Below are 270468 nucleotides of genomic sequence, written 5' to 3'. Positions count from 1 at the left end.
CTGTCTCAGGCTCAGCGACTCAGTGACATAGTGACATTGGCAGTTTAACCCAAACACACTTTCTGCCTAGATAACAAAAACGTCATGCATGAGTCCCTGACAGCAACCCCAGAGGAGCTCCTGGTTGGAGGTGGCACATGGCAGATCTGTCACCTGAAGCCCTTCATCGCTGGCCTGGCTGAGACTCTCACCTCCACATCAGCGGAACACAGTCCAAACACTTGAGCACCAGACCTCTTCGCAGGGAGGCAACGGACAGCGAATCTTGCAGGGGCCAACTGCAGAAGCCAAGCCAGGCCCCTGAATTGAAACTGACAAAGGCATTTCAGGCTTAGCAGCAGAACTGAAACTCTTCCAAGAGAAAGCAGAATGCGAGAGAAATAAACTGTGGGGGAGGGAGGGCCTGGAAGGAAATAGTGCTCAGGCCTGGATCCTGCAAGAATCATTTCTGGAAAAGCAGGGGAGATGAAAGCAGGGAAAGTGTGGCTGTCACCACGAGCGAGGGATTTATCTTACGGAATCCCGAGTCTTTGTAGTGGGTTGATTTATTCAAGCGCCTTACATGCAGAAGCTGTGAATGTATTCTGTGACTTTTTTTAAACTTATGAGATAGCTGATAAAATCTCACGCTTCACTTTTAGAAAATCTGAAATAGAAAATTTACATACTGCACAAATGTCTGGTTCACTGATAGGAAAAGTTGTTCTACAGAACCCTCCTAAAAAGTTCCTTTGGAACAGTGACACCCCTATGACATTCAAACTACAATTTGATTTATGAAAAGTTTATTAACACAAAGAGGCATCTCTAACATATAAAATAGGACCCACCTATAACTTCTCCCCTAGAGACCCGGTGGGAGACGTAAAGTAGAACAAGATCATTTTCTGATACATGTATCCTGTCTAGATATAAAACATTTGAGATCCACGCTAAAGCAAATTGAAGTGATGAAAATTTGCCTTACTGAGGTAAAAATGGACTCACATTCATATTTAAAATATGGAACTGAGATGACACAGTTACAAAACTTATAATTCTTGCTATAATTCTTGCTAAGTGCAAGGAATAAAAATTGGAGTGATCAAAGAGAAGGCATGAGGATAAGGATCGCTGTTTTGAATAAAATAAGAACTGATCCAACGCTCCTGAGAAAAACGCTGCCCCAGCCATCTTGGTTTGTTGATGAGAGTTGGGCCATCACCTCACTCACTCATTCCCACACTTGCCCTCATTCATCACTGCCACTCACCCAGCAGCTTTCCCTCCAGGATTCACTGGGAGCACACGCTGTGTTGGGAAGCACACAAACTACTAACCCATAGACACCTATGGGCTTTGGGACATTTCTATGAACTACAGTTACTATGAAAAACTAATCTGGACAGACTTCCAATATACCATTATAGAGAGAAATTACAAGTATAGGTATATAAGAAGAAAAAAACAGTAAATATCACCCATAATTCTAATACTCACTGTTAACATTGTGTGGGGTATTCTTGTAAACTTTTCTATCTATTTATATATCTACCCATATTTTTATAGTGATAAAACCACATAATATTAAATTTACCATCATAATCATTTTTAAAAAATATATTTTATTGATTATGCTATTAGAGTTGTCCCATCCCCCCCTTTACTCCCCTCTGCTCTGCACACCCTCTCCCACTCCCATTTCCCCACACCCCTTATTTCATGTCCATGGGTCGTACATACAAGTTTTTTGGCTTCTACATTTCCTATACTATTCTTAACCTCTCCCTGTCTAATTTCTGCCTACCATTTAGGTTACTTATTCCCTGTACCTTTTTCCCCATTACCCCCATCCCCTCCCTGCTGATAACCCTCCATGTGATCTCCATTTCTGTGATTATGTTCCTCTTCTACTTGTTTGCTTAGCATATTTGTTTTTTGTTTTTAGGTTTGGTTGTTGATAGTTGTGACTTTGTTATTTTACCATTCATATTTTTGATCATCTTCTTTTTCTTAGATAAGTCCCTTTAACATTTCATATAATAAGGGCTTGGTAATGATAAACTCCTTTAACTTGACCTTATCTGGGAAGCACTTTATCTGCCCTTCCCTTCTAAATGATAGTTTTGCTGGATAGAGTTGTCTTGGATGTAGGTCCTTGCCTTTTATAACTTTGAATACTCCTTTCCAGCTCTTTCTTGCCTGCAAGGTTTCTTTTGAGAAATCAGCTGATAGTCTTATGGGAACTCCTTTGTAAGTAACTGTCTCCTTTTTTCTTGCTGCTTTTAAGATTCTCTCCTTCTCTTTAATCTTGGGTAATGTAATTATGTTGTGCCGTAGTGTGTGCTTCCTTGGGTCCAACTTCTTTGGGGCTCTCTGAGCTTCCTGGATTTCCCAGAAGTCTATTTCCTTTGCCAGATTGGGGAAGTTCTCCTTCTTTATGTTTTCAAATAAGTTTTCAATTTCTTGCTCCTCCTCTTCTCCTTCTGGCACCCCTATGATTCAAATGTTGGAACGTTTAAAGTTGTCCTGAAGGTTCCTAACCTTCTCAATTTTTTGAATTCTTGTTCCTTCATTTTGTTCTGGTTGAATGTTTATTTCTTCCTTCTGCTCCAAACCATTGATTTGAGTCCTAGTTTCCTTCCCTTCACTGTTGGTTCCCTGTACATTTTTGTCTATTTCACTTTTCATAGCTTTCATTTTTTTCCTCTTTTATGACCATACTCAACCAATTCTGTAAGCATCCTGATTACCAGTGTTTTGAACTGTGCATCTGATAGGTTGGCTATCTCTTTATCGATTAGTTGTATTTTTTCTGGAGCTTTGATCTGTTCTTTCATTTAGGCCTTTTTTTTTTTTTTGTCTTGACAAGCCTGTTATGTAGTAAGGGGCGGAGCCTTAGGTGTTCACCAGGGCGGGGCAACCCACATCACTGCGTTGTGGCACTGTATGTGGGGGAGGAGTCTGAAAGGGAACAATGTTGCTTGTTCAGCTCTCTGCAGGTTTTCAGTCATTTCCCCCACTACCCACAAGCAAATTGGGCCCTTCTGGTTCTGATTCCCAAGTGGGTGGGTTTGTGTATGTTCTAGGACCCTGTGGGTCTCTCCAGCAAACTCTCCTGTGAGGCTGGGAGTTTCTCCCAGTGCTGCCTCAACCCCCATAGGTTTTTTCAGTGAGAGGCTTTGAGGCTTTATTTCCCTGTACTGGGACCCTGGGTTGTGCAGTCTGTCTCACTCCTCAGTTGTTTCTCTGGGTTTATCCACATGCAAATGTAGGACTGCCCGGTCCACCAGCCTCTGCCTTGTGGTGAGTCCTCTCTGCCTGTCTGCCCATCTCCACCCCTCCTACCAATTTGGATGAATGTTTCTTCTTTAACTCCTTGGTTGTCTGACTTCCATACAGTTCGATGTTCTGGCAGTTCTGGCTGTTTTTTGTTTTTAAATTTGTTGTTGTCCTTCTTTTGGTTGTGCGAAGAGGCACAGTGTCTACCTGCACCTCCATCTAGGCCAGAAGTCCCATTATAACCATTTTTAAGTGTCCAGCTCAGTAATGCATATGTTCATGCTGATGCACAACAGAACTATAGAACTTTTCAGCTTGCAAACCTGAAACTCTATACCCACTGAACACTAATTCCACTCCCCTACCATTTCTCTCCCCATCCTTTACACTTTCTGCTTGAGTGGTTTTGACTACTTTGGATACTTCATATGAGTGGAATTATATAGTAATTGTCCTTTTGTGACTGGCTTATTTTTCACTTAGCACAATGCCTTTCAGGTTTGGCTACGTTGTAGCATGTGACAGGATTTCCCTATTTTTAAGGCTGCATAGTATGTCATTGTATGTATGCACTGCATTTTCTTTCTTTATCCATTCATCTGTCAAAGGACATTTGGGTTGTTTTCAGCTCTTGGCTGTTGTGAATTATACTGCTGTGCACATGGAGGTACAAATATCTCTTTGAGATTCTGCTTTCAATTCTTTTAGATACATACCTGGAAGGAGAATTTCTGGGCCATGTGGTACTTGTATTTTTGGAGGAACCACCATGCTGTTTCCTACAGCAGCTGCACCATTTCACATTCCCACCAACAGTTCTCCGGTGTTCCAATTTCTCTACATCCTCGCCAATATTTATTTCCTATTCTTTTAAAAAATAAAATACTTTATTTATTTTTAGAGAGAAGGGAAGGGAAAGAGGAAGAAAGGGAAAGAAACATTGATTGGTTGCCTCTTGCACACCCCCAGTCAGGGACCTGGCCTACAACCCAGGCATGTGCCCTGACTGGGAATCAAACTGGCTACCTTTTGGTTTGCAGGGCAATGAATCCAACCCACTGAACCACACTAGTCAGGAATATTTTCTCTTCTTTTGATCAAGACCATTCTAATGGGTGTGAGGTGATACCTCACTGTGGTTTTGATTTGTGTTTCTCTAACTAACCTAGAATGAATTTGATAGAGGAAAAGGAAGTAACTCTGCCAGAGAGAGCCCTTTGGCTCATGAGCCAAAATTGGGGAATTGCGTCCTAGTCATGGGTTTGATGTCGGCTCCTAATGCCATACAGCCTCATCACATTCTCACTTTTCTCAGCCAAACAACTGAGGACTCTGCTACCCAATCTACCTGTTTTCTGTGTTACCACTAAGGAACAGTAAGCTAATCTTCAAAAAAGACAAAGCTAAAGACTTTGTTGCAAAGAGCCAGTCACATGCAAACATGAGGTACTATGGGCAACTTGTCAAGATCTCCTAAAGGCCCAAAAAACAAGGCAGGACCCTGAAGTCGCATCACAGTAAACCTTATCAGGAGCTCACTCTAAATCCTTGGGGGACATTTAACTTAAAATATCATTCACTCTGAACCAAACACTTATCACTTTATCTGCACCATGAGTCCGACCATATGTCTCTGTTATTCCCCCTTCAACAACTAGAAGCAAATTCAGAGTTTTGAGTTTCAACTGTTTGATTCTTGTAGCTGTTAAGACAATAACAGATTAAATAGGACGAATCAAGCAGCCATAGTTCTTGTAAAGTTATCCCCAGAGATAAACGTACAATGTTGTTTCGGAGGCCGTGGTGGAGTCTGCGATGTAACTAAGGTTGACAGACTGCCTGCATGTGGGTGGCTGTCTCCTTTCCAGCTGTGAACAACTGAATTATATCACCTGTCCCATTTGATGTATTAGGATATGCCCAAGCTCAAGATACATGTTGCTGCAATTGGGAAATTAATGTCCACCACTGGAGGCAATTAATAATGATTAGGAGCAAAACAGCAGGGTTAAATCTGTGCATTTAACAGAGTGTTCATACACTTTTATACTATATTTCAGTCTAGTTGCTTAAAGGGGGAAAAAACCCTTTTGGGGGACTAGAACAATCTTACCTAATTAATGTGTAAACTGAGATGAAATGTCGAAGTCACTTCAATGAGACATGTTTATTCATTATTTACTTAATCCTCCCTTCCCAGGGTTAGAAGAAAACATCATACAAAAAGTAGAATTCTAAGGGAAGAGAAATGTTCACATTCAATTGCATAGCAGGTACAACCCTTGAACTTTTTGAATTACTGCATTCGACTCATGGATCAGGGTGAGAAATTCTTCTTTTGTTTTACACTTCTGCAGTCAATATACTAAAAAACCAATAAATCGGCACGCCATAGATTTGTAATGCCTGGCTTAGTGCAACCCCATAAAATCATAAAAAATGCTTAGTGGTGGGTAACCAACTTCTGTTTGGTGACTAACTTCTAGATATATGTAAATTTGAATATTAGAAATTTAAACTGGACAAGGCATTTTGCCCCCCAAATGCATTAAGCATTGAGAGCAGGTCAGTTGTAAATCTACAACACAGAAGAGCCTGAACAGTTTTGATGTGTGCAGCACACAGGCGCCTCTGACTAGGTATTTATGTTGCCATGTATTAGCGTAAAGCACACACTGTATAAATATTCACTGATTAGATATTTTATTACGAAATTTTGTTAAACAGATTAAAACATAATTGGCCACCAGCTGGACTTTATACCCCTCAGAAGAATAGATACCTAACTTAAGCGATAATGCAATTTGCATGAATTAAAAACTAGGAGACTAAGGTCTTGGAAAACTTCGAAGGTCCATTTTATTATGATGGAATCTAAAAACAGAGACTCCGAAATGATTTCTTCATTGTGAACCTGCAATGGCCGTGGCGACACTGAAGTTCTGTTTGCAACCTGAGCTCCTGAGGCATCCAGAGCTACCCACGGGGATTGCTCTTCCTCCCACTGCTCTTTCGGCATGTCCTTGAGAGTGGCTCAGGCTGCACAATCTCAAAGTAGACTCAATTAAAATGAAATGCGCAATAAATAATCAGTCATTTGGCTAACTTCACTCTGATATCAAGATATTTGGACGTAACTGAAACATGTGATTGAATTTTAATAACAAACATAAATACTTGGCAATAAATAAATCTTTATATATTAATAGCAAATATAAATTTTTCATGTGGATATTTAGCATCCTGTGATTTAATGTCCACAGGGTAGTTCAATTTCAACAATTCATTCATTTATTCATTCATTTTTTATTAAATAGTCTTTATGTATTATACTTACCACTGTTACTTAACCATATGCCTTCAAATTTCACTATGGCTGAGCATGGCTGAGTTAAGTTTCAGAGACAGAATAAGCCTATTGTTTCTCAATGAATTGCATCACTATATTATTTTTTATTGTTTTTAGGAATCTGTTCATTCACTGGGTATTATTTGAGTACCAAATGTATGTGAAGCACTCTATTGGATGATCACTCACAAAGATAGAAAAAACAGAAACAAGGAGTCTGCTCTCAAGCTTACCTACATTGACTGAGTGTTGACCTTGTGCCAGGCACTTTCTGTTTATCCTCATGACAACTCCATGAGATAGACGTTACTCCCATTTGTATCTGAGATCATTGAGTCTTGAGGACCTGATGTTGACCTCCCCAAGGTCACACAGTGATGATGCTGGAGTCAGGATTCCAAGCTCAGCTTTCTGTTTTCAGGGTCCTGCTGTCTTGCCTCCACACAGTAGCCATCTCTTAAGGAGCTGGCTGGCCCAATAGCAGAACAAGTAGTTGTGTTCATGGAGCCCCTTTCTCAGCCAAAGATTAGTTTCTCTGTTAATTCCTGGAAAATCACAGATTGAGTCCACTCCATTGTCAAACAAATCTAGTGCTTCAGGTGTAAATGAACCAGCCTCTAGCAGACAAGTAGAAGACAATGCTTGACCTTCACAATGGCCCTGGCCTCTCCCACTGCTGTTGCTTCTCAGCTTCCCATTGAATTCCTGGCTTGCTAGTCATGGCCTCTTTGGTGTTGGCAATGGGTTGGGCAATTGCTTTTCAGCTTGATGAACTTGAGCTGTCCCCTCAGCTCAAAGTTCTGCCTTTTCCCTAGTTTTGGTCTCCCCTGTAGGAAGGGATGACAATCATTGGCCACTAGCCCAGCCCTGGAGAACATGGTGTGGCAGCCCCATGCCCTCCTGCCCTTTCCTACCTTGCCAGGAAGGAAAGCATGGATAATCTAAGATAAGGCACTGGCTGTTAAACTTGGGGTGCATTACAATCTTCTGGGGACTTAATAGAAATACAGATACTGGCACACTTCTCTAAGCCTCCTGAGTCACAGGAGTGTGCTTCAAGCCAGTTCCCAGGTGACAGAGATGCAGACCAAGGCCCAGGAGCCACTGGTATAATGAAAGGGTGCAATCTGTAAGCACACACCTTCCTACACTACAATAAGAAACTTCATTATGCTGATTTTTTTCCTTTAAGAGATGAAAAAAGGAAAGAGATAATTTGCTAATTACTTCAGAGCATTATCAATCTTTCAGGGTGTCTGTCACCTCAGAGATGTCAAACATGGGCAGGGTCATAGAAATTGTAGCCCTTTACTTTTAGTAATTGGTGTAAGAAAATTATATTTTCATTTAATGGAATTCCTTATTTCTCTACTTATGAAAGAAAAAAAAACTTACATGTTAGAGAACTGCTAGAGACCAGGCCTAAATTTTTAAGCAGCTGTTCAATAAACATAGGATGAAAGATTTTACAAATGCAGTGCATGTACATTACTCAGTCCTGAATCCAATTGGCTCAGATATTTAGTGGGCTATACAGTGGACCCATATAGCTAATTTGAAAAGTTAAAGTCATCAGAGATGAGAAGCCCTTGAAATAGAATTCAATAGGAAGCCCAAGGGAACACATTTTCAAACTAAAGGGTCTTTTGCTTGCCTATTTTCTGCTTTAGTCAAGAATGCTAGAAACTTCAAACCTTGCTAGAAAATATAAGTTGTGTTGGGACTGGGTTAGAAGAATGCAGGAAGGAGTAATGGCACACGTTCCCCACCTCACGGGCATCATGGCCCCGATGCTGACCTGGAACTGTCTAACATAGGCAGTGACACTAGAGAGGCCTGATGCAGCCCAGGGTGGGTTCTGTCTGGTCTGCTGGCTTAAGAGAATGGAAAGCAGATCCTGGGTCCACAGAGAGGGTAGCTGCTGCTTGACCTGCACGCTGGTGGAATGTTTGCTATGGAGGACTTTGGGACTGATATAGGATGGCTGCCTTGTACCCGAGGGCCACACAGAAATCAGTGGAGAAGAAGCACTCAGGGGAGAAAATGGTGGGTCAGTCATCTGGACTTTAAAAAGAGTCAATGCTACTGACTTTTCTGCAACCAAGATCAGAGGAAACAGCATCCGAAGAGAGGAAAGAGTGAGTGACACGTGGTGACCATGTCCCTGGGAGTGTGCATCATTTTCTTTGCCTGAACAATGGGCGTAATGCCCCCCACCTTGCAAGACTATGAAGATTAATGCTGAAATGAGGTCATGGATGAATGTGCTTAGCACGGAGGTGCCACTCAATGATGGCATATTATCTATTGCAGCATAACAAATTACCCCAAAACTTGGTAGCTGAAACAATAAACATTTATGACCTCATGCTTCCTGTGGGCCAGGAAGCCAACAGTGGCTTAGCTGGGTGCTGCTGGCTCAAGGTCTCCTGTGAGGTGCAAGTCAAGGGCTACAGTTGCCCAGAGCTACAGTCATGTCAAGGCTTTGTAGTGCTAAAGGGTTCTATCCCAAGCTCATTGTCACAGCTGTCTGCTGGCCTCAGTTCCTTGTATTGACAGACTTAGCACCTTACCACATCACGTGGGTTTCTCCATAAGGCTACTCACAGTATGACAGCTTGCTTTCACTAGGGTGAGTATTGAGAGAACCATGACAGAAACCACAGTCTTACTAATGACCAAAGTAACATCTCATCAATTCTATAATATTCTGTTTTTTTAAAAGAGAGTCTACACTCTAGGTATTACATAAGGTCATGCAGGCTAGAAGACAGAGATACTGGGAACTATCTTAAAGTCTATTCACCAAAAGGGCCAGTTTCTCTTCAGTTTGGGGAGTTAGAACCAATCAATGGGACTTGCCAGTAGAAGTATTTTTCACTAGTAGAAATATGGAGATGGGCAGACATCAGCCAGTGGTCTGGGATATTTGTATCAGTTACATGACTGCACATCAGTTTCAGTGGTACGAGCATCATTAGTTCATCCACCTATCAATCCATCCATCCATACATACATCAAATAATCACTTATGCCCCTCTGTGCCAGCTACTGCTCTAGATATTGGAGGTACAGCCTAGGTACAGAGCCCACCTTCAAAAGGTCCACAATCCAGTGGAGGGTGTAAACAAGGAAATAGGCAATTTCCACACAAAGAGACAGCAGCTCTGACAAACCCTGTCAGGGTGTACTGGCAGCCCACTGTACAGACTCTGTGTTCAAGTTCAAGGGCTGATCAGAAAAGGCTTCCAGGAGAAGGTCATACCCAGGATGCAACATGAGGACAAGAAAGGTTTTCCCAAGTGGAGAGCAGCCTGTGTGGGAGTGGGAGGGATGGGGGAAGCATGGATTTTTCTAGCTTTCAGGTGGAAGTTAGAATAGGAATTCCTAAAGTGGGGTGCCTGGACCCCTAACAGTTTTGAGGGTAACGATGGGCCCCTGGGGATATTTATAACATCTCCAAAAGTGTAATGGAACTTGTATAAGGCGAGCAGGCCTTATGCTTCTGGTAGACTTCTGTAAGTGCCGGGCTAATGCAGCTTATCTGGTCCTAATCAGAAGTTCTGACTGGCAGTTTCACTTCTTGGATTACTAAAAGTGGAAATGGGAATTAATTACTTAACAAATTACCATTTCCCTGTCTTCAATTCTCTCAACTATTTTATATTTTATCTTATTTTATTATAACTTTTGCATCTCTCTAAGTGCTCTTAGAAATCTCAGTGGATTGAGGCAGGATATAAATAAACACATACATAAAACCCTTACTATATGCTATATCCTTTCAAAATACGGGGTTCCTGAGGGGGTCAGTAACCAACAGTATCCTTATGTGGACAAAGCTGAGAAACTCAGGGCTGACTCTGGGACAAATGCCCCTGTGGAACTTACTGGTTTTATCAGTGGGTCAAAACCTGTGTCATTCTCCCATGAAGGAAGAAGATATTATAATATACCTTTACGAAAGAATCTCCAAACATCAGTATCAACAAATTCAGGAGTGTACACAGAATTTAAAAGTTCTTACTAACACTGTTGAAATATTATTAAATAGGCATAATAAAATTGTTAGGTTAAACAGCATATTCTATAAAAAATAAAACTGCGAACCAGAAGAGGGGAATAAATGGAATGAAGGGGGAAATGGAATCTAAAAGAAGGAAAGTGAACTATGGAACAATTGGGGCAAATGAAAATTACAAAATAAGATAAAGATGGTATGATGAGTCCAAATGCATTAATAACCACATTCAATGGAAATGGATTAAACTTTCTAGTTAAAAGACTAAGGCCATCAAATTAGATTCAAACTAAACAGGAACATACAACCACAGCAAAAAAAAAAAAAAGGAAGAAAAGAAAAACAGAAAGAAAGAAAAAACTTCCAGCCAAATTGTATTAATAATTAATATCCATAAAATATAAGGATATGAAAACTTCAAAGCAAAAGAAACAAAAAAATATAGCAGGTATATTCATTGTGAAATAGATTTGACTATAAGTAACAGAAATCTTCAAGTAACAGTGGCTTAAAAAATAGAAATTTATTTTTTCTCTCCTTTTGGTTGGTGTCTATGGTACTCTCCAGCATCACAGACCCAGGCTCTTTTATTTTACGATTCCACATTGGGTTGCCTTGACCACTAGGTTCCAGATGGCAGCATCTGCATTCTAGGATGCAGGGTGAAGGACTGATAAAGAAGAGGAAATGACATATCCTGTTCTGACTCTTAAGGTAGGTTCATGAACTGTGGAACTACCCATCTGTGTTTCTCTCATCAACCAGAACCATAGTCAGATGGCCACGCCTAGCTGCAAGGGAGCCTGGGGAATGTAGTCTTTACTCAGGAGATTAAGTCTCCAGCTAAAAGTGGGAAAGAGGAAAAATCATGTCATAGAAGACAGGGAAAACAAAATTGAGGAAAAGCTATCTTAACAGGCAGATAGTAGCCGAAAGAAAGCTGGTATAACAATATCCGATAAAACTGACCTTAGGTAAAAGGCAGCACTGTAGACAATGAGCATCAGTACACACCTTGAAAAAGACTTAATTTGCCAGGAACTTGGATGTACTTATTAACAAATCTCCAAAATATATAAAAAAAGATTTGACAGAATACAAGAAGAAACTGGCAAATAGACCATCATTGAGGGAGACATGTAGTGGTTGATAAATCAAGCAGAAAAAAAAACAGCAAGAATATAGAATTGATAGGAAAAACAAGTAGCATTCTTTTGGCATTTCCTACTAATTGTGGATCTCAAATATGTAGGCCAGCATTATTTCTATGGCTCTTTCAAAAGATTTTTAAAAAAATCTACCTTAAGAAACCTCAGCCTAAAGCAAATCTAACTTAGCTAAAATTAATTAGCCATTACACTTTCTATTAGAATCAGTATGACCATCTATGAGTGCTTTAATGCAACCATCTGTGAGTAGCTCCCATTTATTCCATCATTTCAATGGGCACTTTCTATGTGCTGGGCAATGGACAAAATATATCACAGTCATTAACTCATTTGATTACTCTCATTAACAATTACTCTCATTTTTCAGATGAGGAAACTGGTCACACGATTAGGGTGTGGTAGAGCAGGGACTGGGATCCAAAGCTGTTTGATCACTTGCTATTTTGCTTACAAGTATAGAAATTAGAACTGAGGCTTTTAGGGACTTGATTTGGGTAAAGTAAATGGCATATGAAACACTACCCAATGTTGAGGAGTGTGGTTACAGCCTTTACGTTGGGAACAGGACATCTAATGCAGTGGGAAAACCACACTAGACAAGCTTTTCTTGAACGTGGTACTTGCTCTGATTGGCCCAGATGTGCACCTGCATCCATGGAAGGTCATGGAAGCTGCAACTCTCTGCACCGCTCTATTTCTTGATAATTACCCAGAGGAAGCTATGAGGCTTAAAGACTGAAGGTATTTTCTTTACAATCCTCACACCAGCCTAAATCAACTGTAAGTGTAACTGCCCTCAGGGCTCCAAAGTGACCTCTTATTAAAATGATCTATAATTTTGATTAATTTCTATTGCTCTCAGCAGAGCCCTGCACCAGTTGACTGAATTCATGTTTTCTTCCTAAACAGAGGCTGGACTGCTCATTTGCTGGAGATGGCCTCTAGATCCAAGTTAATTTGCTTTTGCTTTCATTATTGGCACTCTGGGTTACATGTGCAGGTACGCAGCCTAATTCATTTCAGCCCATTTTCTCAAGCCCATTCCTGAGTAGACCTACAGTGAGGGCCCTGTGGCTTCGGATTTGCCCTCATGAGAATGGCTATCTGCACCTCCTGTGTATAGTTTGAGGTGCTCCATACACATTATCTCATTTAATAGTGGATCACTATTCATCTGCACTAATGAGGATGAACTTGGAGTTCAGAGAAGAGAATCACTTTGATGATGGTCACCAAGGAGCAGAGCTGACATTTGAGCCTCTCACTGCACACAAACCCTGTGTGGGAATTGTTTTTCTGATTGGCTGAGACTCATAAGTCAACTAAAAGAACATTCCACCAGGATCAAGAGTTTTGGGTCCTTCTTCCATGGACTCTATCTCTACAATATGGAGAGAGAAGGATGGACCTCCTTGAACACAAATCCAAGACAAGGTGGTGTTTCTGCCTCTCATTATAACTCATAAAAAAAAATACTGTTAACAAGTTTGGAGGAAGTTTGTAATCTAAATCTAAAAGCAAAATGGTTGCTTTAAAACAACATAATGTTTTCATTTGAAAGTTGGATTCATTTCAATATCTTCATAATATCATCAGATCTATAGCTGGACAAATAAATAGATAGACCTATAATATCACCATTCAAATGATTAAAAAGAAATAAAACGATGCCAGATGTTTATTTGGAATAACCCACAGAGCACATTGAAAACAATTCCTATTTCTGCAACTGAAAATTGAAATTGATCATTACTGGGCATTAAATGTGCGTATGTTTTCCTGAAGTTCCTAAATCTATTTAATTTATATGTTGACAGAGATATTAGACAGCTGTTTGAAAATCTGTCTCTCTTTCCTGAGCAATGCAAAAGAAATCTTTATGTTAAACCACGAAATGTCAATGAGAGCTTTTCAGTGCACTAATCAGCCTGCGAGTGGAATGCGCGTGGCTGGCAGCAATAACTTTAACTTACGTTTTCAATAGTCTTGATTGCTCTGTGTGCACCCCCTTAAGATATGGCTGTTGAAGGCGACAGCTCCCGAGTGCTGCTGTGCGAGCCAGCTCTAGCGATTAGAGTCAGATGATGAGTTAGGAGATGAGAAGTGTTCCTCGTAAATGGCTGCAGTAGTGACTCACTGTGCACCCCAGGGGGATGTTCCTGAACCCTCTGCCTCTATTACCCTATCACCTATCTCATCCCCATCCACCCCACTCCAAATGGGCACCAGGTACAAGAAAAAAGTGAGCCATCTTTATTCCTAGAATCTTTTAAAGGCAGGCTGGTGAACTTAATAACTGACATCATCCTAACATCCCTTAGTTTCTTTGAAAACATTTCCATAGCTCAAAAAAAAAAAAAAACCCAAAACAACAAAACAACTCTATGCAGGATTTTGTTCTTTGTAGTGTGTTTTATAAAAATGGGGCATAAGGATTAAGTCTAGATGTCTTAAATAGGGAAACGGTTATATAAAGTACGCTAAATTCAGTGGGTTACAACAGACCCATTGAAAAAGAAGTTTACTAAAATCAGTAGTTCAAAACAGAAAAAGTCTCCTGTATTCACTAGCTTGGTGAATTTTTCACAGTGTAAGTTTGGCCTTTTCCTCTTAAGATAAGAAACCTGGTTTTGCCCTGGCCATTGTGGCTCAGTTGGTTGGAGCGTTATCCCATAAACTGAGGGGTTGTGGTTCAATTCCCAGAAAAGGCATACGCCTAGGTTTTGGGTTTGGTCCTTGTTCAGGGCACATACAAAAGGCAACTGATGTTTCCTTCCTCTCTCTCCCTCCCTCTCTCTCTCTCTCAAATCATTAAGCATGTCCTCAGGTGAGGATAAAAAACAAGGAAACCTGATGTTGCCTTCATATGGAGAGGGGGCCTATTTCTCAGGAATGGACCCACCCATGTTAACCACATTGGTGAGATGGCTGCATTAAAGCAGAGTGCCAGTGTATCCTTTTACATTCAGAAATCTGTTACATGCTCTGGAATATGTAGGAGCATAATTAGCATATTCTATTCCTAGAAATAAACTCCATGGGAAGTAATCTATTACACTTGCCTGCTACTATGTATGGTTTATGGTGTGCCAGGTACTATGCAAGATTCATCAACACCTCATTTAATGAGATCATGTTTGTGAAGCACTTAGCACCTGTCTGCCCCACACTAAGTGTCCCATATTTGTTACCTGCTATTATTTCTTAGTTTCTTTTTCTTTTTTTTTAAATTAGTGGACATTTATTCATTGCTTTTAGAGAGAGAGGAAAAGAGAGAGAGAAACACCGATGAGAGAGAAAAACACCAATTGATTGCCTCCCATACATGCGTGAACCGGGGATCAAACTATGGCACTCCGTCCAACCGAGCCCCACTGGCCAGGGCAGCAGTATTATTTCTAATAATTACTTTGTGTGTCTGGTGTCTCTGTGAGTGCACTTCCTCTTTTTATAAGGACACCACTCATATTGGACTAGGGCCAACCCTAATGACCTCATTTTAACTTAATTATCTCTTTCAAGACCTTATCTCTAAATATGGTTGCATACCATTGGTACTAGGGGTTAAGACTTCAGCATATGAATTTTGAGGGGACACAATTTGGCCCATAACATACATCTTCTAAACCAGTGTTTTATGATGCACATAAAATACATTGTTTTATATTTTTATAATTAAAAAAAATTTGTTTGGGGGCCACACAGAGTCATCCTGAAAAGTATTTTCTTACTACAAGAAAGAGAATGACTTACTTACTATTAGCTCCTTTGTTCATTCACTAATTTAGAATTAGAATGCCAACTGGTAAATGAAAAATGATTAAGTAGAATTCAAGGGATTTCAAAATGGTTCACCTAATCTTCTTGCTTTGGGCACTCAATAAAATATATTTTGTTATCCAACTGGAGCTTAAATCAAATGGAAAATTTATTGAAATCAAGGCAGTATGAAGAACGCTCAGAAGTATAAACCCCTCCAAGGAACTTAAAATTTAGTTGAAGAGACAAAAGCATAAATACACGAAACATAAATAACAATGCATGACAGTAATACAAGAAGTGCCACAAGACAGAATAGGATGAATTACAAAATGTGGAAGCCAGAGAGTAGATGCTACAAATTCAGAGAAAGGCCAGTGACTGGGAAAGGTGATCCAGGAAGGCTTCCTGGATGGGGAGGAAGTTATATTGAGTAACAGGGAAGCAGATTCCCTTAGAAGCATCTCGCAGAGATAGAAACACTCTCTCTCCCCCTCTCACAGGTGCTATGAAAGTTGAGACATATTCAATGAAGGTATGTATCTGGGAGGAGCTAGGAGGATGGATGGAGACCTCAGAAGGGAAAGATGAGTGGGCAAGTGTTGGGCAAAGCCTGCAGGGGTGGAAAAAACAAAGGAAGTTTCTAGAATACCAGTAGTGGCCACAGTGAATCTGTATATGGTGTGGTGGCACTTGCAAGTCAGCTGGAAGGTGAAATGAGATAGAGCTGAAGTTTCAGATAGTGATGGTAGGAACGAGGCACCGGGAATCCCAGGACGGAGAAAGGGCTGGGACTGGTTGCTTGCTTTCTTTCATCTTTTAGAAGAGGACTGGAAAGAATCCCTGAAGCTTCTGTGAAAGGTTGGGGAAAATAAGAGGGATGATGTATGATAAGAAGGCTCCTCACCTGAGAAACATGTGCCCAGCCAGCCAAACCTTGAATTAGTTGTTAGTTGGAATAAAACCAAGCATCCCATTTGCAGTCACTCAGTCTGTGAACTTCATCAGCAGATAAATTGGCTTTGTTTTAGAGGCCATCACAAGGAAAAAGAAATATGTCAGGAAAGTTGGAAGAACCTCATTCCACATAGCAGGTCAAGGTCAAATATTTGATTCATTCTCTTCAAGAAGGAAGTAGAAGACATAGGTGACTGTGTGAAAAAGAGGGAGACAGATGGTGACTCGTTGCAGGGTGCCAGCTCGGTGTGAAGCAGTTAATGCGCTCTGGAGTCCGGCTGCCTGTGTTCAAACCCCTGTCTCCCACTGACCAGCCTTTGAGCAAGTTAATTGACCTCTTTGTGCTTCAGTTTCCTCATCTGCAAAATGGGTTTAATGATTAAAACTATTTCTCAGGGTTGTTTTAAGGATTCATTGGTATAATACTGTCTGTTATTTAGGTAACACTCAAGAAATGTGGGTATTAATATTAGTATCAGTGAGAGTGGCAGGTCATTTTGGGAGTGTAAGTGAGGCATGTGGGGTAAATTGGAGCTGAGGCAATGAATTAAAGAAGCAAAAAGTCGTGGCTCCTAAGGCCGTGCACAGACAAATCAAGTTGCTAAAACAAACCAACAGCAACTATCTTGATGCCTAACAGAAAACATGTTTGAGGTTTAGAGGAAGTGGATTTCGCAGAGGCTGTACTTAATCTTTGAATGAAGGCACATCAATGCCTACAAATGCCATGGGGGTCTGTCACCAGGATGAGGAGGTGGCCCGGGCCTGGCAGCATCCAGAGCCCAGAGGAGAGGCATGAATGCATGCTTTCTGTTGCAGGGAAGGTGGATGGATGAGAATGTGAAATCAAAAGCTGAAGGCAGAGTTTTGAGGAAGACATAGGGGAAAGAAAAGAGAAAATGGTTACAGAGATGCTAGGAAAAGGGCAAAGGGCACGAGCACTACAGGGAAGGGATCGACAGAGAAAGCAAGAAGCCATGGGGGTGAGGCCCATGTGGCTGGAGGGAGAAGGTGGGCCCATCTCAGAAGAAACAGCAACTTGGCCTGAGGTCCATGGACAAATCACCCGAACTTCATCCATACGATGGGGATGATAGGGCTGTCCTGATGACATCACAGCATTGTTGTTAGGATAAATAAATGCATGCGGACATTTTTTTTGGTCAAAGGTCATGCCACAATATATATGTAATGTCAAAGAATCTCTCTATTAATAAGATTTCCTCTCAACAAACGTCCATTTTCCCTTCTAAAGTGGCAGAGACGTTTAGGCAAACCCCAAGGTTATTTAATCATTGGATAGTATGCTGGTGACAGAAATTAATTTCCCAGGTACTGGGAAATACCCTGCTTTGTTAATAACAATGCCCAACAATGCAGAGAACATGGGCAAGTCCATGAAAAGCCGTGGTAATTATGACAGTGGCAGCAGCAGTCACAGCGAAGCTTCTTCCACATGGGTCTGTAATTAGCTTATGTCACCAAGAGGCCATAAACAGAAGTTCCTATACATCATATGGGCCATGAGATAACAAGGTAAATAGAAGGCAGTGGTTTAATTCCTCTAGCGTAAGAGGTAAATAGGTTTCTGAATGCTCTTAATACTATCTCAACACAGCACAGTTTTCACTAAGGGTGGGTGAGCTCGGAGACTGGCTGGCCATGCTGTGCTTCATTGGAGGTGACCCAAAGGCAATGATAGGGGAGTCACCCCGATGCCTCTGTCCAGGGGAGTGGAAAAGTGGCTTAGGGGAGGCACTAGGGTTGCCAAGGAGCATGGAGAACATGTTCTGCTCTCTGATCTTGGGCTGAAGTCCATCACGTCCTGTCTGTGAGAAGAATTTCAGTTTTTAAGAGGGTCAAGTCTCCTTCCACATTTAAAACAAAGATGTAGGATAAGAGCAAAAGATTCACAAAGCAAGGCATCGCACAGAGACCAGGAATCTGTAGTCCCCAGGAGACCTCCCAGCCTGACTCTGCAGGTCTGGTCCTCATTCTCTCTAGCTTGCTTTGCCGTGCTCAGCGGTAGGCAGGCCTCCCCCAGCCCCAGTGTGCTGGGAAATACCCCTCAGATTTAAATCAGATGACCATTGGCAGATAAGCCCTTGAACAAACATGTGGCACGTGTATACCAGGGAATACTGTGACACATGCTACAACATGAATGAACCTTGAAGACATCACACTAAGTGAAATAAGCCAGTCACAAGAGAACAAGTATTGTATGACTCCATTCACACGAGGCTTCTAGAGTAGTCACATTCATCATGACAGAAAGTAGAACAGAAGTTATAAGGGATGACAGGGAGGGGGTAATGGGGAGTTGGGGCTTCATGGGTCCAGAATTTCTGTTTGGGAAGATGAAAAAGTTCTGAAGGGGGATAATGACGATGGTTGTACAACAATGTAATGTGCTCTGTGCTGCTGAATTGGACACATGGAAATGGTTAAAATGATAAATTTTATGTTATGTATACCACAATTTTTAAATATATGGTTCCAAAACTAAAAACGACAACAACAACATCAACAAAAACCAGAGGTGCATCCACATGTCCTAAGGAACTTACTCTGACGACCCTGACACACAAATAGCTCATTGATGTGTTCACTCCGTGACACTTCAATTTACATCTCCTTTCCAAAATGTGAGATTGGTCACAATTTCTAAAGACATGGCAGTGTTGAAACAAGGCAAGAATAAGTATTCTGGGATGGGCTCTGCTTTTGTGTTTGAACATATAAAAGCATTTTTTGCCGTGGTTGATTGACTCTTCCAATATTTTAAGCCATTTACAGGTAGTGTTAAATACTTGGTTAGAATCTTTCTAATGAGTCTGGTAATCATTTTAGCTGTTAATGCATAATGTGAGTTCAGACATACAGTTATACTATAATCTTTCCCACTTGCCTACCTCTCACAGATTATAGAGGGAATGTGTTATAGACAATAAAATCTGAGGGGAAAAAAATTGCCATCCTGTTTCAGCACTGCCATTAAACCCAACGATGGTGGCCATTGCCGTATAAAAGGAAAAACAACAAGTTTACAGTTCCTCATTTCCCATGGTAAACAGATTGCTTATTTTAATTTTGAAAACAAAGCGATGGAGGCTATGTAGGTCTGTAAATAAGAGTGTGCATCTCAATTTTCTGCAAATGCTTAAGTGGTTTACATCTGTTTCCTCCCAGTTGTATTTCTCAAACATGAATTTCCATTTTAAAAAGAGTCGTAAAATCACTACTGTTTCTCTGTGGATCTATTAGCAATAAAATAGCCTACAGAGGTTTGCACAGCCATGGAAAATGTACAGTGATAATGGGCTGTCCTGCTGTTACATGGCTTATGCAAACTTCACATTTATCATGGCAGAACCATCTATCCGCAGGGTTGTAGCACAGCAAACAACGGAATAAAAGAGACCAAGAGAAGGAAGATGAGACCGAAATCTCTATGTACACATCATTAATCAGACAAGATGAATTCTCAAACTTGGAAGCGTGTTTCCTCAAAGCCAACTGAGGGAAGGGGCAGGAGGGAGGAACTGTGTCAGATTGGTCACAGTCCGCAATGACCAACTTGCATAAAAATGATCTCTGGCAAACAAAGCTGTTGGTCTTTACATTTTCGTGTTGTGTGGTTTGCTCCTCTTGTAGTTTTTTTTTTAAAGGACCAAGCTGGGTCATCTGTTGAAAACATTGAGTCCAGCGGACAACGTAATTATTCTTTCATTACTTTAAGTGAAAGGGCTCACACACCAGTGGGACCTTCTTAGAGCTCTACTTACCCTGTCAAGGAAGCAGAGGGGGGACACAGAGCACATTTATCCAGCCCCTAATGTTTGGTATCATAAGTGAGACAGAGTGTTTGCATCCCAGTGAAATTCTTCCTCATATAGAGCAGGTGTTTTTGTGGGGTTTTTCCCTCCTAATTCTAAACTCACTGAAGATCTGGAATGATGGCAAAGAACAGGTTTCAAAATGGCCTCCTTCCAAAACAGGACACAGGCATGTGTGAGGGGCACCCGATCCCGTGTGTTTCTGAGACTTCTGAGTTGCCCTGTTTTCCTGAAATAGAAAAGAATCAATAAAATGTACCGATGGAATTTAAATTGCTTGGCATGTTGTAGCCTGTTTTATTTGATGGGGTGTTTTTTAAATTTTTTTTTAATGTTTCTGTTTTGTTTTACTAGTTTAACTGAAAGAATAGTTTGACAAATAATTCTTGAGCCTTTAAGAGGGAAGATGGAAAAGATACCTTTCAATTAATGCTCCAATGAGTGATGACTGACTGTACGCAGACCTGGAAATTCCACCACTCTAGGGATAGAACAAAACAGGAATGGATGAAAGGAAAACCGTGAGTGAGGGAAATAGATGAGGGGTTCAACTTGCACACTCAATAGCTCAATAATTCCTGCCACTCAAATGCCAGGGTTTTTATTCAGGGTGAAACTTGTTCTTTTGAGTTAATTCATATCACTCAATTTCTTGGGAGGTGTGCCTTTAGTTCCTGCTGCTGGTGCTGTGGGGAGAGATCTGTCTCACAGTATGCATCACTGGTTTCCAGAGTAGTCTTGGGATTTCTTCTTCTTCTTTTTTTAAAATATTTTATTTATTTACTTTTAGAGAGGAGGGAGAAAGAAGGAGAAAAACATCCATGTGTGGTTGCCTCTTGCGTGCCCCCTACTGGACCTGGCCTGCAACCCAGATGTGTGCTCTAGACTGGGACTCAAACCAGCAACCCTCTGGTTTACAGGCTGGCACTCAATCCACTGAGCCACACCAGCCAGGGCTAGTCTCAGGATTTTTTGATGGGAAGATTGATGTGGGTAATTGACCTTACTCTTCATTGATCAAGCATATGTCATATTGGTTGCTCTTCCAGAAACACACACCCAGAGTTTATTAGCAAGACTGCCAGCTCTTAACAACTATTTTGAAGTTGACTTGAGACCCCTTCCCCCAGTGGGGATCCTGGGAAATTCTGAGAGGCATCCATTTGACCTCTTTCAGTTCCCTACTGGCTCTGGGATCCCATTTTTTCTGGGTCTCTTTGGTGACCCCTCCCAGGAAACTCCAACTCTGAAAACAATGCTTTAGATTATGTACTAGACTAGATACTTCTGGAAATCACTGTCCACTGGCCCAAGGCCTAATAATGGCAGCAGTAATAGTAGTAATAATAATTGCTACAACTGTTTAGAGCTTTCTAGGTGCCAAGCACCACACTCCAAGGCCTGGACAGGCTCATTAGCTCACCCTAAGCATACAATTACAAGTGCTGGAGTTGGGATTTAAATCCAGACTTGTGCTTCCTCTCCGTGCTTGTGTCTTGGTAGTGTGCTGTGTTGGCCGAGTGGAAAGAAACACTCTCTTGATTCTGGTCGTAAGAGTGTGCTGGTGGAGACCCTGTGCATGGGGCGCCCCACTCCTCTGCGGTACAGTTCACTCTGGTTTCTCCCGCTGTCTCCACGTCTCTCCTCCTCCCATCCTTCCATCCCACTCTCCATCTTCTACACAGCAGGGCAGGGTAATTCGCGGCATGCTAGGCAGTTACTACATAGTAATAACAATAATTCTTGGTAGTTAGAGCTCCTCATCCGAGGACGTCACCCAAGCTGAAAGAAATTTAAATATATCTGTTCACAGCAGCATGGGGAGTGGGCTGGTCTGGGTCTCCCTGTGGGGCCTGGAGAGAGATGTGCGCATATAAAGGACAGAAACACCTGGCTTCCCGACAAGCCCTGCTCACCAGACATGGGACTAAGGAAGGCAATCAAATGGGGAAGGCCCAGACAAACAGTCAGGGTCTCTCATTTCCCTAAAGTTCCTTTGCATTTGAAGCTTGGCAAGTTGGAAGCCTCCAGGAGTCCTATGGCTTCGAGGCATTGGTGAGAAAGGGCTGTTCACCAGCTGGGTCTCTGTGATGAAATTAGCGCCCCGTGCCCAAGCATTCTCTCCAGGAGCTGTCCCCCAGGTGAGCGCCACTGGGCTCTGGTGTGGGTCTGACGACTGTTCCCTGTCCCTCTCCACCTCCGATCCTCAGCTGTCCCTAATCCCTCTGCCCTCTGGGATGGTTCCCTGTCTCTGCAACAAGAGTGAATTCACACACAGGCTTACCCCAGCAGTATCCACCCCCAAGGCCTGGAGCAGCCTTCACCTGGGGCAGCTGGAGGTGGGGCAGGGGCTCCTAGGTGAGGGTCAAAGGTCCCAGAACCTCCTTTTCTACTCCCATCCTCTGGCAGCCCCTTCCATGCGAGGAGTGAGCCTCTGGGCTTGCTTCTCTCTGACCTGGACCTGTCGGATGTGCCACTCTCCACGTGTCTGGTCTAAAGCCTGCCCCTTTGGGCCAACCAAAGAGACAGACTAGAGATGTTAACATTTCTACCCTCATATGATACACTGGCACGATGGATCCACTTAAAGGGAAACACTTAACTTGGGAGTTAAGTTCATCAGCTAGGGAAATATTCTCATGCCCTTGGATTTCAGGAGTAAGTCACTGCTGATTCTCAGACATGCTGAAGCGGAGCATCATCTTGGAGCACGTGGCTCATGTCTGGTTCCTGAAGACCACAGCACCACGCTGGCAGAATGGCAACACACACAGCCTGACAGCGACCCCCGGCCTGCAGATCACTCTTCTGGTGGCAGAGAGATTTGGAGAGAAGAAACAGACATTGTCCTTAGCGTCAAGGAGTGTAGAGTCTTAGAGGGGGGACATATAAACACACTCATATATAAAAACACTCAAATGCTATGGCATCTTGGTGTTCAAGTATGTGCCGAATCTTATTCCAAGCATGTACCATGTTCTGAGACCAAAAGGTGGTTCCCACATCAGACTCGGTCACAGTGAGAAATCCAGAAGAAAAAGGGCAATTTAGTTCAGGTAGATGAGACGCATTTCCACCATAAAATCACTGGAGCTTTTCCTTCTGACTCAAAGCAAATACATTTGTCAAACACACCATAAATATACATTTGCACTATTTATTACCTCTGCCTATAAAAGAAAATTGTATTAGGTGATTGTGCTGAAAATGTGTCAAAAATATAATTTGCATCTCTTTTATGTGGGTGTTTTTGTGGGCATTTGCTGTATTTCAATTTGCTAATATACATATATATCTCTGTAGAGACATATATAAATGCTGTTTAGTTCTTCTGATCTTTGTTTTTATTTTCTTGGTATAAAAATTTCAATATAATTTGTGATTCTAAAAATATTGCTTTTGAAAAATATGATATGGATCCTTTGTTCCCTTAATTCCCATAATCCAATACAATAAAACATTTACTAAAAATATATTAAAGAGAATGTCCTGAAGGATTTGCTTCTTTTGACAAACTGTCACTGGAGAGTTGTGCAGAATGTTCTGTGTTGTCTTGAATTTCATGGAATCCATCTCCCTTCAGTTAGGTGACTTTCCCCAAGCTTTCCCTCCCCTCTGGATGCAAAGAATCATCTTCCACAGAGAACCACAGGGAACAGATTTCAGGGATTAGAGCTCGTGCTTTTCTCTGCAGATGACATAGGTTTTGGAAGGAGGTTTATTCTACTGCATTATGTTTATTTACATCTAAACACATCGTGATGTTCGCAGAAAAGACTTTTGCGGTTTTGTCTCCTGCTCATTCCCCTCAACCACCTTAGGAAGCAGATCAACAGCCCCCTGTTGGAGGGAAGAAGGGACAAAGCCCAAGGGGAGATTATGTCATTTTAGGGTCATGCAGAAAATCATTAAGATTAAAACTCAGGTCTTGCAAGTCTCAAGTGTTCTGCTTTGCTGTTAGAAATGTCATCTTAGCTTCTTTTCCTCATCTACAAGCCACACACATAGCACTTTTCCTGAACAAGGCAACATTTAGGAACAAGAGAGGCCAGTACCTTGTACCCTACTTTAAACTCTGGAGAAAGATCCCCTCTCAGAGTTGCCCTGGGAACTTGGTCTCGCAGTGTGGCCAGGCAGAGGTAGGTGCTACAGACTGAATTGTGCCCACCCCTCATCCCTAGTTCATATATTGAAGCCTTAAACCCTAATGTGACTGTATTTGCAGACTGATTTTAGGAGATAATTAAGGTTAACTGAGGTGGCAAAGGTAGAGTCCTCATGTGATAAGATTGGTAGCCATAAAAGAAGGCAGAGAGAAAAAGAGAGAGAGAGAGAGAGAGAGAGAGGGAGAGAAAGAGAGAGAGAGAGATCTCCATGTGCACACACTGAGGAAAGGCCATGTAAGGACAGAGTGAGAAAGCAAACCAGAGTACTTTTTTAAAAAAGATATATTTTATTGATTATGCTATTAGAGTTGTCCCATCCCCCCACCCCTTATTACTCTCCACTCTGCACACTTCCCACCTGCATTCTCCCCCCCTTAGTTTATGTCCATGGGTCATACATATAAGTTCTTTGGCTTCTACATTTCCTATACTATTCTTAACCTCCCCTTGTATATTTTCTACCTACCATTTATGATACTTATTTCCTGTACCTTTTCCCCCATTACCCCCATCCCCTCCCTGCTGATAACCCTCCATGTGATCTCCATTTCGGTGATTATGTTCCTCTTCTACTTGTTTGCTTAGTATGTTTGTTTTTTTAGGTTTGGTTGTTGATAGTTGTGACTTTGTTATCATTTTACCATTCATATTTTTGATCATCTTCTTTTTCTTAGATAAGTCCCTTTAACATTTCATATAATAAGGGCTTGGTAATGATAAACTACTTTAACTTGACCTTATCTGGGAAGCACTTTATCTGCCCTTCCATTCTAAATGATAGCTTTGCTGGATAGAGTTGTCTTGGATGTAGGTCCTTGCCTTTTATAACTTTGAATACTCCTTTCCAGCCCTTTCTTGATTGCAAGGTTTCTTTTGAGAAATCAGCTGATAGTCTGATGGGAACTCCTTTGTAAGTAACTGTCTCCTTTTTTCTTGCTGCTTTTAAGATTCTCTCCTCTTTAATCTTGGGTAATGTAATTATGTTGTGCTGTAGTGTGTGCTTCCTTGGGTCCAACTTGTTTGGGACTCTCTGAGCTTCCTGGACTTCCCAGAAGTCTATTTCCTTTGCCAGATTGGGGAAGTTGTCCTTCATTATGTTTTCAAATAAGTTTTCAATTTCTTGCTCCTCCTCTTCTCCTTCTGGCACCCCTATGATTCAAATGTTGGGACGTTTAAAGTTGTCCTGAAGGTTCCTAAGCCTCTCCTCATTTTTTTGAATTCTTGTTCCTTCATTTTGTTCTGGTTGAACGTTTATTTCTTCCTTCTGCTCCAAACCATTGATTTGAGTCCTGGTTTCCTTCCCTTCACTGTTGGTTCCCTGTACATTTTTGTCTATTTCACTTTTCGTAGCCTTCACTTTTTCCTCTATTTTGTGACTATTCTCAACCAAATCTGTGAGCATCCTGATTACTAGTGTTTCGAACTGTGCATCTGATAGGTTGGCTATCTCTTTATTGATTAGTTGTATTTTTTCTGGAGCTTTGATCTATTCTTTCATTTGGGCCTTTTTTTTTTTTTGTCTCAGCCCACCTGTTATGTAGTAAGGGGTGGAGCCTTAGGTATTTACTGGGGGATGGGGGGTCCCCACATCACTGCGTGTGTCACTGTATGTGGGGGAGGTGTCCAAGAGGGAACAATGCTGCTTGTTCAGCTCTCCGCCAGCTTTCAGCCATTTCCCCCGCTACCCACAAGCAAATTGGATCCTTCTGGTGCTGATTCCCGGGTGAGTGGGATTGTGTATGTTCTAGACCCTGTGGGTCTCTCCAGCAAACTCTTCTGTGAGGCTGGGAGTTTCTCCCAGTGCTGCCTCAACCCCCACAGGTTTTTCAGTCAGAGGTTTTGAGGCTTTATTTCCCCGCACTGGAACCCTGGGTTGTGTGGTCTGTCTTGCTCCCCAGTTATTCCTCCCAGTTTATCCACATGCGAATGTGGGACCGCTCGCTCCACCAGCCACCACCTCACCCAGTCCGCAAGTTGCCGCCTCACCTGTCCCCTCTAGCCGCCACCTCACTGAGAGTCCTCTTTGACCGGCTGCCCATCTCTGCCCCTCCTAATGGTCTGAATGAATGTTTCTTCTTTAACTCCTTGGTTGTCTGACTTCCATACAGTTCGATGTTCTGGCAGTTCTGGTTGTTTTTTGTTTTTAAATTTGTTGTCCTTCTTTTGGTTGTGTGAGGAGGCACGGTGTGTCTACCTACACTTCCATCTTGGCCAGAAATCCCCCCAACCAGAAAGTTCTTGCCAGAAACCTTGATCTAGGACTTGTAGTCTCCACAACTGTGAGAATACATTTCTGTTGTTTAAACCCCCCCAGTGTATGATATGATATTATGTCAAGTGGACAAAGACAGAGATCTTAAAGGGTTGGCTTTCAATCTTCTCTCGGGATCCATGTGACACAGGCAGGACCTAGAAGCTACTCAGAGTCTGGCTGGGAAAGGCTTGCCAGAAAGGTCCCTGGGGTTGAGGTAGCCCTCCAGCAAAGGCTGCAGAGTGGACCCCTGAGTTAGCGCCAGGGGTTCCTACAGAGCCCTGCCCAAGCAGAAGCACAAAACTAGGAGTTCCACCAGCCTTGGGCTTCACCAACAGGGCAGACAACTCCCAGGTGAATGCAGGGCATCACTCGGGAGACCAGGAGGCCAAGGACCTGCTGCCCAAAGACCACCAGTCTACCATGCTCAGAGTGACCTTGTTTGTGTCCCCCATCCCTCCACACATTTGAGCATCCTCAGAGAGGAAGAAGATGGTGTAGGCAGAGTGTCTCTGAGAGATGGAACACTTATCAAAAAGAGTCTCACCACCTTTTAAAGGATTGCTAAGTGGTCTGGGACACATGTACACAGATTGGACAGTGTGTTTACTTCTGCCCCACCCCACTCCTGGAGGAAGGCTAGGTTAGTCACTGGCAGATAAAGGTGTGATCTTCTCTCTGCCCCTACAAGTTGTAATTTAAGTTGAATTTGTGACCCACTACAGAGGAAACTGTGGGATGCGTGACATGGGGGACCAGGTCAACCATCTCCACATTCTATGAAAGTAAGCATCTTGGGGGTTTCTGTAAATTATGTCTGCCCTTTACCCCACCTCCCATGTGCTGACTATGTGTAGTCTGTGCTTTGTGATTCAATACAATGGATGATGTTTGCATTGATTCACATATATTTTTATCTTCCCAACTACATTATAAACTCTTTTTGAGCAGAAACACAAAAGGGTGCCAAGTACAGAGCTCTGATAAATATTTGCAACTAAACAGCGATGTTGATGCCCTGCTTAGGTGGGGCTTGAGTGTGTCTGGATTTTGTAGCATGTTTTAAAATCCTGGCTGAAGACTCCCGGGGTGGGTACCATCCCTAACATTAGCTATGGGAGCTTGCACATGTCAGTTGCCATTTTAGGACCTTAGTTTTTCACATCTGTAAGATAGAAGAGCTGAACTTGGGGTCCACTAAGATTCTCTCAGAGGCCAGTATGTTGGCTTTGGGGAGATGGGAACCCATAATTCTTTGTTTGGAAGCTGCCAAAGAGGGCCCTATAACCACGGCCCATGTCCACTCCAGCATGCTCTTTTTTCTCCGAAAAGATTATATTCTGATTTGGGCATTTCACAAACACTTATTGAATGCCGGGTAGGTGCCAGGCTGTCTTGGGTTTGGACAGGGATCTAAAGTGATGGCCACTGAAAGGGGTGGGGGTGGGGGTGTCTAAAGGAGGTCAGTTTCTAAGATTTTTTTAGGGGCTCATATTCAAATTTATCACATTCATTCCAGGAAAACTAATTCTATCATCTCATAGAACTCGGTAGGAATACTCCATGGGACTATCAGCTGAGCCCCAACAGAACCCTAAATGGGCCCTTCTTACCCTGTGATTTACATTCTTCCTAATGTTTAACTGGTTTATTTGGCTTTTGCAAAGAGATCGTAGAGACATGGGAATAAATTATCATACCAATGGATTTGCTTGTAATTAATTCCCTGCCGTGGAAAGCCATGCATTTATTCTTTTGAGCATGTGACCGTTTTTATACAAAATAATCGTTCATCAAATAGCTGATAGGAGCTAAAATGGTGGCAATGTCCTCTACCGAGGAAACAACAGTAACACAGTTACTCTTCTAAACTAATGGGCATCTATGAGAAGATCCCAAAGCACACATTTCAGCAAGCTGACACTCCCCATAGAACATCGGCCACCCCCAGCACCACAGAGGAGGGCAGACTGTCCGGCTGTGCTGGGTCCTCCAGGACACCAAGGAGCTACCCGGGCAACTGCACAAAGCTTGCAGGCCATGTTTCAGACTTGCTGGGGTTTCTCCCATCAGGGTGGAGAAAACTGACCCTTCTTAGCCAGGTGCACCACACCCTGCCCTACAGGTCACACATGTAGCTGGGCCCGTGGCCACCAGTTCTGTAGATACCTTGGGCACAGGATACACTGGGGTACAGAACACGCTCTCAGCAGCTTCCTCTGTCCAAGGCCGAGGGGCAGTACAAGGAGCAGGGCTGCAATCTCCAGCCGGCTGAGACCCGGGGGCAGAGGAAGCTCAGTTCCTGCCAGTAACTGCAGACCCTATGAAGAGCCCCCCTAATGTGTGCTGAGTCCACACCTGAAGAGAATTGGTCAAAAACCCAGGAGGGTGTGGCCTCTCCTCAGTCATGTCACATTGTGTGTTGGATAGAAAAGGCCAGCATCATAGGGAAGAAGCCCCATATGGGAATGGAGCTTTACTCAGAGAAGCACACTTGCTTCTCTGTGGTCTTGCCAGACCATCGAGGCCCCACAGATGGGAAGCAGCAGGTGCGATGGGAAGGGAGAAATGTCTCCAGAGCAAGAGAGGTTGCCCCCGCAAGGCCTGAGCACTAGCCAGTGGGCAGCACTGACTTGAAAAGGGAGGTGGTCTGCGCTCCTCGAGGGTTCCTTGGCAGCACTCCAATGGGAACATCAGCCTGGAAGACATCTGGACTGCGTGACTTAAAGCTGGCTGTGGTGGTGGCCTGCAGCCAGCAGCCCACCCACCCCATCTCTGGAAGGAGGCCGTTTTGTCTGCCTGGTGCTACGCCAGCTGGTGCAGCCTGTGGCCCTGGAGAGGAGGCTCCTGCTATGCTGCCCCGGGTAATAGTTGACTGCAGAAAACGTGCTCCATTTGTCTCTAGGAGAAGCAAAAATGCTTCAGTCACCACGAAACTGTGCCTTTTCCTTCTAGAACATGGCTGCTGGTAGAGAAAGGGAGAGGAAAAATAAAAGACGAGACACTGAGTGCAGACTAATGTCAAAGCATGAGAGGCTCCCCCTCCATTTTTCATATTGTTTCCTATTTTCAATAGCTCCTGGGTGCCAGAGAGGAAAGGCACAACTTTAAAAAACAATTAGTGGGACATGTGGTGTTCATTCTTGGCTGGAACTACGCGGCCTCATCTGCCGGCAAATACTCTGCAGTCTTTCATGAAAAATGTTTTAGAACTAATGAGCTATATTTGCATTCCCCATAGAATGGATTCAGAATTTTTCATCTACGCTGCACCATGAAAAATGAATGTGTTTGGCACAGAAGTCATTTGAACATAAAGCCCAGCCTCGGTGGAAAGACAACCTTCAGAAAAACTTTTCAAGTAACTCAGCTCATTCCCATTTGCTTCCACTGGGGAAGGTCAGGCTCGTGTGAAAGATGGAAATTTCCTGCACAAACCTAGATGCCGATGAGATTTGTTTTTGTAGATAATCTGCAGCAGTGAAATTTTTCATAATGTCACTGCAAAATAAATTAAAATGTTCATCTTCATATGGCTGGTTCCATTGCATTAAAATAAATGTTGCAAGCTCATTTAATTAGTATAGTTAGGAATGTCTCTTCCCTGCTTCACTGACTCTCCAAATCACAAGTTAATTTGTCAAAATCAGACCATTGTTTTTCCTTCATTCTTCATTACTAGAGACAGCCCCATTTAAATAAATGTTTATGCTACAGAGAGCAGAGCGGTGAACAACCCCAAATATTTTCATAAGCCAGTGCTGGAAAAGTTTAAAACAGAAGTGAAGCTGCGTTTTCCCCCTCCTTTTGTGGTTATTGGGAATTTGACTAGCTGAGAAGGTGCAAGATTGAACAGTCTGCTATAACCGAGGACGCTGCGACCATCGCTGCTCATGTCCGTGGGCCGCATCCTGTTGATGCAGCTTTCTTTGGTGTTCTCAAAGACAAATGATGACAAAAGATACCCTCATCAAATCATTCTTTTCAAGAACCTTTGGTTAATCAATTAGTCAGTATTAAGGGGAGGTTGGACTTGTGTGGGGGGGGCGTGATTCTGGTTTTCACAACCATTTGCCCACCCTTATGGGCTGCGAGCAGCCAGGCATTTCTGCTTAAAGTGAAGAGGTAACCAAATTCCACTTCTTTTCTCCATTGCTTCCTGACCCTCCCAAACCTTCAAGAAAAATCAGAAGTATCCGTGGCCTTTGACAAAGCACAAGTTCCTGGCAATAGAAGGGTATTGGGGTCAATGACAAAGACCAGGGGAAGGGGGGTTCCACATAATTGGCTGAGGTGTTATGTCTGCGGATGTTTTCTGAAGGACATCCATCAGTAACGGATGAAAGAGTTTAGCAAACCATTAACAGCACCCCATACTAATGAGATGGTGCACTCTTGCGTGGTGGAGACTCCTCCACTGGAAAATGCCTCCCTGCACTCAGCTCTAGATTCAACCCCAACGCGGGGAAGCTTGGCTTTCCTCCCTGAAGCTTTGTCTTTCACCACAATGGAGTAATCTGACCTCCTGCTTCCGTACAGAAGCTAAAAGACAGGTAGCCTTTTTTTTTCTTACTAGAGTTTTCTTGACCTGTCACCCACTTTCCTCTGCCTCTCTTGCTCTGCAGGCCTCTTCCCCTTTTGAGCACATGGGTGAGGGTCTTCAGGTTTCTTGCTAGGTGGTGAGTTTAAAAAGCTTGCCAAATTACCCTTGGTCTGACTCCTATGAGGTCTGGTCTGTAGAATCAAAAAAATTTTTTTCCTTTCCTCCTATTTTCCTTTCTTTTCTTCCTCTTTTGGTGCACAAATCCTTGGGCCCAGCTCTGCTTCATTAATGCATTATTTCATGAATGAGAGGATTTAATTACTATGTATTGAATGAATGTTCAATGCTTACTCAACTTTCAAAAATCAGAACTCGTGTGAGTGGGCACGGGCTGTGGCAGGCAGGAAGTAGAAGCACCCTGGCCCACCTCACTGACAGTTGGGAGTTCTCTGAAAATAGCAGCAGAGCATGACACTGGGCATTCATTCACTCATTCATTTGCTAAGCATCTGTTGGCGGCACTGAACTAGGCACTCAGGGTGGAGAACCGATCTTCTTTTCTCATATAAAAGAAGTGAGCCTTCTGAATAGACCAGGGCCAACACGCCCTGTAGCCTACTGTCTGACCCCTGAACCATGCCGTCTCATCCGCAGTGGTACGATGAACTAACAGTCGTGTCTCTGATTGGCTCTGGAGCAGCCTTTGTAAAACTGGAGAGCAAGCTATGCTCATAAAAGACAGTGATCTCAACTAGGGGCAGGCCAAGCACTTAGCCTTGGTGCAGTCTAAAGGAAGCAAGATGGTCACTTGGCGACCCTTCTCCTTAGCTCAGCTTATTCTGTAGCATGTTTCTTGCTGAGTATGAGAAGGACGGATACACACTTTGGGCGTTGGGAAGACTAGAAGCAGAGGAATCCTAACATGGAAGGCGTAAACTGGAGAGCAGAATAACAACTTTTTTAGTAAAAAAATTAAAAATGCCACCTCACAAATGTCAAGCTGGTTTTCTGTCCTCAGATCAAAAGCAAGGCTGGAAGCATGGAGCCAGATACACCAGCTGAAGTAAATGGAGGCCGATTTGAGACAAAGCTCACTAAGCTCTTTGAGGCTTCTGCTACCTGGATCGAGGGACCTCAGCTCCCATCCCAGACTCCACTAACTACCTGTGACCTGGGCCAAATGGCGCCTTCTGAGAGGCCTTTTCTCACACATAAAATGGTCATCGTCACAGTAATATAACTTTTGCATGGAGCTTGTGAAAATTAAATGAGACACTGTATATAACGATGATCCAGCACATACCAAGTGTTTGAAAAATGTCAGTTTTCTGGGGCTTTTAGAAGGAATACGGTAGCAGAGGAGAGGAAAGTATGATGGATCAGAATGAGCATAAGGTTAATATGGTGTCTTTTGAGGAAAGTTAACTTTTAATGGAATTGATGTGTAGTTAAGTCTGGCAGCTAAACCACTCTTGAACGGAATACTGACACAGAACCACAGACGTCTCTGGTTTCTTTGGGTTATAAAATTCAGAGTTATTTTTCCTAGAATGAACTTAGTGAGCATCTGGTCAAAACTCATTCACTATTTGCAGAATGATTAGATGCCGCCCACGGTCATAGACACATTAGTAGCGCCGCTCTGTGCTACTTCTCACCTCCCTTCAGATGTGAGAAAACTATAGAGCACCTCTGACGAAGGGTGCTCAGCCCCTCCAGCCATCCCTCGAATGATGACGTTTTCCCATTATTTACAATCATTTCACCCTTCTTTACCTTGCTCTAGTTTTACTATGTTCCTTTTAAAAATGTGATGCTCAAATACCCCAAATGCTTTGCACTGTGGCAGGAAAAAAAAGAACAGTGACTTCTTTTGTTCTGGACAAATCTACAATTAAAGCATTCTATTGGCAGCTACGCTATGTGGCCCTTACACCCGACTGAAGTCCCTGGACCTTTACCCCTGAATGAACACTAGGCAGCCTCTCTGGTCCTGCAGGTGTGTCATTAGTGATTTATCCTGATAACAGAACCTTACGTTTATCACCATGAAATTCACTGAGTTTGGGGCTATCACTTCAGACTGTCAAGTTCTTTTTACATCATAATTCTGTCATCTGGTGGGTTAGTTTTACTTCCCAGTTCAGTGTCAGGCTGTTACTCTGCTAGTCACACGCTTCTCCCTCTGGCCCTCAAGAATAACATGATAGACTCTGTCAAAAGGTTTGCTGAATTCAGGATACTCACTCCCCTGAGCTCCCAGTCCTCATGATACCCTGGTTCACAGCCACACCATTGCAAATTGCAGTGTCTCCTGAGCATTTAAGACCTTTCAAATACTGAGAAACCCACCAGGAAGAAATGCAATACTTGTCGTTGAACATTTTTATTATTAATTAACACGATAGATGACTGATGAGAAATGGAACTAGGAAAGGATCTTCTAAGACTCAATGTTTGTGTTCTCCCCAATGAAATTCATGTGTTGAAATCTAACCCCCAACGTGATGGTATTAGGAAGTGGGGCCTTTGGGAGGTGTTATATCAGGAGCATGGAGCGCTCATGAATGGGATTAGCGCCCTTATAAAAGAGAACTTAGAAATCTCCCTTGACACTCCACCATGTAAGGATACAGCAAGAAGACCACTGTCTATGAACCAGGAAACGGACCCCCACTAGACACTGAATCTATTGGCACCTTGATCTTGGACTTCCCAGCCTCCAGAACCACGAGAGAAAAATGTTTGTTGTTTAGAAGCCATCCAGTCTCTGTGTTTTGGTTAAAGCAGCCCAAATAGAGTAAGACAAGGTCCTTGAGAGAAATAGAAAGAGATGAAGGAAGAAAAATCCAAGGTAGAAAGAGGTAGATAAATTTTACCTACTTCACACTTTCTATGCTTGAATATTAAGCAAAATAATGAATAATCACTAAAACATAAGAGAGGATTACAGAATTATTTTTTTAAATCAGTGTGCTCAGAAGGAAATGAGGGAGACATTTCTTTTTTTTAAATATTACTTTATTTTATTTTATTTTATTTTATTGTTGTTCAATTACAGTTGTCTGCATCTCCTCTCACCACACACCCCCCAACCCCAGACAAACCCACCTCCCTCCCCCGCCTCCACCCTCTCCCTTGGTTTTGTCCATGTGTCCTTTATAGTAGTTCCTGAAAACCCCTCTCCCCACTATACCCTCTTTACTCCCCTCTGGCTATTGTTAGATTGTTCTTAACTTCAATGTCTCTGGTTATATTTTGTTTGTTTTTTTCTTTGTTGATTATGTTCCAGTTAAAGCTGAGATCATATGGTATTTGTCCCTCACCACTGGCTTATTTCACTTAGCATAATGCTGTCAAGTTCCATCCATGCTGTTGCAAAGGGTATAAGCTCCTTCTTTCTCTCTGCTGCGTAGAATTCCATTGTGTAAATGTACCATAGTTTTTGGATCCACTCATTTGCTGATGGGCACTTAGGTTGCTTCCAGTACTTGGCTATTGTAAATTGTGCTGCTATGAACATTGGGGTGCATAGGGTTACATTTCTATCCTTTACATTAGTTCAGTCTTTGCTACTTAGGATATAAAGATTGTGTGGCATACATATCCTTATCCTAAAACTGCAAATCATGCTTTTAATTCTTATTTTGAAATGTCATGAGTATAAAAAGGATATCCATTTATGTAAAGTTCAAAAGTCACCTATGGTGCTAGAAGTCAGGATACCGGCTGCCATTGGAGAGCAGGGCGGGACACTGACTGGGAGAGCTCGACAGGGTTCTGGGGGGCTGGTGTATTGTGGTTTTTGATCTGAGTAGTGGTCACACAGGTGTGCTTATTTTGTGAGCATTCATCAAGCAATACAGTGTGAATTCTATGTTCCTCTTTCTATAAAAGGGGGCTAATTTATGGTGGTCAGAATGCCTTCTGTAAAAGTATCTTCTTGTTTTCTTACTGAGTACAAAGAGCAGAAGAGAATATAATTTAACTCATTCATCAAACTTTTGGTTGCTGAGTGAATTCTAGGTACGAAGCATCGTGTTGGGGCTCTGAAGATAAAGATGAACCAGACGTGGCTTCTGTCCACAAGAAGGTTACAGCCCAGTGAAGAACAGACCCATATTGGGTGTGGCTCTGCTCCAGGGGAAAATTTCCTGGGCTCAGAAGAGGAGTCAGGTGGCTGATCTTCATGGAAAGCCCTTGCAGCGGCATTCCGTATGTTCAAGAACCACATGTAGTCTTTAAATGGACATTTATATTTAGTGAATGACATTTTTAAGGTGTTTAAGAACTTTATACAAAGTCAGTAAGGGGTATGTGATTGTTATTATCGAAGATATTAAAATAACATATATTTTATAGCATTTTTTCAAAGATCTAACTTTTAAAAAATATTCCAAACATGAGAAATGCCTGGGGAATGAATTACATGGCAACTTTTGAACATCTACATGAGAATTTTTAAATGAAAAATCTATCCATCAGATAAATAAAACATCCATGTAATGGGATATTATTCCACCACAAAAAGGAATGAAGTATTTACACACCTTACAAAATGGATGAAGCTTGGAAATGTTATGCTAAATAGGAGAAGCTAAATACAAAAGGCCACATATTGTATGATTCCAATTATAGTAAGTGTCCAGAATGGGCAGCTCCATGGAGACAGGGGGTGGCTTAGTGGTTGCCAGGGGCCGTGGGAAGGGAGAAGTAGTAAGTGACTGTTAACAGTCCCAGGAAGGCTCCTTTTGGGGTGAAGAACACGTTCTGGAATTAGAGAGTGGAGATGGTTTCACAACCTGGTGAATATACCAAAACCACTGAATTGTCCACTTTAAAATGGTGGATTTTATGGCATGTAAATTACATCTGAATAAAAAATACATAAGGCAATTTTCAAACATATGAGTTCAAAAACAAGCACATAAGGATGGAAAGTTCTGAAGATCAGAACACAGAAACGGGCCGCATTTTAGTGATCAAGTAATCTGAAGCGCACCTTGCTCGCGCGGCGCCGGCGGATCAGGCCCCGTCCGTGTCTCTAGCTCTAGGGCTCACTGCAGAACAGGATTCATTCCAGACTGACCGGCCCATCAGCAAACGGTTTGTGAACTGCTTTCCTTGACTTGACTGACAACAAAACGCTTTGGTTTTACCTCTCTGGTAAGCATCCCTTTCTCTGATCCCCGCCGGTGGAAATTAGAGAACAGTTTGTGCAAATCAGCACTTACAGGTAAGATGGGTTTTTCATGAGGGAGAAGGAAAGGCTTCCAAGGCAGCCAAGCAAAGGGCTCCGTGTCGAAACCCAGATAGGCCCCCAGTAATAAATACATTTATTGCTTGGACAGTAAAAAGTACTGGAGAGTTTAAAATAAATTCAGAGTTATTTAAACTTAATTTATGACCAGGAAAATAAACCCTGTCTTCCGCCATTAATGTTTTTTATCTGGGCCATCAAATGTCACACACTACTGATTTTGGATGTAAGGTCACTGGAAACAACATATCAGAGGTGTCAGCACCACAAATCAAGTGAAATTCCCTTAAAAATAAAAACGTCAGGAGTAAAATAATAGGCAATAGTTATTTCATGCTATGAAAGACTTGTAATATATCAAAGAGTTCACCTTTCTCTACCTTTATGATGTATCGCTTTGAACGCTACATACACTTCTGCGTCACAGATAAAGTAAAGAAAACAGGCATTGCAGTGCCGGTGATGGTGAGAACGATGACGCACCACAAAATCGTTGGGAGGCTCATAAATATGAGAAGGCAGAGTGCTGAATATATCGAGACAAACAGTGACCCTGCATACAGGCAGATCGGCTGTCCAGCATGTCAGTTCTGTTAAGGGGTCATCTTAAAGACACCCTCAAGTGGTGTCTTTAAAATCAGAATGCAGATTGTATTGGGTTTTGGTAAGGGAAAAAAGTGAATGTCTTAGAGCTTGCAAAGTTAATGTAGCTTTACACAGAAGTTCAAATCCTGAAGCAATCCTCTGGTCTTTATCCGAGGACTGGGGGAAAAAAAAAAACAGAAGCAAGTGCCCATCGACAGGAGGAGAGGAAAGATAAGGGCGACTCAGAGCAGACGGGTGTTTATGATCCTGATGTGAAACGAGTGACAGGCAGTGGCATTTGCCACAAGGCGTTGTTGTAAGTGCATTAACTCCTGCAGAGGAAATGCACCCGGGATTATACTTTATGCAAAGGCATCTGACTAAAAGTGCATCAAAGCCTCAGGTGAAAATGACTTTGTTTCATCCTTGCGACATATCTTACAGCAATTTCTAGGACGTTAAAGGTAAAATCTTGCTTCCTGATTCAAGAACTCATAATCCGGTGGATGAAATGGCTCCAGGGAAGGATAAACGAGTGTGGAGCCATTCACATATAAGCACAAATCTGGCCCAAGATGCTAGTGAACAGTTAGAGACAAGCCATAATACTTTGGTTTAAGCTTCCCAAGTCCTTTTATCATTGGGAGTGGGAGGAAGGGGAGAGGAGGTCATATTTGCTTGTCAGCAGGTGACCAGGGGTGGGACACAGGGCCAGGACATCACTCTGAAGTTTCCCAGCAGGGTCATAGCATTGCAGTCCTGCATCCTAGAAGGTGAACTATGGTAGACTCTGCAATGGAGTATCCTTCGTGGCTGTGGAGGCTACAGAATTTTAGTGAAAGAACTAAACTCAAAAGACTTGATAATCTGTCTCCTTGTGTGAGATATAAAAGGAAACTAGGGCCCAAGCCCCGAGAGAAGTACTCAGGGACAGAGCCAGGGTGGCAGTCTCCACTGTGGTCCCTGGCTCCCACCAGGCCACTTTGTGAATGCCATGCACAAGCCCCATGTGTTCCAATTGGGAGGCAATCCCCCTGAAATAACCTCCAATCTGCCCTTGACTTAATATGTATGTGATCCTAGAAAGTCACCAAATTTTCTGCACCTCAGTTTCCCCGCAAAGCTATTTGATATCTATGCCAATCAACTCATCATAATACCACTGTAATGCTGGGAATCTTAGGGGAAGATTCCCACGTGCCTGTATAGTCCAGCAGTGAAAAAACCACAATGTCTAAACTGAAGTCCGACTCTGCCGTGGGCTAGCAGTGGGACACGGTATAAGAGGCTAATTTTTTCTAAATCCTCATTTCCTTGCCCACAAAATGGGGATAACAATAATGAAACTTACCTGGTGTGGTGCTGTGCAGATGAAGTGGAAAACTCTCCGAATGACCAAGTGTTTGTTTAAATAACAGAGAACAAGGGGTCCCTTGAAGTAGACAGCTCCTGGCCTCAGGGGTCCTGCCCCCTCCTGGTGGCTGTTCTTCAGCCTGGTGTGTCGGCCCTCACCTGCGGCCCCACCGCAGACGGGGTTTACTGTGAGTGTAGGACCGACGGGGGTGATTTGGGGAATGCAAACCCCATAACAGTCCGGGGTTTCCCTGCTCCTCCAGGCTGTTGTTCTTTGAACGATCTGCTCAAATGGTGGACTGTTCCTCTGAGCAGGATGGGCTTTGAGTCACAGTCACACCATGACGGACAAGAACCTCAGTGCCAGCCAGCACCCTGTTTATTTGTAAATTTGGCTTATTAAAGACAAATGATGCAGAGGAAGCTCTATGAGCAACAAATGAATTATTTATTCATTCCATTAAACTGTTTTATTGGAGAACTCAAACCTGTTTAACTGTTAAGTCTTCAGCCTCGTGTACTGAGCACTTTCTAACCACTTCCCAAATTTCACTTCAGGGCATCACCTTGAAAATTGGGCACTAGGACAGCATGGCACAGAGAGATGTCTGTACTCAAGGCTTTATAAAGGAAAAAATCAAAACCAAGCTTAAGTTTGAAAAACCCATCAGTTTCTACAAAATGTTTATTGGAGAATCTAATTTTGAACCAATTAGACCTTTGAAAAATCTAGAGTGAAAGATATTTGAAATCAAATGTAATAACACATCACCTTTTTTGATCCTCACCCAAGAATATGTTTATTGATTTGAGAGAGAAAGAGAGAGAGAAACATCAATGTGAAAGAGAGACATCGATCAATTGCCTCCCATAGGCACCCCTACCAGGGGTGGAACCTGCAACCTGAGTATGTGCCCTGACCGGAATCAAACTTGCAACCTTTTGGTGTATGGGAAGATGCTCCAACCAACTGACCTGCCCGGTCAAGGCATGATACAGCACTTTTATCCATTTTCCCCTAACTTGAAAGTGATATTTTTCTCTTCCTTTAGGCATGCAATTTCACTCAGAAACAATTGCCAGCCCTGCTTCATTATATTAGTTGTAAATTCAATATAATTAGAGACATACTCAGTTCATTACCAGCTTGAAGTTTTGCCCAGCATTTTTTCAGCCTATTGTCTTTACAAAACACTTTATTAAAAACTTGTTTTAGTATCACATTCTTTAAAGAAAGTAACAACTCCCCAGTACATTTTATAGAAATTACTCAAAAAATACAGGTCTCAATGCCAGAAACTAATAAACTCGAGTCACAGAACTTACCTCAGAAGGTCTGCCATAAAGTGCCGCAGAGCAGCCTGGGCCGCTGGACCTGCGAATTGAAGTTCCTGGGCTCCGATACATAGTTCCACTGCAGAAACTGCCAGCGGGTCTTGCAATTTAAAAACTGTGTTCTTACTCTGTTGACTGTAATGCAGTTCAGCCCCTGAGTATCCTTTTTTCTCTAAAGAACTCCAAACACCCTCCCACCGTGTTACCAGAAGGGTCAGCCTTGTGGGCTGGCATTTATTAGTCCTGATTCATGGAGTGAGATGACTGCATGGGCAATGGTTTTCAGGCCAGGCCCTTGGGATGAGGAGTTTTGACCTTGCTGCTTCAAGAAGGTGCATTAGTCCTGGGGCGAGGGAATTTTGCGGGGGAGAATGCCCGGGTGGCAGAATGAGACCACGCTGACGCCTGAAACCCCGAAGTGAGTCATCAGGTTTCACGGTCCACGTGTTAAATGGCCTGCAAGGTTGAAAGCTTGAGCGAATGAGCCTGTGAGGACACAGGACACATAGGGCTGTGATTTTTAAGGCGAACTCTTCGGACAGCACTGAACCAAAGCTGGCAGACCCCTGTGGATCCAAGGGCCAGGCGAGGGAGGCTGGCCTCATGGAGAAGCAATACTGATTGAAAAGAGACAGCTGCACCAGGCCACCCTGTTACCTGGTGAGCGGCTTACCTGCCAGGTGGAAGAGCACTGTTGACATCACCGTCCAGACAGGGCCATTCCTGAGGACTCATTTCTTCAATTTGCTGTTATTTCACATTCTGGAGGGGAGTGCTTCAGATAGCTTACTTTGAAAACCTACCCACTATGAATCAAAGCATGAAAATTTGCGTCCTGGAACCTGGAAGGTGTTTCTCTGTGGTCACACTCTGGCCTACAGCATGTGGACTAGGGTGTCTCAGTCCATCAGCCTCCTAGGTCCAAAGCCTAGGTCCATTTAAACATTGAGTTATAAGTATGGTGAGTCTCCAGCAGAGAAACTGAGGCTAAGTTGTGTGGCTAGACACTTTCCAATTAAAATAGCTGGCCATTATCTTAATTTCAAATTAAATACAGAAATTTGAGCCCCACAGACCAGTTTCCTATTCTAAGATCCAAGGCTTTTACTTGGCTAGGAAAGGGAAGGGTATGTCACACATTTTCCCATTCTTCTGAATTTTATCAGTGAAAGGACTAGTATCAGTACCCAGTGAAATATTCTGATCTGGACAATGCAGTTTATTTTTTTTATAATGAAATTCTAATTCAACTTCTATTCAACTTTAGAGACCTCTGACCTCACGAACATGCAGAATAAAATCAAAAGTAGAAAGTAATTGATAATTATTCTATATGAACAGAATCACTAGGTATAAATAAGAAGAGCTAACAAGTTGAACTTGAACGTATTTCCACTTTTGCAAACCAATTTGGCTTAACTTGCAAAACTAGAAGAAGAAACAGCCGAGCTGTTATAAAAAACAACGGCAATGCAGTTCAACTTATTTTTAAAAAACTGATTTGGTTCACAGTAGTACCAAAAAAAGGAAGTACTTAGGTATAAATCTAACAAAATGTGTATAAGATCTATATGATGAAAACTACAAGAAGTAAAAGAAAGTCTAAATAAATGGAGAGGTTTCCCGTGTTCGTAGTAGGAAAACTCAACGGGGCTGAGGCTTGCGTTCTTCCCAACTTGACATACAGACCAAACTCAATTCCAATCTAAATCTCAACAAGTCACTTTGTGGATATTGACAATCCGATTCTGAAGTTTAGATGGAGAAGCAAAAGACCCAGGGTAGCCAAACCCAATATTGAAGATGAACAGAGTTGGAAGACTGACACTTCCTGACTTCAAGACGTACTATAAAGCTATAGTAATCAAGGCAGTTGTATTGGCAAAAAAAAAAAAAAAAAAGAAGAAAAGTGGATCAATGTAACAGAGTACAGAGCCCAGAAATACAGTGAACAATATACTACACAAATACAGGCAACTCATCTTTGACAAAGAAGCAAAGGCAATTACATAGAGAAAAAATAATCTTTCCAACCAGCAATTGGAACAACTGAACATCTCTATGCAAAAAACAAAAAAATAAATCTAAGAACTGGCCTTACCCCCCTCACAACAACTAACTGTAAATGGATCATAAGCCTAAATATAAAATGCAAAACAAGAAAACTTCCAGAAGATAACATGGGGGAAGATCTAGGTGGTCTCGTGTTTGCCAATACATTTTTAGATACAAAACCAAAAGCTGGATCTTGAAAGAAAACCTTGATAGGTTAAATTCATTAAAGTTACAAATGTCTGGTCTGTAAAAGACACTGTAAAGAGAATGAAAAGACAGCAACAGATTGGCAGAAAATCTTTGCAAAACATATACCTGATAAAAGACTTCTATTCAAAATACACAAAGAACTTTGAAAGCTCAACAGTAAGAAACTCACTATTCCAGTGGATCTCAGGTTGATATTGGACATCCTTGCCACCATTCTGTGCCTGGCATCCTTCTCTGACATAAATTCAAGGCTCTTTTGAGAATCCATTTTCACCTTTTATCCATTGTGCTGTGCGGGGAAAGTGGGTAGCACAAGAGCCAATGTACATCATTCTTTGGCCCGCAGATGCCAGGTGACAATGCTGCAGTGGCCACCTGATGGAGAAATGGGTCTCCATTGAACCACAACTTAAAATAAAATAAAAAGCAAAAAATAAGAACAGACTTAAAAGGAGTTAACTTTTTAAAAAAAGTCTTTACAGTTTCAAGTCTTTGTAAATCATCCGAAGAAATAGGACAATTTAGAGGATTCCACGTTGGGGGTAGTTGGAACGCTGCATTGGGTTGGACACTGTGTTGAAGATGCCCAGCACCCAGGAGGGCTGTGGAGCAGGAGTTGGGTGGGGCTGGCGGGGAAGATGCCCACGTGGGGCCACTGGCTGAGTGGGGGCGACACAGAGGACACGGATGCTCAGAGAGGAGAGAGGGTGAAAGGACAGGGGCTTTCCTTGTGACAAATATTGGGAGTACCCAGGAAAAGCAAAAAGGACGGTGGTCACAGTAAAGCCAGGCCTCATGGGGGAGGAGGATGACAAGGTCAAGCACAAGTGGGAACGCTGGGGCCTTGTCCCAAGGTGTCACCAGAACCGCACACCTGGCCGTGTGTACACTGCTGTCTCCAGCTTCTGCTGTGTCTGCCCAGCCCCTTGCACTGGCTCTGACATTCTTTCCATCCCCCCTTAGCCCTCGTCCCTTCCCATGGCTTCTCTTCCTCACTGCTCACTCCTCTCGGCACCCTGGCTTGGCCTCTACTCTACCTTCCTGCTGGAGATGCAGCTGACTGGTTTCAGCTGCGCTCTCCACCTCCCTTCGCCTCCAGATCCACACCTGATTCTCTGGAGGCAACTTTACCAGTAAACGAGAAAGTGCACAATGAAAGTGTCGTGAGATACTATTTTTTATTATTAGTTAACTGACCCAAATTAAAAAGAATGGTGATAGCTAGTGCTAAAGAGAATGTGAGGAAATAGGAACTTTCATATTCGTGGGTAGGAGCGTAAACTTAATATAACCAATTTGGAGATTAATTTGAAGACATTTATGAAAAATTTTAAATTCATGCTCTGACCCAGCAATCCCACGTTTTAGTAATGGTCTTACTAATGTGGAAATCTATACATCGCAGAGTGTTCATTGCAGCACCTGAATGGTACATCAATGGGGAATACAGAATACTCGTACACTATAGGACATCCATTCAAGGAATGCTGATTAATCCCTGATAAGGCTGCATTTCTGAGCCCGGAGAGAGTCTGTGCTGCTGACCAACATGTGGAGGGTAAATCTACACATGTTATAATATACAAGAGGGTGGGCACCTACACACGTGTATATGTAGACTCCTGCTTACCACTAGAAAAAGATCAGCACAACTATGCATGTAATTCTAATATCGATTATCTCAAAGAGATGAAAGAAAGCTCTTGGTATGCTTCGTTGACAAGTAAATCTTTGTGGATGTTAAATTCTCTGGCTCCCAGTTTTCCTCTGAAATTGGGGGAGACCCTCTGGGCAACAGCTTTCATTCTGATCAGATGGAGGAAAAAAACAGGCAGAGAAGAACCACCCAAGAAACCAAAACCTCCGACCCCTTCCTTGGTTAGCCTGCATCAGTGTCTACAGAAAAGCCCCCTGGAAAGCAGAGGGTGCCCAGGATTGCCACCACCACTGAGGTCGCCAGCAGGTTCTTCGCTCCTGTGTTTTCCTTTTCTCTTCTGCATGTGGGGTACCACTGAAGTTGACCTCCCATGTAGATGGCTAACTTCATGGTACATCTTTGACCTTTCCTTTGCCAATGATGAGCTCTGCTCTTAAGAACCCAAGGCGTATCCACGGTGTGAAAGGTTTAAACACTTAGGCCTGGGCATCTCTGATTCATGCAGGAGGAGAGTAGCATTCAAAGGAATTTCCACCATGTACTCTATTTAGACACAAGGTCAGAGGTGGGGAAGAGGGAAAGCTGGAAGTCCCATTAAAATCCTGGCTGGTGCAGAGCAAAATAGAGCAGGTATGTGAAGTTTTAGCCAAAGGATTGAAGGATATGGATGGAAAGCAAAAACTCGTGAGTTTCTTTCAATTATCTTTCACGAAGTTACTCCAGGCCACACGCTCCTCCTTCACTGCTAACAAAAGGGGACTGTGCTTGAATTCCTTCCAGCATCTTCTTTTTTCTGCCTCTGTGTGAACATGCTGCTCTCAGCTACACAGGTGCAAGGCACAGCACCCTGATATCTCATAAAACCAGCTCCAGCCAGGGTGCTCCCAGACGCAGTGGCTGAATTTACGAGGCACACATTGGCGTGTCCATGCAGGGGGCAGGGCTGCCGCAGGGGTTCAGTTTGAAGGGCTGCTTTCTTCTATGTTACTAGGTCAAATTAAGTGCTGGCTAGGTGTCCTCCCAACATACTCCCAGCTAATGAACTTGGGTTGTGTGGGAAAATGATCCCAAGACCTTGAGTCAACGTGCATCGTAGACAGCAGTCTCATCAAGGGTCTGACTCTGCGAAGATAGCAAGACTGTGTCAGCAAGGACCCCATTCAGTCTGGCTTTCATGGTGGTGCCTGTCTAGGTGAGGCAGCAAATGCAGTGGGCCCCATGCTTGCTTCGCCCGAGACTGAATTTAGAACTTCATCGCCGACAAAGGCCGGCACTCCAAGAAAATAACTGCTTTCAGTGTCTAGCATGAAGTATGACTTGACTTGAGTGTCAGGGAGAACCCGGTTCAAATGCTAAGTGCGCTTTTTTTCCAGCTATGTGGCCTAGCCAAGCCACATGACTTCCCTCTCCTCTCGTCTGTAGCACACGGCTGGGATTTCCCCTCTCTTCGCCCTGGGGTGAGGATCACATGAAATGGTGTTCATATAGTCCTTATTTTGCAGTAAACCCTCAATAGCTGTAGCCACAAACAGTGTCAGGTACAGAAAGCAGAGCAGGTATATTGATCGGGCTTTTTCCAAGCAGTTCCTACAGAAATCTCAAGAAGCCCAGATCAGAGTAAGCTAAAGTTAAAAGATCTGTCCCCGCCCCCGCTGGCCCTCAGGAAGGACACCTTTTGTGATTCCATCTCCTTTGGCAATGCCCTCCCTCCATGAACTCATCCCCTCCCCTTTCAGGCCCTGCCACTCCTACAAAAGCTTTCGGCTGTGTCAGCCAAGCTAGTGACTTCCGGGGCTGACTTGGGCCACGGACCCTCACCAGATGGGGGTCCGTTTCCTGGCTTGTTCTCCATTCTGGGCCATTGCTGCAAAGCACCATGGTGTCCTGGCACAGAATGCCATCTGTGCACATGACACGGATAGCCACTGTGCATCCCCAGCATCCTTCTGGGGACGGCAGGCAGCCAAGTCCTAAAAACTTTCCCTAGGAAAGTCTGGGCATGTTAATAACTAGGAGGGAGAAAAATCTAAGAAGAGGGTGCAAGCAATGATTGGTTTATTACATCAAGGAACCATATTAAAAATTAATTAGAGGGTAAAAGAGAATGAAAAGAAAGAAATGTGGCAGCTCCCCCTGGCCCAGTCACTTTCTCTCAGATCCAAGAGGCCGTGGGAGGTGATTCAACACAACACATTAAGGCGTCACTTGGGTTCACGGGTGCTGTACAACCCATTGGCCCTGTGCGCCGAGTGGTGTGAGGTTACCCCCAGCAAACGCCCATCTTGGTGTCAGAACCCGGGCAGAACCGACACCACACCCAAGGATTAGGGGTTCCCTGCTCCCTCCTGCAGATGCGCTCATTTTCTCACTTTGTACACAGAATCATGAGCAGGTAGAACACCTTGGAAGTGCTGCTTTGCAAGTTGGCCTTTCTCTGGCTTTCCTTCTCTGTCTTCCCAAGAGAACTGAACTGCAGAGTCAAAGTACAGCTCCCACTAACCTGCTGCCCAAGGATAGGGCTTCTGTTGTTTACTTAGCCTGACTGCTTGCCCACATTGACTATACTTTCTGCAAATGTCTCAACGCTGAACTGCACAGGGCAGGGGTGGATGGCTTCAAGGAGAACATTTTTGTGCTCTTTTACTCATGGAATTAAATACGACAAACATGCACTTGGATGCCTGCTATTTGCAAAGCACCTGTGCTGAGCTCAGTGGGGTGCAACAGAAAACATTCTCTGGGGACTCACCAGGTGGAGGAGAGACAGACACACTGGGCTAAGGCCCCCGAAGGTTCAGACACAAGGTTGTAGGGTACAGAGGAGGAAGACACTGGTCTTTCAATTTGCCTGACTGTCTGTACTTGTAGAAGGGTCTTGCTGACCACAGAAGTCCAACATCTTCCATTGCACAGCCAGCAATTACTCAGACAACCTTGGCTGCATGAATGCTGCTGGGAAAAGAAAGTAACTGGGTATGGAAGGTAAGAACATTCCAGAAAAGAGAAATTGCTTCAGCCAGAACTCTCAAGATTTATCAGGGAATAGCAAATACTGAGTACACTGCAGCTGGGGTGGGGGAGGGGAGCTGTAATTAGAGAAGCAGAAACAGCCACCGTCAAGCCACCGAGTTTTGGAACCACCTAAGTGGCCGTTGGTGGGGTGAATTTGTGGAAGAAAGGAGCTGTTCCCATGCATATGTTTCACAGCAGATTCAATGAGTGCAGGCTTTGGAGCCAAATGGACCTGATTTCAAATCCAAACTCCACGACTTTCTACCCCATGACCTTGGGCAAGATAACTTTTCCTTGCTGAGCCTCAGTTTTCTCATTCACAGCTCAGAGAAGAGAAGGCCAGTCTCATTTGTCTGTTGTGAGGATGACATGAAAAAATATGACTGGGCCTGGCTAACGATGGAAGGTGTTCAGTAAACGTGAGCTCTCCCTCCCCTCCTTTCTGTTTGAAATCTGTTTCTGTGCTGCATGCAATTAAAAGTTTATGAGGTTCTAAAACTGATTTTCCAATTTAGGAGCAATAAATTGTAAGTCGCTGCTATTTTCCTGAAATGACGTTCTTTAGGTTGGAGTCTGTTTGGTTTCTTTTCAATTGCATTAAGTTGTATTCACTGCACTTCTAATAAGACACCACCACACCTGGGAAGAACGCTAGATGGCTGATTCCGACTGTGAAAGCTACCTATGGGATTAGTCACACCCCAGACCAGCAACTACTTCACTTGTCCCCATGGACTCAGAGGGGGTCACTTTTTAGTAAATGTGTTGACACCTCTGAGTTTAACGCCACTGTGCTCACTGACTCCATTATCCTGGCCTTGCTGAGCCTTCCGCAGACACTGACACTGGGCGTGTTTGGGTGGAACTGTGATGGCGTAACAGTGGGAAATTGTAACCCGCCCACCATTCTTTCGACATTACTTCTGTAAGTGTGGACTCTAATAAGCAGCTTGTAGGTGAGCAGCGTGTTTGTATAAGAATCCCAGGAACTAGTTTCAAAAGTTACAGACCCCAACCTTCAGGCATCCTAGCTCCGGGAGATTTGCTGACCTTCACCTGTGGAGCCAGAATGACGTGAAGCTGAGATGACGTGAAGCAGGATGACTAAACCAGGCTGACGCACACCAACCATCACTTGCCTTAACAGAATGGTCTGTGCTCAGCTGCACGTAGAGAACTTTGCAACCCTCTCCCTTGATCTCTTTGTTCTGTTCCCGTCTCCCTCCTTATACATACATCTGCCTCCACTGAGAGGTGGAGAAGGGCTTTGAGACATGAGTCCCCATCTTCCAGGTGGCCGGCATCTGCAAATAAACCACTTTCCTTTACATCCGCACCTGAACTGGTTTTCTTGGTGGCAGACAGCCGGACCTGCGTTCGGTTGCAATGGGGTGTACTGACTTGCTTTGTACAGTGCCCTGGCCTGCCTGCCATCTCCCAAGTGGGAAGTGCCCTCTCTCTGAGCACCTCTATGACGACCAGCCACTGGTCTCACCAAGGCCAATGGCATCGTCCCATTTACCTCAGGTCCTGTCCTCAGGTGAAAAGGAAGAAAGCAGGCTCATGGAGTTTCAGTCAATGGAAAGGCCTGTTCTCTTTAGACTGGCCAAGAGAGCTAGTCCAGGGCTGGAGCCCACAAGGTGAGGAAGAGCCCAGTCCAGGCCCTGCCCTCCTGCACCCAAGCCCTGCTCATGGTCCCAGCCAGGCGAGATGCCCCTCACCTCTGCAAGCTAGCTGTCTGGACCGAGAGTTTTCCGGGCTGCATCTTTGGGATCTGGTGAAGCTTTCTGTTCAGTGTGAAAGCCAGTTACTGCAGGGAAGGTAAATAATCTCTGAGCACCTGCCTAATTTAGATTCTTTTTCCAAATACAGACTCAAATTCAATCTGAGCAAGCCTGCTTTTTACAACTGACCCCTCTGCACAGCTTTCCTCAAACCCTTCACCTGAGAGCCTGCGGTGCCCTGAGAAGCCCCTGGCCTCCTGCCCTTGAAGGTCAGAGGGTGGCACATGGTCTTCCATGGCCATTTACTCTGTGGGCACAAGAGAGTAAACACAAACAGGCTTGAGGCAGTTGAACTGCTCAGCACACCAAGCAGGAGAGAGAAAGAGGATGAGAAGCAGAGCTGAGCTAACTAGAAAAGAGCCCTGGGCACAAGGATGCAGCAGGTTCCAAGCCACACCCTGGTGTGTGTCTGGGGGGGGGTGGCAGAGTGGGAGCCAGTGGCCTGTTGTCTCATGGGCCCTCCAGCTGATAGACTGGGGGACTTCCTGAAGACAAGGACCCCACCTGATTTATCTGAGCACCCACAGCAACTTCCCAGAGCCTGAGGCATCATGGGTGTTCAGTGCTCATTTGAGAGTTGAATGGATGATCCAGGTGCAGGGCGTGCCAAACAGGCCTTTGGGAGGCTCCTCAGATGCTGAGGGGGGCGTTTCCAGGATCCCAGCCTTTCACCTTTGATCCCCATTATTATTGTTGTTCTTGCTTTAAGATTTTATTTTTATGTATTTTTAGAGAGAGGGGAAGAAAGGAAGAAAGAGAGAGAAAGAAACATTGATGTGCCAGAGAAACATCGATTGGTTGCCTCTCGCACATCTCCAATTAGGGACCTGGCCTGCAACCCAGGCATGTGCCCTGACTGGGAATTGAACTTGCAGCATTTAAGTTCGCAGGTTGGTGCTCAATCCACTGAGCCACACCAGCCACAGCTGGCTGATCCCCATTATGATTTATAATATCTGGGCTTTCCTTGCAGATATCCCCTTTGTGTACTGTGTGCTTTGACTTTTGTATGCTAAGCTTCAGATCATTTTCACCACGCCTGGCTGAGACCCAGTGACTGCATTCTGGCCAGCTTGTCTTTGTGGCTAAGGCTTCCCTGCACATTTTCTGGTTCCTAAACTGGGTATGTCTTACCAGGGCAGGTGCCAGGTAGTAGGAAGCACATTCAGAAGAGGGCAGCTTCATCTGAGGCTGTCACCTGCAGCAGGAGTATGCAGTAGGAGCTCCCCTACCCCCTGCCTCTACGCCTGGCCATCCCAGGACTGGCTTTGCCCAGGATAAGGGCAAAGGTTGGGTCAGAAAAAGGAAATGGGTGCATATCAGATGAACTTGAAAGAAAGGAAAGTCTGGGGGTTTGTATAGAAATTCTCACTTGGTGTTTTATATTTCTTTGGATAAATACCCAGAAGTGGAATTGAGGATCAGATGATGGTTCTATTTTTAATTTTTTGAGGAACCTCCATACTTTTTCCATAGTGGCTACACTAATTTACAATGCCAACAACTGTACACAAGAGTTCCCTTTTCCCCACATCCTCAACAACACTTGTTGTTTGTTGATTTACTGATGACAGCCATTCTGACAGGTGTGCATTGACATCTCATTGCGGTTTTGATTTGCATCTCTCTGATGATCAGAGAGGTCGAGCGTCTTTGGATGCGTCTGTTGGCCATCTGTATGTCCTCTTTGGAGAAGTGTCTATTCAGGTCCTCTGCTCATCTTCCCATTGGATTGTTTGGGTTTCTTTTATTCGAAAAGGTACATACACCCCTGTGTTTCTTGTAGCATTATTTACAATTGCCAAGATGTGGAAGCAACCTAAATGTCCATCGACAGATGAAAGGGATAAAGATGTGGTAATATATACAGTGGAATATTATTCATTATTTCTCACACAGAGAAAGACACACACCAGATGATTTCTTTTATATGTGGAATATTAAAGACAAAATAAATGAACAAACAAAACAGAAACAAAGTTATTGGTATAGAGAACAAACTGGTGGCCACCAGATGGGAGAGGGGCTGGGTAAAAAGATGAAAAGGATTAAGAAGTGCAAATTGCCAGTTATAAAAAGTCACAGGGATGTGAAGTCCAGCATAGGGGATGTAGTCAGTAATGTAATAACTGGGTCAGATGGGTACTAGACTTATCAGGGCAGTCATTTCATAAAGTATAAAGATGTCTAATCACCATGTTGTACATCTGAAACTAATGTAATATTGTATGTCACCTGTAACTGAAACATAAATTAATATATACACATCAGAAAAAAATTATTTGTGAAAAAGGCAAAAGTGAAAGAAAGAGCACATTTAGGCACTGCTTGCACGAGAATGAAGTGGATTCTCCGATGTCCTGCAGAGTTCAGTGGCTCTGAACAGTCTGATGGGATGGAGCCCATGAAGGGCAAACGCAGGGCATGCTGGAAGGGGCCCGATGACTTTCACTGAACGGAGGTGCCCTTTCCCAAGAGGGTGACAGGCGTCAAAAGAGGACAGTCAGACATGTTTCCTCCTCAGAGCAGAACCGACTCCAGGTGGTGGCAGCTTGGCTAGCTGTGGGAAGTTTCTGGATGCCTGCCCACATGTCCACACAGAATTCCCAATATGTGTGGACAGTTATGCAAAATCCTCCCTTTTTCTTGGCAAGAGCAAAGAAATATTTGGGAGTAATTTCCTAAGAGTAGAAGGGGCTAGGTACCAAACCATTTTATTCAGAAACCAATAGAATTTATGAACGACCACATTCAACGCACTGCAAAGCAGCCTGGCTTAAGTCCTGTGGTTGGATGTAAGGACTAGGGTTCAGAGTTCGGTTAGAGATCAGACTGGGATCAAATCCCGACGTCGCCCTGGTGCCGGACTCTATGGTCAGAGCTGAGCTAGCCTGACATAGCCTTTCCAGATCCAACAAAAGCAGGCCCTAAATTCTGTCCTCACAGTGGGGGCAGAAATAATGGACCCCAACAGAAAGGCCACGTGCAGGCTTCCATGCTGGGCTCTCAACTGCCCAGGCCAGGAAAGTAGAGAGGAGAGATGTTGTCAAGTGCGTGCACGTGACACTGAGCTGATCGCTAGCAGCCAGGACGGCGTTCACTGCCTATGGGGCCCGGCCGCAGCTCAGTGGTTCTAAGAATGATGGAGTGGCCTTTAATTGTTTATACTCCGAAACCTGGGAAGTGTTGGCAACAAAACGGGAATAGAGAGGCTGCTGGCAGCCGAATGACAGGCTGGAGGGAAAGCCCCCACCCACCTAAACGGTTAAATGGCCGGTTTGCCAAGGCCACTGAGCAAAGTGTTACCTCACCGCGGGGCAGATTAAAATATGCATTTTCTCCTAATTGAGCTTAGTGAAGTCAGCCGGCGGTCCTGTCACTAGTGCAGGAATGAATTGCCACAGCACGAACATACTACCCGACAGAGCATCTATTATACAGGAGAAAAGGGCCACATAAACCTTCCTTCACGTTGCAATTTCAACTCACTTGCTGTCCAGTGGGCTTGGAGAGGACCATGTGAGGTGGTCACTGGTCACCCCAGTTTTCTGGGGTGGCAGCTCAGGCTCCTATTGTCACATACCACATGGCAAGGTCAGGTCTGCCAACCTGGCCAGAGAGCTAAAAGCTTATGTATACTGATTGAGCTTTGTTGTTTTGAGCATATGTTGTATATACTTATATGTTTAAATATATATTAGGGCAACGTATGGAATGCTAATCCTATTTTTCCACTGTTTTCCTTTTTCAAATTTAAAGTGTGCCCTCTTAAGAAAGCAGAAAATCCAATGACAGAATAAGGCCCTCCTATTTACAAATCTGATGTAGACGGGACAGAGGCTCCTTGGGCAAGGGCCCACAGGAACGCCTCTCCCTCTCGCACAGGTACCTGGGGGTGCTGCTTCCACCAAGGGCTCATTTCTGTTCCATTCCCTCTTCCACCATCAGATGGCGCTAGCTCTGAGAAGTGTCCTGCTAAATTGACGTCAACACTGGAACAGACAGAATCCGTGTTCTCCATTTATAACTTCACAGTCCTTGACATTTTAAAACACATCTATAGTACTTTTAGGTCATTTTTTTTCTCTTTAAGTATTCCTCATTTCAGATTGTTGACAGACACGTCACCATCTTAATACCCCTCCGTTTCTCTCTTCAACGGAGGCATCCATTTGAGCTCAGCAGGTCCTTGAGGCCCAACACTGCCCCTTAAAGTGAAGCAAGCGGCCACATGGTTGGCACACGCTGAGCTCACACCAGCTGAAACCCACGGGTCTTTTTCCCATGAACAACTGTGACTGCATCTGTGTGCTGGCTTCTGTGCCCCTCGATGTAGGACTTTGCGTTTACTATTAGCTTCCTCATTGTGGTTGTAGCCGTGTTTCAGCCCACTGAGGACATTTCAAATCCTGATTGTATCCCCTGCTTCTAATGGAGGTTGTGTTATTATCCCCTTCACAGATGGGTGAGCTGAAGCTTAGGGCATGAGGGGTGCCGAGGGGCAGGGCACTTGCCCAAATCGTGAAGCCGCACAGTGGTGGCCTGACTCCAGAGCGCCTGCTCCTGGCCAACAGACAACACCACCTGCCTGCTCGCTCGCTGGTACTCCTGCTCTATCATTTGATCCTGGATGCAGGTTAATTAATTTTAGCTCCATTGTGATTCCTGAGGTCCTATCATAAGTAGGCTCTGTGTTAGATGTCTCTCATCAAAAGGCAAACTTCCTAGCTACATGAATCCTATAGCCCACAGGTTTAGCTGTGGCAACAGTCCCAAAACCTCAATGACTTAAAATATCCAAAGTATATTTGTCACTCATGCTACGTGTCCACTGAAGGTCAGCCAGAGGGGTCTATTCTCCATGGTCACTCAAGGACCCAGGCTGACAAGGCAGCTACCTCCGTGAATACTGAAAGTCTCCAAGAAGAGGGGAGTGGGGAGACAGGGGAGGTAGGCTCACTCCAGCAGTTCAACGTTCATCCCAGAAGGGACACACATCACTTTCGTTCCCTACGCGTTGCCCATGGCAAGTCCAAGGTCCTACCCACCCAAAAGGGACCTGGCAGTGTAATCCTACTGTGATAACGCCACATGGAGATTAAAACAACACTGCGCCCTGTGGGGCAGAAGGTGGTGCAGCACGAGCTGAGTAGCAAAGACAAACCGGAAGATAATGTCCTTTTGTGAGATCAGGAAAGGCTTTGTGGAGCAAGGCGGACGGGCTTAGAGAGAGAAGTGAGACTGCAGACGGCAGACGGAGGGGCAGGAGGGATGAGAGCCTAGGTTGAGAGAAGAGTAAGATTAGAGGCCTAAAGTTGGGGGGAGGCCCCTGAGGGAGTAAGAACACACCCTGGAGCACAGAGGTCGGGCGGCTGCAAGAGGGACGCAGTGGAAGGCTGGGCCGCAGTCACGTGGAAAACCTGTCAGTGTTGTGGCCTGTGGAAGGCACTGGAGGGGCGGCTGTGACATGGTCAAAGCTGTGCTTCGGGACTTTTCTTCCCGATGGCAGTGCAGTCGGGAGTTTGAAATTATGGCTTCAGGGGCAGTACCTTACGTGAAAGAAGGGGAGAAGCCGAGCTGAGCCCATGTGGGTGGGAAACCGGGGAAGAGTTTGAGACACAATGTGGAAGGAAAACTCCAGAACCACAAAATCAGACATGCCATCAGCCTTGACAGTCAAATGGAATCAGAAGGAGTGGGCAGAGGAGAGAAAATGCCTTCACTTCAAGCCTGCATGGGGTTCTTGGATGATGGCAACGCATGTTCCAAGAACCCCCGAGGGGTCTCTAAAGCAGGGGCACGGAGAGTCTTGCTTTTGCAGCAGACAGTACGCCCCTGGTCCTCTAGACATGCTTTGGGCAAAGGCTTGCTGCTAGCCCTATAAATTCTTCCCTCTCCGGGGGAGCATTGGAGTTCATTCACTATTTATTTACTAAGTGTGCTCATCTTCTGTAGTGGCACCGACCGTGGGAAATTCTTTTACAAAATTTACTTGCTCAGTATAGGGTCCTGAAGCTGGTGTGAAAATATGTTTCCTATTTTCCTTGGACTTAAAAGCATACCTATTCTATAAAAAAACATTTTTAGAACAGTCAGGAGTAACAGTGTGTCAATGATTTATTCTGTATGCATGAACAGGAATCAATTCAGAAAACCTGCCGCAGGTCCTAGGGGTTTTTGCCGGGTCAGCCCTGTGTTACATACACAGTGATCACTGTTATGAAGATCTCCGAGGTCGAGTTAACCCTTCTTAGTGGAAATAAAATCAAAATCCACGGAGGAGAAGGTGATTTTACTTCAACCCAGCCTTTCACACACCAGAGAAGCTGAGCGAACGCCAGTGTCTAATCTTCCTCACGCAGCAGGTGCATCTATGAAAGCTGAGGCCCTGCTTCCCGGTAAATGTAAAGCTTTTGTTTTATAATGAATCCAATGCATCAGTAAACATATTTTAATATTTTTGTGTTGTCTTATCATTAGATCAAAATTAGACAGCTTAGTAAACAGGAAAATGCAAAGCCTGGAATATGTCGGCTTTTTCTTGGGGTGTTTTGCACATCGTGCACAAGCAGGCAGACTCCATATCCAAGGAGCAGGCTCTTGGAACTTGAGTCACAGGTACCACACAAGGCCTCACCACTTAGACTGTGGTCCATGGACCAGCAGCATCAGCAGGACCTGGCTGCTTGTTAGAGATGCAGAACCTCAGGCCCCACCTCGGGCCTACTGCATCAGAATCTGCTTTTTAGCAAGGTTGCCAGGGGAGTTTTCTGCGCCCTTAATTATGAGAAACACGGACATGACGGACCCAACTACAGGGAGCAGCCCCACGACCCTAACCCCAACCCTCACCCAACAGTCCTTGACTTCTGGTTCTATTGATTAAACAAAAGAAACCACACCTGTCTTTCATTTGCTTTTGGTAGGAAACATTGTATCGCCTGAGGAATCTCCTCTCTGGGGCTTCGGTGGGTAACGGAGGCAGGTACCACTGCTCTAGGTTTCCAAAACAATTTGAAACATTTATAGGGATCCAGAGTGGATATAGATCTTTTCTCCACAGAATCTTATTTTCTGTTCTGGAAACTCCGTGGCCTGGGACAAGATGGTGAGGAGGGGTCACATCATCCCCCACCCCCAACCCCACAGTGATGGGGGATACTCCAGGATTCTCTGCCTGTCCCGTTAGACATCCTCCTTCCATTAGAGACCCTGGGGCCTGACCCCCACAGGAACAGGGCTAGATTAAGGGGTGGGGGCTTGGGCGGGGGTGGGGTCAGTGAGGACAGCACTGGGGTAATGGGTACCCAGAGCCACCCCACTGTGCCACTGTCCCCAGCCCTGCTGAGACTCATGGAAACATTAACTGCCTGTAATTTTGACATGTCAGATATTTAATAAGGAACAAATTAGCACTTGGGTCTTTTTTTTTTTTTCCTCGAGACAATCCAATTTCTATGCCAGGCACCAACTTCTACATTTCAAAATGCATTTTTGAAGGTTAATTAGAGAAGCAGCCGAGACAGTGTTTTCCAAGAGGGATTTTTCTGGTTCCTTCCAGGTCCATGGATGGCAGCAAAAATAACTCTCAGACACTGTAAATTGAGTGTGCGAAGCTGTGAGAACAAACCTATCTCATTAGTCATCGTGTCAATTATAGTATCTAAGGAACAATTTCGTAGCAATAGCATATTTATTTGATGTTGCCGAAGCTACCTGGGCCCACTGTTAGGATGGTATTTGTTCTTAATGCTCTGAGTACCTCTTTAACAAAATGGCACTCCATAAAAATTTAGTGTGTTCCCACTGTAATTAAACGGCCCTAGTCATTTTTGCATTTATGATATAAACTATAATGGCTGTAAAATCCCGCAATTAACTTTCCTTGCACCAACATTTCATACTTGAGAAATTCTCATTACAAATTTCATTACGGATTCACTTATCTGTAATTTGTCCTATGTAACCTAAAGAATATTAACAAATTTAGAGTCACTTTTGCTCTATTAAAAGCTAAATATAAAAGTCTTTCACCTAGCAAGTCACTCTTGATATTTCAAAGGGCTGAAGTGGTTCAAGTGCGGTGGGGAAGGTGGGAAGGAGAAGAGATCGTTTGATTGGAAACAGAGGAGTGAATGTGGAGGCAACTAACTGGGTGCCATTGAGCTCGCCCACCTGCTCAGTGAGAGGCACAGTGCACTTGACCTGGTCCCTGGGGACGGGGCTTGGGGCACAGGATAAACAGCAGGGAAGGTGAACTGAGGACTGGGGTTCGCATCCAGGAGCCTGGAGCTTTGTTTCCACTTCTGCTTTGTTTTCCTTTCTCTCTTGGGGGTCAAGTTGGCTGGAGGGACCCCCACAGGGTTATAACGGGCTCTTCTGCTGGTTTTATTTGGTAGAATGTCCATCAAAGAAACTTTGTTGTTACCAAAGGCAAGGTGGAAAAAGAGTTTAACAGGAGATGGAAAGCAGCCCCCACCCCCACCCCCTCCCCCCCACTTCTGAGCGACACTGCTCTTCAGTGTTCCGTCTCCGGAGGCACTGATCCGCTTGGGATGACATAACCCCCCACCCCACCCCCACTTTTTAAGGCAGAAACAAATGTATGTCTACCTTAAAGTGACCTGAAAGTCGACTGACCCCGTGTCAGGAGACCTGACTTCTAGTCCTCGTTCTGCCGTGACCTTGCCGGGGAACCGTGGCAGCTTTGTAACCTTCCTTTTCCCGGTTCCGGGAAAGGGAGGGTCTCACTAGAATGACCTCTGAGAGCCCCTGTGTCCCTCCAAGGGCTGCTCATTTCTCGGTGCAGACAACCACGAGCCTCTGCTGTTCCCGCGATGGGCGATGTGGGTGCCTCCGCCCGGTGAGTGCGGGGTTTCCGGACCGATGGGCTCCCCGGGGCAGCCTGAGTACGTGTTTCCCCCCAACAGCCTCCTAGCGCAGCCTTCCGCCGCCTTCCGTAACTGCCTTCATTTTATTCTAATTTGTAATTAACTTTTACAAAATTAAATTGCAGATAGAAAATTGCTGTCCTGACATAAATAATCCTGCTGCTGGATGTGGCAGTGTTAACACAATCAACAATGCGATTCATAAATGAAAGAAATGTTGTCCTACTTATGACTTCTGTGTGCTCCATCTTTTATAGAAGATTACAGTGTAAATTGAAATTTTATATGATTTAATAAACCTCAAAAAGATATTATGGCCAAGTAACCACATAACTGTAACAAATCGTCCCCCTCCCTTATCGCAGAGCTCGCTCCTCGCCCGGGCCTCGATAAGGCGGCGTCTTTGACAGCCCAGAGCCCATTAAAAGCACCCCGAAGAAAGGGCGCCCCACACGGGAGAGCTTCCAGATCTGCACAGGCTGGAATCCTTGAGGATGGTGCTATAAAATGAGAGAGTGTTTCCTTTCATTTTTCATTCTAGGCATCAAGCAACAAACGCGTTATCTGGCCCCATAAGCCAGCCCCGCCACGCCTCCGTGCGACCCGAGCCATGTTCCTCTTCGCTGCAAAGACCCCGAAGTCAACTCATCAAAACAGCAGCGGCGGTGGCGGTTTGTTATCCCTCCAAATCTTTAGCTGATTTTATGGGGTTACCAGTTTAGATTGAAAGTTTCTTTGTTTTCAGAGCACCAGAGCTCCCATTTGTCAACGATTGCCATTTTCCAAAGGTTTCTGGCTCACCCAGGAATTCATTAGAGTGGTAGCAGCGGGGAAATTCCAACCGAGTTTCTTTCTGCCCCCCCACCCCCACCCCGTCGTGCCCCGGCCTCCCCCACACCCCCGTTTTCCCCTTTGGCAGGGACTCAGGCCTGCCAGCGCTGTCTCCCCTCAGGCAGTGGCCTTCTCGGGGCCTGGTGTGATTTTTGCAGCTTCCAGAAACATGTGGGACACACTTGCTCCAGAGAATTTAACGACTGGTTTTCCTGCTGCCTGCCGTCGATATTTGTCTGTAGGAACGGAAGAGAGGCATTACTCCCAATGGCACCTCACACCTCTGAGTGTTATACAGTCATTCCAAAGTCGTGAGTTGTACCAAACTCCACGGGCAAATGCAGAGGTACAGTGGGGATGGAAATAACCCAACTCAAAGTTTTTAAACTTGAATTGTCTGCAGCAACCTGGAAAAACCAAAGCCCAAGGTATTCCAGTTGCTGCAGATAAGAAAGACTGGATAAAAAAACCATGGAAACCATCTTTCCTCGGCTTGGGTTTTCCTTGAGTTAACAGGAGCACCTTGTAAGTACACACGAGTATAATGGAGAAGAAACACTCAGACAAGGTGATGGGGCAGAACAGGTGAGCACCGTGCCTCCTTCTGCCTTCATCAGTCGGCAAAGAAATTGAACTATCCTTTCTATATTTACTCTCCCTGTCCTCTGGCGGCCACTTTTCTCACTCTTTTTCCCCTGCAAAGGAGTCCACACAAACATTTCCTGGTTTGCATCTCTTCCAAGCACTTTTCAAAAGCACTTGCTTGCTCTTACTGTCGGCCTCCCCTGTGGCGTGTAAGCTCCCTGAAGGGCAGAGACAAGCCAGGCTGACCTACCCCTTCTATCTCCAGCACAGAGCACAGGGCCTGGTGGGCCGGGGCCACCTTCCATTTGCAGCATGTATTATCCTTCCTGGGGGATCATGACCTTGAAGGACAGCGAGTATTTCTAGTACCTGTGCAGACCACTTTATTTTAAGCCAACAGCTTTAAAAGGACTATTTAGACATCTCATGCTTGAGTTTTCCTCAAAGACCAGCACTTCCAAGCGGAAAAGGATGAGAGAGATCAGTTGGGCCAATCCTTCCTGTTACAGAGGAGAGAACTTGGACCCAGAGAGATTAAGAGACTCGTCCAAGGTCATTTGGCACCACAGTGGCAGAAGTAGCTCCAGAACCTGGGCTCCTGGCAGCCTGCTGGCTCTGGCTCTCTCAGACGCTGTCCTCTGTCTCCAAAGATAAGCTCTCCAGCCAATGGCGTCTAGAATGGCTTGGCTTTCACATTCTGGGCAGAAAACGTACTTCCTATAATTCTCCCATCTTTAGAAATTATGTTTGTGGGACATCTGGGCAAGAGAATTAGTCCTCAATTCATAATAGATAAGGTTTACATTTTTAATAACAGAATTAGAACTTCAGAGAACTTTATAATGGCACTATTAGCTGGCCACACTTAGGTGCGTTCTTCCAAGGCATATTCTTCCAAGATTAGTCACCCAGTGACTTTACACACTTTGAAAGAAACACAAGACTTGGAAAGAGAACTCGTGAACAGGGCAAATGCCCAGGGGGAGTCTGATTCCCAGGCCCTCTGAAGTAAGGAGCACCTGACGTTATCAGATGAATTTGGTGAAACAGGGCAGACATATTGCACATTTTCTTTAAAAGACATAAAGTGGAACTAACTTATTCTCATTTTCAGACTTGGGAGCACTCCTTGAGTTAACCAGCGATGCTCTGGAGAATGAAGAGCAAGTCTGAGAAAAGTCATTGAAGTCGCTGAAACCCAGTAGGGAAGTCCTTGTATATATCAGCCCACATGCAGACGTGACTTTCAGCATGACTTATAAAGTGATTTGTGCCCCTAAGTATATAGATGGGAATAGAATCAAAAGGGGTCAAGTGGGAAAACTCCATTCAGAAAACACTGTTCACAGAAAACATGGGAAGATGCAGGTCTAATTTTGTGCCATCCCAGGCATTAGTACTCACAGTAAGTACAATTGTCTACTGAAATAAGGTATCTTTTCTCTACTTGCCATCTGCTTATCAATAGCCCTGAATAAAATTAATAGCAAAGGTAAAGAAAAGCATGGTTCCTCACACAGGGCAGCATCGTTGAAAAGGGGGAGATATGTAAATCTTCCTTTCAACATCGAATCAATATCCCATTTTCTCAGTGATTAATCCAAATGAGCATCCAGCTCTTAACGTTTTGACAGGTGTATTATCTCGATGTTTTATTCACTCTCTATACTTCCAAAGCAGGATAATTTTCATGTCAGTTGATTATCTTATTGATATTCCCTGGATTAGGTCAGCGAAACGGGCATAAATGAAAAATCAGCTTTAGGGATCTCGAAATCAGGATACAGAAATATGTTCTTCCTTCTTTCAGGCTAACAAGCAGTGACAGGTATTCACAGCATCAAACTGTCAACACTGTGACTTCTGTCGTCTACATCATAATCTGTTTCTTAGTAACACTTGGTCTGAGCAGCAGTAATAGAATTAATTATACTTCATTTTGCTGCCTTTAACAGTATTGACCAAATTTAAGAACAAATGAGAAGTGCTTATCAAGCTTGAAGAAAATAATCCATCAGTGGCACAATTTAAATTCTCTGCAGTTCTCTTATTAATCAAAGTAACACTTACTATCCTATCTCCACTTCCCATTAACAGTCATTAAGCCCTGCTGCTGATTGAAGCAATTTCTTTAGAGACCTCAACCTCATTTTTAAGAGAAGCTTCTTTAGTGGAAAACAGTATCATATAAGCACGGTGACTTCAAAGAGAGGAGGAGGTTCTTCAATCATGTTCTGACCTTGATAGTTTTCAATGCTGTAAGTTCAGAAAAGTATGCAACTGTAAGGCTGGAAACTTCGAGAGTGGATGGGCTGCCCTGGCCTCTGCACCTGGAGTCCAACAAGCAAGGCCTAGACTTGGGTCAAACACCTTACCAGTCTGTCTCAACCACTGTGGCCCTCGCATTCTTCCAAGTGCAAGGTCAGATGCATCCCAGAACCAGGGAACACACCAAGAAGGGTTTACCAGGAATATCTGTGTCCCGACTTGTGATTCTCAGGAGGTGCTCGGTGGAGAGGTGGGAGAAGTTGTTCTGGAGTCAGAAGACTTCTAACCTATGACCTTGAGAAACTGGCTTAGTTTTTCTTGCCTCAACTTCCTCTGAAATGGAAATGATAGTATCATCTGCTACGCTTACTTCTCCAAATTGTTGTGGAAAGCACAGGAGGAAATGTTTATGAAAGTCCTCTGAAATTGTTAAACACCATAGTACCAATGTTAACTATTGAAGCCCTAGAAGCCACAGACAGTGTTTCATCCAACTCTATCCTCATCTCCTTGCCCCATGTGGATACAAAGTAGGTGCCCAATAAGAGCCAAATTAATGTTAAAGAAGCCCTATTTCTAAAAGGCAGTATAAGGCGACCCACATGATTAAAACAGAATAGTCTTTTCAAAAACACCTGTAATATAGTTCCAGCCAAGATGGAGGCATAGGTAGAAACCCTTCTCTTCCTTGCACAACCAAAAGGAGGATAACAACCAATCTAAAATCAATAAACAACCAGAAGTGTCAGAAAATCAAACTGCATGGAACTCTGACAACCAAGGAATTAAAGAAACAGTCAACCAGAACAACCAGACTAGTAAGGCAGCCAACAGAGAGAACCCAGCGGCAAGGCAGCTACCATGTGGGCTGGGCTGGCTGCGCGAGGTGGTGGGCTGCATGGGTGGGGCTGACTTAAGGGGAAACTGAGACTCAGAGCTGACTGTGGACTACGGCTGTTGCCTTGGTGGGAAAAACTCCCAGTCTCACACTAGAGTTCGTTGAAAAGTGGGCTAGAGCTGAGCAGGTGAGCTGCATTGTTCCCTCTCTGGCCCCTCCCCCACAGGCAGTGCAGCAGCAAAGCAAAGAGGGTTGCACTGTCTGGGTGAATACCTAAGGCCCTGCCCCCTTACAACTTAACAGGGGCCCCAAGCAAAGAAATATGGCCCAAATGAAAGAACATAGCAAAACTTCAGAAAGAGAGCTAAGCGATGAGGAGATAGCCAACCTATCTGATGGAGAGTTTAAAGCTCTGGTAATCAAAATGCTCACAGAACTGATAGAGTTTGATTGAAAAATGAAAGAACAAATGAAAGATACACAAAGTGAAATAAAGCAAAATATTTGGGGAACCAACAGTAACAGGAAGGAAAACGGGCACAAATCAACAATTTGGAACAAAAGGAAGAGATAAACATCCAACCAGAACAGAATGAAGAAACAAGAATTCAAAAAAGTGAAGAGAGACTGAGGAACCTCTGGGACAACTTGAAACATTCTGATATCCAAATTACAGGAGTGCCAGAAGGAGAAGAACAACAGCAAGAAACTGAAAACTTATTTGAACAAATAATGAAGGAAAACTTCCCCAATCTGGTAAAGGAAATAGACTTCCAGGAAGCCCAGAGAGACCAAAGATGTTGGACCCAAAGAGCAGAGGAACACACCAAGGCACATCATCATTAAGTTACCCAAGATTAAAGACAAAGAGACAGTCTTAAAAGCAGCAAGAGGAAAGGAGAGTTACCTATAAATGAATGCCCATAAGACTATCAGCTGATTTCTCAAAAGAAACCTTGGAGGCTAGAAGGGGCTGGAAAGAAATATTCCAAGTTATGAAAGTTAAGGACCTACATCTAAGAATACTCTATCCAGCAAAGCTATTATTTAGAATGGAAGGGCAGATAAAGTGCTTCCCAGATAAGGTCAAGTTAAAGGAGTTCATCATCACCAGCCCTTATTATATGAGATGTTAAAGGGACTTATCTAACAAAAAGAAGAAGATCAAAAATATGATCAGTAAAATGACAACAAACTCACAACTATCAACAAATGAACCTTAAAAAAAAAGAAAAACAATGAAAAAGAAAACTAAGCAAACAACTAGAACAGGAACAGAATCAGAGAAATGGACATCACATGGAGAGTTTTCAGTGGGGAGGGGGAAGGGAGGAATAGGGGGTGGAATGTACATGGAAGAAGCAGCATAATTGGTAGGCATAAAATACATGGGGAGAGGTCAAAAATGGTATAGGAAACAGAGAATTCAAAGAACGTATATGTACAACCCATGGACATGAACTAAGTCAGTGGGGGAATGCTGGAGGGTTGGGGGGTGCAGGCCAGAGGGGGGATTAAGGGGGAATATTGGAAAACTGTAATAGTGTAATCAATAAAATGTACTTTAAAAAAAAACAAACCTGTAATTTATATGGAGGGGAAGGGGCCCGAGCACAACTCCGGGGTGCGGAGAAAAAACACAACATTCCTAGAACCGAGGGAATTGGGCCCCAGTGTCTGTGGGGCCGAAGGGCTCTGTGATTCTGGAAATGGCGACCTTACGAGGAAAAGCCCAGAACGTGTCGGTGATTGGCGAGATAAAGAAATGCCACCTGCCAGTTCGATCGTGCCAGGAATGTTGGTAGAGTCGGGACAGTTTCCACTCCGGTGCCCCCTGTGCCCTGTCCCTGGGGATTTAACATCAAGGTCACTGATGGCAGCTCTAGCAGGCAGGATAATAATAGTCAAGTCACCAAGTTGAAGGCAAAGCAATCGTCTATCAGGAAGAGGGTGTGGACTTGGGAATTAGGCTTGGAACTGTACCGCTTCTGCATCATCTGTGTATTGGCTCAAGGCATCCAGTATTCTGGAGTCTCACCAGTCCCCCTTGGAGACAGTGTTTCCTCTGGTTATTAACCGCCATTCACCATAATCCCGATATTTACAAAAGCCAATACAACATGGCACTGGTTACAGAATTCCAAGGTGGTAAAACAATGTTCATCCTGCTTTGTCTTACTGATGAGGAAAACAGGCTCAGAGAGGGCCGGTGTCTTGCCTGAGGTCACCCAGCTGGGCAAGGTTGGCCATCTTTGGCTCATCCAGAGGCGACCTCACTCCTTGGAGCAGCCATCTGAGATTCCTTGTGAAGCTCTTCTCTTTCCCGCAGAGGAAGCTGTATACCCATGGAGGAGACCCAAAGAGCCCTCTCAGGAAGGCCTTCTGAGTGCCTGTCCCCTTTTTTTTTCTGTGCTTTATACACAGAACCCTTTGCTTTGGGTTTGGCTTAAAGATAAGGGTGTCGGAGATTGGACAGGTGAGACAGATCCATTCTTTTCCTTTGATGCTCAGAGTCCCAGAGGAGGTAAATCAAGACCTGGACCTGAATTTGCTTGGCCAGCATAGACATGAAGATGCCTTTCAATAGGCTATTGGATCTGATGCATAAAGACAATCATATAATCAATGAAGAGATGGAACTACCTCAGATTCTGATGACCACTGATGTTTCCAGCTGCAGACCGTGCCTGCCCCTGAGATGGTCCCGGAGGCCACAGACAGCAGAGTTCAGCGGGGAGTGAGTTTTCTTCCCTTGAAGAGTTAAAGAGCAGCACCCACCACTTCATTCCAAAGACATTAAATGTATGGTTCTCATCCAAGAAATGAAACACGGAGCTGAATTTTTTTGGATCAATGGAATGCCTACTCCTGTTAAAGCACTTAAAAAGGAAAACATCTACAAAATGTCCCATTAGGCTGACAAATTTATAGCATGGCGAAAAGTGTGCCAGCAGTTTCAAAGCCGAAGACAGTGCTGGGTTTCAAGAGCAGGAACGGATTTGAATTCGGCGATACTTCATCGATGGGAGCAAGTTTATCGATCACATCTCTTCCCAATATTTCCCACATTTGCTTTTCACGGGGCATATGTTTGCCATGACAGAACATGGACATCAACTTAAAAAATAAGTTGTAAAATGAATGATATTAAATGGACTTTCTCGGCAGGAAGACATGAAAATATATTCTCATCTTGATGTGTGGGGCTGTACAGACATAACTGCCATTAGCATTAATGGTAATTATGTGTGTAAATCCCCGTGCTCAGGATGAGAATGTGCCCCTTAGTTTGCAAATACAATGACGGGCTCATTTTTGAAACTAGAAACAGCTGAGACTTTTTTCTCTCTCTCTAACTGGGAGAGATGGACAGAGTGGCTCAGAGCATGAAACCGGAGCACCCACTTCCACAAAACATGCAGTACAAGCACTTTAAAGCTCTTCTACCTCGGAAAAGATGAAGACATAGGAAAAAATCTCAGGCTGCACTCTGAGTATTCCGGCCATTTGTGCTTTATCATTCATAGTTTCCTGTCACCTGCTGGGGCGGTTACAGTGTAGGAGCTACGCGCTCTCGTAATGAACTCGGTTTATTATGGTCTGATGGCTAGTGAGAATCATATTTTTCAGTTAACCCGGAAAGGGCTGTTTAGCCACAATGAAATTGTGCAGCAAGTAAGCAAATTTAGCATCCTGTTCACCAAAGCCAATATATTCTAATCTCATTAAAACAGGCAGGCCGGTGACAGCGCCAGAAAAAAAGGTTCAAGTCTTCTCTTTTTAATTCTTAAATTAATAAGGCGGTGTGAGCCAAGTGTTTGATTAGGCCTCGCCTTATACCACAGGAGAACAAAAACCAAGCAGTCTTTGCCCAAAAGTCAGACAACGTTACCACAGAGGGCCGCCTGCTTTGTAACTTGACAAACACTTCATCAGGGTACGATGGGGCAGAGAGACACATGTAATTAAAATATACTAAAAAAACAAGCCATTGTGGCTTTCAATTACAATGGAACTAAGACGCAACCATATTATTTCTCCAAACTATTTTCACTTAGCACAGTTGGGATGGAATTATTGCCATGACCTTTTAAAAATGTGAAGAGTGAATCGATACCCTTTCAGCGGCAAGATTGCAGGAGCAGAATTGGCCGTGCTGTAATGGTGTGTATTTCTGCATCAGGAGGCAGTTGAAACCTAATTATCGTCAATCACATACAAGGTACCTCCACGTTCTGATGAGCCCAGGCAGGCAGTGGCATGCACGGGAGGGTCCGCGCAAGTGGGTCTTCGAGAAGGAGGAGCACATGTGGTGAAGGGGCCAGGGGACCTGGGAATCCCTGGGCCAGCAGAGTGAGGCTTACAGGTGACTTATAGGGACTGTCACTCATTTGCAATAACTAACACTGGCCTGTCAGAAACAGCCACCTGTAAATGATGTATGAGTGGCTGGCAGCCTGCCATCCCCCAATAGACCTTGCAGCCAAGAATCACATTTTATTGTCGAGGTCATCCGAATGCTTACTTGGACACATGCCATATATTATTTAAAAAAAATAACGAACAGCCAATCAGCAACGCTTCTTAAGGTTCAAGGGCAAAATAGCCAACCTGCTTTTAGAAAATAGGAAACAAGCATCCAAGATGCATTAGCAGGTGCTTTTTAATTGCTTCTCTCCTGATATAAAGAAGCAATACTTCTTACGGAGAGGCCTGAAGTCAGTGATGCGACGTCAGATGGAGGGATTATATGTGGATATTCACTTTTCCTAACCTGTTTCATCCACGATGGCAGAAAAACAAACAAACTTCTCTTCATCAACGATGGTCCCCACTGCTAGACCACGTGCTGGTGATAAGCTTCAGGCTGTGAAAGCCACAGAAACCAGCTGGCAAGGCAAGGAAATAAAGGTCTCAGGTTTGATTTTCCCACTCAGTTCCATCTTTTTAGAATTTGCCTGGAAACACTAAAATGATCCTACGTGCCATGACCAATTGGAACTAATTCTACCAATTGCAATCCATCTATTTACATACAATCAGAAGGCCGTATCATGTTTTTACTTTTATTCAGAAGCCTAAATGTTGAAATGAAGTTTCAACATCATGTCAACATAAGGGACACAGCGTTATCAAATGTTATGGATATTAAGCCATGAAGAAAAAATGTTTGGACAACCCCTTACAACTTTTCTTTAAAACCAAACAATCTCTTCTGTAACCATAAAATTTCAAATATTGTCCCACTGAGCCTGGAGTTGAAAATCTCTGATAATCAGCTTGCACCCCTGCTCCACTCGCTCCCACGGAGACAAAGAGCTCTGCATACTCATTAGCATTACATAGTAGTTGGACAATCTTTTGTGTGATGTTCTTAATGTTCCTAGAATAAAAACATTAACAATTCACTTAAAAAACCAAGAATACTCATTACACACAAGCAATAGTTTTTAATTTAGAAAAAGAGTCTAAATGAAATTACATTTGTTATGCAGAGTCTACCAATGATTATCGTGGCTGTAAATAGGCAAACACACGAATTCCTTTTGAACTGATGACTCTTTCCTGAAGTGGCTACTACTAGCTGAGTTCAGTGATCCAGGGACTGGTCCGTGACAGCAGGTGCTCCCCAGGTGCACCGGATAGCCTTCCAGAGCTGCTACAACAGGTGCCGATTTAGCGACTGGAGGGTCCCATGACATCCTTCCCAAGCAGTGTGTGCTTGTCCCAATCACCCCCCCTCATACACAGAGCTCCCGGACGAGGCAAACCCCCTCCCCACAAAGCAGTGACACAGTCCTTCTAGCCTCTGGACTCCTAACATCATCATGGAAATTGAGAGAACCCAGGGACGTATGATGAAACAAACAAACAAAAAATTGTAACCCTGCCCTCACTGTTAGGGCCGGGAGTTTGGAAAGTAGATTGCAATTGCTAGAAGCAGTGCCTTCTGGGTAGGGAGGGGCTCTTCCAGGGTTCTATAACTCACTTGGGCTCAAACACGGCATTCGGGAGCCTCTCTCTTAAATAGCTCCTGGCCAAAGACAATTTTAACACCTCCGCTGTATGATATATCACGTTACTGCAATTTATGTGACACCAACACCCCCTGTACAGTAACCACTCCGACCTCTTCACAAGAGGCTTCTTAACACGCCGATTCCTGATGTCCCACAAGTGCTGTAAAGTGATTGCTGTTGACCATTGTCTTGTTTTAATGGCCCCTAAATAATAATAAACTTTAATGCTTAAAAAAATCCATTCTCATTCAGGAATATATTTTGTCTAAACTACCATATGATGTAAAAAAATAAATTTCCCCCTTGGTGACTTAATTTGTAGATAACTGAGGTTGTTTTTAGATCAGTCTTACATTGAATTTGAAATCTAGGTGATTGCTTAATATCATTAAGGGAATATTGTCTTGGTTTCAATGGCTCAGTAAAGTCACTGGCTTCCATGTGGTTATATCAATCTATTTCGGTAACACTGTACACTAGTTTTTCCCCTGGAGTCCTCCTTGTAATGCTGAGAAAGTGTCAGAAATAATGACTGTCTACCTATATCCGCAATAAAACGTAGAGCATGGATATTATAGTTGTAAGTATCAGAGATTTATTTCATGACTGCAGGTAATGATGAATCTTTTAGCACAACTAATGTCTGGAGGAAACCTCTCTTCTTCTCTGAGCTGTCACAGGGAGACTATTTATAGGGCCCTTAGTGCTGTGGGGTTTTAGCATAAGGAGGCAATGTGTCTGAGGTGCCACTGGATGGAAATGTTAGCAAGGGCTTCCTCTCATTGAAGATCTTTTAGTAGATGGCATTAGATTCCCTCTTTGTGTGTTTACGTCCCCCTAAAGACAGGGGACAGATGTTTAACATCAACCCATTAATCCCTTCGCCCAGGTTCCTGTGACAGCGCAAACCCAACAGAATGAGCCCTTTGCCTTTGCTCAGAGTAAATGCCGCATTTACTGCTGATTTACAGAACGGGGTCAGGCCATTAGAAACTTGGCAATCTTCAGTACAGCTGGAAAACAATATGCATGATAAGCTAAAATTCAATACCTTCTTGCACTAATTAAATGGGTTCCCAACAGGACAAAAACACAAATTACAATACAGGGCTTTTCTGCATCCCTATGCATTTTTCTACAGCTGTGACCAAGCTTTATTTGTAGACTCCTCTGCAAAGGTTTTAATATTAGGTTTTAATTTACTTCCACTATTTAAAGGTTGTGTGCATATCATAGTCATTCTCTGTATCATCCCATTCTAATTCTGCTTCCAAATTGGTTGATAACTCGTTTTCCTTTGGTGTAGGCAGACAAGTGCATAAACAAAAGCACCAACGATGTCCTAGAGCCCCGCGTGAATTTCCCTCCTACAGATGAGCAGGTAGGTGGCAGTTTGTCTCTTAAAATAAACCAAGGGAGTCTTGAAAATTATAAAAACCCAAAAGAACTTGTTCTGCGATCAAGACAATCGCATTGCAGAAACTGTCTTTCCTAACAGCACATGAAGGTAAAGGACCGGGCAACTGGGTTTGAGAACGAACACTGTTTTTCCAAAGAGTGGAAGCTTACAGAGATATTTCACACTGAGAGTTAACCCAGTGAAATAACTCTTACTTTCTATGGTTTTCCTGACAGAACGTTCCCCCAGCCCCACTGTAAGGGGTGGGGGAGACCCTTCACAAAAGCAGGCACCTATATCCCCAGAACTATGGGTCTGTGAGCTGCCCGACATTTTCCTGAGTAGTGAATAATATTTAGCTCGTCTGTGGGTTGCCTCCAGATCACCCACGGCGAAGCCAAAGCGAGGTTTTGAACAGCTGGAGGTTTAAGTAAAAAACAAGAATAGCTACAGGCTTTATCTTGGATCCAAGTGGTATGAATAATAATCATCATCATAAAAAAATACCTGGTAACTATCAATCTCATCAACCAATATAAAAGAACATTCTAAATCTATTAATATTTTCAAAGACATTATCTTTCTGCCACCCCACTGCTTTGTGACTTGTTGTATCAGCTATATTATTTGCCTTAAAGCACCATCTAAGTGTTTTTCTTCCCCTGTGAGAGGGAATCTTCCACAGCCTTGGCCAGACACAGCCCGCTGCTCCCTGCAGGAGGACCGGGGAATCATTAACAACCAAAGACACTACAGGCACAAGTGGAAACTCCAGTGTTTCCAAACTGTCCTGCCTCCCATCAAAATTCATATCCTGTCACCGTCCTAGGAGCAGAAAGGCTTCTCATTATAGCATCATTCCCCTCTTGCAAAAAAGCACTGATTGCTGCACTGGTGGCTTTGGAAGGCAAAGATGTAATTTAGCAAAATAATGTACCATGCTGATTAATTTAATGTAGCCCATGACTAATTATGGTAATTCATTACATCTACAATTAGGCTAAGTAATTTATTGCACTGCAGTCTCATAAAGCCGAGGATTTATATCGAGTTTTGAATGTCACCCAAAGGACATTTCTGTACCTTGTCTTTACTGAAGCGGAATAAGGCTGCCAGCTGAGATGAGCCAAAAAAAAAAAAAAACACCACCCTCCCCCTCCCCCTCCCTCACAGGCGTTCACACTCATGCGCTGACACACTCTGCCGTTTCTGATGTGTCTTTTGAAATTGAATTCAAGTGCAAGGAGAGGCTTCCTGGTCATCTCCTCCTGTCCCTCCTCCTCCAATTATGCCTTTGTGATGGTTTGGCGAGGTTTCCACATGTGTTTTGGTTTTTGGTTTTGTTTTCTTGTAAGCCACATAGCAGTTTCTTCCCTGTACACCGGGAGCCCTGACACAGGGGAGCGGACAGCAGGCACAAAGCTGCTGGGGTCCTCCTGAGTATTATCTGCGGGCCTGGGGTGGGATCAGAGAAAACAGGCCCTGGTGCTACGGAGCTCTAGTGCTTATTCGGCAGATAATACCGTGGTTGACTTCAACAAAGACCTCGTCTTCCCTTTGCTGCATGAAAAGGGGACATCTCCCCTCACTTAGGAAAGACGCAAACATAGCATTATTTTGAAATACAGCCTCACTTGTACCCTGCAGCGCGGTTTGCGCCAGCAATGGGGTACTTCGGAGACCAATTTGTTTAGCTGATCACTGTCTCTTTGACGTGGCTGCAAATGTTACCTTTCTTTTTCAATCAAAAACACAGCAGGGGGTGCCATCTGTTTGGCACAGGCCTTCGCTCACTTCCCCGATGCCTTTTTGTGCAGATCATTTTACGTGGCAATTTGCTAAAATCTTTCATTCCTTGATTTTGCTAAATATAACTTTCCAAAATGGGCTATTTTCTCGGAATGTCAGCAAGACTCACAAATGGATGCAGCTTTTCCTGAACAGCCAATATCAAATGGAGCATTTTTCAAAAAAAATTTTTTAACGAACAAATACTTCAGTGTCATCTCATTGTTTACTTAACGGCGACATGTTTACTGAGGATGGAGAAATCACATCCACCCCACTGAATTTCACCCCATTGTCTTTGTTTGCCTTTTACAGAGGTGCGTGGTCACGGACCCCAGGGGCACGGTTTTGAAGACCCAGGAAGAGAACAGGTAAAGCAAATGCACATACAGAGCAACCATATTAAATAGTCATTAGGAAGCAACGGCTAGCAGGAAAGTGGTTAACTGTTTTCCTCAGCTCGGAGGCCGTTCAGAGCAGTGAGTCCCCCCACCCCGCACCCCCCTCCCCCCAGTAGGAACAGATGATCAGCACCACGCGCTGAAGCCACAGGGATGCGCGTGGATTTCTGAGTGCTTTGTAGAATACAAATGAATGATCCTCATTCTTCTCCTCCAAGAGCATATAGGCCAGACCTCATTAGAATTCAGTATCACTCTGCTTTTCTAATGTTAATGTACCAGTTATATAAGAAATACGGGGTGTTGGGGGGTTCTTCCACAATTATGTTCAACATGACATCATAATTCTGAAAACTGGATGTAATCTTTGTTAAAGGAAGTGATTGCGTTTTACCATTTTATCTTTTGCTTCCAATGTAACTTAAATTCCCATTCTAATGGTGGATTATAAGAGGCTTTAATTCTTTGTGTCTCTCTTAAAGCTGCAGTGACTACAATCCCAGCTCAACGGCTTTTTTTTTTTTTTAATGCCGTGACTAAAGATCAGATTGTGAAGGCTCCGAGGCCATCCCCCCGTGAAAGGACGCACAGCACAGGACACTCATAAACAACTGTAGGAGTTTTCTTCACCCAGGAATAACTCAGGGCGTTAAGGCTTGAGGGCTTTTGTCTAGAGTGCAGGAAGAAGTGTAATGAAAACAAAAACATCAACACATAAAAATACAATTTATGCTCTTTTATCAAGCCAGGAAAAGTTGGTTAACGTTTGAAGAGGGAGCAGTAATGTAAATTTATTGACAATTTTATTGTAATAATTAGATGTTTACACAGTCTGGACATTGTGGCTAAATCACTTCTAGCATGTTGATTTGCGGGGAGCTGTTTTCTGGGCACTGCAGCCGGTTCATTAAGAAGACATACCGTATTAGGATTCAAAGAAACAACCAGCTGTTTTCTCCTCCTCTGTTTTATATATATATATATTTTTAAAAACCCAAAACAAAACCCTACAAATAATGAAGTAAAATATAGAATTCCCTTCATAGGGAAAACAGCTTCCCTCGCGGCCCCAAAATAGCTTGAAAATAAATCTTATATTGAGTATCTTAATACACAGCATTAGAGACCACCTTTAATGACTGTAACTAGATTTTAATACCTAGTGTATAAATGGCAATCTGTTTTTGACTAAGAATGAATTATCGCATCGTATTAGGGAAGCTCGTGCTTCACTCTTTTCTTTAAAAAAGTATTTATTTTAGATGAGAGGTTTCTCTTCTCAATATATCTTCAAAGAGGAAAAACCTTGCTTAGAGAAAAATATTTCTCTTACGCAGTCTCAAACCAGATTAATGGATCAAAATTGCACACGCGAATAATTTGACTAAGTGTAAACATTCTACGTGGCTCTTCCATGAATTGTTTTGTGTGTCTATACTAGTCTTTACTGTGTTGCTCTGACGTGGCCTTTGTATCCCAAACTGAGCTGAAATGGAAACAGCAGATTTTCAGTTATGCAAAAATAGCAATGAAGTGTCAGGAAAAATATGTGAACAAAATAATCTTTAGAAAAGATAGGAAATGAGAATAATTTTATAGCATAACATGGATCCAATAACAGAAGCATATTCGGGGCAATTATATCAATTTTTAAAATTTAAAAACTGTTTAAAAATTAAGGCACTGAAGGCTAAGCTATAATGAGTTTCCAGGCTTTGTATGCTTCCATTAGAATTAAGTAGTAATCAATATGGAGTATTCATTGCTATAAACCACAGCACCAGAGGAAGTCAAAATTCTCGACTGTAATCATAGAGGAAGATGGGGAAAGTTTTAGGAATGGGCTGAGTTTTACTTTAATCACAGAAGCTAGTTGATTGTATTCTCAACTATGTTCCTTTACCAAAAGAGCAGAGTAACGAAAATACATCATGAAAGTAATATTTTCCCTGTAGAGTATAAGATGGCAAGAGAAGCTTTTATGTTAGTTTAGGAAATAATGTAAAAGCATAATTGATGGATTAATGGCTCAAAATAGTCAAGCCATCACATTACTATTTTAAAGAGAAGTGCTAAAAGTTAACTCTATCCTATAATAATATTATTAAATGTTACTGGAATTCTATGCTGTATAACATAGATTATAATTGCTAGGCTAAGAAATGGAATCTTCAATGATGCTATATGATAACAAATATCTTTAATAATCTTAAATAAATTCAAACTTACTTTGATATCTATACTTCTAAGTTATTCAATATATGAGAAATGAATTTTAAAAAATCAGATCATGAAATCATTATTATTTGAAGGAATACGCTCAATCTTTTAGATAATTTAAATTATTTAAGGGTCCTTTGCATTTTTTATTAGCTTTGCCTAAAGTTATAACATTAGAGCGTTAAGGTTACATGTAACGATGTCTGGTTCACCCTTATCTCTAGTCCCATATTTTTACAAACTACAAACTGAGATAAAATTGTCTCAGTCCTGGACAGGATTCTGAAGAAAAGGTTTAGCTGCAAAATCTGTATTCACATGCAAACCATCACAGATAACCATCTGGAAGAAACAGTTCGTAAAGGGAGTAGATATTGGCCAAAGGAAACCTGTACAAACTTTTTCCTTAGGATATTCGTTCCAAAAGGAAAGTCCCTGCTAAGTCCAGCCAAGTGTGGACAACATATACCTGAAGTCTATTATTCAGATTGATGCATTCAAATGTCAAAGTTTGTTTTGAAATTTTACAGATAGAAGTAACATCTGTTACTGAAATCTCTATGAACAGAAATGATCATAGCTTGGAAACCAATGGCTTGATTCAAAACCATGTTTAAGATCATAGGAGAATTTAATCCCACACTCCTCTAGGATAACTCCCATCAATTCTCATTATAAAATAACCAAACAGCTCACTAACATTATTCTAAGCAGTACTGCAGCTAGTACTGAGTGTTCATTTTTTTCCCCTTGCTTGCTTCTGGTGTGAAGAGGAAAGTTTTATTTTGACCCATTGTTTCATTTCAGTTCTCATGCCTTCCAATGCAGGAAAGCCGTATTTAACACTGTCACTGACTTTACAAGTCACCTCCACATATACTCTCACTTGAGCCTCACTGGGCCCTGTGAGGTAGAGAGAACGGGCACAACCGGTATCTTGAGGGCAAGGAAACTTTTTCTAGGGCAGGCACAATGGGGCAGAGAGCTGACACTAGAATTCCGATAGAATGCAGGCCCAGTGGTCTTCCTTCCACCCACTCTGGGCTGAACAGCCCTGCTACAACTCTGTCCTCAACTGAAGAAAAAGAGCCCTAAAGGCATAGGGGTGAGTCTCGGCTTCCAGAATTACGCTTTACCATACGGGCAGCAACTCTGCAAAGGATGTTCACATTATTCACACAAGCAGTGATTTGGTTCCCTCACACTTAATGCAGTAGCTACAAACATTTCAGAAATGTTCCCCAAATCAGTCCTTTCATCGGAACCAACACTGAAACCCTCTCTTCCTCTCTCTACATTCAAATACATGTAAGAAAGGGTCCCTAGTTTGTTTCCAAGCTAGTTTGCTAGGTTTAGATGTAACAAAATTGGAGAACCTTTTCGGTTATGTCTCAGCACACTGGCCGTGAATAAACCTGCTAAGAATTGCACCAAGGTAAGCTTCCTGGGGCTGTTCTCCTTCCCTGAGTTAATGTCCTGTCTGTTTTATTTAGACTTTGAGTCTGCTTAGGAAAGACTACGTCGAATTCTATGTTTGAAATGCCCCTAGCACACCGTTGGCACTTAAATGTAATTATTCAGAATGGAATCATTTAATTAGATAGGAAGAAAAATAGCAAGCCCTGAGACGATAATAAAGAATAAAGCAAATATGCTGACCGACTGAAGCAAAGCAACAGACAGAAAACAACGGGCCCTCACAAGACAGTCACACTGTGGTTCTTCACTTCGGATGCACAAAACAGGGCAAACCTGCACTCGCCTTGCTTCCGCCGGGGTCACAGAAAGCAGAGAGCAGGACTGATACCGACAACTCTATAGAGTGACAGATTTGTATGTCTCACGCCTCATATGACTTAGCCCTTGGGGAAGGCTGAGGAGGAGGAAGGTGGAGGAAGGAGATGAAAGCAGGGAGTGGTGGGCTCCAGGGCCCACAAGCACTTGAACTGGGGACTGGGAACAAGTCGTCTGTCCACCTGGATGGGGCAGGTCACGCACGGCACACCACCGAGACCTACTTGGTGGGCAGCTGGGGATCAGCGCAGTGCACAGCCATTCGCTCCCTGTCCTTTGGAAGCACGGCATTGTGAGTACCAGGCCAGGGAGCACTTCAGAGTATGACATGGAATGGAATATTCCTTGGAAATTGACCTGCCGTACCCCCTCTTCGTTTGGGCTATGAGACAGCCAACACTTCAGGGTGCACTTTCGACCATGAGAGGGTTCACTCTTTCTCCTCCTCTGGGGAAATTCCAGAGCCTCAGAATGAATGTTAGTCCTTACTTATTTCCTATCCCCCCACCCCTGCCAGCCTCTAATCACTCAGGAAAAAAAAGATGGGGAAAAAAAGATTTGTTCAAAAAATACAATTGGAGACTCTTGTCATGGACAATAGCTTTTACACCCTGTACAGTACACCATGTAGGTGCCCAAGGAATAAGACCATGTATTTAAATGCTGGATAATCCAATGAAAGTTCTCCTTAAGTGATTTCCTATGTCAGTAAGTAAAAGTCTTATGTCAGTCATTGCCATCACTCGGTTACAAAATTATACAAGTTTTATAATGAAGTTTGCTCATTGATTGTAAGGCCAGAATAGTTTAATAATAATCTTTTAAACTGGGGGGAAAAAACTATGTAACTGAAAACTATTTGAGACAGAGGCAGCCAGCTTTCACGTCCTCTCCATGCCTTCCCTAGCTGGTCCTTGGACTTGACTTTTGAGGAGCTGGACAGGATAGGAAAGGTCCCTTGGAAAAGGTCCCTTTGGCCTGGTGTCCTCTCTGGACTCTGCTACTTTGACTGGCTTCCTCTTTTCAGCCAGACTGGAAGTTCATGGATAGGTATCTTCCTGCATGAAAAGTTTCTTCTCCATGTGAATCATTGGCTACTTTGGATTTGACAATCACCGAGGTGGGCTTTAACTACCGAGGCAAATCCCGCATCTGATAGCCTGCCCTTGAACTTTTCGTTTCATGTGCTCCAGGCTATTTTACCTGAATGGCCAGTAAGCTTTTATTGAGTGCCTATCATATGGAAAGAATAGAATTAAGTAGTTGGTTTGAATTCAGCATAGTGCTGGGAAGCTGAAATGGTGCTGAATTCAAGGAAGGGAGGCTGGGTACCTTTTTACTCCTGGACCTTGAGATAAATCACTGATCTCCCACCATGTTTCCTAATAGGAAAAATGGGAAGAAATGCAGAACTTACCTCAAGGGCTGTTGGAAGACTGAATGAAAAGTGCACAGCATGAACATAGTAACCAGTTAATGCTAGCCACTGCTACTAGTCTTATTTAAACTATTATCATTTTGACACAGGGTTTTCTAAATGGACTCCCATGGGACCGGGGAGGGCTGGAGGCTGTATGTGGGAACCTGCTTATTGGGACTTTCTCCTTCTCTGAAGCAGCCACTCCTCAATCTGACATCCTTCATTTTCTCCTTCGACAGTACCTGTGTGACCCTTTCTTCAAACAAGAGGCACACTGCTGCTCAAGCTACCAAATAGTCCCCGTTTTTATTCTAGCAGGAGTGGTACTTTTTTCCATGACAAAGTTGAGGACAATGAATATAGAGCAGACAAGTGCTGTTCTGTATTATGTCTCTGAGTGGCAATGGTGAGGGCAGAAACTGAGGGAAACCTTCCAAGGTCCCGACATCAAGAAAAGCACTCCAGAGACGGGCTTCTGGGGCAACTTCACAGTCACAGGTGTTTGGCGTGTTCAGCCCCTTTTCCAACGTTACACACCTAAGCTGAGCGCTGGTGTGACTACGGCTACCTTCTGCGCTGAACAGTTCCTGTCATCCTGGGGACTTGAAGCCTTCAAGGTAACACAATCACACAGCTTTAAAGAAATAGAGAGTAAAGTCTAAAAAAAGGGCAAAAGTTGGACTAGGCAACAACTGTGAAACTTGCGCCTGATCTGACTGAGGTGACAGCTAGATGCTCCCAGGGTGGGAAGCACCTGCTGTTGCCCAGGTGGTGTGGGGGACAGCGCCGATGGGGCTGTGCTGGCGGTGAGACTAGACGTCTGGCCCCAGGCTGCCTGATGGCCTGGGCCTGCTCAGCAAGAGTGTCACAGGGAAGGCGGGAAAGAAAGGGAGGAAGCACCTGAAGGCTAACTGCCCTGTTACTCAGTCTCACCTGGGCCGGTAACCAGCAATCCAATCCAGCCCACTTGTTGGTAGTATTTTACCAACAAACTAGGCCATTTGGCAAGTGTTTTTATATTTTATATGATAATTATATTCCTTCAACTCTGAATGAAGCTGTGTTTTCTATGGTTTAATCATGTTTTAATCTCCACCACACCTCCTTTCCTCACGGCTTTTCCACAGTCTTCAGTCTATGGAACTCGAGAAAAGCAAAAGCGACCCCTTGTAGTTTGTGTTCACGATCCCATTCAACAACTGAGACGCAAACGATGGACTTACCTGAAGTTTGGGAGCACTTCACTCAATTTAAAAATTTTCACAACGCTTCACTCAGTCTCACTGAGGAAGTTCAAACTTTTAGACAACAGGCATGTTCGGATCAGTGACTTTCTAGTGACTGAACTGCAAATCTGGATCGTTAATGTACAGCCTGGGTCTGGGTTCTGTTTTTAATCATGAGCCTGGAAGGTACCAGACGCTATGAAGTGATAGGAATAGATTAGACTGGAGAAAGTATAGAAAAAGTCAAAAGCATAAGAACTATGAGAGAATCTTGACCAGAAACATTTTAGGAACAATTGAATGGAATCTCTACTCTTTATGAAAGGTTATATTTAATGTGTTTGTATACTAGTAGTAAATAAAAAAACTCCACATATATATTTCACCTACTGATGGTTGAAATGTGATTTTCCATGATTTTCTAATACTTTATGTAATTATCTGTAATTAAATTAGTGTAAGGTAAAAATAATCGACAAAATAATTTAAAATATTGAAAACAACTGCTAGGCTAAACAGCATTCTTTTTCATAAAAGAAAGTGTCATATGCAACAAAGTGGCAAAAACGGAATGGAGGGAGCTGTGGTTAAGTGTAAGTCCTTATAGCAATGAATACCATTTATATTATCCTTACTTCTTTGAATAAATTCAGATGACAGCCCTATTTCATTTCTTCATTCACTTTGGAGGCCAGATGGCATTAGAATCATTTACTTCACCTTGTTGTGCTTAATTACTACAATCAACACACTATTTTCCAAATTAATCATAACAAAGTAATTTCATTAGTAACACAGCAGGCTGTTGAATTATTAGCATCATAACAGTTTGCAAACAATTAAACTTTATTTGAACCTTAAAAATTTGCAGAGTGGAACATTATTGTAAGATCTAATGGCAACAGAGTACAAATTCAGTACCGAGCAAATAATCAAGTAAAATGCTATATAAAATATGACTTACAATCACCTTTGAAAAAAATTAGCTCTCTAACTGTTCATAGAAAAACAAATAAAAGCTAAGCAAACATAATGAGAACATAGCAATTAGCATATTCTCTAACAAGCTGCGTTGTTTAAATTCACATTAATTATATTATTATGATCGTGAAGAGTGTGAAGCATCATCAAGGGTGTAAAGAAAACTTTCTCTCTGGTCGTATACCAATGATTTCGCCAAATGAATACGACGTTGTCCTGGACTGAGCGTGACGACTATTTTTCCTGTCACTCCAATTTTACGTGTTGTTTTCTCTCCTATCTCCCACCTAGATTCAAGTTAAAAAAGAACAAAGGCCAGAGGAGCTCTGGACAGAAGTAACTCTTCATTTCTGCATTGTCGTTTTCACAGAGAGACTGGCTGGCTTGGAATTGTTGGTCATCAGTTGGCAAAGGACTCCCTCTCCTGGATTAACTGTAAAAGGAGGCAGAAATGTTCTAAATGCTTTACATTCTGTGTGACTTTGGACCTGAGTGGGGGAGGGGCTTCCGAGTAGCTTGGTGTGCAATGAAAAGCTGCTGCCATCTACTGGCCCAGGGCTAAAATCTTCGCTTAGCCAGGAGCACGGAACCTGTGTCCACTCCACAGGCAAGTCCTTGTTTTCATTGGAAACCCGCAGCCGCTCTCGCTTTTCAGCGTCTCGGGCCTTGGAAACAAGTCCATTAGTCTCATCTCTGCTTGTCCTACTTTTTCCAAGATGATTTCAATCTATTCTTTTTGATTAGGCTTTTGATTAGGACAAGATTAATGAGTGCACAAATTTAATTTCTGAAAGCTTTAACTCAACAATGTCTCATTCATATAAACTAAAATTTACCCAAAATCTCTAAACTTAATATTGTCTTAACATCTGAGATAACATGGCCATGGTATTAAGGGGGGAATGGTACATACACACTCCGAAATGGTGCTTGTAAGCAGTTTCATGCGAGTAATGCAGGTTTTTGAATATGATCACCTTGCGTGCATGGTAAGAATCTTTATCTTTATGAAGCAAAGATCTGAAAAGTTCAACAAAGGTAGTATGTACTAATCAATGATTCAATATAAGGAGATTATATCTACTCCAAATAGTTATCCATTTAGCAGTACCTTTTGATGTATATTAAGGCCAGACTGGTACTTTGTAGACATTTAAAACACCTTTGACTTCAAATATGCACGAAAAGGTAACGATCTGATTCGGCAGATCTTGCTCAGGCCTCAGAGCACACACTTCCCTCCAATGCCAGGCTGACACTGCCCTTCCACACGCCTGCGGCTGTGTGTGCCCACTGCGGTTCCTGCACGCTCCGCTCGGCGCCTTCCCTTTTCTTCATTGCTCGGAGGTGTGCAGAAAAGACTCACATCTGCAGCTGCACTGCTTTTCTGTGGGACTTCAGTGGCATAGCCGTGGATCAGACAGGATGAAAGAGAGCACTGGGTCCCACCTTCTCACTTCTGGAGTGCACTGAGAGTATTTATGCCGTTATGTTAGCGGGGAATGGGGTTTCTCATGGCAGAAAATGCCGGCGAGCCCGTCACCTCTCCAGGGTGTCTGATACTGATGCGGGACTTTGCACCAGGCAGGTTCCGGCCCTGCATGTGTGTTGCAGAGGGTGACAGCGCCCTGCGGCTGGCACGCCTATCCTCCCTCCTTTCCGGCGGCTATACTTCACATGAAGTAATTTGCCAATTAGTAGCAATTCTTCCCTGAAAACATGTGACTATTGTGTGAAAAATAAACATGACGATAAATCATCTGAAAGTTTTAATAAAGCCTTATTAAGTAGCATCTACCCAAAACTTGCATAATATATTCAGTTTAAATTTCAATGAAATTATATATTACAGCCTAAAAAAATAACTGGTGTCCAATACTGAAATTGCAACTTATATCGGAAGTAGCAGTGACTATGTAGAACATATAAAATAGTGCTGAATTCTCCACACAAATCAAATGAGTAAGTAAAAACTACAATTATTTCTTTGCAAAATAGCAACAGGTATAACTCTCCTGCTTGTATCTAATTTGCATTAATATCCTTCATTTAGTTTCCCATCAGAGGGCTGTCATAATGAATGCAAAAAGTTAACGAAGACGCACGATGCCCAACAAAACAAGGAAAGGTGACGAGCTGTCGCTGGGCTTTCACGCAGTTCTGAGTCCAAAGCATTTGCAGTAGCAGGAGAATATTCCTTTCCTGCAGGCAGAAAGGGAAAGTTGCATTATAATTGTTTCCTTCCATCAAAATGTTGATGTTTCCTGCTTAGAAAAATATTACATTTTTTAGCCAAGGGAAAATGAATGTTTACCCAACCTTTTGTCAACTTTGTTCCTCAGAAAAGCCATACAAAGTGGTATTTTACTAAAGAGGAGAAGGTTGGGAAAAACAGCTGGCAATTATCAAAGGGGCTTTCCCTTAATAATCTGTTTCCAAAGTAAATTCTATGAAGTTATTTTTAAATATCAAACAGAGTTTTTTTAAAAAAGATGATGATGATTAGGGAGCATAATCTCTGTGTTATCAGAAAAATACCAAGACTTTTAAAAAGGCAAAGACTCATAAGGCAGAGACCCAGAGAACACATGAGCCATTACAGAATATTGGATTAAAATGTACTTACCCGGGACTCTCAAATATCATACATCTCCATTACGTAGGCTTTCGGCACCAAGCCAATGGCTCCCTTCATTTCTCCTACCCACCAGCCGTATCTATTGTATTCCTAATTGAAAACAATATGCAATATTAACCTTTAGACGGGGGGAAGTACAATGTCGTTTGTGTGCAACTTCTTAGAAATGTTATTTCTTTTTATAAAGTTACAAGAGCTTGAGCTGCAAATTGAAACATTTTAATCCTTTTTTGTTTCTGGACACTTTAAAAATGCTGTAGGCAAAGATTTAAATTAATGTATAAGACAAAGCCTGTTTATTACTTGGTGTAAAACACAGAAACAGTCACTTGTAAGAACGTAGCACACTTGCACTCTCTCTCTCTCTCTCTCTCCCATCCCCTCTGCCCCCGTCTAGAGGCTATAGGGTTACAGCCAGGACCCTTAGGGTACTGTCTTTGCCTTTAAGAAGCTTGTCATCTATAAAGGATAGATCTTTCTTCACAACTAATTCCTACTTAAACTCAAATGACCAAAAATGATTTAGAATGTGGAGATATGCCCCTTCCTTAAAAAATCTAATATATAAGTATAGCCATTTTAAACAGATAAATTAGAGAAAATAAGAGAACACTAATAATACCAAAAAATTATTTATAAAACCATTCACAAAAGGGCTCCTTTAAAAGAAGCTTCCCTAAGGCATTTATTCTTCTTCTTATTGATCATAAACTGCAATAGATAAAGGATGGGTAGAAGGAACTTAAAGGTGGTGTTGATGTACCCTTACAGTAGAAGATCAACAGGAAGTGAAAGTATCTCACGTTCTAAAGGTGACATATTCATCCAGCTGTACACAAGGGTGACTCAAGGGTCACTGTGGCCCTCGCTCTGCAGGGTGAGAGAGCCCACCCTTCCGCTTCCCCCTTGGCCTCCACGGACAGACCTGCCGCTGCTTCAGGCGTCAGAACAACCGGTCTCCCCTGTCTGCCAGACTGACTAACGTATTTTTATCTCAAATTTATTTATGTTTCGTGAGAGACAAACAAAGTAAAATGAATTACAAGTTTCAAGAATAATATCTTTCAAAAGCAATACTCTACAAAAGCACCGGAGCACCCAAATTTAATTTTTCATATAGATAAATTTTTAAAATCAATCCCCAAAGTAATTCAATAGGCTGTAATTTTCCAACATCCGAGTCACAGAGAAATGTGCATATGCACGCTGAGCTGCATGCGGGGAGGGTGCGTTAACAGGGGCACGGGCTGCACATCTGTACTGATTAGCACGCTATCGACCATCGGGGGGAGATCATGTAATTCTTCAGTACGAATGTTGCAACATTAACGTGTGTACTGCTATGTGGTCTCTCAATACAGACATTATTGGGTTAAAGTCTACACGTGCTTTTTAAAACTCTGATGCACCAGGATTAGGTGTGCTGAAAGAACAAGGTGGAAGCAAAGCAGGCAGCGCCGGTCCCGTAGTTCTGCTTCTAGTAAGGGCGCATCCAGCCTGTGAGACAGTGCACTCGAGATGTTAGGTTTAAATGTTCTCTGACCACGTGAACTTGGTGGACAAAGCTGTCTAAGCAATGAAAACAGTCTGATGCCCAGAACTCAGTGATGATGACTGCAATGTATGTAGGATATATTTATCACAAGAAAATACCAACTTACTGAAAGCTAAGATTAACAACCATTATATCCTAATAGGTACCTAATAAAACTGCCCTTTTCAATTTTTAAGGCAATGAATACAATTAGAGCCTAATGGTTAACAAAGCAAATGTATTTAACCTTTCAGAGGCCGAAGGCTTACACTGTAAAATTCCCAAATGGATGGTTAGCAGGGTAAGGTGTGAGGGCTCTTACCCAATGCCAAGCTCAGGTTCCCGCTGACTTGGAAGGAGCAGAGAAACTACGCCCCCCAAAGCACAGACCAGAACACAGGCAGTGGGAGGGCATCTTATGACCCAAACCTGCTTTCAGAGAACAGCCCGCAGTCTGGGTTCCACTGTTTAGAGTCTAATTACAAACCAGAAGTTCATATTACTTTATAATATTCTGCTGCGGTTATAACCTGTGCTCTCAATTGAGGATATATTATTGTTCTCAAAAAGCTGACTCACATCCAAGTTTAAAAAATTGATTTCCAACAAATCACTTCAACAGGCGGCTAGTGACGCGCTCCACGTGGGAGACGGCCCTGCGGACGGGACTGGGGAGACTCCTGCAGCAGGAACCACAGCAGTGAGCAGTGGGGCGGAGCGCGCTCGGCTGTAAACAAATCCCCTAAAAGTAACATTCTCCGGGAAAAGAGTTTTAGACGGAAACCATTTTAAATGCCTCCCTTAATTAATTTAAAATAATTGAAAGCATATGAAATACACACCTCATAAAAGTACTCTAAAATATCACCGGTTTAAATCAGAAAAGGGCACAAATAAAAAACCGGAATGTTTATTACTTTACATTCGTAAAGGATTCCATATAGTACTCCTGTGTGGAATTAAGAGGTAAGATAAAATATAGTGAGGTAGAAATCTAGTAGGCAAATTTATGGATTTACACTGCGGCCGTTAGAGTGTGTCGACGAGACTGCAAACACGGAAGCTGTTACTTTTATCGTTACCATCCTCTGGATGAGCCTCCTGAGCAACATGAATCCCAATTAAACCATTTGCAGCCTATAAATTGGAATGGAGATGCTTGTTGGAGTACAGTATTCTAAACTTCAGCCTGAAGATTCAGCATCATCCAAGATGCCTCTGAAGAAGAAAATCTGCCGGTCTTTGCCTTCCCCCGAACAAATGTGATTATGAAGATAGATTACTTACAGTGGAAAGTAATACAATCCGTACAATGTTGTCTCGCAGTCCACATACTGATTACACTATTGTTCTAAAAGTCACAGGTGGGTCATCCAAAAAACCACCACCTTCAAACCCGGTCTTGTTAGTAAACAAAAAAGAAAGAGACAAAACCATAGCGGACTGCCATCTAAATCTTTGAGAGGTTAGGAAGCATCACGTCATCCTTACGGCACACGAGAGCTCAGGTACAAGGAGACCTGCCATCTGGTGTTCCTCACCCTATTCGGCCTTAACATCAACTGAAATGCTAACACAGGCAAGTGACTGCACTTCAGGAGGACTGATAAAATAATGAAGAGTCCTTTAATCTACAGGAAACCATTCTAGTCAATTTATAAGAAATATTGCATCCCTTTGTAGGACGTGTAATTATTTTCTATTAATCATGTGCTATAAAGCTACATTATGCGGTTATTCTGTTATCACTAGAAAGAGGCCTGCAGTCAGCTTCTGACAATGTTAGGTAATTACTAACACAAAGCTTCTTTTTCTTCCGGTAGTAATGCTATCAAGATCCAGAGGTGTAGTGAATACTTATTGTATAAAAATAGTACTCAAACAAAATTCAGTGTCTGCAAAATGGATGGCTTCAAGGCAAAATGTAATGTGGCAGTCAAAGAAGAAAAAAGCCAAACTTGCCCAGTAATCTGAGAAAATAATCATAAAGCAGCAATGAACAGTTGTGATCTAACTCCTGCTTTCAGTTTTCATACCATTAAAATCACTTTTATTAGTTTTATTTTGTAGTTAAAATTTTAGGCCTCAATTCGTAGACACTAAGCAATAAATTACAGTGATCGTGTAATAAGGCAGGAAAAAAGGACTAGTTTTGATAAAGTGAAACAGGGATTTGACCCAACACAATGGTAAGCATTATGTCCATGTTTACTCACTAACTAAACCTCTGTCTGTGTCAGTGTGTTATTTCACACTTAAATGAGGCCCCAACATTTACTACTTAAATCCTTTTCAACACGTGATTCTCATTTTTCAAGTATGCTAATCCACTTTCTGCTAACCACGTGGTAAAAGAATGCTGCCTTAACAGAAACCCGAAACACTGATAAGATTTTGTGATGTGCCCCCACTTTCAGAAATTAGTCACCAATGTGTTTGAAAGTGGCAGGGGTTAGAAAGGTCCTTTTTTCAAACATGTATCTGTGTTCTAACTATTCACTGTGATATTTTCAACTTTTCAAATTATTCAAAAATGTAGTAATATGAAAACTAGGTAATTATTTAAAATGTGGAAATATTTTCTTCAAGGCTACCTCTTCAATCTTCTCCTTTTTAATATCTCCAATCAGAAACTTTATAACAATCCTTCCATTCCTCATACATCCCTCATTTCAAAGGATCTCTTAAAATCACAACAGGAACTCGACAACCTCAGTGTCTGAATATTTTTATCTGCACACTAACCGCTCTGCTCCGTCTCCTAACCTGCTGAATGAGTACCGGACACCAGCAGTCTCTGAGGTCCTCCCTGATGTTTGAACCCTATTCACGAACCTGCTTGAAGAGAGTCTCCTAGCAGCTTATGAAAATCAACTTATTACCTTATAATTTACTATGCAGGTGTGACCTTCAAGTTACTCTAACTCAAAGAATTACTATTTTTTTCTCCTTGCACTGTGTAAGGACAAGTAAGCAAACTGATAGAAGAATTTAATTCTTATAACAAATTTCAGTTTATATTCCAGAGTCGAAACACAATTCAAATTCTACCCAGTCACCATTCACAATACCCAAAAGTAAAAGACTGACATTCAGATTAATGATTCATAGATTCTGTCAGGCAAGGAAAGATCCAACCAGGCTTGGCAGAAGGCAGCCTTCGTGCTCAGCTCATTTCACCAGCCAACACCCGGCTCCACGGCTGCCCTCAGGTTCCCCACCCTTGCTCAGGCTTCATCACCTCGTGCTGGACAACTGCATCATCAATTCTGCCTCTCTGTTCTTTCCAGAAACTTCCTTTGCCGGTTCACTCTGCTGCTCAAGAACTTACACTAGCTCTTCAATGCATTAACTGTGAACTCCCCAGTGTGGCTTTTCCCCAGCCCGCCAGCAATGTTCCTCCCACTCTTGTCTGGTCCCCCAAGTCCAACCTTCCAGGATACACTCGTTCCTACCTTGGTATGTGGTGCTTCCCCCCCAGGGAACGTCTCCCCTCCCTCACCCAAATCCTAACCAGAGACTAAGACCCGACTCAAGTTACCCATCTGTGATGAATTTTTCTATGAATTATCTAATCCATACTCAATCTCCCATTTCAAACTGATCATTTTTTCTTGTGAGTATTTTATGTACCTTAGTTTTGTCCCTTCAACTGAAAGTATAAACTTGGAGGATCCCAGATGGCGGCAGACTAGGGGGAAGGCACACTCGCCTCCTCCCAGCCAAACTGGAATCACAGCTAAAATATAGGACAATCAGACTGAATAACCAACTGAGGACTAGCTGAAGAGAAGTCCTATAGCCAAGGATGTAAAAAGGGCTGGCCCTGCTCCCACAGGTGGTGGCTGAGATTCCGGAGGGGTATCTCAGCTGTAAAGGCTCCCCCTGAGAAGACTGGGGTCTCAACCCCAAGTAGGGCTCTGTGGCCCAGAGCACAAGAGGCAGGAAGAGGGGCTCATGTAACATCTGGCTAAGCAGGGTTTTCATCCACCAGGGACATATGGGGTCCACTAGAGACACAGGCACCCTCTTAAAGGGTCAACGCACAAAATCTGGTTTGCAGCCAGTCTGGTGCGCATGAACTAGAGTGGTGTGAAGAGAGAGCAGAAGGGTCCCTGTGCTGAGTCACTCTCTCACACTGCGGATGCCATCTTTCTTAGGTGGAGCACTCCCCTCCACATAGCATCAGCCTGGGGGGAAGCGACAGCCCCACTCTCTAGGCTCCCTGCATCCCCAGCCTGTGGAGCTTGCACTCTGCTAAGAAGTACTCTGCTAAGTCGGCTGCCTGGGCTGACATGTAGAGATCTGGGCTGACTCAGAGGGTATTAGCAACTGAGTGGTGTGGCTTTGCGGTGGAGGCCTCCCTCCCACTTTCCTGAGAACCTGACTGGCACTTCCCCCTCACAGGAGATACTCTAGCCCCTCTCTCCGGACTTCTAGAACCCCCACCCTTTCAACACCTGGTGTCTCTGCCCTGCCGAGGTCTGGGCAGGATCTGGGACAGACTGAGTTGTGTGGCTCTGGGGTGGGAGCCACACTCCCCACCTCTCCCAAGCCTAACAAGCACGGGTTCTCACAGTGGTCAACTAGCCTCATCTTTCCAACTCCTGGTGGACCTGGCCTGCTGAGATTGAGCACCTGGAAGAATTTAGGACAGGCTGACTTGTGTGGCTCTCGGATAGGGCCATTCTTCCCTGGTATGCCCAACTGGAGCAGAGCCTTCCCTTCACATGACCAAATCTTTGTCTGTTTGAGCCTGATAAACTCTTCTGGCCTCACCCTGAGACTCCCTGGGACCCCACTCCACCACAAAGGTGTGCAAGCCCCCAGCAGATGGCAGCTAGACTTTGTATACTCTGGGACATTTGCTGAGTGGCCTCAGATCTAGCACTGGCACCGAGTTTGAACCTCTCTGAATCTGCTGAACACCACTCACTTCTACCTGGTAGCTCACTAAGAGCCTACCTCTTGCAACTCGAGTACCCCCAGAGGCTCTTTCAATGACTGAGCCTAGCAGGCAGCCAGCAGGTGAAGGTGAATGTTGGGGTGACTTGGGACTTTTGCTGACCTGTCCCCAGGCCCAGTGCTGGCAAAAGCCAGTCTTGGTGCATGGCATGGTCCTTCTCACACACACTCAGGCTTTGCAGAGGCAGCCACAAACTGTGGATCACTTTGTAGCTCCAAGTAGGTTGCCCAGGGCCAGTGACAGGCAGCACAGGCAGCGTTTGACATTGGCCTGCACCAGAGTCACTCCCAAGAGTCCCCAGAACAAACATGCCCAGCGGCCAGCTTCAGACAACATCAGAGCAGGATCCAGTTAGCTTCACAAGGGGCATATCCAAAGGGAGATCTCAGCAGGCACCAGACTCTGCTGAGGCTCTGTGTGGTCAGCACCTGCATAGCAGCTCATACCCTGGGTCAGGGTTGATCCTCACAGCCAGCCAGCCTCAGGGTTGATTCCACACACAAATGGGCCAATAGCAATCAGGACCCAGTTACAACAGGAGGGCCCACATAACCTACACAAGGGACATTCCTGGAGCGTCAACTTCAGGTGATCAAGGAGACTGTCCCACAGGACACCTGCTACATAAGGCCACCCTACCAAGGCTGGGAGTCATAGCAGATCTACCTAATACACTGAAAAAAACCACAAAGAGGCAGCCAAAATGGTGAGACAAAGAAACATATCCCAAGTGAGAGAACAGGAGAAATCTCCAAAGAAAAAGCTAAATGAAATAGAGGCAAGCAATTGATCAAATATAGCGTTTAAAAAAATGGTTATAAAGAGTGCTCAAGGAATTTCGTGAGAACTACAATGGCATGAAAAAGAAACCATAAAAAAGATCCAGTCAGAAATGAAAAATACAATATCTGAAATGAATACACTAATATATTGAGGTGGGACATAAAAAGAATTGCATTTTAAGGAAATATTGGAAATGAATGAAACTCACATTAAAATTCCCTTGAATTTAAAAAATAAGAACACACTAGAAGGAATAAACAGTAGGTTGAATGAAGCAGAGGATCGAATCTGTATTGGAAGACGAGGTAGCAGAAAATACCCAACAAGAGCAGCAAAAAGAAAAATGAATTTTAAAAAATGAGGGTAGTTTAAGCACCTTTGGGACAACACGAAGCATGACAGCATCCACATCATATGGGTACCAGAAGAAGAGGAGAGAGGGCAAGGGACTGAGAACCTATTCGAAGAAATAATGACTGAAAACTTCCCTAACCTGGTGAAGGAAAAATGCACACAAGTCCAAAGAGAGTCCCAAACAAGATGAACCCAAAGAGGCCTTCACCAAGACACATCATAATTAAATGGCAAATGTTAAAGACAAAGAGAGAATCTTAAAAGCAACAAGAGAAAGAATTACCTACAAGGGAGCTCCCATAAAATTGTTGGCTAATTTTTTAACAAAAACATATCAGGCCAGAAGGGCTGGCATGAAATATTCAAAGTGATGAAAAGCAAGGACCTACAACCACCACTACTTTAAGTTGAAAGAGAAGTAAAGAGCTTCTCAGACAAGGAAAAGCTAAAGGAGTTCATTACCACCAAACCAGTATTACAAGAAATATTACAAGGTCTACTTTAAGAAGAATTTTAAAAAAAACAGAGCTACATAGTTAAAAGAATAAAATGGCAATAAATACATACCTATTAATAGCACTTTAAATGGGAATGGCTTAAATGATCCAATCAAAAGATATAGAGTAGCTGAATGGATCAGAAAACAAGACCCACATACGCTGTCAACAAGAGACCCACCTCAGAATGAAAGACACACACAGACTAAAAGTAAAAAGGCGGAAAAAGATATTTCATGCAAGTGGAAATGAAATAAAAAGCTGGGTTAGCAGTACTTATATCTGAAAAAATAGACTTCAAACATACGGCTATATAGTAAGAGACAAGGAGGGACACTATAAAATGATAAAGTGAACAATCCAAGAAGAGAATATGTATATAAAGAAGAACATGTACATTGAACAAATATATGTGTATATATATAATACATATATATATGCCTTGTAAGCATTTATGCATCCAACAAAGGAGCACCTTAATATGTAAAGCAAATCTTGATGGGCATAAAGGGAGAGCTCGACAGTGATACAGTCAACAGTTGAAGATTTTAACACCCCACCGACATCAGTGGATAGATGTTCCAGACACAAAGAAACAGCAGCCTTAAATGACACACTAGACCTGATGGATTTAATTGATATTTTCAGAGCATTTCACCCCAAAGCAGTAGAACATACATTCTTTCAAGTGCACACGGAATATTTTCTAGGATGGACCGCATGTTAGGACACAAAACAAGTCTCCATAAATTTAAAAAGATTGAAATCATACTAAGCATCTTCTCCAGCCATAATGCTATGAACCTAGAAATGAAGCCCAGGAAAACACCTGAAAAACACACACACTCATGAAGGCTAAATAACATGTTACTAAACAATGAATGGGTTAACAATAAGATCAAAGGAAGAAATTAAAAGTTACCTTGAAACAAATGAAAATGAGAACAAAACAACCCCAAACTATGGGACACAGAAAAAGCAGTCAAACAGTCCTAAGAGGGAAATTCATAGCATTTCAGGCCTACCTGAAGAAATAAGAAAAATCTCTAATAAACAACCTAACTTTACACTTAAAGGAACTAGAAAAAGAACAGCAAATAAAGCTCAAAGTGAGTAGAAGGAAGAAAATAATAAAGAGCAGAGCAGAAATGAATGAAGTAGTCTAAAAAAACAAAACAAAAGACCAATGAAACCAAGAGTTGGTTCTCTGAAAAGATAAACAAGATTGACAAACCTTTAACCAGACTCATCAAGAAAAAAAGAGAGAGGACCCCAAAAAATACAATCAGAAATGAAAGAGGAAAAGTAACAACAGACACCAAAGAAATACAAAGGATTGTAGGAAATATTACAAACAACTGTATGCCAACAAATTGGACAATATGGACCAAAAAAATGGTTATATTCATAGAAATAAACAATGTTCCAAAACTGAATCAGATCATCTGAATAAACAGATTACAACTAATGTAATTAAAGCAGTAATTAAAAAAACCCAACAAACAAAAGTCCTAGACCAGATGGCTTCATAGGTAAATTTTACCAAACGTTCAGAAAAGAACTAACCCCTATCCTTCTCAAACTATTCCATAAAATTCAAGAGGAGGGAAGATTCCCAAGCACATTTTATGAGACTAGCATTATCCTAATTTTAAAACCAGATAAAGATACTACAAAGAAAGAAACTTACATACCAATATCCCTGATGGACATAGATGCCAAAATCTTCAGCAAAATACTAACAAACCAACATTAATGTTTAACAAACATTAAAAAGATCATACACGATGGTCAAGCTGGATTTATCCCAGAGATGCAAGGTTGGTACAATGACCATAGATCAGTAAATGTGCCACACCAGTGGTCGCCAACTTCTTTGGCACCAGGGACCAGTTTCGTGGAAGACAATTTCTCCATGGATCAGGGTGGGGGATGATTTAGGAATGACTCAAGTGCACTATATTTATTGTGCACCTTATATCTATTATTATTACACTGTAACATTTAATGAAATAATTATACAACTTGCCACATGCTAGGGCTTTCCAAAACTGTGACTGAGACAAGTGCGCAGTGTGGGAAGGAGGCATGGATGGAAATGGTAAATAAAATAATGGGTGGGCCATGTGCAGACTAAAATAAGTGTCGGATTCTGACTTAAAGCCTGCCAGCAGATGCAGCTTAATTGTCACTCTGCCACTCTCTGATGGGGATATGACATGAGTCTGCAAGCAACTGATTTATTATGGTCTCTGTGCAGTCAAACCTCTCTGCTAATGATAATCTGTATTTGCACCTGCTCCCCAGGGATAGCATTGCCACCTAAGCTCCAACTCAGATCATCAGGCATTAAGATTTTCATAAGGGGCGTACAAGCTGTGTCCCTCGCATGTGCAGTTCACAGTAGGGTTCAAGATCCTATGGGAATCTAATGCCACCGCTGATCTAACAGGAGGTGGAGCTCAGGCAGTAATGTGAGCAATAGTTAGCAGCTGTAAATACTGATGAAGCTTCCCTCACTTGCCCACCACTCACCTCCAGCTGTGCGGCCTGGTTCCTAAAAGGTTGGGGACCCCTGTGGTACACCACACAAACAAAATGAAGGATAAAAATCACATGATGATATCAATAGATGTAGAGAAACCATTTGATAAAATCCAGCACCCATTTATGATAAAAACCCTCAGCAAAGTGGAAATAAAGGGAATATATCTCAACATAATAAAGGCCATATATCACAAACCCACAGCTAACATCATATTCAATGGGCAAAAACTAAACCATTTCCCGTAAGATCAGGAACAAGACAGGGATTTCCACTTCCACCACTCTTATTCAACATAGTACTGGAAGTCCTAGCCAACACAATCAGATGAGAAAAAGAAATGAAAGGCATCCAAATTAAAAAGGAAGAAGAAAAACTGTCATTATTTGCAGATGATATGATACTTTATACAGAGAATCCTAAAGATTCCACCAAAAATCTACTAGAACTGATAAATAAAGTCAGTAAAATAGCAGAATACAAAATAAATATCCAAGAATCAGTTGCTTTTTTATACACCAATAATGAACTATCAGGGAAACTAAGAAAATAATCCCGTTTACAACTGTAACAACAACAAAAAACTACCTAGGAATAAATTTAACAAAAGATGTAAAAAAACCTCTAGTTGGAAAATTATAAGACACTGAAGAAAGAAATTGAAAAAGACACAAATAAGTGGAAGCATACTGTATTCATGGACAGGAAGAATTAACATCATTAAAATGTCCATACTATGCAAAGTAATCTATAGATTCAACACAATTCCTATCAAGATACCAATGGTGTATTTCACAGAACCAGAAAAAATAGTTACATGGAACCACAAAAGACCCTGAATAGCCACAGCAATCTTGAGATAAAAGAACAAAGTTGGAGAAATCATACTACCTGATATCAAACTATAATACAAGGCCATAGTAATCAAAACAGCATGGTACTGGGATAAGAACAGACATATAGATCAATGGAACAGAACAGAGAACCCAGAAATAAACTCACACCTACATGGTCAATTAAATTTTGACAAAGGAGGCAAGAACATACAATGGGGTAAAGATAGCCTATGCAATAAATGGTGTTGAGAAAAATGGACAGATATATGTGAAAAAAAAAGAAACTAGACCACCTTCTTACACCACATACAAGAATAAACTCAAAATGGATTAGAGACTTGAATGTTAGACTCAAAACCATAAAAATCCTAGAAGAAAATATAGGCAGTAAAACCTCAAACATTTCTCATAGAAATATTTTTTTCTGATATATCTCCTTGGGCAAAGGAAGCAAACAAACAAACAAATGGGACTACATCTAACTAAAAAGTTTATGCACACACAGCAGAGGAAACTACCAACAAAATGATAAAACCACCCACTGAATGGGAGAACATATTCACCAATGATACATCTGATAAGGGGTTAATATACAAAATTTATAAAGAACCTTCACAACTCAATATCAAAGATACAAAAAATCCAGTTAAATGGGCAAAGGATCTGACTACATGCTTCCCCAAAGAAGACATACAGATGGCCAATATACTCATGAAAAGATGCTCAACAGCACTAATCATCTGAGAACTGCAAATTAAAACCACAGTGAGATATTATCACCTCATACCTGCCATAATAGCCATCATCAATAAATCAGCAAACGACAAGTGTTGGTGAGGATGTGGAGAAAGGGAACCCTCCTGCGCTGTTGGTGGGAATGCAGACTGGTGCAGCCACTGTGGAAAGCATTATGGAGCCACCTTAAAAAATTAAAAATTAAACTGTCTTGTGACCCAGTGATTCCACTTCTGAGAATCTATCCAAAGAAACTTGAGACACTGATTTGAAAAAATATATGCACCCGTACATTCATTGCAGTGTTATTTACAATAGCCAGGATTTGGAAGCAGTCCAAGTGCCTATTAGTAGATGAGTGAATAAAAAAGCTGTGGTACATTTACATAATGGACTACTACTTGGCAATAAAAAAGAAAGAAATCTTAACTTTTGCGGCAGCATGGATGGACCTGGAGAGTATTATGCTAAGTGAAATAAGCCAGTCAGAGAAAGAGAAGTACCATATGATTTCACTCATATGTGGAATCTAATAAGCAAAATAAACTAACAAACACAATAGAAAAAGACACATAAACACAGAGAATAGACTGACAGCTGTCAGAGGCGAGGGAGGTTGGAGGGCTGCGTGAAAACGGTGAAGGGATTCAGCAAGCTAGCAAACAAACAAACTCACAGACGCAGACAACACTACGGTGATAAGCAGAGGGAAAAGGGGGTTGGGCAGGTAGAAGAGGGTAAAAGGGGAATAAATGGCGATGGAAGGAGACTTGACTTGGGGTGGTGAACACACAATACAATATACAGATGATGTGTTATAGAATTGTACACCTGAAACCCATATAATTTTATTAACCAAAGTCACCCCAATAAATTCAATAAAAATAAATTTTAAAACGCTAGAAAGTACAAACTCCCTGAGATCAGGGCCACGTCTTACACCAAATCTGTATGCCCCACACTTCAGATGTGTAAAGGCTGTTCAGTAAATACATACAGGATGATGACACATACTCTGTCTTCATTTTTGATGATGTACTGGTTACATAACCTAAATATTGTCTAAAGAAATATAATTTCCAATAGGAATATCCTTTTCTTTGTGTATATTAGATATACTTGAAGAATTTTAGTAGCAACGAAAAAAATATTTGTTCTAAGGTACGTTTAGCTTCGAAATCTGAAGTGTGTCGCTCCTGCCGGCGGCTGGCTGTGGCCCACCGTGTTTTCCATGCCCCATGCAAAATACCTTGTCTAAAGGGCTTAAACCCCACCCGCAGAAAGAAAGATACCTGTCTCCTGCAGACCTGGGGCCAAAGAATGCCAGCTCTTAGGAGGAATGAGTACAACTGAATTTATTTTAAGTACTGACAAGGTAAGGTGAAGACAGAACCGTGCAGCCGAGGAGACCCGGGGGCAGATGAAAAGGACAGCCTGCTGGGTTTTCAGCTGCTTCCTATTCTTCCTGTGATAATTTTCTCAGAAGACCCAGAGTCTCATCCCAGCTGTGTAACTAACTGGGTACAACCTTGGGCAAGCCCCAAGTTCTCCAGAGACGGCTTTTTGTTATTGTCTCCACCATAATCCAGTTACATACTAAACATAAGCCAATTAAGTCCCATTATTATATAACTCGTATTTGGACCCTCACAGAATTACCCTTATGAAATCTGTTGTTATTTTACTACAAATTTTTTGTTGTTGTTGCGGGTATTATCTGCCACTGTTTTACATATTATGTAAAGTGGTTGAGGTCAGATAATCAATCAGTGAACATTCTAGAAATTCATTTTTAGATAGCCAGTACTGGGAAAAGCCTAGCTAGATGTCTCTATGATTAAGAGAAAGTATTAGTCCCCTGTCTCTCCCGTTTTTAGTTTGGTTGCCTAGAAGCTCAGAGCTGAGTTGGAAGCCTAAGGTCTCCACAGGAGTAGTCCCTTTTCCTTTAGTCTTTTATTTATTTTCCCTCCATTACCTTGAGCCTTGAGATTTCTTCACCTCTAAAGTGAAGGGCGGGTGCTAACTCTATGATTCTATGATTCTAATTCTTTTAAGAAATTCGGGATTATTTCCTATTGTTAACTGTATTTTCATAATACATACGAAATCTCTATTTGCATAATGTTAGGTATTTGGGATACAAAAACATGCAAGACACATTGTCTACTTCAAGGAGTTCAGGGCTTCGAGAGAAAACTAGATCATCCTAGTCACGGCCCACTTAGATAGCAAAGCAGAAGGAGAAAACGCTTCAGGGTCAGATCTGCATTGATTGCAGCACAAGGTACTTGCTAGGTGGTCTCTTCAGGCAATTTACACAATAACCTTACTGAGCAACAGTTTCCTCATCTGCAAAATTGCAATGCCTGCTTCACAGGGTCAGCCTGTGAATCAGATGAGCGCCCAGGACAGGATACTGTAGGTAAGCAACAGATACGTTTTCATTTCCTCCCTCTCCCTTCCTATTAATTGGTGTAGCAAAATACCAGGACAACAAAAACTAGAGTATTTTGGAGGGCAGTCTAAGGCAATTTTGTTATTATGAGCAGTTCTCTACCCTGCTCAGCCAAAAGGAACCCAACCTTTAAAGGGATGAGGAGGAAAACACCTCAAAGGAGTAAAAGTGGGTGATGTACACAGTGAGGGGGTTCTTAATTAGGGGTGGGGGGACTTGGAGAGCATAAGCAAGCATGGACTTTTCAATTTAGGATTTTAAAAAAATAATCAGCATAATCAGTGTTTTTCTTTAAGGCATTTTTGTTGTGGTTGTTGATTTTTTGGTTTTTGCTTCTGGCAAATGCATGCATGTCCCATGCGGAGTTAAATCACATAGGCCTTGGATACCACCGTTTGGTTTCTCCTCTACCTCTCAAGCCACTGCAGGGGCTCAGCCTGCCAGCCTGCCTTTCTAGTAAGGGCCTTCCCGTTCAGTAGTCAGCATTTTCCTGGAACGCTCCCTCCATTTCATATGAGAGAAGAAAACAGGGAAGTACTTGAGCATGTTGTTCACAATTAGATACGGAGTCCCACGAGTGGAGCCAGGAAGTGGTGCTGTGTCCCTGAACTGCGCATCAGTACTAGGGAGAGGGGGGTTCCTGCCTCACTGCACCCCAGACCACAGTGTCCGTGTTGACAGCATTGGAACCAAATGTCACCAGACCCAAACAACCACAGTTACAAGTACAATTACTCCCCAGCACTCCTTCTCCTTCCCAAAAGGCTGTCAGATATGACACCATTCTGGGAACCAGCCTAGTGCCAACAATGTGTGTCCTACATCGAGACGTCCTAGTTACTCCTCAGCAGTTGGCCGTGCTATTTGTGGCACCTTGGTCAGACGGTCACCCAGGAAAAACTAAGAGCTGAAAAGTAACCCTGTGTTTCCCTCTGCCAGCAGAGCTCAGCAAGGCTTTAATTTAATTTTATTTTTCTGTTAGGTCTGAGCCAAAAATAAGCTCTAGTAACTGAATCTTTACATTTTCACAATGAGAAGCAAACAATCGGTGACAATCACAATTCACCAACCCTTGGAAAAAGTCACAAACAGAGAAAGAGTCAACGACTGGAATTCCAACCAATACACACTAAAGAAAAAGTCCTTTTATTGTGTATTAGTGAACACTGCCAACCTACATTTCCTGTTTTTGACTTAAATTAAAAAAAAAAAAACAACTGTAAAGCTCAAGTCACATAGGCCCTAGACTAGAAAAAATATTCCAGGATTCTTAACTCTCTTAATTTTCCTGTTAATACCAAAGTAGCATGCCTCTTTCCTGCTGAAGCATAGCTCTTCTGTCATTGAGTCTCTAAAAATAATTTATTGCTTTAAAAGTAAGAACAGGAATGTGGTTAGCAATTTACCGATGAGTACAGATTGAAAGATAAACTGAGGGAGGATGTAAATCCAGAACAGCAAGTAGAATAACACACCAAAGAGGTATGCCAGGGAATACGCCTATAGCTACATAGCCTGGGTCTGCTACTGAAGTTATCAAATTTCACAAACATAGTTGTAGGAAAAGAGTATTAACGATGATAATATATCCATGTTTAAGGCGGTAATAAAATTGAAATGCAAACTAGTAAAAGAAGTCAGCATGATTTTAAACAACCTAATTCCTAAATAAATAAAAGATTTTCTATTTCAGATATGATATTTTTACCTATGAAGTTAATCTGAAACCAGGCCTTGTGTTTCAGGGTTAATTCACAACAATACAGCTGTCGTTACAATTACAAATTCCAGTTTTATCCACCTCAGATAATGTGCTCCACTTTGGTGGGGGGGGCGGAGGGATTTAGAAATCTCCACCAAACTATTCAAGCCTATATAAAGTGTTTTATTTTAACATGAAAAACAGCAGCAACCCTATATGAAAAGAACCGTAAGCAAAACATTACTACTGGCTCACCTTTTTAGGCATTATTTAGATTTATTATTTGTGAGGTTCAAAGGTTAGAACTAAGAAAATGCGGGCCACTCTCAAGGAGGAGCTAGCTCAGCCAGGGTCACATGACAGCTGCTAATTGGAAATTGTTAAAAAGGCAAGCGGGGAGGGCGGGCATCTGCCTTCTCCTCTTTCTTTATTGCAACATTTGATTTGCCCTAAAAATGTAAAAAGAAAGGCTGAGATCTGTAAAACTCTTGAAAAGAGGCCTTAAAATACATAAACCAGCCCCGGGCTGACTGAGCACAGCTGACACCCCCCAAGGCTTCCTTGCAAAAACAGAAAGACTGAATTTAAAAATGAAACTTTCTATAGTGAAGTTTAATGAAAACAGTCTAATCATCAAACCAGTTAAATCTTTTCTGTCATTACATCCACAAAGTTAAAACATTCTTTAATATAATGTATGCCATTTTATTTCATGATTTAATCTTCATTTCTATCAAAAGTGCATCTATCTTGTGCAGCCTTTTTAAAGAGTATTTTCAGAACTGACAACAAAGGTAAGGCAAACAGTAATAATTAAACATTGCAAATTACAGATCAGTTATTAAAAGCAAGTTATATTTCCTTAAACTCTTAAATGCTGTTATTATTAGGAAAGGTGTAGTGTTAATTTCTTCACAAAGTATATTTTCTATGTCTCCATAAACGTCATGTATTCTTCCTTATGTGTACAATTTTTACATTTAATTCAGAATGATGAAAAAATTTTCAGGATTAATGCCAATATTTTATTGACATGAGATAGGAAAGTAATAGCCCATAGCTGGATTTAAAGTTGGATTTATGACATCATTTTGATTCTACACATTAGCTGCAATTAGGTGCACCACTCATTCTGAGCCACTAGATGGTGTAAAAAATAAATTAAACCGGTAAAATTTTATTCCATCACCACGAAGTCTAAATATAACTCTGAGAAAGATTAAACAAATTTCTAGGCACATAACAATCTAGTGATTTCTATAATAATTGTACTTTTTAAAAAATCTATCAATCTATAAGGTCAGCTCTACTTTGATCTAAAAACAAGCTCTTTTGAGCAATTTTTCACTCTCTTCTACTAAGGGCCCTGAGTTCTGAATTTACAGTAATGCCAAGTATTCAAACTACCATCTTCATTCATAAGTTAAGTGAACTTATGATATTAACTTATGGTCTATGTTTGCCAAATTTTTGATAAAAACTGAAAGGCCAAGCCAAGGAGAAATTTAGTTTCCAGAGATTCCAATGTGAACTTGCCCAGAGCAAAGTGGAGAAGCTAGAGTCTTCACAATTATACACTAACCGCAAAGCCACCTGACAGCCGACAGCCACAACATCCATCAGTGCCCCAAATTTGTCCACATTTCATCAAGGGATAGCTAAGTGTCCTTTACTTCACACTCACTCAGATTTACCTGGTGGATTCTCCTAGGTCCACAGCAGGGTAAATATGGATAGCTAATCGCTCAGCCAATGCTGATAATGTGTTCTTTAGCATTTAGAAATTTTAGATGGCACTATGTTCTTTCTGTAGGCTGGACCACCACTAACCCTGGCTCTATGATCAGGTTTCACATATAAAATTACAATTTCCACAAAGCAGTTTTGGGAGTACTGGAATTACCTTCCCTGGAATCCTAGAAGTATAATGCACCTGTATGATTACATGTTTAATTTCATATTAACAGAAAATGAATTCAAAGGCAATGGCAGGAATGGTACATGCCTATGGGAATGTTGCTTGCTTCACAGCCTCTCCTGGAGGTGGGTGCTCTCAGGCTTTCAGCAACAAGGACAACCTGACTCGGAAGGAAGACTTTCAGACCAGATCCATCTGGGCTTCGTGGGCTTCATGTTTTACCGTAGAAACATAATGGCTATCCGCCATTTAGCCTTATAATCTGAAACTCCGAGTGGAAGCTAACCAACATTTTAAGTTAATTGCAGCTAAACCAGTGAAAGAAACTGTGAGCTAAGTAAATCTGAGGAATGATGCCAAGGAAGTTTGTCCAGAACTGAAACTAATCAGTTTGGTTCCTATATTAAGTAACTAATTCAAAAAATGTTGTCCTAATTTAGGCAATTACATCTCAATAATAAGCTTAATCCAAGAGTTGTGATATGGTTATCTATAGCTTCTAGGAAGTAAAAATGTCTTTGTAAAAAAAAAAAAAATCCCACACTAATGAACGAGGATTGAGAACTATAAGACAAGTCTTAGTTTTGGGCACCTCAACTAGCAATTACCACAGTTGGCTATATTTACTTACTAAATATTTCCCCCCAATAATCTACATGTGGTTATATCTTATTTCTTTTGCATTTCTGGTGCTTAGAATGGGACCTGGCACATTACAGGTACTTTGTGACAGTTTCAAACTAAACACAGGCAGAAAAGAAGGGAGAGAAAAGGGAGGGAGGAGAGAGGAAAAGAGAGAGGGATGGAAGGAGAAAGAAAGGTACAAGCACAAGAAAAAACAGAGCAGAAAGCCCTGGTCTGGACGTCAAGATGCCTGGGTAAGTACAGGCCTGGCACTTTCTCGACCAGTTCCCTTACCTATAAACACAAGGAAGAGACAGATGACCCCTCACTCAGGGGTTCTGTAACTCGCTGTTACGATTTTATGTACCAGCCAACTAGTGTTAAAATTCAGCAAGTGACCTTATTTCCAAATTCTCTTCTGTATCTAACAATCATATTCTTTCTGAAAAGTCTAAAATATTTCTCTAATCATGAAACCACATTAAGTTCCTAGACTTATGATTTATATAACATTGCCACACTTATAAGTAGTTTCCATATATCATTTGTTGCTAAAATAGCCTCATAAAGGAGAAGGAAGGAGATACTTTTTTACTACTCATATTACAGTAGAAAAAGTTAAAATGTTCAGTTTCTGGCAGCTCACACAGATCATCAGAAGTGTAATCACAATAAGAAACTTTCAGACTGAAGGACAGAAAGATTTTGAATAATCCACTATCTTAAAAGAGGCAGAGACATGATTCTTTAAATATATAAAGATGGGTTCGTAGCAATATACTTTGCTATTATGTTAAACTAAAAAAAAATTACTTAAACCTGTCTGAATAGAAAAGCATTGCTCTTAAATTGTCGGAACACCCGAAGTATTTACATAAAGATGAAAAGCTTGTTCTATAAACATGGTGTTTCCAGTAGTGAATGGCAGACAAAATCAGAATAAGCACACAGAAGAATAAAAAGGAAGAGGAAAGAAAAACATAATAAATAACCTAATACCTTACAATGTTAACTTTCACATAAGTATATTGTTTCTGGAGAAGGCAGTGTGTGGATGTGAGCCAAAGGCTAAAGTGATAGGTAAACACACTGTTAAGTTGAATCCTGTTATCTGATTGTGTTTAAATTTTGATTATATTTCACTTGACAAAATAATTAATTATGGTGAACTCCCGATTGTTAACAAGGACCTAGAAGAATTCCAATTGGCACTTTTCCCCAGTGCTGCAACCCAAACGCACACAGACCGAGTTTTGCCTTCACCCTTTACCGCCGTCCTATCGCTCTCCTTACCTTGCTGAGAATGTAAATCACATCGCCACGTTTAAATGATAACTCATCAGAAACAGCACCTGTACAGTCCCACAAGCCCTGGTAAAAATTGGCGTAGTCAGTGCTTTTATCCCCTGGAGAGAAGAGAAAACGTGAGTTAGAGCTTTCATGTAAGAAACCCCCATTTAAAAGTGAACCAAGAGAAATTAAGGGGCCACGTCAAACCACCAAAAGAGTCTAAAAAAGTCAGTCTTGATACAAAGAAAAAGTTTATGACATCCACATAAGAATCCTACTTCTTACTACCATCTACTTAAGGAGCATTTTCAAAAAGATCTGATTTTGAATGTCTCCTTTTTCTCTCTTTGTTGTTCATCTAAAACCTGTAACTGACATTTTCTCATCAAACCAGCACCTAGAAGTTACTTCCCCCCTTATGTTACATAGGACCCTGAGCTCACTTGCAACATGCTTTGAAGGAAGACGAGACCCACACTGCATAATGAGCAATACCCAAGAGATGTGATAAACACATTGGGAATAAGCACCTTACAGAATTGGGACACTTCATAAAAATAATAATAAAGGAGTTAGGGTACAAATCTAACCCAAATTAGAAAACGAACTTTTTTTTAATTCCCAAAACTAAAGCTAGTTCAAGAAAGAGGATAAACTGGAAATAATACAAAGGGTAATTCCAGCTCTTATCTTTCGGGACTTTTGTACCCAAAGCCTCTCAAAGTTATTCAAAAAAATATATCAACAACTTAGAAATTGCCAATGCTGAAGCTGCATTTTTCACGATTTCTGTCCGCCCTGGTTGGGGACATTAGGCTCCGAATAAACATGCACCATGCACTGGAGTTCTCAGCTCATCCTTCTAACAGCATAAGCACAATGGATGTGATGTGCTCACACTGCCATACAGACCATTAGCTGATTGATTATTTAGCGCTCTCCGCTCTGTGATACCACAATAAACCGGGTAATAAATGCTTTGTCACTTACACAGTGTGGGGCTCCTGAAGCACGGCACAGAGTTAAATACACTGGACGCTTTTGTTACACTGAGAACTGTTTCCTGTTTTTAATTTCATGATAATTGAGTTTTGATGAGTTAACGCAAAAAGAATGCAAGCAATATCAGTAAGATGTCCGTGTGTTCGGGAACCAGGCAGGACACCCACGTGCTGACAACTTCCGTCACTGAATGTCATCTCTGAATTCGGAGGGGATGGCTGTGGAGAGGCACAAGCTGGAGCAGCGTTGTCATCTTAGTCTTGTTACGTGGCTCTCCCCCAGCAGACTCCCGGCAACTCCAGCACAACTAGTTAGGGTAGCATGGCATTAGGGCACTCGTCTTGTTACACATGGTTTGTGTTATGGACGAAGTGCTATGTTTGTTAGAGAAATTTTTTAAATTCTCTTTAATATTGAAAACATTTTTTAAAGCCAGAAAGAAAATTTGAATAATAGGGAGTCTGAATATTTAGGAAGTAAGATGTGACTTTTTAATTATACTTTTAAGAAAATAAACAAGGACTAGAATTTACAACCTAGCAAAATCCTCCTATTAAATTTTTTTTCTCTTGTTCTCTAAGAATTAAAACAAAGAGAAGGAGGGAGAGAGGGAGGAAAGTGGGAGGGGGGAGGAAAAGAGGGAGAGATGGAGAGAGGGGGACAGAGAGAGAGGAATACCTTACTGACTTCTCCACTCTAGCATTTGAGCACTCATCACGGAAGCCAGCAGGGATGTGTACAAGCCTGGGAATCCAACCAAGAACTAACAGTGCTTGTGGCCACCCTTCATTACATTTCCCCAACAAAGCATGTGTTAAGTAAATTCTATAAATGGACACTAGAGGGCACTCTGGCTGGACAGATCACTCCAAACATTGTCAAATTAGGGTTTTTTTTTTTTTAGAAAAAATTACTTAATAATAAAGTGACTGATTTCCTTTAAAAACCACTTATTTAGACAAATAGAGATTTAGAAGTTGAAACATCCTAGTCAGATTGAATCAACTGCTAAATGGGTCAAATGTTGCGCCCCACACAGTCCGTCAGTGTCAGTTTAAAAGTCCGGGAATTAGAGCAGAGAGAGGATGACATCATTTCACATGCACGGCCTTCCCCCGCAGTCACTGGCCAGGAGGTAAAAGGATCTACATAGTTGAGGCTCCTGTGTGTTCCCCATGCTGCTCAGCCTTAGGCTTGATCCAAAAAAGCTGAAGAACAAAACTTAGGCTAAAAAGAAGAGAAGACGTTGCGGTTTGGCTAGGGCTTCCCAGTGGCCTCCTCAGCTGTCCAGCCTGCTGCTTGCTCTTTCCTTTTTCAGATACTCTCACAATTGTTTCTCACTCAATAGATATTCAAGAGGTTTGGGGAAGGAAGAAAGGGAAAGAAGAGTGTATGATGATTTCTAATGCACAATAATCCTTATCACTTTGGGGTCTCTCTTTCCCTCGATACGCTTGGTGTAACTCCCATTAACACTAATGGGAGTTACAGGAGCACATGAGGGGCACAGGACCCCCACTGTGTGCCAAATGCATCTCTCCCTAGATGTGCATCACAAGCGTTTCATTAAATCTCACTGCCTTATGAGGCAACTGAGCTAGCAATGCGGCAGTGCTGGGGAGAAGATGCATTTTCCACTGTGCTTTCTATAATCTTGATGATGGTGTTACCCAAAGACCAACTTCATTTCAGTGTCCCATATGTGAGCTCTGGTAAAGAATAGTAAGTTGTTTGTGTCACGTGGCTACATGTATACACAATTTACTGTTCTCTCTCTTTCAGCATGCTATTTCAGCATAAAGTGGAATCCCAGCTAGGGAGAAAACATGGAAGTACATGTTTCTTAGCCTTAGTCTCCTCAGAAAAGTAACGTTATGACTCTTGGTATAAATTCGAGACATAAAAATTAGAAATTATCTTGTTCCTTAGAGAGCAGTGAGCTCCTCTGGCTTACATTTTAAGATTTTGAGTGTGGCTGAACGTACACCAAAAAATTATGCACAGATGAGGCCTCAGAAGCACCGTAGCTTCCCAAAAATTAACGCTGCTCACCTATGTACTGAAAAAATAATCCATGTGAAGTCTGTTTCTGAAAAATACCAAGACATGGGATGACGCATAATGTCATAAACCACAGATAAGCATATGCTCTAAATACAAATTAAGCCTGTTGTCTTTACAGCATAGATTTTCTTATTTTCTTATTCTATCCACGCCATGACCTATGTTTTCAAAATGACAAAAAAAAGATCAACAATGTTTCTTGTCCTGAGAGGCATGAATAATTAAAAAAAGAAGGAAAAAAATTTAAATTAGTCAACCTGTGACAGAGTGAAACAATAGACTTGCTTCTGCTGTTTAAAAAATACGGAAACAGATCATTGGGCAATAATAAAATTATAATGAAAATATAAACTAAACATTGGAGATACTTTTGCAAAAATGCTGACAATGGGTGAAATATACAACAATAAAATAATGGAGGATCTCTCCTTCAGTAGTGTTATAGGTTTAAAAACTATTTTAGAAAGATAAGCATATTGTACAATGTTCAAAAAATCAAATGGAATTTTTATTATAAATATAACGAACATATTCAAGATCTATAAGCTTGAACATGAAAGAACTTGTAAGAAATCCAAGATTAATTTTGTTTTTGCTTACGTATTTTACATTAGTCTGATTTTTTTTAAGTAAAATCAGTCAATGTGAAAAATATGTAACATTCTTGAGTAAGGTTAGAAGTTCACATCGTGTGATGCTCAGCAAGATAGTGATACCCTTGTCAACTCACTGCCCCGCACGGCAAACAAACTTCTAGTGTTACATCTCTGACAGCCTGGGGAGAGCAAAGGTCACTGCTATGCAAAAGCATTAAAACTGTTTCTTGAAAAGAATTTCATGTCACGAAAGATAAGAATTATTGCAGAGCTAATTTATAGCTATTGCATGAAAAGCTAGATCTATTTAATGCATTCCTCTGAGAAAAACCTGATTTTTCCCCCCTTCCCTCAAAGGCAAAAATTTGGGAGATAGTCCCTATAAAAGGGTTTTTGAAAAAGACGATTGCTTTAAGACAAAATGCTTAAATTTGTGGAAAGCATATCTATATGAGTCTATGTTCTACACCTGCACGGAAATTTTTAAAAAGAAAGCCATATGCTTTTGGCAGGAGCTTATGACACATAATAAAACATATATACTTAAATTACTAGTGAACATCATCCTCAAGGTTTCACTCCGCCGGAGTGTTTTATAGCTGCATTTTACAGGACCTGAGTGCTAACATCTAATGACTCCATCCTCACTTCCTTTCTGAAAAAAGCAAACCAAAACCTTTTGCAGCAACCTGCTCCTGCTTTCCTGTCCAGGTCCGGAAATCAGGCCTCTGTTTCCTTTCCACATGTCACAGTAGGAAGGACTCTGGAAAGCCACTTCCTGAACACACGCTTCTTGTCCACCCTGCCTCTGACAGCTTGAAAGAGTGATGTATGGATGTATCAGAGAGGGAAGGTGACCCCCAGCTCCAGCGCTTTGCAGGACAGGGGATGATAGGGCAGACCTTGCCCCAGCTGACGTGAGGCTACGAAGAGGGGCAAAGTCCTGATAAGAAGGCAGTCTTTCTCGTCTTTCCGCGTAAAATAATTGTTGGTTTATCAAAACTCACCTCGTGCTTACACTACAGATATGGTTTATCTCCTGTTATTTGGAAATAACAATCAGCAAGAGAAGTTGTGCATATCGTGTGATTTTGTCCGTAGCATGGGTAGTTATTTTTTCAGTCTCAGTCATAATTAGTGAGGGGGGCAATGTGCCAAGTGGAAACAGATAAAGGGACTATCCTTCCTAGACTTGTAGGCCACCGGTGTCCTTTTCCAATTTTTAAGCTGCTGTCACTGGACCCTGGCATTTCTTACCCAATTCATTTGCTTTCTGTGTTAATCATATGCAATGAAGATATGCATGGCCAACATTTAAACAGGCTGCAGATCAATTAGCGGTCTTAAGTTTATCTGATTTTTATCAAAGAAGACAGAGCTGTGGGTCGATTGTCAGAGCCTGTGTCAAGTTGACCTTTTCAGAGACGTCTACATTGCCAGTCCCCTGGGCAACTTGTTGTCCCCTGTTAGTATCTGAATGGCAGAAGTCTGTTCTGCTCAAGCACAAAGTATACACAGATGTCTATATTACATTCTTATAGGTTTGACAGCAACTGCATGTTGTATCTATAAACTGTCCTTTAGCGGTGACACTTCCTCAATGATGATAAGCTAATTTATGCAACTAAATCTCCTTTGTGCAGAAATGAAAGCTAATTGAGTCATTACAAAGTAATTCAGGAAGGAATACCTTGTATAAATTGGCTTACTTTATAAATCCTTCTCAAGTGGTTTTCATGCATCCTAAATGGGGCTAAGCAGTTTATCAGCCGTAAGACACCCACCCCGGAGGAGCCAGCTTTGGGGAGCGGTGTCAACGTCGGAGCGGTAAGAAAGTGAACAAAACCAAAATACGCTTTCCCAGGAAGCTGCAATTCATTACCCGTGGTGTGATGGGTGCTGTCCTGACTCATCTTCCTTTGTTCCTCCACGTTCCCGGGCGCGCTGTCCTCTTCCTCTTCTGTAAGTAAACAACATACACGGCACACTGCAGGGCTTCCTCTGAGATAACAACAGGGTACTCACCCCATCGTAAGAGCAAAACTAAAAGTTGATAACACATAAAGATTCCGTTTCAAAGAAGGAAACCACTTAACATTCACATTCCTTTGTCATTAATCTAAAGCTGAGCAAATAAACCTCTAGTTATTTCCAAATAGCAACCTTACCAGCTGGCTTAGTGGAATTTAAGATATGTACTAGTGCTTCACACATGTTGTTTTACATCCTCGTAGAAACCGATCTGGGACAATCTCAGATCCAGAAAAGCCTGACGTCCAGTACAATGACGGCCAGCACTACACAGATGGACCACATCACACTGTGGCAGGAGTACCTCCCATACAATCACGGTCCTTAAAACACCAATATTGTAGCAAAAAGAAAGCGTGTAATATAAAATGCAGTCTCTTATCGAGTATCAGAGACTTCGTAGGCTGACTCACTTGATCTTCAAAGGAGAACGCTGGAAGGGTCCTTACCCTTCAAGATAACCGCCCCACCCCACAATTAAACTGAGAACCTACTATGCGTCCGTCGTACACTATAGCAGATGGAAAGACTTCATAGATGAATAATTTTTAAATCCTCATTTAACAGGAGAGTACATTGAGAACTGAAAATGTAAAGCAGTTTCCAATTTTTGTTATTCAAACTCAGGTGTGTGATTATAAAGTCCATGTTCCTTAGCTCACACACAGTAAGTGCCTTACCTATATTATTTGCACACTCTCCCATCACATTCCTTCTCGGAGTTATAGGAAGAAACATGGTAATATTAAAAGAACACTTTTCAACAGAGTCAATAGGCTGATTCTTTTACAACAAAGAAACACTCATTATATTACCACTTTCCTCACCTAGGGATGTATGAAATGTAGAAACACTTCAGGCAGGGCATATGAATGAAACGCTTTGCCACAGAAACTCTGAGTTCAAAAAGAATCACAATTTCAAGAAAATGCCAGAACTTTAAAGAGAATTATGCGAAATATATAAATACAGCTGTTACGACTATTAAATAATTCAACCAATAAATCTTCACTGAGTATTAACTACATGTAAGAGAGACTCTGCCAAGGAGGCAGGGACATTAGGGAGCTTCTGCCTTCAGGGAGCTGACAACCTAGAAGGACAGAAGACAGAATCTAAAGAAAAATGGGATAGGGGCCTAAAACCTGACGTGTGAGGCCCAGGCATGAAGGCGTGCAGAGAAAAAACCACCCAACGGGAACACCATGACGGCCCTGAGAGATGGAGAGAATCGGAGCAAGGGGAGAGGGGAAGGAGAAAATTTCCAGACAGAGGGAGCGGCATAGACTAAAGAACAAGGCGCCACCACATTCCTTTTAACTAAAGAACGCGGCACTCAGAGGGAGAGAGCAGGGTGGAGAGAATGCCGGTAGTTCGGGCCAGCTGTCAAGGGCACTGCACATCCAGCCATGGACTTCAGACTTTTACTTGGTGGGCAACGCAAGTCCTGGAAGATGTGTGAGCGGAGAGAGGGCGGGACTGAAATTGTGCCCGAGGAAGCTCATCTGCTCCCACTGTGGGAGATCCTGGAGGACGACATGGGAGAGGGACACGCAGAGCCTGGCTGAAGGGGAAGGAAGCCCTGAGCTGAAGGGGCAGAGGAAATGGAAAGGAGACGGTCATGAGAGGTAAAGGAACTGGAATTGATAAGCTGTGCCTGACTGGATGGGGAGGGTTAAGAAGAGGGGAGAGCAACCAAGGATGACTGAGGTTTTGAGCTTAGTTAACTGAGTGATGGGAACATTGTTACTGAAAAAGAGACTAGCAGAGATAAGCCATTTTGCTGAGGAAACACAAAAGGTTGTGTTTCTGACATGGGAGGTTGAAGGCACTGGTGGGGCAACCCAGAGGGAATGTCCAGGGGCAACTGGGAAGGGTGGTAGAGAGGTCAGGGCTGCACATGCAAATTTAGAAGGCTCATGCAAATTGTGAAGTGGTGACTAATAAAAATCAACATTTGAATCAAGCTTGGAGGTTATTATGCTTATAAGACAAATAAAACTGTTCCAAATTTTTGTAATTCAATTCAAACAAAATAATGAAAAGCTCCAACATAAGGAAGAGCTGGAAATATTTGATAATTTATATATATTAAGTTGAACCTAACACTGTCAATTTAATATGGTTTAGTCAAAGAGTAATTAATACATAAAAGACCTAATAAAAAGTCTGATTCTAAATCCTGTCTCTTTTCTCTTCAGTAACAGCTCGCTATGCCAAACCTCAAGGCCTAGCTAGCACACACGGGCTATTAGGGTGCTTTCATGAAATTTTAAGGGCATTAGGGACATTTACAGTCATTTTGTCGAACCTACTCATTTTACAGGTAGTAAATATTTTAAAAGGTGAGAGGAAGCTTTCCTTACTTTTCACACTTGCACTTTCTCCATTTGTATTTTCCCTCTCTTACAATTTGGTCATAAATGTAACAGTAAGAAGTAAATTCAAAAATAGTTAAGGGCACCTGTCCTTAAGTCAAAAGCCATAACCCCATCAATATAAGAAGCAACATTCTTGGCTCTTAAGAAGAGACTATGGGATTTAGACTCATCACCCAAAGTCATTGTCAAGATATTAAACTAATTATAATAATTAAATGAAAACACCTGGCTTCTGGCAAAGTTAACAAGTTAGAATTTATTACTATGAATTTATTCTTATTTTATTAAAATTTAAATGCCTTAATATGCACAGTGTATTCTTAAATTACCAGAATATTAAAAATATTTACGTAAGTATCAATACTTACCGTAAGTATCCAAATTGAAAGCCACGTGAGATGCTTAATAAGCAGTATTTCAGAGGATGAGATGCTCATTAAAATCACTTTGTTTCTCCATTTCAAACCTAGTACTGATAGTTTTAGGTCAAAGCCTTCTGTATTTCATACATCAATTTTTTCTTAACAATGTTCAAACAAAACTCATTTTATCTTGCTCTACCAATACAAATAGCTTCCATAAAAAGACAATGAAGTCAAGTCTGGTGTGTGTGTGTGTGTGTGTGTTTGTTTTAATCTTAGGGGAAAAAAACCTCATACTGAATCTTAAATAAAATACAGTATAAGGGAGATGTTCAATAAATACTGAGTGAAGAAATGGATTCAAAAATCATGAAAATAAATTCTATTATATTCAGTTATAAACAGAGCAAACCTCTCTACACCACTCAAAAATATATATTAGGACAAGTGACTAAGATTCTAGGTGATAATCACCTTCCAATATATTAAGAAAACACGTGTTGTTCTATTTAGGTTTATTATTAAACATTTTATTTTGGTGTTGAGGCGTGATGTCATTATACAATACTAATTAATACCTTACACAGTCAGTGTTTGTGGGTTAATATATTCCATTCAACATTTTAATAACAGTAAACAAAAACAGTTCAGCTATGCAGTCAAATCCATCAAACCACACAGATGGTTATAAGGTTTTCATTATGTGGTTTCCATAGCAATCATATTGCAAATCTGGAAGCTTCTTGCAAATAAGCAGCTTGTATTTACATGCCTCTCAGCTGCAGCACAAACTCTTCAGCACGTGAAGTTATTATTCCAATCACACACTGTTGCAGGGATCATCAGGAGGGTTTTTTTTATCAGACAAGATGAAAATAATAGTGAAGTGAAATTGCAGAATGTAGTTCAAATATAGGTACACATTTAGTAAACCGATCGATGAGTATCAGAAATGTCCGGTAGTTGCTGAAAGGTTTTAACATTAAACCCCGTCAGAAACATAAAACTTCCAGGGGCAATCGTATCTGATAGAATCTAAAAGCTTCAACTCCGCTCTCACTCATCTTCTCAGTCCCCACTGAGCATCTTATTAGGATGATGACCATTTGAGGAAATGCTTACTGTGGAAAAACTCAAGACCCTTTTTTTCCTCTGCTAGATTAATCAATTTAATTTACAAATTGATCCAGTTCCATAACAGATAGATTATCACCCTCATAAGAATCACAAACCTGTCTAGCTATGTATGCTTCACAAAATGGCTATTTCTGGCTTACTAATTTTTTAAGGATAAATAACAACAGTAACAACAGAAACTAAGCAAATGACACATGCGACTGACATTGCTTGAAAAAGACTCAGGACAATTTGTTAGGACCAAACCAGGGTACGTGATGTTCACATCAGGGCTGAGGCCTGATTTTAAAAAAAAAAAATTATTGAATTTATGGGGGTGACATTGATTAATAAAGTTATATAGGTTTCAGGTGTACGATTCTATAACACATCATCTGTATATTGTATTGTGTGCTCACCAGCCCAAGTCAAGTCTCTTTCCATCACCGTTTATCCCCCTTTACCCTCCTCTACCTCCCTCCACCCCCTTCCCCCTGGTCATCACCGTACTGTTGTCTGTGTCTATGAGTCTTTATTTCTTTTTTTTGCTCCCCCTCCCTTTTTTCACTCAGCCCCCAAACCTTCCTGTGCTCTGACAGCTGCCATTCTGTTCTCTGTATCTATGAGTCTGTTTCTATTTTATCACGTCCCTAAGGAGAAGAGGACGGCAACGTAAGAAAATTTTGACTCTCACAATTATTACCTTTCTCACTAAATACCTTTAGAAAAAGAGCTCTACTGAATTACAGTGCATTTTAAAAGACATAAAACACAGAATCAAAAGATATGCTCTGAATTAAAAGCTTGGGTTTAGGTCTCAACCTGCCCAGGCTTCATTGATTATGTGGCCATATATTTGGCTCAAGAAGTTAATATTTATTGCTTCGATGTTCATACTAGAGCCCTTATATAACTAAATCCTCATAACAATTCTATAATGTAATAATAGGTACCTTTACCATCATTTCATGGGTGCAAAAATAAAATTTACAGAGCTTGAATAACCTGTCCAGGTTCATATATCCAGTTGGAACAAGAGCTGAGACTCCAACTTGAACATGTACCCCAGCTCTAAGTCACAGTGCCACTTCTTTGATTTTCAGTAAAATCTTCAGTTTATAGATAGATTGTTTTCTAAATTTTCATTCAAATATTGGCTGTTTGTGACCATGGAAAACATTTTCGCATAAATGGGTAAATTCTATCCTACCACAGCATGGTACCTGAAGTACATCTTAGGTTAAACGATCCTTTTAGAGATGCGTTTAGAAACAGAATTTCACGTTGGGATGCCCCAAACTTGCATCTTCTCCTCTCTATTCTCCTAGCTCTCCCTCCCCACATCTAATGTTCCACAGGCGGAAATGCCCTAAAGCCAGCGCGCAGTCTTTGATGTTTTCTAAATGTCTCTAATGCGAACTCATAATTGAAAATGGATTTATTTTTAGGCCAGCCAGCTTTTCCTTCTCACTTAATTTCAATATGGAAAACATGTTTAAATGTAGATGGTTAAATTGAGTCTTTCCCCAAACCAAGATTTGGAAGTTCACCCACATTTCAGAGCAACGGGCTACGCTGCACATTTCATCAAGGGTTCAGGCCCAGGGTGTGGCAAGCATGATGTCCCTGGGGGGGTGGGGGGAAGATGGGAACCAAAGGCGCTTTTGGCTAGTCCAAGCAGTTCTGTGTAAAAGAGGGGGAGACGCAGGAAGGATTTACACAAACGGTATCTCCCCCTGTTCTTTCCCAAGACCTGGGACAAGCTATGAAGCTGGTGGAAGGGTTGGAAGAGTGGAAGAATAGAGTGAAGGGGGTACAGACAAGGAAATTCAAAATTATGACGATGAGGAAAAGTGAGTTCCTTAAGGGCCTGTAAACCCTGCTCTACTGGTAATTTCAAATACAACACTTGTATTTTTCTATCTTTAATAGACACATATTTTACAGGAATAATAGATATACTTTTGTAAAGATAAAAGCATGTGCCTTTTAGTAGTATCAAAACTTCAAAAAAACCCAAAAAGATAAAGATGACTGAAATGACATATTTAGAGTCATGTTTACTCTTCCGGAAATCAGGCAAACTGGGGTCTATTGCTAAGGTTCCAGTTACTCAGTAACCCTGACGCTGTTCCTCATTCTCAGCGTCATCGCTGTAAGGTGGAAAGAATGTCTGTCCCAAAGCACTTTAACAGAGTTTGGGGAGGACAATGAGATAATCACATTTCTCAGGAGAAAAAAATGCACAATGAGCATGCACTATCAAGTTAATTACCTTACGAGCTAGTGTTTTACAACCATTTATTAACTTAACAACCAGGAAGGTTAATGTAATATAAAAGGCAGCAAAATAAGCAATAGTTGTTTAATCACACAACCTAACTTTCAACCTTGACATTCATTCTTGCAGGGTTTAACACTGCATTTCAAAAGCAAAAAGACGTCACTAGATTATAGTAAATTTCTGTACTACATTGAAATTAATAATTTGTGCACAACTCTGAAAGGACAAAAATAATGATTTTTACTTGCAGACATGAAACTTGTTAATGTCAGGCTGGGATTGGGGGGAAAATAAAATTCAAGCAAGGATCTCACTTGACATTATCAGGGGAAAAACTTGGAAGAAACCTTAGATATAATCCCCTTCCTTTGTTTAAAGGGGAACTGAACAGGGGCTGTTGAGTGACTTGGCCAAGGTCATGCACCTTGCACCCTGCTCTTCTCCCCCTGCACTTCCTTCTGTGAAACATGCACCGCAGACATTTCTGAGCAAGCCTGCTGCTGCCCTAGAGGTACTTGTCTATGCAGGAGAGGTCTTACACAGACTTGATCACCTAAAGGCAATTACAACAGGCAAAGAAAGCACATACGTGAAAAATGAAGATTTGATAGGCTAGAACGAGAGTGTCAAACTCATTTTCACTGGGGGCTACATCAGCCTTGCAGATGCCTTCAAAGGGCTGAAATAATCTTAGGACTGTATAAATGTAACTACTCCTTAAGTGTTAAGGAGATGAAATTACATTGGCCCTTTGAAGGCAACCGCGAGGCTGATGTGGCCCCTGGTGAAAATGGGTTTGACACCCCTGAGCTAGAATCTGTCAGAAGCAACGGTGAGTCAGAAAATGGTCCTACTCCTAAAGAGTGCTGGGCAAAGAGTAAAGGGAAATTATGACATGAGGCTCCTTCTTGTCCCAGTGTATTATAACCACTGTCTGTTAGAATATAAAATTCTTATAAGTATTCTTTAAAGATCAAATTCTTAGCTTTTTAATTAAAATCAATAATTTCTGCAGAATGATAATTCTTTTAACCCAAGAAAGTCTGAATTAAATTACTTCCCAGTTATAGTAACCGCTATATGGTTATAGTAACCGTTAGATGGCTCTGGATTTCTGGCACAATTATAGTTTGCCACATGTGAGTTCACTTTTAAAATTTAAATTAAACTTTTCCATATTATTCTTGTTATAAAAACAGTATCTGTTCATTGTTGGAAGTCTAAAAATAGAGATAAGCAAAAAATAAAAATGTTTAAAAATCATCCAAGACCTGTCTATCCATTACCACCATTAACATCTCCTTTCGAGAACCTTTATTCAGCTTCTGGTCTTTCTTTATTCTCATTTTAAATAAGAATATCCCAAATGTATATGGACTTCATTATAAACTGTTTTGAATCCTTTTTTAGAAAGTAAAATATGTCATCTCAACCTAGATTTTGGTTTGTTTTAAAGTTTAATCTGTAAAAAAAGTACCATCTAATCATAAGTAGGCTGCGTGACGATCATTCCGTTGTAACGTGGCTGTTGTGTAAGGATCTCCGACTGTCTACGATACCCTGAAGGGAAGAGCAGACATGTAGATGCCAAGCTTGTTTCCGGCTTTGTCTCTAGTTCCTCCATTTGCTTATGCAAAAACACTCCCCTTCACAGGCAGTGTGCCTTCCCTTCATTGTCAAGAACCCAAGAAAGTGAAAGCACAGACCATCACCCATTATTGGTTCCATATACCTGGCACCAGCACTGGTTTCTCTATTCAGGGGCTGGAGGGCCTAGGAGGTCAAAACTATTTTCATAGTAAAATTAAGATATTTGCCTTTTTCATCATGTTAACGTTTGCACTGAAGCTGCAACGCAATGATGGGTAAGCTGCTGACACCTCAGCATAAATCAACACAGTGGAACCAAACTGTCACTGTGTTCTTCACCACCTTGCACTGAAAACAAGCCAATTTCAGCTAAAAATATCCTCGATAAAGTAGCAAAAACTCTCATTTTCATTTAAGGACAACCTTGAGTACATGTCTTTTTCACGTTCTGTGTGATAACATGGGAAGGACACATTTATGCCGCATCTCCAGATGTGCAAGAGAATGAACGGCAGGCCGACCCAGCGGCTTTCCCTGGGGAACACCACTTTTACTTGGAAGAATAACTGACGAACCATGCTTATCGGCCTCGGGAATGTGGCAGATATTTCTCAAAAATAAACTATGCGAGCTTCTTATTTGAAAGGAAACAACAGACAGTTGTTTATTGCCAATGATCAAATTTGAGCTTTCGAGTAAAAATCAGAACTTAAGAGACTTACATCTGCCACTGCGAGCTTGGCAGCTCCCCAGTATTTAAAGACTTTTCTGAAGAGACTGGTGGTGCTATTAATGAATGTGCTTTTTTAATCGGGTCAATATTTGGAAGTTCTGCACAGTGTAGTAAACCAACACTTTCCATCTGGCCAACGATGTTACAGAAGCACACATGGGTAGAAGACCCATTCAGTGTACAAGACAGACTCATGAATGTTATTGTCACAGAGTATGCAAGTTCACTGATACGGTTTTGGACTCCACACTGCAACTAACCTTTACCCCTCGTCAAGTTTAAGTACAGTATCAGTAAAGATTATGCATAAAAACCTGCCAAAACTATTAAAATACTTCCCTTTTCCTACTACACATCTGTTTGAGGCTGGACTTCCTTCATATGCTGACTGTACTTAAACAACCTATCACAGCAGGGTGAGTGCAGAAGCAAATGGGAGGGTCTAAATGTCTTCTGTTAAACAGACACTCATGAGATCTGCAAAAAATGAAAACCATGCTCCTCTTCTTACTGATATTTTGGGGAAATATAGTTATTTTCCCTAAAGATACATTATTTATGTTCACATGTAATGGATTTATCATTGTAATTTTAATTCATTACTAAGCATTTAAAATATTTTTCACCTTTAATTTCTGATATAGTAAATCCTAAGAGGCATAGCCCACTTAAACTAAAGCTTTTTGGGATTCTCAGTAATTTTGAAGATTGTAAAGGGCTCCTGAGAACAAAAAGTTTGAGACTCATTGCGCTGTACTTTCTACAGTAATAGTTAAATACCTAAACATTGCGGATCTGCACCATGAAAACACTGACACCCTGCCAGCCCGCAACACTGGTGATTACTTTATATTCCCAAAGCACACACACTCAGGAATGAATTACATTCCACTGTTGACTCATATTGAGCTGTTGACCAGAATCCTTGTGTTTTTCCCATTTGCTGAGCCAAATCTTTCCCTTCTCATACTCATGCAGCTAGATTTTTGGAGCCAGTGTGATAGTCTATCATATTTCACCTTGTTAAGAGTGGATCCATGATTTAGGTCTATTGAGAGCATTGCCTGCGTACCTTCATCCTAGGCATTGATTAATACGATGATATGACAATATTGAGAATTAAGCCGAAGGCATTCACAAAATCAATTAATCAACACCCTTAGGGCTCGGCTGTATAATCAGTCATCCAATGGTCTTTATATCTATAAAGCTTTCATGAGAATCCTGGCCAAATGACTTACTGAAGTCTCGTTATGTGTCTGTCATTTCCTTTGAACCCATGTCGGGTTTTGTAATGATTATTTCTTCTTCTACACAATATAAAGGACTTTTTGACACCGTATTTGGTAGCTTCTCTGGAGTCCGCTTCCAAGTTCCCAAACGGTCTAGAAATTGCAGAGTGCACGTCTACCGGATAACGTGGTGCTCCTCCCAGATGCCCCCTTCAGGGCCAACACAGCCATCCCCCAACTGCGGGGAGTCAGATTGCTGCTGGCTCACAGCTGTGTCCCTCCCTAGAAACTGCCCTTGGCTGCATGAAATTGCCTCAGTCAAGGTCACACCCCTCCCAGAGGACGGCCTGGAGCCAGTGATTAGTTGGTGTGGGGACATAAAGACAGGCTCCTTTGCCTCAATTTGGCGCAACCCTGAAGATTCAGCCCAGTCTCCTGGCTCCCCGAAAGGAAGTTCAGCTAAGGCCTCAGTCGCAGCTGCGTTGTGGGTCAGCTTCTTGGGTTCAATTCTACCTTCCTCACTTCCACACAAGGGTATCTCCCAAGATCACTCACCAATAAATCTTTTACATACATCTGTCTCAGAGCCTGCTTCAGGGAACCCAATTTAAGATGCTACAGCTTTCTAGTGTTTTTGAAAAGTTCACAGTTCAATTGCTAGACTACGCACTTCTAACATCTCTTTCATCCTCCGTGTTTCCCTCGAAATCAGTGACAGCAGCTCGGTGGCTTTGTTTACAAGTTGTGTTGTGATGTAGTCTTATCTCAGTCAGAAGACAAACAATTCCTGCTCATCTTTAAGACATGGCTCAAATGTTCTCCAGTTTACAATGCTTTCCCCAAACTTCCCCTGCCCCCAGACAGCTGGCCACACCCCTTCATGCTCGTACAGCCTTGGTACAGGCCTCATTATTCTTCTCACAGAGTCAGTCTACTTTCCCTCCAAGTGTGAATTCCCTGTATGTTTATTACACAGCCTAACACATGCTGGAACAAAAAGTGTTTTCCATGAATGTTTCTTGAGTGAAAACTAAATGGATTTTGGCTAGCTAGGTATTATGTTAGAAGCTCTTTGCTCATCCTGGGCTTCTATTACCAAGTCTTATCAGTTGGAGGATAATTCTTGACAGAAAAAGTGCAAATAAAATAGAAACTGAATTGCTTTATTTGAATTACTGCCCCGAGTGAATTTCAAAAACAAACAAAACCACATAGCAATTGCACACCCTTTGTTGTACTTAGCATACTTTGCAAACTTCAGCTACTTTCCTAAGTTCTTTGGTTATCTTGGCCATTTCATGGTTAATATATGGCTCTTTGAAGTTGCATTCATTGGACAGATTCTGGCACAAGGACAGTGATATCTTTTAGTTTCTCTCCCTTTTTTCCTCATTGGAACCATTAGAGATTAAATGGTATTTTTAAATACTCGTTTGTCTTTAATACCATACATTTGTGCCTATTCTCTATCTAAATTTTCTAAAACATGCCTTCCTAAAGTCTAGGCAATTATGTCTGACTGGTGACCCATTTTTTTCCTCATTGGCCATAATGGATTCTAAGTTGACAACTGCTTTTGTCTAATATTTTCCACAATTAAATCTGGATATAACAGCAGTTTCCCTATTTATTTCCTAGATCCTTCAGCCTCATTTATTTTTTAATACGCTACTTCCATGTATAAACTATATCTGAAGAAAAAAGATGAAATGGTAATGACTGTTTATTGCTTTTTCTTTCTCTCCATATTCTTAGCATCAGTTCCTCTCAGTTAAAGATTCCTAGATGCCAAATACTAGAAAAACCAACCACCCTGACCCCTGGCTGTGTGTGTCTCAGTCACAGGAGCTGAGAGTTGGAATGACTCTCTGTGACTCAGTATCTGTACTCGCTTGGTTGTCTCTGAAAGCGATACTATACCACCTGCTTAGAAGCCCTAAATCCAAGGAATGGAAGGGACTGAGCACACAGTATTGAATATTTAATATTTATAGGGCGATTATCAAGTAACAGCCCCACTTGTATTTTTCTATTACCACCACATGCTCCCTCCTCAATACATAACTTCCAGTTTGGGACTAGATATTATGAGCTACATCAATATCCCTGGCATAGCCCCACGATGGGTTGTTTACCAAGAGTACTGGTGTTCAGACTTTAGCAGGCATCAGAATCATCTGAAAGGCTGGTTTAAACCCAGACTGCTGGGCCCCACCCATGGTTTCTGGTTCAGTAGATTTGGTGTGGGGGTGGGGTTTGCAGGGGGGAAGGCGGCACAATTAAGTGCATTTCTAACTAATTCCCACGCCTGCTGCTGGTTCTGAGACTGAACTTGGAGAATGACTGACCTAAAGCCTTAGCTTCTGAGGATTTCTTTTGCATAAGGTTTCAAGTGGTTTGTGTTCTATCACTGTTTGAATGTAAGTTAATTAGAACATTGTATCTTCAAATGTCACTTGCCTTTTAAGCATCAAAATATAGGTGTACCTCCCCAAATAATATTAATGTAAAGTTAATTATAATGAAATTAGTAAAGCAGAAATTAATTTCCTATTAATCCCAAAAGATACAACAGAGCTACAGAAATGCAAATAAAATTCACACTCCAAAAGTTCATATTACCCTCGTTTACTAGCTGTAGAAACACAGATAAGCTAATTAATCTCTCCAAACCTCAATTTTCAATCTAGAAAACAGAAATACAAGATATACTTCAGAGAATTACTGTGAGGATAAAATGCATGAAGTAGCCAATATAATGCTCAGTGCACTGAAGATTTATAATAACAGTGATTGTAATAATAATCTGAAGATTCACTCTGTACTGGGCACCATGCTAGCCACTGTGCTCATAAATGTCATTTAATCCTCAAAACCCCGTGGGGAAGGGATTGATCTTATTCCCATCCTAAAGATGAAGAAATGGAGGCACAGGAACACCTAAGTAGCAAGCGCTCAGCATATCACAGCTATAAGAAGTAGTAGCAGGATTTGAACCCAGGCAGTCTGCCTCCAGAGCCCAAGCTGTGAATGCACTACACTTTTTCTTCAATGCAAGGCCTTGCATAGATCATTTGTTTTTGTATTAGTTAGTTAACTAAGCAGCACTTGAACCTACTGCCATAACACACAACTTCTGAGAAAGTTAATATTCATGATGTCATGTTGACATATATTCTTATTTTTAATAATCTTCAATGACAAAATAACTTGGCTTACTGTGACAGTCTAAAAAAAAATTGCTCCCTTGAAAAATAGTGTGCACTGCAGAAAAACAGGAGAAGAGCCGTGTTTGTAATGGCCACAGAAAGTGAAAAGCTTGGCATTTGCCCCCTCCATTTTTCTTTCAGCTGGAAGGCAGCTTGCAAATGGAAAAATCATCTCCCATCACCTCCCTCTCAGAGACTGAATATGATGAAAAGACAGAAGAAGGCCAAGCCCGGAAGCTAGCAGAGCTGAGAGTAGCTTCCGCCCTAGCCAGGAGCCTGAGAAGATTGATTAATCCTAAAGAAGACAGCTATGGTTCCTCACCAGAACTGACTGTGGTGAGACATGAAAAATGCAACAAATTAAAGCACTTATATAATAGAAAATAACAGCACTCTCAAAACACAAATGTCCCTGTACCTACCTTCAAAATTATGATTTTAAGGCATTTTCAATTCTAAGGTAAGAAGCATTTTCTTGACACACAGACAGATTTACAATAAAATATGTTACAGTTATAGAAAATGAGAGATTAAAACATGGTGTAGAGAAGGAAAGATCTTCTAGAGCTAGGGTGTTTTGCAGAAAGAAGTTTCCAAAGAGAAGCAAGGTAGACCCCACAGGGGGAAGAAGGGAAGGCTAGACGTCCAAAGCTCATTTGATGGAGGTCTTGGTCTTCATTCCTGCAAAATAGTATCTGATGTTCTTCAAAGTACATAAGAATAAAAATTTGAGCTTAAAAACAACACACTTGCTCAGTTTGGGCCCCCTAAAGGGAAAGGTTGAACTCTCATTTGCAAAGTGCCTCCCACTTGGATTCTAGAAAGAAAGCCAACGTAAACAAAATGTCTGCTCTTACGCACGAGAGCCAGGGTATTTCCAGCGCACATGATGGGGAAGCCAGATCTTACTTTTCCAAGGTCTGACCCCGCAATGTCCCAGGGCAGCAGAAGGAGTTATCCTATTTGTTCTGGAAAGACACATCCCTGCCACTCGAGGGTCCCAGCGTCTAGGCAGAGTCAGGGCTCTGAGTCTCACCCTAGCCCACTTCCCAGTATGACAAAGTGTCCTGGTCTTCTACAACTATTCGGATTTTTTAAAGTTAAATATGACATTTTATAAGCTTTTCCAGGCATTTTTAGTTAACATAAATGTTATGCTATAATTGCATATATTAAAATGCAATTTAGGGTTTATTTCCACCTAATTAAATAACGCAATCACACATATAAATTTAATGGCATACCCAAATATAGTACTTAATTAAAGGGTTATTCAGTGTTTACTGTCCTTCTTTAGAGTAAACCATTGCTTTAAAGAGAATACATGAAATGACATGTGAACTTTCTCGAACAGTCTAATTAGGAGAATAATGTTAATTATCTGAACATAGTTTGATTGCACGACTTATTTACACCTACTCTAGTTAAATAAAAGTAATTCTCAACCAGTTATAGAATTCAGGTAGTTATAAACCATGTTATCACACGATCCCCACTTAACTTTGGGAAATAATTTCTGGATTAAAATAACTCAAGAAGAAAAATTATCTCAGTAGAGCTCGCTCTAGGGAGGAAATATAATACACTACTTGGCAAGTGTCCACAGGAAAAGTCTGGCTCCCAGATGCTTCTTGTCAGCCGCAGTGGACTCAACGATGTTTAAACAACTGACAACGTGCGCACGCAGCACTGATGACACAGTGACCAAAACCTCAGCAGCAGCCTGTCTCACGTATTTTCATATATTGAAAAGTAATATCAAAACAAAACAAATCACAGACATATTTCACAAACCAAAAAGATTCAACTCAATTCAGTTAGGCTTTTTTAAAGTAGATGTCACCAAAATTATGTAAAAGTTTACAAAGAAGATTTGTTATGCTACTACCGAAACAGAAAACAATGTTTTTTTTATTGTACTAGTGTTCTTGAAAATGAAAAAATAAACTCTAATTTGGTTCCTATATCAGAAGTCCAACAATAACTCTTCCCAGCCATAGATTGTTTCCACAGCTCATAATAATCATACAATTTACATTAATATCTATGACTTCCTAAAAGCCATACTTGTTGCTAACAACTGTTTCTATTAGTTTGAACCAAATTAAATTCCCAATATATATTACCCCTTTGACATCCAAAAAGAGTAAGTTCCTAAGATTCAAGGGTAATGGGAAACTTCAAGATTCTGGCATCAAGGTGGTAGTTTAATTTTCTTAGGTACGTAATGTGTTATGTTCTTCATAACTAGCTTACAAGTGTATCATTTAACTGGAATGATACACTTCCTAACATGAAGGTTCTGAGTAAAATCTACATCCTACTGTACTACATTCAAGCATAAGCAAAATAGTGATAATATTTAATATGAAATCAGCTGTCACAAATCTAGCCAACAGTGAAAAAGCCATGATACAAATAAAATTACTTTGTGTGATTTTTCCTATTTCCAGATGACAGGTTTCTCGGCGATGATATTCTCTCTCTTAATAACAAACAACTTCTGTCACATAATGTTTATGTCATGTAAGTTTTACGAATCAATAGTGCAAAAACTGGTTTGACTTTCTGGGAGAGAAAATGACTGACTGGCATACAGAATAAAATGTGTTATGTAAATTAGAAGGACTTCATTGGATTGGAATGCCAACCCCTTTTTAAAGATATATTCTCACATAACCACATTAACCTCACTTGACATGACCTGAAATACAAATATGCTTTATTCTTAGCTTATAAAACCAAGGTACACATTTGGATCTATATGGATCTCTACCTTGATATAATTTGTGCGTAATCCTTTGCATATACAAATGTCATTTTTCCCTAAATAGAAATAAGTAGCCATTTAGGACCATTTGCTTCATAAATTCAGCATCCATTTAAGATCTATTCCTCCATAAACCCAACAAAAATCTCTTCCAGTCAAGAAATAATTAATATTAAGAGTATATAGCCCACTAGTACTCAGGAGACAGGAATATTAAACGCCTAGCACAGAGCCTTACTTATAGTATATATACAAATTTTTGTTTGGCTTGAGTTAAAATTTCTAAATCAAGCACTTATCATTAAGCTAAGTATTGTAGTGTTTTGCAATAATTGATTACTTACGACTAGAAAGTCAACCTCCAGAAATATGGTCAACTAAGCTGAAAGAGAAATGTCTCTCCCCACCATTTGCAGGGTGGGGTTGAGGCTGGAGTTTTAACATCTTCATGGATACAGCAGATATGGCCTTGAGCCAATCAGGAGCAGAGAGCTGGAAGTAAGGCCCCCACCAGCCCATGGAAGCCACACGGAAGCTTTTTGTCTGTCCAGGGCTCTGGACCGCGGTGGTCAGAGGGGGAGGGAAAGGGTTTCCTGTGAGAAATCGAAACCCCAAGCCTGAAGAAAGTGAGATCCAAATTTATACTATACTCTAGTGTGCTATTCCCAAGCCAAGAAATTTAACCTAAAAATTGTGAAGCCCCCGGGGCTCTGGCAGAAACAAATGCAAACCCACTGTTCAGGAGCATTTGCAGAACCCAGGGCACACAGCCCTCCCACAGGGCAGGAAGAAAACCTGGTACGCTCGCAGTATGTGGAGCTAGCAGAAGAAACGCCCGTGTAAACAGGCAATTCCTGTGTGGACAGCACTAATAGAAGTCAACACCGAATGCTGTAAGAGCACGGAGGAGGGCTAAGAAATTCAGGAGAAGTCCAAGAAAATGTACATCTTTACTTTTATAGCATTGCTAAGCTAGACATTCAAAACACAAACTGCACTGGCCTAGCTGCTTTGCTTTCACACAGCCAAGGACTGATCCTGCGCGAGTGTTTTCTGCGGCTTTGGACCATCTGGTTTTTCATGTGTCAAGCAATGGGGTTTCTTTCACCACTTCCTTTAGGAAGTCTTTGTTGTTGTTGTTGTTGTTGGGGAAAAACAGGTTTCAATGTTTAGGGGGCTTGGCAGTCTTTATCTTTCCTAATAAGTCTTAAATCTTTTCATAAATATAAATTCCCCTCTTTTTCTGTTACATGAGTATGCTAGAATTTGGTCTCTTCCAAATATACCATTAGCTTGGTATATCTACACATTCTTAAAGGGTCTTCATTTAATAAACTCCCTGACTTGAATCCTCTTACTTTCATCTTCAGAATGCTCTTTAGATGGGGCTCAGAACCCCATTCTGCACACTGGATATGAGTGGCATTGAGTGAACAGACCCTTTCCGGCATCTCACCTACTGCATAGACTTGGCTTTGACTTCGTTTATCAGTCTCTCTTCAGTCTCTTCAGCTATCAGTCTCTGATGACTTTTTCAAAACTATTTCTTAGTAAGTTTTTGTTGTATTTTATATTTCTACTTAACAAACTCTGAGTTATATTGGTCAACACTGCATCCCCCAGTGCTAGCATAAATAATTAACAATAATTTATTACATGAATAACAAATAACTGAATTACTTATATAAATGTAGGGCTTTTCTTTTTTCTTTTCTCATTTCATCATTTTATTTCATTTTCTCCACCCTTTTCAGTTCACTTATTAAAATATTTAATGATCTCTTCAGAACACCTTTCAATTGATGCTGGACTCTTAGAAAATATTAATAGAAAATCAGGTTCAAAAAATATTTTTAAAGTGTCTAGACATGCATATTTACATACTTTGAGCTTACTGTCTCTTACAGTTATGTCTTAAGCAACATAGGGAGAGATTATATACAAATGCCCTTTCCCTTGATTCACATAATCAAGCTAAGGTTCCAGGAAGAACTGAGATGTAAGGTAGTTCCTCAGAGGAAATACTGGCTGACCAGGGAAGTGAAATCAGGTTGTCTGGTGTATGAGACAGTGTAACAGGCAATATGAAATCAGGCGCAGGACACATAAACAGTGGGCTGAATAAAGGAGCTTGCCTAATTGAAGGAAAGGGTGTGGAGTGGAGAAGGGAAATAAAGGGCTTAATGTAAACCATGGCTGGTACTGGGAGTGAGCAAACTGAATACTGACCACAGCCTTCCTGTGTTCCAGACCCTTCAGTAACTCCTCCATGCCCCCTGAATCGAAGCAGTGGCTTGAAAGAGAACTTTAAACCCCCTCCCCTGGCATCTGTCTAATCACTGATGCTTAACCTTTGCTTCATCACCCTTAAAGCTGCTTATGCAGCCTTGCATAAGTTTATTTTTGAACATGAAGGTCATTATTTTCCTACGGGTTACATGAAGTGCTTTGACATTTGTCCTTGCAGATGTCAGCTTTTAAAAACCATAGTTATGATCTTGTGCTCTTTAGACCTACTGTACCTGTGGTCTTTTATAAATGAGCAGAAGTAAAGGAGAATGTCATTTTCTGGGAAATGTCTTACTTGAGATGACTAACCTACCATAGGGAACTGGTGCCTCAAGTGAGTCCTGCTGCTCACAGTAGATGATCAACCCTTAACGGTGCAAAAGATTGATGGGCTCAGAGCTTTGCATCCCTCAGTGTATTCCATTTCATAAGTTTATTTATCTGAGACTATGCTGACTGGAACAGTAATGCTAGATTTTAACAAAGTTTTGGGAGACCAGCCATACTTCAATGGACCACTGATAGTATACTGTTTAGTACCTCATTCTCTTAGGGTTCTGCAGTAATTGGTGTTATTTGGAAAAGAATCATCATAAAGAGAGAAAGAGTTTCTCCTAATTTAACTAACAGGCCACCCTAACTAAAGACTACATTATCCAGGTATTATTTATTAACTTCTTAGGAAAAGGCATTTGTCTAAATATTCTAGAGGATGCCATGAAATGCAAGCTTGGCCCCTGTAAATATAAAGTTAAGTTAAAAGGATCTACCCATCTGCTTGTTTGCTGAATAATCACATGAAAAGTAAAATATTAACATAGGATTAGAAAACAAAAAAAAATTAACATAGGATTTATAGAATAGTAGATAACAACATAAAAGTGTCCCATCATTGTATGTGATTAATTTTCAAATGAATGATGCTATTGAAATTCAGAGAAGCAGAGGTCATTTCATGCTGGTGTGGGAAGAAGAGGCTTTTCCAGGGAGATAGGATTTGGTCTGGGCCTAGAAAGTGGGGACACTTTGGTTAGCAACTGAACTAAGAAGACAGCATTCCATACAGATGAAAGTCCATGAACAGAAATGTGAGGCTGGAAAAGTATGGGATGTCTGGGGAGAATAAGGAACACGTCAGCTTACTGAAACTGGAGAGCCGGTGTAGTGTAGTAGGACTGGGTGTGAAGGTGAGGTTTTGACCAGCCTGTGGCAGACCTCCAAAGGCCAAAGTAAGGGGTATGGGCTTCGTCCTATGGCCAGTGGAGAGCTAGCCAACATGTGGAGCAGTAAAAAGATATACCTTAAAAAACTCCTGACATATGTTTTTCTTGAAAATGTTTTCTCTATTAAATGAAAAAGTATTAATCTGTTTACAAAGGAGGTTTTTAATTATTTTATATATGTTGTCTCCTAGCATCAGATGAGACATTCTTAAAAGGGTTAATGCCCAGAATGGTAGAGGATACGATAATATAATATTGTATTTAGTATTGTACCATAATACTATACTGTATTTAGTATAATATCATTTTATACTTATAAAAATACTGTACTGTACCCAATAAATATACAAAATATATAAATATACATTCTGTTTCTAATTAAATGACCACAGTTTCCACCTAAGTGGGTTTAGAGAAAGTACTATATTTATAGCACTAGTACACAATGGTGTAATAAATACACAGAATCAACAAGGGTATTTTCATGTTTCTTATGGGTGACTATCAAGGTTCATTATAGATAAAGGGTGACTTCAATAGGTATAGGGAAAATATGGCCAAGGAATAACAACACTTACGGACTTTGTAATTAGTAAGAGTGTGATTTAGATAGATGGATAGAGAGGTAGGTAGATGGATAATGTTGATAATTCTATCTATATATGTTTAGCTTTTTTGTTTTCTCTAGAGTTTGATACTCATATACCTGTTTCTCTGATTAAACTGTAGCATAATTGAGAACAAGGCTATTTATTCATCATCTCAGCATTCATTCTGTCTCTTATGGGTAATGAGATGTATGAGAAAATATGGTAGAGTTGACTGTAGACTGTTTAAATGGAAAAATAAAAAAACTTAACCAAAAGTTCTAGCTATAATCTATTTAAATGAATTTTGTCCTTTAATTATTTCATTAACTCAACTTGTCGATTTAGCACAAGGTACCGAGTACCATGTTAGGTGATGAAAGCACTGAGATGAATAGTGCTGAGATGAATAGCACAAGGCAGGAATAGTAGGGGTGACCAGTTCAGTCTGTCAGAGCATACGGGGTCTGAGCAGCAGGAACAGGACTGGAAGAGCACACGTGACTCAGACTGTGGAAGCAGTTCGGGCCTGGCAAGTGACTTTAGACTTGCTTCAGTAGGAAGTTGAGACCCATAAAGGTTATTGAGCAAGGGATTAATTTGACCACATTATGTTTCAGGAAGAAACATAATGTGGTCAAGAATCAGTCGTCAGCAGTGTGGGGAATAGACTATCAGGTTGGTTGGTGAAACAGAGAGACACACACAGAAAGCGGGGAGAGCATTTAGCTCATAACGATCCAGGTGAGAAATCATTAAAGCCTGAGTGACTGGAGAGCTGGGGATGGATAATGCTTTAGAGGCAGAATCAGCAGCAACAGGCAACTGATTGGACTAGGTGTGCGGGAATCAAGGAAGAAGTCACGCATAGTTTTTGAGTTTTATTTTTTTTTAAACACCTGTGATGATTGATGTTAATAGAAACAGAAAAGAAGAGCGAGCAGTATTAGTAAGAAGGATGATAAATTTGATCTTAGATACAAGTTTGACACGATAGACAAAAGTCACTTGAAATGTGAGGCCAAAGCTCAGAGGAGAGGCCTGATAAGAAGATGTCGACATGCTATTCTTTCTGGTGTCTTTTGTACCTGTGCCAGTAAATACTCAATAGCTAAGGACAGAGTGATTCTTACCACATTTCTGTTCACGAGTCAGTTATTGGCTAAAAGTTTGACCTCCACAGTCAGAATGCATAGGTCAAATCCCAACTCCACCACTTCCTAGCCTGTGACTCTAAACGAGTTACTGAATCCTTCTGTGCCTTAGTTTCCTTACCTGTAAAACAGAGGAAGTAATAAGAGTACCTAAGCCACGAAATATGTATGCTTATTCAATGAGATAATCCTCAAAATACCTACCTGGCATATACTAAGTGTTAACAATTATTGTTACAATTATCATCACATCATTTAAATTCTTTTGATAAATTAGCTGCTCAGTTAAGATGTTTCATGTTACTACATTGCTCTAACCATATGCATGTACATGGAGTCGCACTTGAAGGTACAAAGTTGCCCAGGGAGAGAGAGTAAAGACAGAAAGAGCTCTCCAAGTCCAATTTTCTCCATCACGTAGGACCACCAAAGAGTATTTGATGCACATGGGCAACCTCACATAATTATACATGTCAGTCTCACGTTAGTCGTTCAGTACCCATTTTTCAAGTGTCATTTATGCACACAAGACTGCATTAAAGATCAATTCTGTCCGACTGTACAAAGGCCCTGCTTGACCTGGCTTTTACCTACCGCTCCCACCTCATTCTAACCTCTCTCTGGGTGTCTACCTGTGGTTCTCCTTTCTGATTCCTGAGGAGCTCAGTGTTCTCCAGCCTCGGGGCCTTTGCAGCACTTGGTGTCCCCTGTGCCTAGAAGATACTTCATTTGTTGCATTTGTCAGTTTTACCCAAGAGGTTTCAGCTTAAATATCATCTCATCCTTGACCATAGAATATGAAATAGTTACTCCTTTCATACCATCTTCTTATCTTTGTAGCAGTTAACTACAACCTGTAATTATTTTAACAGAGACCACTAGGTCTGCCTGTTTTATTCCTGACCCCTCCACAGCTGGCATACAATGGCCTTTCAATAAGCATTTGTTGAATCAATTGATTAAATGCATAAAAATAAGAACAAATGATGAGAAGTTAAGAAAAGACAAAGTAGAAACAAAAAGCTTCACTATTAAACAAGTAAAGGAGAAATAGGAAAACCATTTGAAACAATCAACAAGCATCAGAAAATGAGGAAATCTAAAATAGGGCCAAGGTCTTTGTTTATAAATACGATCTGTAACAAGAAAACACAATGGGAAAGGCCAAAGGAGAGAATTTCAAAAAGAAAGGGGTGGCTGGTAAAATAAAATCTCCAGAGATGAATTCGAGGACAAAGATCAATGACCAGGAGAGTACTGGTGACTTCGAGGAAGCTGTTTCAGTTGGAGGACAAGGGGGGGAAACCGAAGTGCCAGGGTGCAGGAGTGAGCAGGCAAAGAGACACAGTGGAGACAGGGACTGAAGGGAGCTCTCCCGAGAACTGAATGCTGAAGAGAAACAGAATTAAGTTGTTGGATTATGGAAAGAGGCCCAGACAAGGAAGCAGGAGATCTGGGGTCTGGTTCCAAAGACGGCTCGAATATGCAACTCTACATCTGAATCTCATTGTCCGCCTACTAGAAAAATGTTCTGCCCCATCTCCACTTTTGTAATAAGAAACAAAGGGGCTGGTGGATAAGTAGATATAAGGAGTTGCCTTTTCTTTGTAAGAGTCTCATGGCGTTCTAATAAGGAGGAACAAATCTACAGAAGAATGTTTCATTTGAAACAAAATCAAGGTAAAATTTCACTTAAGCTTAATTAAGTTAGACTGGTTTTTTCTCTCACTTTATTGAAGGCTTTGTACTTACTCAGCTGTAGCACTTGCTGAGGCCAGATATGAAGAGTGCTTATATTTATCACTGACATTTTGTTGAACTTGTCCGTTCTTATCAATCATTGCTTTAAAACAAGCAGCTGAGTACTCTTAGGAAGCTGATAGTCCCGGCTGACCGATCTGAAAAAATAATGGAACCCGAAGCTCTCCGCTGCAGTCTCCCCTGGAGATGTGTGTGTTTGTGGAGGGGAGTGTGTGTGTGTGTGTGTGTGTGTGTGTGTGTGTGTGTGTGTTCTGGAAGCCAAAGAAGCAAATACAGTCTTGTGAAGCTACTACAAACTTTATCACATTCTGTCTTCTGAAAGCATGGAGGAATAAAAAGCAAAAGCAGACTCTGATCTGTTTATAATCTACATGGCAAGCGGTATAAAGACTCCAGTTAAAACATCTGATACGAAGGTGATTAGAAGCAATGCTTTGGAACTAATTCTGAAGAGTTCTTGGTGCTAAAAGATACAAAACCTGCAGTGTGAAGAACTGACCTCTGGTGCAGTTTTAGTATTCCTCACCTAAGATTCACAGAAAATCTTAATAGTCCAGAGATATTCGTGTAATTTTTTTTCTTGCTTTACAAATGTTAGCATTTTAGGCTGATTAGAGTGGTTGACACTTGCTGATCTTTTGATTCAGAATTTTTAATGTGTTCTAATGTTACCTTAGGCAATGTGAACATAAATAAGTGAGCTCAAAAATTAGAATTCGGTGGCTAAATAATCTGAACAATCATAGATTTCTAGTGAAATTCAATTTGGTTCTTTTTTTAAAAAAATCTGGTATTTTTTCATAGAATCTTTTTCTCTTGTTAAAATTTCTATTCCTTCTTTTGTCTCTGTAATCATTTTAAACACACTTGTTTTATAGTCTTTTTTCAGAGTGTTCCCTCATCTCCAGTTCTGCTGGGATTAATTCTCTCACTTGCCTTATTCATCACCGTATCCCTCTATACGGGGGAAGCACCATGCCACAAGTTTCTGTCTGTACTCCTTTCACTGTCTTTCGTAATTACATACATTCTAATTTCCACCGTGATTTCCTCCTTTAACTCATGAGCTCTTTAGAAGTTTATTTCTCAGCCTCCAAACACAGGGACTTGGGTATTTTTAACTCTCTTTTTACTGCTGGTTTAATTAAATTTAATTGTAGTTAAAGAACATAGTCTGTATGATAGAGAACCATTAAAATGTGTTGAGATTTCAATTGTGAACTTATATATTATCAATTTCCATGAATATTCTGTGTGTATTAAAAAGAATACACATATTTTTATCTTTCTAGATAAATTTGATAAAATTTGTTTAATTTTTTGGGGGGGTTCAAACTTTCCATACCTTTCTAAATTTTTTGCCTTCTTGGTCTACCAGTTTCTAAAAGCAGTATGTTAAAATCTCCCACTACAACTGAAGGTTTGTCAAATTTGTCTTATAAGCTTTGCTTTATAGATTTCAAGGTTATGTAGGTAGACACATTTGCTATTATCATGCAGTGTCATTCTGTAGTCCTATTATTGCTTTATGCCTTAACTCTATATTGCCTGATGGTAATATAGTTGCAATACTCACTTTCTTTGGGGAGGTCTGACTGGTGTACTTATTTCCATTCCCTTACTTTGAAAATTTCTATGGGATTTTTGTCTCAGGTATATCACCTTTAAGAAAAATGTTACTAGATTTAAAAAATATATATCAATGTAATCATTTCTGTCTTTTAAAAATTAAATTAATCAAGTTACACTTATTGTAATTACTTTTGTATTGAGGCTTATTATTTCTGTGTATCTTCTCTTCGTTCCTTTTTTTCTTTTATCCTAATTTCTTCTGCACTTAAATTGATGTGTTCACCTTTTATTTCCCCTCTGTTGCTTTGGGAACCCCCATTTATTTAGTACTTAAGTTTAAAACTTTAACGTGCATTTCCTAACAAAGACTAAAGTTACTCAGTATTTCTTTCCTCGCTCCTCCTGAACAAGACAACACTTAGCATGCTTTCACTGCCCCGCATCTCCATCTTGCCCCACCTAATTTTTTGTTGGATAAATTTAGTTTTATTTCTTCTTAAATTAAAAAATATTGTTTCAAATAAGCTTTAGTTTAATCCCTTCACCTTTTTTACCCAGTCTCCCAGGCCCCCTCCCCTCTGACAGCTGTCAGTATGTTCTCTGCGAGCCTGTTTCTATTTTGTTAGTTTATTCTGTTCATTAGATTCCACATATGAGTAAGGTCATATGGTATCTGTCTTTCTCTGACTGGCTTATTTCACTTAGCATAATACCCTTGAGGTCCACCCATACTGTCACAAAAGATAAGATTTACTTCTTTTTTATGGCAGAAGTAGTCTTCCATTGTATAAATGCACCACAGCTTTTCTATCCGCTCATCTACCGAAAGGATTAAGGGGGGAAAAGAGTATGGTGATTACCAGAGGGTAAGGGGGGTGGGTGGACAGAGAAGAGAGTAAAGCGGGGATAAATGGTGACGGAAGGAGACTTCACTTGGGGTGGTGAGCACACAATACAATATACAGATGATGTGTTATTCAACTGTACACCTGAAACCTATATAATTTTATTAACCAATGTCACCCCAAGAAATGTAATAAAAAAATAAGCTTTAGTTAAAATAAACTAATCAACCCTGGCTGGTGTGGCTCAGTGGTTGAGTGCCAGCCTATGAATTAAAGGGTTGCAGGTTTGATTCCCAGTCTAGGGCACATGCCTGGGTTGCAGGCCAGGTCCCCAGTAGGGGGCGCATGAGAGGCAACCACACATTGATGTTTCTCTCCCTCTCTTTCCCTCCCCCTTTCCCTCTCTAAAAAAAAAGTAAATAAAATCTTAAAAAAAAAATAAACTAACCGATAAAGTTACTGACAGATTTTACCTGTATCCACTATTGTTTCTTATATTCTCCACATTTCTCTCTTCTTCTGGCTAAAGTACATGATAAGGGGAAGAGCTGGGGTTAAAAGCAATGTGTGCATGTCTCCAAAGTCCTCACTCTCAACTACTACAACTTACTGGTCACAGATACACAGACAGGTATTCTGTGTGTATGGGCAGAAGTGGGGCCAGCAGATCAGAGGCAGATGGAGAGAAGGGGAGGAGGAGGATGGCTAGAGAGAGGGTGTCAGTGTGGTTTTGTCACCGCAGCTTTGACACAAAGTTAGTTTTGATGCTATCTGCTAGAAGACATGAATACAGCAAAAATACATAAGACATAAATAAACACAGGCATTAAGTGTGTAGAAGTAAGTCAACGTTTGGGCCTGGAAGGGTAGAGGTAGCTGCACCTTTGAGGCTTGTGGAAGAATGGCGGAGGGATTCATTCCGAGCATCTAGGTACAGTACTTGGCACACATCAAGTGCTCAAGAATATTTACGGAATGAAAGAAAGTACTGTAAGTAAGAAAAAAATGGATGCAAATGGAAGATGGGAGGGAGAAAAAGAAAAGAATGAGAAATGGAGGCAGGTAATAAGAGAGTAGGAAGGAAATGAAAGGCAAGAAAATAAAACGGCAGAAGAAATTAAAATAAAAAAGGATGTCATTTAAAAATTTTATATGCGTTTGCATATTTGTAAGTGGGCAAAAAAAGACAAGATTCATATCAAACTGTTAACAATGTTTACTTAGGGTAGGGGGCAAATGACTTTTACTTTTTAATTTTAGGCATATCAGCAATATTTAAGGTTTTTCCAGTGAGCATGTATTATTTGTAAAAAAAAGATGTAAAAGTTAAGGCTTAGCAAGAACAAAAGGGAAATGAAAAGAATGATAAAGAACCACCTGATGTGGCCTGCTGGGAAGTACATTCAGTGAGCCCCCTTCCCTGAGCCCCTCCAGGCTCTCTCAGTGGCCCTGTGTCTGACCTCCCGGGCCAGACCATTTTTCCTGCCATCTGCCCATTAATCTCTTCAAAATCCAGTCCCAAGAAGGGAGAGAATTCCCATGAGAGGGCCGCCTCCCTTTTTAACGCTACTTGTCAAAGTGCAGGTGGCCCCAGAATTGCTTAGCCCCACATTCTCCTGGGATGCCTAACTCACTTTATAGAAGATCCAACCCCTCAGCACAGGTCTTTCCATTCAGCCTCAAAGGAGCAATCTTATCAAAACATTATAAACCAAGCATCTATACAAGACAGACACATATTTACAATATCAAAAAAGACTCTTCATCACATATTGTAGCTCGTGAAAACAGAGAAAATAATACCCTTTTTTTTTTTTGGCTTTTGTGGTTTTCTCATTTCTCTCATTAACATAACTTCCACCCCCACCCCTGGAGGAAACAGTCACAGACAGGTCCAGTTGGTACCTATGACCTAGAATCATTCTATGTAATCCTACTTTTATGTATATAAGAAAACCTATGTTGTGTCCATAAAAATAAACCCTTACACAGAGTGTGGGTTATGGGCTTTTGTAACTCAGGAGATATGGACAAAAAGGTGATAGAGCAAAAGCTGTCTATCACATCCCCATGCCAGGGTTTCTCAATCTCAGCACTATTGACATTTTGGGCCATAAAATTCTTTGTTGGGGGGGGGGCTATCCTGTGTATTGTAGGATGTTTAGTAGCTTCATCCCTTGCCTCTATGCACTAGATGCCTGTAACACACACACACACACACACACACACACACACACACACAAGCTGTGGCAACAAAAATGTCTCCGGGCCTTAAATCATTAAATGTACCCTGGGAGCCCAAATCGCCTCTGGCTGCAAACCACTGATGTAACTCCAAGTTACAAAACTGGGTTAACTTTTTACCAACGGAAATGTTTTGCACGCACACAGGTATGTTGGGCTTTAATGTATGTTAAACCATCTCTTGCAATGAAAATAGTTCATCTGTAATGCCAAGGACAAAGTAGAGAAAAGCTACGTGGCAGGCATTCCAAGGCCTCAGGCCATATTATGAAACAGGCAGCTCTATAAAGAACACTAACACCACATCATACTCAACAAAGATAAACATACAAACAATTAGATGTGTATGGTGACCCTACTTCATGAATGTTTTCCTTACATTCTCTAACTTGAGATAACCCTCTCAGCAGAGTTCAGATCTAAAACCATCCAAAAAATTGACTCTAATCTACTACTTGGGGAAAAATTTTACCACACTATATATTCAAACACAGTATCACCATGCTTAATAACTTCATAATTCAGTACCATGGTTTAAGAAAAAAGAATGCCAGCAGACTACCTGGACAAAAAATATTAAAATTCTGAATATATGTGGCTCTATGAAAGTCAACTAGTATCGTTCCACTGCATTCTAAAGAAGAAATGAGAAAAATTCTTCGGTGAAATCAGAACTCACCATCACTTATAATGATGTTAATACCAGAGACGCCAGGATCCCTATAATCTTGATATTAACTTAGTAATATGAGTGACAATCATTCAGCGAGAAAATAAAGCCAGAATATGTTTTGGGGCTTTGTAACCACGTACTGATGAAGTTAGCATTTGTGTCCACTTGCTGGGAAGTATTCCGAATTCAAATACTCACACACTGTTCTTTTTTTATGTATAAATAACAGCTTCACTGAAAAAAAGAATTGTAGCTGCATTTTGCTTCATATTCCATTGTCAATACAAATAGTTGGACTGAATAAATTTAAAATGAAATGGAATGACCAAAGGACAAAAACTCAGAATAGTTTTTGGCTCAGAATAGTTCAATCAATCATTAATTTTTTTTTTTAAAAAAGGAATGAATTAACACTTTTAAAAAACCAGGTTAATGGAATTGAAAATTTGTCTTCCTGTTTTATGTTGCCCTCTCTCCTCTAGTCCACTTGCCAGAAGAATTTCAAATGCAGTTCCTCTGTAGGCTACAAATTTAATAGGATAATGGTGGTTACCATTCTTGGTACTGGGCTAATTCTATTCAGTCTATTTCTAGAAAAATCTTTTTGTTGTTGTTGCTTCTGCACAATTTCCTGACAGTAAAGAAAAATTAAAAAGCAAGTGACTCAGTGACTAGAAGAGATGAGCAAGATGGGTCAATTTCTGCAGCATTTTCACAAGCTCTGTTTTCTCCTTTCAAGATTCAAAACCGAGTAAAAATGTTCCTCTGTATGGAAAGAGGAGCAGTAACTTCTGAAATTTATGCTAAGCCAAATGAACTCATTACTGTGTTAGGAAACAGTTGAATGCACTTTGATCGATATATTAGCTCTGCAAACACCAATATGCTGCAGGAATATCCCAACGTAAGCGAACCTGACTTGGCCTGTGCTGATAGGTCCTAAGGCGTAAAAGGTGTCAAAGCAATAGGGTACCTGAAAGAAATCCAAATACTTTTACTACCCTCCAGAAATAGCACTCTCTCGACTTTTCCATACGTATGTATAAATCCCCTAAATGCACAGTAATTTTACAAATTTATTCTTACTTTTATGAAGTTAGTTAAAAATTAATGAACAAGAAATTAAAGAGAAGTTGCTGTAATAGAGTTAGAATATTCTAACTGAAAAACAATTACAATGAAATTACTTACACTCCCATTGAATTATAAATGTTTTTCAAGGGATATTTCACAATACAATTTTTTAAACAATGTCTTCTTCTTCTTACTCTTGAGACTTAAACACTGCGGGTTTATTTTGCATTAAAAAACACATTTATTAGAATAAGAGCTTTACTTTCTAAGAAAAAGAAATTTAAAGTAACACATCGAATGCTTAGATTTTTTTTCAAACACATTTACATACTTCATCTTTCAACTAAGAGGATTAGTTTTCAATAATATGTAATTGACAGAAAATTGTGTTGACATGGTCATATTTATTAATTCTGGGAATGTAACCAGTCAGATTTCTGAGAAATGCAGTTCTTTGTACAGAACTGGAAAAACACCAACAGTTTATAAATGTGTTCACTGCTTTTCCACTGTTTTCACTTCCTCTCAAAATTATATTCCTATTTCACTGAAGTGAAAGCAACTAGCTTAATTCTCATCCTGGGAGAGGGATCATTTTTATTTTTAAGGAAAAAAGTTACCTTTCTAGTTTTAGATATTTAATCAAATAAAAGCTTAACTCTAAAAGACAACTTTAGGGCTTTCATTAAGAAAAATCCCGTCTGTAGCAACTGGCTCAAACGCAACAAACTTGAACCGTGCAGATGTTGAAGCGCGCCTTGGTTCCACTGGGGGAGAGAGAAGAGCTAGACATTCCACAGCTGCCTACGCCAGCTCCCTTCCCAGGGGCACAGTCGCGGGGTCTATCAAGCTCAATCACTTTGTACAGCAATTGGGATCCCAGGCAGGGGCCAAGGAATCCCAGAGCAGTTAAGATTTCTTCCAGCACCACAGCAAGGAATAAGACTACTTAAAGAGTAACCAGTTATTTCCAACAATCACATGGCCCCGAGCCAAAAAAAGGATGAAGAACAACATCTGTAGTGAGGGAAAATAAGACGTTTCATATTTTTAAGACTTCAAGCTATTTACAGGAGATTTTCTTTGTTATAAAAATGACTATGAATATTTGATCTTTATTCCTCATTGATATTTTATTTGGGAGGGTGAGGAGAGAATGATCAAGTTGAAGAAACACAGAACTTAATTAACAGTTAATTCAACAACTGTAACGTAACTCATTCATTGCAGGGTTTTAAAGGAATGAAATGTGTATGACACTAGTATGTTTAAAGGCACTATCCTTTCCCATTTTACATCAGTATACATTCTCTTGTATGTATAATACAAGCTCTTGAGAACATTTTAAAACTAACATAACTGTATTAATAATATGGTGTGACTAAAAGCAAGCAGTCAAGAGAATATTCTTCCTTACTTGAGGATAACTGATACTATAGCAGATGCCATTTCCTTGCGATAAATCAGAAAGGAAGGAGCTATAAACATATATGTGTAACTCGTTAACATAACAAATACATACAAATCACTATTAGCCACGAATTATGTTTTTATACTAATCATCTTCTTCTAGAGTAGTGAAAGACAATATGTAGACACATTTTGAGTAGTTTTTATACTATCTCGAATGTATAATACCATTAAAATAATTAATTCTTAATTATTCAGAAAATTATTATTATATCTCACATAAGCACTTGTAAGAATTTACCAGATACAATCATGGAAACAATAGTGATGTATAATTTATTGTGGACTTGCTATGATTTGAGCATGGGGCTAAGAGCTTTAGATGCGTTAGCTCATTCCCCTCCCCACCATGATATTATTCCCATTTTACAGATGAAGATATTGACTTTTAAAGTCACTGAGCTAGCCCTGGCTGGTGTGGCTCAGTGGATTGAGTGCCAGCTTGTGAACCAAAGGGTGGTAGATTGTATTCCCAGTCAGGGCACATGCCTGGGTTGTAGGCCATGTCCCAGTAAGGGGCGTGCGAGAGGCAACCACACATTGATGTTTCTTTCCCTCTCTCCTTCCCTTCTCCTCTCTCTAAAAATAAATAAATAAAATCTTTTAAAAAATTAAAGTCACTGAGCTAGATGGTACAGCCAGAATTTAAACTTTTTGATTCTAAAGTCCATGATTTAGTTATGTTCTACTGACTCCATTGAAAATGACATTGTACATTAATTTAGAACATTTTACATATTCTTGAAATCAATTTTAAGGTTTATACTATGTAATTAAATTGTTCTATTCAGGGAAAAATAGCCCCTCTAGATGGTAGTTAAATCTCACTTATACTGCTTATAATCCTTTTTATTCTCTAACTACTGATTTCTTAATAGCCAGAAAAGGGCTCATTTTAATCTAGAGTAATGCAATAATTCCCCTAATGTTTTCATATTCTAAGTATCCTAAACTCCGATGCCTATCTTTCTATTTTAGGTGGGCCCTCAAAACTACAAGTGAAATAAGCTAATAAACAATTAATTTTGTGTTACATAACAGATACTGAAGTATATAAACACTAAACCATGCTCGAAAATGTAGAATAAAAAAACATTCATATTGATACAATTTCAAATAAGAAAAATCCAAGCTGTGAAAAGCCTTTGTTTATAATTCAACAATATTTCTCCAAGACAATGCCATGTATACAGGAAGGAGGAATGTATGAGGCAGAAGTTGTTGACATATGGGGTATGCACAGAACTTCTGGTTAATGGAAGTTCCAAGATGGATAAATAAAAAATGATGTGTGAGTTCATGGAAAAAACTGTAAGGCAAGTCAATTTTTTAATTAAAAAATTATGTAGCATAAACAATGCTAATGAGCCAAAAATCCCATGAGATTAGGACTGTATCTGCTTCATTTTAACATTACGTTCACTTTTCTTAAGTGTGCATCCACTCAAAATACCTCAAGCAGAACCTTTTTTGTAAAATAGAATTTTGCAGATTTTCTTTGTCCTTGTTCTTAATAGCTCATGATTTACTACTTTTAAAAAAAAAAGATTTCATTTATTTATTTTTAGAGAGAGGGGAAGGAAGGAGAAAGAGAGGGAGAGGAACATCAATGTGTGGTTGCCCCTCATGTGCCCCCAACAGGGGACCTGGCCCACACCGCAGGCATGTGCCCATACTGGGAATCCAACCGAAAACCCTTTGATTCACAGGCCCGCGCTCAATCCACTGAGCTACACCAGCCGGGGCTCATCATTTACTATTTAAGCTGTCAATTTGATGATATTAAAAATTAGAAGGTCCCCAAATCCTTAAATGAATCACCAGATAATAAATACCTGGAAGTTCTTCATAAATTTCATCATCAATAGGTTGAGTGCTGGCTGGTGAACTGCTGGTTGGTAGAGGATGATCAACATCGTCATATAACTCTTCTCTTTCATCATCCTCCTCAGGAATAATATCAGATCCCATATCTACAGAACACATTTCAGAAAGTAAATTTGTAAAAACACAAAAGAGATTTGCAAAACCCTATTTTCTAAATTTATGCAGCCCTATAAAGTCACAGTATTACATGCTATATCCTTAACCTAAAACATTTTTTAAAATTATTGTTGCATAAACATGTGAATTGCAAAGTTGCCAACTGGAACTTATAGAATACTTTTACAAATCTGAAGTCAGTGGTCTATATTAATACCACTCATACTCCCTTGGTCATTCTCACAGAAATTCAATAAGCTTTTGATATCTGTAAATCCAAATCATTCAGATATTCATTATTGAAAGACTGCAAAAACTTGTTCAATTGATTGCTCTTACCTTGTAATACAAATTTCAGCTGTTGTACCCATTCTTCGGCATCTTTGGGAGAAGCTGCTGTGAACTAATAAAACAACAAACAATGACAAGAAAAATCACCACGGGAGAAGTGAAAGGTATGTTGCATTCTTATCATTTCTTTAGGACCATTAGTAATTCCTCTCATGTCTAGTACTACTTTTCTTGCAAGGATGCTTCTTATAATGTACAGTTAATTTTGACAAATTTACGTAATTGAAGCAGAGGATGATGGATTTGAAACTCTGATCAGCAGCTGGCAGCTGTGCAGGAAAAAAAGCTGCTTCTCTTCATCAATGTCAGAGACAGGACTGATGAACAAAATTTGCCCTTGACAATTAGAAGACACCCATGAATTTCTTTGGACTGCTGGGTACAGTTTTCTTAAAAATGTTCTTGTCAGATTCCAACACACTATCTGACAACTTAATTAACTGGCTTTCAACTGCAATCTCAGATATTTAAAACTTATTAAACATACATTCCATATTGATGCTCTCTGATAGCTCTTAAATTGCAGAGCTGATACGTGCCTTTTACCTTCATTTTCTCCCACAAACCTAAGCACTACAATATGCATTAACACTCTGATATTATTCTTTTGATAATTTTACTCTTTCCACTATGTAATTCTTTTAAGAAATCACACAGTTCTATTAAAATAGACATAAAATGAAACATGTGAAGTAACTGATAAATTGCATACTCGCTTGTTCTCTTTCAAGAAGATATCACTTGAACTAATCTGAATTTTTTTAAAAAATGTATTACCTCTTATATAAATGTTCAGTGTATAAAAACCAGTATTCTTTTTTTATTATTAATATGGCAGGAGAGTTGTTTTAACAAAATGTTAATGTCTTTATAAATAATATCAGAACATGTTATCAACTTAATTTCAAAACAACATAAAAACTCGAACCTGATAGACACGTTTATCAGGAGCAGAGATTTCAAAACAGCAATCCTTCTTTCCATCCTTCCTAAGAGCGCTATTCATCCTGACGCTGTAGCCATCGATTGCAAATTCACCCTTCTGTTGTTTGTCTGTTGAAGATAGAATGAAAGTCAGACTTTCACTTATTATTGTACAAGTGCCCAGTCAATGATCTTTTATTTGCATTTTCTTTGCCAATTCTTGAAAAGAGTAGTCTTTGGTCATATTGCTTTTATAATACGTTTAAAGAATGTTTCTAGATATCACTTTTAACTCTGAAAGTACAGAAGTATTTGGGATGGTTGGTTTTGCAAAGGGTATATGAGGGAACCAGGAGAAGAGGTCTACAGATAGTGGTCTTATTCAGGAGGATGAATGAAAATAAGACACTTCCATGTAGAAAAAAATTCAAGAACTGGAACTCAAAACTTGCTAGACAAAGCCACTGCAAATTTGCAGTGCTTTCAGACTTAGTAAGTCCGTGGGAAAGCCTGACTAGATGAAAAACCGCTGGGCTGTATTTACCACTATCTCTTCTCACCCCCACCAGCTCCACCCCCCACAACCCCAAAAGCCTCTAAAATGCAACTTGTCTTTTAAAGAATCCTAAATTGGTATGAATTAAACTCTAAATTTGAGAAGCAAAGCAGAACAAACTAAAATTAGTTATTAAAAGATGTGAGGAGAAAACAAAGTATTTGGAAGGAGAGGAGTGGTAAAGCAAGTACAAAAGCATTAATCACCAAAACCAAATGAAAAAAAGGTTTCTTAACAAGTCAGTCAACAGTTAAACTAGTAAAGCACATGGGAAGTGTCAAAAGAAAAGGTGGGTTGAGCTTTAGTCAGATAGTAAAGAAAAATAAAGCAGGAATACAACAAAGGATTTGATACTCCAAAAAGGAAAATATAACTTGCTTTTCTACTTCACCCAGTTATGCCATTTTGATAGAAAAGCTGTACAGCTATAGTTTTATGTCATAATAAAATACATAATATGAAAATCACATGGACACCTCTCTTTTTTCCAAACTTGGGGAAAATATAGAAATGCTTCCATATCATGGGGTAATGGGCTCCCTCAGCTCAATGCACCAAGTAATATTTATCTCCTTTTCTTAAATATACTAATTCAATGCCTGAAATGACATATATTTTAAAAAGGTCATCAGGATCACATCTTGTTTAAAGCATCAAATGAAAAAAATCTGAGTTAGCAATTCCTGACAAATCTGGACATTCTAATCATATTTAGCCATAATTTACATGTCTTTGGATGATTGAACAAACAATTCAAATTAAAAATTTTGAAGTTTGCTTTGTGGAAACAATATATAATGAACTCTATGAGGTACAGAAAAAATTATAAGAATTAGCGCGGCATTTCCCAAAGTGTGCCTTGAGATATGAATAGGCTTCCATGATCCAATTAGTTTGGGAAATTCTAAATTAAACAGGTTTTGTTAGTGCACGCCTTCTTGAGGCCTTAATACCTTTACATATTAATTGACTTTCTATAGGAAAGACTTAGTGTGCAGCATTTCCCAAAGTTACTTGTCTGTGGAATGCTTTTTCTTTTTTTAAAGATTATTTATTTATTTTTAGAGAGAGGGGAAGGAAGAGAGAAAACATCCATATGAGAGAGAAACATCATTTGGTTGTCCTGTGTATGAACCCAAGCTGGGGACCGAATCCACAACCCAGGCATGTGCCCTGGACAGGAATCGAACTGGCAACCTTTTGCTTTGCAGGACAGTACCCAACTAACTGAGCCACGCTGGTCAGGGCCATGGAACCCTTCTTCAGAGAACATTTTATGGAACTGGTACTCCCAGGACATATTTTGCAAAATACCTAACTAGTACAATAATATTGGTGAACAGGTATAATAATAATAAATGGTTAAGCACAGTTGGTTCTTCTAAAATTCTCAAAGATGACTAAATCATTCATTCACCCATTCAACAAATTCATACTGAGCGCTTAAAACAAGTGAGGGAGCATTGTAGGCTTAGTGAGACAAAAGCTAGTAACAACCTGTCAGACCTTTCCTATCCTCCCACTGAAACACACACCCACTACAAATTTAAGTGCTCCCACACATGAGGCAATGATCCACCAGATTCCAAAAGGATTTAATTTTCACTACAAGATATAGAAATAGTAAAAAGCAAAATATCAAAGCTATCCTGGACAATTTTGAGAGATTTCCTTAAACTCACCAGGAAAAGAACAGGACTTTCAAGGACCAGATGGAGAAAAGTGACTCTCCTGCTGCACAAGGGCTCCACCCACATGGCCCTCTGATCTAAAGCCCATGCTTTCTACCTACAGTTCTTATGAGTCGGGATGGAAATGCATTAGGATTGGGCATTTGTATCTGGAGATGTGAAATCAGCACTACAAAGACTGAGTTGGAAGAGCTGGGGAGAACAGGATATCTTCCTGTGCTAGATTAACTAGGAATAAGACAACCATCCTGGCAGCCAAATTAGGTGATCCCTCCTTAGACTAACAGATCCACTTTAGACAAAAATGCCCAGGACCAGTTATCAGATCTTCTGTTTGGGTCTAATAGGAGGATGGAAGTAGCCTCTAGTCAGATGGACCAGAGAGAGAAATCACTAATCCAATGCAGAAGCATCCCAGATTAACAGAGACAAGGATCCTTGTCCAAGGATAAGAGGAAAAGCAAAAACAAACAGAGGTGCCGCAAACATGTAATGTAATGCAAAAACATAACAGTGCACTCAAAATTTTGAAAGCTGGAGCAAACTATAAGACACAGAAACAAATATTAGGCAATTGCTTTGCATGCTTTACAAATAAAAAAAATTGATTCTGAAAGAGACAAAAGGTGAAACGATGTAATATAAAATAAAAAAAGAAATGACTGAGACTAGCAGAAATTGAAATGGAGCTGCTCAAATAATGGAAAAATACTGTATAAGGAAATAGAAAATGGAGCAGCAAAACAAGTGATATATGAAAATGATAAAAAGTTGAAAATTTTGAACATTGTTGAAAAATCAGATCAGATATACTTTTAAAAACTCCCGTGGTAGGTCGGGGGGGAAAAGAGTAAGGAGGAAAAGAGGCAAAAGGGAATAGGATGTATTTGGAAGACTGACAAAAATACCAAACAAAACATGGGTGTCCAGAAAGAACGGTAACAAAAAAGTGCCAATAATCAAAGACAGAGCAGCAGAAAAATCTCATTCTGCCAAAGAAAGACCTAATTCTACAAAATGAAAGGTGTTTAACCAAGTAGAAACAATTTAAAAACTAATACTTAGACCTATTCAACTGGTTGGTGAGAATTAGATGATAAATAATCACATAAATATCCAAGTGGGGGTAGAAGTATGGTACCAGAAAGGTTGAAGAAAATGAAGGGACATTCCTAATTCTTTCTCAATAGCTTCTGCAAATCCACAACCACAAAGTAGCCATATTTCCAGTTAGGAGATAGGACGCTCAGGACATGAAACGGGCAAAACATGGCTATGATAAGACTCGGCTCTTCTCCCTTCACATCGGCATCTCTTCCAGACAGAGAAAAAGAAGAGCCCTAACATTCTATGGCAATCCATGATAACGCGGTGCCTTCAGGGATGGTTTCAAGGCCACTTGTGGACCTGAGAAAGGTTAAAAATAGTAACATGTTAATCACATGAGGAATAAGGTCACATAAGTTCATCTGCCCAGAACTGTACAAGACTAATAAAATATTTCATTTAAGTGAACTTCCCAAATAGCAGTGGCTTATTCCTTTAGGTGCCAAAACTCTAAAATGTCAGTAATTACAATGGAAATCTTTCTGAAATATATACTTCTCCAACTTCTCGAACAATTCTTTTAAACATAATTTAACATTTTCTTCATGATATAGTAGTCTTAATTAGAGCATTAGTTTTTATACTGTTATAACACATTGATGCCCTCAAGATTTTTGAGGTGTCCGTCCCTCCATTAAATTTCTCTCAGCTTCTGTTCCAGTTAAAGGTGAGATCATATGGTATTTGTCCCTCACCAACAATTAAAAAAAAATGTTTTAAAAAATTTCTCTGAGCCTCGGTTTCACACTTTAACCTTGCCCGTATCACGTGGCTCGCACTTACTGTCTGTAGAACGGAAGGGTGCCAGGAGAAAGCTAGATAATGAAATCGATTAAGTCAGTAACTTCATTTTACACAATTCTAATTCAGGAGGCTCAAGGTAAAAAGCAGTTGGCTCTGATCTCTTAAGAAACAAAACGCATAAGGATAATGATAGCTATTTCCTTCCCCTTTTTCACTGGCTTTCAGGTTTACCACTGTGTTCTGGGTTGTTCAAGTGCCAAAGAGACAACTGACATTTACGGAGCTCCTTCTTCTATATGCCAGGAATTTAATGTAGCATATCTCATATATACCTTGTAATAATTCTGAGAGAGAGAAAGCATTTATTATATTCCTAGAACTGATGGGAAAGCAAACCTGAAAATAACCAACCTGCCCATGGCCATACGACCAGGAAGGTGTAAAAGCCAGGACCCTAACGTCAGTCCGATTCCAAAGCCTTGCTTATTCAACCATTTCACACTGACTCCTAGAAAGGTGTTTCTCAAGGTACATTTTAAGAATCACCTATGTTAGAATCATCTTGGATGCCTGTTAAAAACACAGCAATTGCTACCACTCTGCACTTGCTATATAGGAATTCTGGAGGTAGCTTCAGGAAACCAAATTTTTAGCAAGGACCCCAGGTGACTGTAATACACATTTAATGTCTGAAGAACAACTGTCCTAGAATATGTAATTCTGAAGTCTCGGTAGAGAAGGTAAACGCTATCTTTCATTTCCTCCTGCAACTTGGGTCCAACTTGCTCAGCTTGCCTTACGGGCTCCTCTGCATTTGCCAATCTCTTACACTGCCGTGGGGGGTGCGCTCTAAACCCTGGTCTTTTCCCCCTTTACAGTCTTTGCTCGGCACCCGCACCTGATTCCAAAGATTAAACTCCTATCAATGTGCTTGCAACTCATAATTCCCATTTTAGTTCAGCTTCATAATTGTACATCTAAATCTTCCTCTGCTCACTATACATGTTTTATCTCTTGAATACCCTATAGCTACAATGAATACAACATGCCTACAGTGGAGATCATCTTATTCCTGCTTCCCCAACACTTGTGATCTTTCTTTCCTGTCCTCCTCAGTAAGTGACACCTCAATTAACTGAGCCCCCAGGACAGAAAAGTAAACATTCTCTGTTTCTCCCTTTCCTTCATCAGTTGTCCCCATGTTCTCTCCCTCCACCCCGCTACCACCTACCAAAATCCAATCACTCCTATTTTTCTTGCAAATGGGCTTACTTTCTCTTCTTTTTTAGAAAGATTTTATTTATTTCTTTTTTAGAGAAAGGGGAAGGGAGGGAGAAAGAGAGGGAGAGAAATATAGATTTGTGAGAGAAACATTGATTGGTTGTCTCTTGCACACCCCCAACCAGGGACCTGGACTGCAACCCAGGCAGGTGCCATGACTGGGGATCAAACTGGTGACCTTTTGGTTTGCAGGACAATGGCCAAGCCACTGAGCCACACCAGTCAGGACTACTTTTACTCTTCCTCACTGACTCTCAGAAAATATGCTTAAAACACCTACTACTTTCCCGCCATTTAAAAATACAGTACAAATACAGCAACTAAATAATTCCAAATCATTAAGCATCCCTGTAAGTAGTGGGCCTTTGTGATCTGAAGATCCCCATAATCCAAATATCTTTCCTATTTTAGTTTTGGGACTGTCAGGGGACATAGCCAACTTCTCACCACAGATGCTAGAGGGAGTAGATTTTCCCTGATCCAATCAGCCAAGCAGATACTCCAGCTAGGACCTAAAACTGAACTGAGCAACAAAAGAATCAGAGGAGAGCTCAGAACCCATTCTCAGCGCCCCCGAGTTCACCGACTGGTGTCAGTGCACAAGGGCAACCCCACAGGGCCGGCGGCGCATCTGCCTGGGGCCATGGATGGGGCTGAGTCCTCGCCTGCTTTCTGAGCCTGGCTGGTTAGCCTTCCCATCAATTCTGTCTGAGAGCAGGTATTCTGCCAATAAATCTCCCTGTCTATGTAGTTAAACCAAGTTGGCTTCTGTTGTTGATACTGAGAATGCTAACTTGGTACAAATGGCTAGCAAACAGAAAGACATGCACTGTATTCAGAAATTTTCTGTCTGCTTCTTATATTTAAAGCCTTTCTTCCTATTGAATAAACTCATATTATTTCTGTAAGTATTAACACTCATTTAATTAGCAGGCAAGAGGAAAATACTCACCTTAATACTAAACCCTTCCAATAAACTTTATCACACTAATCAACAAGTTGTTCTAGGCTTTCAGTTAAAGATACATGAACATTTATCTTGTTTTTACAGGTTAAAGAAACGCAGCTGCTAATGCTAATTTAGAAATATACTTCTGTTGTTTTGAGTTATACTTGAGGAGATATCAAATTATGACTATTTTAAGTGAAAAATACTATATATTTTTATTTAAGGACCCCAGAGATGGCCCTGAATAATAAACACAGGCAATATTTATGAATCTAAAGGGAAGTATTTTAGTTAGAATTAAAATTTTTGCTCCTATGATCTGACAGAGGAAATTTTAGGCATTTTCAAAACTTTTTTTTAATTTAAAGTAAAAATCAAGTGGTTTTTGTATTTAGCCACACGTTTTCAACAACAGATATAATAATGATTAAAAAACAAGGTAGATCAGTAGATGAGTGGATAGAAAAGCTGTAGTACATTTACACAATGGAATACTACACAGCTGTAGAAAAGAAGGAAATCCTACCTTCTGAGACAGCATGGATCAACCTGGAGATCAGTTTGCTAAGTGAAATAAGCCAGTCAGAGAAAGAAAAGTACCATAGTACCATATGACCTCACTTATATGTGGAATCTAATGAACAAAATAAACTATGAACAAAATGGAACAGACTGACACCTGTCAGAGGGAAGGAAGAGGACTGGAAAAAAGAAGGTGAAGAGATCAGCCAAAGATCATACATGCATGACCCATAAACACAGAGAACAGTGTGGTGATGGCCAGAGGGAAGGGGGCACAGGGACTGGGTGGAAGTGTACAAAGGGGGGCAAAGGGGAACAGATGTAATAGTGTCAACAATAAAAATAAAGTTAAAAAATAAAACTAACAGATAAAATGTTTTGTATTGCAATTTAAACATCTGAAAATTAAAAAAACAAAACAAGGTAGCATGAGGTAGTTGTGAATGGAGAACAAATAAATTACAGGCATTTTTGGAGAATGGGAATTTAAAGCTCTGTGTCTACTTTTTTGACTGTACCCATTGTTTTTCTCTGCAACTGAAATTCAGATAATAATTATGATATGGTGTATTAGACGATCATAACTTAGAGCTATTGTTAGGATGAACATTACACAGAGAGTATCTTCCTACCCTACACTTGTCATTCTCTTAGAGTCTCCTATGGTACCTGGAAAATAAAGGACACTGCTGTTACCTCTCCTGCAACACGAGAGCGGTTCAAACATCTCAGATACCCTGCAGCTCTTTCAAGGCTTAAGGTGGCAACAACCTCTCTGAACTGATACTCCCAGCTTCAGAACACGTCTTTGCCTTCAGTCTCACCCTCTTCTGACAGCTGTCAACTCGATCTTCTCAACATCCAATCAGTTTCTCATGCCATCTACTTACCTCCAATGCTTACAAACATTAACTGTCCCTCAGACAGGAAAGGCCAAGCTCATGACATGTACCAACTTGCTCCCATCCCTTCCTGGCTCACAGCCGTCACTCACCTACTCCCCTTGTGAGCCAGCTTCTACATATCATGACGTTTTATGGGTCCTCTGTGCCCACTCCTCTGAGTGAATGTATTATACCACTCTGTATTAATAATACCTGACACAGGTTTTCAAAGAAGGTCTACTGGTCTAGATGTTGCTTTATCTATTTATATATGCACAGATAGATAAAGCAACATCCATATATCTATATCTGTATAATAGTTACAGCAGCACAGTTTGATTTAAAATACATCTACCTTCAATCTCTACATGTCTTCAATCTATATATGGATCGAGATGTATTTTAAATCAAATTGTGCCATGTTTTATTGCAAACCAACATGATTTGTCATCATCAGACCCTTCATAAGCCTCAGTTTGTATCTGAATAATTCTACGTGTTGATGAAATCCTACTAAATATCAGATGTACATCTTAACTTCTCTATACTGTTACAAGGTCTCTATAAAGGCAGAAAATAAAGGCCTTTTATTTAACATTTATTGTGATAAACTATAAATTTAATATTTGTATATTAAAGGCCCCAAAACCTATAAAATTGCAATCACTTGATAAAAAGTAGAATTAAGTGTCCCTCTTTCTTAAAAAATAACAAAGGTATTATCCTTCTTTACACAAACAAAATTATAATATAAATTTTAAAATATGAGTTCATTTATACATTTTATACGTAATCATGATACAATTATAAAATGCTGATGCCCTGACCCGGGGATATGCCTCTCTCAAATGAATCAGGAAAAAAAGGCAAGCTTTTATGGCTATTACTGAAGTTGCGGTTATAAAACAACAGAACTTCCAACTGTACAAACACTCTGTTCTTAACTGATATTTTAAAAATATTCAGAGAGAACTATGATGCTATTTCAGCATCAAAAGGCACTTTTTCATTTTCATCCAGACTGAATTGATATATCCTATTTTTCCTATCAATGGTGAGGTTGTGGAGGAAGTAAGAGAGCAGAGAGGTCAACTTCAATGAAAAAATTTTATTTCCTTGCCAACCTAAGTTTTATTTAAATTATCTGTATTCAACCCAATTTCTAATGACTTTTATTATATATTAAAAACATACAACACTGAAAAAATTACAACCCCGGATGTAATCAATAACTTCTGATGTATATTTAGGATGATTTGGTAGGACCAAGCCTGCCTACAGCTGCCACATACTGGATGGTGCTAAGATTTTCTCTGATTGAAGAATGGGGGTAGGGACAGCAAAAACTCTGAAGTAGGAAGAAAAGAGAATACTACAAAGTAACCTCTCCCCTTTCAGAAGTGGGAAGAGATAAGTAAGGTCCATAATGCTGATTCAAGATCATATGGAGGTTAAAAAGAAAAAGGGAAAAGCAAAACAAAACATGAGTTTGGAACAGGTTCCCAAGGGAGCCACCCCCGGCGGGCGCGTTGAAGGGGTTGATGATACCTGAGCTGTGGGAAGAGCATGCTGCCGCTGGAGCGGTCTGCACTGACCCTCAGTGGGCCTCACAGCAGCAACCCTGCGATAGCCTTTCTCGACTACATTAGTTCAGTGTCCCCCTAAATGATCCTGTGGACCCAGTCTCTACCCATTCCAATCCACCCTCCATGATGCCCTTACAATTACTTCCTAAAAACTAAATCTGCTCATTAAGCCCTATTCTTAATCAGATCCTAGCCCACTCCTTTAGCCTTATGGGCCCCTCCCCCTCACTTGATTATGCTCAGTCTTGAGTCAGCTTTGATCTCACCCAAGGCTTTTTGCAAATCGGAATCTCTGCTGTTCCCCTGCCTGAAATGCCCATTTTACCTCTCATCACCTGACAAACTCCTCCTCTTTATTTAAGGCCCAATATTCTCTCCACTAGGAAGTATTCCCTAACTCCCCTGGGCAGTTAGCCACCCCTCCTTTGTGATCCGAAGATATTTTATTTAAATCACTTACTATGTCTGGTTGAAATGATCAGTTTATCCACCCAGCCCCCACCTGCAATCCTACAACTTCCTCTCTTCCTCTTAAACTGTGAGTACCTTTAAGGCAGGATTATCTTTGGATTCCCAGTGCCTAGTGTCCAATAGATGTTTAGCAAATAAAAATAAATGAATGAATGAATGAGTGAATGAATGACTACCTTGAAGGCAGTCTCAGCATCTAGAACCAAATGAGTTTGATGAATAAGATTCAAACAATCAAAGGAAGAGGAAGGAGATGAAAAGATGGGTGTAATTTTATGAAGGGATAAAATATGTACCCTCTCTCTCTATTTATTACTTAAGGGCCCCAAATGGCCATGAATAATAAATACAGATAATATTTATGGGTACAAAGGTAAGTGCATTATTTACCCCAGAGGTTGGAACTACTCTTTGTAAGCCATTACTATCTTGATGGGTTGAAATGGTTTTTGGCACACACAGAATGTTAGAAAATATGAACTATGTATCTGTCAAACAGTAACAAAGTACAGTTTAACCTAGTAAGTGGTATCAACTCTTTCTGTGTCTCTATAATCCATTTATCTAAATCCTACTCAGTTGGAAGATTATAGTTCTCATATATCTCAATAGCTTTCAAAAGTTTAGGTAAATGGTTCACACGTAAGGTAAATAAGACTGCACAAATTGGTTATCCAATTTCACAAAAGAAAATAAAAATTTCATGTGACACATAAATTTTCCTGGAAAGAAAAAGATACAAAGGAAGGAAATTAAGATCATGAGCAGTTAAAACTCTCTAAACAAGCAATTAAAACTCCCTTAAGATACATTTCCCCCCCCCACATCCCTAAAAGGAGAACTGGCCAAGAATTCCAAAGGAAGAGGCCACAGAGAAAAGAACCACTAAAAACAGATAAGAAATCTCCATGGAGAGCGGAGGCTTCATAGTAACAGGAAAGAGTTTAAAGAAATATAAACCAGACCTTTAAATATCACATAAAGAACATATGCTAGAATAGTAATTTTTAAAAAGCTGTTGGTGGCAGAGTTGGCTAAATGTATCACTAAGTAGTTAAAACACAAATTACAAAGAATCTTGCAACCAAAAGGTCTCATCAAGTAAGACTAGAAATGGGAATATAACTAATTAACACCCCCCAAAAGCTCCTAGAATTTGTTTTTTGATTACTTGGAAATAAATATAAACACTCATAAGGTTTTTGGAAAACTCTTGCTAATCTTTGACCTAACAGTTGGTATGCCAGTTAGGAGTGGGAGTGGAGGAAACAGACATTAGTACTCATTGATTTTTAAAGAAATCAGAAATGAGAAGCCTAACTGAATAAAAGTCACGAGGTTTTAAAACCTCCTTCCTCTGGTCTTATAAAATTGAGGATACTTCTTTACCGAAAAGTAAGATTTTGGTCTCAGTTCACAAAGCAGTACAAAATTATATTTCTATAATTGCAACATATATTACTGGCCTATGACAATTATAACTGAATTTGGACTCTAAATTTTCAGACAAAATCACCTACTTACCCTTAGCAGAAGAAAGAAGGCTGCCTGATGATAGTTATTTACAGTTACAATCCACGGGTGCCGTTATTACACTTGAACATACTGTAAATTAGTGACAGAATACACACCACCAACTAGCCGAAAACACCAGATCAACTCCTAGCATCGTGCATGCTTCTCAAATCTATCTGAAATCCACTCAACGTTTCTACCCGTTTATAAGAAAAAAAACCCCTAAAATCTGCAAATAGTGTCAAATAAAACATAAATTTCCAAACAACACTGATAAGTAACAATACTGATAAGAATTCAACAGGAGAGCTTAGATTCAGTGATATTAAACTTTTATGTCTTTTTTCTCCTTAAGTGTCCTTTATAGACATGAATGTTAGCTATTTCTATATGTCACTTACTTAACAATGTTTAACTTCTAACCTTTTCCTAGGAAAAAATCAAAACTAAAAAAGCTTATATTCTTTAAATTTCAATATTTTACAATGACTTTATTTGTTCAAATAATGAACTGAAAATTATATGAACTATGACTAAGAGATTTGTTAATTAGCAAATGGAATTAGTTATAAAATGTGTCTTGTTTCTAAGTTAATATAGTGACAATAATGATTAACAGTATGGGCTCTAACCATTATGCTTAGGTTCAAACCCCAGATCTGCCATTTACCAGCTCTGTGACCGTGAGCAACTTACTTAACCTCTCTGTTCTCAGTTTTCCCAAACAGTAAAATAAGTGGGGCTAATAATAGTACCTTACCACACAGAACTGGAGTTAGACAAGATAATATAGCCAAAGTGCCTAGACAGCCAAACTTTCACCATCCTAATGGTATTAATTTCTCCAGAGATTCTACAGCTATAGCCTGGATGATAAATATTTCCTAAGGTGAAAGGCCACATAGGTGCAAGTTATTTTATCTTCTTTCCTAATTCAATAAAACATAATTGTATTAACTTTTAGGGCATTCTGGTATTTGAAGAATTTGTCAAATAATGAAACAGAATTATACATCAGTGTTAGGCTATAATTTTTTGAAGTTCTCAGTTATTCTTTCTCCATCTGTCTTCAGTTTACTCTGTATCAAAAATGGGGGGTGAAAAATGGCTCCCAAACCCTCATGCAATAGAAGCTGAGAAAGCTGAACACCAATACTACCTTTGTCACTTCCATAATAATAGAATACTCCTTTACTGAGAGCACACCACCGTTTTTGCCATTCAAATCCCAGAAAGCTGTGATCTACGATAAAGGGGGAAAGGGCACAGTTTAGATAATATACATCACATATGTAAACATACCACAATCTCGTCATTGTAAAAGGATCAGGTTAGTTAACATGATTTCCAAGGTTCCTTTTTAGCTTTAGAATTCTAGGACCAGTTAATTTGTATCTTTTTTTCCAAGAGACAAAAACAAAGCTAAAAGGAATAAAGTGAAGCAGAGATGGAGCTGCTACATTTATGGGATCAGCAGCACCACTAACTTGCCTGACAGGGACGGTTGGACTATACAGCCTGGAGATAAGGGATGCATTTGGGTCTTATTTTCTCATCTGTTATAAAAAGGAGGGGGAGGAGTTGACCTAGATTGTTTCTGTTATCTCTTTCAGCTTTAAGCATCAGCTAAGAAAGCTAAGAAAAGCAAATGGAATATAAATAGAAAGGCCTATAGGGACTCCCTGAAAGATATGCAGAATGGTAATGAAGAGACTATCTGCTTTTCATTTCCCATATTATAACGCCACCTCCAGCTTTCATTTCCATTATATACTGGTGTTGAAAGAGTGGGACCATATGGTCAACTCCCAATTACTGTTAGGTCCAAGTAGCTCAAGAAACTTGATGGACGCAGCGAGCTAAGGAGAGCAGGGTTTATTATCTGGAATAAGAGGGAAAGTGAAGCCAACCAAGGGAGGTTAAGAGGACAGTGGGGCCAACCAAGGGAGGTTGGGGAGCCAATCAAAGGAGGTTGGGACTCACTCGGTTGTTCTTGGATCAGGGTTTTTAACAGCAAAAAACAGCAGTTGGGGGTATCAGAGTCTGATTGGCTAGAGCTGGTTGCTGGGTGAAAGCTTCATCCTGTTATGCCAAACAGGCCAACCCCAGACCCTCATTGTCATCTGTCTTTCCTGGGTAGGGTCTGCAGGCAGCTTCCCACAGTGCCATTTTCTCGCCTGGTGATTTTCATTCCTCCTAGGCCTGCCCAGATCTAACAATTACCATAGGCAATGGACAGGAATACTGAATGAAAATGGCGGAAAATACGCCAGGCTTGAGCTGGACCATAGCACACGGTGTGTGTCAGGTCAGCCACAGGGTAACCTGCTGCTCCTTGGGGTCAGATAATGGTGAGAAGTCCCACCCCTGAGATTGCAGTCCCAGCCCACCACTTCCTCTGAGAGGCAGGAAACAGCTCCTGAATCATTTACAAATAACTGAGGTTGATCACTAAAAACCTCACCAAATGTTTCATTATAAAAATTATTTGGAGCTAAAAGTAATATTTTTTGGTTTGGATAATGTCATCCAGATTTTCTTAGAGTCGTACAAATCTTCAATCACCTGAAGAGAGTATTGGTCCTGCAATGCATACCGGAAGCATGTTTTATCCAAGGATACAACCATTTTCGGGTTTTCCATTAGAATCTTAGTTTACCTTTCCTGCGTTTTTCCAGGTAGCCAGCCTTTAAAACAAAAGGAAGTTCTTGTGCTGCGATTGGAGGAAACTGGTTTCCTGTGGGAGGCAGAAGAGGGAAAAAAGTAGTGAGTGATCCGTGTTAGAGAAACCAAGTAACAGCTCTCATCTGATTCCGTGTACTTTAATCAAATCACCCAAATCAATTATTTCCAAGTTTATTAGCTTTGTTTCAGATCCATTCCACAGACTAGTCCCTTTCCTCCTCCTGTAAATCTCAAGAGAAAAAAGAAGTTCTGTACTCCTATATCTTAATATATTATGCTTCACCAAATATAGTAATATTATGATTAATTTGTAAAGGGTGATACTTTTCAATCTGCAGTCTAAGGAAAGAACTAGGAAACCATTATAAATAAATGAAATCAATCCCTGAAAGAGAAGTTGGGGATTTCAAATAAATCATGTAAGCTTCTTTATATTTATGTCAGATTAACTCTTCAAGAACTTTGAGACATACTGACTCTTACTTGCATGTCCTTATCAAGTAAAACATAAAATGATTTTTCACCCAAAACAAATGCTCAAATTTGTTTCTCTGAGTCTATAGTCAATATTCTCTTTTTCTCGTTGTACTCACAGAGAAATTCATTTGTCTAAACCTTTTTGCTATTTGTCCAATACCTAGAGTTTGTTTAATACACATGTAAATTTTTTAAAAAACAAAAATTTATTGATAGTAATTCCTTTAGATACTTTAATTAAATTAATCCCTTTAGATTTTTAAATTAAATTTATTGGGGTAACATCAGAGAATAACATAAGTTAGAGGTGTACAACTTTATAACACATCATCCATATATTGCATATTCCATTGTGTGCTTAACACCCAAGTCTAATCTCCTTCCATCACCATACACTTGACCCCCTTTACGCTCCTCATCCTCCCAGACCTCTTAGATTTAAGTTCTTAAAGGAACCATTAATTTGTACAGCACCATAAACATATAAATACAATACTTCTTGATGGTAGAAATTGAAAATCTGTAACAAGATATAAAAAGTGTAACTGCTCTTTAAAGAAACATGAATTCTCATATTGTTTAGAGCTCATATCGCTATGCCTACAATGATTAATAGCATGCCACCATTCAAGAAGATTCACGCTGATTCAAAGAATTAAGGCTATAAAAATGCAGGTATAATGATACATGAAGACTGATATAAACCTATCTGGTACACAACAGAAAAGAGCTGCCAAACATTTGCCAAATGCCACAATGACATTATTTCATCATGGGAAACTGTGCAATGTAACCCAATTACCCAACACTCCAACAAATTCTCAGTTACATTGTCAGCTCTGTTTCACTATCAAAATTTACATCTTTGTCCCAAAAATAAGTTTAGCTCTAAATCTTAACCCTTTGGCACATAGCAGGCATTCAAAAAATGTTAGCTTTTATTAATTGTTATAATTAAATATTATCATGTGTTAGTGTAACTGTAACTATTAATTTGAATGAATAGATGCCAATGTATACTTAAGACTAATGTTGCTTAGAGAATTTTAATGAGAGAAAAAAGATTAATTACTGAACAAGTTAAGCCTTGTAGTTACTTTATTTTATTATTATTTTTGTTTGCTTCAAACATCGATGTGAGAGAGAAACATTGATCAGCTGCCTCTCACACATGCCCCAACTGGGAATTAAACCTACGACCCCACCTGGCCTATGGAATGATGCTCCAACCAGCTGAGCCATAGTGGCTGGGGCAGCATCGTAGTTATTTTTTCCTTTTAGTTAGGTGAAAGTAGTTGATGGGGAAATTATAACTGAGGGAAGAAAAAGAATTAACCTCCACTGTACAGCAGCCTTAGTATTCGTCTGTCTCTACTGCAGATGAATACTACATAGGCTTGCTTAAGTGGCCACAAGATTTCGGTACCCTAAGGAAATAAGCATATACTGACAAAAGACTAGTTTCCTTTTTATAACATGAACATGCATCTTATATAACAGTCCTATGTTTCTAAAGCAACTCGACATATTAAACACTGGAAATAACACCCTACAGGAGTAGGCAAGGAATGGGTCTTCCTCCAGCTTGCAGTTTGGGGATCTGAAACAAGCATGGTGGTAAGGAGGTCACAGTAAACTGAAATGAGCATGATCGAGTGCCTATATATTCATAGCAACTCAGGAAGGGGAAAGGCAGTAGTGGAATCCAAAATTTCTTAGTTAGGTTGGTATTTTACTCACAGGGCCACTGTTTTTAAAAGATAATTCAAGAGTTCTAGAATGTCTTGAAACTTTTGCCTTAGAAACAAACTGCATACATAATGGATACAGTCTACCAGCAAACTAAAGGAATAAATTGTAGAATCTGAAACATGGAGAAGAGATCCATTACTTGCAATATTTCATGCATTATCATTTGGTACACAGGTAGCAAACTGCTTTCTATTTTGTTTCCTATATATTTCCAGATGATGCCCAGGAGCTTATAAACATTTCTGGCAGAAGGGTACACTGGGTACTTAGATTTAGAAAACAATCTATAAGTGAACTTCAGTTCCCAGAGCTACTACTTACTCAGAACTCATGATTCCACAAGTGCAATTTAATTACACTTCACATTTACACACACAAACTTAGATGCCATTTTCCCTGTTTCTAGAGACTCTATGACAGATACAGAGTTGCTGACACTTTTTTTCTTATTATTCTAAAAAGTTTTAAGTGCAAAACTTTACTCATACCCTTGTATACCTGCAAAACAATACAAAAAAACTATGTCTTATTGAGGGAGAAAAACCTAGACATAATGAGCATAAATATTAAATGAAATGGTCTCATGATATAACAGATACCCAGAATCTTAGTTTTACATTAACACTGAACTCGAGCCACATGGTACAGGTTAAAGAGGTCTGTAATAAAATCCCAGTTCTACAAATTCGTGCCCTTCAGCAGGTCACTAAGCCTCTCTGGGTATCAGTTTCTTCATCTAAAACATAAAAAAAATGAGGTTATATAATCTCTAAGGCCCTCCTAACTCTAGGATTCCATGAAATTTATCCATACTAATATTTTTTCTTGTACTTTCATTAACAAATGGCCAAGATCCAAGACAGAGTCAACTTTCGAAGATATTAAATGTGGAAACTATTCACAACATATTTTTTTGTATGGCAACTGATCATTTCCTTTAGATCTAGCATAGAATTGTTTTGTCATTTTAAAGGTTTACTTTCCAGCTAGAACCTTGGCCCAGAATATCTATAAAGAAAATAAATACATAAATTAAATATTTTTTATATTCTCTTAATTCTCCCCTCCACATGGAAAATTTGGAATTTCCAATCTTTGTAACAGTTTTTTTAGTGGCAAAGAGAAAATTATTATTTTCAATGGACATATGAAACAACAGCCTGTAAGAAAAAAATCACTACAGTCAGTGCAAGTAACAAACTATGTTACTTCAGCATAGTCCTTCCACAGAGCTCATTTTCTCACACTATTACTGACTTCAGAAAGGATTAACTAATGAGCATACTGACTAGTACTGGTGATGTCTACCGTTACCATAATATGTCCTTTAAAAATAAAAGACTCACAGCATGCTTAGACACGAAGACAATCAATTCCTACTTAGTAGGACCATAAAATTCCCAGAGGGTTAAGTCTTGGGGACAAAGCTTTAAACACTAACACAGCAACCCAGGTAATGACACTGGGGGCAAAAGCAGAGGTTGCAACCGACAGGTTTGCCATCTGTTAGTCTCTGCTCTCTCTGGAAAGTGGCGAGTCACTTTGAAAGCTACCAAGGAAAAAATGAGTAACTATTAGGGTAATTCAAGTTTGTCTTTATTAGCTTTACTTCTTGAAATGGAAATTCCTATAGCCTCATGGGGGTTCCAATATGTCTTCAAATAGGTTTATCTGAAACCAAAGAAGACACGTGCTATTTATATTATAGCTATGTGCAGCAGGAAATGCTTCGTGAATGTGGTCCAAAAGATAGTTTAAAGGTCTATTCACAGTCCATTCAAAAGCTTCCAATTTATACCAAAAATATATACATATGTAATTATGGTTGCTACCAAGTCTCATGAAAGTCTACCAAAATATGAAAAATTCAAATGGTGATAATAGAACAATTAAGAGAATAACTAAGAATCAGAATTAAGACAAATCTGAAATCAAGTGTGTTCATCAATATCCACTAAAATAAGTCAAAAACCATAGATCAGAAGTAGAGCTATATTATCATTCACTTAAAAATGCTTCTTTTACTTTAGAGTATGCTTAAATGTATGACCAGAATTTGAACTACCTAATTACACATTTGAAGATTGCTTTTTTAAATAAATTTTTAATATAGAACTACTGTCCTTAGCTCATAAAATTAAGACATACAAGAAAAATCTCTTTAAGATTTCTGATTCTTCGGTCTAATGAGAGTCCACAAGGTATCACATTTTTATAATACATAAAAATTATTCCTTATACAATTAAAGAATGCTTTTTATCTAAAAATTCCAGAGCTACTGATTTGCAGAAACCCCTATAAGACTTCCTCAATTATTTACAGTGATGGAAGCATATCAATATACTGAATCAGTCATTTAAAATTTGCTTCAATATAAGAAATTTCACTCAAGACAAGGATACTATTTCATATATTTATAATATAGGGCACCCTTTACACTTCAATATTTTGGTAAAGGCTACTTTTTAATAATGGATTATTATATTTCACAGAAAGGATTTAAATAAAATTTTATCTTCTGTATAGAGTAACTTCTCAGATACTTTGTATCAGCCTATATCTCTTTTCTTAACATGGCTTAACACAAATTCATTGTCCTACAGTTTTGGAGATCAGAACTCCATAAGGCATGGCCCTGGGCTACAGTCAAGATGTCAGCAGGGCTGGTTCTTCTGGAGGATCCAGGGGAGAGCCTATTTCCTTGCCTGTCTAGTTCCCAGAGGATGACCTATTTCATTGGCTATTGGTTTCTCTCCATGTCCAAAGCCAGCGATAGCCAGTTAAGTCTTTCTCACAATGGCCTCTCTCTGGTTCTGATTCATCTATCCCCTTCTTCCCCATTTGAGGATTCTTGTATGTTCGCTGGTCCCACCCGAATCACCCCTTATTGTACGGTGAGCTGATTAGCAACCTTATTCCACCTACAAACTTCATATCCCCTTGCCATGCAACAACACATTTACAGGTTCCAGGGACCAGGGTGTGGGCTTCTTTGGGGACCTATTATTGTGCCTACTGTATCCCTTATTATGCATAACAAGTGGCTACTGATCCATATATATGTGTGTGTGTGTGTGTGCGTATATATGCATGTACCTTAAAAATCTTCTCTAAAGCAAGAGAAATTTAATTTCACTCAGAAAAAAACAATAGCCTTTAAAAAAAAAGTCTATGATATATAAACACTTTGAGGAAATGAGATATAAGCTTAAAATGGAATATGCTTTTCTCTTTAAGTTAAAATAAAATTCTAAATATATCAAAATTTTTACAGATACTCTGAATAATACAAAATTAAATAATACAATTATGAGTTGGATTTTAATTTAATATGTTTTCTTTCACACAATAAAGTTGCCCTGATCTGATTTTGCATTTTAGAATTGTGGTTAAAAACCTCGATCTTAGATTCAAATTGCTGCTTGACCACTAGCTGTGACTTAGACAAGTTATCAATATTCGATTTCATTAATTTCACTTTCAAATCTTTGAATGGAGATAACAAGAGGACATATGGAGAATTACTGTGACGATTTAGTAGAAGAGCACTTAAGATAACGCTAAGAATTGTTCTTATTATTTTTTTAATATGGCAACTTAAATTTGCCAGGTCCATTATTTCATACACACACAAAAAAAGAAAGTTGAAAAGATAAACCATCACAATAAAATTTGAAAGACAAAGCCTTTTAACAACTCAAGTTCTTCCCAGCTATAGATATTTAGCAAAAAAAAAAAATCTGATGCATTAAAAAATATTTGATGTGTTATATACAGTAAAGATTAGTATAAAAAAAGTAACACTCAATTCACTTATTAAACAAATATGTCCCAGGCCCCTTTCTAAGTATTACTTAAACAAACAACAAAAAAAGTAAACCCAACCTCACTGAAAATTTGTTGAGGGCATTAAAAAAAAAACATCAAATAATTTATGTATAAAATTTAAAGAATAACTAATAATTGATCTTATTCCTTCCTTACCTTTACCATATTGCCAAACTGAGTTTTTAAGCATCTTTCTTTTTAAACAAAGCATCATCAAATATAAATAACAAATATACATGAACAAATATCAGCATGGTAAATTCAATGAAGTAATAATAACTGCAACTGCCAACCTTTATTAAGCCTTTACCACAAGTTAGGCATGGTATAGTCATCATTTCCCTTTATTCTCACACAACTGCAGGAGCTAACCATTCTAAGCTCCATGGCACCAATGGAAAATCAAGGTCACACACAGTAAGTGATGGAGCCAGCACCCAGGTCTGTCTAAGAGAGCCCATTCTCTGAAATGCTATGTTCTGCTGTTGAAGGAATAAGTGAATGCCTTCTACAGAAACTATATAAGACAACATCATTGAATGACTGCTCTATGGCATTAAGTTAATGACAATTGTTTATAATGAATTCAATTTTAGACTCCCAGTCAAGATGGCAGCACAGGCAGACATGGCTAGCCTATTCGCACAACCACATCAAAATTAAGACTAAAATATAGAATAACTATCATGTATAGTTGTTCTATATAACATGTAAAAAGAACACATGGACAAAGCCAAAGGGGGTAGGATCGAGGGTGGGAGTTGGGGATGGGTAGGACCAGGGGGCAGGAAGGTGAAAATCGAGACAACTGTACTTGTACTTTTCTCTTGCTGCTTTTTGGTAAAAAAAAAAAAAAAAAAGCAGCAAGAGAAAAGATGTTAGTTACCTCCAGGGGAGTTCCCATAAGACTGTCAGCTAATTTCTCAAAAGAAACCTTGCAGGCAAGAAGGGACTGGCAAGAATTCAAAGTCATGGAAAGCAGGGACCTACAGCCAAGATTGCTCTACCCAGCAAAGCTATCATTTAGAATTGAAGGGCTGATAAAAGCTTCCTGGAAAAGAAAAACTAAAGGAGTTCATCACCATCAAACTGTTATTATATGAAATGTTAAAGGGACTTATTTAATAAAAAGAAGATCAAAACTATGAATGATAAAATGGCAAAAATATATATCTATCAACAATTGAATCTAAAAAACAAACTAAGCAAACAAGAACAGAGACAGAATCATGGACGTGGAGAGCATTTTGATGGTTGCTAGATAGGAGGGGATTGTGGGGGAATGGGTGAAGAGGTGAGGGGATTAATAAATACAAATAGGTAGTTATGGAATAGCCATGGGGATATAAAATACAGTATAAGAAAGGGAATGGCCAAAGAACTTACATGCATGACCCATGGACATGAGCAATAGTGAGGGGATTGCCTGAGGGAGTGGGGGGTGCTGGTTGGAGTGGGGGGAAAGGAGGAAAAATCACAACAACTCTAATAGCATAATTAATAAAATATAATTTTTAAAAAGGAATTAAAAATGAATAAATAAATAAAATTAATTCAATTAAAAATTCTAGAATGTTTGTTTCATTTTCTACAAGATTTTAGAGAACTTAATTTTGCTTTCTAAAAATGTCTTTTTAAAAGGCTTCTGATTTACAAACACATACACACAAACATAGGACAAATTAGTAATGGGAAACTAATGTTTGTAGGAGAAAAAGAGGCTCTTTTTGTATGCAGATTCCCTTAGCAAACTGCATAAAAGTAAGAAATGAATATAATTCAGACTGGATTCTTTATTTTTTTTTCATTCAAGTATGTTTTATTTTCAGATAGACCAGTGATTTTCATTCTTTTTCACATCACGGGGCACATAAACTATTTACTAAAATTCTGCAGCACACCAAAACATATATATTTTTGCCAGTCTGTCAGAAAAATAGGTATAATTTTGATTAATTTACAAATAATAATAGTAATTACCTACCCTTCTTGCTCCAAAGTGAATTTTAAAAAAATTAAGGTCCTATACTTGTATATAAGGATTTCCAGTACCAAGAATTAACCAATCAGATGCAACCTTATTATGTGACATAACCAATAAAATGCAACTCTATTATATGGCCTATGTATTTATGATGCAAGATGGGGCATTCACACTGGGCAGCTATTGTGTTGGTGGTTGTTATTTTCACTTGACAATCTAAAGGAAAAGAAGTTGGTGCCCTTGACTAAATGGTCATTTACCATAGTTTTTAAAAATAATTGCAGCATATGGGTTGAAAATCACTGGCAAAGACCATAGGCAATCTTTCACTTTTTCTTTTGCAACTGTTTTATGTTGTGGGTTTTAAGCTATAAATTTGTGCAATTACTTTCAGAATATGAATGACATTTTTCTAAGTTGTAATATTTTTTAAAGTTCATTTTTATTCACTTATTTTTTCCTATTCTGGGTACAGAAGTTTAGAGCCATTAATAATACAAGTTCATACCTGAATTATCTGAAATAGGAATATGCAGAGTTAGGATGTCTTCTTCATTGTATAACATAATGAAGCATATGTTTTTGGTTTTGCCTTAAAGAGAACAGGTATATAAACAATTGCCATTCTATGAGGGAGGACACGAAAAGACAAAAATGGGATTATCTTCTGGAGGGCGGGCCCCTTGTAGTACAGGTCTCCCCCACTAGGTGAGTGTTCTAGGAACCCATCTGCATCAGTGTACCAGCTGGCGTTGTTGTGAGAGGCTCTGCTTGGTTTCACTGAAATTTTTTAAAGACGCTTTCAACGCATTTGTTCTTTTCATGATGGGTGATTTACAAGCACACCTGCTCACAGTGCACTGAATGTCAGGAGTTTTTAACCCAAAACAGCATGACCCCCGCACCACCCTCCCTATGCACCCAATCGCGCACTCAGTGACTTTTATTTTTGTTTCCCTGGAAGAAAATAACAGAGACTCTCTACTTACACTCCTACTCTGATTACTTGATTGCTATCTTGGGGTGGATTACTAAAGAAAATATATTCTCAAACAGTCTTCATTCTTTAGTATATATTACCTGTTTCAGTTTAGGAAGACAACTCCCTGATTTTTATTTAGATCAAAAAGCCTTTGGCATTTCCCCTCTTCTGCCATTCAAAGTGCCATTAGTATCTTCTTAAAATACATTCGTGCTGTCCTTTCTCTCTCTCTCTCTCTCTCTCTCTCTCTCTCTCCTTCGTTCTCACACACATGCACGTACACACACACTTTATCTTGCTTCCATCTGAAACAGGTCTCTCCATAGGTCTCTTTTTTAAAATATAGGTATGAAATTAATATATTTTTACCTATTATTATTATTAATAATTTAGTAATATACTGCTTCATTCCTCCTAAAAGCATTTCACAGGCATTTGTACAGATACACCTGTAAGGAAATTAAAAGCAAATAGGAGAAAAGTGTGTGTATATAGAGGAAGAAAAGGCAAATACCTGTGTAGAAAAATATTGATTATGTTAAGGGAATGTGAGTGAAGGTTATAATGGGAATTCTTTGTGTTATTCCTGCAACATTTCTACAAATGACATTTCAAATTTAAAAATACATAAGTAACAAATCATAGCAAGACTAGAAATCAGGGCAGAACACAAAACAAGTTGGAACTACAAAGTCATTTACACTTAGCAGGGGTTGGCTAAGAAAGCAGTTATAAGCTTTATAACAACCAACATGAAGCAAAAACTAATAAATTATGTGATTCATTGCCCATAAGATAAATACAGATCATTGCTCACAGAGAAATATACAACAACTATTCCTGGTTCCTGGTACTGAAATGAGAAAGAAATTTCTCCCATGTGTTCTCAATGTCCATAATAACATTTTTACAGTAAGTAAAATCAAAGTTTATAGGGCTGTTTTGTCTGACATCACTCATATCAAGACAACAGCATAATGCCAAAGCAAAATTCAGTAAGAGTAGTTCTACAGGATATAAAACCAGGTAGCCAAGTACTGTCCGTAGCTCTCCCAAACAGCACAGTTAAACTCAAGGCTAAGACTATAGAGTACCTATAGGAACAGACACCCTACATATTTTTCGGGCAATCCTTCCAAAATGCTATTTGCCTTGATCAAACTTTAAATATTAAATCCCTAACAGAAGAGAAATTCCTGCAAGAAACTAACACAGCTATTTTGTGTCACTGCATAAGAACCATATTCTTAACAAACTGCTAAGCTGGGGGTAATGTTAATATGCTCTTATTTATAAATTTACATAAACATTTATAAAGTTTAATAGCTTTTCAGGGACATGGAACTAAATAAAAATCACCTTAACACAGAAACAAACCAGCAATTGCCCATAAAGTTTTAACTAAGTACCAGAATGATTCTAGTTTGCAAAAGGTTTAAGCATATGCCTGCTTCACATAAACATAACATCCACAGAACATTTTACTGAGAATGATAATATGCCTGCATCTACTCTTCAGTATGAGCTGGTAATGATTATATATATATATATCTGAGTAACCGAAAGAACTATAAAGTATTGTTACCTACGTAACTGAGTAAATGATCAGAGAATACATTTTAGAACTTCAATATTATTAGAACAGTTAATACATAGCCTTGCCCCCCCCCATACCTGAAAACAAAAGCATCCCACATGCTCATCTTCTCTCTGCACCTTAGCTTCAGAGGGCAATGACTGTGAACAGCCATGGGTGAGAATGGCCAGGGAGAGTAACATTCACGTGGTACCTATGATATCAGGCTAAATTAATGTGGTCACAGTTGTATTTTTCACTAGACTTTGAGCAGGGGATTGTAGACAGTGATTCTCAAACTTGAATGTGCATCAAATTACCAAGGGTACTCACTTAAAATTGTAGAGGTGCAATTTTGAAGTAAACTCTCTATATTGCTCTTAGTGGTATACTTAAGAAAATTCTGATATATATATATCAGAATACATTAAATTAGAGAAAAAAGTCATAATTTCCTCAAAGGATGGAAAATTATGGAAATTTAACACTTGGTCCACTGATCTCTTACCAACCAAAAAAGTCAGATATGGTATTACAATTCCATACATGGATAAAAACTGGTACAATCATTAATCTAGCAAATGACTTTTGCAAGGGGTGGATGGGAAAAAATATCTGCGCAGATGTCACAATAGACAATGAACTCCTACAAACCAATAAGAAAAAAATAAACAGCTTAACAGAAAAACAGGTGAACAATACGAACCAGGCAATTTCCAAAGTAAGTGCTGATAAATATGAAAAAAGAGTATTCACTGCTTACTTGTCTCTGCCCCCACTCTCCTCACCTGTACCAGGTAAGGAAATATAAGTTCTCTGAGCTTGGAGATCACAATTGTCTTGTCCACTGTGTATTCCTAGTGCCTAGGTTAGTGCCTGGGAAACAGTACATACTCACTAAATTTTGCTGAATTAATCCACAAACCTCACAAAAACTAAAGAAACAAGCTAAAACAGAATACGACTTTTTAACTTAGCAGACTGGCAGAAAACGAGAACACAATGAATAACGTAGAGTAGCAGGGAGGACCGAAAGAGTACTCTCGGGCACTGCTTTTCAGAGAGTGACTTCCCACCGCTCTGTGGGTGAGAATTTGACTCTAAGAATCTGTCCTACAAAAATAAAGCACAGGCTCATAATGATGTGTGTGCTAGAAGAGACTCTTGTGACAGCAGAAAATGGAAAATGTCCAGCAAGAGGGACACTATGAAACCATTTTAAACACGCGTATACAGATCCATGTGTATTAATGTGGAAGGACATGTACTCATATAGAAAGATTTTCATGATACTTAGGTGAAAAACATAACCTGTAGAATAACATATATAGTCATATCCCATTTTTTAAAAATCTGATTTCATATTTATTCTAGCACAAATACATTTGTACAATTCAGGGGGGAAAGTGTGGAAGGACACATTCAGAACTATTCACTTGGAGGGAGTTGGTTTTGGTGGGGAAAATTAATTTTTCTTTGTTACAAGCATGTATTACATTTAAAATTTTACATAATATAATTTTTAAGTGAAAAATAAAACTGGAATGGATATAGGCTTTTAAGTAATTGAAGTGAAATCTTTTATATTATTGATATCATGTCCAGAAACGCTAACTTTGAGAGTGCTCACACATCTGGCTATTCCCCGAACAGGCCGGGGCTCGTGTACCCACACAGCTTTCACCTGACCTCGACTAGAAGGCGCCACCGCTCACCGCTGTCACACTGGCACCCCTCCCACTCTCACCGTCCAGAACCTTCCAGCTCACCCTTCAACACACAGCTGAGCTCTCAGGCTTCCCATTGTGACATCATGAAAACATCTGCAAGAAAACTAATTTCTTTAAAAGTTTAAAGGGAAATATTTTCTCTGATATAGATAATTCTTACTACTGATTTTTAGTATTCTACAAAGTCACTTAAATGAAACACAATTTCTCTGATTTTTTTTCTCTGATTTTGTGCCTGGGAAACAGTGGTATTTCTCTGATTTTTAATGACCCAGATAATTGTGGTTTTTTTCTAAACATTTCTACCTGGTTACAGAAACAAAGGCTTCAAGACAAACTGCTCTGTAAAAAATACTGATGGGTTTTGGGAGTCCGCGTGGACTAGACATGTTCTTGGCTGGAAAACAAGCACTGATGATGAATTTCAAACTTTTAAGAAATAAAACAAATGTAACTTTTTGATATTGTAAAAAATGACACAATAGTGTACTTTTTGTTCTACTTCAACTTAAGTACCTGCAGACTGATTCATGTAAAAATATGCACAAAAATAATCGTGCCAGGCTACAACTGGTATTCCAAAATCCACTTGGGAAATGAATTTTATGGCTATACTGTAAACTTCTAAAATCCTGAAGTTTTAATAGATATGCTGACACAACCTGGACCGTAACAGTTCTAGAAACTGCTGCTCTAATAAATCTGTCAGTTCCTATAATGCCTATGACAAATCCATTAATATGAATGATGTTCACTTCACAGAGCACACTACACAGCAACTGCGCGAGTTCTGTCATCTCCATTCTGAGTAGCAAATCAGTAATCAATATTTGTAAAAGCAGCAGCTAATCCTTTGTGAAATCACTGGTTCAGTGATTGAAGAGTTTGCTCAATCCACACAGTTAATCCCTCTTCATCTGCTTGAGCCCTCTATTTATCCCAGCCTCTTGTAGTGCTGGGCTATGGCAGATTAATACATCTCCACACGTTAAACATGACCTGACAATTGACACAGGAAACTGCTGACAGGATAAGCTCTACAAACGCTGGCCTTTTAGAAGGAAGCTTGAAATTAACATCAGAATCCCAAAGTTTACAAATAGGCTCACCACTGTCCCTTCCCAACTCGGCACCTAATTTACTGAACTCATACTCCTTAGGAAATGTATCCCCATTTTTGGTTTGAAAAGTCTTCTGCCTGATTCTAGAATGCTTATTCCTAAAGCTTGTTTTGTTATTAATTTTTTAAGTCAAGGTAAATAGAAGTTTTCTGGCCAAGAAAAGAGGCTCATACGTACAGAACAATTTAGAGAATTTTTACGTATGAAGTGAACGGCCTCTTCTCAGCTAACAGTACTTCAAAGTTCCATTAAAATGGGAGAAAGTGGAATCAGATAAAGGTAAATTGGTCTTTTAAAAAACTCAGTAGTGAATGGGGTAGGAAAGAGAGGGAACAATAGCCAGGGAGAAAAGCATTTCCAGTTTACTTTCTAATTCAATATTTGTAGCAATATTCCCTTTTCCATATCAAATTGCACTTCAATGAAATACCAATTCTTCAAAATAACTGAAAGCCAATACTGCAATTTTTAAAATCTGATCATTTTTAACCTTATTTAGTAAGAATTCATTCATATGTGATATTAAAAATTAGTAATAGGTTAAAATGACAACTACCATTGAAAACTTAGTGACATCTGTAACATAAGGCAAAAATGTCTTATATGGTATGTTGCATATTTTAAGACTGTGACCTTAAAATCTAATTGCTTTTCAGATATTAAGCAAAATAATTTACTAGTCAGTTGAATTTGCTACATGAATTATACACATCACCATCACCAAATCTTACAAGACAACTGGTTCTAATTAGCCTTACTGAAGGAAGGTAATACACAGAGTGAATAAAAAGACTGCAATAGTGATGTGATATTATAGGTGATTTGTCCATGTCAAGAAAATGGCACATTAGATAAGCAGAGAAGTTTGCCAACAGCTAAGAAAAATAAATTTCAAATCTCTTTCAAACCATAAAAATTACTTTAGAGGTCACAGTCACCAATGCTGTTCATACAATCTTGAAAAAGTGGTATTTCTCTGGCATATTTAAATTCTACTACAAAGTTCTATTTATACATAACTTTAAAAAACATCTATTGTGCAAACTACCCATTTCCTCATATTGAAACCTTTTAGGTCTACTGTTGCCTTTGAACCTCCTAATGAAGTTCCTGAAGACTCTGGACACATGATGATTTTAAGGTTCTCTCTCATACAAACACGTGTAAAATGTATGTATACATGTATATATGAACTGCACACATGCAGTGCTGCCCAGTAAATCCTAGAGAAGCTAATGTTTGACTTATTTTTCAAATCACAGCAATGTTCTTAAACAGCTTATGTTTTTAAATACAACTAAGACAATTTTCTAAGAAACAGTATTTTTTTAAGGTAAAAGGTAAGTGAATGTTTCAAAAGATGGCCATTTATAACTTCTTTCAAAAACCTTTCACATGCTTAGTTAAGAGACCCAAGTAACCAAAATCATAAACTTGCAAGCTAATTTGCCAATGTTGTATGCACACCAGAGGCCAAAATAATACCCATATAAGATCAAACGTGTAACACTGGCCTCCTTAACAATACATCGTAACTGAACCAACTTGCTATTCAAGCATTACTTTCAATCATGTCATTGACCAATTGAAGTTATATGTTCTGAAAAAAATCTTATTTTCAAGTCTGAGACTTTAGATTTCTGTAAGTATTTTCATTTAAACTTCAATAATACCTATATTTACTTGCCAGAGCATCATTTCCTTGTGTTTTTTTGGTCAAATTAATAAATCAAGTTATCGAGATTTTTCCATATTACAAAATCTTAAAAAAGGAAAATTTGTGGTCACACTGAAAGTGATCTAGTAACACCATAAACTTCATTGTAGATTCAGACCTAAAATATAAAGCCTGAGTATTTTATTCTAAGGAATTCCAAAATACAAAGGCAACAATTTTTTCCTAAAATTTGTGCCAATATTATGGCACAGAGCGCCAGAGCAGGAGGCACACGATGCAAGGTTCCCAACTTTAAAACAAATAAAGAGATCTTTACATGGAAAAGCTGGAAGCTAGACAAGTGACGACAGTTTGAGAATTGAATATTTAGGAAAGAAAATAGCTGATTCCTGCCCTGGCAGACTCTGCCAACATGACTTCCTGTGTGTACATGTATATTTGTGCATATGTATTAATATTTTATAACTACACAACATCCAGGTGTAGCACTCATCAAGGATATAATGGGGAAAATTGTGCAATTAAATACAGCAATAGCATAGTCATCCTTGGTAGAAGAAAAATAAAAAATTGATTAGGAATAAGAACAACACTCCTGTCAGCCCCTAAACTTCATTGTGGGTACCTAGATGAAACTTTACATGTAAAATAACAGACAGACTAGCTAATTTGTAAGCTCCTTCCAACTCTAGTATTCTATATCCTAATAACACTAAAATATGGTGGTTTATGCTAAGATGTTTTTAAAATCTTACCTTTACCACATAGCATTTACACCCATCAAAAAAAAACACACACACATTAAAACTGAAGGAAGGTATAATAACTGTTTAGGTAAGGCTTACCCAATGATATTCCAAAGGAAATAAAATCATAATTCTCCTCAGGAACCTTCTGGTTATGATTTATAACACAGTAGTCATTATTCTATTGTTTATAGTACATGGTATAAATTTCCTCCAACAAAGAAAAAGAAAGCATTGCTTCTGCAAGATAAGTGTTACAATTTGTTAATATGCCAACTTACCCCTAGCAATAGCTAGTGATGATAGAGTTTTTAAATTATACTCAGTCTGGGACCTGAGGACTCAAACTAAAAGGTACACCAGCCTACTCTACGCACAAAGCCTGGTTTCTAATGCTCTTCTCCCAGACTCAACAGAGAAAACGAATCTGAATTTTTGCCCAAATTGGCTGTGATGGCTTAAAGGAAAGGAAGTCAACAAGTAGAGTTCAAAGCTACGACAGACTACCTGTGGTATATCTAATGAAAAGGTGGTGATACAATTGATATTCGCAAAGTTATAGTGAACTTCTAACACCGGGGGGTAGGTACCAAACCTAGGCTGCGTTCAGCTATGCATATGTACATTTTCTATCAAATATACAGCAATAGGCACGCATGTTTGTATAATTAGTAGAAAATGTACAAATAGAGTAATTATATAATTACTAAAATGGAATAAATACTTACGTTGCCAACTTTATATTTGTGACTTAACAGTTATTTTTTCACCAATAACATGGATATTAACAAGCTTGTTGTCAATAAGTGTACAAACCTGACAAAGTGGATTTAATAGATTCTGAAAACAATAAATAAGTACTATATAGAGCAAATATCAATATTTGTATTAAAATAATTTAAATGATCAAAGTAAAAATCTGGAGTACTTTTTATCCAGCTCATTCCTTCAACATGTGGCTAAAAGATGACAGCAGAAAAGCAGCAAACAGAAAGTTACACTTGATAACAATCTGATTTGGGGAGACGCAGGTGTGGGCATAAGCTACGTGAGAGCTGACCCACTGAGTTTCTATTCATCTTCCTATTCCCACTGCACAGTGCCTGCAACATAATAATTGCACAAAGGCATGTTGAATGAGTAAGGGTTATTAAATAAAGATATATATATTATAGGGATCATCCTTTACACCGAAAGATTATTTTTACTTTCTATGTGAAGTTAGAGTAACCATGGTAAACGATAAAGTCAGATAATGGCCTCGGAAGGAAATAAAACTCCCACTGAAGTCCGTAAGTACTACGTAAATACCAGAAAAACCAAGGCCTGTTGAACTTTTTGTAGGCAGCACTTTACAAAGCACTTGGCACACATTCAGCCAGCCAGAGGAAATTCCAAGTGAAACTCAATCCATGTGTGTGTTTGTTCTGTGGGAGCCAATTATTTTTATGGCATGTAACTTTAATTGGTGGCAGATATAAAATATCACTGTATGGTTACACTACATTTTTATTTAGCTCTGCATAGAGACTAGGATATTTAATTAATAAACTTTTAACACTAATGGGAAATTCTGCACCCTTAGATTGATGCTGGGTCCAGTGGTAATGCAGAGCCTGTCCTACCCAGCCTTTGAGCAGTTTTATCCGCTCAACCCATGGATGGCCTTCGCAACTCAGCCTGTCATCTGTAAAACGCAACCCCGCGGGCGGTGAGGATGATGTCCTCCAGAAATACACTTTGTACGATTTGGCGTTTAGACTCATGTTACCCCCCACCAAGAAACCCCAAAGGGGGCCAATTCAGGCATGCAATTCTGTAGGCCCACAACCAGTAGCCCCACACATCACGTCCTGCCCCCTTCTATGGGTGTTGCTTACAGACTGGCTGGAGAATGGAATGAGATGCCATCTCACATTTTCTATTCCCATCTCCTGACTAGAGACAGAAAGGTGAAAACCCTCTTTTTTTCCGTTTCAGGTTATGTGAATTGAGATTTACTGCCCTTCTGAGAAAGAAGGCAAGATCATTAATATTAAGTTAGCATTCTCCTTAGGTATTTCTCGGTGTGCTACCGGCGTTTCTCAGCGACAGTTACTCTGCGGCTTCTGGCTGATACATTTCCAAAGAAGCATAAACAAACACTAGGCTAGTACAGTGATTCTGCAATTGGATAGCAGGATCAAGGGCTGGGTACCTCTCAACAATTTCCCCCTTCTCCTTCTCCACCGAAACCTCGTAACTTCAATTTTTATTTCACAATAAAATATAACCTTTTTCACCCAGTCTCTATCCCATGCACACAAGGCATGAGAGCCACTGTTCAAGGAGTAGCAATCATTTACTACGAACCAGGCACATGTCAAGGACCACACTAGGCCCTGGGGAGACAAGTGACAAAGACAACACAGTTCCTGCCTTTAAAGGACTCATAGCTTACACCTGAAAAGCAACGGCATGTTGAACAACAACTAAGTGTTACCGGAGCCTCATATATAAACTGAATTAAAAGTAACTACAACTGCAATCCCTGGGGTAAGGCTATTGTACTGTATGACACGCGAAGCCCAGTGTGGTCGAGAAAAGCAGGGTTGGAAAATGATCACTCAGCACACTTCTCTTTCTCCCATGTCAATCTTTTTTACTGGTAAAAGCTGATTTTAAAAGTATATCAAGGACAAATTTGAAAAGAGATGGGCTTCAAAAACGAGCAGTATGCATGCTGAAAAGCATAAAGGAGGGGGGAAGAATTCCAGTGTCTCTGCCTTGCTGAAATTTGTGGAGGAAAGGACGAGATCAAGTGTGCATATGTATACAGATGCCTAGTTATACTGCCAGTCCAAAGGGTCTCTCCCACTGAGTAGCCAGACCTTTGGCAGCTCCCAGCCCCTTAGTTCAGGGTGACCATCCTGAATCACTCTTTCCCTGAATGGATGTAAATCATGCCACCGCTTCCTTCGCCAAAGCCCAATAAGCAAGCAGTACCATTCTAAAATTTCGAGTCTCAAGATATGCTATAAATAGTAAAATTTGTGTTGTGGCACTGATTCAAATTATAGCTCAGAAAGAATAGGAATACCACCAAGAATTTGTATAGGTTATTTTAACTTTTTTGCAAATATTTTGAGTTAGATCAGATTGTTAATTGCAATTAAAAAAAAAAAAGAGCAGTGTGCTACTCACATACGCTTACAAACATCTTATTTGCTGTTGCCTCTGGTGGATAAATGGCACCACATCACACATGCTGATTTGGAACAGAGAGTTGCTAAGTTTTATTTTAAAGACAACTTTTTAAAGTCAGGATACCCAAGTTGGTCAGAGTATTGATTAAAAAATAATTTGCAATGATTAGTGTCTTTTTTATGAATCAGAGAGACCGAGATAGAGAGATAGCTGTAGAGATGGGGGTTGGGGACAGAAACTATTAAGAGGGGGCTCTCTCATCTCCCCGCCCCCTGCCATACACATCTGTATTCACGCCCATCTTTACACCTTTCCTCCTGACTGAGAGGAAGTTCTCTCTCCCTCGCATCTTGAGTCACTCCCTCTCCGACTGCTGCCTCCTCTGCAACACATACACACAATCAAGTCCCTCAGCTTTGCATCTCTTCTGGCTATTCCCTCTTTCTTCCACTTCTCTACTTAATTTTTTTTAATGTTTATTGAGATAATGACAGATTCACATGCAATTGTAAGAAATAATCCAGCATCCGTACATGCTTTTCCCACTCTTCCCTAGTGGTAACATTTCACAAAACTGTAGATAACATCACAACCAGGATATTGATATCGATACAACTAATCAGCCCTGTGCAGATTTCCCCATTTTTACTTGTGCTCATTTGAGTGGGTGTGCATGTGCGTGCGCATGTGTGTGTGTTAAGCTCTAGCACTTGTGTGGGTTAATGTATGTACTACAGTCAAGACACTGAACAGTTCTAGGGCCACAAGGATCTCTCAAGTCACCGTTTTATCACTATAGCCAGTACTCTGTCCTCCATTTCTATAATATTCTCACTTAAAAATGTTACATAAATGCAATCATACTGTCTCCAGCCTTTAGAGACTGGCTTTTCCACTCGGCGTAACCATCTGGAGATTCATCTAAGTTGTCATGTACATCGACAGTTAATTCCTTTGTACGGCTGAGTAGTATTCCAAGGGATGTGTACCCCCCAAAAGTTTGTTTCTCTACTTCTTATTTTTTATTCCTCAATCCACTGCAATTTGACTCCTGCCCATACTGCTCCACAGATAACTCCTAAAATCACCACAACCTCCTAGTTTCCATATTCAATAGGCAACTTTTGGTAGTTATCTTTCTTGGCATTTCTGAAGCAACTGGCACTACTGACCACTGATCCCTCCCCTGGAAATATCTTCTCCCTTGGCTTCTGGCCAGACCATTCTGTCTCGGTCCTCTTACACTGTTCATTTCCAGTTCACTTTCGTAGACCCTTGTCCTCCTCACCGCAGTCCTTAGAGCTGATATCCTCCCAGCATCCCACTGTTCTCTCTTCTTAAATCCTGCACACCTTCCCCGTGCAATTCCCCCACACGCGTAACTGCCCCGCCTCCCGTGTGCTGAAGACCACAGCCAAGATCGTTCCCCAAAGGCCAAACCCGTATTTTTTTTAGGTTTTTTAAATTTTATTTTGTAATTATTTTATTGTTGTTCATATTTTCAAGTGACTAAATGTTTTACCTTCTAAGTCTAATGTGTGTAAAACTGAACTAATGCATAACCTCCCTTTCTCTTCACTATGACTGACCCAGCTGCAACCATTTCCTCTCCTTCCTGTAACCCCCAGCTCAATGGACAGCACCACATCCATTACATTTAGTCATCCCAAAACTTCAGGCTCATCTCAACTTCTTTTCCTTCACTTTCTCATCACTAAGTCCCATCAATTCTATCCCTGAAATATTTTTTGAGTTATTCCCTCCTCTGACTCCTCACAACCATCTCCTTAGTTTAAGCTTTTTCCACTTCTCACTTGCATCACAGCAGTTCTCCCTACTTCTCTGATCTTTCCAGGCCAGTCCCCGAACAGCTCCCGCGTGCTCTTACCTAGACACAAATCTGGTCTATCGCTCCTGCTTTAAGAGCTAGCAATGCTCCTAAAGTGCGCAAGGCCGTTCAAAATTTGCCCCCGGTCTACCTCTCCATCTTGTTTCACCTTTCTCATACCTGCCTCCTAGGATCTCACCACGCCAGACTATGTCCAGTTCCCCAATGTCTGCCTCACAAACCAGTGATGCAGGTCTCCAAAGGGGGAATCCTGAGTACTCCACGAGGGAACCAGAATGGTAGCTGGGCCTTCTAGTAGGGCAGAAGAGTTGAAATCACTAATTGATTTGATATTCAGAGGAAAAGAAAATTTGAATGTTTAAAAATATTCTAAATTTTTTAAAAAGAACAAATATTTCAAACATTTAACATAAAATATATCTTGTCTGGAGATAGTAGTCACTTGGTTCCTTTAACTCCAAAGGATAAAATTCAAATGCCCTCCTAAAATGGCCAGAAAAAGAAGGGAGGTGGTTGATATCATCGTTGTGGACACCCGAATAAAACACTAAATAAAGTCTAAATTATGGGGTTTTTAAGGTAAACCTCTCTTTACTTAAATCATTTTTTATTTTTCAATTACAGTTGATATCCAATGTTGTATTAGTGTCAGGTGTACATCCCAGTGATTAGACATATGGATTTTTCAGAGATAGTGTGAGATCCTGTGCTCTCCAAAGTAACTAAATAACAGGAAAAAAAGGAAATAAAAGTTGCTTCTGATGAAATTTTCTCAGTATTGAATAGTACACATCAACACTTCTTTGAATAGGTGACATTTCCTCAAATGTGCAGGACTCCCAGTGATTTAGCTTTAACCTTCTTTCATCACTCTTGCTATTACGCTTTAACCACTGATAATAGACTTATCGATCCACAACCCCAGGCAGTGTATTCTTCTGCTTATCCACAGGGTAGCAGTGTGTTTCAAAATAACGTCACCGATCACCATCGTGGGAGTATAAATGAGGACCCAACTGTCTGCAGAAAGCAGCTGGTCCTTTCTTGTACACGTGCAAGCGTAAGAACATGAGGGTAACAGGCTGTAATAAAAGTCCAGAGCGTGGTGTCAAGACTAAGAAACAACCAAATACTTGTAACAAGAAAACATGTCAAATCTGCCCTATACCAATAAATTCATTAAAAAAGAAAAAAAAAGAAAACACGTCAAAGGGAAGCATGAATAGTATCTTGAGGTAAATAGAGAGACAGACTAAGTTCCTGGTAAAATATGACATACCCATTGTCTTGCAACCCGACCTCTATAAATGAACTGATATGTACTTACATTAATAAAGTATTAGAAATATGTAATTCTATGCACTGTACATTTTGATATGGCAATATCATTCATTACATTTTACATAAGTTCTGCTACAAGTAAAGGTAGTACAGAATCCTTTTGACGGCCCTGAATTTATTTTTGACCATTGAGACCTAGGTCAGAACACTGCCATGTTATAAGAATTGTAGAGACAAGTCTAAAAGTTTTTGTTATAGGAAAATCAGTACTGGTGCACAAGAAAGTCCTTACGTTTAAGAGCTGGAAAAAACATTTCAGGGAGGCAGAATTTAGAATAGTTAAAAGTACAGGGCTGGAGTTAGCATAGGCTCCCTTGAGAACATAAGTTATTTAACCTCTATTTATCCTGGGTTTCCTCGGCTACAGAAGTAAATAATAAAAGCACAAATCTCATACAATTGTTTTTGAAGATTAAAGGAAATAATGTATGTAAAGCACTTAGAACAATATCTGACAGTCTTCCAGGCCCTTCTGGCTCCATGTCCTGTGATTCTACACACACACTCAGGCGTTAGGTTCTATAAAAAGAGCGTTAAGGACAGCAAAGAACTTGGAGTCGATGAGCATATTTCTATCACTGAATTAACTATTTTGCTCTGTAGTCATCTGTACGTTTGTGAAGAATATAGCACATTGGTCAAAGTCATAGGCTCAGGAGCCAAGCAGGACTGGGTTCCCAGTTCAAGTTCTTCCACTCAATAGCTGGATGACCTCAAGAGACTTACTTTTCTGGGAAAGAAGGTAACAACTTATGTCAAACACATATATTTCTTAATATGTCTAAAAGAAATCTATTTTGTAATTAAGTAAACAATTCAAGTACTACATATACTACAGTATATATATAAAATAAATTTAAAGCAAAAGTAAATTTATTTTCTTTCAAATATCTGATATAATACCAAAAAAGCAAATAAATGAATTTTAATGATCTGTCTTGTCAACATCAAAAGCAGCTAAAAAGATAATTTTTTCAAACTATCATGTCTGTCTTGATAGGTGAGACATTCTGAACTTAAGTTTAGAATTTCAAAGAATTCAGGAACTTAAATCTACTAATTGAAATGAACTAGGAGGCAAAAAATAAATAAGTAAAAACTGAATTTAAAGAAGTTTTATAGGACTGTGATATTATGTTCTTAATTTTATTGTGAATAGAAATTTGAATCTATCAATAATTCCAAATAAAGTTCTGGTGGGGGGCCTCCTGCTTTTAAAAATGTATTAAGAATTATCATAATGCTGCCATTAAATACTAATTCTAAGAAGATATTTTCTCTACAACCTTTTTTTTGCACAGTGAATAAACCCACTTTTTCTTCTAGAGAGAATACAACCTCCTGCCCTATTAGTACAAGTTCTGAATTAAGGGAATGGAAATTTCATTAATTTTATAAGCAGTTTTCTATATGCCATAGATCAGAAACATCTGAAGCCTAGCTATACTCATTGAAATTTAATAAAGATAAAATGCAACTGTGTTCATTGATATCAAATATCCCAAGTAATATCCAAGACAAAAATGGTATCATTTTAATCTCTCTCTAATCCCCAAATTGACAAGCATATGACAAAGCACCTTCATTCCTATCATTCTATAAAATATATTACACTGCAGTTAGGATTAGCTTCTCATTAGATTCTGAGGGAAAACTTTCTCAATGAATATTCAATACCATTGTACAAACAAGATTTATATTGGCAAATCTACTCAAATACATAATCAAGCTCTAAGTTCCAAGTGTGGGTCAGGCAATAGTTACGGTGGGAATTTACGGATGAAGGGCTGGATTGATTGGAGAGGCGCAGAAGCTGCAGGGCTTCTTATGAGTATTGGAAGACGGTAAGCATAACGGACAAATGCCGACGGCCTGTGAAAGAGGCCGGCCTAATTAATACAAGGGAAGGAATTCGGACTTGACTCGATAGGCAATCTTTAAGTGCTGTAGGGTCTTGAGAAAGGAAATGATTCTATCAATATAGCATTTTATAAAATCAGTCAGGCAGGTTAGGATTGACAGCATAAAAGAAATTTAAGAGATCTTTTAGCTTAGAAGGCACCCACACTAGTCTTTTGTGATGAGGTCTCAGACTAAAAGGTAGCATCGCAAGTAGATCTCTCATTCATTTCCTTCACAGAGCGCCTGTGATATGTTGTGGACTGTGCTAAGCATGGAGAGGACGATGGTAAACAAGATTCATGGTCCCTCCTTTTATGGAGCTCACAACATCGCCAGGGAAGTGGAGAGAAAAGTAAGTAACAAATAAATACAAACATTACAAATTGTGACAAATGCTATTAGGAAACAAGCAGGAATGAAAAATAATACAGGGGCAGAGAGGGAGCCTCATTTTAGAAAGGATGCTCAAGGAGGCCTCTCTGAGGAGATTTTTAAGCTGAGTCCTCAACCTCAAGGAAGCGGACCTTGATTTTTAAGTGCAATGGGAAACCACTGGAGGATTTTGATCAGAAAAGTGACATAAAGTGTTTTTTTTAAAGTAAAAAATTATTTGATTGGTCATAAATTACATATGAACAATAAAGAAAACACGAAGTCCATTTTAAAAAAAAACAAGTAATTTGTGTTTTAAGCCTGCAGAGCTTATGTAATAATGCAATCTACCGAAGCCATCACTAAAAAGAGGCGGAAATTGAAGTTAGATGAATCGCGCTGATTAAGCTCTTACTAGTACAAACCTATTACAGTCCAGGAGTGCCCTAAGTGAGAATAAGCAACTGGCAACAAACAAAGAAAAATACCCTTACCTCCTACTCAAGAAATGGCGTACCAACAGGAAATGCTTGTAAGATACATACATGTGAGAAAGGCGCTGGGACGGGTTTCAAAGTCAGCTCAGCTAGTCTGTTTTCAGCACTGACTTTGGACAATTCACTTATCCTCTCTGTGCTTTTCCCTATAATGTGAGACAAACTAGTTGCTTGGAGTTGTTGTGTGAATTAAGTAAGTCAATGTGTATAAGGCTCTTAAAAGAGTATTTGGCACAAAACAAATGCCCAATAAACATTAGCTGCTGCTATTATCATGGTAGAGATGTTTTACTCTGCTTAGTTCATGTCATACTTGTGTCATCCCTGTTTCAAAATCATGTAATTGGTTTTGAATGACTTAAATAATTCCCATTCTTGCATAGGGGACAACTAGATCAGTGGTAGATGGTAAATATTTTTGGTTTATCAGGTCAGAAAGACTCTGTCACAACTACTCAATCTACCACTGTAGCTCAAAGTAGTCACAGATAATACATAAATTAATGAGCATTGGCTGTATCCCACAAACTGGGCACTGAAATTTGAAGTTCATATTATTTCCCTGAGTCACCAAATATTATTCTTTTGGTTTTTGTTCAACCATTTACAAAACATAAAAACCACTGGCAGGCCATAGTTTGCCAATCTAGACACTCTGAAAAATAGGAGACCCTTTCGGTCATAATTTCTCTCTCTAGAAAACCAAAGTGAATGTCATCAGCTTTCCTAACTTTTACATGTTCAAATAGCAAAATTTACTTCCACAGGAGGAATAATATCTGGCTCATGGGCTCAATGTCTTCCCTGTTTTCCCCAATTTGCCTCAGTGAAACATACCACATAAAAAATCATGGCTGAAATAGTGCAGAAGGCTATTACACTAAGTTTCTCTGGGGTCTGTATTAAGTACATGGTTACACAATCAAAACCTTACAGGTATCACTGTAACAAACATTTCCATCACTGTAACAAAAGTTTCCATTTATTTACCAATGCTTATTTTACAAGATAACTAGAGCTATAGCCAGTTTTCATGAACACAACCAAAGAAGATATTTAGCCAGATCTACTAAATCCATCTCAACAGACATGATTTTAATAAAAGAGGAAGATGGAAGCTTATCCCTCAGCAATATTCTATCAATACAGACGAGACCCTCTTACAGCCTGTGAAACATTAGCTCTGAACAGAGCAATGGAAAAATAATGTTTCGTGGGGGAGGGGGTTGTTTAGTAAAAAAAGATAAAGTCTTTCTGAAAAAAGAAATAAAGGTACATTTGCTCACTTTGCATATAATTACAATATATGTCAGTAAGAATTCTTTACCTGTCAAAAGAAGATGGAACTGCAAACGCCAACCTGGGTTTTATTGCTCCTGGCAGAGATATTTGCATGTTTACCTGCTACTAAAATTTTCAGTGAATGAATTTGCAACAAACTCTTATTTGAACAGGTACACATCAGAGCTTCTTCCTATCAAAAGTCAGTGGTTAAACATTTACCAGAATATCACTACTTATCACTCTCCATTAGAGTTCTCCATGCTGCTGTCTGTGACCCCCTACTAGAATTTGTTTCTGAAGGAAATGGGCCATTTGTATTCTTCTTTGTACCCTCAAAGTCTGATTTACCTGAACAAAATCAGATGCAAATCTCCATTTGTTGCATCAAGTTACAATAAATAGTTACAACATAGGCATCTTCTGAAAAAGACTGACAAAGGGTGGGAGCTCAAACTCACCATTGAAGAGTGAACATCATGAAGTTTATCAAATTATAGGGAAATTTTACTTTAAAAACTTTAAGCATCTAGAATGAGGTTTTTAGTCTCCTATTTAAAAATGAATTCCCTCAAAAGAGGGAATAAGTGAATAAAACAACTATGGGATATTTATACAGTGGAATTCTACTCAGCTGTAAAAAAGAAAAAAATTTACCCTTTACAAGAGTATGGATGGATCTGGAGGTCATTACGCTAAGTGAAATAAGCCAGTCAGAGAAGGCAAATACCATATGATTTCGCTCATAGGTGGAATCTAATGAACAGACTGATCCAACAAGCAAAACAGAGACAGACTCATAGATGGAGGGCAGGATGACAGCTAGTGGGAGTAGGGGGAAGGACAGGGGTGGAGGGAATGAGCAAAAGGACTCACGGACATGGACAACAGTTTCATGATTGCTGGGGGGTGGGGGAGGTATAAGAGGACTAAATGGTAATGGAAAAAATACAATCAAGATTAAATTTTAAAAGAAAGTGTCTTTGGCAAATAAAAAAAAAAGAATTCTCATGCTTAAGTATTTAGAAGGAAGTACATTGGTGTCTGCCATTTACTTTGAAATGCATTTAAAAAATAAGAGGATTTGAGCCCTGGCTGGTGTGGCTTAGTGGATTGAGTAAACCAAAAGGTTGCTGATTCGATTCCCAGTCAGGGCACATGCCTGGGTTGTGGACCACGTCCCCAGTAGGGGGCACACAAGAGGCAACCACGCACTGATGTTTCTCTCCCTCTTTTTCACCCTCCCTTCCTCTGTCTCTAAAAATAAATAAATAAAATCTTTTATAAATATAGGAGGAGTTGAATGAATGAATACAGGGGAGGGAAGCTGATATGTGATAAAGCAAGGATAGGAGAATGTTAGTGGTAAGTCTAAGTGGTGGGTGTATAGATAGGTATTCACTATAAAATTCTTCTAATTCTCTGCTGTATGTTAGAAATTTTTGAAAATAAAATGTTGGAGCAAAACTGACTTGTCATTTTCTTTGTTCATAAGGTATGCAAATAGTTTTTACCTTTATTAAGAACCTGCTATAGCATTATAATACACCCAAGTGCCGGGAAAAGGACCATGCCTTTAGGATCCTGAGGAAGATATGTTTTAGTTACAGCACTCAGTCCTTCCCCTGGCATCAGTAGGCCTGGAACAAGAGTGCAAATGGAGGCCCATACAGCATATGTCTCAATATTAAGATGCTGAGTGGGGAAAATGGCAGACAGGAAGGCGGCAGAGGAGAAGCCTAAGAAGCCACAGGGAACTAGAGCCGCTGGAGGACCTGAAGAAGAAGCAGAAAAATCTGTGAAAACTAAGGCTGCTTCTTCCAGTAATGGAGGGGAAAGTTCAGTCGCAGCACTGAGAAGAGATCAGCTGAAGAAGCTGCAGACCTTGCAACAAACCCTACAAAGGTCCCCAAGTTTGGACTCGCCACAGGTAGTCAGATGACAAAGGAAGCCTCAGCCATGTCCGTCAAACTTGGGCCAAGTAAACCCAAAGAAACTGTTCCACCTCCTGCTCCCAAAACCCTTTCACTGGCAGCAACTTTTAGTGAAGATGAAGATAGCGAACCAGAGGAAATGCCTCCAGAATCAAAGATGAGGATGAAGCATATTGGACAGGATACTCCAACATCATCAGGACCAGACTCCTTTAATGAAGGAAAGGCATGGGTTTTCTGACAAGGAGAGGATAAGGGAGCAAAATACAAAATCTCATCTTAGAAAAGTCAGTTACCAAGACAACTAAATGATATGTTTTCAAATTGGGGTGTGGGGTGGGTGTAAAGTTAAAAGGAACAGTTTCCTTTCTAAAGAATGGTATAGGACTATCTTTGAAGCTGCATTTTTTTAAAGATAGAATGGTACACTAATAAATGAGTGTTTGAAATTAGATGTAATTTATGTTTTATATACGGATTTTAAGGCATTTGTTAATTTTTGTAGTTTCATGTGATTACTTTCCAAAAGTTACAGATAATTTTTTAAAATATCAGAAACGGTACCTTGCAAGGCATTGCATATTTCTAGACAATTAACAACACATTAAGAGGGAAGCAAAGAGTTATTATCTGTTTAAACTGCAAGTAATTACTCTCTAACTTAACTCCCTTATTAACCTAAACTTACTGGCTCCCAGGAACAGCGTTACAGAGAAGGAGTATCATATTGGAGGAAAATATTACTGGAGTATTGACTGAAAGTAAATTAGTATCATTAAAATATTGCTATTTTTCTAATGGGCAGTTATTTTGTATCAAGTTATAAGCTAGATACTGCATTGCTATCAGCGGATACAGAAACTTAGCAATTAAAAAAATTTTTTTTTAATTTTATGTAAACTGTTGAGTATTTGGTATAGCTCACTTCACATGAATGGGTCTTGTCTACCTTCACTAGTATTTCAAATGTGCTTTGAATGTGGTTTTTGTTATTAGCTTATTTCCTGTATTTCCACCAGACTTGAGGCAAGTCACAGGAAGCTGTTTCTTTTAAAATACAAACCACCACCCCAAATGTTAAATGTACATAATACTTAAATATTTGGCTGTTTTTATCTTTTAAGGTAACAAACAGCATAAAAGCAACATTGTATGAAGATGGAAAATAAGAAAGATGTACTTTCTGTAACTCTGTCAACACATTTAAGTTACCAACTCATGAAATCCAATTTAATTTGTACTTACTACAGGAATTCTTATTTAATACAATAAAATAGTTTATTTTAAATGTATGCAGATTAATCAAAGACCTCTCAAAAGCACATATTAGATATTGAAAAGAGAAGGAAGGAAAATGCACCTTTAAACATTTTATGGAATCTTTGACCACATATACTTTGTTAGAGCTATGTGTTGTAGGGTTTATTTTTTTATATTTTTGTATTGTATGTGAATTATTTTTAAATCTGATGATTAAACACATCTGTAAACTCACAGATAAGAGAAAACTGCAGTATAATGATTTTCTTGAAAATGTCTACAATGTTAAATTTGCAGGCAGCTGCAGACTGTCTTACTGGTGGTAACGACTCACTCAGCTCCTTTAAAAGGCAGTAACTCCAGAGACGCAGCCTGTACACAACTACAAACACTCATTCATCAGAGTAAGCCCCCCGCAAAACAATGGAAATGTATATAGAACGATTAGTTCTCGTTTACTTGGTTTAATGGTATCAAGATAAACGAATTTAACTTGCTTTAATGTAGGCAAACTTTTTATTTTTGTCCATTTTACTGTTTATGTTACAAATAACATCCTTCTCTGTATATTTGTTTCTTGACTCAAAGGAAATACTAACCTGGGGTCAAGATGGGAGAGAGAAATGATTGAGATGAATGTCTTTACTACAATAACAATAAATTTGTTGAAATCAAAAATAAAAAATTAATATTAAGATGCTACACATCAAGCTAATAAAACTATTAACTAAACATGGTCTGTCTTTCAAACATGACAAATACATGCTATCAGAATAATGTGGGAGGCCAGTGTCAAATTTAGAATTTTGATTCCTAAGAGTTCCACATCTCTTTACTTCTCACCTCTGGCTGCATCACACAGCCCAAGGTGCCTTGTGTACATGCCCACGTTTCCTACTCTGTCCACACTCACCTACACAAACCCACAGCCACTCCCTATGCCTGTGGTGTGCACACCAGTACTGTGGCCCACCTACCACATGACATATCCAGGGAAGAAAGCGTGGGGACATCTGGGAGGGAATTTCAGAGGCCCTGGGTACCCAGAGCATGGTGTAGAAGGTAAAGTAGGATAAAATAAAGTGTATACATCAGTTGGGCACCTGTCCTTGACCCCAATGACTGGACCTGCGGAGATGGGTACAATTAAAGAAGGGCCCAATTAGGACCCTATAAAGTATGGAATCCAAAGCAAGGTCGCCTGCTTACCTGACTATAAAGGCCATACTAGCAAGACCATGCAAACTATTTAGTAATCATGGCAGGAGAAATTGGGACCCAAGGAAAAAAATTTTTTAAGGTTAGAATTCAAGCCCCTCCTAGAGAGAAACAAGTGGGGACACAGTGTGAATAAGACAAACAAGGTCTCTCTGTCCTCACAGAAATTACATCCTAGTGAGAAGAAACAAGTAAGTAAAGAAACATATAAGTAAGATACTTTCAGGTAACGGAGGGTGCTGTGAGGAATGTAAAACAGACTAATGGGTAGAGACCGATGTCAGGGGGTGGGGGATTACTTTAGAAAGGCTGGCCCAAGAAGGCCTCTCTACAGAGGTGACCATTGAACTGAGGGATATAAAAGAGCCGGTCAGGTCAAGACGGAGGAAAGTGGGAGGGAGTGGGGAGACCGGTCCGGGCAGAGCACGAGGCTGGGCATCGACCCGAGGCAGTAGTCAGCCTGCACCTTCGGAGGGTGCGTGTGTGCACACACGTGTGCACAGGTAAAGGAGGAAGTCGTTCATTATAATAAACAAGTGCCCTAGCTAGAGTAGGGTTGTGGCCTTTGCAGTATGGAAGTTATTTGTCTCTAAATAAATACTTTCTCCCCAAAGTGACAGTTGTAGAATACATTGTTTCTGTGAGCGTATAATTCTTGGAGTTTATTATTCTACCTATGGAGTTCTCTAGTTATTTGTTTGTTTGTTTTAGGTTAAGAAAATCTTTTATCTCTTCTCCCACAGATCATTTTTTTTAGTGAGCCATTATCTAACATGTAATTAACACTTTGCATCTCTTTCCCCATAACAAATTAATTTTTAATCATGTGAATACTTATATATCCACACGGGACAGGAAATGAAGTGAGAGTAGAAATCCAAAGCCTTCAATTAAGCTCACTTTTAGTTTTCACGTACTCAGTATCCAGCTAGCTCAGATCAGTACGTAAGTAAGAATAAAGCCAACTTCCTCGGTTTAGCTCAGAGTTTTACTCTAATCCATAGCCATAAATAACTTTTAACCTCCTTTTTCAAACTCCTACCAACTCAGAAATTATATTGGTCAAGAGACAGTATTATGTGTGGATAGATAGAACAGGATCACCATAGGTTTCAGGAACAAAAAAGAAACAGAAAATGGATCTGAATAGTTATAAAATACTATGCAAGATGTTTCATTAGATTTCATGAAAGCTGATTGTGACCAATTTATATTGTTACAAAGTTACAGTAACAGAAGAGTAGGAAGCTAATTGGAAACCAGTTCTCCTTTCTTATAATAGCAGTGTCACTGGCTGGGATATTGAATAAGCCACAGAATCTTTGTATCCCTTATCTTCCCAGTGATTTAGGAAAAAGAACAAGAAAAAATCTTACAGGAGAAACCAGACAGCACTCAGAATTCTTAAAAAAAAAAAACCCAAAACTAGTATATAAGTCCAGGTAATAATTAGTATGTCTTTCATGTCTTTCTTACACTACAAATTAAGAAATGTAGGCATGTCATAAATTAAGTGATTAACCTCAAACTGCCAGAACTTAAATCAGCCCTGCCTGTTTCTAACTGTAAATAAAGGGGCATATAAATACCAAACAGCACATTAGCCTTATATCCCTTTTTAATGATTTAGAAGAAAAATCATGTAAGAAAACTGACTTTTTGTTACCATGAGTATAAATTGCAACTCTAATCAAGTGTGTTCATTGGAAAACTGGATTTTTACTCATATCAATTTCTTGGAGTTTCTTCCAAATACTAAATTCTCATACCCCTGAAGGAATATACTTAAAACCATAAATGTGGTTTAAAAGGTAAAACACACACGCAAACATATATGCAGATATTTTGGAAATAATTATAAAGTTATACGGTACACACTACAGGCCTCGACAATTTTCTGAACGTAGGAAGACTCAGAACATCTAGCACTGGTATAGAAACAGTAAAATGCACTGTGAACTAAATGCCAACACTGCCAATGCAATGTGAACCATGATTAGTTAAGTATTATTATTGAAACCAAAGACCACAGAATCATTGTTCTACTCTATTAGAATATGTAGCAGACTTTAATTTATGGAAGAGCTGGAAGATTGGGAAATAAATTTTTTCCCACTATGCTGACATAATTAATGTAAGGGAGCTTAATTTACATATCTAAAGCTTTCAAGGTGAAGGTTTCAATTTAAAAAATTTTTAACACAAACATTTTTACCATCTAGTTAAGCTCTTAACAGTAGATGTCCAAAAACCTTAAATTCTAACAGCGTTTATAAGTGGCACTAAAAGTAAGCAGAAGCCCAACATACATCATTAAACAAGACCATATCATATTAAACCAGCTCTCACACAACCCAATTTTGCTTTAACCAGGATGCACTTTAAGTGAACGTACGTGGTATTAATAAGCATCGTTCACACAAAGATTGTTTGATTGTTTGTGTTACATACATTTATAGGGTTGTCACACTGAATATTGTAACATTCTAAATTCTAACATGTATTTTCAATGTGCATTTTGCATCATATCACCTAATCTTTTCTTTTTTTAAGTAGCCGCTGTTCACTTCCATGCTTTTTCATTTTCTCAGCAAAATAATAACTCTTGGTCATCATAGGCAGCCAAATATCAGGTCTTAACCATCTGTCAACTGGCTTGAATTCAGCAAGCATGCTCCTGTAGTTTTAGTTCTAATTGTGTTTAATGCTGCACTAATTATTTCAATGGGGAATAATTTTGTACAGTCAAAGTCGACTCATTTTATAAACTGGAAGCTCCTAAGCTATAAATTGGCAGGTCTCATCCTTCATTCCTCCTAAGCGTTGTGCCAAAGGGGAATAAGTATATGGTTGCTCTGTGACCAAATGTCATGTGCTGGGCAGAAACATTGATCCTGGCTATTAATCACTCTGCAAGCCCTCCCAGTAATCAAAGGGCACAGCTGCAATGATATATGACCAGTGTCAGAGCAGAAAGCCCTTTACAAGACTGCATGCTTACCAGCTGATGGCCAGTACGTACTAGTGCATGCATACTGGCCAGCCCAAAGTGCTCGGGCTAATTAATCATTACCTCTAACTGTTCCTTCTATCATTAAACACCTTTATTGGCTGAATTATTGGAGGATTCTTACCCCCCTAATTACTTAGGTCTGGAAGCAAAGAACCTTCTCACCTGGACACAAAAAGCTGCCTATTATCTGTTCGGACCAGTTTGCCCTTTCATTCTCTTCTCCATAAAAGTTTGCTGACCTAGCAATGAACTAGAGACTAGGAGAAAATTGAATGATGCTGTGACTGATTTTGGTGAAGTTCACATCAAATGACTGACAGAAGAGCTATGAAACATGAAATCATCTAAATTTAATAAGGTGAACTTTTAGAAATACTACATGTGGATTTTACAACACAGGTTATGAGATATTTTGATATAGCAAACTATGAGGTATAGTTAAGAGTAAACCAGTTTTCAGAAGAAATACTAAGAAAAAGCTTTACCAGTTATAATTTAGTTACTGATATGGTTTAATATATTGTTCTATTTGGTACTATCTTCTACCTCAACAAGAGCCTTCATATATTAGTTATTTTAATAAAACATTTTATAGTTCATATTTTCTCTGATAGTAAAATCCTAGCACATCTAACTTTTTAAAGTGTCCAGTATAAAGCAATTAATGCTTTGGATATTGTAAAAACAAATACTTGGACAAAATTTACTTACCTTTAATTTTTATGTAAATAATTATCCCATTTCAAAATACTGTTAATCCAAAAAGAAACACAGAAACCACTTACCAGCAGGATTTTAAATTCTTTACTACATAGTCATACTATATAAAAAGCCATCAGCATAGTAACACTTCCTAGTATGCTCAGACACCAGAGGACTCCAAAGAACAGGACTACCAGCAGAACGCACTGACTTCCGTGCAGTTTTTTTAAAAAACTGGGATGTGGGTGGTGGGATTGGCTGGGGTGGGGTGGAGGGATGGGGAGAAAATGCAGATAATTGTAACTGAATAAAAAATTTTTTTAAGTATTAATTGAAAAAACACAAAAAACTGGGATGATTATAATTGACTTTAGAATCATGAACCAAACCAATCTAGTGTCTTTAAAACTGATTCAGCTAATATGTAGGGAGATGCTATATTCTGGTTGTCTTCCAACTTTAAATTCTTAGGATTTAGAGCTTAAAATATAGATAAGGAGGTAGAAGAGTTAAAAGGTAGTATAATCATTAGCATACCTACTTGAAAAACTAAAATGAAAAGACAGACAATACCAAGTGCTGGTGAGGATTCAAAGCAACTGCTACTCCCATTGCTGGTGGGAATGCAAAATGGTAGGGCAACTTTGGGAAATAGTTTGCGAGTTTCTTATAAACTTATCATGTGACCCAGCAACGCCCTCCTAAGAGAAATAAAACATATGCCTCACAAAGACTTGACACAAGCACTTACAGTAGTTTTATTAATATTAGTTGAAACTGAAAACAACCAAAATATCCATCATTAGTGAATGGACACACAAACTGTGGTACATCCATACAATGGAATACTACTCAACAATACTCTTACTCAACAATAAGAGGGAATGAACTACAGATATGTGCAATGATATTGATAAATTGTAAGAGCATTATGCTAAGCGTAAGAAGTACTTCCCTGGCTACCCACAGCATCACTCCACATAAATGGCCTTCTTGATGAGGCAAAACTACGGGGCAGAAATCAGATCAGTGACTGCCAGGAACTAGGAATGAAGGCATAGGATTGGCTACCGAGGGGTATGACTGTACACTTTGCAGTGATAAAAATATTCTGTATCTTATCTCCATGGTGACTGTGATAGTGGTTACCCAGGTCCATGCCTCTGTCAAAATTCATCAAACTATATGCTTAAAAACAATGAGTTTTGTTGTATGTATATTATACCTCAATAAACCTGACTTAACACAGAACAAAACAGCAAAAGTGGGAAAGATCTCAAGAGCAAAATTGGTTGACTCATTTCTATAGAACTCACAAATATTTTGAAACCATTGACCTGTATAACCCCAATGCATAATAATTTAGTCTAATGATCTGTAATACTTTTTATCTGAAAATAAAACTTTAGTCCACATTTTAAGAACCATCAGTTCTAACTCTGATATAAATGAAAAACTATGAAACATCAAAATACCTTAAAAGGGAGATTACTGTTCTTAACATTTTATCATTCATAGAGTTGAAAAAAATTATCTGATATAAATTATCTAATCTCAAGATAAGAGTGAGTGAGCTGCTCTAAGATCTACAGAAATAAGGCACTTTAGTTCAATTAAATGATTTCCCTGCAGGCAATGTCTTTTCAATCTGAGCTAATGACATCATTTAAGGAGGATGGTCCATTTAACTAAAAGGATCTTTTACAAAGCAGACAGACAGAAGGCAATCTGAGAATATTTGCAAGAACTTTCCATATTTCAAAATCATAATGTGAAATGCCTACATAAAATTCTTAAAGTTAGATATTAATCAATTTGTTGCAGAAATAATTTCATGAAAAAGAATGTAATAAAGCTCTTAAGAAGTTTCCCCCATTATTTTTCCCTTTTAAGAAACCAATTCTTTCCTAATGGCAATTAGGGTGCTCTGAGCTAGCAGTGACATGGAGTTTGCTAGAAATTAGGACCTTATTTCTGAAATGCTAAACTTCTTTACCTACCTGCTGTTTCCAGGATAACCCTCCCTAGGTCCTACAGGCTTACTGTTACCTGCCTTTAAACTTCTGCATGTGAAATAGGCAAAAAGCACAATTGCCAACCATCCTGGATGCAACTAGGTTGGCCAGAAATTAAACTGGTCATTCTCCAAGATGAGAAAAAGTTTCAGGAATCCTCCAGAGGGCCCTTTCCTTAGCCCTGTGCCCTAGAATCAGAAACGGAGAGTGTCAAGTGCACTAACCTTACATAAAAAGTCCTCACAGTCAGTGTCCAAGCCTGAGAAGCCACTTTACCACCACAGCCTGGAGAGAAGACTGATGACTCTTGAATCACAGGGTAAATGAAATCACACCAAACTCTCTACAAAAGGCTTCCTTCCCTAATTCTGAGTATTAAGGTTATTTTTTATTTAGCAGAATAAACAGTGACTACTATTGTGTATAACCTGGCAAGGAAATAAGACCGTAAAGGCAAGAGATAAAAAGTCTTCACCCCAAATGAGACACATATAATCTAAATTATAGAAGCATTTCTACCATTAACAGGCTGTGTCACCTTGGATGAGTCATTAACACATCAGTACTTCAGTTTCCTCATCTGTAAAATAATCGCTGAGGCCACTTTCAACTATAGCAGGTGATGATTCTCTCACATATCAGAATTAAAATGATTCATTTTTAAAAGCAGATGGATGAAATATAGAGCTACTATAGAATGAGTTAAGTTTTACACTTGCTAATATTGACAGCTTTTTAAAGCAGCAAGATCCAGGCTTTAAAACAATTAATTTGCCTGTCTTTCAGGAATTAAGCCTGTCTTAGGAAATTAGAGCTCAAAAGAAACCAAGACCAGAATAAGAGGTTGGTGAAGTATCTATGAGTATTTAATACATTAATTGAAACTGCTTTAGCAAATTCTTCTATTTGGAAATGGTCATAATAAGTTAAAAGCAAAGAAAAAATTCCCTAAAGTCAACTGGTTCTATAATCAATTGACCTGCTAACTCCAGAAGCCGCCCAATTTTTAAAAGTTGACCCTTTTTTGAAACGTTATCGTTTATGTTCTCTTATATTTTTAAATGCAAGCATTAGTGAAATTCGGATTTTCATTTATAGAAATTGCAAAGCCAATATATATCATCTATAATAATTTCCTCCATATAACCCTAGGGGTAGGAAGAAGTGGGTTAAGGAGTAGACCAAACAAGCTATTTTAGCACATAAACAGAGAAAGTCCAAACGGTATATAAGAGCCACGGAGATTCAATATTCCTCTTGTTACACAGCATTTGCTTCAGTTTATACAAATCCCTCATCTCCGAAATTCAGGCCATTTTCTTATCACTTGTGATAGATACACTTTAATAATTATATACAGCCAAAGAGGAAGAAGGTAAAAGATTTCAACGTTGGTCATTTCCAGTAAATAATTTATTTCTTTTGCTAAATATCTTAATATGAAGTCACACCCTCTTGCCACCACAAAGCTCTAAGCTTTTTAATAAGATTAAGCATTAAATATTTTAACCTTATCTTAAATCATAGGATGGATAAACTCATAAGCAGATTTTTGAATTTTTCTTCTTACTAATAAGCACCTCATTTTGATAACTAAAAGTAGTGTGAATTTATTTAATCAACATTTATTAACAAGGTACAATTCTCAGGACTATAAGTGAAATTAAATTTTAGTCACCTCTAGTCTATTTGGAAAGAGATGACGTATACGAACTGGCGTGTCGTTTAGGCCCCCAGGTTCTGTTTAGATTTACTGGGCAACAAACAGCTGCATGATCAAGATACGGCCTTCTAACAGGTGAAGGAAGTAGCCAACAGCAGAGTGCTGCTGGAGAAACCTACGATGCGGCTTAACTTAAAAAAATCTCTCTTACTAGCTAGTGGCTCTTATGTAATACATCATCCCTGGCTAATTGTTTGGGGTTGTTAAGAAATCCTTACTTGTTAAATGCAAATAGCAACTAATGAATCGTACAGATCCTTCACTCCCTTCACTGTGAGCAGAGCACAGAATGTTTGGACAACAGGCTAAGATTTCATGGGAGAGGGGCAGAAAGAGATTTTGGAGGGAGGGAGAGAAAATAAGGCATCTTCATCTATTAGTAAGGTGTGCTGGGCTAGACATCCTTTGCTGTTTTTCTACCTCTCAAATTCTACCATTTATTCTTTAATCAATACAAATTATAAGCAAGGAAGAAATATTTAAAACCTATATGATAATGTTTTAGACTCCTTAATATATACTGCATGTTTAATAAAGAAAAGAATATGCCAATTTTAAAAATGAGCAAATATATAAAAAGACAGCTCACAAAAAAATACAAATAATTAATAAAAGTGTGAAAAGAATTCACTACCAGTAGTAATAAAAGAAATGCAACAATGTATATGTCAATTATATCTCAATAAAACTAAGGAAAATGTAAATTAAAACACTTCGGTCAAATACTTCAAAAATTTACAAGTAGTGTACAGAAAAACACAATATCACGAAAAGATGTTTCCAGTATATAATATAGAAAAGTCAGATTATAAGACAATATCTATAATGTGAGTCAGGTATGCACAGAAAACGTCCCTAGACTGATAAATATCATAATTTTAGCAGAGATTATTTCTATTACTTCTGATTATTTTCTTCTTCATGCTTATCAGTTGTGGTGATTTTACAATATGTTCACAAATTCCTTGCCTCCCTTCCCTTCAGAAAGTAGAGACTAATCCCTTTCCCCTGAATTCGAGTCAGTATCAGTGCTTTGCTTCTGACAAACAGGATGAAGGTAAAGTGATGCAACGCGACTTCTGAGAACAGGTCATAAAAAGGACATCGCTTCCACCTGGACCTTCCTTGGACCACTCGCTCTGGCGGAAGCAGGCTGCCAAATCTTGAAGACACTGAAGAAGCCAGGGGAAAGGCCTATGTGAGGGGGAACTGGGACCCCCTGACAAAAGTCAGCACCAACTTGAAACCATGAGGGTAAGTCACCTTGAAAATAGATTCACCCATTTGTTTATTTTTATTTTTGTTCCCCTTGCCTGGGGGGATATATCAGAAAAAACACTGTTACAATCAATGTCCAAGATTTTACTGCCTATATTTTCTCCTAGGATTTTTATGGTTTAATGTCTAACATTTAAATCTTTAATCCATTTTGAATTTATTCTTGTGTGTGGCGTAAGACAGTGGTCTAGTTTCATTTTTCTGCACGCATTTGTCCAATTTTCCCAACACTGTTAATTGAATAAACTGTCTTCAGCCCATGGTATGTGCTTGTTTGCTGTCTATAAAGGCATAGGTTTGTTTTGGGGCTCTCTATTCTGTTTCATTGATCCATGTGTCTGTTTTTATGCCAGTACCATGCTATTTTGATGACTATGGCCTTATAGTATAATTTGATATAGGGTAGCATGATTCCTCCAACTTTATTCTTCTTTCTCAAGATCACTGTTGCTATTAGAAAAAAAACATTTTGCACAGCAAAGGAAACTGTCAACAAAATAAAGAGACAACCCACTGAATGGGAGAACATATTCATTGATACATCTGATAAAGGGTTAATATCCAAAATTTATACAGAACTTATAAAACTCAACACCAAAAAAACCCAATCCAATTAAACAATGGGCAAAGGACCTGAATAGACAGTTCCCCAAAGAGGACTACACATGGCCCGCAGACATATGAAAAGATGCTCAATATCACTAATCATCTGAGAAATGCAAACTAAAACCACAATGAGATATCACCTCACACCTGTCAGAATGGCCACCATCAATAAATCAACAAACAACAAGTGCTGGCGAGGATGTGGAGAAAAGGGAACCCTCTGGCACTATTGGTGGGAATGCAGACTGGTGCAGCCACTGTGGAAAGCAGTATGACAATACCTCACAAAATTAAAAATGGAACTGCCTTATGTCCAGCAATTCCACTTCTGGGAATTTATCTGAAGAAACCTGGAACACTAATTCGAAAGAATATAAACACCCCTATGTTCACTGCAGTGTTACTTACAATCACCAAGATCTGGAAGCAGCCCAAGTGTCCAAGAGTAGATGAGTGGACAAAATTACTATGGTACATTTACACAATGGAATACTACTCAGCTATAAAAATAAAGAAAAATTTACCCTTTGGGACAGCATGGGTGGACCTGGACAGCATTATGCTAAGTGAAATAAGCCAGTCAGAGAAAGACAAGTACCATGTGATCTCATTCATATGTGGAATCTAATGAACAAACTGACTAACATGCAAAATAGAAACAGACTCATAGATGGAGAGCAGGCTGACAGCTCAGGGCTTGGGGTGGAGGAATGGAGCAAAGAGAAAAGAGTTCTCTTGGACATGGACAATAGTGTGGGGATTGTGGGGCGGATGAGGTGTTAGGGGGATAAATGGTAATGGAAAAAATACAATTTAAAAAACGTGGATTCTGCACCTCCAGCTCCCATTTTGACTGCAATCTCATGAGATACACCAAGTTGAAACCACACTCCTAAATTGTTCCCAAATTCCTGACCCACAGAAAAGGTAAGAATAATAAAATGTTTGTTATCTAATAATAAATAAATAACAAAGTAATGTACGTTTTAGGTAAATTGCTATGTGGCAATAAATAACTACACATCTGTATAGGGTTGTGGTAAAAAAAATGCAAGGTATGCATTATTCATAAATAGCCTAAAGGTGGAAAAACCCAAGTGCCCATCAACAAATGAATAAACAAACTGCAGCACAGGTGTGTATAAAAGTATATACACACATATGCACAGTGGGATACTATTCAGCTTCAAAAAGGAATGAAATTCTGACACATGCTTCAACAAGATAAATAAGACGCTATGCTAAATAAAATAAGCCAGACACAAAAAGACAAACATTATGGTTCCACTTAAGAGTGGAATAGGCTAATTCAAAGAGACAGAAAAGAGAATAGAGGTTACCAGGGGCTGGGGGAGACACAACGTTATTGTTAAATGGGTACAAAGTTTGTGTTTGGAATGATAAAAAAAATAAAGTTCTGGAAATACATAGTGGTGATGGTTACTCAGTACCATTGAATTATTTACTTAAAAGTGGTTAAAATGGTACATTTTATGTGTATTTTATCACAATAAAAAAAGGCAAGCCAGCTCCAGCAGTTAAGACTGCTCAGGTCTGAATCTTCATTCTGACACTTACTGGCCATTTTTTTCAAGGGTAAAATGGGCATAACAACAATGCCCAATGCATAGGTTGGTTATAGGAATTAAATGACATAAACCAGGTAAAGCATTTAGCCTTACACCTAGCACATAGCAAGTGCTCAAACATATCAATTAGCATCGTAGTAAAGTGAGCATGTTTTGGTTCCGATATCTTTAAAAATGTTATTTTTTATTACAAAAGTGACAAACATCATGTTATTTATAGCAATATATACAACCACTAAAAGGAATTAAGAGTGATTGCAATATTTAGATCCAGGGAGCTTGCGCCTACAAAAGAGGTGTTCGAAAGCTAAATCATGAATGAAATTTTCAGAGAGGAAAGGAACTCAATTTCAAAAAAGGAAGTAGGGAAAAAATATTTATGACAGTGGTAAAATTGGAAAAGTTATAAGTAAGCATATTTAGAGAAAAATAAGAATGAATTACAACCTCAAGAAATAACAATAGTTAAATATTAGTGTGACAATTTCAGAAGCTTTTGATATATCTCATATTTTATGGTTTCCAAGAGAAAGCATCCCAAGAGTGAGTCAGAACAAAATTCTACAAGGCCCAGAACAAAACTGCAAGACTTATGAACTTGCCTTAGAAACCATACAGCTTCACTTCCATCACATGCTGCTGGTCAAGAGCAAGTCACAGGGCCAGCCCAGACTCAAGAGAACAAGCCTATACAGGGTGTGAACACTAGGAGATATGGTTCATTGGGGGGGTCATCTTGGAGATTAGTTACCATAATAGACATAGAAATAAATACAGACATTTGAAAATATGTTTAAGTATTTGTCTATATTATTCATACACATACCTCCCAGCTCTGTCTACCACAAGAGCCTAGAAGCAATGGCACACCAGTGGCATGAGCACATTGAGCACCTACGTCTTGGTTTCTAAATACCATCCTCCACAAAAAGGAACCAAGGCTTCTTAGAGAAAAGGCTGATTCCAGGACTTGGGTAAAAATGTGCCTGGAAAACTTTGTAAAATGAAGTGCTCAAAAACTAATGGGATCATACTATAAGGACACAGGAATCAACCTGAAAGAGTTACCCCACTGGCCAGAACTGGGACAACTTCAGCATCAAAATAATGATAGTCAGGGAAAGTAACAGACTATAAATGTACTGAATAAAATAAGAATCTGTTAAGTCTATACTGATATAAATAAATAAGTGCAGAAGGGAAACATTTTTTCTTAGTAAAATGTCAACTAATAAACATATAATCAGAAAAGCAGCAATGGATGCCGAAACTAACATGAAAATGCAATGAGAAACAGGATATTGAGATAGTCTCAAAGTATCCCCTTATTACTAATTACAAAGGAAAAAACAGTAAGTTGAGAGCGGAGAAACCTGGAAGATACGAGCTCAGCCAAGTGACCAAGTTAGTGTCACTAATACGGGAACAAGCGGATCTCATCCTTGCGCAAAAAAGCACAACCCAAATCTTAACCTAAGAAAATGTCAGACAAACCCAAACTGATGGACATTCAATAAAATAATCAGCCTGTACTCTGTCAAGATCAAAAACAAAAACAAAAAACAAAAACAAAGAAAAGTCAAGGAACTGTCTCAGGGTAAAGGAGACCAAAGAGAGATGATAATTAAATATAATCTGTGATCCTGGACTCAACCCCAGGCTCAGAATTAAAAATAGCTATAAACAACATTATTGGAATCAGTAATAAAATCTCATTAAGAACTAGAGAGATAATATAGTAATAATCAATGTAAAATTTCCTGATGTTAGTAACTACACAACAGGGTTAATACATAATGATATTATGTACCTTGATATAGAGGATGAAAATAGTACTTTACTTCTGTGGTCTTCCTCCCAAACACCCAAAAACCTAGTCTAAGCCTGAGAAAGACATCAGACAAACGCCAACTGAGGGACGTTCTACAAAAGAGTTGACTTGTACTGCCTAGGCCATTAAAACCAATGAAAGTTGAGAAACTTTTCCAGGTAACAGAAGCCTAATAAGACATTTTGACTAAATATAATGTGGTATCTTGAACAGGATCCTGGTTCAGAAAAAGGATATTAGGTAAAAACTAAGGAAATCTAAATGAAGTATAGACTTTGGTTAACAATAATGTATCAAAAATAATTTAAATTGCTTTAAGATCAACAATAATGTCCTCCTTGTCAAATCTAGTATTTTTTTTCAGTTCTCATATTCATTGACCTCTCTGTTGCTTCTCTGTCATTCTCCGGACTGAAGCTCTGTCTTCTCTATGACATTATGCCATCCTAATTCCCCACCTACCCACCTTTACCTCTGTAGCCTTTTCTCCCCTCCTCTCACTTAACCAAGACCCTTCGGTCTTCCATTTCAATTTCTTCAACGAGTTCACAATGTAACCTCTAATTTTATATAGATGGCTTCATATTTTATAGCTCTACTTCCGTCTTCTCATCTTTTCTCTAATTTCATTTTCTCTAATTTCTAATTTCATGTTCCAAGACTCTAATGGGCATCTTTACTTGGATACATAGCTAACATTTTAACTACCTTTCCCATGATCTAATAACTCTTCCTAACATCCACATTACTTTCAATAAATATTTATCCTTTCAAAGTTGTGTCTCCAGCACTGATAATAGGAATTATTGAGCAAAGTAGGTTCTCCCTAAATTTTGTTAACTGCATAAATGCCAAAATTAGTATCATCGTCTTTGGACTTATAAATTGAGTCCTCTCTGATCTCTTCTTTTTCTGTGTCAGTTACCTAGTTCATTCATCTTCCTCTATCCCATCTCGAAGACCTGATACTCTGCCTTCCAAAATTAAAATGCAAAAATCGGGCTTTTTTCATTTTGGTTATTTCAAGAGCCTCCCAATTGGAAACCACATCACCTTTATGTTTTTCCCACAACAGTATGCTTTTCTTTCTTTCTTCTTCCTTCCTTCCTTTCCCCCTTTCTTTTTGTTTTTTGGTTTGTTTTTCTGAGGTATAACAGACACACAGCGCGGTGTGAGTTTAAGGTGTACAGCATACTGACTTGACACACATGTATGTGAAATGACTCCCAAAATAAGTTTAGTTAACCTCTATCACTTAACATAGTTATTTTTTAATGTTTTTTCCTCGTGATGAGAACTTTCAGGATCTATTATCTTAGCAACTTTCAAATATGTACCAGTTAGCAACGTTAACGATAGTCATCATATTGTACGTTACATCCCCAGTACTTAGTTATCTTATAACTGAAAGCTTGTACCTTTCAACTATCTTCATCCAATTCCCCCATCCCACCCTCCATGCCTCACCTCTGATAACCGCAGATCTAATCTCTTTTTCAGTGAGTTTGGTTTTTTGTTTTTTTAGATTCCACGTATAAGTGAAATCATACAGTATCTGTTTTTCTATGTCTGGCTTATTCCACCTAGTGTAATGTCCCCAAGGTCCATCCATGTTGTTGCAAATGGTAGGATTTTCTTCTTTTTTGTAGCTAAATAGTATTCCATTGTGTATATATAACATATTTTCCTTACACACTCATCTGACAAGACACTTAAGACTGTTTCCATGTCATGGCTATTATAAATAATGCTGCAATGAACACCAGGTTATACAAATTCCAGGTAAGACCAGAGATATTTTTTAAATGTACTTATATGAATTTATTTGTCTTTTCACCTAAAAGTGGGACTGAAAACAGAAACTGGTGAGTTGAGTTCTGGTTAAACAAAGTCTGACATATGTTATAGTATATATTATATCACCATTAGCTTCTGTTCTACAGTTTTTAATGTATATGATTAGGCAAGGACCTTGTCTCACTTTGTGTTTCCCTAACAGGATAATCATTAATTCTTATTAATATCCTTATCTATTACAACAGCATTTTCCTCAAAATATTCACATTTTCTTGGTTTCTTATATTTTTCTTATCTCAAAATTTTGTTACTTAAAATTATACTACAAAATAATAAAATAAAATATCTATATAGTATAAAAGCACTATTTTACATACCAATTATATAGTTATTAAAACACTTAGCTATAAAATAAAACATTCATTAGAAGGTAGATAATGTTAGACATCAGAAAAAGAGATTCAGCTACTGAAGTAACAAAAGAACATCTTTGTAAAGTGATCTCACTATAAGGCAGTCCCATTGTATAGCCCCCTACAGATGCACTACCACAAGTTAACACACAGTTATTTCTGAAGGAGAAATTACGATGCCATTTTGGAAAAAATAAATCAACCCACAATTAATTGTTTATTGCCTTACCCACTTAAAAAACCATTTTATACTGACCAGTTTCTCCCAATGCAACAGATATCATGGAGTTGCCACCACCTATTCCCCAGGCATTTTGCAATTTTATTGTACAAACTAATTTCACTATTAATCCAAACAAAATTATATTAAGAAGATAAATCTGCCATGGAGAAAATAAAAATCATCTGCTTCAAAGGCACTTTCTACTAGTTTTGAATAGTCTACTAGATTGCTATTACTTCTCTTAAGAAAAATAATAATTAGATGATTATAGCTTTAAAAAGAAATTTATTTTGCTACTATCTATGTCAATTCATGTGTTTTCATACCTATCCTTACAAAATGATTCCATCTGAAAAACCAACATAAGATTCCTATCACCTTATAATTCTCTCACATAACTGGAAAAAGGATTCACTTTTTTAAAGCAGATGAATAAAAGGCTACTTAAATAATTCAAATTTTATACTGGCTATTAGATTCTTGCTAAGAGATTCTTTAAAGAAAATATAGATGTGGTGTGAGGAGATCATGTTTCACTAATTAGAGTCAGGAGGCTGAGGTTTGGGGCCTGGTGGTCAAGGGAAGCAGATGACATGCTAGAAACACTGTACTCATACAGATTCCGGTTTGGATCCTGACTTCCCACCTCCTAGCAGTGCAATAACCCTAAATTCCAGTTTCTTTATCAATAGAATGAGTATAATATTCCCACATAGGGGTGCTATGAAGAGTTGAAACAATGTATGCGAAATAACCGGCACAGTGCCTGGTACAAGAAAGTCCAATACATGGCGCCAGTCGTGGCCGCGATGCCACTGATTACACATGTGACCTTGAGGAGTCTCTGAACCATTCTAAGTCTTATGTGTTCACCTGTAAGAGGAGGAAGTAGCGTACTAAATGACTTTTAAATCCCTTCCAGAACTGAAAAGACTATGTCATTTCCGTGGTTAGAAATCAAGAAATAAGAATTCAACTTCTTCAAACCATCTGGACCTTAGATGTATCATTAAATTAGGAAAACAGTAATCTCTTACTGTAAAAAAAATTGTCAGATCCACAAAGAAAATTTGTATTGATTATATTACATAGGCTTCAAATAACCTCATGCAATATGTACTATTATCCTTATGTTAATCTAACTAGAAAATGAACTTTAAAGAAGTCAAATAGTTTGTCAGGTCCAAAACTAGGATCAGAGATTTCATCACCTGTTCGACAGCTTCCAAAGCACATGTTCCTAAACACTACCGGCCAAAAGAACAGGTATCAGCGCTCTACAGGACAATGATCATAGGCTTTGGAGGAAAAAACTTCTAAATTTCCACCTCATTTCCACCATTACTTGCTATGTGGCTTGGGACGAATCTCCTAATCTCTCTGGGCCATAGCTTACTCAATAATAAAACAATAATTCATGATGAATGCCACTGAAATTAATCTGATATATTTCTCTACAGACCTTACCTTAAAGACCCAAGGAAGCCACCTGAGCACTGAAATTTCTAACGAACTGATAATAAAATCCCATCATCACCCTCACCTCACCACCTTGCCCCTTCCCTACTCCTACATCCTCCTTACCTAGAGGAAGAACACCAGAAAGCTCTATTTGTTCCTATTTATCTTCTCCCCCAACAAATGGACCTACATGTAAAAATTGAAGTCCGAAAGAACAACACTCTGTACATTACTTTGCCCTTCTTATAGTCATAATGGCAAATGGAGGGAAGAACCTAATTAATAATAAAACAGACCTCCATATCTACCAGTGACAACTGTTACAAGGTCCCACTAAGAAAACTGCCTTTTACTATGTACCCCAAAGTAAGAAATCATTAATAGAGAAAAGGACACAGCAATAAATGCCACCTAATGATAGTCTAATAAATACAAGGAATTTTTATGTAGATTAGAATTTTTATAATGCCATTTTTGGTCCTGGCCAGGTGACTTGGTTGGTCAGAGCATTGTCCCATATACCAAACGTTTGCGAGTTTGACCCCTGGTCAGGGGACATTACTAGGTTGCAGGTTTGATCCCCAGTTGGGGCACACGTGGGAAGCGACCAGCCATTCTCTCTCTCTCTCTCTCTCTCTCTCACACACACACACACACACACACACGTCAGTAAACCTCAGGTGAGGATTAAAAAAAATAAAATGCCATTTTTGCGAGTATTTGTAAGAGAGTTTAGTAATTTAAAGAACATTTTCCTTATTAAATCAAACCCATAATTTACCTTATAAATAAAATTCACAAAAGATATCATCTTAATTTATGTAATATCGAAGTCACATCCTAACTTTTGCAATTTACTAGCAGACATGTTAATTTTCAAACAATTTAAAACCACTCTTAAAAGTATTGTCCATTTCCTCCTAGAGCTCCAATTGTTTTTAAGGGATTGTTTCAAAGATGTCAGCTAAAACTGCACAGGGACAGCTGCTTGACGCGATGAGGCATATTACTGCCTTGCAATATCAAATCACTCAACCTCATTCCCCTTCCTGTTTGGGGCTCTAGGTTGCCACTGAAGTGGCTATTTATTAGTAAGTAAATACAGCGATGGTTATATTATGCACATTGATATGCCCTAAGGTCCTTTTATTGGGAAAAAGGAGAGTATTTGCCCATATACACTTTATGTCTATGTTAATGTCTGCACTTGCTTTAACTTTCCCCAAACCCCAAAACACATTTCAAGATTTGTTAACTGGAAAATTTCACACCAATGCACTTTTTTTGTTGCTCATTTTAGATTATGGAAACTCTCATATCCATCATCAACCTTAGGAGGCAAATTTTTTTTTTAATCCCTTAAGTTGGAAAAAAAAGTGATATGTCCTAAATATACTATTACAGAAGTACATAAAAACTTAACCTTATATTAATCTTACATATGGAATCTCATTTTACCATGAATTGTGTCAACAATTTATACAAAACAATGAATTTAAATTATGGATATCAAAATACATAGTCTCAAATAGTTTTTGCACTATTCCTTTAAGGTATAGTAGGTATAGTAATGTATTATTTTTTATTACCAAAAATAATGCAAGAGCAAAATTAACATCACCTATGGTCATATCACTTTTTATGCCATCTTCCTTAAAGTCTTGAAACTCAAGTCCTAACCATATAGTTTGAGAGAGAAAAGCCATAAAACCATGAAAAAAAGAGAGAGAAACCTGTTTTTTTCTGGTCCTGGCTTCCCAGGATCATAAAACTCAGACTGTCCTTCCCAAATTTATCTTTTCTCACTTGTTTCTTAACTGCTGGGTTATAAATACCTTAGTCTTCTATTGAAGACACATGTTTTTCTTCTGCAGATTGGCTCCTGTGAGAAATATGTTCCAAATTCTATATCCACATTGTATAAGAATTTAAAATTTGACTTCTAAGCTTATGTAAAGACTAGTTCTTAAATTTGACAAACTATATAAAAACTCCACTAATAATAATTTTTCTTCAACATTAGTTAAATTTTCTCTAGCACTAATTCTAGTTGGAAGAGATACCCGGAGTATGAATATATGTACATATATACACTAGGGTCAGAATTGATTTCCTATCATTGAACCTGCTGGGCAAAAATGTAACAGTATGCGATTGTATTCATGCTGTACAAACCCTCTTGCTAATATGCATATTAAAATTCTAACACATTGGGATTTTCTGTGCCTATTTATACTATACATACATTTATTCTATGCTTTTTCAAAAAATGTCATGTATAGGTAAAAATTTTTAGAGGCAACAACAACAACAAAAATGGTTATTAAGCCTGCCTTGTATCAGAACTTCTTTTGTCTGTCAATCAACAATAAAGTATTATTCTACCATCACAAAAGGAAAACCTTTGGAGGCAGAGAACTATGGGTTGTGCAAATGTGCAGTTGCTAAGAAGCAAATATGCCTCTCTTCTAATCAAATAGCCCAGCTCAGCAATGCCGCTGGCTTGGGGCAAGAAGCAAATTCCACCAGCCACAAACTTAGAAACAGTCTTGAATTATTTGTTGCTGACCGCTGGCTGAACCCTTCCTGATGAGCACCATCACCATTAGCCACTACTCAGTGTATTCCATCAACCAATGGCAATAGCCGCATGCTACAGCTCAGGCTACAAGAAATTGATCAAACAGGGTAATGAGACTATTTCTTCACGGAGGTTATTTTAAATGAATATAAATATTTTCTTTCTACATAATTTGCCACAAAAAGGTCACTGAACTCTCTGTGATTCTAAAGAAAAATGCTCTACTGTCCCCTTTACATATTTGACTTAAGATAAAGCCAACAAACAATTCAGGGCATTTTTTGATATTAGGAGCAAATTCTAATGAACTAGCATTTGAGAGAGCAGATAAACTGAAATATTTTAGCCTCACATTAAGTTATAGCTAAAAACTGATCAACTGATGCTACTCTATAAAGATAAAACTGATCATGCTTTACCAATTAAAAACATTTATAAGAGTACATTTTTGTTTAAAGAAAGCACAATTAATCACTCATGTAGGTGATTGTAAGAGCATGAATCATATGCATGCCTTCTTAGCTGAAGTTATTAAAATTTGATATAATTGTTATAAATTATTTAGTGAAGAATTCATTTTTCTATAGCCCACCTCCTCCTGCTAGACAGTAGAATAAAATGCATGTTAACTATTCCAGTTAGCACATGAATCATTTCGCTGACATCTGATTTAGCTCTTCTTACAGAGTGACATTTATTGCTCCTTTTCTCTGTATACTTTAAACCAAAGCAATTATAAACAACTGGATTGAACATCACAACATGACCAAATTACAGCAGTTTTGCTGTATATTTGATCTAACATAAAATTAAAATGTTCTGCAAAATCTTTTGGGTTATTATGCTTCTACTATGGTGGTATTAAAATAATCCCAGCTAAATCACTGTTTAAGAACTTCAAACACCCACACACCAGCAACAATAAGGATTAAAGTAAATATTTCTAACATAACAGTATAATGTCATACTATAACCAACATCAATTACATTACATCTAGTTAGTTTAAACTCAGGGAAAACACTTGTATATGAATAAACACCTCTAAAGACTTTCTGAAAGATATATCTTATTCCATTAAAAATGAATGAAATCTAATATGATAAAGTAAATACATGTCAAAATGAACTGCTTTATATGCAGATTCTGTAAGAGTTTAAGAAATAATTTGTTTTTGTTTGTGGTCCCTATTTTAGAAACAAATAGGTCAAGTAATTCTTTGCCTTCATCAAAAATGTATGCAGTTTACTATGTAACATGAAAAATTTGCTTAAACATGTAGAAATGTGTGCTAGGAAAAAATTTACTGAAACTCAGATGTGCTTTTAACAACTATTATTTTAAACTGTTTATGGGTGTTATTAGACATGAGAGCAAAACCACCTCATCTACGAATAAAACACAAGATAAACACGAGGGCCATTTTTTTAAGGGGATAAGGTATTGGCTGGATGTTGGAAGGTTATCTGTGCCACTGACAGGATTTCTAAATATTCACTACTGATTAGTAAATGACAAGCAGTCATAACGGGATTTTAAATGCACATTCAAATAATTTTTAACTAGAGATCCAAGTTTTTGAATGAAACAGAAAACCTCCACAATTAACTTTGAATTAATCTCTCTTGAAAGGGAGGGCTACTAAAGAAATAAGAATACAACACAGAGATGAGACTCTCAAGGCTGACACATAGTATTTGTTTAGATGCATTCTAATCTTTTCACAATACAATTCTGCCATGTTCTCAGAAATGGCTGAAGAAGATGCTCTAAATAAAAATCAATAATTAGTTAAAAGAAAATTAGGATCAAATAGCAAGAAACATCCCATCAGCTGTCTAACAATATGACAAATTCAGCAGCAACCACAAAGAACCAATATAACTTCTGGTGCCAAGGAGCCAGATGGTACTGCTGGAAAAAATTAAGTCTACAGATTGGCAGCTCGACCCTGTGATTATTGCCCAAGGGAGGACAAAGTGGAAGAAGAGCGGGAGGTTCAGTATGATGGGGATAAATCAATTACACTACTCACTACATCCTTCCTATCGTACCCTAATAACGGATTCTAAATACCATACCAGTGAATTGTTCAAGGTTTAAAGAGCCCCAGTGTTAGTTGGGAGTGATAAACTAAAATACAGTAAAAAGTAAAAGATAATCTCACCTTTTCATTATAGGCCCCAGGAAAGTACACTGATAAGCTGACCCAACAGCACAGGATCTACATGCAGCAAAAACTAACGCCTTTTAGTTAGAGCTCTGTTGTGAAAAATAAAGCTGTATACTTTTTATATTTCTTTCTATTTATACCCAATGAGAGCACTTGTTAAAATTCCGTATATTTTCCAAAAATAGAGTAATGGACAGATAATAGTAATAAATGATAGTCTCATGACTAAATAACGGACTTACATATTAAAAATATATCATTTATTTTTATTTACAAAAAAGTACCCCACTTTGTAATATCTAAAGAACATTAAAGAAACAGTAACACTTCAAGATATGTTCAAGGCAATTTGTGGTAGGAAAAGATAATGTACATTGTGAACTTATGCAATTATAAGACATTTAATATCAGTTTCAGTCATACTTTTAAAATATAAAGTGGTTATATATTCAGAAGCGAATGACAAAGCCTATGCTAAGGGAGATTTTTTTTTTTATTACCACATTTCCTTACCCTACCATCACCTATAAAAATAGTTGTTTTATATTACTCTAGCGTTAGTAGCTTGGATAGTAAGATAAGCAAATGAAGATATTAGAGATTAAAAATGCAGACTATTGATTTTTTAAATCCTAAGAATATGTAATTGCACAATATAAATATGTGTTGATTCACTGAATATGTTAGCAGGTATGTGGACAGATGCCTTTGGATACAGTCTTAAAAACCAGTCAGTGACAGATCAATTAGATTTCTTTAATAAATAAATATGATAAGGCAAAAAAGTTTTTTGGTTAATTAGCATGTAAGTATAAAAGCAAGAACTGAATCTGCAAATCTAGAAAAGAATTAATCAAATCATAGTTATACACTAATTTGATTGAAGTTCACTGAAACCTTTTCTAGTCCATTTTCTAGCGTACTGCAGAAGGATAGGCTATGACCTGCTAACGTGAATTGCTCAATGCACCATCTGAATCCCTGTTGCGGGCACTGACAACTACAGTGATGGAAAAATTAATCTCAGAGGATGTGTTTTTATATAAACCAGCGATTTTCAACTGGTATGCCACAGAATTTTTAAAACATGAAATACCTGAATATTTAGTCAGGGGCATTAATCTCTTTTCCCTTAGATGGTCAAATTTTTTAAAATGACAACACAATAGCCATCTGGTGTGAATGAATCAAAATTTTACCTATTTTTTTGTCAGACCAGCAAAACATATTTTTGGTGTGTCACAGAATTTTAGTAATTAGTTTATGTGTGCCATAAGATGAAAAAGTTTGAAAATCACTGACCTAAATTATATTTAACTCACTTTTCTTTATGTAACTGAAACTGTGTATGTATACTTTAAATAGCTTGTTTGAAATACTGTTACAAAATTTAAAATGGACATCAATATTTCAACTTCTTAGGACACATTCCCTCACCATAATTTTGGAATAAGTAGCTGTTCAACCTTCATATTACTGACTAAATAACAGAGGAGCAATGTTCTTGTAGTCTCAAAGGGATACAACCAGTTCGCAGAAGTGTCTGTATTTGCACAGGTCAATAGGCTCCTATATCCATAAAGATACATAAAAGTTATTAAATGTATTTTAATGTTAGAAGAAAATCAGAACAGAAAGAGTAGATGAGTTAAAATAAAATCAACAGAAAAGAAATAGCTCATGAACTTATCTTAATAAGTTCAATGGGTAATAAAATAGGGCGAGAAAATTATATTGGGGAACAATTTTAAACTAAAGGAACTACTACTATGTAAAGTCCAAATACTATGCATAAAAGAACAACACTAACTTATAGTTCATATATTTTTATCATCCAAAGGACAACTTTGCAAAATACCAGTTGATAAAGTTCACGACAATAATATTAAGACTAATTTTTATTTAACTGTGAAACATAGAGTTGCATGATATAGGTTTACTTTATGTTTTTAATTTTATTTATTTATTTTTAAAGAGAGGGGAAGGGAAGGAAAAAGAGAAGGAGAGAAACATCAATGTGTGGTTGCCTCTCATAAGCCCCCTCTTCTGGGGACCTGGCCCGCAACCCAGGCATGTGTCATGACTGGGAATCGAACCAAAAATCCTTTGGTTCTCAGGCCAGCACTCAATCCACTGAGCCACACCAGCCAGGGCTACAGGTTTACTTTTAAAAATCAAATATTTAAAAACATGATTTTAAAAATAAGGGAGGGAATAATTGTCACAAAAAATAACACTTCCTTTTATGAAACAGGATACACTAACAAGTTCTCTTAAAAGTTACCTCCTAGTACATTTAAAATGTGTCTTGGCTTATAAAATTTTGTCTTAATATAACTCTATAATACCTATACACCTTAGTTTTTTTTTCTCAAGTGTAAAATTACCCCACCAAAGAAAACAGCCATTAGAATTTCAAAATTATGCACACTTTTATTATATTGTCATCTTTCTAAAAAAGTAATCTCAGGATAAAGGCTCTTTTTGATCAAATTCATATGCTATTATTTTATTGTTTTTCTATTTTCTAACAGAGACAGGAAGCCAAACACAATTCACCCAAATAAAAATGAAATGGATCACTGAAATTTAAAATAGGTTGTGACATCTGTGAACCCCACACTAAACTGCTTGCCATATTTATAGTAAAAAGTTGAATATTAAATCATAAAAAGCAATCCTAGAGTTATCTTTTAGCTACTCACAATATGACATGATTAAATTAAATATCATCTAACACAACTAAACTACCTAGATTCAAACATGGGTTAAAATTCCAGAGAAAACATACACTAAAACTAAGTTAATCATCCAATCCCTTAGTCATCTTGCAACATAACAATAGCTAAGAGATAACAATGGACAAGTCCTAGGTGTTATACACTTTTCTTTACAACCATCCCATGAGATACTACAATTATCCCTATTTTTATAAATTAAGAAACTAAGTTTTAGAGGGCAAATAATTCTTCCAAAGTCATGGTGTCAAACTAGGACTGAACCTAGGTACATGTGACACCATCACCTGTGCACTTAACCAACCACAACAATAAAACTGATCCTTGGTATGATGAAGTACCAAATTTATCCCATGTAAAGCCCTTAACAATTTAGCTTTCACCCTGGCCAGTGTGGCTCAGTTGGTTGGAGCATTGCCCCATAACCAAAAAGTTGAGGGTTTGATTCCTAGGTTGTGGGTTCAACCCCCAGTTGGGGAGCATATGGTAGGCAACCAATCGATGCTCCTCTCCGTTTCTCTCTCTTCCTGTCCTCTCTCTAAAAGCAGTGAAGAAATGTCCTCGGGTGAGGATTTAAAAAATGTTAGTTTTGAGATACTAGAAGTATATGTGGTCTGCCTTGAAGATTGCTTAAATTGTATAAACTGCCAGGGCAAACTATAGTTAATAAACATACTTGAATTACAAAGAGGAAAATAATCAGACAATAAAATAAAGAAAAAAGAAAAGCCTAAAAACATACCAGGACTCAAATGAATGCCAAGTAAAACATATCTCCACATCTATATGATCCTGCTAAGGAATGAAAGTAATTAATGGCTTCTAGAATTCTGTAAATTAGGATCATATGAAGCAAAAGCAGCAGCTCCAGTCTACCTGTGAGGAAAGCTGGGAGCAGATGTCTCTATTCTTAACCTCCTAATCTATCTCCTTCTGCAATCTCTGGCAAGTCTTATCTTTCTCTCGACACTCAACATGTTTAGTCAAATAAATCACTGATTCTCCATATCTCTATCCCAAATCTCAGACTCCCTCTTAAATATCTTTGACTGAGTTTCTCAATATTCCTTCAAGTTCAACAGACTTGATCTTTCTTACCCATTTTCCCATTTTCTTTACAGATGGTATCACTTCCTGGAGGAAAAAAAATCTGAGTGTCATAAAGTCAAGTTGGTTCCCTCCAGGCACGTATTCTCCTTTGTGCCTACCCACCCAGGTGACCAGTGAGCCTTCAGTCAGGTCTTCGCAGACCCTCACTCCCCTGAAGTGCACCAATCTGTCTCCCTTCCCTTCCAGCTCCCCTCCCACAGCAAACTAAATTTTTACATGTCTTATGATGCATTTCTTACAACTTTTTCTCCACTTGCTTAGTCTGAGAAGTTAACACTTATTGGGTAATCGATAATAATTAATAATTAATCTTATATTTTCTTGGCCATGTCTGATCTTATCTCTATGGTGAGAGCTTCCCATTATCACCTTTGTTAAATATGACAACTGATGAGCCAAAGTAATAAATATAAGAGATACGTCATTTGGTTCTTATCTACCCAGCTGTCTGTATATTGGGATAGACCTAGAATTATTTTCTGAGGAAAATTTGGGCTGCCTCTGCCTACTTTCACATACAGGTGTGTTGGTATTCTAAGGTGGGCACATATCCTTGATAAGCTCCTCATTTTAAGATAGTATCAACCCTACTTCCAATTATGTTGGCTAAAAGATATATCTATCAGTAGCAATACAGAATTATTATACTTCAGGAAGTAATCAAAGAATATACCCTAAATTTCTCTGCTATTTACTGCCACTTTAGAAACATATATATTTTAACATAGGTGAAGAATGTATAGCTTGGCTGTTCTTCTAATTCACGGGCAAAAATCTAAATCTCCCCAGTCACCAGAAATGTATGTGAAGGAGACCAGGACTGAGGGTGGGTGGCGGGGTGGTAACAGAGTAATACGCAATGCAAATTGGGAAGCGACAGTGCACCTAAAGGGGAGGATGAACACCGTGCCAGCCCAGTATGGAGAGATCATCCAATTTTTCCAGAAGAAGTAGAAAACTGACTATTTTTCTGGGTGGTTGTAAATTTTCAAAAAGTAAATACTGATGTGGCCAAAAGACACCTATAGGGCAAATTTGTAACTTATGACCTCTGCTTCCCACACTTCACATTCTATCTTAATTTTAAACCAACCCACCAGAGAGACATATATCTAACCAGGGGTTGGCAAACTTTTTCAGTAGAGGGTCAGAGAAGAAATATTCCAGGCTCTGCTGGTGGGACATTAGGCCTCTGTCACAACTACTACGGCTACTGTGGTAGCAAAAACAGCCATAGACAATATGTAAACAAGTGGGTGTGGCCATGTCCTGACCATTTTGGTACGCATTTGAGATACAGTTAATCCCAGTTTGCTTTATCTTTTTTTCTACCTTCCTTCTCCTCATCTCTGATCTCCTGATTCATTTTTTAACGTTGGCACAATTTATTTATCTTTGTTAACTGCTTCGATGGGTTTTTTTTAAACAATACAAATTAGAAAAAATTAAAAGGCAGGTTTGTTACAAATTAAAATAACCTACAATCTAAATTTTTTTCAGCTCTACTCTATATAACTCTACTTTTTATATAGGTGCTAAAAATTAGGTGATTATTTCACCCATTTAATCCTTTATATTTGTAATATGTTATATTTTTAGTATTTGTTTCATATGTTTAATCTTTTTTACATATACACTGTTAAAAAAAAAAAGAGTTAGAAATAGGACAGCCAAACAGCAAACAGCTTTAAAAAAAAAAAAAAAAAAAAAAAAAACTTCACTAACTGCAAAATCAGCCTTGAAGAAAGGTTTGGAGATTTTAAAAAAGTTAATAGTCTAGACAGTTAGTTTTCTTAACATTTTTTTTCCTTAGCCTGCAGGTCTTCTTTCTATAAATCCATTCAAAATTTAGCAAGCTAAATAACGATTTTAACCTGCTGCTTTAATGGCATTACTCTCCTCTAATCAGCTTGAAATACCCACTGCTGACTGTATATGTGACAACACTGTCTACCCCAGCCCTTTATTTTCCTGTTTCCTTATACACGCATTTATAACATCTAGGGTTAATCATACTTTTACAATATCCTACCTTGCAGTAGGTACCTGTTTTTGCCTGCTCTGAATTGCTTCTTTGTATCAGTAAGAGTACCTCAATTTTCCTTGAAAGAATGACATCTCTCTCAATCTCTGTGTGGTTCAGGTGGGGCTGACCTCACCCCCACCCCTGCCCAACCCTTTTTGGGCATATGACCCAGTCTTGGCCAAATGAACACCACCACCCCCAGCCCCCTAAGCCCCCTTCCCTGCCCAAACCAGAGTAATTGATTCAGAATAAGCACATGACAAAGTCAACTATCAAAGATATCTTTCCATTGGGGTTGGTAAACTGGTAGAAAGTACCTAAGACGCTGCCACTGGCTGGTGACCATCTAAAGGAAGCTACACGTAGGAAAGCAGGATGTGAATACGAATACTCATTACGGTTTGAACACCCACCTGCATTCAAGTGGGCATGAAGAAAGACTCCAACTCTCATAGGCAAACCAATAAATTCCTTTTTCTGCTTTTTGCTTAAAGCAGCTTGATCTGGGTTTCTTTTCTGTCCCATGTGCTGGAAGAGTCCTAACCAAAACAGCCCTTTACCAGACTGTTCCACTAATCTGAAATGCTATTATCTGCATGTTTCACATATCAGAAGCCTTCGTATTCTCCCAGACCTGGCTCAAATGCCACCTCCACTACCAAGACTGTCTAACTTACAATCATAATTACCATCTTCTTTCTCCCTTTATATGTCTTACAGCAGTGATTATACCAGCTTGCTTTGAATTAAGAGTTGCTATTTACATCTCTCTTTCCTCTACTGATCTGTAATCGCTACTAATCGTAAGGCAGTAACATGCCTTATTAATCATTTTACTCCCCCTAGTCTAAATAAAATCTGTTGAAATAAACTTTTATTCCATCTAGCACTTTGCCTAAAACATCAGTACTTGTATTTTAAAAAATCAATTCTTCACCTCCTATAAGACACATTTTCTTTTTGCAAAGCAATCCTATTCTAAGCATATGAGAGGTTTATAGCATACGTACATCCCAGGACACCAAGGCCAAAACAAGTCCCAGTCAATGAAAGGAATATGCATGTATTTCTCTTTCCCCAGGGGACGACATTTTACCATTTTTATATTGAAATATTGTATTATTTTTATTAACCTCCTTTGGTGTCATGGAAAGTGACAGGAGTGTTGAACATAGTAAATAAAGCACACGGGTGGGGAGGAGCTCTTGGAGACATTTAAACAAAACCACAGAGAAGCACACCTCTAAGATGAAATTACTTTTCTGATAGAGATTTTAAGTATGACACTACCTGATTCTGCCTTTTAGACATGGAAAAGATCTAGATGGTATTCAAATTCTATTAACATTTTCTCTAGAGTGCCAATTTTCAACCTTTTTCATCTCATGGCACACACACACAAATTACTAAAATTCTGTAGCACGCCAAAAAATATATTTTTTGCCTACCTGACAAAAATAGGTATAATCTTGATTGATTTACAAAAAAATAATAATAGTAATTACCTAACCTTTTTGCTCCAAAGGCTGTATTCCATGTTTAATTTCATAAAAATAAACAAATTTTTTTTTGCCTTAATCCACGTTGGGTTTATTTGTTAACAGAGCATTTATTTGCTACTAATGACTTTTCAGCCCTGCCTTTTGAGTTTTGCGTACTGCTCTTTCTGTTTGGGCCTGTTTTGCCTTCAACGGAATCCCATTTGGCTCTTGAATGAGATTAGTGAGACATTAATTGGCCTCCTTGTTTCCTAATAATTTCAGGGCACTTCCCCCCACTTTTTCTCCAATATATAGCTTTATGAATCTTTCAATATAGTTCAGACTCTTTCAACTACTCTCAAAAGTCTGCAAATATTTTAGTCACTGGCTATTGAGCTCATGAATAAAATGAGTGATTCCTTCCACGGGCTCATGAAACCAATCCACACAATTTTTCCAGGTATAAAATTTCTCTATTCTCATATTTGCAGTATTTACTTAACACGGAAAAGCTAAGGCACACAGAGGCAGAATGGTTCTGGGGAAAGGCATAGTAAATTTGCTATGGAAAATCTACCTATTAACAGTTTTCAACAGAGAATATTCCATTTAAAAACTGTAAATTCATATAAATGGAATTTATACAATTACTCATTTGGACCTCTACAACTTCCAGCTGAAAACCCTACAGAATCCAACCCAGCCATCGAGACAGAAGAGCTGGGCAGCACAGGAGACAGACGGCACCTCAGGCGCACAACTGGGTCAAATGCAGAAATAAACATTTATTTAAGGCAATCCCCAAATAGGCCAGATAACAATAAAACCTTGCACGTAATATGTTCTTTCTATGGGCCAGGAAGTAGTCTAAGCTCTTTATATGCTTTATTCTGTTTAATCCTCATAATAACCTTGGGATATGGGTGGTCTATTAATCCTTATTTGATAGACGAGGAAACTCAAATTGGTTAAGCAACTTCTGGAGGCCACAGAAATAAGTAATGAAGAAGCGAAACATAAATCCAGGCAATGTGATCACAGAAACTGTCTTCACCACTGTGTTATGTTTGTAAGGTTACTGAGGTAAGTCTCACAGCATATCTGCCCGCAAAGGGATGAAACTAGAAAGGGAAGGAAAAGCTAAGAATCACTTAAGCTCGAGTCCTGTATTTACAGACAATCACTAGGCAGTTTGGATGTCTACAGTTACCACAAACTTTTCATCTTCCTCCAACTTGTCCTCTTCCTACCTTTCACATTTCAGCCAGTCCTCCCAGTCACCCAAATTTAGAATTTTGTAATTATCTTTGGCTTCTCTCTCTTTTCAATTCCACCCCTACCCACCTACCAAGTCCAGCCCATGCTCCTTCAAATGCATCCTTCCCTCTTCCACTTCATTGCTCCTGTCCTGGCCAGGTCTCTGACCGTGCCACATCCGGCTCAACGGGACTGCCGCTTACCTCACGAACTACACATTTCCACCCCGTTCAACCCATCTGCATCACACACCTAGCTAAATACTTGTAAAATACTTTTCATCATAGTATTCTCTGGCTCAAAGTCTAAAGTGAATACTCTTTTGCTTACTAAATCAACTCCTTATGCCACAATTTGAAGTTTTCACTCTTTAAATTCCACCTTACCTAAAATAATGGAATTCCTTTTAAAAATAGAAACAATCCCCTCTGGTCACGGTCAGTTTGTTCTTAACCAGAGGGGAGATGGGAGGGGATAATGGGGGGAAAAGGGTGAAGGGTTTTGGGGAACAACTATAAAGGACACATGGACAAAACCAAGGGGGGTGGAAGCAGGGGAGAGGTGGGGATGACTGGGGTTGGGGGAGAGGTGGGGGAAAAGGCAGACAACTGTACTTGAACAACAACAACAACAACAAAATAGAGACAATGCATAAAGGTGGTGTCTTCACCAGAGTAACTCAGCATCAAAATCGGGACCTGCGGCTGGAGCCAGCGCTTTCCACAGGCTACTCTCGTCCCTCTTCATCCCCCAGTCTCCTTCAATCTTTCTCCGTCATCTTGGTCTTTTCACAGTTCCTCAAACTATGCCTATTTCCAGTTCCATTTCCTTCTGTTCCTATTCCCTCAGCTTATCCGAAAACCATTATCCCCTCCACTCTTACTAATTAAAATTCTACCCATCCTTGTTAACTTCTAGTTCAAACTCCAATTTCTTCCACAAAACATTCACTAACACCAGTGTACAACAGATTCTTCCTCTTCTGGCCTTCTAGAGTATTTCATGTCTATGGTACGCATTTTGTATTTGAACAAAGTTTATATGCTTCCTACTATTAGGTATGCACATCTTGTACCCACGATAAGACTAATACTCTTGGGGCAAGAGACAGTTTTTTCTATTGCTTGTAGCATCTGGGTTCTTCTAGAAAACTAGCACTTACTCTAAGGGACTATATCTAAGGCTTGATTAACATAATTATTTGGACTACATTTGACCTATAGCCAGAGAACATATTATCCCAAAGGATGATTCCAAAAGATAATTGGAATAGTTGTGAAAATGTTTTAGGGTAAAGCAGTCTCTTGGTGTTATTAAAAAAAGGAACATAAACTGAGTACCAACCTTTCCTCCTAAAAGTCCCCTTGAAATTCTTTTTTGTATGTTTTTAATGAATAAAACCTTAATAACCTTGGTAATCAAAAAAGGGTATCTACAATGGGTCAAAACTTTTGAATAATTCGTAGCAACTAGAAGGCAGAGACTGGAGTGAGGAAGACGTAGGAGAGGACACCAAACCCCAGGAGAACACCAAGCAGAAAAAGTGTCCGTTTTCTTAAAGGAGCCTCAGAAATGCAACAAGCAGAGTCACAGGATTGTGAGGAGGGGTACTCGTTCCAGAACTCTAATCACAGCAGCCAGAACCTCTGTGTCCATCCTCCAAGGCATCTGGCAGAACGACATGCGTGCGCAAGCTAAATCTCAAACGCCACTCTCTACACAAAGCGCACTGGTCACTCTGAGGAGGTCTCCGAAGTTGAGAAACTAAGCAGAGCTTCAGACAGCTCCAACTGCCCCGACCCCAGCCCCACAAATGGATGGGAGGGATTAAAAACCTGTACCTAGGAATGAAACCCCTGAGTAATGTTGTACTTATTTTGACAACTGTGGGGGTTCCAGTCTGCCTCTTTGCTTCTCACTAAGATGCCTTGGAGGTAGGCTGCCTCTAATCAAGCCTTGCCCACTTCACTCACAACCACCAATCAGAACTCCCATTCAAAGGAAACACCTTTCAGGATAATATACATTCACAAGCAAAGGAACCCCGCACAGGCTACCTACATACACTATCCAACTAGGCCCTTCACTCATAGAAGTGAATCAATAGCCAAGGCTCTTCAGACATTTGAGGGAAACCAATAAACATGAATGAAAAGGACCAATGTTTAAAATTCAACTTGTACACAAAGCACAGTCAACTTAGACTTAGAGCATCAAATATAAGTATTATAGACCTCAGCAATGCAAACATAATTTAACAAAATGGGAATGGAGGAGAGGGAGGAGAGACGAAAGGAAGGGTAGGTGCACTCATTTGCACACATTTATAACAAAGAGTCACAGGTGCTGTCTGAGGCCGGCTGTCACAAAATAAGGAGGATATTGTGTAAGTCCAAAGTAAATACGAGAAGAACTTAACATACAATGACAAAAAACTCAGGAAGCAGAAGTGGGAGAGAAGGTGTGAGGAACCATCCATCCATCACAGAGGAAGTCAGTAGACACTACTCAAGGGTAGTCAAACAGGAACTAACAGCACAGTGTCCAGAGTTACTATGGTAACTACAGAAGAAGCTGTAACAAGAGGCTGCCTCTGGGGAGTAGACCTAGGGCTTGAGGTGCAGTGAAAAAGAGGCTTTTACTTTTTATTGAATATTTTCTTTTTAATTTTTAACCATTTATAATTAGAAAGAAAAGTAACCTAAGTTTTAAGGAGCAGGGCAGAGAAGGACCAAAGGAGTTGAAGTTTGCTACTAATGATTCAGATACCCTGGTCAAGATATCTGAATGTTTTGGAGGCTCAGGTTCCACAACAGCAAAATAGGGGAAATGTGTCCCTCACGGAGTAGTTTTGAGCCAATTAAAGGAAACAATCTTATTCTGAGAGAATCTGGTTACGTTCCAGACTTATTTCTCAATAAATAATAATTAAAGATTGTTTAATCCCTTAACGATGTTACCACAACCACCAGCACAGCCACCTCTTCAGTATTTGTTGCAGAGGAAGGAAGCTTTCTTCAGAATCCTGTACCAGTAGCATGCCTTCCTCTAAAATCAGTGGGTCACCTGGCTGGTGTAGCTCAGTGGATTGAGTGCGGGCTGCAAACCAAAGGGTCACCGGTTCAATTCCCACTTAGGGTACATGCCTGGATTGTGGGCCAGGTCCCCAGTGAGGACCACGTGAGAGGCAACCACACATTGATGTCTCTCTCCCTCTCTTTTCCTTTCCTTACCCTCTCTCTAAAAATAAATAAAACGTTAAAAAAATCAAATGGGTCAGTCCAGTGTCTTCAAGAAACTTTGCTTTTCAGTTTTCATACTCTAAATTCACACTTTGGCTCAAACAGGATTGAGGTTGCAAAGAGGAGACACAACCGAAAACAGAAGTTACACAGTGCGACTTTCCAAACACTGAAGGCCAAATCCATATAATAAACAGCGAGAGAGAGAAGCCTGTCCTGTGTCTAAGTCTTAAGGAGACACGGTGTCCTGTGACAGCCAAAAACACCTTTACCACAGGCCTGGACTGATACCTAAAGATCTGTGAGGGGAGCTTGAACTCCCCTCTTGGGTTAAGGAGTAATTTTTCAGAGCCTTCCCAATGCACTTGACCCAAAGTTTGATTTGAGAGGGAAGAGGCTCTGAAAATAGGTTAAAAAATGGAACAACTACCCACAGAGCAGTCTCGGGAGGAGGCCCTGTGCAGCCAAAGAAGTCACAGCATCAGGGTGCTGAGGGACCACAGAAAAACGCTGGAAGGGAAGGCAGGTGTACACAGAGAAGGATATTTTTCACCTACTTCAAGGCGCTGCCTAATGCCATGCCTGGTCCCACGTTTGCATTTGCAGGCCAAGTGCAACAGCACAAGTCTGGCTCGCCCTTCTTTTTAGCTGCAAGGGCCAATGTGATAAATGCCTCTAGAACAGAGCTTCTCCAACTTTAATGTGTATCTGGGGATCTTGTTAAAATGCTAATTCTAAATTTAGTAGGTCTAGGGTGGGGGCAGAGATTCAGCATTTCTAACAAGCTCCCAGGTGACACTGATGCTGTTGGGCTGCTAACCACACTTGGGGTAGAAAGGGGCAAGCAAATCCCTTCCTTTTCAATGCCCTGTCCACTACGCTAAACCCTGGCTCTCACCAGCGGCGCCTGAACCAAAAGCAACAGCTGGGGAAGAGGCAATGCATAGTGGTTTCGAAAGCAGAGCATGATCCTTTGAGTTAGACAGACACAATTTCTAATTTCAGTTCTGCCACTTAGTAGCTTCGTGACCTGGGGCAGATCATCTAAACCTCTCTACCCCTGAGATTCCCTAGTTGTCAAATAGTGATAATATCTACTTCACAGAGAGGCTGTCAAGATTAAAACTAAATAATGTAGCAAAGCGTTTAGCTTGCTGCTTCCATTAGATGGTCCCTTTGCCTTAATTCATCCTACGTTTAAACTGCCAGGACAATCTCCCTCAAATTTGCATTCATCACATCTGTACATTGCTTCAGGAATATTTTAATGACTATGAAATCAAAGTTCAACTCCTTAACGTCCCTGGGTGTTCAGCTTCTACTGCCCCCCATGCACTTAGCTCTAAAACCCCTTCAATTCCTTCCTATTCAACATCACTTCCGGTCATTACTTTCTCCAGGCAAATCACCTCTGTGCCATCATTAAATTTACTAATTCTGAAACGTGGACATGAGCACTTAGGGATCCACTGAACTTCTGAGCAATCACCTGGTCCAAACTCTTCATTTCATAAACCAGAAAAATAAAAATCCAAGGAGGTTAAATGTCTCAACCTTGACAACAAAATTATTACCAATTGGTATGAAAACCTGGGTTTTGGACTTCTCCCAATATTTTCTTCTGCATCTTTTCCCACTTTCTCTCCAGCAAAACGCGGGAACCATGGAAAACTTAATTAAATAGAAGGCCCTCCCTCCACAATTTAATCCACAACCTCTCTGCGTGATGCGTAAACTTTATGCTTTGGTTTATTCAACATGATGCCAAAACATACAATACTGGGTCAGTCAATAAATTAAGAAAGAAAATGAATGAAACCAATTATTTGCCTCAGTATAGATCAAATCAACTAAGTATTATGACACATACTAATTACTATTTTTGGAATATGCCTTACTAGAACTTAGATTGCTAATTACTGTATTTTAGGTGATTGCCTTCTCTTTCTTTCTAGGTTACACGTCTTGAAAATAAGAACTCTTGTCATCTCATCTTTGAATTTCTCATTGCCCTGGGTTGCTCCCTGCTTCATGTACTGTGTAAACAACTGCTAATTTACCATATTAAAGATGCATTATTTTTCATAATGCTGAGTTTCATTACCTCTGCAATATTTATCTAACCCACTTTGTTAGAGTCTTATTTGCCCACGTTGTTTTATTCTGATGGACTGAATTTCCCATTCAATGGCATAAAACTTAGAACAATGATTCTCAATGGCTGTGCTTTTACTTATTCATATGTACCTTTGTACCATAAAAACATTCCGCATCTGTGTACTTCACTCGCGTGTCTCCAACCACACAACACATATCTTGAGTGTCCAAAGCATGTCTTCTATTTTTTATCATTTCCCCAAACTATAACCCCTCACTTTCACCACAGGACTTGAAGCTATGCCATACACATTACGGGACTAAAATAATCATTGCTCGTAGACTGTTGTGACGCACGCAAGCTAGCAATTGGTATATTGAAATAATGAAAAAAGTAAAAAAAAACCCACAAGTGCAACAATAATATACGCTGTATACACAAGGGTATGTGCAAATTGCAAACTAATCTAAATTATCAGAATAAGATACAAAAATATGATTTTATTATCAACAACCACATGATACTATAGTAGAAAAACACTTACCCTAACTGGTGAGTTATTGAAAGAACCTTTCTTCCTGGTTTTAATCATTGTCTCATATTCTGCTCGAACGCAGAGAAAAGTAAAGCATATCTGTGGCTTGGCTTTCACAAGAACTGATTAGTGTGACAACTAATTTCACCCCCAAAATAACCTTCCTCAAAAGTTTGATGTGCACTATTTACACATTAAACTTATGTGTGTGCAAGTGGATGGGTTTATAGTTTTAGATGCATTGTGAGAATTCATTATTTATAGGCATCCTGGAGATAATCCTGTTTAAAGCAACGTTTTGGAATACGTGATTTATATGTTTTATAACTCAAAATTTTTATGTGCTGGATTTTCTTAAAGAAAAGTATACCCAAAAAAAAGAAAATCATTACTTATATTGTAAGTTATGATCAAACAGCCTTTTTATCTTAATCCCCAGGCTTTAAAAAATAATACCATTCCTAAACCAATATTTATTCATATGAACCCATGTCCTTGCAATGCCCACAGCTCTCAGTAACCTATGTTACTTGAAAATTTTTAGTTAGGAAGATACCAGGACAAAAAATGACTGTTTTTCACCCCAATAAAGTCAATAAACATTTTTAAAAAATAAATGACTGTTTAATCTCTTTAACTTCATTTTAGCCTTCCTGTATTCACACCCTAGAGGTTCCAGATTCTTATCCACAAAGTGATTATGGTCTAGGACTGAATCAGATTTGTAACAAACGTCCACTGGGATCCTTCGACCCATCGTTGACGGCCGAGCCGATATGTCTTCTCGCTCACTAAACCCTTTCACCTCACCTCAGGGACTGTCCACAATGCTGTATGGTTAGAAGCTTTCTTTCACAAATGATGAAAATGAATGAAAAATGATTTCAGAATAGAAAAATGGATGCTCGAGTCATTATACAGTATCTAAAGGCTACCCTGCACCTACCGCCTTGGTGCCCAAACGCTCTAACATGTGTACAATAAGGGATATTCTCCTGTAAGGTTCTGAGTTTCATTATATTTAATTTTATCTGATTACTGACAGGTACCATTTATTAACACTTCAATATATCCAGACACACAACAGCATAAAACTTTCAACAGTGATCTCCAGTTGTCTAGAACCCGTTGTGATTTGTTTTAAATCTTCCAGAATAAAACACGAAGCTAGTAAAATGAAATTTCTAATAAGTAGGATTTTTAAAATGAACATTACCATATCAAAATGAAACAAATGGCAGTCATGTAATCATTTATAAATAAAATACAGACTCTTACTTTTTTCCTGAAAGGTAATTTGGCATGTCATTTTCTCATTTTTCGCTATTGGGTCTTAAAATTTCTCCTCAAAAAATATGAATAAAAACCATTTCCAACGAGAGAGAAGAAAAAAATTACCAAGTACGACATTTTGTTAAGCTACAAACTGTACAAAAATCTGTCACCATCTGTGTTACAATTCTAGTCATCAATAAGGTACTTTTTTTCAATGTACCACTCAAAAATCAATTATATCAACTCTTTTGTATAGAGAAGCGGCACACCTTTCAGGCAACTAGTATTAATGAGTAGACATGACTATAGAATCTCCATCTGTTTCTCTGACAAAGCTGTGGCTACTCTAGTCTCTCATTGAAATTCCATTAATCTGGTGTACCAAGGTCCAATGTGAAAATCAAAACTCCATCTAACCCTTTATCAGCTCACAATAACCTACAAGTGAACTCTGCCTGTTAGCATGCAGCAAGTTATGGTTTTGCTATCAATCAGGCAGTTGGCCAATGGAAGAAAAAAAAAGGCAGGCTGGAAACAGCATGTCTGGCTGGGTTGGGGGACTTTGTTTTTGTTTTCTGTTTTCATCCCCTTTCAATTTCTATAGGGTGTCTGGACCTTGTGAGATTATGCATTATGCTCCTTGGCTGTGATTTAATTGCTACCAGCAATCAAGTCGAAGCATCACTGAAGTGTGCTTGAATTTCATTAGAAGATATAACTTATGCTACTTTCCTACAGTACCTAATAAACCATAAAGGAACCAAAACACATATGGCTTGAGGGAATAACTGGAAAATTAGGTAGCCATTTGGGAACTGAGTGAACTTTTGAACCAGAGAAACAGAGAAAAAGAAATATGAAAGGAAAAGACAGACTTAGAATGCACATAGAGATGTGCAGGTTTGACCTTTTCAGTACCTTGAAAATTACATTAGCATTATGAAAAATACATATCATGTGTAGAGTTCATCATCCATCAAAGTTCAGATACTCTGTTAGTGTCTACCATAAGGTAAAAGTCAAAAGGACAAAACAACAATCTGATCTGACAAAAGGCCTTTTGGTGACCTGTGCTAATTTAGTTATACTTATTGTTAAATGCATTATCTTTTTATAATTAATATATCATTAGGCTGAGATCACATAATGAAGGAAAATTTATTCATCCAAGGAAAGAGAACACATACGAATCTAAGTTGCAGACAGAAAAACTGATATGACTAGATGAGATCTTAGCGTGAAAATTAGAGGTCCAAGGGGTAGTTTTAAAATTAACTTATACTATTCTCAGAAGAAAATATAAAACTATCAAAAATGGTATTATTTATAAAATTTAATGATACTGAAAGTTAAATTTTCAATATGCTTAAGAATTGCTTACATAAACATTAATGAAAAGCACCAATATTTAACAAGAAATTTAATGTTATACATAAATATAAGTTATTAAACAATATTCAAATATTGATAAAGCAACCTTTCCACAATAAATTTTTCATGCTATTAATGTATTTCCTACATATTTGGTTAGGAAATAAACATAATAAATTATTCATAAAGAAGAAAGCACAATAATAATGTAACTACTCTATAAAAACAATTCACATTTTCTAACAAAGCACTGACTCTCACAGATATTTAATGGTTGGATTTCTTAGGTTGCAATGTTTTTTAAAAAACATATAATGCTCTCTTGTACATCAAAATATTTATACTATTTTAAGAAACCCTGAGTGTGTGTGTATATATATGTATATATATATATATATATATATTCTATGAATATACTCTACATATGTGCCCATGTATGTATGTGTGTGTATGTGTATATTCTCCTGAGTATAAATATTCTGTCTCTGTGCGTATACACATATATATATGTACATATATATACGTATATACACATACACACTCTTTCCCATCTACCAATATTCTACAGGGAAGCAAAACAAATCATTGTAATATATCTGAAAAATAGTTCAACTCAAATAATAATTCATTTTGCCTAAAAGTATTGTTTTATCAATTATAAAACACTTTCTACTAGAAATGCTTTTGAAGATCAGGTGAGAAAGGGTAATGCTCCGTTTCAGATAGCAAGTGTAACCAAAGAGAAGTGAGCATCTTTTTAAAAAATAGAAAATATAAGAGAAAAAAATCTCTTCCTTTAAAAATAGAAATTAAATGTTTGCCAAAATATAAAATGCAACATAAAGTGGATATGATTATTATTGTTACACATTGTACAAAGTTCTGGCTATAAAGAAAAGATTGTGTTGTTCTGAATCAGTGGTTAGAATGTTTATCACTTATGCATGTACTTGACTTATCCCTGTTCTGCAATAGACATAATTTTATACCTCATAAAAGCAATTTATGTTTCCAAAGGGAATAATCTGGATAACGTAAAATGTGGAGTGCGCTGCTGCAGGAAGCATACTCTCATTCAGCAATTGTGTTTGGAGATGGGGCTGCACAGTTTGATCATCGCACAGCGGCAGAAGGCATTGTTCATTTCCATGTCTATGTAAAACTTGGAGTGCCGCAAATTAATATGCATGGCTAACTTATCGATACACGTTTTTAATTTATAACTACACATCACTCTGACGAGGTCTCCTTAAAGCGGATGTATTCAACTGGCTGTAACAGAGAAAGCATATACTACACGAAAAACAAGTTTTATAAGTTTAGCAAGTTTTTCAAAATTACTGAGGTAAACAATCAACTTTATTGCTAATTCAATTAACACAAAGCACTGTCATGTTACTGCGTAATGTGGGGCATTTTTAGGTGACAATCCGAAAAATTAAAATGTGTATTAAAAGATGCATTTGATAAAAACCTGTCTCAATGTGAGAAGGCAATGTAGGAATAATTAATTTAATATTTTATGAACTAATTATGTATGAAGTTTTCAGGGAAAAAAAGAGATCAAAAACCTTTTTCATTATTTATAAAATAAATAATACAACAAGCTATTAGCAGCATAATAAAATTAAGCAAGAATCTAATAATATTAAATTAACCAACAAACTCACTAGTAATATGTGCATGATGATAAAAGCACTCTTCCAAAAATCCTAGTAAAGAAAATTTCCTAGGAAATAGAGGACCTACATACTTAGGAAAACCACTAGAGAGAGCTCTTCTGTTCCTTAAGAGATTCTGGTAAAGTTAACTGAAGCCTCCGCATCTATCTGCTTTCTGGCAAGACCACGACTTCTACACACCGCATGGTTTTGTGTTAGTGTCCAGAGCAACATTCCATGGGAAAATAGCACATACCGTCAGAGGGGGCTTCATCATCTTTATCATATTTGTCTGAGGCTAATGAAATAGTGTCTGGAGGCCCAGAAAAAGGATCATCATATTCTTCCCCATCTTCTGCCTCCCCTATAAAAGAACCAGAGAAAAGACTTTTATAATTTAGCCACCTTAAAAAATGTACTTTGTCCAAAGGATTAAATTTGCTTATTAAGTTCAGTCACTGTCTTTTAAAAAAAACAAAGAAAATTTTTTGAAATGTAGAAACGGGTCCTGTTTTAATATATCCACTAAAATTCAGATAAAGTAAGAGTTGCTAGGTCAGTATACAACTACTTGTCTCTGGTACAAAAGGATACAAGTCCAAAATCATGACGGTCTCTACAAAGATGAATACAGAAAAGGAGAGGCAGGATAAAAAAGAGTGTATATCTAAAATAAACAAAAAATTGAAAGCAAAATAATGTTAACAATAATTTTAAAAACATGGAAAACACAACCAAGAAATTATTCAATTTACCCACTCAATATTTGAAAAATTATGAGAAATTGATCATTCAAAGCCACATGAACATTTTATGCTTTCATTAAAAATCACAGAATAACATTAGAATAGATTAAAAACTGGTGAGAGGTATCACTGAATGAAAATTGAAGGTATCTAATTTGTAAATAACCTTGTTTAAATTTAAAAGGTATACATGAGTTTTAAAGCAGCTTTTCCTATATAGGATTCCTGCCCTTGAAAATGCAACTATTTTTAATCTCCCATAAAATGTTCTAGCCAGTGTTCTACATGATTTCCGAATCCTAGGATGGTTGGTTTGTCGGTTGGTTGGTTGATTGGTTTGAAGTCATTTAATCCCCACGATTAAATCTTGTGATTTGGATTTTCCCCACATACTCATTTAGAATAATTTTTTTAAAAAAGAATGTTTCAGATTTTTGCTAGCCTAGTTACATGTAAGCAATCATTTTCACCCATATTCAGCAATAAAGAAAAAGATATACTTCATACTATATCAATTATCTATCTGTTAACAATTCAAGAGAAAACCAGCCATCTTGGGGATTAGCCAAAAAGCATGGTGAACATCTCCATAGGAACCCTAGAGTACCAAGAGAATTGCTTTTAGACCGTGGTTGCGGAGAAGATCCAGATTAAAGCTACTAGCTGCTCCAAAACCATATCTGTATCCTCTGACAACCATGTGATGGGCAGCACCCTGTTTTCAACACAACACCATCAAATTAACTTAAGAAATCAATATTCATCTCTATTTCCTTATAACGTTGATATTTCACCAGGATTTGTCATCCTTATGCTGAAAATAAAGATAGGAATACCTCCTATCAAGACAGGAAGAGCAGAATATAAAGATAACCATTTATTGTCCTTAGTGATTCCATCACTGGGTGATGTTTCCTTCCCAATTAAACGACAAGAACACATACTAATAGTACTCATTCTTCAGATCTTCATTGCTACCCTTGCTTACAAGATGCTCAAAGTATTTTTCAGAACATTCAGGGGTCCCTTACAACACTTTTCTTTATAGAAAGATCTATGGTCTGATTGTCAACATTCACTAAGAGAGAAGCTCCTAAAGTGCTAGTAAAAACATGTATGAACTTGGAATGACAGCCCATGGACTATGCGGTAGTAAAGACCACAAAGTTCTCCATTGCTCTTAGTTGCTAGAGTACCCTTATATTCTTAATAAAGTAAGAATTCTTATAATAAGAATTTTCTAAGACTATTTCATATCATTAACTATAAATAAATCTTGCTGTGAAAAAAAGTATTAGAATACTTCAAATATATCACCAGAACTTAGCACTTAACATATTATACTATTATGAATATAAAAATACAACACTAAAACCAATGAATATATGGAAAGAATCTGAAAAATATTCAGATGCTTGGCCTTAAGTCTATTAAACTCTATGTGGAAATAAGCTGAAGAAATAAAACTTTAAAAGTTTTGAAAGTCAGAATTAATATCATCCTTCCCTAATACCCATATATGTTTTATGTATATACCCATGAATGTGCACACCCACACATGAATACACAGCATAAAGGTTATTAAAGCTATGAATTCAGTAATAGTTAACATGAGTTATGAATATTCTACACAAATTGGTCACGACATGTTAAAGACCTTTGTGTTTTTTTAAAAAGGAAACAATTTTGGATTATATATATTAAAGTAAAATTGTCTTAAACTTACCCCTTCTAAGAACTGCAGCTCATTTCAAATGTTTTTTTAAAAAATCAGCGTGACATTTATATTTAGCTAAGACAATATGAATTAAGTGCTACTGCTGGATTCAAGTCTTTCCCCCTCCCAGCCCTTTGTTAAAGCTTTCCTTGAATTCACTCAGAAAGTAAAGAAGAATCTCTGTGGTATCCGTACAGGGTTATTCCCTTTTTAACGTTCCTTAAGTTGAAAGGACACATCATTTTTCAAAATGGTCTTCGTTTTACTGTTGTTCCAGTGATGATCCATCCCTTTCTTCCCCTCCCTAGTTATTTTTTCAACCCAATAAAGAGTTGCTGTATTATAAAGAGCTTTAATTGAACACAGGGGTCGCTCTTGAGTAGTGCAACGGGTTGTTCTCCCCAGGGGCTGAGTATTTGCAGCTATACCTGCAAAGACTTCTATAAATTAAAAGGAAAATGTTCAACTTGTGTTTATGTAATAGAAAACTGAACTCCAAAGCAACGATGGGCATCAGGTAAACGTATCCAATACAATTTACAGACATAATTGAAAGCATTACAGCCTAATCAGACATCTAAAAGAAAAGCGTGCTCAAATGAAATGTCTACAGAATCATTAGTTGGCAGCCATTCTATTACAATCACACATAATGTCAGTGGTGCCTTGAGCCCGTGCCAGTGACAACAGCATAAATTTTGCATCTCATTTCAGTGGTCATAAAATTAATGATCAGTTTAAAAATACTTCTTTGTAAAAGTTATTGCACAGAGGAAAGACATGAACGGTTCCTGTTATGTACTCACAAGGATAATTATGGGGTTGCTGCTCATTAATACTGTTTCTTGTTTCCCCAGAAAAGCATTTGATTTATCCCACAACTTTCAAAACTTTAATTAATGATACAAAGTTAACAGTCTACTAAAAGACAATGATCCAAGACTTCCCTTCCCATATTCAGTGGCAACTAAAATATCAGAGCAAAACCAATGCTTAATCGTACCACAGCAACATATTTATCGGGAAAACATTTTAAAGTTTATAATAGTTGAGTTCAAAGCACTATTATACCTTCTATTTTAAATGGCTCGTTATCAGTGAACAATTCTTTAATGCCTAGGGATGGGGCCCAACAGCAACTGCACGCCACTGAGGTTGATTTAACCAACTTACTACAGTTGCATTTTCAACACAATCAAGCAAACATTAAACTATATAATATACCTAAAATTCAGGTATAACCATTTCCTCTTATAGAATGTGAAAGATAAACTTGGGGGCGGTGAGGATTACTTGAGTGAAAACAAGTTAATTTTTAATTCTCTCCCTCAGTTCACTTGTCCAAACTAATTTCAGAAGTAATAAAATACAGATAAGTAGACAGAACTTCATGTTTAACTTGTCATTTCTTAAGAAAATCTGTAGTTTAATTCTTAAAGCTTGGAAAGATTTAGGCCACCACAAATAAGATTCTCTTCGTAACTCTTCTACTATAGTAGCGCTAATTTATAGTGTGCAAATATGAGGCAGGGTTTTCAAATAAGGATGCCATTTCTACAGCTCTACCTCTGCAAAATACAATACTTCTTCTACTATGGGCTCCATAACCTCAAACATGCTTAACACATTTGTACAAAGCCAGAGATGGAGGGGTGGGGAGGGCTGCAGGTTATCTGCTCAGATTTCATTGAGGAGCTAATTTTCAACAGAACATACACTGTGTCAGGAAAGAGAAAGGCAAAGAAATTAAATGGCACCCAAACTTCTGACTCTTCTGCTGTTCCTAAGGATTCCATCAGAGCAAACAAAAATGAGTCCCTTCTTACCTACCAACCCTGCTATTTTTAAAACTAGTTTAGTTCATTAACTAATTTAATAACACAAATTAGGTCAACGAAAATTTCTTTCTAAGTATATCTATTCATACTTAAAAATATCAGTGGAGTCTTAAGGACAAAATCTATTGAATGTTTTTAATTAGAGGAAAATATTTTAAAGGAGAAAATAAGAGCTTTTTACGTATGGCATCTAAAGGGAATTGAAAGCAATCGATTCATGTTTTTTAAAGCACTAATTTTTACAAATTTGAAAAATATTCTATTGAAATAGTTGTCTCATGTGAATTTATAATGCCCTTCTCTTAATAATTTATAATTTCCTCAAAAACTATCTAAAAACTGAATTACAAATCCAGATTTACTTAAACCCTTTTGATAAATGAAGTGGAGGCTGAGGCTATGATTATTTACCCAACACCTGCCATGTGTCCCACATAGGTGTCTTCACATTATCTTAGTCACTCTGTTCAAAAATAATCACGCCCAAATCACCACTGAAGTAAAACAAGACTAGTATAAGGACACGATACGACTACAATGAAAGCTTTTTTTTACCATGTACCTAATACATATTAGAAAAGTATATTTTATACTGGGTTAATAACAGTCTTTACTCAATTAGTAACATATTTCCATTACAAAATAATTATTTCAAGTCGTATTTAAGAGACCTATGACTTTGTTATGGGACACAGAACAAATTCTAAAATAATTATAATTGTATTCTAAAATAATTCTAAAATGAACATAATCCTAGTGCATAAGCTTATATTCAGATATACTTTATATTGCTAGGCTACACGGCAACTAAGAACAGGAAACAAGGGTTAACTCATTATTCTGTCATGGACAATATTTGAGGGTCACAAGAAGGGACTCTGTATTCTAGATATTTCCAATGCTTAACAGGGTCTAGACTAAGCAGGATGGGTCTTAGTTGCTTAGATTCAAACCTTTCTTATGTACAAGCAAAATTAAGAAATTTAGAAAACCAGGTGATCATTCATTCTAAAGCCACAGTTTCTCAGATCTCCTATCAATGGAGAATCTAGACTTCAGAATATAAAGAGATAAAAATGAGAACTTTAAAAAATGTAAATTACAAAAAAGGAATCACAGCTTGCTGAGAAAATGAGTATAAACAGCAATTAGAAAATTAACTTAAGGAACAAGCTTCAATAACCAGAAGCCACTGTAATAAAAGAAGTTTCTTACAATACAAAACAATGGAATTAAAACTTTTTTAATCTTCTAGGATCTGTGCAGCTTAGTGTATCAATTCAAATACTTTTAAGAACTGAAATACTGCAAATAGTAAATTCTGTGTTGCTCAGTCTTTCCATGGGGGGAAGGGAGCAGTATCTATATTGTAAGAGAGGAGGAGATGTGGGAGGGAAGTAAGGAAGGATATTAGCTGTGTACATTAGAGAAACTAACAGCTTACTTAATAGAAACGGATACATCTGAATTAATTCATCCTATTTAACAACCCACTACCTGGTCCTTTTTCTTCCCAATAATGATATTAAGATGGTAATTAACTGTCATTTGAAAAAAAAAGTATGTGAAACAAATAGGAGTCCAAAGGTAAAAAGGAGGAAAACAGCCTCTGTTTACTTCATTGTGACCCCACATTGACCTGAGAGAGAGAGGTGGGGTGGGGCGAGAAAGAACAGGAAGAGCCGAAAGGAATCTGCCCAGGTCTCCTTAGATGAAGACAATCCAAAACCCCAAGGGGAAGTAGAAGGGGAAAAAAGCAGCACTATCAAAACACACACAGACACACTGAATTTACTCAATGTAGAATCAGATCATTAATAAATTCTTACTTTTGAAAAAAATGTATCTTGAATAATTACTTTGCAACTATTTAGTGTGCACTACTTCTGTTTATTATTCCTAATAAGTTACAGGAATGGCCCTTATATAACAAAGCTGAATATACTTTGAGGGTGAAATGGCATAAAATTATTCAGCTTCTCATATTTCTCTGAGGTATACATCTAATTTATCCACAGGCTCACTTCTGAACAGGCACTCCTGGTGATTAGTTAACTCAATACATCAGTATTGAACTACAAATGACATTCAAAGAAAAATTATTACGGGGAATCTATGAATTCTGTGTTATTTGAACTCCTATTCTAGGCTCATTTGTTAGTTTCTATCAAATACTATATAAAGTCCCATTCTCTTTAGAGACAAAAAATGTATCTCAGTAATGTAATTTTAATATCCACACACCTGAACAAGTCCTAAACCAGAAGGGCAAAGGGAAAGTCCCTACCCTATTACTGAATCATATGCAATCACACAATGACTTCACATTATCATGCTTTCTTAGCTTAAAATTTTTCTGTATATAAGTAAGTCACAATGAGAATGTGATAAATAATCCCTGGTCCAAAATTCACTTTTTAAGAAGAGAGCAAAACCTAATATTCCTCTATAAACAGTACACTATATAAAAGTTATCATAATTAAAATATAAAAATGCATTATTTCTGTATTCAGCCAAGCAAAATGCAACATGATTGAACACATAGTTTAGGGTTTGTTGCAGACCATTAAAAAGTGGGTATTTGTGAGAAGGAGGAGTTTCCCCATTCTTCCCTTTTAAAAAATTAATATAAAATATCTCATTCTCCCCAATCACAACAATCTTAATGATTTAATGTGAAAAGTACTGTGGTTTCCTTTTAACTGTTTGATTTCAGGCTTGTCTGGCTAAGTACTTGGTTTATTGAAACTGTCACTACTCTCTCACTTATCAGTTGGCAGAGATATGAATTACTCTGTGGTATCTGCTAATCCCAGTTAGAAGACGTCACACTGTTTTCCCCCCAAAGCAGATCCTGGCTCCACGTAGGTTAACTGACCTCACGTTGTGACCCTCATACCAGCATTCACAGGATTCAGGTCATGACCTGTGAATTAGCATCATGCAAGTAAGGGCCACAGCCAGCTTCCCTCACAGAACTGAAGACATGAGAAAGTAGGAACTTCCTACGCCTTTCCTGATTTGCTCTTCAGTGTGCTGAGCAGCTGTCTCTCAAATCTAAAGGGAGACAAAGAGATTACCAGTACTCTCACATATTTCAAAAACAAATGAAACTGAACTCCCTTCTTTGAAAATTTCTATGGCACACATTTATTCATATCAAAAGAATAATAAAAACCAGCACTTGGAAAAGATTTTACTCCTGTTCTCAACAAAAATTGATCCTGTTTTAAAACAATTATCCTTTAAAAAACCCCATTATCTATGAGTACCTGGCTCTGGGGCCTCCTGCTCCCGTCACTGCTCTGAAACCATCTCTGCGGTGGTTAAACGGCGTTGGGCTGGGATCTCACCTGTGCTTCACCAAATTACCCCATGTATAACTGCAGAGTGTATACCTGTCTTAACCGATGTCCGCCACAACGTGTTCTAAGACATTAAAACTTAAGAGTGTTAAATACAGAGGATTTCTTCATCAGAAGATTGTGCAGAGTAGATTCCGGATATGCTTTTGAATTTTTTTCTCAGCAGGGGGAGCTAGCACTCTCATCTTGAAAGTCTAAGTATACACGTTGGATACTTACATTTTGATTCCAACTATCACATTTCAGTACATGTTAGATTATCCTATTGAAAATTTCTACGAGGAAAAATAATTTCAGGTTTGACAAAATTGAAAATTTACCTTTGTCTTGAAATTCCTGAAGATAGCTGCAAAATAAAACAAGAGCATTGTATTTTAAAATGAGTACTGACAAATCAAAACAAGGTCTAATACATGGCAGTAATTCAAAGCTATTTTAATACAGTTAGAGAGAAAAAACTACTTCGTATCTTGAAATCACAGTTGCAAAAGGTTTGTGGATTTATAAGAAAAGTATTTTTAAAGACCTAAGTTACAGTAGTAAAATCAGAACATATCTTTAATACCTATAACTAATATTTATTCATTTCCACATTTGAAGGTTATTTTCCATATTTATACTAAAATTCTCGACTAACTTTGTCTTATTATTTAAACCAAATATATCCTCACCCAATAAAAATAAATGGTTGAATATTGTTAGAATACCTAGGAAAATACACATTCAGGAGCCTTCACAAAAAAAGGGTATTGTGATAAGCATGTCCATTTTTAAAAGCTATTATAGTGAAAATACATTTTGTCCTTTAAAAATACTTAATGGCTATTAAATAACATTAAAATTTTAATTAAATGATAATAAATTCTTTATTAATATGTTAATTACAAACTTGCTTCTAAGTAAAACAATAGTAATAAAAGGTAAGTGACTTACGTAGACTTTACATCTTTTATCTTCTTAATAAGAGATTCTCTTTTGTCCTTTGCTTTCTTAGATAAATTTTCCCCTCTCAGTATGTCTGCTACAAATGTTTCAACATCTAAACCATAAAATGTAAGAAACAGGATACAAATTATAAGAATCATTTTTGTCAAGACAAATAGGACAATGATTGTGCCCACCCATAACTGTTAATATCTGTACAATTTGTTACAGTTATTTATCAATCAAAAGCATAACAGTTGAAGTATGTTTCAAATACTAAGTTGGACAAATTTGTTCACCACTTAGCTAATAAAGTCTGTACGCTCTACTTATGCTTAGCACAGCAAATGCTATTTGGGTGTTTGGCATCATTAAACCAGGAAGAAGCACACAAGTTTCAATAAACTATGGTGCCCCATAAAACAAATTCTCTCATATAAAAACAAGCACAGAGCTTTTATGCATGTGTTACTACCATTTTATAGTATTTTATGAGTTCCTGTGTGAATGGGTCATTCAGTGTATTATACCAGCATAAGCTAATGTCTCTGGCAAGGGCCTGCTTTTCCTAGTGTAATCTTTTCAAGTGTTTAATGATTTAAAAGAAAAAATAAATCCCCTTTTCTAGCCAAGATTCCCAAAATGATACCCTGCTCCTTCCTACCTGCCCCATCCACTTTTGCCAGCCACCCTCAAACAAAAAAAGATAATCAATTGTGTGGTTTTGGATGTTCTACCTTCTTGCCTTGGTATTACCACCTGAAAATATTTCTTTAAAAGGAGGAATAAGTAGTAACAATAAAAAATCCACTATTTAGAAACATAGTAACCTAGAAATAAGATTTTATGGCCTCATATAACATTTCCACATAGTCTGTTTTAAAAAAAAACTTTAATAAACTTCTAAATTATTCTGATGTCTAGTTCTCTCTACTATAAAATTCCCACAAATCCTTACTGGTATGATTGTATAATAGCTCATTTCTTATTGTTTATGAAATACTGTACAACTTTAAATTAATTTTATATATAGAATTTTCAACTCTCACTTTGAGACCTCTAATATAGAGGATACCATAAAAAATGTTTCAAGTAGGTATGACTGTAAACCACCCATGTCTCATATTGAAGAAATGTGTGCATGTTGTGCGTTTTACTTTCTTTTTACATAACTGCTTTGTCTCCTAACTCACATTGATAAAGAGGCAGTATCAAAACATACAATAATATTACATGCATTAATTCAAGGAGTATAATCATCTTTCAACTGTACTTATAACAATTTAGAACCTAGCATTGAGATGTAATCTAATCAATTTTAAATTCTTGATTACAAAAGTATCTTGATCCCATAAGCAAAGTTGATTAAACTGTTATTCTATATATTAACAATAAAGGTATAAAGGTAATTTAGATCAATATGACAACTAAAAGAATTAAAAGTTAACATTGATATATATTTTTAAATAGCTTTCTGGTTTTAATGTTAAAAGTTGGTATCAAAGCAAAATGAAAGCAAAGTGTCATAGCTTCTCTTTCTTTGAGTTGTCCGTATTTTTGAAGATGGACACACAGACATAACCCAGCACCGCTGCCAATTAGACTCCGACTTCTAAAGTGAGCTCAAAATAATGAACCCTAAAAAAGAAAGTGCTCTCCTCCAAACTCTATAAATGCAGCACCCAGAGGAGCAAGCAACCTTTGGACATTCAGATGTATGCTGAAATGGAAGAGATCATTGGCTTCTCTAGGATGGTTGCAATAAACCTGCGAAGAGAAGTGGAATAAGGGAAAGCGCATGAGCATCTCTACTGATTCTTTCTTCCAGCCGGACTCTGGACTTGCGAGAATCCGTACTGGCACAATGATTGGTGAAGAGTCGGCTTGATGTCACTTTCACTCAGTGTTTGTCTTCAATTCCCTCATCCACAGAGTATTTAATTGCCTATTTTACATTTTCATTATACAATCCAAGTTTAAACAAACGGCATCTATTTCCATCTCTGGAAGCAATAACACAACAAATTACAGCCTGAGAGTTATTTCTTTAAAAGGTCATTTCAATTCTATAAAAGCAGAAAACATAAAAAGCTGTGATGCTCCATACAGTGTTTCCTAACACTCTCAAAAAATTGTTTTTAAACTACCGATCCCTGCTACTATTTTTTGAGGAAATACTTGTTGAGAGAGAGAGGCTGCAGGAAAAATCTGTGTTGTTTGTTTATTCAGGGTGAGGGGAGAGATTCAAAGATTGGGCAAAGGAAAAGATCTATATTTTTAGGGCAGTCTTAATGTTTTAATTCATAAGTTTATCCCAGAAAAGGGGATTAAGGCAACTAAAAAGATTTAATAAACATTAGTTTAAGAAAATACTTCTCAAAGGAGACAAGGAAAGCATTGAAACTGCTTTGCTGTTTTTTCTTTTTTTTTAACAAATAAGTGAAGTAGAATAATCCCAGTTTATTGGTGCCCACTAAGTGGGTTAGGTTTTTAAGTTTTTGAAATCTGGTGTTTTAGTTTAGTTTAGTTTTTGGTTTTTTCCTAAAACCCACACTGTGCCCAGCTATTTTCGATTCCAACGAAACCAGCCTCTCCAGGCACAGGAGACCCTCCGGATGTGCCGGGGCCTACGACCGGGTCCCAGCGCAGAGACATAGCGAGCGCTGAAAAGTTACTGAGGCTTTACTGGGAGATGCTTGGGCGCTGAAGTTCGCGACATTCGACATCTGAAAGCGGAGTGTTAAACCTCAGGGCCCCAGTCTTGGGAGCTGTGAGAAGGAAGCGCTGGGTTTGGGGTAGCGCCTTCGCCAGACAAATGGGACTGGATCTGCTGCGGCTTTGTGGCTCAGAGCCGGGGTAATATTTCAAAAGCGAGCAATAAAAGTCCTGGGCGAATCAAGCACTCCTCTGGCTGGTTGGAAAAGAGATTTGAAGCTTTTTATTGTACTCTGAATAGCCCTGCAAACGGTAAACGAGAGAGTGCAGTAGTCCTCTTCTCCCTTCCTTCAGGGGTCGTGTCCCTGGGTTAATATGTAGATTTCACTGGCTCTAGATTGTCTGTAATTCGGGGAACAGCCATTATTCGATTACAAGGAAAGGTCAGCCTGCCTTCTCGCTTGCCTCTAGGCCTGATGAGTTAGAATTCCTCTTCCTCCGAAGGAGGGGTCTCCACTCGCTCGCGCCCTCGCCGCGGGAGAGGAGAAACACAGTACGAGTCGGAGGAGGCCCCCAATGCACCAGGGCTAATTCCCTCCACTCCGCAGTCTCCTAAACTGCAGGTCAGCGCCCGGGCATCCCCTGGAACCCCTAGAACTAGCCCCATCTCCACCAGCCTCTGCCACCAAATCATCACGGGGCAGGGGGTGGGGGGCTGGAGGGGCGGTGAAGTTATCCCTACTAATGTAAATGTGGTGGTGATTTTTGCTCTTGTTACTCCTCGACACTGGCAGGAGTAAACCTTATCTCCCGGTAGGACTGCAAAAATCTGGGGAGGGGGCCTCTAAAAAGATCAGATTTACAGTTCCTCTGTGGATAAATGTTAAGGTCTGAAAACAAAATTAAAAGATGGCATCCTCGCTGGGCTCAGCAATCCTCAAGCAGTTTAAGTTAGAAACCTCTCAATAGCCATCTCAACCCCTGAGAGGCAAACACTTAGCACGCAGCAAATCACCAAGTGGTACTCCAACTGCCCTGTTTCCCCCTGGCCGATGGGCTCCCTATCCATAAGGACCCCCTAGAAAAACTGCCACCTGAGTGGCTAGGACAGGTATCTAACACACAGACAAAGGCTAACTGCTTTCTACCAACTTCCATACACAGTGAAAAGGTGAAACCACACAAGGTTAGAACAGTCTTTAAATTCTTGCAAACAATAAAATGAACTGTCAGCTTCTTGAAGCTGGGGAAGTAGCACAGGTTCCCATTCTTGAAGAAAGCGGATGTTTGACCACTTGCCCTTACCATCCTCCACCAGCAAACAGCCTGGAATACAACTTTCAGGCTGGAGGTTGTAAACAAGTCACAAAGGTAACACCTGGTGCCGTCGGCCTGTCCCCCAACCATCTAATACCTGAGTGGGCGCGCACACACGGCCCGTGGTGACGGTCTGAATAGTCGAGAAGGAGGCAGGAACTGAACTGAGTCAACTGCCATTTGCTCAGCCCCAGATCAATAAATAAGTGAAAACCAACCACACTACACTGCGAATGGCTTTACTACCTAATTCTACAGCGTTCTCTACTTTGCGAATTGGTCCAGGTTTTAGTTTGTATTCACTGAGGTTTTATCACCAGACTTAATGTGGTAAGGACCCCAGCCAAACTTTAAGCTGGCATCAGAACAAAAAACCATGCTTTTTTTCTCTGTTAAAAGGAGATATGGCTGACCAAACATACCTATGGGTGAAAACATAAAAATCAATTAAACTGGGTACATGTAGATCAATGGAGCCAAATGCCCAAAGTTGGAAAATGGTTAATTGAAAAGGTATTGATTGCTCTAATCAATGTCTTTCTCTTGATTACCTCACACTTTCATAGGTTACAGTTAACTGTAGACTTTTCTAACATGGAAGAAGAGGCATGAACAAGCACAGGAGTTCTCATAGAAAACAGAGCTCTTATATCCTATCATCTGACAAAATTTTCAAAATTGGTTTTGGAGGCTAAATGATTTATTTTGATTTTTAAAAACTGGGCTGTTGAAGGATAGGGATGAACATCTTTCACCTCTAAAAGATGATTCTTGATAAATGGCACCTTAAAATAATCAAAATCTTTTTGCCACGTATTTTCAAAGAAGCCACAATGAATAACACATTAGTCAGAGATCCACACTGTGTTCCCTGTTAGGCAGCATCTATTATAATGTGTTCAGTATATGATTGAAAAAGAAATGTAAACTCAGTGGAATGAAAAAAAATAGACGTGGCTTTAATTGAAAAAGACAAACTAAGTGAATAATGAGTGTATAAAAACTAGCCTCTGCCACTTTTATCACCCATATATGACACTTAATCTTAAATTTATGAGAGACAACTGAACTGTGTTTCAAATCACCAGAGGCTGTTCCTACTCTGCTGTTTCTATCTTCTTTCTAGTAATACTTTACTGCTGGTAATGAAGAGATAAACTCATTTGGAAATTTTTGATATGCTTCTCATTTTTTAGTATAGATTCCCTTTTTTCACAAGAAATCCACTGATAATTTGGATTGAGTCACTGTAAAAAGAGCATGTACTATCAAGAGCCTTATTTAGTAATCTGAAATGAAAATACTTCTAATGGAAAGCCATGTGGGAAAAAAGCTGGCCAAAGACCCCTCCTCAAGAAAAAGTAGGACGTCATGTGCTTAAGACAGGCAAATAGTTTTGCTACCATCACATCTTAAATTCATCTACGTCACTTATACAAGAAACTGCGTTTCTGGTCCCTTGATTTACAAATACATTTTCTTATTTCTAGAAGAGAATATCTTAGAGGTGTCAGAGACTGGTTTCATTTTAAGACAGTATCTTCTAATATCAACTTTATACTCATTAGTTATTACTATCAAAATGGGGCCAGCTTGATCTTGCTCTGTAGGAAAATGCAGGTGCTAAAGAAGTAGGTGACTATTGGTGACTCAGTAGGTGGCACTCTTCCCTTTACATACTCAGCCAAGGCACCAGAACAAAGTTGTGGGACACTAGATATACCATAAATATTTCTCTTAGCAAGAATAAAGCCAAAATGTTGACTAAATTATAAATGGAACTTTTGAAAGGTGGAAATCAAACCACACTATCCTCAGCACTGGGGAAAAAATTCTGCCTCTATTTCAACTGAGCTGCATTCTTTACCTAGTGCCCCTAAAGGGATCATTGATTATAACGTGTGAAGGTTTTTAAAAAATGTTCTGGAGATTCCCCAATAGGAAAAAATGCAATATTTCAATTCAAGACTGTCAGATGAACCAAATCTCAAGGTCACTTGGCAGAAACCATACAGCCACTTTGTTTATTGTTGGTTGGTTTGGTTTTGATTTTTTCAGATCCACTATATTCTTCTGTTAACAGTGGTTTCCTTTTCTAATTTTATAAGAAGACACTAACATCTTCTTACAGTTCTCCCTTTTCAGTATGTTGTTCCAAAACAAATGAATGAGAATATCTGACTGCAAACCGCCAACACTCCAGTATTCAAAGGGTGGTTAAAGGAATTAAAGGGGTTGGGGGCCAGTGGTTCCAGCTCCTCTCACTTTCTCGGCTGCCTGGAGGAGAAACTCACATAAATCAAGATTATTCTTGCTGTTAGTCCTAGTCAAAATATTTGGATGTAGGAGAAGATTAAATGGACAAGATTTGGGGTGATCCTTTGATTCTAATTATCCAGGCTAAACCTGTTCTTCCATTGTTGTGAAAAAAATTACATACAATGAGATATACAAATCACGTATCACCGAAATGTACTCTTGAAACCTATATAATATTATTAACCAATGTCACCCAATAAATTTAACTTTAAGGAAATTAAATTTAATTCTAAACATTAAAGATTGCCTGCATATGGCAGTTCAAAATTTGCTTTTAACAACAAAAATCTGTAAATGCTTTTCCATTCATGAAATGAAAGAATAATTCAACACTTTTATGAAAAGTGTAGGCTTTCAAAATTTAAGTACTGATTCCATAGAAATATAAATAAGTCTAACTCCATAGCCACTTTTTCCAGAATGTCATTAAATGTGAGTTAAGGATGATAGCCTCTATGGGTTTTTGCATTCCTATAGAGTGTTTTTTTCTTTCTTTAAGGGGGAAGGAATGAGAACCAGGGGAAGCCTAAAACTGTTATAAATAGAAAAAATGATGAGAAAGAAAATAATAAACTGGTAAGAACACCTGTGAGCACATACCTCTATCGAGCAGTTGAAATGTCAAACATTTAACACACATGATATATAATGATTTAAATACCAGGCATAGGGAATACAAAGGAAAATGTCCAATTTTATTTGGAAAGGTGTTATCTTTTACTTTATATTCATTTTTCTGAAGGCAAGGAATTTTAAACACCTGAAAAGTTTAGGTGCTTATCTTCTCTATCTTGGAATTCTAGCACAGTGCCATGCATTCCAAGAGCTCTCAACTGCTAACTACAATCAACCAATATGTCTGTTCTGAGTTTCAAAGAAAGAGCTAGGTAGTCAGTAACATCTCTAATTGTCAAACCAATACCAACTCTTTTTCCATAGTGTCAGTAATTTTATATCTAACCATGTACTACTACTCAGCACAAATCATCATGCACAATTCCAATAGATTGTTTAATGAAAACTGCAGAACATTTATTCTCAAAAACTTTCCTACCTCAAAAAAATACTTTAATTACAATCAAACGTAAAATGTTAACTTTCTTTGAATGAGTTAAAAAATTAAAAAACACTGATTTACTTATTTCATTTCTTTAAAATGTTTTTTCTCATATCCACACCTCTTGAAAGTATCTTCCGAAAATAAAGAATAAGCCAAATTTATTATCTCCCAATTTTTAATGTTTTCATATTTATTTTTATTATTTCATGTGTTTTAATGTATGATTTGCTTTGCTACTATGAAATATTGAAAATGTCAACAAGATAACTTTTTAAATGCTGGCTGCAGACACTATGCAAGTATACTATCTGAGTAAAGAGAGAGGGAGCTAAAGTATGTAGCAATAGAGCATTGGTAGATGATTTAAATATTATCTAATTCTAAACTTTCCGTTGAAGTAGTCAAATAAGGGCCACATGAAACACTTGTAATATATGGGGATCAGAGAATAAAGGATCTCATAAGCTACACATCATACTACCTGCATGTGTAGGGTTATGGATCAAAATAGGAAACTGTCTATTGTGGGAGCTGTCAAGCTTTAAAAGTGTGCACCCAGAAATCTGTGCTTTATTTTTTAAATTTAAAAATTCACATCTTAAAAAAGGGGGGGCAAAATATTCAGTCCTAGACCTAGAACATCCTGAAAATGGTAACATCATTTTGGAGTAATGATAAATACTAATCTGATCTGGCTATTAATATAGTACTCTAAACAATAACTCTAAGCAAGTCCAGCATTGTGACAACAAAAATGTTCACTGTAGTAAAACAAAATAATACTCATGTGAAACTCTAATATAATGGAATGCAAGCTGTCTTTTCAGTTCTTTCAATATTTCCCTTAGTGGTACCCATTAATGACAACAAGCATCTCTCAGAGTAAAATACTATCTCACCAGAAATGCACTCATCACACTGTAATCATGTTCACACAAACCAAGTCTGCATCCATATACTATTGATTTTATTTTCTCAATTCTATTCATAATGCTAACCACCAAAACAGTGTAACAGTGTATTATTACATTTGGTCTCACACTATAATTGTAACTTACTATTTAATTGTCACATTTTAGATACTGCTTTTTAAGAGTTAAAATAACCAACTTGTAATATAGGCATCTAAGAGAAACTCTTTTAATCCAGGTATTCATGACCAATATTGAAAGATAAATACTTAAGAGACAACTAAAGTAAAACTATCAAAATTGTCTCCAGAATTCTACTGTATGTATGACAAAATGAATAATGGTAAGAATTCCAGAGCATCAGGATAGGTAAGATTTGTGTTACCCTAATATATTTTCTACCTTATGCAGAAATATGAAATTTTCATTGGCCCCTAGTTACAGTACCCATCTCCATATCTAGTACATAGCTTTAAGAACCCCATCTTTAACTCCTAAAGCAAGTTCCTATAAATGGTCATTTAAAACTGAGAAGGGGAAGATGAGGGTGCAAAGACGAAGTACTCTCATCATCGTGACACAGGAAGTTGGACTTTAACACATCCTTCCTTTTTAATGTTACACAAGCTGAAGACTAGTGGCCATTTGAGAATCAGGCCCTCTTTGAAAGAATTAAATATGAGTGGACTGAATGTTCCAGAATAATGGGAGTTTTAGAATGACAAACCCTTCTATCCCATAACCCCCAACACCTGTAGCTCGGACACATCTCTGTGCATCTTTACACCCTTCTCCTCCATTAGCCAGGCCACCAAAGAAGTACTTCTTGGACTAGTGATCGCTTCCTACTTCTCACACTTTACACTCATATTCATTCATTTTTCTCTCGCACAAGCGCGCGCGCGCGCACACACACACACACACAGCGTCTGTAGGATGCACACAGAATAGTGTAATTCATCCCCACCATCCTAGCACCAAAATTCAACACACACGCCCACTCCTCTTCTCAGACCCAGTCCCGCTCCCGGTCCCAAGCCCACTGGCCAGGAGAAGCGGGGATCGTGGGGAGGGAGGGGAGAGACTCTGAAAGCTTACGTCCCGCCCGGCTCGCTGTTCCCCTCGCCCCCGCCCCCGCCCCGCGGCGTTACCCGCCCCCTTCCCGCTCTTTACCTGCCAACAGGTTCTTAATTTCCTCGGGGAGGGAATAGGGAGAGGAGGTACTGCTGGGGTTGGGCATTTTAGGGAGCGCGGGGCGTGCGGGGGAAGGACCTGAAATGAAAGGGTAACCGGCGGGCTGGGGCTGCAGCTGCGACCTAGACTCTGGCTAGAGGTCCCGGTGAGCGGAGCGGGGCTATGATTCCGGACACTGCCGGGCCGGGGCTCACAACAAGGAAGTCACTGAAGCCCCAACCAGCAGCTGCTGGACTCTCCGCCCGGCCCCATCGGGGAGGCCTGGGCGGGGCGATGGGCGGGGCGGAGACCCGGTGGCCTTAGGTGCACAACTGCGCATGTGTGCCCCTCGGTTTTCCTAACCTCCAGAAAGAGCCACTGGACAGGCCACGCCCACCTCGACGACCGGGAGCCGGAGGAGGAGCAGCCGGTGGGGAAGGAGCGGACTGGGGCCCGTCACCTGATCCCAAGACTGAAGCGGCCTGCCGCCATGTTTGTTACTGGTATGGCCAAAACTGCTGACCGTTTCCCGGGGCGCTCAGGTGATACGGTATCCTTAGTGCCTCCACGTTTTGCGATCAGGACACCCTTTTGCCAATGGTCTGCGCTGCCGAGGTTTAACACCTCGCCTAGTGACCCGTAAGGAATTTGCGACTGTCCGGAACTCTTGTAGCAGTCTTTGTCCGATTGAATGATGGAGACAATGTTCCATCTTCCGCCAGTCCTCCCTGAGAAGCCGGGCCAGAGAGCGATCTGATTGGCCCTTACTTTTCTACCTAATAGGGATTCTTGGGGTGACTGATTTCCCTCACCATGATGGAAGAGTAGGGGGTTCTAATCACTATCTTTTTGAGTTAAAAAAAGTTATATAGACAGAAATACCACTGTCCATATATAAGCATCAAGTTGCTGGTGATTAGTAGAGTTGAATTATAAAATCTGTTCACTCCAACCTAATCGTTTAATAAACAAATACTTCTTGATGGTCTTCTATCTGTAAGTCTTCTCAGGTTTATTGGAAAACTCCAAAAGACACGGCTTGGTGCTGTGTGTGTGTGTATGTAAAATATATGTATATTTCTATTTCTTCCAACAGGAACTGCCATGGAAAAGCTCTTTCCTAGATGATACTATTGTATTTTGAAGATTGTGTTGTGACTCCAAACACAATGTAAATTGTTTATTCCTCTACCTTCCAACACTGATTACTAGATCATTGGCACTTAAAGTTTAGTTTGCATTAGAACCCCAGAGAGAACCTATTACAGTGCAGATTCTGAAGTCCCACTCCCAGAGATTCTGATTCAGTCATTCTAGGATAGGATCTGATTGTTTACATTTTAAATTAGCCTTCTAGGTGGTTCTCATGTTACGCATCCTGTGATTTGATTGTGAGAATCATAGGGCACAAAATTTGTCATTTTCCTGGCCAGGTGTCTCAGTTAATTGGAGTATCATCCCATAAACCAAAAGGTTATGGGTTTGACTCCTGGTCAGGGCACATACCTAGGTAGAGACTATCTCCCTAGTAGGGGCAGGGTGGGGGATGGGGGGACAGGTGTAAGAGAGGCAACCAACTGATGTTTCTCTTTCTCTCTCCCGTCCTCTCTCTCTAAAATCAATAAACATATCCTTGAGTGAGGATAAAAAAATCTGTCATACATATTTCACAGATATAGAACAAACACTTCAGAAATTTATATGGAACCATAAATGACCCCGAATAGCTGCAGAAATCTTGAGAAAGAAGAGCAAAGCCAGAGGGATCACAATACCTGATATCAAACTGTATTACAAGGCCGCTGTAATCAAAACAGCCTGGTACTGGCATAAGAACAGACACATAGATCAATGGAACAGAACAGAGAGCCCAGAAATAAACCCAAGTCTCTGTGGTCAATTAATATTTGACAAAGGGGGCAGGAGCAAAAAGTGGAGTAAAAATAGCCTCTTCAACAAATGGTGTTGGGAGATCTGGACAGCTGCATGCAAAAAAATGAAACTCGATCACTGTCTTACACCGTACACAAAAATAAATTCAAGGTGGATAAAAGACTTAAATAAAAGTCATGATACCATAAAAGCCCTAGAGGGAAACATCGGCAGGAAAATCTCAGACATTCCATGCAGCAATATCTTCACCAATATGTCCTCTAAAGCAAGGGATATAAAGGAAAGAATAAACAAATGGGACCTTATCAAATTCAAAAGCTTCTGCATGGCTAAAAAAAACAGTATTAAAGTGAAAAGAGAACCAACTATATGGGAAAACATATTTGTCAATGATACCTCAGACAAGGGTTTGATCTCCAAAATATATGAAGAACTCACACGACTCCAGGAAGACAAAAAAAAAAAAATTAAAAAATGGGCAAAAGACTTGAACAGACACTTCTCCAAGGACATACAGAGGGCCCAGAGATATATGAAAAGATGCTGAGCATCACTAGCCATCAGAGAGATGCAAATTAAAACTACAATGAGATACCACTTCACACCGGTGAGAATGGCCATCATAAACAAGTCAACAAACAAGTGTAGAAGAGGATGTGGTAAAAAGGGAACCCTAGTGCACTGTTGGTGGGAATGCAGACTGGTGCAGCCACTGTGGAAAACAGTATGGCATTTCCTCAGAAAACTAAAAATGGAACTGCCTTTTGACCTGGCAATTCCATGGCTAGGATTATATCCTAAGAGCCCTGAAACACCAATCCAAAAGGACCTATGCACCCCAATGTTCATACCAGTACAATTTACAATAGCCAAGTGTTGGGAGCAACCTAAATGCCCCCCAAAACTATGGTACATTTACACAATGGAATTCTATGCAGCAGAGAGAAAGAAGGAGCTCTTACCCTTTGCAACAGCATGGATGGAACTGGAGAGTGTTATGCTAAGTGAAATAAGCCAGGTGGTGAGGGACAAATATCAAATGATCTCACCTTTAACTGGAACCTAATCAACAAAAGAAAAAAGCAAGCAAAATATAACCAGAGACATTGAAGTTAAGAACAATCTGACTAACTAGAGGGGAGGTGGGAGGGGATAATGGGGAAAGAGTTTTCAGGAACTACTATAAAGGACACGGACAAAATCAAGGGGTGTGTGTGGAAGCAAGGGAGGGAGGTGGGTTTGGCTTGGGTTGGGGGGAGTGGTGGTGGGCGTACACACAGACAACTGTAATTGAACAACAATAAAATAATTTTTAAAAAATTGTCATAACTTTTATCCCCACAGGGAACCCTAAACCTGACATGGAATAATAGCTCTATTAATATTTCACACAAAAGAAATCTCAGACAGTAACAGTAAAGAAAAAATTCAATGCAATGACATTTTTCTATAATTCTCTAAGAGGGACACCACACACTATTGTAAAAAGAAAAATTAGAACATTTTGGAGTCTTCTCAAAATAAAAAACAAGACCAATAATTTACAATTGAAGGAAAACACGTAAAATAACAACAAAAGAGACATCCCCCCAACAAACCCATTTCCTAAAATGGAAACTGAAATTCCTGTTCAGATTTAGAAATGCGGTGAATTATAGCAAGAGTGCTGAAAACCAGAACCCTTTTGGGGGGAAGTAAAGGTGAGTAAAGAATCATTTTACGATATAGGTCTTCCAACTTCAAGGAATTAAGAAGTATTATTCTTAAACTATAAAATTATTCTCTTTCCCCAAAAATGAAACTTTTCATGGACATTTTATATTAGTGACGATTCTTCCTTCCTTTACAGTTATCACATATAATTCTTTGTTTTTTCACATTTTTAAAAATTAAACTAGGCCTCCAAATGTTCCTATCCTTTGTTTCCTTCTAATAGACCTGACCAGATTTTTTTTATTCTTGTGTCTCATTCATTTATTTATACTCAACTCATTCCACAAAGGAATTGAGGTGATTTACTCTCGTATCAAATAGACAGCTTTCGGGAGTGGATCAAATGGACAGTGTCTACATTGCTCATTATGACAAGTTGTTCTTGTTACGGAGAGACAGGAAACTATTAAGATGGCCTTAAAATATATAGCATCGAGTAGTCCAAATAAAAAAGGCAATAACAGAAAATGGACTTTTTGTATGGAACACATTTCCCCTATTTAGGAAACCATTCTCAGACATAGGTTCATGATGGATTCACTTGGGAAATGCTTTGTATACCCTATCATTCTTACTATTTATTGTTAAAGTTACTGAAATTGATTATAGACAGAAAGAGAAATAAACAGAGGCCAGAAGAAATATATTCTTTCTCTTGTTTCCATAATGAAATCTAGGAAGGAAATCAAATCATACTTTACATTCTTTAAAGTAGTTGTATTAGATAAAAAATGAATAATAAATGAAACTCTAAATCTCAACCCAAGTGAAGTAGCAGCTGCCCCTTACCATTCTACAAGGAAAAGACTAGACTCTGGGAAAACATCATGATCTGTCTTCTCAAAAGTTAATCCTCCAGTTCAAAGAAGGTATATACACAGTCATGCACCACTTAACAGGGGCGGGGGATACATTCTGAGAATGTGTTAGGTGATTTTGTAATTGTGCAAACTCCATAGAGTGTACTTACACAAACCTAGATATTATAGCCTACTACACACCTAGGATATATGGTATATCACTCTCTGGACGGTCCATTGTGGGCTAAAACATCATTACGTAGCACATGACGTACATCTCCCTATAAATAAAGCTAACTCCCTTTCTTATATCTTTCTGATTTAGCTTAGTTGAATAAGTATTTGCCACAGGACTACGTTTAAAAGTATCTAAATGAGCATTGAAGAAAAACAGTGAGCTGCCCTGACCAGTGTGGCGCAGTAAGGTGGGCGTCATTCTGCAAAGCAGAGGGTCACTGGTTCAATTCCCAGTCTAGGATATGTGGTTGGGTTGCAAACTGGGTCCCTGGTGAGGGCGCATACAGGAGGAGGCCAATCAATGTTTCTATCTCACATGGACGTTTCTCTCCCTCTCTTTCTCCCTCCCTTCCCCTCTCTTTAAAATAAATAAAATCTTTTTTTTTTTTTAAGAAAAACAGTGGGCTAAAACATTTTACTTTTCTCAGTTTGGCTTTCACAGGCACCAGGAAGAAATACTTAGGTATTGTAATTAGCTTAAAGCAAACAATTAGTATCTCAGTTTCTCATGGTTAGGAATCCATGGGCAGTTTAGTTGGATGGCTGTTGTAGGCTGGGTTGTAGTCATCTGAATGCTTGACCATAGCTAGAGGATCAGCTTTAAAGAAAGCTTGCCCACAAGACTGTTGTTTGAAGTCTTCCATCCCTCCTGGCTGCTGGCAAAAGGCCACCATTCCTCACTACATAACTTTCTCCATAGGGCTGCCTGAGTGTCCTCTTAACATGGCAGCTGGCTTCCCCCAGAGCAACTGATCTAAGAGAGAGCACAACCAAGACAGAAGCCACAATGTATGACAATATCAGAAGTAGCATAACTTTACTGTTGCCATATTCTATTGGTCACACGACCTGGTATATACAGGGAAGGGACTACACAGGCTATGAGGACCAGGAGGTAAGAATCACTGGGGCCATACTGAAAGCTGGTGACCAAAATCACACCTCTGGCCCCCAGTGACTCACATCTCAGTGCAAAATAGAGCCATCCCCTCCCAAAGTCACCTGTGAAGTCTTATCCCATCACAAAGTCTCATCAGCTCAAACTTCAGACTCTCATTTAAATCAAATCCAGTTGTGGATGATGCTTCTTAAATAGCATCTCGAGTACAGTTCTCTTGATCTAAAGACCTATGAACTAAAAAGACAAGCTATCTGCTCCCCCATATAACATACAATGGTGGGACAAGCACAGGATAACCACTACAGACATTCCTGTTCCAAAGGGGTGGGGACAATCTGTAGCAATTGCTATATCCAACTAGGGAAATGTGGCAGGTTCTTTGATTAGAACAGTTTCACTCCCACATGGAATAACTTCTCCATGGATCTTGGTTCTGCCCTCTGATTCGTACTTGCTTTTCCAGGAAAGGTAGCCTGTGTTTTCGCTGTGTAGATTTCTCAACCTGCTTTTCATTTTATACTGTCACTATCCAAATCTGTATCAGGATTCAAACAGAGAATTGAAATCCCTGGAATTAAAATAAAAATAGAAAGATATATAATATAAAGGAATTTGTTACAGAGATTTGACCCTACACAGTCGTGGAAGGTGGTTAAACGGATGCTGGATCTTGAAGTCCACAAAGCAGAGTCAGGAAGGGACTGTGGAGGAGATTTGTGAAAAGCTTGGACACAGAAGCACAAGTCATAGTTCATGAAGACAACCTGAAACTCAAGTTAGCTCTTGCTGCCTCTAACTTTGATGGTGTGGACGTCCTGTCGAAGTCAGGTCCTCCCTTACAGAGTTAAACATACCCTTGACTCAGGAGTCAGCAAACTGAAAGGTGGATCCAGCAGTAGATGGATCAGTTGCAGGCCCAGCAGCTGCGTCATGCCAGTGATGTGAGCTAGCAGATAAACAACAATGTGAATTATATGTGAGCTACAAAATATAATGGGAATCAGCCCTGGCTGGGTAGCTTGGTTGGAACTGAGTCCTGATGCACCAGGGTTGCAGGTTTGAACCCTAGTCAGGGTACATGTGGGAGGCAACCAATGAATGCATGGATAGGTGGAACGACGTGTCAATCTCTCCTCTCTCTCTCTCTCTCTCTTCCCCTAAAATCAATCAGTAAAAAACTTTTTAAAAACATGATGTGAATCAAATGTGAGCTAAAAAATGTCTGCGGCTTCACTTCTGCAAATCTCACATAAAATCTCTTTTGTGGCCTAACCCTAACTAGAAACAGACAGAAAAGGGAAATCCAGAAAATATAAGTTGACAAATTGCAAAGTCACTGAGCATACACTTCTGTGCTATCATAAGAGTGAAATAGATAGAAAAAAACAATTGAAATTTTGCATTTACTTTTCAGCTGAATATCTTTTAAAACTTTTAAACCTATTATTGTGTCTTTCAAGTCATCTAGTTAGGGCTCTTTTAAAAAGATTTTAGAAATGAAGATTTGCTTTTATTTTCTAATCTCTATTCCTCTCTTCATTTGAATCTTCTTGGGCTGGTAGGTATACAAGGGGGGACCCAAAAACACCCAGAATTTATTTATAAAAATTGTGTATTTATTCCTACATGTTTAAACTGCAGTCACCTCCAAAGTACTCTTCATTTGATGCAATACACCTACTGAGATTTTTTTCCACTGCTTGAAACAGTTTCAGAACTCGTTAATTTTGATGCCTTTTAGTGCTCCTGCCATTTTTTGTTTCACCTCTTCCACATCAGCAAAACATTTCCCTTTGAGGGCTTTATTTACTGGGGAAACAAAAAACTTACCTGGGGTGAAATCTGGTGAATAGGGAGGGTGGGGCATGGGGGTCATGCCGTTTTTGGTCAAAAACTGCTTAACACTCAGTGTGGTGTGGGGAGGTGTGCTGGTAAATCACTCATCATGAAATGGGTAAACACACTGAAAGAGTCTTCCAAAACAAATTCACTGAAGCCAAACTCAGCCTCTCACAACAATGCCAACTGGTACACTAATACAGATGGGTTCCTAGAACACTCACCTAGTGGGGGAAGCCTGTACTACAAGGGGCTCACCCCCAGAAGATAATCCTGGTTTTTTGGAGGGGCCCCCTCCCCCAAGTTTATCATTGTGTGGCAATCAGCAAGAAAAAAATTATAATCCCCACCAGATCCATTAGATGCTAATAGATGTGGCTCAGTAATTTATCTTTTGAGTTTTTATATCATAATTGTTATTAATCCTATTAGTATAATTTATTAATTTAGCAAGGTTAGGTAACATATTCTTTTTCTTTTGCTCTCCATCTCATTTGCATACACACAAACATATACTCAGACATTTTGCTGCTCTGGCCAATCATTTAAATATAAGAATAATAAGCAATTTAATATAGACTGGATTTGAGTTCTTAGGATACTGTATGCCTGTAGGATTCTACAAATTAGGAAAAAGGTGAGGAGGAATTGTCCATCCCATTTCAGACTTGTCAATGCTACCTGGTTCCCTTTCCAGGTAACAGTCCTGTTTTCCTTTTAATTGAAATTAACTCCAATTAATTGAAATGGTCAGAGACCTCACTGTTGTAAAGTCAATCCTGATGATAATTTGGCTGACCTGAGGTCCTATTTCTAGCTACCGAGTTTCTGCCCGGTTCCTGAGACCAAGTCTTCTTTACCTTGCCAACTTCAAAAAGGGATATTGTGTTTGGATTACTTCTAGCCCTCTTGGACTACAGCTCTGCCTTAAGTTTGCAGGGTTGATTTAAAGGCTGGCATTATGTTCTAGGTGGGACCACAGAGAAGAGCCAGACCCAAGTCCCTGTCTTGCCTTCTACTAATCAGGCTTGGTACCAGAGAATGTGCATAAATAACATGCCAAGAAAATTCTTATTCTTTATTTCTAAAAAGAAAAATGTAAAAAATTGATTGCAGACCCCCTCTGTCTCCGTGTAAACTTTTTGCTACTCTGTGGTTTGGTGAGGTTACTTTGAACTAGGAGCCCATACATAAGAAGACAAGAACTTTTGATTCTCCCTTATTTCTTTTCATCAAAATCTCTATTTACTACCTCAGAGGCCCAACCTTGAAGATTCCATTTTATTCTTGGCTCATAACAGACTTAGGAAGAGTTATCCTTGAGCTTAAACTAAATGAAGTGCAAGGTCACTGGTATAATTTAAGCCTTCCCACAGATAAACATGACTTGAGACTCACACTCCCTGAAATTCTACCAATTCGAGGCTTAGGAAAGTGGGTGGGTAACTATCTCCCTTTACATTTCAGTCTAGATTTCTCCCTTTCTAGATTGGTTTGAGAAGTCAGGTTTTTGGGGGGTTTTTTAGGGGAAAGGAGGAAGAAACATCCAACATATGAGAGATACATCGATCGGTTGTCTCTCACGTGCCCCCCAGCCAGGGGCCCAGTCCACAACCCATAGGCATGTGCCCCAACTGGGAATCGAACTAGTGACCCTTCGGTTCACAGGCCAGCATTCAATGCACTGAGCCACACCAGCTAGGGCAGAAGTCAGGTCTTCTAATACCTGTGTTAAGCACACTATGGCTTTGGATGAAAGGTAACTGAGAGAGTATTTTGGAATTAGAACACCCTGAGAGAAGGCAGGCTACATGGACCTTCCAAGGAATGGTTTCATGCTCAGCCATGTAAAGCAAACAAGGTGTTCATGGGCATATTTTATGCTGTGTGCCCTCTTCTTTCTTTGGGATGGTTCTGGTCCCACAGCATCCTTAACACCATTTAATGAGAAGATATCTTCTAAAAGAATGAAATGGAATAACATGACTGCCTTATTCATTAAACTTTAGAGGACTCACATTTGGGCTCTGAATCATAATTGGCTCAATATCAACTATTTACTCAATTTTCTCCATCCTTAGCCATGTTAATTATTTTTATTAGAGGAAGTTTTGTTTTCATTTTGTTATTGTAGTTACTATTAAAAGCATGAATTTAGATGAAACATAATTTTCAAATACACTTCTACAGATAGCAGTTTATAGCTAAGGTGACTGAGGTTTTAGGACATTAAATAATTAGAAACAGGTCTCAGTGTTTTTCTCTATCTAAAGACAAAATAGTAAACTGTCACCAGAGTCCTTCCTCTTGTTATAGTGCATCTATTCTCACAAGGCAATGTTAAAATACCAAGCTGTCTGCGGCAGCAGTAATTCAGTGGGTTTGTGCCTCATATATTCATGAAGGGTTTTGATGGATTTGGTAACCATAAGCAGCTGTTAACATTAAACTGCCATTTAATTTTTTTCAGTGACTTTCAAAGTTGCCAATATTAAACAGTAGTGTTTTACAAATGACTACTTTAAGACCAATAAGAATAAAATTAAATAAAATATAAAAGTCTCAACCAAATTCTTCCTTTTTTCTAGTGTCCCACTACTAAACAAAGAAGAAGGAAATATTTTTACATGACTTTAAGCACTGCCTCGAATATTTACATATTATTTGCATTGTATATTACTATACCCAGAAACTCTTCCATTCCTTCCCCTTCTTACCCTCCCCCCATTTAATTTTTGTCCTTTTTTTATATATCTCAGCTCTGGTTGGAAAAAAAAAACTAATCCGGAAAACTACTGGGTAGGTCCACTTGAGAATAAACAACCTTTATGAGTAACATAAAACATCAAGTATGTTTGTTCTCATTCTCCTACAAGCAGCAGAGGCGTGTGGTTTTTTAATTTTTATTTATTGATCTTTCCGGCTTTAATGAGATATAATTGACATATAACATTGCATAGATGTAAAGTGAACAATGTTATGATTTGATATATGTGCGTTATGCAAAATGTTTACCACAACAATGGTAGTTAACACGCGGAGGCATGTGCTTCTCAGTGATCACGGCACACCAGAGCCAAGGCAGGGAACTAAGGTAAAGTCTCCAATTCCGCGTTGATGCCCTACTCTTCAAGAATTAAATGAGATCTCTAGCTCTTAAAGTTATTTAATTTTATTTGCTCAGTTGAGGAAATAAACTTGATCTATTATGTTTTATGTTTTAAAAACTATAAATACAACACTGAATCAATAGCAGTTGCTTTTTGAAATTGTAAGTAACCATTTTCATAAACTATATAACAGTAAGATTTATTTTCCATATTGTGAATATGGCCTGTTAATAATCGCTCATAGAATAGATACAATTCAGCCAGGATCAAAGCGGGAGACTGAACATACAATAATTCAATGCATGATTAAGAAAAGGCAAATATGCAATATTAACTCAAAAGGTTAAATAGGAAAAATTGAGAAGATAGGAATAGTATATGTAGAGAGAATATTATTTATATTTATATATAATATATTATTTAATATATATTTTAAAATATATGATATATAATGTATATATTACATATAATATACATGTATTTTATATATATATATCAAATCCATGTTCAATCTCATTTCCTAATACAATTTTCACCTGCGTCCCCAACAGAATTTTCTAAGGCATTTTTCCCTGATAATCTATGTCTCAATTCTTCCCCTTTTATTTTTTACTTGTTGAATGGCCACTTCAACATTATCTTACAGATTAAATTTTGGTAAGCAAAGGAGGTCAATACTGTTGACAAATTGTGACAGTATTTCGCAATTTGTGGACCGTCACAGACATGCCTACGGCACAATGAAGGACATCAAGAATTATGTGATTTACCATGCTGGTGGGCTTTGCTGACCCTTGGTCCATTTGTTCAACATTCTGGAGACACATTACTGTCTATCAAAAACTTGCTTCTTCATTTGAGGTCTCAGCTTGGATCCTGAAAGCACTGTGCCTCCCCCAAGGACTGCACTTGAGAGGCAAGTGCACCGGCAAATCGGATTCCTCTCCAGCCAGCTTGCTTTACATTTCTATGAGCATTCGGTTTTATTTTTTTAATAACTATCGTAATTTTTTTCAGAGAGGTAAAAAATTATTATATTTTTATGCAGTGCTGTCAAAATGCATATTTTTTAAAGTTCTTAGTTTATTAATACTCTCATGAAAAATCTGCACAATCACCACAGATAAAGTCACTGGAGAATCTTTACTCCGCTGTTGTCCAATCTCCTGCTCACTTTTTGCCAGCACCAACATTGGCCTTTGCAGTCCCCTCCGACTGTCTTCATTGTGTTCTTGAGTTCCTTTCTCTGTTTTCCTGAAGTCTTCTTACATGTTTTGCAAGTCTGTGTTTGGGTTAATTTTTCTTTGCATAACCCAAGGAAATCATAAGTCGTGCCAAAACCCATTGTCTCGCCACCACCAAAATGGGTTCTGAATCCAAACACAAAGATGACATCTGGTGTGGTCTCACACACTTGGGCTAGTTTTTCCCAAATTTCTGTCTTGGGTACTGTTGCCTTGCCAGGGTGAAGGACATCAAAGACCATTTGTTTCCACTGAAGTAGTCTGTTGGTCGTGAACTTCCTGGTCCAGATAGTCCCTGTGTCATTGGTGATGGCTGCCGATCTTTAAGCAGCAATGGAAGTAAAGAGCAAAATGCGTACTTTTTAAAATCTGGAAAAATTACTTTAACCTGGTGGAGCACAAAAAAAGTAAGGCCTGAAGCATCCTCAATTACATGCTTTAATCGTACTTCAATACACATTAGAAGAGTATATAACTCATTTTTATATTTTCAAAATAAAATACAGCCCTGTGCTTCCTGGGGAACAATGTTCAATGGAAAATTTAATTTTTTAAACATTTTATTTATTTACTTTTAGGGAGAGAGGAAGGGATGGAGAAAGATCAGTTGCCTCTCACACGCCCACAATGTGGTGGCCTGGCCCGCAACCCAGGCATGTGCCCTGACAGGGAATTGAACTGGCGACCTGACCTCTTGGTTCACAGGCCGGTGCTCAATCCACTGAACCACACTAGCCAGGGCTCCTATGGAACATTTTAAAGGGAAATGTTTATTTTTGTTCAAAAGTGAAAAGCACACTGCCCACATTAACTAACCTGAGGAAAATACTTTTGTTTGTGCTTTTCTCTATCAAAAAAAAAACCATTATATATTTGTCGTACCTGTACTATCATGCTATTACCGAAATAAATTAAGAACTATTTAGACCATGGCAAAGTTAAACATTTTCAAAGTCATGTGAGTAACATTAAAAGACTTACTTGTCTGAAACAAAATATTACCCTCTTAAAGGTAAAACTGTATTTATTTGCAAATGTGACATTTGTAAAAGTATTGTGCAGCACAGTGATTGCAAAAGAGAAGCACTAGCAGAGAACCAATGCTAATTAGAGGAACCTGACAGACTAGACTCGGCATATAATTTGCCAAAGGGCCGATCTTACATATTATTTGAAATAATTTCTTCTGGCAGATAGCAGCACAAAGTGTCCTCTGCTTTTCTAGATATCTTTGTGGTTCACATTTTTGTGTGTGGGGGGTGTTTGTTTGGGGTTTTTTTTTCCCAATTGAAAATATTTGAAAACCATTTTTGTACAATTTAAAGTTTCAGTCGCTGTGAAATTTACAGCCATTTCAGTCACTCAGTCGTTTCAGTTTGAGTCATAAGACATGACACGTATTGTAAGAGGGACCTGAGTGAGTTAATAGAAAGACTATCTCATTTTCATTTTCATATACCATTTCTTTTTCTAAAACATAAAAGATAATATAAGAAAACAATAAATTTGACACATGAACTATTAGCAAAAGTCCTCAAATTTTGTGCACTCAAATATATTCACATTCTTGATTTTCAGTTTAAGAAATAGTGTCACTGTTCCTCAGCGTCCACTCTACAGACAAGTGCCAGTCCACAAACTGTGACCAGTGAGTGAGAAGATAAGCATCAAAAATGACAGTATTTAGGGACTTTTATAGCAGTTTGACACTGCCTTCGTATTCCTAATCACATTTGATTAGTGTATCGGTCAGTATAATTAGAAATTTAACAATAAAAAATAAGTGGTCCTTCACTATATAGTTTGAGAAGCACTGGTATAAATAGCTGAAATCCACAGACATTACCCCAGTCTTTAGTGACACTAACTTTAGTTGAGTTCTGATAATCCACTACCATCGGACCAGCCATTACCCCAGTCTTAAACACACAGTTTCAAAGGTTTTCCCTATTAAATTATGTTTTTAATATATTTCTTGTTCTAAATTATAGAATCACAAGGGCAGGGGCAGAATCTGAGCCCAGAACAACAGATCATTTTTTAAAAATTGTTTTTTTAAAAAATCACAGCTGAAATACCTGTTATGAATACACAGTCAGAATAAATAGAACAGAAAGATTTCATTAACTCAGTGTCAGTAATATAATTTCTATGATCAGCAATGTAAATTCTAAAAACTTTTTAAACAGTCTGTATCTTCTTGTATGTATCCCTAACACGTACCTCACTCACAAACTAGCTACTCAATAAAAATTTGTTCAGTTAGTGGCACATCAATGTAGATTGCCCATGATAAATCACGTCAATGAAGTCTTTGCTATCCAACTCAACCAAAGAATGACCTCAAGTTTTCTCTCTCCCTGTTCCTTTCCCCTCCTTTGGGAATGTATGTGAGCTCCATGTGAATGGAGAGCATGGAGGCTTAGCTTCCACACATCTGTCTAGAACTTTGCACAATATCTAGCACCTAGTAGTTAGGCAATTGTTAAATATATGATGAATACATGTTATCTAGCAGTAAAATAACTGCAAGTGGAGAATAAAATCAAGAAAGAGGAAAATTGCCATAAAAAATGAAACACAAGCTATCTCGTGTCAAAATTCACTGACCTAAGACAACAATAATTTATTCTCAGATATTATTCTCAGAGTGGCCAGTGGTCAGCTGAAGGTTAACTAATCTAGTCTGGTTTCAGCTAGGGCTATACATGACTCTTGTCTTGGGCATGTTCTTCTCATGCCAATGACAGAGGTGCAAGAGAGCAGGCAGAGCCTTTGATTGTATCACAGCTGCTAAGATCTCATTGGCCAAAGCAAATCACGTGGTCAATCCCAGAGCGAAGAGGTGGGGACATACCCCTTAACCACAGTGAGAGGACACTGAAAACTTATTGCCGAGGATGTAAATGTATAATCTTATTTCTGGGGAGGGAATGAAGAATTGGAATACTAATCCAGTCTACCATACTGCAGGCGGCAGAATAATGACCCCGTCCCAAAGACGTTCCCATCCTAACCCCCCCAACCTGTGCATATGTTACCTTACACAGCAAAAGAGACTTTGTAGATGTGGTTAAATTAAGAATCTTGAAATGGGAGAGTATCTTGAATTATCCAGTTTCAGTGTAATCTCAACAGTCTGTGTAAGAGGGAGGCAGGAGGGTCAGAGTCAGAGAAAGCTGTGAGGACAGAACGAACCACAGAGAAAGTTTTGAGGTGCTATGCTGCTGGTTTTGAAGACAGAGTAGGATACCATGAACCAAAAGACGCAGATGACATCTAGAAGCTAGAAAAGGCAGTAAAAAGGATTCTCCTCCAGAGACTCCAGAAGAAACACAACCCTGTTCACAGCTCAGTTTTAGCCCAGCGAAAGCCATTTCAGATTCCTGACTTCCAGAACTATCAGATAATGCATTCATGTTATTTCAAGCCCCCAAGTTTGTGGTAATCTGTTACAGCAACAATTGGAAACTAATACACACAACTATAAAATCTATAAACTGAGTAAGAGATTTCTAAATAATCATAAAAAACAGCATATGTAATCATACTACCAGCTAAACATCATTTTAGTTAATAGGCCTATTTGTAAAAAATATGTTAATGCCTATGATTTTAGTTTTCTTATTGTATATAACTGTTAAACAGTTTTCTTCATACATAAAACACACATCCCCTCAACAAGAACTACCGATACCATCATCCTTAAACTCCAGGATTGAATAATAAATGCAGTTTGACAACATATGTACAAAGGCAATAACTACTGCAGTCCAGCCTTGATAAACTTCCATGTGTTTCTTCCCATCGTCAAATGCATGCCAGTCTGCCTTCCAGTCTGCTTCTTAAATCTCACCCTCCACTCATTAAACTTTGTCCAAGGTGGCAGTGCCCATATTTACCCCCTTACCTAGACACTGAAGTCAGAGGGCACTATTTCACTTAGTATCAGTCTACAAATTGCAAAATTTCTTCCTGGTTGCCAGAGTGGTTTCAGTTTTCCTTATTTTATGCTCAGAGTAAAATTTTTGTAAGTCAAATTCAGAAATATCTGAAGCAAAATGTATTAATAATTTAAAAAATTGAATTACACAGTGTTTTGTTTGGGAAAATGTTTAAATTATGTTGTGGTTCTATAAAATGCATAGAAGTAACCCAATCTTCAATCTCTGAAAAGGCTTAGCTTTTTATAAAATGAATTTTCATTGAAAGTTATTTTCAATTGCTTATTTTCTTTGCAGTATAAAATTTTTATATTTAGATTTAGCCAGGTGGACCCAGTTTAGATGATCCCTATTTTGTTGGCAGAATCCAAAGCATCCTAGTCTGGAGCCAGTCAAACATATCACCTCTTCTCTCCATCAGGCCTGATCAGGGTGTTGACCTTGGCCACATCAGTGTCAGAGAGCTTCTCCGCAGCCTGTTTAATCTGGTGCTTGATGGACTTGACATCTGCAATGAACACAAGTGTATTGTTCATTCTTCTTCACGGGTGGCTCAGTAGTCGGTGAACTTTATGACGGCACGGTGGCCAAGCTTGCTGCACCTAGGAGCTCTCTTCCAAGGACATATTTAGGCCGCCTTTGGAGCTGCAGTGTCTTAGGCTTGTAGAAGGTGGGTGACATGCAGGTCTTCTATTTCTGTGGCTGTGTATGTCTTTTAGCAGGGCTTTCTGTGCCTTCAAAGCCTTTGCCTTGGCTTCAGCTTCGGGAGGGGCAGGGGCTTCCTTCTTCTCTTTGGGCCCCATCTTTGTGAAAAGGGTTTCAATTGTTTATTTTTAATGAGCGCCTTTGATGAGCAGTGCCTATACTGTGCTGATTATCTGAAAAAATGCCACTTAAGAAATACCATGTGTGAGTTAAATGAAAGTCATCCAGTTTAATCTTAGTGACCCTAACTACCTCACCACACACTCATAGCATTGTCTTTTATTATTTTTACTGCTCATGAAGTTTCATCTGAAAGAAACTAATACTGAAATTTTTCAGTACTACATTTTCTGATGCTTTGGGAATTTGCTGCCCTTATGTGATTGCTTTAAGTAGCAACAAATCAGAAAGCCATCGTAAAATTCAGATGAAGCAGCTGTTCTTGCTGCCTGGGTTCAACATTGGTTATCTGGGAACATGTAAATGAAAGTGTGCTCCTAAAATACATAAATAATCTTCTTATCAGCTTGAATCACAAGCATATATTTTTCTCTTTGCTTTAACATCTTTTTCATATGGGCCAGACAATCAATTTCTTTTTACTGATGTATGTGATCATAAAACAGTTCAATAAACATGAAGCATTTATTGTTTCTCTACAAATATCCACTCCAGTTTTATCAAATTTATTTTTAACTTCCATGGCAGTGGGGTCCACGTAAGTAGCTAAATATGAATTTGTAAAATAGGAAATCTTAGTAAACTCTTGATGTAAATGCAAATTATTTCAATAAAGTCTATTAGGAGTAACATCATTTTTTTTCCGGTGGAACTGCTCAATTAACATTCTACTTCTTAGTGAGCTTTATAATGAAATTTGAAGACTACAAGACTAGGACACAAGGCTGCTATTATCTGTAGTGCAAGTATGTACACTGATTCTGAGGAATTCTTTTAGTCAGGACAATACTTTGAAAACTGGCCCTGTGTGTTTTGTAGTCACAGTAAGGTACTCTCTAGGAATAAGGAAACTCGGAACATAAGATTTTCCTCTGAGAATTAAACCAAAAATTCAACACATAAATGGGGCAGGAGCAGATACATGCAACCACAAGAGAGAGAGAACATCTATTTCCTCAGTCCAGAAAACTTGGCTGTAACCTGATTAAATATGGGGACCTATTTCTGAACCTTGGGGTCAGTTATAAAAGCACAGAAAAGAGAGAATCACGAAGGCAAAAAATGACAGTGTTCTCCTAAATATTATCTAGAAAGGATAGAGACTTAGGCAGGAAATGTTCATTTAATGGGTGAGACAAGCTTGTTTATACACAGATGGGAATAATTCAGTTGAGAAGATAGTTAAAATATTTAAATAGCATTTGTTCCTGAGAAGGCAGGAGGTGTTGGGACTCGAAGCACGATGGTCCTTGGGTGGGAGGGGAGATGTTGTTTCTGTTATGACATGAGGGGAGGAGGCCAGAACGAATGTAAGCATGAGTGGGTTTGGAAATCCGGTGTCAGAGAATTGAGAGACTTCCTACCTGAAGGCCCCCATTTCCTCTGAGAAGAGTTGAAATCGTCTACTGAGTGTATGTGGAGTGGAGGATGGGGTTGCAGGAAAGAGGAAGAATTGAAGGTTTGATTTTGTTTTAATGTTTAATAAAGATTAGCCTAGCAACAGCAATACTTTCCTCTTCAGCTAGTTTCCAGCTAGCTCACAATTTGATTCAAGAAATCTGGAATAGAAGTATTTTTTAATTTTGAAGTAATTTTTAATTGAATTTGTTGGGGTGACATTGGTTAATAAAATCATATAGGATTCAGGTGTACAATTCTATAATACATCACCCGTATATTGCACTGTAAATAAAGGTAAATGTGCTCTATGACATCACACAGCAAAATGACTATTCACACACTCTTGAAAACAAATAATTACCAGTTTGTATCTATTATGATTTATGTATTTATTTTATTTCATTATACAGAGGTAGAAATCAGCGATACAAGTGGGGTAAGAACTCAGGCCTCACTTTATATTTTCAACTGTATTTTAGAAAATGTTTTCTACTATGATGTTTATTTTTGTTTGCCTTGATTTTTGTATCTATGTTATCTTCAACAACAAAAACAGTCCATACCTTTTCTTTATTGGATTTTAAATAGGTAGTGGTTTGCTCCCAACATGGACTCATGAGCCTTAAAGCTGGCGTGTTCATTAGTTTAGTCTTGACAGAAAGCCCCAAGTCCAATGGCAAGAGCAGGATAAATGTTTATTTCTCCCTCGTTTTGAAGTCCAGACAGGCAGTCCAGAGCTGGTATGGTTGTTCCATGAGCAGAGATCCCGCCCTTTTTCCTCTGGTTCCTTCAAAGTGTGAAGTTTCACACTCACTGTCCAAGATGGTGGCTCTTTGTTCCAGGCAAGAAGATGGAAATGTCAAAGAAGAGTGACAGAAGGCATGTACGAGCCTTCTCCTCAAGTAGTTCTCACGCTGCCACAGGACAATTCCACTTATATCTGGCCAGAACTTAGTTACTTGACAACATTTGCTCAGAGGGGTCTGGGAAATAACATTTATTTGGATCAGTCTCATGTCGACTAAAAATCGTGTTAGCCTAGAAGAAAAGACATTAGGGAATGACTAAGTGTCTATCATAGATGTTGGATATGTTTCTTCTTGCTGAGTAACCGCAGAACAAACCCTCTGACAGTAATGGCTTAGTGAACTTGTTTTGTTTCTTTTCTTTTCCTTTAAGTTTTAGGGAATAGCTCTACTTTCCACTTATCAGGTGCTGCTAGCACCTTTGCTCATCTCTCCCGCTGAATGTTATTATGTGTTACAGAGTCTATTCCTTTGTTTCTCTGTTTTGGTTTGATAAAACCTTTCTTTCCCAATTTAATTGTGTTATTTTCTGAACTTGGAAAATTAGCAATCTGTTTCTAGCTCCAGATAATGGGAAAGTTAATCTACATCTATTTTTTTTTTAAATATGCCAGGAGGCTCAGAAAAGGGTTTGTAATATTTAAAAAAAACAAACAATAATTGTTCTTACTGAATTTTCTTAGAGGGCCTTGGGTGTAGCATCCACTCTCTGTTAGCTAAAAACAGAGCATTATCAGATCAACTGACTAACCAAAGAAAGTGCATTAATCATACATTTAAATAAAGTTGACTTGAACCTTCACATATTCTTAATAAACTCAAACTGCATTTTGAATGCATTATGCAAAGTAACGGGATGAGAGTGTTTGTTTGTAAAAGCACCTTATTTTAAAATGGAAAAATGTTATCATTTTTATGTTAAAAGTTAATTCATTGCCCCCTAATAAAAAACGAGTTAGACCTTCAGTATACTCAAAGCAGAATTTTCCAGCATAAAGTATATTTAGAAAACAAAACTGATGCAGAGATTTAAAACATTTTATTATTTCCCTATTGTTAAGGCTGGTCTTTTCTTAGGTTGGTTGTAATTTTTTTCTTTTTTTCTTCTTCCCTCAAGATTTTCTCCAAAAGTTCCTACAGTGGTAGAAGCTTTAGGAAGGTTACTTATCACCTCATTAACAAAAATTTGGAAGCTGCCTTTTACTCTGGTTCTCCCTGCTCTCCCCAGCATGAGAAGTTCGAGTGCAGTTTGAAGGAATCTGAGATGGAAACACACAGCCATTCAAAGCTTTCTTGAAAGTGCTTATGGCTGGCCAGAGGCATTTTTTTTAACTTTTTCTTTTTTTTAAATTTTTATTATTATTCAATTACAGTTGTCTGCATTTTCTCCCCATCCCTCCACCCCACTCCAGCCAAACCCACCTCCCTCCCCCACCTCCACCCTCCCCCTTGATTTTGTCCATGTGGCCAGAGGCATTTTCATTTGAGCTATCATGTCCCATGCTCAGAATAGAGGATAAAGTCTATGTTGAACTGTTATCATAGCCCACTGAGTCGCTAATATGTTACCGTACTCAAGTAAAAATTAAGCCTGAACTATGTAATTGATTGGTCTTCAGCTTCTCTAAGGAATAAAGACAGACATCAATGATTCACTTTTCTTTTGAATATTCCTACCTTAAAAATGACACAGTATTCTTTATTTTAAATGATTTAATTAAAATGAAAATATAACACATTCTCATGCAACATTTTTTTAAAAAAGCAAACCGGCATAAAGTGAAAAGTAAAGCATCTTTCCTCTTCCCCAGTATTGTTACTCTGAATTTTAATTGGTATTTCCAAAAGGCCTTCTAAAAGATTTGCACTAATTTACATTCTAGTATTCTTTAAACATAGTTATAAACAAATATACTTAATAACTTATTATTCATTTGCTCAGAGCCTGTCTATCTTTATTAGCTATTAATCTAATTCAGTTTCATAGCTTTCCAATAAGATCAAGGTATTAATTTCCAAATTTTATAAATCAAAAAACAAAAATAAAGAGACTCAAAGCAGTGTGCTAGGAATTGAACTTAAACTTCCTACCTTGTGTCAACATTATCCAGGCAATAACCTATATGCTCAGGATAGTGGGGAAAGGAAAAAAGCAAAACCTACAGAAAATTATTAACCAATATTTAAATATTGAGAACCTGGCAAGCATCAAATATCAGCCAACCATTCTGGTCACCTAATTTTTTTCTCTGACTTAGAGTACAAGTCACATATATGACCAATTTAGTATCCTTTCTATATATGTGCCAGTTGGGACTCATTAGTCAACAGTATGGAGACTAATAAAAGTATTCGCTAATAAAAGCCATAGCACACTAGAAACAACGCAGGTCCTGTGCTTTAGAGATTCCGGGAAGTGCTTTTGCTTTAGTCTCACATCCCATCACAGAATCTCTGTGGTACCCAGGTAGCCACTGTGTCTAGTTTTGTCTTATTACTTCAGAGACAATGAAGTCCCTGTGGTGCGGAGCAGTGCTGACTGGAAAGCTCAGTCCTGACCTCAGCTGTGACAGTCATTCCATAGATTATCCGGAAACTAGATAAAACTTATATGAGGATTAAAGTCACAGCTCTGCTCTACCATAAAAATCCAATGTCCACAACTGTCTCTCCTAATGTTCCTTAGGCTGTCAAGTCAAATCGTGCTTATAGTTCTCACTCAAATGTTTTAAAAGAGGCTCTTTCCCTGCTGCTATTACCTCTTATGTTCACACTTGGCCTTCACAGGAGTGACTTAGGATAGGAATTTATAGTACAGGGACACCTTTGAGTAGGAAAAATGGATGTCCTCCTCTCTGGTAAACTAAATCATAACCCTGTTCTAGTAACAGCTTTAGAACTAGGTTGTCAAATTCCCATTACATTTAATTCTCTAGGTCTAAACCTACAGGACTAGAATTGTATTTATTCAATTGATGTTCATAGTTTCCTGCAAGGTTGTCTCTGGATGAGAAGTGAAAATGTTAGATAAACATCTTGAAGGCTAAAAACAAATCTGGTTATTTTGGAAATATCCAGGTAACAAACTGAAATTCAAATTCACTTTGAAACTGAATGTTTGAGGTCATATAGGCACAACCTCTATGTTACCCTATGAATATGTAAGAAGTAAGAAAGTGAACAGAGAACAGACTGACAGCTGTCAGAGGGAAGGGGGTTGGGAGCTGGGTGAAAAAGGTGAAGGGATTAAGCAAAGAAAAAAGCCTCCAGGGCACAGACAACAGTACGTTGGTTACCAAGAAAGGGGGGTGGGGGAGGTAGAAGCGGGTAAAGGGGGAATAAATGGTGATGGAAGGAGACTTGACTTGGGTTGGTGAGCACACAGTACAGTGTACAGATGATGTATTATAGAACCGTATATCTGAAACATATAATTGTATTAACCAATGTCTCCCCAATTAAAAAAATAAAAAATATATTTAAAAAGAGTTGGGGGAGATATAATATATAGGGATTAGCAATTATGCTATTAATTAGTAAAGAAAGAAGGGTAATGTGGTATAGTTTTTCTAGCTTCTTTTGTTATCACCATAAACATGTATGTTCCGATTCTGCTTTTATTGTCATTAGAATAATGGACTATTTTTAACTTTATGTTAATTAATTGCTTAATAAATGTGCGATGTTTATTATCACTAATTCACTAAGAATTTTAAAAAATTTTAATCCTATGGATGACTTCTCTGTTTTATTCTTTCTAAGTGTACTGGACTTGTCTCATTCCTAGAAGGTGGTTCCTGATCACGGCTGCTCGTTACAATTCCCTGGAGGACATTTTTGAAATTCTAATATCTGGGCTCCAGCCCTGAACAAATGAATCAGAATCTCTGGGAATTGGACTGGGGCATCAGTATTTTCCATTTTACTCTCCCCAGTAATTCCAATGTGCAGCTTCAGTTGAGAACTATCGACCTTGAACTAGATATACTGTAGTCTCTAAATGAGCATACTTGCTCACATTGCTCTCTATCCATTCATTGTCAAACTCAGAGTACACTGGGGGTGTTCATTCCTAAGTCTCAATTGAGTGGCAGTTCCCCAGAATTCCTTGATGTTCAGCATTCCTTGCTGGTCTTTCCCCACTCCATACCACTCCAGCTAGGGAAAATGAATGATCTCTCAATTCCTCCTGGAAGTGCAGATATGAGAAAAATCAACCTGAAGATAAAGTAAACACCGCTGATAACAGAGAACAAAGACAGAAAGAACATGGGTCCTTGGTGAATTAAACCATTACATCAATCAATCCAGAAACCTAATCTACCCCTGGACTTCAGGTTATGCAAATCAAGAAATTTTACTTATTATTCAAGCCAGGTTGAGTTTGGGTTTCTGTTACAGCCAAAAGAGTATCTTATTATATTATCGCTCCTTGAAATAAATGGTTTTAGATCTCACCTGTTAATACCAGACTTCAGAAATGACCAACTGCAAGCCTGAAGTGTGACATCTTTTATAGGACACCCAGCAACAATAATCTTGTCTTAGTGGCATAAACACTTGGGTTGTAAGTGCTGCACAGCTGTGGAAACCTAGACTTTGAAATCTGACACATTTTCCAGCTGTATCCTGAGCATTTTACTGTGTTCTTTTGTTTTGGTTTTAGCATTATAGCCTATATTACATGAAATTTCCTTACAGTATTATTTCAGTGAATTCTCAAAGAAGAAAACAATTCTAATTTTAGTCTCTGAATATGCCCTTGAAATTTAATCACACCTATAATATTACCAGTAACTACTGTTATCTATTAAATTTTATGTGTTGAAAATATACTGAAGATCCATTTTTTCAAAAGATGTTTCTTAAGATACAAAAGAGTATAAAGAGGGGAAAACAATAATATATATAATATATAACATATATATAAATGTAGATTATTGCTTATATGTATTATTACTATATATGTATCAGGAAACCCTGAAAGGAAGAAATTAAGAATAATAGTTAATTTCAAGGAGAGTAGGGGGACTGGGCTGATGAAGATGTTGGGAGGAGACATTACTGTAAACTTTTTTTTATACTTTCCGATCTTTAAAATAATGTGATTATGCTACCTATACACAATTATAATTAAAATATCACTTTAATAAAAATAAATCTAATTTAAAAATTTAAAATACTTTTGATATACTCTTTATCTAAAGTACCCCCCAAATTAATTGATTATTCTACCAAGAATCCACCAACATGAGAAACCCCTACCATCTTCACTAAATGCCATATTAGACTTTTAGCTAAAATAATACTAAATGAGAAATTTAAAAGCCTTCCTGTGAAATGCTCTTCTTAGTGATCCAATTCTATCAGGACATCCAAAACATTAAGTAAGCTACCAATGACCCTGAGGCCGCACAGGAAACAATGAATTTCCCAGATGGGGTAAAGCAATCAGCATAAAGGAAGAGGAGACATGGCTGAAGATGAACAAAGGCAGCTGAGTTGTCATTCCAGCCCAGAACATCCCAAGAATACGCACAACTAACAACTAGGTGTCTTACAAATGGCACATGAGTATTGATTGGCTATAGCTAATTGAAGCGTTGTTTGCATCACTGTCCTCCAACTTGCCCCAGCTGCCATTTCAAACAAGATCTCGTTCTTTACTTTCCCATCTCTAGGGATAGACAATGAAGTCCAATCCTAATATCAATAATAATACCAGCTAACATTCATCGATTGTTTATTATACTCATCTCCCCCCAAGTATGTATTTCAGGCTTAAGCTAAGCATTTAAGAGGCACTCATAAGCACAACCAGATCACTAATAAACATAATTTTTTTAATGTATCCCTTAAATAGATTTGTATATTTACTACAGCAATACTTTATAATGGTATGAAAATATGAAAATAACTTTGGCAACTATGTTAAAACATAAGAAAATATATAAGATATAAAATGACATCTAAGAAAGCAGAATGCCAAATAGTATGTAAAAACAGGCACGCGGATGAGGCTCAGAAGATAATATATAAATGTTAAGGTATTTGTGTTAGAAAAGTGGGATTTCAGTTGATTTTTTTTCCTTTTCTCAAAATTACTTTCAGTCTATCGTTATCCCATGCGTTGTTTTAACTTATATCAGTCAGCATATAGATTCAGCTGCATAACAAGATCCAACATATTGGCAAATTTAACAAGACCGCAGTTTATTTCTCTGTCACATTGCAGCCCGAACATAAGCCACGCAGAGCTTATATGGTGGTTCTAAACTACGTGCTACGTGCTACGTGCTACGTGCTACGTGCTAGTAGAAATTGTTACTAAGAATGGGGAAAGGGATGTTGGGAGTCAACTGGGATATTTTTACCTCACTACCTTTACTTTTTCTAGGGGCATAGAAACCAGTTTGCAGTTGTTTTAAACCCAGGCTAACTGCAAGCCTTCCACCCATCCTTATTTAGTAACTAGTTCCTTAAATCAGTGATGCTCTGCCCTTTACCAAGCACACACACTATTAGTGCTCTTGTCACCAGATTGTTTTTCGTGTCCCCAGATCCTCACATGAGTGGCTCTTTCTTATCGTTCAGGTCTCTGCTCAAAGGCTGCCTTCTCAGATATGTCATTCCTGAACTCTCCTATTTAAACCTATTGAAAGCAGCCTCTCGTACAGGCACCGTCTCTTACCTTTGTTTTTATAGTCTATCATTATTTGCAATTAGTTATTTGTCTTTATGATTTGCCTTCCCCCGACTTAAGTTCCATGAGACAGAGACCTTGTTTACCTCTGTATCCACAGCAGCTGGTATACGGCACCAAGCACAGTGCCTGAGACTCAGGAAGATGACCAAAATATGTTGAACGAATAAGTGAATGACCAACCCCTCCGTAACTCTAGGGCTGAAAGGGCCCATCAGGGAAATAATAAAAGATACTTAACATTACCAGATATAGACCTCTGATGTTTCTCATGGGCCTTATAAATATTGGGGGTGCGGGCATTAAGATATTTTGCAAACTAGTGGGAACATATCTGATTATTATCTAGATTCATTTAATTTTGGAGGACTGATTGGAGATGCAGGCATGTGTTTCTCAATAGAGCGTACCACTCACTCAGTTCCATTAAACCCCTTC

General features: G+C 39.1%; 1 protein-coding gene and 1 pseudogene across 1 annotated transcript; one reads left to right on the top strand and one right to left on the bottom strand.

Moving 5' to 3' along the window:
• Positions 1-79075: 79075 nt before the first annotated feature.
• Positions 79076-244837, bottom strand: SKAP2 (src kinase associated phosphoprotein 2). Its single transcript, XM_024563103.3, has 13 exons — positions 244555-244837; positions 235129-235234; positions 234516-234541; positions 226785-226892; positions 155591-155668; positions 154091-154174; positions 141630-141754; positions 140690-140753; positions 140203-140340; positions 107650-107727; positions 102109-102221; positions 81855-81956; positions 79076-81430 (listed from the first exon to the last, which is right to left on the bottom strand). Exons 1-12 carry the CDS (start codon positions 244619-244621, stop codon positions 81864-81866), a joined length of 1080 nt encoding a protein of 359 aa, XP_024418871.1. The 5' UTR covers positions 244622-244837; the 3' UTR covers positions 79076-81430; positions 81855-81863.
• Positions 183628-184161, top strand: LOC112307001 (PEST proteolytic signal-containing nuclear protein pseudogene; annotated as a pseudogene).
• Positions 244838-270468: the final 25631 nt, after the last annotated feature.

This window comes from Desmodus rotundus, chromosome 6, assembly GCF_022682495.2.
Source record: "Desmodus rotundus isolate HL8 chromosome 6, HLdesRot8A.1, whole genome shotgun sequence".
Classification (NCBI taxonomy): Eukaryota; Metazoa; Chordata; class Mammalia; order Chiroptera; family Phyllostomidae; genus Desmodus; species Desmodus rotundus.
This window is presented reverse-complemented; position numbering and strand designations above follow the sequence as displayed.

Excerpts from the sequence above, each read along its gene's own strand:
- SKAP2 (XM_024563103.3), bottom strand. The coding sequence starts at position 244,621 with ATGCCCAACCCCAGCAGTACCTCCTCTCCCTATTCCCTCCCCGAGGAA. Across the intron at positions 154,175-155,590 it reads CCTGGAAAAACGCAGGAAAG|ATCACAGCTTTCTGGGATTT; the intron begins GTAAACTAAGAT and ends CCTTTATCGTAG. Across the intron at positions 140,341-140,689 it reads GCTGAAATTTGTATTACAAG|ATATGGGATCTGATATTATT; the intron begins GTAAGAGCAATC and ends TGTGTTCTGTAG.